The sequence below is a fragment of the Muscardinus avellanarius genome (genome assembly GCF_963383645.1).
Source record: "Muscardinus avellanarius genome assembly, chromosome: 3".
Taxonomy (NCBI): Eukaryota; Metazoa; Chordata; class Mammalia; order Rodentia; family Gliridae; genus Muscardinus; species Muscardinus avellanarius.
Window position 1 is genome coordinate 15,055,865 of NC_137788.1, and position 203,709 is coordinate 15,259,573.

The 203,709-nt window shown below is 52.3% G+C and overlaps 4 protein-coding genes across 5 annotated transcripts in view; 2 read left to right on the forward strand and 2 right to left on the reverse strand.

Annotated features, from left to right (window-relative positions):
* Positions 1-2,584: 2,584 nt before the first annotated feature.
* LOC308260639 (aflatoxin B1 aldehyde reductase member 2) lies at positions 2,585-12,730 on the reverse strand (the record flags this gene model as incomplete). Its single annotated transcript, XM_080692082.1, has 7 exons — positions 2,585-2,746; positions 3,516-3,645; positions 4,773-4,872; positions 5,101-5,197; positions 7,158-7,262; positions 7,415-7,602; positions 12,517-12,730. The coding sequence occupies 7 exons, from the start codon at positions 12,728-12,730 to the stop codon at positions 2,585-2,587; spliced, it is 996 nt and encodes a 331-aa protein (XP_080548208.1).
* Positions 12,731-19,343: 6,613 nt separating this feature from the next.
* Positions 19,344-30,431, forward strand: SLC66A1 (solute carrier family 66 member 1; the record flags this gene model as incomplete). The annotated part of the gene is made up of 7 exons (XM_080693452.1): positions 19,344-19,507; positions 25,281-25,410; positions 27,073-27,160; positions 27,708-27,850; positions 27,987-28,079; positions 28,639-28,824; positions 30,360-30,431. The coding sequence occupies 7 exons, from the start codon at positions 19,344-19,346 to the stop codon at positions 30,429-30,431; spliced, it is 876 nt and encodes a 291-aa protein (XP_080549578.1).
* An 8,521-nt stretch (positions 30,432-38,952) lies between these two features.
* CAPZB (capping actin protein of muscle Z-line subunit beta) lies at positions 38,953-161,978 on the reverse strand (the record flags this gene model as incomplete). Of its 2 annotated transcripts, none has more annotated exons than XM_080690477.1 (9): positions 38,953-39,046; positions 43,501-43,577; positions 44,204-44,269; positions 56,597-56,713; positions 57,460-57,601; positions 76,871-76,984; positions 81,842-81,963; positions 106,861-106,950; positions 161,889-161,978. In XM_080690477.1, the coding sequence occupies 9 exons, from the start codon at positions 161,976-161,978 to the stop codon at positions 38,959-38,961; spliced, it is 906 nt and encodes a 301-aa protein (XP_080546603.1). The 2 variants fall into 2 exon arrangements, with proteins under 2 accessions (XP_080546603.1, XP_080546604.1); XM_080690478.1 differs by lacking the exon at positions 38,953-39,046 and adding an exon at positions 41,849-41,951.
* Positions 161,979-196,207: 34,229 nt separating this feature from the next.
* LOC308259988 (procollagen C-endopeptidase enhancer 1-like) overlaps positions 196,208-203,709 on the forward strand; it is a gene marked incomplete at both ends in the record, with an annotated part of 12,381 nt that continues 4,879 nt past the window's right edge. The window contains 2 exon segments of the mRNA XM_080691331.1: positions 196,208-196,349; positions 201,267-201,448. Coding sequence (XP_080547457.1) covers positions 196,208-196,349; positions 201,267-201,448 — 324 coding nt within the window.

Genomic DNA, 203,709 nt, shown 5'->3' on the forward strand with positions numbered 1-203,709 from the left:
AGCACGGGGATTACAAATGTGGGCCACCACTCCCGGCTTAGTCTTTATTTTGAAACAAGCTCTCACTAAATTGCAAAGGGCCTCACTAAGTAGAAGCTGTCTGCAAACCGCGATCCTCCGGTCTCAGCCTCCCAATTGCTGGGATTACAAGAGTGCGCCACCACGCCTGGCTATGTTTTACTTTGAAACAGGGTCTCACTAAGTTGCTAACGCTGGCCTTGAACCTGCAATCCTCCTTTCTCAGCCTCCCAAGTTCTGGAATTACAGGTGTGGGCCATTTTACTGGGCTCAGAAACCCCTGTTGAAAATGTGATTGCTATTGTGCTGCCAAGGGGTGATGGGACCTCTAAGAGGACGTTGGGGTCACTAATGGCCATCTTGCAGGACTGGTTCGGTGCTGTTGGGAGACAGTGAACCGTCCCTCTGGCAGGACTAGAGAGAGGGCTGTTACAACGTGAGGCCACTTTCTGTGGCTTGGCCTCTTCGCACATGTCGCTGGGTCTCAATTAGGTGAGCAGAAGCTGCAGGAGGCAGCCCGGTTCCGGACTGCCAGATCTGGGCTAGGACGATGGGATGGACAAGGGAGGTGAGCGACGGCTACTTCTGCTGTCTCTGCGGCCCACCCCAGCCCAGGCCGCCCCTGTGCCCTCAGACTGGCCTTGTACAGGAAGGCGGTCTCCATCTCCGGGAAGACTTTGCACAGATGCTGCACCCGCTAAGGCATCTAAGTAGCGCCCCATCTTCATGGCGCCCAGCACCGTGGGGTTCCGGGCCGCAGGGACAGAACCGCGGCGTCAGACTTGCAAAGTCCAGGCAGAGTGCAGCGGTAGCCATGCCAGGCCACGCCAGAGCCCGGAGCCCAGGAGCTGCCCCTTGGGCCTGTGGGGTCCGCCCGCCGGGGCGGTGCCGGTGGAGGGAGGGGCCGTCGTGGGGCCAGGTGCACCCGAGGGTCGGTGCACCTGAGCCCTGTGCGTTCCACTCTTGCTCCCGGGTCCCAGGGCAGAGAGCGGACCCAAAAGCTGAGAACTGGGATCTATTAGGCCTCCTTGGGCTTCCCCTGGACCCTCTCCAGCCTTTAGCTTCCAAACCGTTCCTGCTACGATTGGAGTATGAATCACCCCCTCTCGGAAACTCTTGTTGACATTTGATTGACATGGCGGCGCCCAGAGGGTGGGGCCTTTGAGAGAGGTCACTGATGCCCCTTGCAGGACTGGGTCAGTGCTCTTGGCAGCTACTGAACTGTCCCCCCAGGGACGGGGAGAGGGCGGCTGGAGAGCAAGGCTGCCCCCTGCTGGCGCACGGCCCCTCCTGCACCTGCCGCTCCGCCTTTCCCGGAAGCAGGTGGGCAGAGGCCGCTGCGGGAGGCCGGCCAGGGCCTGGGCCTCAAACTTCCAAGTTTCCAGAACTGTTGGGTCCAAAAAAGAAACAACACCGGTCCCCAAATTACCCAATGTCAAGGTTCAGTTATAGCAGGAGAAAATGGCCAAAATAATTCCCCCAAAACATACCCAATCGTCCTCGTCTTTTATATGCTATGGACAGTTTCTATTTTGATTAAATATAGTTGACATTTTCAGGTCCAACTTTGTTCCTTTACCTGTTTTGTTTTGTCTTTGTAGTGCCGGGGATTGAATATGGGGGATTCTACCTCTGAGCTACACCCTCAGCCCTATTTTTCATTTATTTATTTATTTATTTATTTATTTGCGGTGCTGGAGCTGGAACCCAAGGGCATTCTACCTCTGAGCTACACCCCCAGCCCTATTTTTTATTCTTTTGTTTTGTTTTGTTTTTTTGTTGGTACTGGGGTTCCTGGAAGCCCTTCTACCTCCAGGCTACACTCCCAGACCTATTTTATATTTTTGAAACAGGGTCTCTTGCCCGGCTTTTATTCTTTATCTTAAAACAGGGTTTCACTGAGTTGCAAAGGGCCTCACTGAGTTGCAAAGGGCCTCACTAAGTAGCTGAGGCTGTCCATGAACCACGATCCTCCTGTCTCAGCCTCCCTAATGCTGAGACTACAAGCGTGCGCCACCATGCCTGGCTTGTCTCACCCCGTTTCACAGGTCCCTGGGGTAGTGGGAGACTGGTGACAAGAAGCAGAGGAAACAAGTTTGTGAAGGCGGGCGTGGTGGCGCACGCTTGTAATCCCAGCATTCGGGAGGCTGAGACAGGAGGATCGCACAGGTTTGAAGCCAGCCGCGCTGGCTTAGGAGACCGTTTCCAAATAAAAAAGTATAAAATAGGTCTGGGAGTGTAGCCTGGAGGCAGAAGGGTTTCCAGGAACAAAAACAAAACAAAACAAAACAAAACAAAACAAAACAAAAACAAGCTTGTGGTTCGCGCCAGGCCTGGGCGCTTTATAAAGTGCTGCTTTACTCTGTTTTATATTTATTCAGACAGGAACCGCTGGTGCGGGACTCAGCCCCAGCCTGTGCATGGTGAAGGCAAGGGAGAGCAGGGCGGGAATCTAGAAAAATACGGTATGATCAACACATCAGAAAAGATCACGCTCAATCAGCTTAAGGCACAGACGCCAGGTGAGAGTAAGACAGGTGACGGACGCCGCCAGCCTTCTGGGCGCCTAGCGGAAGTAGTCGGGACACTCGTGAGCAATCAGGTGCCAGGCCTGATCAAAGGCGTCCACCACGGTTGGGGCCAGGGGCCCTTCTTCCGTCGCCGCCAAGTTCTGCTCCAGCTGCTGCAGGCTGGACATGCCCAGGATGACCGCGTCCCCGTGGGCGCCCTGCAAGGGAGACGGCCAGACGTGAGTACCCCTCTGCTGCCAGGGGCTCCGGTCCCATGTCCCTCCCTGCCCGCCCCTGCCAGGATAGGGATGTGTGTTATTTATATCCTGTACATCCAGAAAGAACTGAAGGCGCCTTGGATTCTTTTCTTGCAGCCCTGGGGATGGAACCCAGGGGTGTTCGACTGCTGAGCTGCATGCCCAGCCCTACACACACACACACACACACACACACACACACACATATATATTTTTTATTTTGAAACCAGGTCTCACTGAGTTGCAGTGGGCCTCACTAAGTAGCTGAGGCTGTCCGCGAACTGCAATCCTCTGATCTCAGCCTCCCGAATGCTGGGATTACAAGTGTGCGCCACCACGCCTGGCTGTTTTCACCAGGAAGACTTGTGCCCCAAGAGAAGAAAACACAGTTTCTACCAGATGATAAGAGATCTGGGTCTTAGAGTTAGACCTGTGTTAAAGCTTCTGCCCCTTAATAGCTGTGTGAAGTCCAGTTTCCTCATCAAAAATAATGCGATAATCATATTTCCTAAGGCATAAATAATACTTAAGTCCATGTTTATAAAACTCTTATTACAAAGCCTAACTCTTAGATGACAACACAGAGCACTGAAAAAGAGTGCCCATGAGACCTGGCAGAAAGAAAACTCCGGAGCAAAAGAGAACACACACTTTGAAATCACTTTTCTGTAATTTTGGGTCCCTTAAACTTAGTGGTAGAAGCTGGGCCCAGGGGCTGATGGCTAGATACCTGCAGCTGCGAGTGGTAATACATCCACCGGAGGGCGGCCGAAGTCATGCTGGGGGTGCTGCGGCCATAGGCGGCCTGCAGGGCCTTGTCCACCAGGGCGATGGCCTTGAAGTGGTCCTCCTTCCAGAACCTGAGCGGGTGGGGAAGGTGGCATGAGGGTCAGTACTTTGGAGGTCACACGGGGGGCCAAAGCCAAAGAGCCGGCCAAGGCTGCTGCTGCATCCCAATTCCTGCAGCGCAGAAGGACCAGTATCTCCTGCTTTACTAGTACCAGGACCAGCCAGGCTGCTGGGTCCCTCACTGGACACATCCATGACATATTTGTCCTTTATCCTTTATTCTTTTTTTCTTTGGAACTGGAGGTTGAACCCAGAGGCATTCTATCTCCATACTTTAGCCTCAGCCCCTTTTTATTTTGTATTTAAAATAGGATCTCTCAGCTGGGCGTGGTGGCGCACGCTTGTATTCAGGAGGCTGAGACAGGAGGATCAGGATTCATGGACAGCCTCAGCTACTTAATGAGGCCCTTTGCAACTCAGTGAGACCCTGTTTCAAAATAAAGAATAAAAAATAGGGTTGGAGGTGTTGTTCGGAGGTAGAATGACCCTGGGTTCCATCCCCAGTACTGAAAAAGAAAAAAAAAAAAAATACAGTCTCTCACTAAGTCACTGAGGGATCTTGCTAAGTTGCTGAGGCCTGCCTCAAACCTGCAATCCTCCTGCCTCAGCCTCCCAAGTACTGGGATTACATGTCTGTGTCACCATGCTTGGCTTCCACACATCTTTATTCTTGAGAACCTGTAAAACTGTAGATAGTACAAGCGCAATATATGGCCCCAGGCCTCTTGAGCCCCAGCCAGGGTCCTTTCCTTCTTACCAGCAGGTAACTACTCAGGCAAGAGCTACAGCATAGAAGACCACATTATCTTCAAAACCTTTTTTTTTTTTTTGGTGAAAATAGGGATTGAACCTAGGGGCATTCTACCTGAGATATAACCACACATCGTTTTGTGTTGAGGAAGGGTCTAAGTTGTCAAGGCTGGCCTCACACCTGGGATTACAGGCATGCGCCACTCTGTCTGGCTAGGGATCCTCAGACAGAGAGAGAAAAGATCCTCTCTTTTCAGAGAGGTCCCAAGAAAACAAGAAACCCAAATACAGGTGTCAAAGTACTGCCTCAGGAAGGAAGCCTAGAACTTTGTTTCAGATAAAAGAGACCTCTCACCCTACCCAACATGATGCAGATGGGGCGGCTCACCGATTCCTGTAGGTCTCCGCCCAGCTATTCCCGAAGAAGCGGCCTGTGGGCTGTTTCCCATCCTTGTCCTCAAACTTGTACTTGCCGGTCAGCAGGCCCCCTGTGGGAAGACAGGAGTCACAGACTCTCCAGGAGGCTGCCAGATCCCTCCCAGGACTGGACTGGGGCCGCAGGAGGGACCCAGGAGGGGTGCGGATGCACCCAGCCTCTTGTCACAGCCCTCCCTGCTGCCCAGAGCTAGGGCTGGGGGTGCACCAGGGCAGACACAGGCAGAGACGGGGCCCTCAATGCCCGCCCACCCGAGAGGGCCAGCCCCGGGCAGCCTCACCAGCCAGAGGGTTGTAGGCGTAGAACCTGAGGCCAAAGCGCCGGAGGCAGGGGAACAGCTCCTTTTCCACCATCCGCGTGGTGGCGTTGTACATGCCCTGCAGGGAGGGGCCAGGGGACAGCCTGGGTGGGCATGCCAAAGAAGGGACCCCACCTTCATTTTTTTATCCTTTTTTTTTTTTTTTGGTGGTAACAGGGATGGAACCCAGGGGCATTCTAGCTTCAAGCTATACCACCAGCCCTATTTTTTTTAGTTTGAAATAGGGTCTCACTGAGTTGCAAAGGGCCTCACTATGTAATTAAGGTTGTTCACGAACCACGATCCTTCTGTCTCAGCCTCCCAAATGCTGGGATCACAAGCGTGCACCATCATGCCTGGCTCTTAGCCTTCATTTTTTTTTTTTTTTTTTTTTGCAGTACTGGGGTTCCCAGAAGCCCTTCTACCTCCGGGCTACACTCCCAGACTATTTATTTATTTATTTATTTATTTATTTGGAAACAGGGTCTCTTAAGCCAGTGCGACTGGCTTTGAACCTGCGTGATACTCCTGTCTCCGCCTCCCAAGTGCGGGGATTACAAGCGTGCGCCACCACACCTGGCTTAGCCTTCATTTTTAAGAGATTATTTTATTTTTGGAACTTTTCTTTTTCAGTGGTAGACTGCTTCCCTGGTATGCAGGATTCCTTGTGTTTTTTAATCAGTAAAAAAATAAGACAACAGAGCCAGGTGTGGTGGTGCACGCTTGTAATCCCAGCATTCGGGAGGCTAAGACCGGAGGATCGCGGTTCGCAGACAGTCTCAGCTACTTAGTGAGGCCCTCTGCAACTCAGTGAGACCCGGTTTCAAAATAAAGAATAAAAAATAGGGTCAGAGGTGTAGCTTGGAGGTAGAACACCCTTGGGTTCCATCCCCAGTACTGCAAGAAAAAAAAAAAAAGATCTGGGGCCATACTTCAGTGATGGAGCAACCCTGGGTTCAAGTTCATTCCCTAGTCTGTCTCTCTGTCTCTCTCTCACACACACACACACACACACACACACACACACACACACACACACACACACACACAACCAGGCTTAGTAGCACATGCCTATAATCCCAGGACTTGGGATACTGAGACAGGAGGATGGTGGATTCAATGTCAGCCTCAGCAACTTTGCAAGACTGTTTCCAAATAAAAATAAAGCAGAAGCCAGGCGTGGTGGTGCACGCTTGTAATCCTAGCACTTGGGAGGCTGAGACAGGAAGATGTGATTTGCAGTTAGCCTCAGCTATTTTGTGAGGTACCCTGCAACTCACTGAGATGCTGTTTCAAAATGAAGAATAAAAAATAGGGCTGGGAGTGTAGCTCAGAGGTAGAATGCCCTGGGTTCTACTCCCAGTGCCACAATAAATAAATAAAAAGTAAATAAATAAACAAAGGTTCTATTTTTTTTTTTGTGTGTGTGTGTGTGTGGTCCTGGGGTTCCTGGAAGCCCTTCTACCTCCGGGCTACACTCCCAGACCTATTTTTACATTTTTTATTTGGAAACAAGGTCTCCTAAGCCAACACGCGCGGCTGGCTTCGAACCTGCGCGATCCTCCTGTCTCTGCCTCCCAAGTGCGGGGATTACAAGCGTGCGCCACCACGCCCAGCTAATAAATAAACAAAGGTTCTAAAAGCACAACGGGTGCTTAGAAAGACTTGCTGAGTACATGGAGAAGAGTTTTGGGGCCCAAAGGCTCCTGGGGCTTCGGGGAGGGGCCTGAGCAGAGCCACCTGAGTGGGACCTGAGCTCCCTGCAGGGAGGGCGGAGGGTGCCAGGCTGAGGTGCAGAGCCGGCTGCAGAGGAAGACAGCAAGGATGCCACCATGTAGGCAGCAAACGTGACCGGTGGCCAGGCTGGGAGCTTGGCTGATGTCCTGAGGGAGCCTAGGAGCCATCCACGGGCTTTGGGCAGGGGAGTGGCTGCTATGTAGAGGGCACAGGGCATCCCCAAGGGTGAGGAAAACCCAGGATCAGCAGCAGGGCCCTGGAGCCCAAGGCCTTTGCAGCCCTGGCCCCCCAGACCCCCTCACCTGGTACACGGTGGGCACGATCCAGCCTTTCTGCTTGCAGAGGGTACAGATCTCAGCCACCTCCCAGGAGGCATAGTTGGAGAGGCCAAGCTCCACAAACTTGCCCTGCAGGGGGGAGGCCACAGTTAGAACCCAGAGTGGTCTGGAGGCCCAGGCAGGGGTGTGCTGCAGGAGAGGGGTCTGCCCCAGGCTGGTGGTCCTGGTAGCAGCAGGAGGAGCAGAGCAGCAGATCCACCCCCTAGCTCGGCCACCCTCACCTCCTGGTGCAGCTGGTGGCAGGCACGTAGCGTGTCTTCCACAGGGGTGCCGTGGTCAGGTGCATGCAGGTAGAAGAGGTCCACCCGAGGACACTGCAGCCGCTTCAGGGATGTCTCCAGCTGGGACCGGACGCTGTCGGGCTTCAGTGACTTCCCGTCCCAAGGGTTTGCTTTGGTGGCAATTTTTGCTGGAGGAAGAATGTGATGGTTAAGGGACTTCTAAGAACCACTCCCTGGCCATGTGATCCTGGCTAAGTTTCATAAGTTTTCTCAGTTTGAATTTCCTAATCTGTAAATGAGGGTGAAAAACTGTCCTTACATGGAGGTCACAAGGATTAAGTAATTTTTTTTTTTTTTTTTGCAGTACTGGGGATGGAACCCTGTGGCATTCTACCTATGAGGTATACCTTCAGTCCTATTTTTTATTCTTTATTTATTATTATTATTATTATTATATTATTATTATTTTGTGGGTCTGGGGATGGAACACAGGCATTCGACCTCCGAGCTATATCCCCTGCCCTATTTTTTATTCTTTATTTTGAAACAGGGTCTCACTGAGGTGTAGAGGGCCTCACTAAGTAACTGAGGCCATCTGCGAACCATGATCCTCCAGTCTCAGCCTTCTGAATGCTGGGATTACAGGCGTGTGCCACCACTCCCATCTATTCTTTATTTTGAAACAGGATCTCACTGAGTTGTAAAGGGCCTAAGTAGCTGAGGCTGTCTGCGAACTGCAATCCTCCTGTCTCAGTCTCCCAAATGCTGGGATGACAAGCATGCGCCACCATGTCCGACTCATTAAGTAATGTTTTTTTTTTTTTTTGTGGTACTGGGGTTCCTGGAAGCCCTTCTACCTCTGGGCTACACTCCCACACCTATTTTATTTTTGGAAACAGGGTCTCTTAAGCCAGCATGGCTGGCTTCGAACCTGCGTGATCCTCCTGTCTCCGCCTCCCAAGCGCGGGGATTACAAGCATGTGCCACCACGCCCAGCGCTTAAGTAATGTTTTTAATTTACTAACATTTTTTTTTGGTGTGTACTGGGGATAGAACCCAGGAGCATTCTACCTCCGAGTGACACCCCCCAGCCCTATTTTTTTTTTAATTCTTTATTTTGAAACAGGGTCTCAGTGAGTTACAAAGGGCCTCACTAAGTAGCTGCGGACACACAGAGCTGGGCATGGTGGCACATTACTATGATCCCAATACTTGGCAGGTTGAGACAGGAGGATCCCAGGTTCAAGGCCAGTCTCAGCACCTTGGCAAGACCCTGTTTCAAAATAAAAATAAAGAGCGGGTGTGGTGGTGCACGCTTGTAATCCCCACGCTTGGGAGGCCGAGACAGGAGGATCGTACAGGTTCAAAGCCAGCCTCAGCTACTTAGTGAGGCTCTCAGCAACTTAGTGAGACCCTGTTTCCAAATAAAATATAAAATAGGTCTAGGAGTATAACCCGGAGGTAGAAAGCCCCTGGGTTCCATCCCTAGTACCATATATATACATATATACATATATACACAAATATATGTATATATATAATAAAAGTAAAGCGGGGTATGGTGGCAGATGCTTATAATCCCAGCATTTGGTAGTCTGAGTCAGGAGGATCACAGTTTGCGGTCAAACTCAGCTACTTAGTGAGGTCCTTTGCAACTCAGTGAGACCCTGTTTCAAAATAAAGAATAAAAAACAGGGCTGAGAGTGTAGCTCAGAGATGAATGCCCCTGGGTTTTATCTCCAGTACCGCAAAATAAATTTTTTTTTTTTGGTGGTACTGGGGGTGGAACCCAGAGGCTACTACCTCTGGGCTATACTCCCAGACCCATTTTATATTTTATTTGGAAACAGGGTCTTACTAAGTTGCTGAGAGCCTCACTAAGTAGCTGAGCCTGGCTTCGAACCCGTGCGATCCTCCTGTCTCAGGCTCCCAAGCACGGGGATTACAAGCGTGTGCCACCACGCCCGGCTTGCAAAATAAAATAAAAAAAAAAAATAGTGCTGGCTGTGTAGATCAGAGGTAGAATGCCCCTGGGGGGGGGGAGGGAGGGAGGGAGAGAGAGAATGAATGAGAGGAATGCAAGTCCCAAGGAAAAACATGAAGCCAATCCTGGAATTCAGGAAAGGCTCCTTCTAGAGATGACCCCTAGCTGAGTCCCCAGAATGAGTCTTAGCCACCAAGGGAAGGGCAAACAGGGAAGACACACTAAGCCACAGATGCAGGGAAGCACCCATGTGAGGCTGCGTAGCTCCAATCCTGAGTTAGAAGAGTAAATGCCAGGGCGGGAGCCTTGGGACATGGGATGAGGGAAGGGGGCACAGACCTGATCTCAAAGGTTCTCAAACACCATCACACCGAGTCTGGACTTGGTCTTTTCCTGGTTTTGTCAGGGTGTGAACCAGTCAGGAGTCACTCTGGCTGCAGTACAGAAAAGAAACTCAAGGGGGCAGGCCTGGCAGCAGGGAGACCAGTAAAAAGGCTATTGCAAGGATTTAGGAGACACAGGAGGCAGGCCTGGTGGAGCAAGTTTGTAATCCTAGTACTTGGGAGGCTGAGACAGGAGGACTGGGTTCTCTGACAGCCTCAGCTACTTAGTGAAGCCTCTGTAACCTCGTGAGACCCTGTTTCAAAATAAAGTATATAAAGTAGGGCCGGGGGGTATAGCGCTCGGAGGTAGAATTGCCCTGGGTTCCATTCCCAGTACCGCAAGGTAAAAGAAAGAAAAAAGAAAGAAAAGAAAAGAAAAGAAAGAAAAGAGACACAGGAGCCTGAATGTGGGTGGGTTCCTGGCAGCGATCAGTCTCTTGTAAAGAGAGGGGCACTGAGCACAAGGCAATTAGAGTCCCTCTCCCTTCAGACTTTCAGAGCCAGGCACATTTACCCAGCCACTGTACAGGGACTATCCCCATGAGAAAGACACAGGATTCTTGGGAGGCTGAGACAGGAGGATCGCACAGGTTTGAAGCCAGCCTCAGCTACTTAGTGAGGCTCTCAGCAACTTAGTGAGACCTTGTTTCCAAATAAAATATAAAATAGGTCTGGGAGTCTAGCCCAGAGGTAGAATGCCCCTGGGTCCCACCCCAATAACACACACACACACACACACACACACACACACACACACACACAGACACAGGGTTCTGCTACCCATGCAGCTTGGCAGTGTGTTAACTTAGCCCGGTTCCTTCCCCTATAACATAACCTAGGTGTCCGGACAGATTCTGCACTTTTCATACTTGGCAGAGTCAACTGAACAGGTCAGAGGCCCGCCCTCCGGTCATGTGGGATGCAGGAGAGAAGTCCCAGCTTCTCTGCACACGGCCCCCCAGGCATTCTGTGTGAACTCTGCTTTAGGTCTGGGCTGAGGACTCAGGCCCCGTGAGCCCCTGGCCGCAAAGGAAGCAGGGAAGGCCTGGGAAGAAAAACCAATTCAGAAATAATATCTTATCAATGAGAGGCAGTCTGGTGAACTAGGAGCGGGCCTGGGCATCCTCCATCTCTCCACCATGTTATGAGTCTAAGGACCCACAGAGACCCACTCCACAGGGGTGGCAAAGAGCGCTGCCAGGGGCACCAAGCTAATGAGGGACAGACCCCCAGCACCCCTATCACAACACACCGGCCCACTCCCATCCTTACATGTCAGGCCAAGTTTTCCACACAGCTCTGCCCTAGGCCTCTAATGACCTGTCTCAGTTCCCCACTCACCTCCAGTAAACTAATTCGTGTGTGTGTGTGTGTGTGTGTGTGTGTGTGTGCGTGCACGCGCGCGCTACTGGGGATTAAACCCAGGGCATTCTACACCCCAGCCCAATTTTTTCCTTTTTTTTTTTTTGCGGGTCTGGGGATGGAACCCAGGGGCATTCTACCTTCAAGCTACATCCCCTGCCCTATTTTTTTATTCTTTATTTTGAGACAGGGTCTCACTAAGTTGCGGAGGGCCTCACTAAGTAACTGAGGCTGTCCGTGAACCCCTATCTTCTAGTCTCAGCTTCCCGAATGCTGGGATTACAAGTGTGTGCCACCACGCCCGGCTAACCCCAGCTCCCTATTTTATCTTTTTTTTTTTTTTTGGCGGGTCTGGGGGATGGAACCCAGAGGCATTTGACCTCTGAGCTACACACCCTGTTCAATTTTTAATTCTCTATTTTGAAACAGGGTCTCACTGAGTTGTGGAGGGCCTTAAAGTAGCTGAGGCTGTCCGCGAACCGCGATCCTCAGGTTTCAGCCTCCCAAATGCTGGGATTACAAGTGTGCGCCATCACCACGCCCGGCTCCCCTATTTTATCTTTTATTTTGAAACAGGGTCTCACTAAGTTGCTGAGGGCCTTGCTCAGTTGCTGAGGCTGGCCTCGAACCTCCTGTGATCCTCCTGTCTCAGGCGCCCAAGTACTGAGATCACAGGCATGCGGCACCATGTCCAGTTGCAAACTGTCTGCGCTCTAGTCAGCATTCTCGCGACCTTCCCTGCTGCCTTCTCCTGCACCCTTCTCCAAAGTGCTCGCTTGGGCACTTCCCGGAAATCATTGCTTCAGTCTGCCCTATTGGACTCTGAGTTCCCTCGGTGGGCCAGTCATCTTTTTTCCTACAGCTGAATATCGAAGCCTGGCACAGAGCAGACAGAAAGGCTTCACCCCTGCCGGCCTTACCACTCCTCCCACCAGCCCTTGGCATTCCTAGCTGGTTCTCCCTGAGTCCCAGAGATACTGCCAGCTGCGCAGGGCAAAGTCCAGGATCTTCAGATGCATGGGTGCAGGGGAGGGGGGTGAGCGGCACAGGTGCAGAGTCTGAGAGGGGAGTCCAGGTTATGGGTACCTGGCAGGGTTGGAGGCGGGGGCTGCAAAGAAGGTGGGAAGCGAAGGGTTGGAAGGAAGGAGCTCGGAGTGAGACTGGGGACTTGGACCCGCAATCACCAAAGGCAGGGGAGAAAGATGGGAAAGCGCCATCCAGTTGTTGGGAGCGAGACGTGCGTGAGGGGCTTGGGGTTCACACAGTGGCCGGGGTGGGCGGGGAAGGTCGGTGCCGCGGGAGGGGTATGAAACTGCCAGCGCCCTAGCGCGGCCGGGGAGGGATCAGCTCTGCACAGTGGGGGCGACTGTTACCTGCGCAGTCGCCGCCGCCCAGCCCGAGCCCCAGGCCGCCCAGGATGCTCTCGGACTGGCCGTCGCTGTACATGTAGGCCGTGTCCAGCTCGGTGTGGCCGCGATCCAGGAACGCGCGCACGGCCTCGGCGCTGGCGGGCGCGTCCATTCGGCGCCCCATCTCCATGGTGCCCAGCACTGTGGCTGGCCGGGGCGACGGTGGCGGCCGGGACATGGCGACAGAGCGAGCGCCCGACGCCCCGGAGCCACGCGCGCAGCTCCCTGCAACGCGGGCCGCGGCTCCGACCCCTGCGCGCAGCATGGGACTGCGCGTGCGCACTGGGGCGCGCCGGGCCCCGCCCACGGCGTGGGCGGAGCGTGGAGCAGCTTAGGGAGCGAGGACCAAGCGCCGCGCGCAAGCTTCGCGCAGCGACGCCTCCAGGGACCGTCCACCAAGTGCGCGGCGTGAGAGGCGGGGCCGCGCGGCTCCCGGGGCGGGGCGGGGCGGGGCGGCGAGCGCGGTCAGCTGACCCGGGCGGAGCCTGAACCCAGAAGCCCCGTCCCGCGGTGGATCTTGACCTGGTGAGACGGCTGGGGGCTGGCGGCAGACCCCAGGGCTGGGGGGTCGGGATTCCTGGCGCCTCCTGCAGCGTCTTCCCAACGCCCTGGTCCAGCTCTGCTCGGTCCTGGGCTTCCATCCACCCCTTGGCGCGAGATCCTGGACGAGACGCCGGGTCGGCGTTGGGCAGCCCTCGGGGTCCCCTGTGCCTGTCGCCCCCATCTCAGGGGCGATCGGCACGGCCTCTCGGGCCGACCTGGCCGGGTTTGGGGTCCGGGGCCCCTTTTCACCTGCTGATCTCGGCCGACGGCCCCTCGGCTTCCAGTGGCTTTGTTTTTCCCGGGGCGGGCTCGGCGAGGGGGCCTCGGGCGCCGGCCCCCGCGGCTGCCCTGTGATTATCCCTCCAACGAGGCGGCCCGCGCCGGTCTGAGTCACCGGGAGGGAGTTGGGGATGCAGCCCGGGAGGCCTGGAGTGCGTGGAATCCCCAAGCGAGGACGCTCCTCCGCCACATTCTCCCAGGTGTCCTGGGAGGGGAGCCCAGATGCCCCTCCAGGCCGGGCTTGGGCCAGGTGTCTGGTCCGGCGGCGTATGGGTTTGGAAATGTGACGACTGGCCGGGTGGGTCTTGTCCACCCAGTACTTACTGAAGGCCACTGTGTGCCTGGGACCCTGGGGGTGGGCGGGGTGGGGGTTACAGCAAGAACAAACTAATAGTCTCCCTGGCTGCTGCTGTTGAGCTGAGCCCTGTGCCAGGCACCATTGTAAGTCTTGGCCTGGGCTCTCACTTAACTCTGCTCTCGGCCAAGGAGGGGCCACCTGCGTCTCACCGAGGCCATCACTTGCCCTGGCAACGGCAGGTTCGCTTGTCTCCTCAACCCGAAGTCCCTCCAAGCTCACAATCTTTCTTTTCTTTCTGTCCCTTTTGCTCTTTTTCTCTCCTGTTGTCTTTTTCTTTCTTTCATTTATTTATTTATTTATTTATTTATTTATTTATTTATATTTTTGTGGCACTGGGGATTGAACCCAGGGGCATTCTACCTCTGAGCAACACCCCCAGCCTGATTTTTTATTTTTTTATTTTTTTATTTTTTTTTGTGGTACTGGGGTTCCTGGAAGCCCTTCTACCTCTGGGCTACACTCCCAGACCTATTTTATACTTTTTAAAATTTGGAAACAGGGTCTCTTAAGCCGCCGCGGCTGGCTTCGAACCTGCGTGATCCTCCTGTCTCCACCTCCCAGGCGCGGGGATTACAAGCATGTGCCACCATGTCCATGTCCCACTGATTTTTTATTCTTTATTTTGAAACAGAGTCTCACTAAGTTGTGGAGGGCTTCATTAAGTTGCTGAGTCTGGCTGCGAACCCAGATCCTTGTCTCAGCCTCCCAAGTACTGGCTGGCTCCTTTTTCTCTCTCAACATTTCTGAGTCTTTTTTTTTTTTTTTTTTTTTTTGGCACTGGGGAAGGAACCTAGGGGCATTTTACCTTCGAGCTACACATCCAGCCCCCTTTTAAAACTTCTTCTTTATTTTGAAACAGGGTCTCACTGAGTTGCAAAGGGCCTCACTAAGTAGTAGCTGAGGCTGTCCTCGAACCACGATCCTCCTGTCTCGGCCTCCCAAATGCTGGGATTACAAGTGTGCGCCACCACATCTGGCCATTTCTGAGTCTTTTTTTTTTTTTGGTGGTACTGGAGATGGAACCCAGAGGCCTTCTACCTCCAGCTACACTCCCAGACCTATTTTTTACATTTTATTTAGAAACAGGGTCTCTTAAACCAGCTGAGGCTGGCTTCAAACCTGCGCGATCCTCCTGTCTCAGCCTCCCAAGAGCGCCACCATGCCCGGCCATTTCTGAATCTTTTTTTTTCTTTTTCTTTTGGTGGTACTGGGGGTGGAACCCAGAGGCTTTCTACCTCCGGGCTATATTCCCAGACCTTATTTATATTTTATTTGGAAACAGGGTCTCACTAAGTTGCTGAGAGCCTAAGTAGCTGAGGCTGTGCGATCTTCCTGTCTCAGCCTCCCAAGAGCGGGGATGACAAGCGTGTGCCACCACGCCCGGCCATTTCTGAGTCTTGATTGTGCAGCTTGTGTGCATGGGCCCTGAGAATAGACAGCCTACAGCCAGGGCAGGGAGAGAGGAGTGTACTTCAAGAGCGGTGCTTGCTGAGGACTGTGCCAAGCACTCTTCAGGTGTGTGGCCCCTGCGGAGAGAGGAGGTGGCAGGTCCTGTCCAGCTGGCTCTTGCAAAGGCCTCTTGGATAAGACACTTTAGAACTGGGTCATAGTATCTCTTTACGAGGTGAGACATAGCATGGGCGCATACCTAGGACCCTGAAATGGCTCTTCAAAGACCAGGGGCAGGAGATAAAGCACGGTGGGCAGTTTCTGGGGTGCCTTGGGGCCTTGCCTCCAAGAACTCGGGTGCCCTCCAGGAGGCCAAGGAGGCTGCTGCTTCTGCTTTAGTGGGAAGCGCTTCCCTGGCTTTGCCTGGGATCGGGGAGAGGGTTTGGGTGTGGCCAGCGATGTTTTTTTCAGCTTGGCCTTTCTCAGAGTGTACTGTGAGCACCAGAATTCTTTAGGCAGCTGGGGAGCTGCTTCACCCTAGAATTCAGTCCAGGCTCATTTCCTCCCGAGCCTGGCGAAAGGAAGGAGTGCACGAGAGGCCCCAGGGTGGTCAAGATGCTGGACTCCCACGTTCAAACAGCCGTTGGCATGTATGAAGTCAGACTCTGGGTGTTTCATCAGCACAGCCGCCCTGAGAGGAGTGTCATTAGCCCTGTTTTATAGATGGGCTCAGACAGGTTAACTCTCTTGCCCAAGGCCGCTCATCTGTGAAGTGGGGACCATGTTCCCGTCCCTGCCAGGGATGTAGGGGAGATGGTATACAGAATCAGGATGAGCTGCAGCAGTGTGCTCAGAGCTACAAGAGGAGGGCAGAGGTTCCGCTGGGGGCTGGCTGGACTAAAAGGATTTGGTCTGCCATGGCTCTGGGTGGCCCTGTGAGTGCAGGTGACAGAGTATTCGCTAAGAAGCACTTCCAACATCAGCCATGTTGATGGTCACCGGGGTGGGCCGCGGAGCTCCACGGAGCCAGAGCTTCTGCTCACGGCTGGTTTTGTTGGGGCTGAGAGCCTCAGCTTCCTGAGAAAAGTAGCTGACTGGCTTCCTCGCCCTCGCCAATACTTCCAGATCGCCGCAACCTCAGCAGTTCCCTGGGTCCAGCAGGGGCTTGGCTTCGTGAGGAGCCCAGGTCCCCGGACACAAGAGGGAACTGCGACAGCTAAGCAAGTCCCTGAGCCTGGGTGAGGAAGCCCCCTCTTAGCACAGTGAGAAAAGGGGAAGCCAGCTTCCTCCGCCCTCGCTCCCCAGAAGCTGGCCAGCCATGCCAGACCACAGAAGCTTTTGCATAGCTGGTGATAGAAGTACCCAAGGCTCTGGGGCATGGTGGCTGCAAGCAGGGATTTGTGTCTCAGTCTGGCTCACTTTCTTCCTGGCTAGGTGGCCCTGGCAGATCACTCCCCTGCTCTGGCCTCAGGTTCCTCCTGCATTTTTCAGTACCCTCTGCTTCCTAGCGTTAAGATATGCACAGAACACATTAATGCATGCCAGGTGCTTAGCCCAGAGCGGGCAGGGAGCTTAGTGTCAGGACTGGGGATTATTGCCCATGGAGATGGCTCCAGCCAGGCCCTGCTTTCTCTCCCCTCTCCAGGGTGCCCGGGCACGGGTAGGGGATTGCTCCTGCTTGCCCCTGTAATCAGCCGTATTCTCGCTTGGGAGGCAGCTGTGTACTATATCTTGCTGTCCCACACACCACGTGAGCTCCTGGGGAAACGGGAGCATCCTGAGCCTGTATCCCAGCCTCGGGGCAACCTGGGATCACCTTCTTATCGCGAGCATCTGACCCATGTGCAGGGCAGCCGTCCCTCCAAGGAGGTCAGGAACATCATGGGCCTGGCCTCACAGACCCTCCCGGAGTAGTTTACAATAATAACAAGATGGAACTAACCTAAGGTTCATGAGTTTTAAGCAAAGATGACAGTGAGAGCCCAGCCCAGCTCCACCTACTCTCTGAGATTTTTTTTCTTTGTTTACTTTGTGTGTGTGTGTGTGTGTGTGTGTGTGTGTGTGTGTGTGTGCTGGGGATTGAACCTACTTCTGAGCTACATCCCTAGCCTTTTTATTTGTAATATTTTTTGCACTGAGGATTGAACTCAGGGGCATTCTACCTCTGAGCTATACCCCCAGCCCAATTTTTTTTTTTTTTTTTTTCAGTACTGGGGATGGAACCCAGGGGCATTCTACGTTCAAGCTATATACCCCCAGCCCTATTTTTCATTCATTCATTCTTTATTTATTTTATTTTTGGGTGGTACTAGGGTTCCTGAAAACCCTTCTACTTCCGGGCTACACTCCCAGACCTATTTTATATTTTTATTTGGAAACAGCATGATCCTCCTATCTCCACCCCCCAAGCACGGGGATTAAAAGCGTGCGCCACCATGCCCGGCTTTATTCTTTATTTTGAAACAGGGTCTCACTGAGTTGCAAAGGGCCTCACTAAGTACCTGAGGCTGTTGAACTGCGATCCTTATGTCTCAGCTTCCAAGTGCTGGGATTACAAGCATGCACCACCATGCCCGGCCCCCAGCCCTCCTATTTTTTTATTATTTATTAATTTATTTTAATTTTTATTTATTCTTTTCATTTTTGTGGCACTGGGGGTAGAACCCAGGGGCTTTTCTACCTCTGGGCTATCCTCCCAGACCTATTTTATGCTTTATTTGGAATCAGGGTCTCACTAAGTTGCTGAGAGCCTCACTAAGTAGCTGAGGCTGGCTTCAAACCTGTGTGATCCTTCTGTCTCAGCCTCCCAAATACTGAGATTATAAGCATGCGCCACCATGCCTGGCATATTTATTTATTTATTTATTTATTTATTTATTTATTTATTTTTGGTGGTACGGGGGTTCTTGGAAGCCCTTCTACCTCTGGCTACACTTCCAGACCTATTTTATACTTTTTTATTTTTGGAAACAGGGTCTCTTAAGCCAGCGGGGCTGCCTTCAAACCAGCATGATCCTCCCGTTTCCGCCTCCCAAGCGTGGGGATTACAAGTGTGCACCACCATGCCCGGCCTTATTTTTTTATTTTGAAGCAGGGTCTCACTAAGTTGCTGAGGCTGGCTGCAAACCTGCAATCCTCTTGTGTCAGCCTCCCAAGTCCTGGGATTCCAGGCAAGCCCCACCATGCCTGGTGCCCTTTTTATCTGGAAACAGGCTTGCTAAGTTGTTGAGGCTGGCCTTGACCATGCGATTGTCCTGTCTCAGCCTCCCAAGTACTGGGATTGCAAGTGTGTACCGCCACACCTGGCTGAATCTTTTTTTGGGGGTTTGGGGGTGTTGATGCTGGTGATGGAACCCAGAGCCTTATGCATGCTGGGCAAGTGCTCTATAACTGAGCTATACCCCAGCCCATGTCTGAATCATTTAACTGATATCACAGCCATACAAGGGATGGGGGGGGGTGCTGGCCGTCAGCCCTGCTGTGTAGAGGAGCAGGCCAAAGCACAGAGGGCTGGGACTGTGGCCCAAAGTAGAGCGGGGAGAATGGGTTGTGAGGGCGCCGCCCTGACCGCAGATCCTGCGCTCCCTGCCGGGTTTTGTTGCCAGCTCTTGCTTGCTTTCATCTGTGGAGGCTGGTCATGCCCCCATGGGTGAGGACTGTATCTCTTTTCTTTCTTTCTTTCTCTCCTTCTTTCTTTTTTCTTTTCTTCTTTCTTTCTTTCTTTTTTCTTTCTTTCTTTTTTTTTTGTGGGCCTTCTACCTCCGAGCTACACTCCCAGATTGATTTTTTTTTTTTTTTTTTTTTTGGTGGTACTGGGGGTAGAACCAGGGGCTTTCTACCTCCAGGTTATACTCCTAGACCTATTCTCTATTTTATTTGGAAACAGGGTCTCACTAAGTTGCTGAGAGCCTCACTAAGTAGCTGAGGCTGGCTTCGGACCCGTGCGATCCTCCTGTCTCAGCCTCCCAAGCGCGGGGATTACAAGCGTGCGCCACCACGCCTGGCTTGTGCTGTGTCTTTATTCTCCTCAGACTCAGGGGTTGGTCCGGGCCAGCTGATGGGGCCAGAGTGAGCTGAGATCGGATGACCCTGGACAGGAGCCGGCTCGCCCGGAGCTGAAGGCTTCTTCTTTTTCTCTCTGTAGGACCAACCCTTGCTGCTCAGGAAGCAGTGTCTCCCCTCCCGGGCGGTCCTCCCAGGCTGGGAACCTCCCTCTGCAGCGATGGCCTGGAGGAAACTGGGTGCCAGCAACTTCTCCCTCTGCCCCAATGGATCCAGCCGGTGGATATGGGACGTGTTTGGCGAATGTGCCCAGGACGGCTGGGACGAGGCCAGCGTGGGGCTGGGCTTGATCTCCATCTTCTGCTTCGCGGCATCCACCTTCCCGTGAGTACCGTGTGGGCATGGCTGCAGGTGCCGCACACTGCCAGGCTGGCTGTGGGCCTGTCTAGACTCCAGGCCAGCTGGGCTCCCTCCCTTCCCCAGCCATAGCTACACACTTCCAACCGCTCAGAGAGGCCCGCAGGGAGCCCGCCATAGACCATGCTGGGCAGTGCTGGCACAGAAATAACAATGTTCGCTACTGTGTATTGAGTGCCTGCTGTGTACCCGCCTGAGTTCTTTTTTTTTTTTTTTTTGGGTGGTACTGGGGTGGAACCCAGAGGCTTTCTACCTCCGGGCTATACTCCCAGACCTTTTTTATATTTTATTTGGAAACAGGGTCTCACTAAGTTGCTGGAAGCCTCACTGAGTAGCTGAGGCTGGCTTCGACCCCATGCTATCCTCCTGTCTCAGCCTCCCAAGCATGGGGATTACAAGCGTGCGCCACCACGCCCAGCTACCTGGCTGAGTTCTAAGGGCTGGTTCTGGGCTTCCCTTATTTGATCTTTACGATCCTGTGGAACAGGTACACTGACTTCCCCTGTCTCCCAGATGAGGGGATTGGAAGCCTGAGCGGTTAAGTCCCCTGCCGTAGGTTGCACAGCTGGTAAGGGGTGGGAGTGGGAGGCCAGGATGCGTCCAGCATGGCTTCTGACCTTAGAGCTCGCACCGTCTGCAGTGGCGAGGACAGCAGCGAATGTAAAGTAGTGCGGCCCCCGCTGTTACGGGGCGCCGGGCACGGGGGCGTAACAGTGCCGGGGTCAAGAGCATCCGTGCTCAGCTCTGCTGCCGGCTGCCTGCGACCTGGGCAAGTCCCTTTGTGGCTTTGTGCCTTTTCCCCGCCTGTAAAGTGGGACTGTCGCTCCCACCCCAGGTGGCTGTGAGGCTGGCGGGAGGGGCGTCTGTAAAGGACCCAACTTGGGCCTTTACACAGTGTGTGTGTGCACATGCCTGTGATCCCAGAACATGGAGACTGAGATAGAAAGATTGCAAGTTCGCAGCTAGTCTTGCCTGTGTGTGTGTGTGTGTGTGTGTGTGTGCGTGTGCGCGCACGCGCGTTGGGGGGATGCTGCAGATGGAACCCAGACCTATTTTACTTTTTATTTGGAAACAGAGTCTTGCTAAGTTGCTGAGAGCCTCACTTAAGCTGCTGAGGCTGGTACTGGAGATTAAGTAGCAAAGGTATTTTACCACTGAGCTGCATCCCCAGCCTTTTTTTTTTTTTTTTTTTTTTTTGGTGGTACTGGGAGTAGAACCCAGAGGCTTTCTACCTCCAGGCAATACTCCCAGTCCTATTTTATATTTTATTTGGAAACAGGGTCTCACTAAGTTGCTGAGACCCTCACTAAGTAGCTGAGGCTGGCTTCGAAACCTGTGCGATCCTCCTGTCTCAGCCTCCCAAGCGCGGGGATTACAGGTGTGCGCCACCACGCCCGGCATCCCTAGCCTTTTTTATATTTTTGAGACAGGGTGTTAGAGTTTGGATTTAAAATGATCCCTAGACCTCGTGTGTTAGACTAGACCTTCATGTTCAAAGGTGGGCCTTGGCTACAGTGACAGGTCCCTGAGAGTGTGGCCAGAGTGTTGCCTCCTCCTCCTCTCTTCCCTGCTACCAGGAGCTGACGGTCTTACCATGATGCTCTAAGGACCCGTAGCCCTGGCTTCTGCTTGGAAGCTGATCTAACATGGACTGAAATCTCCAGAGCTGTGAACAAATAAATATCTTCTCCCTTTAAATTTTGCATATCAGAAGTTTGGGCCACAGCGGTAAGAAAGTTAATCAAAAAGGTCTCCCTAAGTTGCACAGGCTGGCCTTGAACTTGTGATCCTCCTGCCTCGGCCTCCTGAGTAGCTGGGATTACAGTCCTGGGCCAACATGGCCTGGGAAGAAGGCAAGACTAGAGGCTGGGTATGTAGCTCAGTGGTACGGCACTTACCTAATATGTGCGATACCCCGAGTTGGATCCCTAGCACTGAACACACATGCTTACGCGCGCGCGCACACACACACACACACACGCACACACACACACAATGTCTACATATCAATATCAAAAGGACAAACACCAGCTAGGTAATCCCAGCACTTGGGAGGCTGAGACAGGAGGATCACAGGTTGGAAGTCAGCCTCAATAACTTAGTGAGGCTTTCAGCAAATTAGTGAGACACTGTTTCCAAATAAAAAACTTAAATAGGGCTGGGGGAGGTAGACTGCCCCTGGGTTCAATCCCTAGTACCAAAAAAACAAAAACAAAAAACAAGCCAGGTGTGGTGGTACAAATCTATAATATAGTACTTTGGGAGGCTGAGACAGGAGGATCACAGGTTCAAGGACAGCCTCAGCAAATAGTAAGACCCTCATCAACCTAGCAAGACCCACAAAAGAAGGAGAAGGAGAAGAAGGAAGGACAGAAGGAAGAAACTGTCCTTCCCTCATTGAATTCTCTAGGCCCCCTCCTGGCATCTTGACCTCAGGACCACATGACCTGGTTCCAGGGTGGGTGTGGCCTGAGTGAGCCAAAGAGAGGCTACCTTGCCTTTGTAGAGCATCCATTTTGGCACCCTTGAGGAGACAGGGAAGGAGGGTTAGAGAGGCTGCAGGTTGGGAGGCTGCCGTGGAGGCTGTAGAAGTCGCTGCCTGGACAGGGCTGGGTACTGACGGAGGCCGAGGAGAAGAGGAGGCTGAGGAGAGCCTCCCTGTGCGCCCAAACTCCGCCCTGCCTGAGGAGCCTCCCTGTGCGCCTGGCTTCCCCTGGCTGATTCAGCAGGGAGGGGCTGGTGGGAGTCCAAGAGAGGCCCGTGGGCATCACCCAGGGGAAGGGGAAGCAGGGGAGGGCCAGGGGCGGAGCTACTTCCTGAGATGTGAAGGAGGAGGTTCCTGGGGGCGGCATCTGGAGAGGAGCCTGGAGGAAGGGACAGCAGCCCGGCAGGGGCGGGAGGCCTGGGGCCTTGCCAGGAGTCAGCGACAGTGGCTCCTCCTTACTGAGGAGCCGCGCGTTAGCTCTGATGTTTTCTGGCAAGACTGGGTTTTTAGAAAGATCTCTAAGAAGCCGGGCGTGGTGGCGCACGCTTGTCATCCCAGCATTCAGGAGGCTGAGACCTGAGGATCACGGTTCGCGGACAGCCTCAGCTACTTAGTGAGGCCCTCTGCCAACTCAGTGAGACCCGGTTTCAAAATAAAGAATAAAAAATAGGGCTGGGGGGGTGTAGCTCGGAGGTAGAATGCCCCTGGGTTCCATCCCCAGACCCGCCAAAAAAAAAAAAAAAAGAAGAAAGAAAGATCTCTAAGAGAGTCGGGCGTGGTGATGCTTGTAATCTCACATTTAGGCCCTTTGCAACTCATTGAGACCCTGTTTTAAAATAATGAATAAAAAATTGGGCTGAGGGTGTAGCTCAGAGGCAGAATTCCCTTGTGTTCCATCCCCAGTACTGGTAAAAAAAAAAAAAAGATAAAAAATAAAAAATAAGCCGGGCGTGGTGGCGCACGCTTGTCATCCCAGCATTCGGGAGGCTGAGACCGGAGGATCGCGGTTCGCGGACAGCCTCAGCTACTTAGTGAGGCCCTCTGCAACTCAGTGAGACCCTGTTTCAAAATAAAGAATAAAAAATAGGGCAGGAGGTGTAGCTCGGAGGTCAAATCCCCTTGGGTTCCACCCCCAGACCCGCAAAAAAAAAAAAAAATAAATAAATAAATAGCCAGGCATGGCGATGCATGCCTGTAATCTCAGTACTTTAGAGGCTGAGACAGGAGGATCACAGGTTGGGGACCAGCCTCAGCAACTTAGAAAGACTCTCTGCAACTTAGTAAGACCCTGTTTCAAAACAAAAATTAAAAGTGGGCTGGGGCGTAGCAGTGGTGGGATGGGATGAGGTGCCATTTAATTTTTCTTTTCTTTTTTTTTTTTTTTTTTTGCGGTACTGGGGATGGTACTCGGGGACATTCTATCTCCAAGCTACACCCCCAGCCCTAAAAGTCTTTTTTATTTTTGAAACAGAGGCTCACTGAGTTGCAGAGGGCCTCACTAAGTAGCTGAGGCTGTCTGTGAACCACGATCCTCCTGTCTTAGCCTCCAGAATGCTGGGATGACAAGCGTGCACCACCATGCCGGGCTCAATTTTTCTTCTCTTTTTGGTGCTGGAGATTTGAACCCAGGGCCTTGCACATGCTCTACTACTAAGCTACAGTCCATCCATCCATTCTTTCTTTTCTTCCTTCCCTCTGTCTTCATGCATGTGTGCAGATGGTGGAAAAGAACTTTGAGGGGCTGGGGTGTGGCTCAGTGGTACAGCACCTGCCAAGCATGTGTGAAGCCCTGGGTTAGATCCCTTTCACTATCAAAAACAAAAACAATAAGGGAAGGTGGGGCAAGTAGGAATTTGAATAGTAAATAGCCTGTGTAATAGGGGCCAAGAGTAGAGGCCGGGCCTGATGGCACAGGCTTGTGATCCCAGCATTCGGGAGGCTGAGACAGGAGGATCGTGGTTTTCAGACAGCCTCAGCTATTTACTGAGGCCCTTTGCAACTCAGTGAGACCCTGTTTCAAAATAAAGAATAGAAAATAGGACTGAGGGTGTAGCTAGGAGGTAGAATGATCCTGGATTCCATCCCCAGTTCTGAAAAAAAAAAAAAAAAAAAAAAAGTAGAGGTCTGGCCAGGGTGTGACTCCCAGCCGCAGTAACCGACCTCCTGGGTCCCCAGTGAGGGGATCCTGACAGGCCCAACCTCACGGGGGTCGTGGGGACCACAGGGCTGAGCCCAGCAGCATTGCCTCATGCTGAGATTCTGTCTTACACTGCCCTCAGGTCCTGAGAAAGGGTCCCAGTACCAAAGGCCTTTGGGAAACCACCAGGGAACCAAAAGCCTGGGGTTTTTTTTTTAGTTTATTTATTTTTTTATGGTGCTGGGAATTGAGTCCAGGAGCATTCTACTTCTGAGCTATATACCCAGCTGTATTTTATTATTATTTTTTATGGCACTGGAGACTGAACCAGGAGCATTCTGCCTTTGAGCTACACCCCCAGTCCTGTTTTTGAAACAAGATCTCACTAAGTTGAAAAGGGCCTCACTAAAAAGCTGAGGCTGGCTGCGAACCAGCGATCCTCCTGTCTCAGCCTCCCAAGGACTGGGATCACACGCGTGTGCCCGGCTTATTTTGAAACAGGGTCTTATTAAGTTGCAGAAGGCCTTGCTAAGTCGCTCAGGCTGGCTGAAGCCGTGGCTTTTGTTACAGAGGTGCAGGAACCTGTCTTGTGCTTCTCCACGGCCCTCTGAGAATCGGGCTTTGGTTTGACCTTATTACGTGCTCCTGGACAAAGGGCATGGACCCTGGCCTTGGGACCCCTGCCAGCATCGCCACCCACATAAAAAAAAAAAAAAGCCAAGCCAGGGAACTATGAAGTGGCTCTCAGGACCTGACCAAACTTTAGGACCCTGTACAGACCCTGAGTCCCCCATGGAGACCCCAGGGTAAGATGGAAGAGAATCCAAATAATGCCGCGCTCTCTTTGGGAAGGTGCAGGGCGTGGAATTCCTGGGCTGAAAGGGATTCCCCTGGTAGAAATCTTCCTCCTGCAGGAAGGGCAGGCTCCCAGGCCCTGTCTGTCCTCCGCCGCCCCTGCCTCCACCTGCAGGAAGGGCAGGCTCCCAGGCCCTGTCTGTCCTCCGCCGCCCCTGCCTCACTGCCCAGTGGCCGTCTCATGGAGGGAAGGTGCCCTCGTTGGCCCTGGGAGGCGGCGTCGGGGCTCTCGGCCTCTGAGCGGCCTCCCTCCTCTCCCACAGCCAGTACATCAAGGCCTGCAAGACGGGCAACATGGACCAGGCCCTGTCCCTGTGGTTCCTGCTCGGCTGGATCGGCGGAGACTCCTGCAACCTTATTGGCTCCTTCCTCGCCAACCAGCTGCCCCTGCAGGTGGGCCGGTCCCCGGGTGGGCTGGGGCAGACAAGGAGAGCCATGGGAGAGGCCCCGGTGCCAGGCTCCTGACCTCCATTCCCTCTGCAGGGGCCAGCTTGGAGCGAGCCTCTGCGGCCACACTTTGTGACAGTGGACAGTCACTGCCTTTCTCTGGGTCTCAGGTTCCCCGCCTGCAGTATGAGCCTATCAAACACTGGGGTCATTGTGTGTGTGTGTGTGTGTGTGTGTGTGTGTGTGTGTGTGTGTGTGGTACTGGGGATTAAACCCAGGGGTGGTCTACCACGGAGCCACATCTCCAGCCCCTAAATTTTCTTTCTTTTTTTTTCTTTTTTGGTGGTACTGGGGATTGAACCATGGGGCATTCTACCTTCAAGCTACACCCCCAGCCCATTTTTTTTTTTTTTGGTGGTACTGGGGTTCCTGGAAGCCCTTCTACCTCCGGGCTACACTCCCAGACCTATTTTTATATTTTTATTTGGAAACAGGGTCTCTTAAGCCAGCGATCCTCCTGTCTCCGCCTCCCAGGTGCGGGGATTACAAGCGTGCGCCACCACGCCCGGCCCCAGCCCAATTTTTTATTCTTTGTTTTGAAACAGGGTCTCACTAAGTTGTAGAGAGCCTCACTAAGTAGCTGAGGCTGGCCACGAACCAGTGATCCTCCTGTCTCAGCCTCCCAAGTATTGGGATTACGAGCGTGCACCACCACGCCCAGTATTCCCAGGCCTACATTTATTTATTTATTTATTTATTTATTTATTTATTTATTTATTTATTTTTTGTGGTGCTGAGGATGAAATCCAGGGGCCTTCTACCTCCAGGCTAATACTCCCAGACCTATTTTATACTTTATTTGGAAACAGGGTCTCACTAAGTTGCTGAGAGCCTCACTAAGTAGCTGAGGCTGGCTTCGAACCTGTGCCATCCTCCTGTCTCAGCCTCCCAAATGCTGGGATTACAAGTATGTGCCACCATGCCTGGCTTCCAGGCCTACTTTTAATTTTTATTTTGAAACAGGGTCTCACTAGGTTAATGAGATTCTCACCAATTGCTGAGGCTGTCCTCAAACTTGTGGTCCTCCTGTCTCAGCCTCCCAAGTACCGGGATTACTGGCGTGTGCCACCACTCCTGGCTCCCTTTTAAGATTTTTATTTTAAGACAGGGTCTCAGTAAATTGCTCAGGCTGGCCTCCAACTTGCTATCCTCCTGCCTTAGCCTCCCAAGTCCCAGGGATTACTGGGAGCCCCACTGTGCACCTGGATTTTCTGCCTCTGAGGGCTGTGACCCTGACCTAGTTTTCCAGGTATGGGACCCTACAAATAAAGTTTTCCTTGAGACCCAGATGCCGTCCTCCCTGGCCAGGCGGAGCTGGGGCACACGTTAGTAAGGCGGTATGGCATCCAGAAGAGAGCCGTCACTTAGCTTCAGGGTCCCGCACGTCCTGACTGGTCCTTGGCCTTGGCCCCTGCCCGGGCTGGACACTCGGCCAAGTCTTCTGCATCCTTGATCTTTCATCGTGCCAGGCCAGCGCTCATCTCTGCTGTCCAGCTGAGGAAGCGGAGGCTCAGAGAGGTGGTGCCATTCGGTCAGGCCGCCCAGCTGGGGCGTGACGGCATGCCTGGGGACCGCATTCAGTGCCGGACTGCCTCTTTTCTCGTGCAGACCTACACGGCCGTGTACTACGTGCTGGCAGACCTGATGATGCTCACGCTTTATTTCCACTACAAGTTCAAGAGGCGCCCCTCGCTGCGTGAGTACGGCGCCGCCCGGGCCAGGCGCTCTGGGACGGCGCAAGGGCCTGGATCTTGCGTGGGGAGGTGGGCTTCCCAACGCTGGGCGATAAACTAGACCTCAGAGGGCCTTATCTACAGGCCTGAGCCTTAACTGGCCAAGATAGAGGGTCAAGGGCGCGAGCACATCCGGGCCTGGACTGGGGGAGGCCCCAGTCACTAGCCTGTGCTTAGAGCCAGGAGGACGAGGACGTGCCACGCAGCTGCCTGTGCACTCTGGGATTCAGAAGGGGCGGGAGACATAGTCACGGAGGGGGCTGTGTCTTGGCGTTTCTGCTTTTGGTCCCCTCCCCTCCCCCCGATCCCCTGCCTTATTGACTCACCTTTACAACTTTAGGAGAAGGATACTGTTGTTATACCCATTCTACAGATGAAGAACGAAAGCCCAGAGGGGTTAGGTCACCTGTCCAGGGCCACACAGCTGCTGAGGGGCAGGGCCAGGACCCCAGTCCCAGCCTGTGGCCATCCAGACACCTGACCTTGGCTTCTCTCCTGCCCCATGGCCAGTGTCTTCCCCCATCAACTCTGTGCTCCTGTTCATCCTGGGGACCGTGTGTGTCTCCCCGCTGCTGAGCGGCGCTGGCCCGGTGGCCACCCCGAGGGAAGTGTTCCGGGGGCGGACGCTCCTGTCTGTGGAGCCGGGCAGTAAGGTGAGGCGCGGGTCTGTGGAGGTAGGATGGGGTGGCGGCTGGCTGGTCCCCAGGCTCTCCCTGCTCGTGGGCGGGGGTGCCCCTCTAGGAGGGACCTCTGCCCCCGCTAGGCCCTGAGCCCGCTTTCGGCCTCCAGCCCTTTACAAAGCGGGAGATCATTGGCTTCGTCATCGGCTCCGTCTCCAGCGTGCTCTACCTGCTGTCCCGGCTGCCTCAGATCCGCACCAACGTGAGCATGAGCGCTGAGTGGGTGGGCGGGGCCGCAGGGGGAGAGCGGGGTGCGGGGTGGGGGTGGGGGCCCTCTGGGTTAGGCAGGAGTGTGGTGCGGGAGCCTTTGCTAGGAGGGTTGGGGCCACGCTCACCATGGGCCAAGTACATCCAAGTCTCTGAGCCTCAGTTTCTACCTCTGGAAAGTGGGTGTGGTGCTGCCGGCCATCGAGGGGTACATGAGGCCTGAATGCGTCTCAGGAAGTCAGGGCACAGGAGGGAACAGCTGAGCTTAGAGGTCAGGGCGGAGGGAAGCAGGGACAGGGTCGAGGAGGCATGCTGGGGACCAGAGAGCGGGCATCGGGGGCCAGCAGGCATGTGCCGCCATGTTCTCTGGGGGCCTGGGAGAAGTGCTTGGAGTGGGGATGAGGTGCCTGGCCCTGGATGAGCTGGCCTGTCTCCCAGGCCCATGTTAGGTGCTGAGCACACAGTGAAAACCCAGCTTAGAGGACATACAGCTTGGGGCAGACAGACACAGGAGCGGCCTCTTTGAGGTCTCTCACCCCATGCTCCACTCCCAGTTCCTGCGGAAGTCGACCGAGGGCATCTCCTACTCGCTGTTCGCCCTGGTGATGCTGGGTAACACGCTGTATGGGCTGAGTGTGCTGCTCAAGAACCCAGAGGTGGGCCAGAGCGAGGGCAGCTACCTGCTGCACCACCTGCCCTGGCTCGTGGGCAGCCTGGGGGTGCTGCTCCTAGACACCGTCGTATCCTTCAAGGTGTCAGGGCCGGTGGGTGGGGGTGGGATGGGGTGGGGTGGGTGGCACAGCTCCTGCTTGCACACAGCTTCAGCATTCATCATCCTGTCTGTTTTATCTGTCCATCCATCCAGCCACCCACCCATCCATAAAACCTCCTGTCCATCCATATCCACCTTCCTTCCTTCCTCCCATTCATCCATCTACTCACTCATCCATAAATCAAACATCTACCTATCCGTCCACCCACCCACCTACCTATTCATCCCATCTATTCACTCATCCATAAAACCATCCATCCATCCATCCATCCATGCATTCATCCATCCATCCATCTATCCATCCAACCATCTATCCATCCATCCATCCATCCATCCATCCATCCATCCACCCACCTACCTACCTATTCATCTATTTATTCATCCATAAATCCATCCATCCATCCATCCATCCATCCATCCATCCATCCATCCACCCACCCACCTACCTACCTATTCATCTATTTATCCATCCATCCATCCATCCATCCATCCATCCATCCATCCATCCATCCACTTTATAGTGCACACCTCCTGTGTGCCAGGCACTAGGTCCCTCAGTGAGCAGGAAGAGAGTGCTCCTTGCCTGGGGAAGCTTGCGTCTCCATGTGGAGTTGGGCAGAACACAGAATTAACAGCTAGTTACTTCCTAGCAGTGGTACCAAGAGCTCCCGAGAAAGCCAGCGAGAGAGTGTTACCGTGGGACTGTCCTGCATTCGGGGGGGAAGCCAAGACCTCCACAAGGGTCATGAAAACTGTGGCCTGAAGGAGAAGGAGGTCAGGCTACCACGGCAAGGGAGGAGAGTTCCAGGCACAGCTGGTGCAGAGGGCCCGAGGGGTCGGGCAGTCAGCCCATGGGGGCTGCAGGGGTGGACACGGGAATGGAGGCACGCGTGAGCCAGAGTCAGAAGAGCCTGGGTCCAAATCCTGCCTGCTCTGCACCCTTGCCATGTGACGCGGGGAGCCCATCAATCTGCCTGCTTCTGTGTCTTCATCTAAGTCGACAGTGGCTGTCTGACCAGCGTAACGGGCGATTACGTCAGATGGGAAATCTGAAAACTCCCACGTGACGCAGCACTCGGTGTGTGCTTGGTCAGTCAGTGTTTGCTGGCTGCTGAGCAGGACGCTATATGGGTCTCATCAGGGAGAAAGTAAACAAGGCCATGTTCTCAGTCCCTGTGGGGTGCAGTGAGAAAAGTTGAAGCTCTAGTGGCCTCAAACGGGCCATGCGCTTGGTGGCCCCTCAGGATGCTGTGGGGTGGGAGGAGGGATGGGGCCATGGTCAAGGACGCTGCCTAAGGGAGGGAGATCTTGGCGCGGTCCTGGGGGTGGAGTGGAGGGTGCTGGGCTTAGGGAGCAGGGACTGCTGCCAGGGTGGAGGGTACAGCAGGATCCAAGGCTGGGAGGCCTGGGCGGCCCCTCCCCAGCAGGCAGCTCATGAGAGGCCCTGGTCCCTGGGGCAGGGCCATCACATCCTGCTGGATTTGGCCTTAATACGGCCCTCAGATCTCTATCCAGTTCCTGGTGTACAGGAACACCACCTCCTCCCCAGAGCATGAGCCCCTCCTCCCCGGCTGACCAGCTGCAGACTGACCAGCACCCCAGGGACCTCCGGATGCTCCACCCAGGAAGGGACAGGTGTGGGCCGTGATCTTGCTGCGTCCCTGGACTGGGCCTCCGTGGTGGTCTGAGAGAGGCTACAACTCCTGGCCCAGCCGCCCCCCTGCGGTGGCCTCCAAGTCTTCCAGATGGGCTCTTCTAGAAGCAAGACTGTCCCCAGGGCTGGCCCGCCCCACCCTGGGAACAAACCTTCCTGGGCAGCTGCCCCAGGGGCCTCCAGAGGGGCTACAGCTGAGAGCTCGGGTTGCTCAGAAGACAGAGACCACCTCTCCAGCCACCTACCTCATTTGCCTGCACACCCTCGGGTCCATGGCTGCAGTGCGTGGACCAGGACTGTCCCACTGACTCAAGACAACCCAGTAAATGGCACCTCCCAGGGCCGCCTGTTCTGTTTCTCTTTCCCAGGCACTGAGGGTCTGGGCTGCTCTGGGGAGCAGTGGTGGATGGGGGCCCAGGGTGAGCTGAGCCACAGGGGACCACGTCGGCCTGCAGCCCCTGCCCAGCCTCCCAGGGACTCTGATTTCTTTGACCTGCATCTCTGTGTCCTCTTTGTGACTGACCCCACCCGAATGTGGGGGAGACCACAGCAAGAATGACATCAGCGAGGTCCCTGCCCCGGAACAGGAAGAAGCAGAGTGCTTGAGGTTCAGCTCTGGCTTCTTGGAGTCTTGTTCTATTTGTGGAACAGGATGGCCATGCTGCAGCTTCCTAGGTCTTTATAAAGATGAAATGAACCGGGCGTGGTGGTGCACGCTTGAAATCCCAGCACTTGGGAGGCTGAGACAGGAGGATCGCAGGTTCGCGGCCAGCCTCAGCTATTTGGTGCTGCAATTTAGTGAGACCTTGTTCCAAAGTAAGCCATACAATAGGGCTGGGGTGTAGCTCAGAGGTAGAAGGCCCTGGGTTGAATCCCTGGCACCAAACAAAACATTGTATATGTGTGTGTGTGTGTGTGTGTGTGTGTGTGTGTATGTGTGTGTATGTGTGTATTAGTCTGGCAGGTAGGAAGAGCTCAGTAAAGGTTAGAGTTGTTGATTTTCAGCTGGAGAAGAGGCACAACTAAGTCTCCCTGGAGATCAGGGTGGCTTCCTGGAGGAGGTGACAGGCCAGCCAGATGGCTAGCAAAAGGTAAGGAGAGGGAGGGTGTGGAGGTGGACTTGACCCCCACACACCTGACCCTGGGTCCAGAAAGCCAAACTCAGGACCTGGGGGCTACCTGGAGGGTGAGGGAAGCCACACCGGAGTGGGCCCATCCTGGTCTGGCTCAGACAGAGGAGACCTGGCCCCTCCCCTGTAGTTCAGGATGCTCAGGAGGGGGAGGAGGGGGCCTGGAGACCTGGTAGCTAGAGATGTGACCAGAAGATGAGACCCACCCAGGGGGGAACCCTTAGGGCAGGCTCAGAGGAATGGCCTTCCACTGGATTGATCAGTGAGGTTCTTCTACTGAGCCACATCCCGTTTCTATTTATTTATGTGTTTATTTATTTTTAGTGGTACTGGGGGTGGAACCCAGGGGCTTTTCTACCTCCGGGCTAGACTCCCAGACCTATTTCACACTTTGTTTGGAAACAGGGTCTCACTAAGTTGCTGAGAGCCTCACTAAGTAGCTGAGGCTGGCTTCGAACCTGTGCGATCCTCCTGTCTCAGCCTCATGAGTGTGGGGATTACAAGTGTGCACCACCACACCCGGCTATTTATTTATTTATTTATTTATTTATTTATTTTCGGTGGTACTAGGGTTCCTGGAAGCCCTTCTATCTCTGGGTTACACTCCCAGACCTATTTTATATATTTTTTAAATTTGGAAACAGGGTCTCTTAAGCCAGCGAGGCTGGCTCGGAACCAGCGCGATCCTCCTGTCTCCGTCTCCCAAGCGCGGGGATTACAAGCGTGCGCCACCATGCCCGGCCTCAGGCTATTTATTTTTGAGACCAGGTCTTACTAAGTTGCCCAGGCTGGCATTGAACTTGCAGTCCTGCCTCAGCCTCCTGAGTAGCTGGGATTGCAGGCATGTGCCACCATACTCAGCCTCCAGCTAGATGTTGAGGGCAGAGGGAGGGTGGTCGGGGAAGGGGGCATGTGCGAAGGCTGAGTGAGGGTGGGGGCTGCCTTGGCAGGGCTCCCGAGTGCTGAGGGAAGAGCCTCTGTGGCTGGAGAGGGGACAGGAGGAGGGAATGGGCTGAGGCTGGCAGTGAGGGCAGGCAGAGCCAGTGTCCCCCGGCACCAGCCTTGGGGACCCGTGGAACTAGTGTGCCCCGGCCATTTGCTGGGTGCTGGGCCATCGTGCCCTTCAGGTGCAATTTTGATGGCCACTTAGCAGATGGGGAAATGGGCTTAGGGGCATTGGGTGACTTGCTCAACAGAGCAGCAGCTGCCTGCACATGAGATCCAGCTGTGGGGTCATCCCATCCCACTCCCTCCCTCCTGGACATCCAGGCTTCCCCCTCATCCCGAGCTCTGCTCCCTCCTCTCTGTCCTGAGCAGCCACTTCAGGAGCCTCTGGCAGTCCTGGAGCGCAGGGGAGGGCCCCAGGCCACTGCTGGCACTGACCACTCCGTGCTTCAGGTGCCCTTTGCCAGCCAGATGTCTGGCTCCATCCAGGGCTGGGTCCTGGCTTGACACCAGTCACCTGGGGCCGGGTCACCCTGTCCAGCCTGAAGACCTGGCAGCTCAGTGTGGTCGTATGACACCATCTGCTAGATGTAGGCGGGGAAAAGAAAACTCACGCAGCCCCTGCCTCGGGAAGCCCTGCCCTTGCAGGTGCCGCAGCCCCCTCCACTGCGAAGTGCCCGGGCTGGTGCTGGGAGCTCTTGCTCTGGGCATTGCCAGCTCCCTGACAGCTAGCTGGGGTTCCTTCCTTCTGGGGAAGCCCCAGTGTGATGGGGAGACCCTGCCCTTGCTCCTGGGGAGCACCAGCCCATGGAGATACCCTCCTTCCTCTGTCCCAGGAGTCAAATTGGGGCGGGGGTGGGTGTCTGGATGAAGTCCCGGGGCCTCACACCTGTGCCCTGGCTCTGTCCCTGGAGCCCTGGTGCAGGAGGCTGTGAAGCAGAGAGGCCCGCACCGGACTACGAGCATGCCCAGCCACTCCGAGCCCTGCTCCTGGAAAGACCCAGAGCCTCAGTTCCTTCACCCCCACAGAACTGACAACACTGCCATTCATGTCAGAATGCAGTGCTGGGCATGGGATCCAGGGGCATCAACCACTGAGCTACACCCCAGCCCTATTTTTCTTTTATTTTGAAACAGTGTCTCACTGTGTTGCAGAGGGCCTTGCTAAATTGCTGAAGCTAGCTGTGAACCTGTGATTCTCCTGTCTCAGCCTCTCAAGTATTGGGATTACAGGTTTGTACCACCATGCCCAGTTCAAAATGTAGTTTTTTTTTTTTTCTTTTTCATGGTACTGAGGATTGAATCCAGAATCCTACCTCTGAACTACGTCACCAGCCCTATCATATTTTTTTTTTTTTTGAAACAGGGTCTAAGTTGCTGAGGCTGACTGCAAACCTGTAATCTTCCTGTCTTAGCCTCCCAAATACTGGGATTACAAGTGTGTGCCACCTTTCCCGGCTTCTTATTTTTTTATTTTTTACTTTTTGCAGTACTGGGGTTGGAACCTAGGGGCATTCTACCTCCGAGCTACACTCCCAACCCTATTTTTCAGTCTTTTATTTTTTGAAACAGAATCTAAGTTGTGGAGGACCTAAGTCGCTGAGGCTGGCCATGAACCTGTGATCCTCCCGTCTCAGCCTCCCAAGTACTGGGATTACAAGTGTGTGCCCCACATCCAGCTCTATTTTATTATTTACTTTGAAGCAAGGTTGCTGAGGTTGGCCTTGAACCTGTGATCCTCTCAGCCTCTCAAGGACTGGGAATACAGGTGTGTGCCACCACACCTGGCACACCTGGGACCTTTGAAGCCATGGCTAAGATGACGGGCTTGCAGTTCTCCCCTTCTGGAGAGAAGGCTGAAATTCACACCTCACCCTCTCTCTGGTCTGACTTGGCTAAGGTTCCTGGGTATTCAACTAATCAGCTTAGTGTTAACCCTGAGCAGGGAGTGGGGTCGCCTTTCACTGTGGATTAATTCAACTATGAACTGCTGATCCAGCCCCGTGACGGCCTGGAAGACACAGCCATCCCATCACTTCCCCACCCCGTCAGTGTGGACAGAGACCGCCAGCCTGATCGCTAGCATATCCTCAGCACACAGTAGGTGCTCAATGCACGGTGAATGCCTGAGGCTTAGTCTACCAAGGAGCCTTCATTCCAGTGGGTGAGACAACCAGGTCGCCAGCCGTCACGCACCCACTGGAACACACGTCACGGGGGTGAACTGCATGGTGTGTGGATTCTATCTCAATAAGGTTATTTGCAAAGTATCGACTTAGCCACCAAGTGTTCAAATGTGAGTGTGACACTAAGGGTAATGAGAATATAATAACATCTTGCAAACATTTCTACTCATCTACGGTTCAGAGTAATCTATAAAGGTAGGAGGAGCGGGGCAGTCAGCTGCGGGAGAGAAGTTCCATCCACTAGACAGCTCGAATGGGCACATCTAACAAGCGTATCTGATATAGTTTGTTCATTCTACAGAGCACATGTTGTGCAGTTACTCTGAAAGTTTCACAAAAGAGGTAGAAACACTGATATAAGTGTGTATCAATAAAGAAATACTCTATTTTTGTGGTACTGAGTATTGAAAAATTTAGTGAAGCCTTCAGTAACTTAGACCCTGTTTCCAAATAAAATAGGGCTGAGGGTGTAGCTCAAAGGAGGTAGAATGCCTCTGGGTTCAATCCTGGTATCAATCAAGCAATAAGTAAATGCACACTATTAAGGGATTTAAATCAGTACATAAAATAACAAAAAATAAAAAGGGCTGGCAGTTGTGTAGAACACCCCTGGGTTCAATCCCTGATACCAAAGTACACAAACCAAAAAACAACAGAGAAATCGTTGAAGGGGCTGGGTGTATCTCAGTAGGACAATGCGTGCTTAGCATGTTTAAGGCCCTGGGTTCCGTCCCACCACCAAAACAGACACAAATAGAACAGGAGAAAAGGTTCTTGGAACCTGGGAGGAGGTATGAGGACCCTACTGGGCACAAAGGACTGCAGCCAGGTGGCAGGCATGTCCAGGTGTGGGCACAGCAGCTGGAGGCCACTGTCCCGGCTGCTGCCCCTGCCGTGTGCGGAGGGGAGGCCCCGTCTGCTTCCTGTGCAGCTTCAGAGGCGGCCACTCACAAAGCAAGCAGCCCGGGAAGCCCCTGGCAGGCAGGAGTCTGCAGAAGGGAGGGAGAGAGGAGGCCTGAGGACTGGGGAGGGGGGCAGAGAGAACACCTGCACTGGCCGGGCGTTACACAGGGAGGAAGGACCGCCAGGAGCACCAAGGTAGAGCCACCCTGAGGCCTACTCCACCCGGCCAGTGAGGAGCAAGCCTGGGCCTGCCCCAGGCAGCTGCTTAGTGAATGAGGGAACCAGCCAGGGAGACTTGGGAAAGCCCAGGAAGCACCCCACTGGGGGAGTGGAGGAGGGTGCCTACCAGAGACAGAGCATTGCCAGTGCCCGCAGGTTCCGGGGGCTCTGACCCCAAAGGCAGACTCCTTGCTCCAGGGCTAGGGCTCCTGCTGCCCCTGCTTCCCATGGCTGCCTGCTGTCCTGATGACTGGCACCAGGGGTGCCTTCAGGAGGCATCTGGTGAGCCCATGGACAGGGACAGACCCCACTACTGCCAAACTCCAGGGAGCTGTCACCTGCAGCCCATGGAACCCAGCTCATCCCTTCACACACGCTGTTTTATGACATTTCCCCAGCCTTCGTGCCCTTCTCAGGAATGCTCCGGGGCCTGCAGCCACCATGGCTCTGCTACCAGGCAACCAAAAAAAAGGGGTGGGGAAGGGTGGCCGGGAGGCAGCACATACCAGCACAAGCTTCCCTCTGTCCCCTTGATCTCTGCCGTCCCTCCTCCAGGAAACCCTGCTTCAGGGCCCACTGTCCCAGGCTCACCGTCCCAAACTAGCAGCAGCAGGGTGCGGTGTGCTACACACCTGTAATCCCGGTACCTGGGAGGCAGACACAGGAGGAGTGTAAGTTCAAGACCAGCCTCAGAAACTCAAGGAGACACTCAGTAACTTAGTGAGACCTTGTTTCAAAATAAAATAGGGCTAAAGGTAGAGCTTGGAGAGTAGAATGTCCCTGCGTTCAATCTCTGGCACCACAAAAGACCAAAAACAAACAAAAATGAAAACCCTAGCAGTGATGGCTCCTGTGGAAAACGGAAGGAAGCAGAGCCACATCTGGCCGGCGGGGCGTAGGAGCGCACGCCTGTACCACCGGTACGTGGGAGGCCGAGACTGGAGGATCACAGGTTAAGGTCGGCCTCAGCAACCTAAGGAGATTCTGTTTCAAAACAACAAATATGAAGGGCTGAGGGTGTACCTCAGAGGGAAATGCTCCTGGATTCAATACCTAGTAACACACACACACACACACACACACACACACACACACACACACACACACACAAAAAAAAAAAAAATCAGGTTGTTATACAACTGTCACTACAATGTCTGGTTTTCAAATGTTATTTCTGATCATATGATTGCACCTTTAAAACAAAGGCAATTCTTAGCCGGGCGTGGTGGCGCACGCTTGCAATCCCAGCACTCAGGAGGCAGAGACTGGAGGATCCCAGTTCGCGGACAGCTTCAGCTACTTGGCGAGGCCCTTCACAATTCAGTGAGTCATTTTCAAAAATAAAGACTAGCCGGGCGTGGTGGCGCACGCTTGTAATCCCAGCATTCGAGAGGCTGAGACTGGAGGATGGCAGTTCTCAGAGAGCCTCAGCTACTTAGGCCCTCTGCAACTCAGTGAGACCCTGTTTCAAAATAAGGAATAAAAAATTGGGCAGGAGGTGTAGCTCGGAGGTCAAATGCTCCTGGGTTCCATCCCCAGACCCAAAGGGGGGGGGCACTAAAAACTAGGGCTGGGGGTGTAGCTCAGAGGTACAGTGCCCCCGGGTTCCATCCCAGGTACTGCAAAAAATATAACGAAACAAAGGTGATTCTTATATTTGGCACCTCGTCTGTGCCAGGCACTGCTAACACGAGGCTGTAGAGCCCCAGGGCATGCCGTGCTGGCCTCACCCATGACAGGCAGGAGCCCCAGCCCAGGTCCACCTTTTTTCCAGCATTATTCATCACCAGTAGTTAAAAAAAAAGTTGTATTGTGCATATTTAGGGTATACAACATGATGCTGTGGAATATGTATAGTAAAAAGGTTGCTAAATTAAACCAGTTTGGTGTGTGTGTGTGGCAAAAACAGCCATGTCCACAAGTTTCTAAGAGGATTTTGAGGGCTAGGTTTTCTCCTGTCCTCTTTTTTTTTTTTAAATTTTGAGCCAGCCAGGTGTGCTGGTACACGCTTATAATCCCAGTACTTGGGAGGCTGAGTAGGAGGATCGCGGTTCGCGGACAGCCTTGGCTACTTTTTGAGGCCCTCTGCAACTCAGTGCGACCCTAACTCAAGAAAATAGAGAACAAGAAAAAGGGCTGGGGGTGTAGCTCAGAGGTAGAATGCCCCTGGGTTCCATCCCCAGTACCACACACACACACAAAATCAGAGCAAACAGAAGCTGGGACGGGTGACAGGACGGTGGGCTGGGATCTGGCTGAGGTGCTCCGGGGGACCCCCCACTCCGATCCCCCCACCCCACAGTTTGTGTCCACGCTGAACTTGGCCCTGGAACCGTCTCCGGGACTGCAAGGTAGGCGAGGAAGGACACGCGAGGCGGCGCCAACTGCGTCCCAGTTTCTTTTTATTTTTTTTTCTTTTTTTTCTTTTTTTTTTTTTAAGTATGGAGGCTCAAGTATAAGATGTAGATTTTTTTTAAGCTTTACAAAAAAAAAAACAAAATAAAACAAAAACTCCTTTTGCATTCCATAAAAATTGACAGAAGAGCAGGGCGGTCGCCCCACCGCGTGGGCTCCGCGCCTGGGGCAGGTCTGCGCAGGACGATGCGACCGTCCCCACCCCAACCCCAAGCAACCCCCAAACACACGTGGAATCAGATTTCCAGTTTTTCTTCTATCTTTCACACACCACAGTTATTTCATAAAATTTTTTTGTTTTACATTTTTTACACCAATGTAACAAAAAGGTGGGAGGGAGGGAGGGGCGGCTGACAGTGTATTTTATGCCTAGAAACAGGGTGGGGGGCAGGGAGACAGGGCCCAGGCGGACAAAAACACACGGTCTCTATGGAAATATTGAGAGTTTCGGCAGCAAATGTGGTGGGAAGCAGCCTCGAGCCGAGGAGGGTGTTTATCAGGCTTTATTCTCGGGGAGCGATGGCGCTGTGCGGTCGATGGTGCGGTGGTTACGTGACCTGCCGGGGAGGGAGGGGTGGAGGAGAGGGAGCAGAAACGAGTTTTCTAAGGATCTAACGAGCGCACGGCGTGTCCGTCAGCGCGAAGCAGGTTTAGCACTGCTGCTTTCTCTTCAAAGCCTCCACCAGGTCGTTCTTAAGAGCTTCTTGTTTCGATCTGTCTGCAAAAGTCTGCACAGACCTGCAAGGGAGGAGACTGTCAGGAGCCCGGCCCTGAACCAGAGCCCCGGCCCGCTCGGCGCAGGCCCTGATGGCATCCAGAACCAGGTGGCTTCTGGGCGCCCAGGCACAATGCAGGAGACGCCACGCCCGACACACACTTCCCACCAGCTGCCCCAGGCTTCTGGGTGGGGGGCTTGGGCCAGGGGCTGAGGTGGGGACCCAGAGGGGCTGGCCCCCTCCCTGCGAGTGGGGGGCGCAGTCGCCCCACCAGTGCTCAGTGTCTGAGCAGGTGGGTTATGGCCAAGGCCCCAAGGGCGACCTTTGCTGTCCAGAGTCTCTCAGCCTGACTCCAGAGCAGGAGCGGGAGGGGCGAGTGCGCTGCCCCATCCCCCCCAGCCCTGGGTTGTGGGGGAAACACTCTCCAGCAGGCTAGGAGCAAGCAAGGTTTCAATTTAGGAAGGGCTTTTCGCACAAATCTGTCTCATGGAATCCCCCTAAATATCTTTAGGTGTGTGTGGGTCTACGTTATTACTAACCCTAACTTAGAGATGAGAAACAGGCTCAGGAAATGACCCGGCGATTCCCTGTATGATCACCGTTCACCGTGCTGTTTGCCTCAGTACGTGACGTGACGTAACTGAGAACTCAGCAAGCCGCCGATACCCACCGCGAGGCGTTTGAAAGCGGCAGGGAGGGCGGCGCTCATCCAGGCCACCACACACCAACTGCGAAGGAGTGGGGAGCACCAGAAGTCGGCCCCCCCTGCCCAAAACGGGGAGTCAAGTGGAGCGGGCTGGGAGAGGCAGCGGCACCCCAATTTGGAATCTGGCTACCAAGTCCTGGGTGCCATGGGAAGAGTCTTCAGGACAGTAGGAGGGTGGCATTGAGACTTTTGGTATCGGGGACTGAAATCAAAGGCATTCTACCTCTAAGTGACATCCTCTGCTGTGTGTGTGTGTGTGTGTGTGTGTGTGTGTGTGTGCGCGCGCGTGCTCTGCATGCGCGCATGCAGGTCTGGGGACGGAACCCAGGGGCATTCGACTTCCGAGCTACACCCCCTGCCCTATTTTATCTTTATTTTGAAACAGGGTCTAAGTTGCAGCGGGCCCAAGTAGCTGAGGCTGTCTGCAAATCACGATCCTCTTGTCTCTGTCTCCCAAACGCTGGGATTACAAGCATGCACCACCATGTTCGGCCATCTTCTGCCATTAAAAAAAAATTTTTTTTTTGGTACTGGGGATTGAACTCAGAGGCATTCTATCTCTGAGGTATATTCCCAGCCCTATTTTTTATTCTTTATTTTGAAACATGGTCTCACTGAGTTGCAGAAGGCCTCACTAAGTAGCTGAGGCTGGCCTTAAACTGAGATCCTCCTGTGTCAGCCTCCCAAGTACTGGGATTTTAGCTCCTTTTTTAAAATGAAACAGAGTCTAGCTAGTTGCTAAGAGTCTTGCTAAGTTGCCGAGGCTGCTCTTGAACCTGCGATCCTCCTGTCTTAGGCTCCCGAGTACAGCTATTATAGGCGTGCACCACCATGCCTGGCTGTACGTGAGACTCTGAAAAGCAGCCCGTGAGAAGTGCTAGCGTTTTGGTTAGTGCTGCTGAAATGCAGTTTGGAATCCTGGCCCTGGACTCCCAGGCTCCACGAAGGCCGCAGCGGGCCGGGCCGCGGGCCTGGCGGCCCTGTGGGGCTGAGCAGCAGGGCCGGGCCGCGGGCCTGGCGGGGGAGCTGAGCACTCCAGGTCTGAGCTGCGTCCAGCCTACCTCAACCCACAGGGAGAATGTTCCAGAGTCAGGATCAGGCTGGGATGGGGGGATCAGACTTGGGTGCAAGAGGCAGAAGGAGCAGAGGCCTGGAACAGGGGCAGAGCTTGGGAAAGTCACCGGTGGGACCTGCAGTGGGTGCTGACAGGCCGCGCTCGGCTCAGCGCAGGAGAGGACGGGCCACCCGCTGGGTGTTAGTGCCAGGGTGCTCCGGCGGGCAGCCGGGAAGGGCTCGGCCACGTGCACCTTCCAGGGGCTCTCCTGGCCGGGGAGGGGTGCCTGAGGGCCCTACTGAGGCCAGGGCTGATGGGGCCTTGACTTGCGGTCCGTACACACAGGCCAGAAGCCCCACGCCTCAGCCGGGTCCTGATGGCGACGCCTCTCACTACCTGGCCAGCGGGTCCTGCCCCTGGGCCCACAAGCTCTGTAGCTCCAGAGCTGGCTTTGCAAACGCCTTGTTTTTAAAAGCCGCGTTTCTTTTCCTCTCCAGGACACTGACTGCTTTCCCGCACCTGTACCTGCCACCAGCTCAAGACGTGGTAAGGCCACTGTCAGCACTGCCCTCCTTTCCGACAGAGTAACTCACGGGACAGCTGTAGCTTGTTAGGCGGCCCAGGGTCACAGCCCTGTACTACGCTCCCTCCCCCGAGACCGGACACTGCCTTCTAGGACAGTGGGCCCACGTGCCGCCAAGCTGGGGACCCCCAGTGGAGAACAGGAGGACCTGGCGCGTACCCGTCAGACCCAGAGAAGCTGCCCCAAGGCCCGCGGGCGGCCAAGGCAGCGCTGTGCCTGGACATGGTGGGCTTCTTGAGAAGCAAAAGCCCAAGCCACACAATCCCCCACACGTGGCCTCTGCCCTGAGTGCAAAGCACACATACCACGCACGTGCTACGTGGCCGTGTTATGTGGGGCTGTGGCGGCTCACAGCCGTGAGAGGAAACGGGGTTAGTGGTGGTTTAATGGTGCGCAGCGGCCGCTGACAATGGGGTCTCGGCAGGTTGGTGAGTCCTGTTTAGTGGGTCTCAGGCCTTGCAGGCAGGGTACCTGGATCGACTTAGTTATCAGGCTGGATGTAGACCTGGCGCTGGGTCAGCACTTGAGAAAGCTCCCTCTGCAACTGCTTAAACGTGTGGTTGTCGGGGATAGCGTCAAGAGATCTACAGAGAGTGTTCAGAGAGGGTGAAGCGGAGGAGAGAGCAGCGACGACGCAGAGCCCGGGGCGCCGACAGCTGAGGGGACGCGCGGGAACGCCTGGGCGGCAGGAGGGGGCGCACGGCCCCGCAGCTTGGGGCTGAGCGCTGCACTGAACAGGCCATGCGGGCGGTGGTCCCAGGATCCAGGGGCTTGTGCTGCTGGGGGAATGGAGGCTGGCCAGAGAGGACAGTGCGGGTGGTATAGCCGGGGCAGCAGCCCAGGAGACACGCCTGACACCCACACAGGCGGGGAAGATGAGGGTCCAAACGGCACTCCCTTTTCTGTGTGTGTATGGTCCTGGGGATGGAGCCCAAGGGCATTCTACTTCTGAGCTCTACCCCTAGCCCTATTTTTTATTTTTTTAATTAATTTTTTTTGGCCGGTCTGGGGATGGAACCCAGAGGCATTCGACCTCCGAGCTACATCCCCTGCCCTACATTTTTTGTTCTTTATTTTGAAACAGGCTCTCACTAAGTTGCGGAGGGCCTAAGTAGCTGAGGTTGGCCGCGAACCGTGATCCTCCTGTTTCAGCCTCCCAAATAGCTGGGATTACAAGCGTGCACCACCACGCCCGGCTCCTAGTTTTTATTTTGAAACAGGGTCTCACAAAGTTGCTAAGGCTGACCACAAATCTGTAATCCTCCTGTCTTAGCTTCCCAAGTACTGGGATTATAGGCATACGTCATCACACCCATTTTCTTCCTTTTTTTTCAACTGCAGAACAAGCAACCTGCATCTGTTTCCACAAGCTGGACAGCCGCGGAGCCGTGTCCGGCCTCCTCGGGGCCGGCAGGTGGCGTGGCCACCATGGAGCAGCAGGAATCCTGGCACACACCACAGAGTGGAGCTGCAGAATCCCGCACAACTCATCCGCAGACGCGGGCTGCTGGGAGGCACAGGAGGTCCCCCTGCCCAGTGGTGGGGCGTGGAGGAGTCCTGGCCACCTGGCTCTTCATGGCCTTCCTCACTCCAGACCGAGCGCAGACTCCTGCTCAGACCACCAGGACGCCGTGGCCCGAGCCGCTGGCCTCTCCTCGGCTGATGCCTCAGCACCCAGACCAGGAGACGGGAGTCAGGGCCTTGGCCACAGAGCCCTGGCAGCGCATGCCAACAGGCTGGGGCCACGTCAGACAGACGCAGGTGGAAGGGACTGCGCCCTGCTGCCCTGGAGCCTGGGGCTGTTCTGCGGCGCACTCCACCAGCGTCAGGTGACAGTCCCTAGGGCTGCGCATGTTCTCTAGATGGGCCCAACAGGCTGGGGGAGGGAGGCGGACTCCAGGGACGAAGGCAGCAAAGGCTGTTGGGCAAGGAGCCTTAGAGCACACGTACTGGAGGAAGGGACCGCAAGTCATGCAGAGTGCAAACTATGGAGGTCCGAGGGGCCTCTGGAGCTGGCGGGCAGCCACCGAGGGTGGACACCAGGGAGCCCAGGCCGACAAGGCAGGGCCGTTCACTAGCTGGCCTAGGATTCAGGTCTCTCTCTGGCCGAAAGCTTGATTTCTGGTACATTACCTCAGCCCATTGACGATATCCTTTGTTTTTCCAAAGTAGATCTCATTCAGCGTACTTCTGATTTTGTTTTCCATGTCCTGGGGAGGGAAGGCAGTCAGCCACCAGGGCTAGCAGTAGAACAAAGGCCCACACCCCTGCCGGCCGCTCATCCTGCAGTCCCCGCTCTGGCCACAGGGGGGCGGCACAGACTGCACCACACTCCAGCAAGCCCTGGCTGCCAAGACCCACCTATAATTTGAGCTCTGGCCTTTCCTGTCCTTAGGCAGGGAGGAAGCCAATACCTAGGGACTGGCGGCCAACTCTGACCATTATTGGGAGCTGGTCTAAACCACATCACCACCCCTCGCCTGGCCACCAATTCTGTGAACAATTCTGTGAAACCGGAGAGCACTTCTCCCTCTTCCAAAGATGTGGGGATAGGCAAGGCCAGGCGGCTGCAACTCAGTTGCTCCAAGGCCACCTGGGTGCTGGGATGCTTCCTTCCTGAGCGCAGGTCTCCTCCACACCCAGTGGACGGGGGAGACAGGACTCAGTGCTTCCCCGAGCCAGTGAGCACACAGAGTCCTTTGGGAGCAGGGGTGGGGCAGGCTCCTGGGGCCCAAGCTCTGTTGGCATCCGAGTCAGGAGGCCCAGAAGACAGGCGCAGGGCGGGAGCAGCACCCTGCGGCTGCTGTGTTGCTGGGGACCGCGCCGGGCCACTCACCTCCACCAGGCGCCCGATGTTGGCTATGTGCGGGGAGCAGTCGCTCACAGTTTCGTCTTTCTCCATCTGCCAAAGACAAAAACATTCCTCCGCTCAGAGAGGGCAGGCGCTCCCAGAGAATGCAGCCTGCTGACTGCACGGCTGCCTCTGAGGTCTGCAAGGGGCCCTCGGTCCCACCGGAGGCCCTGGGGGCAGCTGTGGGCGTCCTAAGGCCTCTGCTCTAGTTTTCCAGGGCATGATGGCTGCCGTCTCAGATCGTAAACAGCCCACGTCCACCCACGGAGCCATGGCAGGGAGGGCCAGGGGCACAGCCCTTGCTGGGGACCAGCTTATCTGGCCACTTGCGCCACCTGTCCCCACACCAGCACAGGCAGATGCGGGCATGAGCCGGTGTCGGGGGCCCTGCGATGGCTGCCCTGGGATGGTCAGTGCAGCCTTGATGGCAGAGGGCTGGGGCCAAGGGATGAGTGTCTGCAACACCACCACATAGTCAGGCCTGTCTCGCATCAAAGCCTGATTCTCTCCCAGAATGTGGGCAAGACAGCCTCAGTCTAACTCCTCAGATGGGACAGGAGGGTGGAAAGAGATGGGACCCCACTCCTGGGTGTCCCGTCTCCCTCACCCAGGCGGTGAGCTCCATCCCAACATGCAGCACCGGACACCAGCAGCAAAGGAGGCAGGGGAGGGAGCAGGAAGGGGCCACTCCCGACAGGAGCGCCTGCTCGGGGACCCTGGGTGTCCCTAGAGCAGGGGAGCTTCACTTCTCTGACAAGCTTCTAACTACTTATTAATTTATTTTGTGGTGCTGGGCCATTCTACCTCAGATACAACCCCAAGCCTTTTTATTTTTTGTAGGTTGCCGAGTCTCGATAAATTGCTAAGGTTAGCTGTGAACCTGTGATCCTCCTGTCTCAGACTCCCAAGTGCCAGAATTACAAGCACGTGCTATCATGCCTGGCTAAGCTTGTAACTTTTTAAAGTTTTTTAAAAAACTGCCTGACACCAGGCGTGGTGGCGCACGCTTGTAATCCCAGCATTCGGGAGGCTGAGACAGGAGGATCGCGGTTTGTGGACAGCCTCAGCTACTTAGTGAGGCCCTCTGCAACTCAGTGAGACCCGGTTTCAAAATAAAGAATAAAAAATAGGGCAGGGGGTGTAACTCGGAGGTCAAATGCCCCTGGGTTCCATCGCCAGACTCGCGAGGAAAAAAAAAAAAAGCTGCCCGAAGCCAATGTAAAAGCCTTTGTGAAGTGCTGGCCGCCAGCTCTGGAGCAGGAAGACATGGCGGCTGCGCTTCCCACTGGCGTCTGCTTCTCTTCACCAGGGCGGATTTTCAAGCTGGGAAGGGCAGAGCAGATCCAGGTCAGAGGGAGGTGGAAAGCAAATGGGCAAGCAGAGGCTGGGAGAGCTAAGTCACGTCAGATGACCAGGCCTCAGGGCTCAGGCAGACCCGACCACTACAGAACATCCCAACACAGATGCCCTCAGAGACACAGGGACCCTGGAGGGTGGCAGCGCCGACTCAGCCCTCCTGCGAGAAGGGAGACCTCGCGGGAGAAGTCAGCGCTAGCCCGAAGCTGATCGGACATCACCAGCATCACCCCCACACCGAGGAGCGAGCCCAGGGCCTTCCTTGCACAGGCGACACAAGTGCTCTACTGCTGAGCTCTACCCCGAGACCCAGGCAACAGTTTTTAAAAATTGATTTTTTAAGCTTATTAATTTAATTTTTAAATTTGTTTCTTCGAGATGGTGTCTTGCTATCTGGCCTCAAACGTGTGGTCCTCCTGCCTCCAGGTGGATGCCGTTACAGACCCATGCCTTGGGCCCAGCCAGACTTCAGCTTTCAATGGGTCATTATTATAAATAGTATTTGCAGTACTGGGGGTGGAACCCAGGGGCACTCTACCTCCGAGCTACACCCCCAGCCTGATTTTTTTATTCTTCATTTTGAAACACGGTCTCACTGAGTTGCAAAGGGCCTCAGTAAGTAGCTGAGCTGTCCTCGAACCCCGATCCTCCTGTCTCAGCCTCCCAAACGCTAGGATTACGAGTGTGCGCCACCGCGCCCGGCTGATGGGTTATTAATCTCACGTTGCAATCAGAGATTAGGAGGCGCCGGCACGGGCTCAGTGGACAGGGCAGGCCTTGAGACTCTCACAGGTGGGCTTGGTGGCCATACCTGTAATCCCAGTACCTGGGAGGCTGAGACAGAAAGATCAAAGGCTGTGGTCGGCCTCAGCAACTTAGCAGGCTCTCTGCAACTTAGTAAGACTCACTCTATTTCAAAATAAAAAAATAGGGCTGGGGTGTAGCTCGGAAGGTAGAATGTCTCTGGGTTCAATCTTTGGCACTACTACTATTACTACTACGACTACTACACATACACCCTCAAAAACTTAAGCGTGCGTGCACACCCCCCACACACACACCCTCAAAACTTGCAAGTCCTATTCCACAGCAGAGACTGGGCCAGAAGAACAGAGTATGGTGGAGCTGCCGCCACCAGGCCAGGCCCACACGCCCCCTGGCCGCGGCGCAGGACTTCAGCAGGTGCAGCCGAGGGCTTGGTGGCACCCTGTTGCCAGCACCGAGGGTCAGGTGGCCACAGGATGCTGAAGAATCTGGAATTGGAGGTGGGAGCAGCTGCCGAGCACAGAGCGCTCCACTCCATCTTCCTGGGAACAAGCTTTTTGATGCAGCCCACAGCGCTGACAGAGGCCAAGCCCTGGCGCTCTGGCTGGAACACTAAGTTACCAGGCCAAATGCAAGCCAGCCCCTGGGCTCCAACATTCCTCTACTGGGCTCACAAGGGGACTTGGACCAGTCTTAGACGGCTTCGAGTGTGACAAGAATGCGACGTGGCTGACAGGCAGGGCGGTCACAGGTGCCGACACTGTACCCACCGCAGCCAACATGCCCCACTGTGTGCTCTAGGAGGAACTGGCGCGAGCTGGTTCAGTGTAAAGACCCCCCGCGCCCACCCAGTGCCTGGGACTGCGTATAAGGCCTTGTGCACGCCAGCGAGGTGCTCTACTACTGAGGTGCCTCCTCAGTTCTTAATTTTTATTGAGAGGGTTTGGCTAAGCTGTTGAGGCTGGCTTTGAACCCGTGATCCTCCTGCCTCAGCCTCCCAAATTGCGAGGTTTACAGGCATGTGCCATTGCATCTGGTAGGCACTGGGTTTGAAGAGCCATGGACATGTCAGAGAGGACTCATTTAAGGGTCTGAACACTTGGGCCTCAAGCAAAGAGCTGGCAGTGGGACTACTAACGCTTGCGTGCAGGAGGGACGTGGGGAGCTGCGGGCTCTGAAGGCTGCTGCCGTCAGAGGGGACAGTGGCAGCCCCAGGCGCGAGGACCCGGGCACGGAGTCAGGAGCAGGCGAGCCTGGTGGCTTGGGCCGCGTCCCTGCTCCCTCGTACAGGCATCTCTTGTGACAACTGGCACAAGCGCCACAGGGCTGGGGCAAGAGAAAGCCCTTCCACAAGAGGCGGAAGGATGGGCTGGGACACCCTGCCGCCAGTAGGAGATCGGTCCCGCCACACCCAGTGTCAGCGTGAGGAAGCAACGAGGCTGGACGCGGGGGACTTCACTGGGGGTCTGAGCGCCGTGCTCGCAAAACAAGGGTCATCGATGTTGTCTACAAAGCATCCAATAATGAGCTGGTGAGGAGCCGCACCGTGCTCACAGACGGCCGACAGCGCGCGTTCCACTGTCCACTGCCCCGGGCTGCGAGGAGCAGGCCGTGCTGACTCCTGAGAAAAATTTTCACCAAAAACGATCAGAGAAAGTTCCAAAGAAATACGAAAAGAGAAAGACTGCCGTTTGCATCGAGACCAGGACAGTGCGACCGAGCAGGGGACTGTCCTAGAGGGCGAGGAGCTGGCGTTCAATCCGAGGAGAACCAAGGCCCGGGAAGGCCGATATGTCCTCCTCCCTCCTGTCTAAGCTCATAGAATAAAGGTGCTTATTGTTCTATGTGTCCTAAGAAAAACAAAGAGGCGTGCTTCTGGCAAGACTGTCTGGCTGAGTGCTGGCCAGCTGCAGAAGAGGGAGGGCCTGACTAGAGGGCCTGGCTTTCCTGTGCCCAGCCCTGGCCCCTCAACCAGCCCAGGCACTCTCTGCCAGGGCCTGTGGGGAGTCTTGGTCCTGAGAGACTCTGCACAGGATGAGGGCAGGGACAGCTGCTCCTTTTCCATTTTGAGTCTAACAAACACTCCACCTCAGGCAGACGGCTGTGTGCTGGACCCTCGTGTTCCCTTAGCAAAAGCCGGTTGTCAAGACAACAGACTGGGGTGTGGTGTGTGTGTGGTGAGCAGGAGTTGGGGAGCACACTGGGGGGGGGGGGCGAGCTCCATCTACCCATTTTTAAAAGGAATTTTTGGACGCCAACACAGTGGGACTGTGTGTTCTCTCCCCACATGGAAATGGTTACTGTGCCCAGACTCGGGGCTGCGCAGAGCTGCTCTGCTGGGCAGGGAGAAGCCTGGGGGGGGGTACAAACAAATGATGCCCTTCCAACAAACCAGCCCCCCCCCCCGCTCCACACTGGGGCAGATTTCTGCTCCCCCTCCCCCAGGAGGGCAAGGGCTCCGAGGCCACGGCACCATGGCACGCGAGTGTCCGCAGCCCAGGGCGAGGCCACGGGTAAGTCGAGTCACGCCAGTCACTCAGTCCTGTGGTTCCCATCGCTGGGCTTCAAACAACAAAGAGGAGGCCGGGGCAGGTGGGCTGAGCTCATGGCAAGGAGAGGCAGGGGAGCGGGGAGCGGGCACGGGCAGGCCTGGCACAGGCAGACATCTTTCCTCGGCCCCTGGCCTGCCCCCTTCTGACCCCCCCTGCACCTGGCCAGGTCAGCCTGCTGGAGTGCTGGCCACTCGAAACAGAGCCATTTTGGTAATGCATATATTGTTACCCCCTTATAAGAGCAGCTGCCAGAAGGAGGGCATTTTTATGTGCTGCGGCTGCACAGATGCTTCACGAGAGGATCCAACTGCGCCTGGAGTCGGGGCCCAGCCCGCCCAGCCCCAGCAGGACCCTCTCCCCCACACGGCCCGCGAGGGGGACAGCCCGCCGCGCTGGCACAGCGGTGGACGCTGTCCTCAAGAGGCCCGCATGGCCCCCTCCACGCGTCATCTTCTAAGGAGCAGGCCGGGAGGGCGGGCCTGCGAGAAGCCGGCGCACCATCGGCCCCGCGGCAGCTCCCGGCTCGGCCACGGCCGCGGTGCCGGAGCCCGGAAGGAAGGGCCTGTCTAGGCCTTCAGCGCCTTGCTTTTCTCTCTTACCGTACGAACCATCGGGGACAAAACGCCTCAGCGGCACCCGGCACCAAGGGTCTCGCTGCTGGCTGGAGCGCAGCTGCGTTCCTGGGACCCCCGGCCCGTGGTGTCCCCCTGGTCCCCAAGCTGTGCTGTGGGTTTGAGGCCAGGACACAACCTGCCTCGAAGCCAGTGACAGCCATCAGTCAGCTTCCCAGTTAGGCCAGGACCACCCAGGCAGAAGAGCTTCGAGTCTAAAAGTAACACATTCTAGAAGATTTGTAGTAGCAGCAGTGACAGCTTGACTGACGACTGACGACTGACTGACTGTGCAGTGCTGGGGCTTGAACCCGGGACATTCTATCTCTGAGCCCAGCCTCTTATTTTGAAACAGATCTCACTAAGCAACTTGAGGGTGTTGCTAAGTTGCAGAGGCTGGCCTCAAACCTGTGATCCTCCTATCTCAGCCTTTCCAGTACTGGGATTATAGGCGTGTGGCGCCATACCTGGCTAGCTATCTTTATGAAGTATAAAGCACTCATACCAAGTGGTATGAGTTTTCCTACCAGACAACAGTCTGTGGTGAAGCCCCGAGTTTCTGAGAAGTGAGGGGCTCACCCAGGCCACACAGCTGGGAAGCAGGGGCCAGGCCCTGGACCGAGGTCAGGATGAGTCTGAAACCTACCCAACCTTTTCTATTGTTCCACTTCACCTCTCCTCTTTACCCAAAAAGCCAAGAACAAGCCCTAGTCCGGGGCTCTGCAGTCAGAGGAGGTCCATCCCAGCCTCCTGCCCTGCCCTTCGGGAACACGCAAGGGCGCAGGGGGAGGCCTCGCGGTGGCTGCTTCCCCAGGCTCCCTCCACGCCAGATCATCGACAAACGCCCAACCAAGCCTGGCTATAAGTGTGGCCGCACAGGAGACCCAGGAACACGGGAGCCGCCCCTGCTGGGCTCCCAGGCCCCCTCCATCTGGAGCGAAGGGCGAGGGCTTCATCCTGGCTCTGGGGGCCTTCCTTCAGGGTGGTCGGGCAAGCACTGGGTCCCAGTCTGAGGATTTATCAGGTGTGCCGGGTGCTGAGTGGGAGGAGAGGTCGGCTTGTGAACGACCGTCTGGTCTCCCCACTCGGCAAAACATTCCACCTTGTGTCTAAATATTTAGAACCTGAAGTAAATACCAAATCAACAGCTGCGGGCCCTTCCCTGGAGAGACCTCGGCTCTCTTGCCAGAGATCTACGGCACCTCTTTCCAATAGGAGAGGTGACCTCTGAGCGCAGCTGCCTGTGCTGCGCGCTGGTGCTTGGTGAGCGGTGCTTTTCACCCACTCCCTGACCTCCCGCCGGGCCTCCGGGCAGGCCTGGCGAGAGGGTTCCTTGTGGCTCTAATGAGCTTGCAGGACGACCAGAGCCCTCCCGCCTGCCCAGACAGCCCCAGCAGCGGCAGCAGGGATTTGCCAAAACACTTCCCCTCATTTTCTAACTAATGCCCCCAGACAACTTTGGGTGGGGGTAGCAGAAGGCCACAGTGAGGGGGTGTGGCAAGTCCTGATCAGCTGGGAAGCCCAGCCAAGGTCTCAAAGTGGCTCTAGCCTGTGAGCCAGCCACCTAACAAAACGGGGGACACAGGCCGGCCTGGACTCCAGGAAGAGCTGCAGCAAGCCTCCCCCATGTGCAGGTGAGGGCTGGGGAGCAGGCCTGGCTCTGCTGGGCCGAGGGCGGGGCCTGCTGACAGCTGCAAACACCAGGGGCCTTACTTCCTGGCACCGTGAGGGCTGTAGGGCAGGAGAGAGGAGCCCGAGGCCCACGTCCTTGGGGCCCATGCCTGCCCGCTCTGCCCTCCTTCCCTTGGCCCTTGCCAACCACCCTGGGATGACACCCGCATCTTCACAGACCTCCTGGCCACAGGCTTGTACCCTCCGGAGCTCTGGGGCTGCCAGGCCACCTTCTCCTGCACAAAGCTGCCTCCTCTTCCCGTCACCTGGCCTCATGGCAGCTGTCCTGAACGTAACTTGGCTTTCTGAAATCTCAGATCCTCCTCTTACTCCTCTAGCAGGGAACATACCTTCCAGTCATCGGATCCTCAGGCACCCACAGGGTGATGTCCTAACTGTCCTAGGTTGGCAGCTCAGTGTAGTTCCACTGGAATTTATTTATTTATTTATTGGTGCTGGTGACTTAACCCAGGGGCATCTACCTTTGAGCTACACCTCAGCCCTATTTTTTACCCTTTATGTTTATTTTTTGCAGTATTGGGGATGAAACCCAGGGGCATTCTACCTCCAAGCTATACCCCTAGCCCTATTTTTTATTCTTTATTCCGCAAAGGGCCTCACTAAGTAGCTGAGGCTGTCTACAAACCGCGTTCCTCCTGTCTCAGCCTCCCGAACGCTGGGATTACAGGCGTGTGCCACCACACCTGGCTTATTTTTTTACTCTTTATTTTGAAACAGGGCCTCACTAAGTTGAGGAGGCTGGCTTTGAACCTGCAATCCTCGTCTTAGCTCCCCAAATACTGAGATTACAACTGTGTGGTGCGCCGCCACACCCAGTTCCTAGTGATTTTCTTTAGCAGTTACTGAGTAGCAGGAATGAGGATCAGATACGGACCAAAGATGGGCGGTTGGTTAGAAAGCAGTGAATTTTTTTCCCACCAGACAAGTCTGGGTTCAATTCCTGGCTCTACCTACTACCAGTAAGTCATCAGGGGGCAGTTTCAGCAGCTCGAGCCTCCGTTTCCTCGCCTGGGAAGTGGCGACGCTACCTCCACCTTGGTCACGGTCTAATTAAAGCAGACGACTTGTCCAACCACACGTGTTTGCTGCCTCACGCTGATCTACTCAGCCTTCCTGGAGTCCCGTCACCTCCCAGCCAAGGCAACCTCGGAGAGTTTTCCAGGGCTCATCTGGAACGCTCACTGGCCCCTTCAATCGACCCTCCCTACCCGCGTGCTCGGAAGATGTGCACCATTAACTTAGATTGCTTACCTCCCCTCCCCCATCATACTTACTTACACTGGACATGAGCCCCAGCTTTAATTCACCCAGGTGAATTATGGGATGGGCTGTAAGAATGATGACAGAAGAAAGAATTTCCTCATTAAAGTCTCCAGAGCAGGAGGCAATGCAAACAAGGCCTGTGGCCTGCAGAGGTGCACGGAGGACGGCCACCACTGCCCGCCTGCTTGGCCTGCAGGAGCCGCTGCTCACGGCAGGCCGGAACCAGATGCCAGCCGTGGGCTGACAGCTCTGATTTAAGCTATTAGGAAGGCTGAGGATTAAATATTTGTGCAGGTCACTACACTGGTGGAATTATAAATAGCTCAGAGCATTAAGTGATGCAGGAAGCAGCCTCCGGACAGACGCAAGGTTTTCCACCCACTGCCAGGCAGGGAGGCAAGCGCTGCTGTCCCTCCCCTCGGTGCTCCCTCCAGGGCGAAGGTGCTTCCTGTGCAGCAGGGCTCTGCCCCAGAGCAGAATGCTTGGTTCTGGGATAGGGTGGGGATGCCTGCCCAGGCCAGACAAGGAGACCCCACGCCTCCCTCTGGCTTCTAGCTCAACACAGAGGAGGTGGGGTTTGCATGTGAGGGGCTAAGGCCCCCATACAATCCCCCATTTTGGCTGGCATCTGCCTTGGGCTACTGTTTCTCAAATGCGCATACATTGTTGAGACTAGTAGAAAATACATTCATTTAAGGGATTTATTAAACTGATACTTTCAACCACTTTTTTGTGTGTGGCAGGGGTACTGGGGAGTGAACTCGGCGGCATTCTAACTCCAAATTATATTCCCAGCCCTTTTTATTTTTTGTTTAGAAACAGGGTCTCAGCTGTGTATGGTGGTACATGGCATGTAATTCCAGCATTTGGGAGGCTGAGGCAGGGGGACCACAGTTTTGAGAACACTCTGAACAATACAGTGAGACCCTATTTTTTTTTTTGTGGGTCTGGGGATGGAACCCAGGGGCATTCGACCTCCGAACTACACCCCCAGCCCTATTTTTTATTCTTTATTTTGAAACAGGGTCTCACAGAGTTGCAAAGAGCCTCACTAAGTAGCTGAGGCTGGCTTCGAACCATGATCTTCCTGTCTCAGCCTCCCGAATGCTGGGATTACAAATGTGCACCACCACGCCCAGCTCAGTGAGACCCTATTTTATTTTTTTATTGGTGATACTGGGGTTCCTGGAAGCCCTTCTACCTCCGGGTTACACTCCCAGACCTATTTTTACATTTTTTTTTGGAAACAGGGTCTCCTAAGCCAGCGCGCGCGGCTGGCTTCGAACCTGTGCGATCCTCCTGTCTCTGCCTCCCAAGCGCGGGGATTACAAGTGTGCGCCACCACGCCCAGCAAGACCCTATTTTAAAAACAAAAACATAAAAAGAGGCTTGGGGGTATAGTTCTGGGGAAAAAGAAAAAAAGGGGGAAAAAACGGTTTCTTTAGATTGCTGAGTCTAAGTTACTGAGGTTATACCTGAACCTGTGATCCTCCTATCACAGACTCCTATTTTAATAGCTCTTGATAGAAAAAAGAAATTGTGGTATAGCCAGGTGTAGTGGCGCATGCCTGTAATCCTAGTACTTGGGAGGCTGAGACAGGAGTATTATAGGTTTGAGGCCAGCTTCAACAATTTAGCAAGGCCCTATTTCAAAACGACAACAAAAATAGGGCTGGAGGTATACCTTAGAGATAGAACATTGCTGGGTTCCATCTCAGAACCATGTTAAAAAAAAAAAGCTATTAAGCTGGGCATGGTGGCACACGCTTGTAACCCCCGCACTTGGGAGGCTGAGACAGGAGGATCGCACAGGTTCAAAGCCAGCCTCAGCTACTCAGTGAAGGTCTCAGCAACTTAGTGAGACCCTGTTTCCAAATAAAGTATAATAGGTCTGGGAGTATAGCCCGGAGGTAGAAAAGGCCCTGGGTTCCACCCCCATACCCACCCACCCCCACACATGCAAAAAAAAAAAAAAAAGCTATTAGGCTAGGAATAGTGGTGCATGTTTGTAATCCCAGTATTTGGGAGGCTAAGACAGGAGGATAGCAGGTTCCTGGCCAGCCTCAGCTACTGTGAAACTCTGTTTCAAAATAAGGAATTAAAAAATAGGGTTAGGGCTGGACTGGTGGCTCATGCTCATAATCCCAGTACTTGGGAGGCTAAAACAGGAGGATCCGGGTTCGTGGCCAGCCTCAGCTACTTAGTGAGGTTCTCTGCAACTCAGTGAGACCCTATTTCAAAATAAAGACTAAAAAATAGGGCTGGGGATGTCACTCGGAGGTAGAATGCCCCTAGGTTCCATCCTCAGAACCGAAAAAAAAAAAAAAAAAAAAAAGTCCCTGGATTCAATCCCCACTATCACACACACATGCACAAAAGCTGTTAAAAGTATAATTAGGAGTATAACTGTCATGTACGTGAGGGCATGCCTGTGTGCTGGGGATGGAATCCAGGGCTTGAACATACTAGGCAAGCCCGCTCACAATGAGCCACACCCCCAGACCAGCTATGATTATTTCACTGAGAAAAAGTCTCATGGTGCTGAGGGGGGATCCTCATACTCAAAAGCAAGGCACCCCTAGAATGGGGTGGGTGGGACGCCCCCGGGCAGCTGGCTTCCCAGGCCCCGAGGCTGGGTGCTTCTCCTGGCCCGACCTCCCTGAGGGCCAAGGGCTGCTTGTTCTGAGCCAGGCTGTGCGGCTGCACTTTCTCTTCCCCTTGACAGAAGGTGTCCTGCTGCTCCACACAGGCCCAGGTAAAGGCCTCTCTCAATGGGTCTCCAACACGGAACTCCCCTTGAATGGATGTCGAGGGCTTAAGCCAGCTTAGATGCTTCTAGCAGTGCCTAGTGCGGACATTAAGAAGACTCTTATGGGGCTTCAGGGGCAGGCAGTGCCTTCCGGTCCAAGTTCCCAGTTTAGCTGGGACACAGCCTGGAGAGGCCGCCTTGAAGCCTGGCTGCTAGAGAACCCAGAGAAAAGACGGGTGAGAGAAATGGACAGGTAGCTCTTCTCACATTTTAATGTTCACAGAGAACTTCCCGGATAATTTTGTTATAATGTAGACCCCGAGTTGATAAGTCTGGGTGGGGCCCAAGATTTCTGCATTTTTGTAATTTTTCTGTGTGTGTGTGTGTGTGTGTGTGTGTGTGTGTGTCTGTGTGTGGTATTGGGGATTGAAACCAGGTACATTCTATTTCTGAGCTATATCCCCAGCCCTATTTTTTAAAATTTACTTATTTACCCATCTATTTACACTCTGATCAGCTCCTTCTAGCCTCACACCATAATGCAGCTCCCAGTGATGGAGACGCCCGTGCACGCAGCACCTGGCAGGCTTTCCCCAGGTTCCCCTATTTTATTTTTTTGTTTGAGACGGTCTTGTTGAGTTGCTAAGGGTCTCACTAAGTTGCTGATGCTGGTTTTGAACCTCTGATCCTCCTGTCTCAGCTCCCAAGTACTGTGATTGCAGGTGTGGGCTACCAGCTCAGGCCGGCTTTCTGCACTTGTAAATATCTCTTCTGAGATGCTGATGCTTGTCCTTGGATTCAGCCGAGGTATCAAGACAAAGAGGCTGAGCTAACCTGACAGCCATTCCTGGCCACAGGTTGGCAAAAGGAGCAAAGTACCTGGCTCAGAGGGCAAGACAAGCCTGGGGCGCAGGGATGAGGCGGATCCTGGCGAGGAAGAGGAAGACACAGAGCCGGGCGTGGTGGCGCACACTAATAATCCCAGCATTCGGGAGGCTGAGACCGGAGGATCTCGGTTTGAGGACAGCCTCAGCAACTTAGCGAGGAGGCCCTTTGAAACTCAGTGAGACCCTTTTCAAAATAAAGAATAAAAAACAGGGCTGGGGGTGTCGCTCAGAGGTAGAATTCCCCTGGGTTCCATCCCTAGAACTGAAAAAAAGAAAGAAAGAAAAAAAAAAAACAGAAAAAAATAAAAAAGAGGAAGGCACGGTAGGCACCCTGTCCTTGGTGGAGAGGTGTAGCTTTGAGGGTCTAGAATTGAAACCAGGAAGCTTGCTTTAGCTGGTGGATGTACCGCTGGCCCAAAATGCCCGCCCACGGGCAGGCTGCTCTTGTCCCTGAAGAAGGCTGGCGCTGGGGCTGGCAAGGGGCTGCCGACAGGAACTCTTACCTGTCTGGTGAGGCTGCCTCCGAGGTTCATGGTGCCCGAGCCGGATTTGTTGGTTTGCAGCCACAGCATCACCGTGGAGGTCAGCTTGTAATGGGCGGTACGGCCACTGGACTTCTCCTGGGGGAGGACAGAGAGCAGAACCTGCGCTGTGATCTGAGCTGTGGACAGCCTCTGGTGGCCCCTGGAGGTCAGGGTCACTGTAAGGCGTTCCCTCCTAAGTCATTAGCATACTACCTTCCTGAGGCCCAGCTGGCTTTTGTTTTTGGTAGTGCTGGGGATTGACCCAGGATTCTACCTCTGAGTAAATATCCCCAGCTCTATTTTATTTCTCATTTGCAAACAGGGTCTAAGTTCTGAGAGCCTCATACGTGGATGAGGCTGGCATTGAACCCTTGACCCTCAATTCCTGGGATTACAGGCACGTGCCACGATGTACCCCTTTTTAAGGGGTACAATCTGTAAATCTGTGTTAAGTTCTTTGGGGATCCTTTCCTTTGTGGTACTGGAGACTGAACCCAGAGACATTTTGACTCTGAGCTCTATTTTATTAATTTTTTACTTTGAAACAGGCTCTCACTAAGATGCTGCCGGTCTTGCTAAGTGGCTACGGCTGACCTCCAACCTGCTATCCTCCTGTCTCAGCCTCCCAGGTACTGCTGGGATTAGAGGCATGCGTTCCCATGCCTGGCTTCTTTGGGGATCTTTATCCCCAACGATTACTGCACTCCTGACTTATCTTCATGCCAGTGGCTCTGGGGCTTTAGGAACCAGCAGGGGTTTGCGTATCCCAGCAGTGCCCCTCACGGGAGCATGTGCTGGGCGAGGGAGTGGTGAGGCCCTTGCCCCCCCTGCAGGAGCTGTACCTGCACTTCCACCACGTGGATGGAATCCCAGCAGCCCTTGATCTTCTTTGATCCGTCTCCAGCCTTCTTTATGAGGATCACTCCAGCAAAGCCATGATCCAGATCCCAGAGGTAGACAGATGAGACACCACCTTCGAAATACCTGGGGGGACAGGTCCGCATGCCCGTTAGACAGTCAGTCAAGCCACAGACCAGTCGCCTCCCTCCGGCTGCTCTTCAGCAACAGTACACTCAGCCGCCTGGTGGCCCCGGGGCTGACCGCGGAGGAGTCCTGAACACCCTCTGGTTGGGGAGGACACAGCATCTTTTAGGGGGTAAGAGAAAGAATGTGGGTGCAGGGGTTGTAAGTAGAAACTTCAGTTTGAGTTGTCTTGGCCAAGCCTGCTAAACCTCTCTGGGCTTCAGACCCCGCCCCAACAGGACGCAGCACAGTAGGACAGTGGCCCCCAGCGGAGCCGTCACTACCTGAGTGAGCACCGCTACAGGTGACTTGCTCAGTGTCCTGTCTCCCGGGATGGCTCTTTGAAGGTGCAGCACTTCCTCCACACGGACACCTCTGCTGCCACCCAGGCAGACCAAGACTCCTGCTGACTTGTTTTTTAGAGCAAAGTGCTGCAAAACTTGCACCAAAAAGGAAAGGCTAAGCTCGGGACAGCTTTCTCCTGAGATCCGAGTCAATATGGAAAAATCCCCAATTATGCTCAAGTGCATGAGGGCTGGACAAGACCAGGAGCACAGGCGATCACTGGGCGCCCTAATCCACCCTCCCCTGGGGAGGTGCAGGGCGCGCAGCCGGTCAGCCCAGAGCTGGCTCATGCCGCTGAGGCCACCGCGGCCCTGGCGTCTCGGTGGCTGGCACGTTCTTCACGACCTGCCTCTCCGACACCAGCTGAACAGCTACACAGCAGGCCCACCTGGGAGCAGGCAGGACGGTGCCACGTCCATGAGACCTCATCCCCGACACCCAGCCACAGGTGCACAGCGGGTGTGAGGGACAAGCCAGTCTGGCACGCATGACGCTCTGCTCACGTGCTCATCCACCCGCACGGGGGCCACAGGGAAAATACCTACTCTATAGGACCGTTAGCCGACAAAAACAAAATCATAAAGGAAAGAAAACACCTGACAAATGAGTACTATTTTTTTGGGGGGGGGGGTGGTACTGGGGATGGAACCCAGGTGCATTCTACCTCCGAGCTACACCCCCAGCCCTACTTTTTATTCTTTACTTTCAAACAGGGCCTCACTAGGTAGCTGAGGCTGTCTGCAAACCGCGATCCTCCTGTCTCAGCCTCCCAAATGCTGGGATTATAAGCGTGCGCCACCAGGTCCAGCAGTACTATTGTTTTGATATTAAAATCAAGTGAATGGTTAATATGCCATTATGTCCTAATAAAGCTGTTATAAAATAAAAATACGAAAAGTCAGGCAGAGTGGTGGTGCACTTCCCTCTAATCTTAGTACTTAGGAGGCTGAGAGAAGAACCTCAAGTTGGAGGACAGCCTCAGCAATTTAGTAAGAACCTATTTCAAAAGAAAATAAAGCTGGGTGTGGTGGTGCACGTTTGTAATCTCAGTACTTGGGAGGCTGAGATAGGAGGATCACGCAGGTTTGAAGCCAGTCTCTTAGTGAGCCAGCTACTTAGTGAGGGTCTCAGCAACTTAGTGAAACCCTGTTTCCAAATTGAATATATATATATATATATATATATATATATATATATATATATATATCTCTTTTATATATATATGAAATAGGTCTGGGAGTTAGTCCAGAGATAGAACGGCCCTGGGTTCCATCCCCAGTAACACACACACACACACACACACACACACACACACACACACACTCAACTGACTTCAAACTGGAATCATTTAGAAAAAGCCCTGCATCTGTACTAAGCATGTACAGACTTTGATATAAGGTACTTGAGTATCTGAAGACTCTGGATTCGTTGAGGGGGTCCTAGAACCCATCCCTGGCAGAAACTAAAGGCCAATTATATACTGTTTTTGAAAATTTACTGTAAGTATAAAACTATTTCAAACTAAAAAGTTGTTTCAAGGTCAGGACGCAATGCATATGAAAGTGTAACCAAGACACAATCGGACCTAGGAAACAGCCTCCCCCAACAGAACCAGCATCAGTGCATGCTGCACTGTGAGGCCGCGGCTGTTATCTTCCTGCTCCAGCCTGCTGTGGACCTGCAGAGCACCCAGAGGGGCGCGCTCAGGTCGCTGCCCGCCCACCCTAGGACCACAATCCATCCCCACTTCTCAATCCCACCCTCCTGGCTGTATCAAGCCGTCAAACCGAATCCACGGCTCTGTCTCCTACTGGCGAGGGGAGAGGGCAGGTTACATGGGACTGCCTGCGCGAGCATCCGCTAGTGTGAGCGCCGTGGTCAGTGCCGTTCACGCAGTGGAGGGGCGGGCCCGCCTAAGTACACAGGAGTGCATGCGCCAGCATCCGCTAGTGTGAGCGCCATGGTCAGTGCCGTTCACGCTGTGAAGGGGCGGCCTCTGGACAGGGGTGAGCACAAGACGATGAGGCAGAGCACACACGAACACCCTGTGCACAAGGACGCCTAGGTGAAAATGCTCAGGGGCCCCGTCTGGAGCACAGTCCTTGGGTTCCCAGCCTCTCCCCACGCCCCCTCGCAGGGCAACAAGAGGCAAGCCAGAGAATGTTCTGGGTTAGGACCGAGGCCTCCCTCTAGCCGCTCTGGGCCTGGCCATCCCTGCAGGGGGTGCACGGCTTGGAATGTTCTGGGGCCATGTAGAGACGGACCGGCCACCTTGGGCTTAGAGCTCTGCTGGCTCCTACACCCCCAACACCCTCGGGTCACATGTAGTGAAGGAGGAGGGAGGGAGGCGCAGCCCACAGCAGACCTGCTGGTAACTGTCCTGTTGGGGACAGATGGCGTGGCTCTGATACAGGGTGTTTCCTTTCCTTCCACATTAGACAGGGAAGGAACAACTTTAGACACAGCGGCTGTTCCTGTGTTGGCAAAAGGCTGGGCCGGTACCTCCTTTCCTTTGCCATCCTGGAAAGAAGGCCCCAGGCCGGGGGCCTTGCATCCACAGCTCAAGGGGCCAGCCCCCATGCGTGCTGGGATCCTGGGGAGAGGTAGGCATTGGAGAAACCCTGCTAGTTTTGACAGCCCTTGTTGACACCATCGGGTGACCAGTTCAAAAGTACCAGGTGGCCTGAGGTGGGGCTCCTCAGTCCCACGTCTCAGTGCTGTTTTCTTCCAGAGAGCTCCAACCGCAGCATTCATGTTTTATAAGCTGGAACTGGCCGTTCCCGCCCCAGGCCCGCCCCGTGGCCCGGCTCCCGCTTGGGGAGTTCTCCCTGGCTTCCCTGCCTCCCCTTGAGGGCCACGCAGATCAGGCCCAAAGTTTCAAAATGCGAGATAAAGGAGATAAAATCCCAGTTGTGAACTCTTTATGGGTTACTATCTTAAAAAAAAAAAAACAACTCTATTGCAAGAACATTATAAAAAAGGAAATTTAAAAATGAACCCATAATACCATAAATCAACATATCCCATAAATCTGGTTTTTCCATAGTTGCTTCCAGTCTTTGTCCAGATGCCTAATTTTTATATAACCGTACACAGTACAGCAACGGTGCCGTGTACAGCTCGGCTCTTTTCACTTGGCGTTGTCAGTGCTTTGCCACGGAGCTGTATGATCTCTGTGATCATTTTTAATAGCTAGGATAGTGCTCCATCGTGCAGGAGCCTAACTTACGGCTGCTTTGACTTTTAATAATGAAATGATGGCAGCAGAGTCAGGGCCAGCTGCTCACCTCGCTGAATGCGCTCCCTCTCCCATAGCATCACATGTGCCTGCAGAGGTGGGGCAGGCATGCTGGGGCTTGGCCTTCTCAGGTGCGGCCCCAGAGCCACAACAATTCAAGAAGGGACTTGCATTCCAGGCATCAAGAGGGGCCTCCGGGGACTTGGCCGCTACGAGTCTCAACATGATGCTCCCCAAGACAAAGGGAGCGGGACAGAGAGATTGGAAAGGGCTGCCTGGAGCCACCCAGGAGCGTGTGCACGTGCCCCCTCACGGCTGGGGAGGCGCTGAGGGGTGCACAGACAGCTCCCCGTTACACGGCTTATGGTTTTACTCTGTGAAGCTTTAATTAAAGAGGGACCTCAACAAGTTTTCAAAAATTTATTCTTACCTACTGTACTTTGATCATAATGACATGAAACAAGGAAAAAAATAATTTTTATGTGGCTCACATTTATGAGTTTTTACATAAAGGCTTTTGTGGGTATTTTAAGAATGTGCTAAAATGTTGTCTGAAACCACATGAAGCCATCTGAGGAGTCGCCTGCCAGAGCTAACAGCACACACATGGAAGCACTTTAACTGGCCTTTGTATACGCAGTGAGTCAAATAGTATTAATGTTGTTTAAATGCTAACATGCTCTTTCAACAAGGTGACTCTGCCATTGCTAGTGGCCCGCTCTCGGGCCTTCCAAGTCAACGGGAGCGAGTGATCTGATGTGCCGAGTGCTGACTGAAGGTTGCGGAGGAATTAACCCCCTTCTGAACTCCGCCTGCGCTCGATCAGTTCAAAATCCCCAGCTCTCCACAGGGCAAGAACAAGTCCAGGACCACTACCGCAGCTCAGCCAATGGCGGGGAGGGAAGGCCCAGCCAGCTCCAAAGAGAACATCCGCTCACCCAGGAGACCGCAGGTGAAAGCATCGGCTTCACATCTAAGTGGAGATCCAGGCCCACAGGGCTAAAGTCAGTGCACAGGGTCAAGACAGTCAATGTAAGCAGAGAATCAACTGGGGCTCCCTGCTAGCAGGACGACGCAAAGTCCACCTCGGCAAGACTGGGGAGAAGCCGTCTTGGACTAGAGCTGGACCGTGAAGTGGAGGAGCCTAGAAAGCTCCAGAACACTGGGCATGGGTGGAGTGATACATTACCCAGGGAGCGACCGGGGGCAAAACAGCAGCGCTGGTGTCTACACAAAGTGGCCTCTGTTGACTAAGTGCCACCAGCTCCACACAGAGCCCTGTGGCTCCCAGACCCTCTGCTAAGGCAAGCAGACCTGCAGAGGACCCAGCCAGCTGGAATCGAGGCTGCTTGGGGTTGGAGCTCTAAGCCCCCCACTTGACAACAGTGTGAAGAGCCCAACAAGCAGGCACACGTTTCACGCAGTCCCAGAGACGGGGCCACCAGAAGACGCCTCTGCACGGATGACCAGGAGCAAGAGGCGTGACCCTGCTCAGATGAGGCTGGCGTGTGCCAGCCCTGCAATGGCGGCGTAGCAGCAAGTCAAGTTCATTCTCGCTGTCCCATGATCCCCTGAAACTCAAATAGCTCAAAGCCCAGTGTGCCAATAAACTCAGCGTCCTAGGCTGCTTCCCCCCAAAAACGACTCTTTCAGTTGAATAATGTTGTTGTCACATGTACAGAGTCTATGGCCACAACTCTCCAACCACAAGACTCCTGGGAGATGGAATAAAGGGAAACGAGAATAGTTCACACTCAAAGTAGCCTCCTTCCCAAGAAGAAAAGAAAATATCCTGGCCCCGAAGGTTTACGGAGTGTCGAAGCTGAGGTGTGCGTGGAGAGCTTGTACAGAAACTTGTTTCAGGCATCAAGCTGTAGCTGTGCCTTACCCAGTCCCCAGTCCCAGCCAACAACGGCTGCAGATGGAGCGTGGAGATGGGCCTGGAGTGGCCCGGGGAGCTGGCTACACTCCTGCCTGCAGCTGCCTCCGGGCAGTGGCGGGGTTCTAGGTTGGAATACAAAGGATCCCGACAGGTAGTGAGTCACATGGTACAACCCACCACAAAAGGAGAGGCCAGGACAGAGCTGCAGGAGCGGGGCTTTCCAGCACAGCCTGGAACAGCCCCTGCGGGCTCCGGGCTCACTCACACCAGCCTTTCGGTGCCTGGCTGGGCCGCAGTCACAGGACCGGGCTGGTCCTGATGCTCTGGGAGACTTGGACCTCTGGCCCCAGACATCTGGAGTGCTGACACGGCCCACAGACCCTGACACTCGGAGGTGTGCAAGTGAAGCCCTGTGGGTGCTGGGTAGGGCTTTATTAAGGAAAGCAGGAGGAATGCTCAAAGGTTTTTTTTTTGCAGTACTAGGGATGGAACCCAGGGGAATTCTACCTCTGAGCTACACCTCCAGGCCTGTTTTTTAGTCTTTATTTTGAAACAGGGTCTCACTGAGTTGCAAAGGGCCGAAGTAGCTGAGGCTATCCGTGAACCTAGATCCTCTTGTCTCAGCCTCCAAAATCCTGAAATTAGAAGCGTGTGCCACCAGGCCCAGTTTCGAAGTTTTAATTAATGTTTTCCCTTCTGTAAAATCAGAGTTAGTCTGAGACGCTCATGACTCCGATCCCTAGGATCTGAGGCTGTACCAGGGACTCTGTGAAGCAGGCCCCGAGTACCTTAAGGACAGTCCACACAGCTCAGTCAAGCCTGTTGAAGCTCTGCTTACACATCTCCAGGGAACTCACTACACTCCTCAGGCAAAGATTTATTTATTCAGAAGTGCGCACTACCACGCCAGGCTGCCCTCCCCCCTTTTAAACAGGGCCTCACTAAGTTGCTCAGGCTTTCCTCAAATCGGCAATTCTCCTGTCTCAGCCTGCGTGCGATGCCCCAACCTCACGTTCACCGAAGCCACACGGAGACCTGCTCGAGGCCGCCGGGAGGCTGCTGCACTGCTGCCAACTCGAGGCCCACCAGCTTTCCTGTGTCACATTTTGCTCACACCGACACTGGGCCGTGGTCACCTCAGGTGCAATGCGCTCCTCACGTGTGGCCCGGGTACGTCTCTCATCCTGTACTTGCGCGCTTGGGAGACTGGGCCGAGAGCGCCACCCTCCACATGGGTGGGTTGTACAGACACTTCTCCTCGTACACGGCTTCAAAATCCTCCAGCTCACCTTTGGGATTCTGAATCTGCTGCCGCCCACATCCCTCCAGGCCACCCTCCCACGGAGGGCGCCACGCCCGGGAACAGAGGAGAAAGGGGTGGACAAGGGAAAGAGCCTCTTGAGTCTCCAGCAGTGCCGACCAGCTCTGCACGAGAAACTCCAAGGCTTTCTAGAAGAGTATGGCAGCCAGCGCCAGGCCTTCTATGGGGAGACTAAGGTGCGCTTGGCAAGGCCGTGGCCAGGCACTTCCTGCAACTTGGGGTTAGTAGCAAGACAGGAATGCCCAAGCCTGACAGACTCAGGGCACCTGTTGTCTGCCTAAGGAAAGACCGAAGGCGCCAGAAGAGGTGGCCGCCCAAGTGCTAGCTGTAGAGCCCAGACTAAAACCGCCAGTGCAGCCGGGCGTGGTGGCGCACGCTTGTCATCCCCGCGCTTGGGAGGTGGAGACGGGATCGCGCAGGTTCAAAGCCAGCCGCGCTGGCTTAAGAGACCCTGTTTCCAAATAAAAATATAAAATAGGTCTGGGAGTGTAGCCCAGAGGTAGAAGGGCTTCCAGGAAACCCAGTATCACTAAAATAAATAAATAAACACAAATAAAAGTGCAACCAACACCAGAAGAATATGTGCTGCCTGGTGCCAAGCCAGCAAGATGGGCCCTCAAAAGACCCAACGCTAGCTGGGTGTGGGGGTGCACACCTACAGTCTCAGTCCTTGAAAGGTGAGACAGGAGGGTCACAGGTTCGAGACCAGTGTCAACAAGCAGGGAGACTCTCAGCAACCTAGCAAGATCCTGATTCAAAACAAAAAATAAAAAGGGCTGGGGGAGTATCTTGGAGGCTTCACACACACTCACACACACACACACACACACACACACACTCACACACACACACACTCACACACACACACACACACACACGCTCTCTCTCTGGGATTGGAACCCAGGGGCATTCGACCTCTGAGCTACACCCCCTGCCCTATTTTTTATTCTTTTTTTTGAAACAGGGTCTCACTGAGTTGCAGAGGGCCTCATTAAGTAGCTGAGGCTGTCCATGAACCGTGATCCTCCGGTCTCAGCCTCCCGAATGCTGGGATTACAAGCGTGGGCCACCACGCCTGACCACTCTCTCTCTCCCTCCCCCACCCTCCCCACAAAGGTATAAGATCCTATGAAATTTTTCTCCTTTCCCATCCCATGTTCTTCTGTTAGATACGGTATTTTCTGCTTCTGAGATCTCACTAAACAGCAACAGCAAGACTTGTGACAGTGGTCATGAGGGGACTTCAAGTGTAAAGGCAAAGATGAGGTTACGAGGACACAAACCCTGTGCTCAACAATTTTATGGTAGGGTGAAAATAAAACCCGGAGGCAATGTCACTCTGCCAGGGACTGAGGTTCTAGCCCAAAGGTATCATCCTTTTTATTCCTTCCTCATCTCAAGAAAGAAAACCCCAACCCGGGCGTGGTGGCGCACGCTTGTAATCCCAGCATTCAGGAGGCTGAGACAGGAGGATCGTGGTTTGTGGCCAGCCTTAGCTACTTAGTGAGCCCTTTGCAACTCAGTGAGACCCTGTTTCAAAATAAAGAATAAAAATAGGGCTGGGTATTCTATCAGAGGTAGAATGATCCTGGGTTTCATCCCCAGTGTCACCAAAAAAAAAAAAAAAAAAAAAAAAAAAAACCCACCAAACCAGCCCTAGCTACCTGCAACAATCTGATTTTCTGATCATTTTCAACATCCTTAAAACGTTTCGACTCCACCCAGGGAAAGGGGAGGAGTCTCCAATCCGTGTAGAGAGGCATCTGAGGCTGGATGCCTCCCTGCCCTCGCAGACCAACATCCCTTCTGCATCCTCTGACTGCAAACAAACCACAGTTGAGAAGCTGAGCTGTCCCATGTCCAAACAAAGGACGTGGGAGCGGCCCCATGGTACCACCTCTGTCAAGTGCAGAGAGCTGCCAGAAGCCATGATGGGGTGCGCGCCCTCGTGCTGAGCACCAGACCCCTTCAAGGGCGCACCTGGAAAACAAGCTCACAGAGACAGGAGGGAGGTGCCGGGAAGTGAGGGGCCGGAAGTGCTGGCCTCTGTCTGTTTTCATAAGCTCTCTTCCACTCTGGGCTTGGGGAGACCACAGTCCTGACATGTTCTGATCTACCCAGGAAGCATCCATCAGAAGGTACAGGGGGCTGAACTGTGAGCTGGTCCAGACTTGGCCCCGCACAAATGGAAGGAGACCAACGTCTGGCTCTGTGCCAGCCACGTTCACACCTGATGCGGAAACCCATCTGTGCTTGTTCATGTGCTGACCAGCAGTTTTTGTGGCAGTTTATAGAACGTGCCCCAGAGCCTGCCCACGGACACGGGACAGGTATTCTGCAGAGGGTCTTTCCAGCACACACAGGTGCAGCGGCCCCTGAGCAAGCGTGCTGATCGACTTAGGCATGTGTGACTTTCCTGCCACGAGTGCACATCTGGACGGCGGCTGCAGCTCTTTATAGCCTCTCTTTACGAGGCTTTTACTGTTTTACTTAAAGAGAATAATGAAAGCCCCTCTGGACAAGATGGTGCAGCTGGAGGGGCCGCCAACCTGCTCAGGGCTCTGGTTTGGGGAGCTGATAAAGAATCCGCACAGCACCGCAATGGCCTGGCCGCGTGGCTATGCGTGCAGACGCCTGCCTCGGGGGCAAATCAACAGTCAGGACTTCAGGGGCTCCAAAGCCATGCCGCCACCCAACGCTGAGAACCCATTCTGGAACAAGGGCCTTACATCAGGGCGAGGACTGCAGGCCAGGAAGAAGGGGAGGCGCAGAGCCAAGGCGGCGGCCGGGACTGGGGGGGTGCCGTGGCCCCAGGCCTTCGCTCTGTCCTGGCTGTGGTGGGAGGCACCACAGGAACGCAGACGGCTTCAGCCCATGAACGCACACATGACATTCACCATTGTGTGCCGCGGCCACGGCTGTGGGGTGGAGCCAGCCGGGCAGCCAGGGGCCGGGCACACGGCTGGACCCCGCACTGGCGGTTCTGGGAAGGAGCATCCTCTTTTCCTCAAAGAGTTTTCACAAGACCCAGATCCCTGGCACTTCCACCAGTGGCCTACGTTCACACGGACCCAGAGGCTGCTCAGCCAGGGGAGGACAGGGCTTGGCAGATGGAGGATCTGACCCCAGGCGGGAGCCAGGCCCTGCTCCTGGCAGGGCTTCAGCACAGCGCAAGGGGCCGCAGAAGCTCGAGCGTGACCGAGTGCCACATGGCATGAGAACCCAAGAATCCAGGAGGGATCAGAGTCCCCGATGCTGGCTAGGGATCATGTTCACAAAAGAACTTGTTTTCCACGCAGTCCTGTTTCCATTTAGCTTTCTTTTAGCAGATGAAAATAAGACAGCGCATGCCAAGGCGACCAGTCCCTGGCCCGCAGCCTCCGGGCGCAGATGAAGGGGTAGCAGCAGGCAGGCCTGCCTCAAATCCACTTCAGGGCTCTGGAGACCGCAGACGCCCCACTTAGGAGGAAGGCATGAGCGTTCAAGCCCACACTGGAGAGCAGGAAGCAGAATGGACCCCTTGGAAAGCGAAAGGGCCTGCACAGCTGTCTCCCTGCTCAACCAAAAGGATGCAACTCCAGTGAGCCTTGGGTCCCCAGTAATGGCTGCCAGCACTATGCCCAAGCCCAAAGCTGTGGCATGTGAGGCCCTGGCAGGGAGGGCATGTTCTCAGACACCCTGTGTGTGCCTGCTGCAGGCACAAAGAACACATGTGAAAACCCAAGCAATAACTGCACGCGGGCAAGCTGAAAGCCAGAGGAGACTTCACTGTCTGCACCCACTGTCCCTGGCGACGAGGTGCCAGCAAGTGGTGCTTGTCACAGCGTCCCTCTGGTCCTGCTGCGCAAGGAAAGGACACGGGTGGGTGTGAAGAGGTGGGGAGGGCAGAGCTGCCACACACGATGGTCCTGCTCCTTCCAGCACTTTCTTGCACATTGCTTTGTGCTGGCTTCACTTGTTCCCGGTCCCCTGCCCCGCTCTGCCTCCTGAGGCACGGTCCCTGGGCTGGCGCCTTTGCTGGGGGAGAGCCCCAGAGCCCTGAAGTGCAGCCCCACCAGGTCAGGTGGCAGGAAGGGCTCAGCCCTTAACAAGCAGCCGGGTGTTCCCTGCCTGGCCCTCTGCTCCAGCCCCTGATGCTCCACCACTGGCACCCTTTAGTGACAACCCGGCTCCGGCCCGACAGGCCCATCTCTGTCCACCGCCCACTGCCCGCTGTCTCTGGGACGGCCCCAAGGCCATCCCCCCCACTCTACAATGCCCCGGCTCCCACCAGGTCCAAGGCTACGTGAGGTTAGAGGTTAGAAGCCATGCTTGGAGCAGCCCTGGACCTGGCACGGTGTGGCCTTGTGGCCAAGCCAATGGCGCAGAAGAACAAACCAGCCAGAGAGGAGGTGCCCGGGAGGAGGCCAGAGAACCTGGTGTGAGCTCACAGGCTGCCCTTGGGAAGTCACACGAGACACGCTTAATCCCCAGCAAGGAGCTGGGGCCACTGTGACAACGGGGGTGGGGGGGAGCTCCCTAGAGCTTTGTGCCAGGGTTTCACTTATTTATTTAAACATGAATTAAAACTTCAGACTCCTGGAGGGAAGGAGGAATTCAGCACAAACCATGATGTTTGTACAGTTCATGCTTGTAGCCACTTTTTTTTTTTATTGTGGTACAAGGGGATTGAACCCAGAAACATTCTACCTCTACCTCCAGCCACTTTTTACTTTTTATTTTGAAACAGCGTCTTACTGGGCTGCTAAGTCTTGCTACGTTGCTGAGGCCGGCCGTGAACCTGCACTCTTCCTGTCTCAGATTCCCAAGTACTGGGTTACAGGCCTATGCCACCTTACCCTGGCGCCCTTGTCGTCTGCCCTGCTCTGTGCCCGCAGAGCCTGCTTCGGGTCTTCTGCAGCACTTACCCAATGCGCGGACAAGCTCACCCTCTGCTCCTGTGAGCGCCTCCTGAGGGCGGGGCTGGGTCTGCCATCGTGGCCGCACCAGCAGTGCACAGCCCTGGGAGGCTCTCGGGACGTGCTTGTCGCACACCCATGAGCACTTGGTCTCGTCACCACAGATGGGGGCCATCAGCGCCTGCGTGCATTCTCGCTGCACCCCAGGGGGTGGGACGAGTGGGAATCATTAACTCCACTTTCTAGACAGAGATTTCCTTGAGGTCTCGCTGGGGAGGTGACCGAGCCACAGCCTTAATGCACAGCCTGGGGCCAGCAACACCACACAGCCTGCTACCTCGCCAAGTCGGCTGTCCCAGTGGCCCCGTATCCACCACTGGAAACACAGAAACACCCACACGGACCCCCACCCCAGCAGAGACCTCTGACAGCACCTCTCAGAGCCTGTGAGCCTGGCACCCAGGCTGGTCAGCAGGCTTTTAAAGGCATGCCCCCCCCCATTCTGTGGCCTGGCCTCAGCCTCACTCTGAGGGTCTGTGGCATTTGCTGGCCGTGCATGGTGGAGGTCTGTGCCTTTTGCATCCCCACTTCTGCTTCTTATATATCTGCAGGGTTTCCTCAAAAAAGCTGTCCTCACCACCTGCAAATCTCAGACCTAAAACACGGAGTGCTCACGTCCAGAACAAGGGGTCACCTCCAGGAGCCCAGGGCCCCGGGCTGGGAACACGCAGCTTCAGTGACCCAAAAAATAAATGCAAAAGCCAGGCGTGGTGGTGCACGCTTATAATCCCTGCGCTTGGGAGGCTGAGACAGGAGGACTGCAAAGGTCCGAAGCCAGCCTCAGCTACTTAGTGAGGCTCTCAGCAACTTGGTGAGACCCTGTTTCCAAATAAAATAGAATATAGGTCTGAGAGTATAGCCCGGAGGTAGAAAGCCCCTGGCCTCCATCCCCAGTACCACCACCAAACAAAACAAAACAACGCGACAAACTCACTCACAAATGAGGCTGTCCAGCCCCTCCTGGGTCAGGGTTGCTCAAATGTTATTGGACTAGAGTCGGGAAGTAGGAGAGAAACAGCCACAATTCTGACACATGCCCCATGAGGAAGAGACCCTGGAAAACCATGTACCAAGCACCCCAGCTGCTCCTGGAGTAGCCCGTGGGCTGCGGGGCCTGCCCCGGCACACGAGTCTGTTTCACTTTGTAAACCTCTTCCAGACGGGGAGGCTGATTAGAAAAGCTAATTCAAGCGTTTGAAGATTATCTCAGGCCCCAAAGAAGGAAGAACACAAAAGCCTCCCTACCCTACTCCCCCAGCCCCCAGACTCTGGCCTTCATTAAGCTTTGATTTCGATCAATTGCACACCCACTAAAATTAACTTATAAGGCCAATAAATTGCAACCGCATGTTCCAAGGTATGATCTCCCCAAGCCAAGCGTCCAGGACCGCAGAGCATGGGGCAAGATGTCTGGCGCAGATGGGAGTAATCATGTTTGGAAGAGCGCGGTGCCAGACCCTTCAGTTGGAACATCTGGTCTTGGGCAGAACCAGGGTGGCAGCCGGGGCCAGGCAAGACCCAATGTGCGAGCTGGAGCAGGCTCCCCATCTTCTCTGGAACCCCAAAGGTCCAGGTGCTGACCCTGGAGCTCGTAGCGGCCGCAGTGGCTCTCCCACTGGATCAAGTAGTTTCTCTGGCAGCTTTGAGTGCACCCTGTGTCCAGCGCTCCGCTTCTGGGCCCCTCCCCAGAAAGACGATCACTCTGGTCAAGTGATGAGCTTCTGTGCTGGAGGAGCTAGGCTACACCTGGGCCTAAACAGTAAAGTGTGATGTGAAAATCATGCTGGGGCTTGGGAGAGAGGGATACAGCCGAGGCGCTGAGGACCAGGATCCGCAGCGTAGGGATGCCCTCACCCAGGCCCAGCACTCCAGCAAAATGTGCTTGTCGTGGCCACGCATTCCCAGCAAAGTGAGTCTTCTAAGAGCAGGACTGTCTGGATAGTGCTGCCGGCTGCTTTCTGGCTGTTCTTGGGAGAAAGGACAACCACGCTCCCTTTCTGCCCAAAGATGGCAATGGGAGGCCCTCGGGCTGAGTGCAGCGAAGAGCAGCCGCGGAGGAGCCCGGCAGCTCAGCTCCCGGGCTCCCACAACCCTGCCCACCTTGGGGAAAGAGTCACGCTCCCAACTGCCAGCCCCGTTAGTCCATAACCGAGACATGCTGCACACAGGCCGGGCGCAAGGATGCCTCCGCATCTGCGTGGAGCACGAGCCAGAGGCTCAAGAGCCAGCCATAGCAACCGCCACCCCGGCTCCATGTGTGGGTGATTAGCTCAGTTCCCTGCAAAGTCCAAGGCTTTCCAGACCCCAGGATCAAAGCCAGGGACTAAAGAGAAGGGAGCCTCCCTGGGTCTCATGCACAGGATTTTCTCTCCCGTGGCAGACACCCGCTCCCCGGGAGACAGCGAGTGCCCTGTGCCTCTGGAAAGGCCCATGCGGGTGGGGTGCCTGGCCTATCCCACTTCAGCTCCAGGCCTGGGCATACCACTGCTGCCTCTTACAGAGGTCTCCTCCCCCTCATCTTTCAGGAAGGACCTCAAAGAGAAGGATGGGAAAAGGCTCATGGGAAGGGAATGGGAAAGGAATATGACGCATCATTCACCACCGCAAACAGGTATCACCCGGGCGCACGCACTCCACGGCCAGCAAAGTGGGGGTGTCTGAGGCCGCCTGCTTTCTGTTTGTGTCCAGTGTAGCCTTCTCAGTAGAAAGGGAGGTTTAGTCCATAAGCAAGCGAAGGACCGTGACTCCTGATGTGGCTGGAGTTTAGTGGCCTTGGGCCCATTTGATGAGTGAGTGGGTCCAGGGACCTGAGCATAAGCCAGTTACGGTCTTGACTTTGCGATTCACAAGAGACTCCAAATCCCCAAACCCCAGGACCACCAGAAGGTCAGCACAGGGTGTGGGTCTGCTCTTCCTATGCCCCCTCTGTGGGTCACAGGCCAGCTCTAGTCTGGAACAGGCCCTGGGAGCTGCAGCCTTGTAAACCAGCCCTCCTAGGAGGTGCCCTGGAGGTGGTGGCTCTCCAGCCCCTTTCTTTCTGGCAGGGGTGGGTGTGCCCAAGGATCCAGCTTCTCCCAGCAGGCCTGACCCCTCCCCTCGCACAGACCTCGGCCTGAGCCTGTTGGCCCACGTGAGAGGAAGACATAGAAGGCTCCATGGAAGAACTGTGGCTTCACTCACAGGGTGTCCACAGATGAGTCCTCGGGCACGGCCAACAGTGGAGGGGCAAAGGATGGAGAGAAGGGCATGACCCGCTGCCTCGCCATCCCGGGGAGCAGTTCAGAGAATGCAGAGTCACTCAGTGGCTAGAGCCGCACCAGGGACAAGGCCTCCTAGACCCACAGGCCTCTGCCCCCAGCCAGAGGGAAAGCGCGCAGGCTCCTCCAGGGCCACAGACATGCGCCCCAACAACCCCACACGATTCCCGGGAACGAGAACGCCTGGAAGCCAACAAGAGATTTGGAGCTGGGTGTGGTGGCGCACGCTTGTAATCCCCGTGCTTGGGAGGAGGAGACAGGAGGATCGCGCAGCTTCAAAGCCAGCCTCTCTGGCTTAAGAGACCCTGTTTCCAAATAAAAATATAAAATAGGTCTGGGAGTGTAGCCTGGAGGTAGAAGGGTTTCCAGGAACCCCAGTACCATCAGAAAAAGAAGGAGGAGGAGGAGGAGGAGGAGGAGGAGGAGGAGGAGGAGGAATTTGGTTTCATGATTTCTAGCTGTGAAAATTAGGTGTTTCGTCCTGTGTGGTCTGGCGGGGGAACAGCTCCTTACACGACGTCTTGGGCGTTTCTCAGCACTGGTAATATTGGTTGGTGTGAGACCCAGGAGACTCTGGTGTCCCTACTGACAGCCGTGAGCACTGTCCAGCTGGTGGCCTGTGGCTCCTGTCACACAGGGAGAGCCTGGCTTTGTGCACTGTACAAGAACGAAGAGCCTCCATGTCCTCCTCTACGGAGCCCCGGCCTCTCCTCCCTCCTTCCCCTGCAGAGCGGCACCGGGATATGCTTGGGTTCTTGTAAACGGGCACGGAACCCCAGTGCCTGGCATGTCCAGGACAACCCCGCCAGGGGCAGGAACCATTCTGTCACCTGTCCCTCAACTGCACCGGTGAGTTCGCTTTCAGAGAAGAGTGTGGCCCAAGCCAGGCACACGGACACACAGGCCACTGAGGCGGCATATACCTGTGATCCAGCTACTCTGGAGGGTAAGTCAAGAGGGGAACAAGTCAAAAGCCAGGCTGGGCTGCTCAGTGAGTCCTTGTCAAGATAAAAAAGGACAGCCGGCGTGGTGGTATTCCAGTATTTGGTGTAATCCTAGTACTTGGGAGGCTGAGATAGGATCGTGGTTCACAGCCAGCTACTTAATGTGAGGCTCTCTGCAACTTAGTAAGACTTTGTTTTAAAATAAAGAATACTAATAAAAAATACCTAGGGCTAGGGGTGCAGCTTGGAGGTAGAATGCTCCTGGGTTTCACCCTTGGTCATGCAAAAAAAAAAAAAAAAGGAAGGGGGGCTGGGAGCCAGCATAATGGTACACACCTACAGCCTTAGTACTTGAGAGGCTATAACAGGAGGATCCCTGGTTTGAGGTCAGCCTCCACAACTTAGTGAAGCTGTTTCAAAAATCAAAACAAAAAAGAGCTAAGGGTATAGCTTGGAGGCAGGAAGAAAAATAATGACATTCATCCAGTATCCATAGCATTTTGTGATCGTCTGGCCCTTTTTAATTTTTTTTCAGTACTGGGGATGGAACCCAGGGGCATTCTACCTCCAAGCTACATCCCCAGCCCTATTTTTGATTCTTTATTTTGAAACAGGGTCTCACTGAGTTGCAGAGGGCCTCACTAAGTAGCTGAGGCTGTCCGCGAACCGCGATCCTCCTGTCTCAGCCTCCCAAATGCTGGGATGACAAGCGTGCGCCACCACGCCCGGCTGGCACCTGGCTACTGACAGGTACTCAAATGCTCACCAAATACATTATTTTGGACTCGGGAGTTGGCCGAGGATGATTACATACTCTCTGTTCCACCACGTACTGACTTGGGAACTTGGGCAAGTTCTTTCACCTTTCTGAATCTGCCAACTCATTTCTATAAGGGGAAGGGGCAGGGGATCATCTCTTGTAGGGTCGTTTTATTTATTTATTTTTTGGCACTAGGGATAGAACCAAAGCCCCGATTTTTTACTCTTTACTTTGAAACAGGGTCTCACTGAGTTGCAAGGGGACTCAGTAAGTCTCACTAGGCTGTCCGCGAACCGCGATCCTCCTGTCTCAGCCTCCCAAATGCTGGGGTTATAGGCGTGCGCCCCACGCCCGGCTTGTAGGGCCACTGACCAGGGGACGACGCGGGGCGTGCTCCTTGGTCACGAGCTAGGGTCTGTCAGCATCGCCATTACTTCATTATTGGCATTATTACTTAAATATGAAAGTGATTCCAGGGAGGCATTCTTTTTTTTTTTTTTTTTTTTGTGGTGGTACAGGGGATTGAACCCAAGGGCACTTTACCACTGAGGTCTTTATTCTGAGATAGGGTCTTGCTAAGTTGCTTAGTCTGGCCTTGAACTTTCGATCCTCCCGCCTCAGCCTCTAGAGTTGCTGGGGTTATGGGTGTGCCGCGCGCGTGGGCACTCGCGTAGAATAGCTAGACTGGTGTCTTCCCAGATGGCCAGGTAAAAGGTGACATTAAAACAAGACAAACTATGGCAGAGCAATGGGCCGACTCCTCAGCAGCAGTCTGTGGCATTTTTAGGCACATGAATTCAAATCCCAGCTCTGCCTCTGTGCCTATGGTCGTGTGGGAATCGTTTAACCTCCCAGAACTTCAGTCTCCTCATCTGTGGAACCGAGGGCCCGGTCATCTTCCCCAGAGGTTCTCACAAGGATTAAGACCTTGCATCGTTTCGGAACATGTCAGACACAGAGCGCAAAGCTGCAGGACACAGTGCGGCCCGAAGGCCCCCGGAGCGCTCAGGGACGTTTCTACCTTGTATCTCATCCATCTGCCTAAGTGTTGTGGGCTTTGCTTATGTGCGTCAGATCGAGAAGCATCTCTTTCCTTTTGGTGGTTCTGGGGATTAAACTCTTGAGCTCACAGAGGTACTGTACCTCTGGGCTATGCCCCCAGCCCTGCTTTACTTTTGTTTTGAAACAGGGTCTCACTAGGTTGATGAGTCTCACCACTTGCTGAGGCTGTGATGCTCCTGTCTCGGGCTCCCAAGTACTGGGGTTACGGGCGTGCGTCACCAGGCCCGGCCTCACACTGGATTTAAAAGACTCTTACATGCTACAGCACCGAGCTGTGAATGAGAAGACACTAACGGCCGCGAGGTTCAGCTGTTCAGAGACTTCATTTCTCTTATTTCCATTTTCTTGTCCACATTCTAGACCAGGGATGAGCTACACAGACTGAGGGCCAGTTCCCACCCAGCTCAAGGCTCGAGAGGTGATCGTAACATTTTTTTTAAGGGTTATATAGAAATAAAGAAAAACAAAGATAAAACAAAACAAAAAACAAAAACTAACCTCCCATGACCTGCCTAGCCTGGCATGTTTCTCTCACGGTGCTTCCCCTATCCTCGGCGATGAAGTCTGTGCTGGATTCCTAGTGCATATTTTACAGTTTTGCTGCATTTTCAGTGTAGCATTAATTTAAAATGAGGGTCTACTGATTAAACACTTCAGAAGACAGCCTTCTCTGGAGCCTTTCCTTGCAAGAGTGATTAATTAGGCAACCAATCCTTTGGTGGTGTGGCGGTGGCCGGCAGGATTAGACTCCAGCAGAGAGGAGTCTGAAAAGAGCTGCTAAAACACTTTCTGAAGGCAGGACTCGAGGCCCTGATCAGCTCAGGAATTAGAAGACAGAGGAGCTGCCATGATCCCACTGTGTAAGACCTCAAAACCTGTCCTGCCCTAGCAACCACGCTGGTAGCAGGGGCTCCAGGTCCACGCGGAGGGGTGCAGTCAAAACAGAGGTCTCTCAGCAAACTGTTTTGTGGTGATGCTGGGGATGAAACTCAGGCCTTGAGCACACTAGACAAGTGCTCTGCCACTGAGCTGCGCCCAGCCCAGCAGTCTTTGGAAGTAGATCTGAGTTTGAGTCCTGTCTCTGCTATTTGCCTTGAACAAACACCTTGATCTTTCTGAGCCTTTATTTCTTCATCTGAAAAAGGGAGACCAGGCTAGCTATTACACTTGTGAGGCCTTGAGACAATATGTATGGCGAGCATCTGGTACTGTGTTGTACACACAATACATGCCATCATCCCCCGTGGTACTTGCCGCGGCTATGCACTGTGACGCAGAGAGACACACAATTAGGTCTGCACAGAGCAGTAGTCTATGGCCAAGTCAGCTCAGAACCGACTCCATCACAAAACGAGCGTGTGCACTGTTAAGGGTGGCTCAGATTTTTGGCCACAGATTCAAGGGCAACTGCTTGGCATCTTCCCATCAACCCGGGAAAGCCAGAGCAAGGGGTGGCGACTCACAGGTCTCGGTACTGGTCGAAGGCATTGTTGGCTTCCACCTCCAGCTTTCTCAGCCTAGCAGACGGCATGGCCCCATCTTCCAAAGGAGGGTCGTACTTGTTGCTCCATGGTGACCTGGGGGGAAGGAAGGACGAAGTCATGAGAACCATTCCCAATCTGTGAGCAGTGAGCATACCATTTCAGGAGCACAGGCATGACCTCCAGCAACAGCAGAGGGCTTCCTGGAGGAGGCAGGGCCAGGGCTCAGAAGCAGGCCGACTGGGGCTGCCCCCAGCACCCCTCTCACCAGCGGTGCAACAGGAGCAAGTTATCTAAGCGCTGAGCCTGCTTCCTCATGTGTGGACTGGGGCTGCGCTGTGCTACCCTCAAGGCAGCGTAAGGAGCCAAGAAAGACTGTCAGATGCCTAGACACAGCGGCCACGGTAAGGGCAACAACACTGCTTCTTTCCTTCCTACTTCCTAAGTTCTCTCTTTGTTCGCCTGTGTAGCGATCAGTGGACATCCCCTCTCCCCCGACTCGATGGCAGCTCTAGAACTGCCCCAGGACTTCTGACACAGAGAGTCCAAGAAGAGAGCTGTCAGGCACAGAAGCAGGCAGGCGACCTGATCCACGGGAAACGCTGATCACAGCGGAAACCTGACTGCCTGGGCTCTCCAGGTGGACTGCGGGTAGTTTTTCCAACACCCAAGGGCCGTGCACACGTGAAGACCGCAAGGTAATGAGAACCAGCCTTGTTTTGCAGTCCCCAAAATTGCTACATTTCTTAAGATGTATTTTGCCACATCAGGAAAGCATTCAGTCACACAGAGATCTGGGAAAGGAGTTAAAAGGAAAAAGTCTACTCATTAGTTCCTGCAGGTGGAGTTCACAGGCTGAGGTTCAGAGAAGCAGAATTAAAAAGGTGTGAGGGGTAAAAGGAGGAGGAGAAGACAGGATGAAGCTTGGAAAAAGCCTGCATTTTTTTTTTCCTAAGTAGCACTAGGGATCAGAACTAGGGGCACTCTACCACTGGGCTGTACCCAAGACCTTTTTGTTTTGACTTTGAGACAAGTAAAGTTGAGGAGAGAGGCCTAGAACTTGCAATCCTGCCTTGGCCGCCCAAGTCCCTGGGATTATAGGCACGTGGCATGACAGCTGGAGCCTTTGTGCTCCTGAGTCTGTGAACACCATGATGCTTCCACCACAAAAAACCCGCACTACCCTGTCTGTTTTTCTGTAGACCACAAACCTTTGCACCACTGGGGACTCTAAAGACCCTTTGAACTGGGACTGATGTTAGTGGGGAAAGAAAGGCATTACGGTTGTCTCTTGAATCCCAGTTTTAAAGGATTCTGTGCACAAATGTCTTTCTTCCTGGCATTCTCTGCTCCACCAGGCAGCTACATTAGCAAATCAGACTGAGAATGAAACTAGACTAAGCTGCCCTTGGGTGGAGGTCCACGCTTTTGCTGAAACACACAAAGCATAGTGGGAAGAGACACAGTTGTCCCCTCAAGGGTCTTCAGGAAGGAGTTATAGCTGACCACCACAGAAAAAGAAAAAAAGGAGAAAACCCAACTCCGATTTAATTCCTGACCTTCTCCCCTAAAGCAGGTGACTACTCCCTCCACCTGGGTGTGGCCCTCACACTGCCCTGGCTCCTGGGGAGCTTGAGGAAGAGAATCGGCTGTCTGCCTTTAAGCTCAGCTGTCCATGTCTGCTGCTGGAGCCTTACAGCAGGGGGTGAGAAGGATGGGCCCTGCAGGTGGTCCTCCACGCCAACAGATGGAGCCACTTTCAGTTCTTTCTGCCCAGGGACATGGGAGTATTGGAGGGGGGAGAACTCAGCATGGTGGTGCATGTCTACAGGTGCCAGCTACGTACGGGGCTAAAGCGTTTGAGAGCAAGAGCTGGAGACCACTTGGGCAACAGACCCTGTCTCAACAAATAAATAGAACCCACACAGGCCTCTCACCAGATCTCAGAGGTAAGGATGCAGCTGAGGGTGTCACCACCACCACCACCATCTACGTGGGAAGGAGGCCTGTTCTTTCTGTGTGAGGGTCAGGAGAAGGGAGCGGGTGGCCTGTGGAGTGTGACCGTGAGCGCCCACTTGCCCCGGCTCCCTTACAGACTCCGTGGCACACTCCTGAGCCGCCGCTAAACAGCGCGGCCGTCCTGCGGGCCTGAAGACCCACCCAACAGGCTCTCATTTGAAGGCAAGAGCCCGTCTTCTTGCAGACTGGGGGCCTGGAGTTTTCAAGAAGCCTGGAACTCACATTTCTCCTGGCGCACAGACGACAGCATTTCAAGCTGTTAGTCCTGGAGCCGGGGTAATTGTAGCTGGGGGAAAAATCATAACATTACCCAGAATATTCTTAGTGGAAGGGGCACTCAGAACACATTTAAGAGCTTAAATGGAGGTCATTTGAGAAAAGACAGATGGACAGGAACGCTTAGATTTCAAAAGTCAGGGCTTTCATTTCCCCCGAGAAGGCTTTCTGTTTCAGCTAACAGGTTTCAAACAGTGCTGCTGGCAGCGGTCACGCCATACGGATCTCATTTAAGCGAAGGATCAAACACAGGATGGAAATGTGTGGAGAAAATCAGAAGACCTTGAAGTTTCATACTGAGAAGGGGAAGAGGAAAGACAAGCTTTCTGCCTCGGCAGCCCACACTGCTCTGCAAGGGCTCAGACCCCGGGGGCCGCTCTGGCGGGCGCGCGCCTGATCCCACCCCCAGCCTCCAGTGGAGCGACGGCCTCTCCCAGCTCTCAGGTGGGAGAGGAAACGATCAGAGTTCACAGTGAGGATGAAGATGGGCTGAAGGCCTGCCTCTGCAGGAAGTCTCTGCCGTTCCCCTGGCCACCTTCCTTGGACTTCTCCCTCTGGGGCTGTTCTACACACTTTTGGGAGACTCCTGAAAGGGACCCTACCTGTGCGCCACACTGTGAACTTGACCTGCTCTATGCTGGGCTGCCGACAGCCGGGTCCCTCTGTAGGGACTGGATTGTGTATGTGCCCACCTGGCACCTGCACTTTGATCCAGGCATCTCAAGCATAAGGTGTCCTCAGACCTGGGCTTCTATCAATGGTGTCCCCGGATGCCAGCTGCTCAGACCCAAGGCCCCGCCATCGGCCCTCGTACCCCGCCGCTCCACGGTCCATGCCCACGCCTGCAGCACCCACTGCAGGCACACACTCCTCCCCAGCTCTGCTCTGGGTGATCACAGCCCAGTCAGGCCAACATACACCTGCTGCCTAAGTTCCACTTGAAGCTAGGAAGGGATATGACCATAAGGTAGTATCTAGCCGGGTAAAGAGTTAGGATTAACTAAACCTTTTAAGTACATGACAAGCTCCATGCTGCTCAGCACTTCCTGTGTGTTATTTCTTTCACTCTCCCCAACAGGCCTCAGTCTGGCCTTCGAGGCCCTGAGTGCCTAGCCACACCTCTACCTCGCCCCCACGCCGCTGCCTTCGGCTGGCCTGACCCCAGAAGCTCGCCTCCACCCAGGGCCTTGGCGCCTGGAAAGCCCTCTGCCAGACCCGTGGTGTGGCCGCACTTCCTCACTCTGACACCATGCTAGAGGAAAGCCTTCCTGCCTACCTGTCCTGTCTCCCCTTCTGTGACAACGTTCACAGTTGTATTGCTTACGCCTGTGCCTACTGTCTGGCCTCTCCTAAGACGCAGGCGCCAAGCACAAAGACCTAGAACAGCGCCTGCTACGCAGCACACGCTGCGGCACAGAAAGCTGCGTCTGCTCGTGCAGCTCAAGTGAACGGGTACTGTCATTTCTGTTTTATAGACAAGAAAACAAAGACCAGCGCCAAATGGTTCCTCACAGTCCCTGTGTCATGGGCGGTGCTGGTCAGGAGCCCACGCTGGCTAACTCCAAGCCATTTTCTTCTGACGCCCTCCCCCACCCACACACTGGGAGCACCAGGGGAAACTTTAGAACTGAGCCCACGTGGCCTCCAGTGACCCCAAAGTACACTATGTCCTCCACCACTCTCTGAGGTGGCCGAGGTGGTCACTTGCTGTCATCATGGAAAATCTGGGCTGCTGCGGGGATTCCCACTCTTGGGCATAAACTCCATGCTCCTGTAATTCCAGCTACTTGCAGGTTGAAGCAGGAGGATTTCGAGTTCAAGGGCGGCCTCAGTGACTTAGTAAAAAAAAAAAGGGCCGGAGGGCTGGGCATGATAACGCACACTTGTAATCCCAGCATTTGGGAGGCTGAGACAGGAGGATCAGCCTCAGCTACTACTTAAGTGAGCCCCTCTGCAACTCAGTGAGACCCTATTTCAAAATAAAGGGAAAAAAAATAGGGCTGGGGATATAGCTCAAAGGTAGAATGCCTCTGGGTTCCATCCTGAGTACCGCAAAAAGGGGGGGAGGTGTAGAGGAACAGCTCTGTGGTAGAATATTTTCAAGAACCTGAGTTTAATCCGCAGTGCTGAATGGAAAAAACCCTCAGACATCACCCTTCCAGGACGTCCTTCTGGATCAACCACGTCTCTGTGCTTCCCCATCCCTGAAGAAACTGCATCAGCTGCATGGACCAGCCAAGGGTCATCTGTTGTTAAACTTCTCCCCAGGGCAGGGCTATCATCACCTTAGCTATCCGCAGCCCTCAGCATGGTGCGGAGAGGGGAGATGCATATCTGACAGAGCTGGACCAGATCCTGCTCACCCAGATGGGCCCTCCCTGCCTTTGGAGGACACTGGGTGCACAGCCTGAAGCTGCCTTCTGCAGGACTCGCACCACAGGGGGAGCGGCTGCTCTCCCAGTAACCTGCAAGAGCCTCCGTGCCTCCATCTCCGCCACCAGAGGCGCTCTGTGTACACCTGCTGTTGACTGGGTGCACAGCCAGAGGAGGAAGGGCAAGGGGAGGAAGAGAAGGCAGACGGAAAGACGGGTGGGTGGGCCCAGCCTGTCCCCGTCCAGCGGTGCTGCCCGCGGTGGGGCACCCAGGGCGCGAGCTCACCTATAGGAGTCCCCATCTCTGTTGTAGTCACACAAAAGGTAATCCTTTCCCACCACCTTGTCTCTGGCGATTTTCAGTGGCTGGTCAACAGAAGACAGGAGGTCTTCACATAGGCTGGGGACCTGGCAGAAAGAAAGGGACAGGTAGAAACCGTGGTTAGAAGACACCTCAAACCCAGGCTGGTGAGTGGTAACTGCAGCCACCTTGTGGTCAGTGCATTTAACATCTGGCCCTTGGTGTCCTGCCAAAGTTACAGGCCTGTTCTTTTCTTTTCCACATGTGGCTGACACCAACCGTGTCTCTCTATAAAGAAACCTGTTCTTGAATTACAGTGGAGCGTGATTTCCAATACAGTCTTCCTTCCAAAAACCGTGTGCAGCTTTAATTACCTGGCCGCCAGGGTGGTCTAGTAAACCTCAGCACGTGTATGCTTGGTACAGGTCTGGTGGGCAGAGGGCAAGCCCAAGTCCCAAGACAAAGGCAGACATTTCTAATACACAGGAATCCAAAGAACTCTGAGAGGAGTAACCGTCCGTGCTGGGGCACTCCCACGGGCCCCCTGCTGGCTGGGGCTCCCAGCACTTTTCTGGGCCCCTGGCCAAGCATTACCAAGCTGGCCTGCATGGTCAGCCTGTCTGCTGAGAAGCCGGCTTTGCACTGGCTCCACACAGGGGAGCCCCGGCTGGATCATCCCTGGCGGCTCTGCCTGGGACGGCCCAGCAGGTCAGCCAGCCTCAGGGAAAGGCTGCCCATTGGGACTGCGCCCCTGCTGCCTCCCAACTTAGACAGCCATGTCTACCGGACATTCCAGGAAGCGATGTCTGCACCCTCAGAAATGGATGCCTCCAGCGCGCGCCACTTCTGGGCCATATTTTAGGGCCGACTGACTTTCTTCACAGGCCTGGGCTCAGGGGGCTGCCAGATCGCTCATTAGGCAAGTGGCTGCCGGGCACCCATGACCCTTCCCAGCAGAAAAGCAAAACCACGTGTTGAGACAACCCGCAGAGGGGGACGCCCTCCTCAAGGTCTCGCCACCGCGCCAAGACCAGAGGCCACAGCCTCTGTGGGAGTTGGCGCAGCGGAACTCAGCTGGGAAGGCACATCTGGAAACTCCCACCTCACGGGTCACAGGGACGGTGGCCTTGGTGCAAATGGTCTTGGGTGTGCATGGGGGTGGGCGCTGGGGACTGAGCCCAAGGGCATGCTACCTCCAAGCCACACTCCAGCCCTTCTTATTTTCTACTTTGCACCAAGGTCTTGCTAAATTGCCAAGGTTGGTCTCAAACCTGTGATCCTTAGTCTCAGCCTCACAAGTACTGGGATTAGAGGCACCCGCGGCACACCTCCCTGAGTAAGACCATCTGTACATGGAGGATATGTATATGCCACCGACCCTGCACATGGTGTGCTGGCTTCCAGAACCTTCTCCATGTGTGCCACCCTCCCCCAGAAGACAGACAAGCGGGGCTGTTTTCCAAGTGAGTTTTAGTGCAGAGCTCTACCTGTTCTCCTTCCAAGTGCCTGCTGCGTAGCACGCACCATGCTGCCCCTGCCCACACAGCACACTGTGTAGTTAGAAGCCCACTCTCGTGCTGGGCAGGGGCATGCACCGTTCCCATTGTATAGATTACAGGACTGAGGCCCAAAGCCAGTGTGTTGCCCAAGTGCCACACAGCCCTGGAGCAGTGGAGACTGAAATTCAATTCAGGGCTGGCTGACGCCAGAACGCCCCCCCCCCCTCACGCCGCACCCTGGTTTCTAAGGGGAAGGATGAAACACGCCAAGGCCGCACCCTCGTGGCTTGCAGGACCCAGGTTGCTCAATTAAGGCCGGAGGGCCCTTGCCTGGGAAGCCTGGCTAGGGAAAGGGGGGGCCTCAGCTTCCACCCGAGGTAGGTGGGTCTGGAGGTGGGTGGCTGTGCTGTGGGGCTCAGTCAAACTACCCTGGGCACCCGTGTGCCTGCCTATCACGTCCCAGCGCCCCTAGAGGGCTCTCCATTGATACCACTGGACCGCTGCCCAAGCTCATCTCTTCTCGGGCTCGTGTGTGCGTGTGTGTGCGCGCGCGTGTGCGCATTCTACCTCCAGTCACACCCCCAGCACCAATGGCCTGGTGGTTTCCCTCAGGCTGGCCATCTGAACTGCTCCTGACCCATGTGAGGCAGGCTCGCAAAGTGCTGAGGGTGAGAGGCCAACCCAAGCTCTAAGCGTAACCCCAGCGCCCTGGAGCCAGACACTGCGCTGGCCTGGACAGTGCCCCTCAGCTCCACTACCAGGGAGGTGGCCACACCCGGGGAGCAGGAGCCACCACAGCCTGCCCATGGTCCAGGGGGGCCCGGGAAAGACGGGGGATGGGAATAAAGTGAAGAGGGCGGGGAGAGAAAAAAGAGAAGGTGGACGCTGAGGGAGAGGTCGCGGCGCCATCGGCAACTGCCTTGAGTGACGCCTCCATAAAATGACCCGCGCTGGGGCGTGGCTCAGTGGTCACTCTTGCTTACCGAGCACGCACTGGGTCAGCTCCCAGCACGACAACAAAAAAAATGAAATGAAATACAAAAGAACACTTAGCCAGGCGTGGGGGTACACTGAGGACTGCGAGTGCAAGGCCAGCCTGGACACTCAGTGAGACCCACCCACTTAAAAATCTCTATGGTGACCATGCTAGAGAGGGGTGCCAGGCACAGTGCATCGAGTCTACCCTACCATCTCCTCTGGCCTGCAAAAAGCTCTAAGTGCGGATCCCTAGTCTACAGGAGGAGGAAGCAGGGCCTCAGAGAGCACGCCACCCAGAGCCACAGCTCGGAGCCAGCCTCTACGGAGCGCAGCAGGACAGGGCGCTGCCTGCTTCTTTTGCCTGGACTGAACACTTCTCCACTATCTGACCCAACAGCTGATCACATGAGCGGAGATACAAATCAGAAGTTTCCGGGTTTGCCTGCCATATGGTTCTACTTTGCTTCTTCCTCTCCTCCATTAGTTATTAATGTTGAAAAAAATTGTTCAACCAGAAAAAGAAACTTGAGATGAACCCTTAGAAAAAAAGCACCAAAGCCAGACCCGTTCAAGTCCATGGATAATCTAATCCATGGCGGCCTTGTCTCTAAAAAGTGCACCCTTGTACCTTGGTTTTTTAAAAAATGGCCAAATGAACACATTCCATTTTTTGATCAGCCCGCTGGCCGAGAGCCCAGCACCAGAGAGATAAGAATCGAAAACAGGCCCTGTTTGCTTGGGTGCACGCTCAGAGGAGTAACGCTGGCTAAATCAGGGCTGGGAGGGCCTGGTGCCCCACCCCCACCAGATCATCCCACGGGGGCACGTCGGCTGCCTGAGCTCCACGTGGCCAGCAGAGGGCTCCGTTTACAACCTCTTCTTTTACTTTTTTCCAAGCCCCAAACTTACTTAAAAAAAAAAAAAATTAAAACAAAACAAAAAACAAGGGCTGGAGATGTAGCCCAGTGTTTGTCTACCATGTACAAGGCACTGGGCTCCATCCCCAACACCACAAGATATAGAATAAAGTAATAAAATAAGCTGGGTGTGGGGCTGTGCCAGCATGGGAAACACACAACACTGTGAAATCAAACACAGGTTCAAGCCCAGCTCTGCTGTTTCCTGGCTGAGTGTGACCTCCTAAAACCCAGGAACTAGGGGTTGTGACCCCCACCTGGAAAGTCGCTCGTTCTAATTAACTGTGTGTTTGCTGCAGGTACCCTGCAAGGTGCAAGGATTTTACCACGGACAGTGGACACATGTGGCCACTCCAGCGGGCAGATCCAGGAATGGAAATGGTCCAGAGACAGGGAAGTTTGCATCCAGGAGCCACCCAGAGTGGCAAGGGCATGCAACCTAAGGCACTGGCCGGGGAATCGGTGGCCTCGGGAGTGGCTTGGGGATAACTATGGACGACAGAGAGGATCGAGGGGGGAGGTCTCCAGGGGACAAGGAGCCCAACAGCGCTGCTGGGGGAGGAACCTGGGCAAGAGTGAGAACAGAGCGGTGGCACCTTGCGAGACCCATGTGGGCCACTCCCCCTCCCCCGTGAGGACCTCCTGGCTTTTCTTAAAAGTTTTCAAGCCTGGAGCAGCAGCACATGCCTGTAGCCCTGTTACTTGGGAGGCTGAGAAAGGAGGATCACAGGCTTGAGGCCAGACTCAACAACTTAGATTCTGTTTTTAAATAAAAAATAGCCGGGCGTGGTGGCGCATGCTTGTAATCTTAGCATTTGGGAGGCTGAGACAGGAGGATCGCGGTTTACGGACAGCCTCAGCTACTTAGTGAGGCCCTCTGCCTCACTCAGCTACTCAATGAGACCCTGTTTCAAAATAACGAATAAAAAATAAGGCAGGGGGCATATCTCAGAGGCCAAATGCCCTTGGGTTCCATCCCCAGACCCGTAAATAAATAAATAAACAAATAAATAAATAAAACTGAGGGTGTAGTTCAGAGGTAAATGTCCCTGGGTCCAATCCCTAGTACCCCCACACAAATTTTTAAAATAAAACAGGGCTTGGGGTTGTCCCTCAAAGGTACGACCAACCCTGGATTCAATCTCCAGTGTCATGCACAAAGTTTTTGTTTATTCATAACAGCACATTCACGTGGGCATATTAAAAGGAACAAGGGCTCCTGGCCCTGCTAGCTAGGTAGGTACCACCCACAGGGCGGGTAGGAGAGGTGCCCCGTGCCATTACTCAGCCTGGAGGAGACACAAGTTCTCTCTCTCAGCCTTAAATCTGTTGGGGAAGCACTGGGCCAGGAAGCAGTGCATTCCAAGAGTGCCTCCCGGACACAGCTGTCTGTGCTACCCAGGGGGCAGGGAGGAGCGAGCGCTCCCTGAGCAGAGGGGTCCCATGCTGCTGCAGGACGACAGCCTCGAGGGCTGGCAGAATCCCCTGGCCTGTGGATGAGGAAGCCCAAGCGCAGGAGGCTGTGCGATGGAAGGTGGAGAGGACTGGGCTCTTACCCAAACCTTGACCTAGCTCTTCCGAAGCACGGGGCCCACTGGGGCCACAAGGCAAGCTGCTCCCACCCATCAGGCTACCAGGACACGCGTGGAAGGATCAATGGAGGGAAGGGAGGGGACGGGTGGGGGGAGCCTCAAGGACTGCCTGAGCAGCCCAGGGGGAGCCTGGGGCTGGGGGCTTTTGCACCCTCCACCGAGCAGAGCCTGGTAAGAAAAGAGCCCCTGGCCGCCAAGAGCTGCCCCAGCAGCACGCAGGGGTGCTGCCCCGGCGCCTTCGGACCCAGCCTCTGTTCGCATCTAGCAGCCAAGGGACACTCAGGATCATGTTCTTTAGGTATAAATACAAGCCATCTTCTTCATTTGGTGACTGTAACTTTTAAGACCCAGCAACTTCCAAACTCAGAAGCACTGCACTGTGATGGAAGCACGAGCTTGGCTTTGAGAGGGCCAAGCACACGCCTGCAGGACAGCCTCGCCCCTGTAAGGCCCAGGGGCGGCCCCGAGGGCCACTGACAGCCATTAAGACAGAGCAGCCAACGGCAGACAAATGGCTGTTCTACTTGTTTTGCAGATGCTTATGAACAACAAGTGCATTCTCACAATGATCCCTCCCCAAACCATCCCCGAGATAAATAACCACGGCAAAACTCCTGGGTTTAGTTCCAGCCGTTCACACTAGACACTCAAAGGCTTCTGGAGGCCCAGAGCCCGGATACGAGGCCAGGGAAGTTTTCTAAAGCAGGTCAAGAAGGGGCAGGACACAGAACACAAACTGAAAGGAGAAATTAACATCACAAGCCGGGCGTGGTGGCGCACACTTGGAATCCCCGCGCTTGGGAGGCTGAGACAGGAGGATAGCACGGGTTCGAAGCCAGCCTCAGCTGCTTAGTGAGACTCTGTTTCCAAATAAAATATAAAAAAGATCTGGGAGTATAGCCCGGAGGTAGAAAGCCTCTGGGTTCCACCCCCAGTACCACCAAAATAAAAATAAAAATAAAATAAAATCACCGGCGCAAGTCCACGCAGCACACACAAGGCTCCCGTTGTCCACATGCGGCCCTAAGCTTCTGCAGCCGAACCAAATGGCCTGCTTCCCAGCCAGGGGCACATCCTATCGCCTGAGTGCGGAGCAGAGCTGGTCCCTCCCAGGCCGCCCGTGCCTGGTGGCTGGGTACTGGTGTTTGAGGAGAGAGCACAGTATCCAAGTCCCTTCCAGTCGCCAAAAAAGTGGAACCCTCATGGTGGAACTCCTCTTAGCCTTGGAGCTGAGTACTGTCCACAGCCATCCACGGATAGCAGGGAGGCTCCTGCAACGAGGTTCAACCTCCTGGACCACCCGTCCTCCCTTGCTCCCCCAACTCCAGCTAACATCCCAGTTACTCTTGGCAGTCTGACCTGCCATCCCTGCTCTTCCACAGCACTGCCCAAAGCCTCCCGGGCAGAGGCGGCCCCGGGCTTCGTCCCCACCTTGCCTTTGGGTCCCACAAGGTCTGTGGTGGCCGGCTCCTCAGGGCAGAGATGAGAAGTTGCTGCCGTCCTGTGCCTCCGGCAATGCTGGCAGTACTTAAGTGTGGTGGGTGGGTGGCGGTAAACCCTGGGGGAATGGGGCTACTCCCATAACTGCCTCAGTGAGAAGCAAGCTTCCAGAATGTCCCTCAGTGCCTCTGGAGATGATCCAGCACCGTGCTTCATGAACACCAGTCCTCAGAACTGGATGGAGAGATCTGCACTTTCACACCCCAGGGGCATGGACTAGCCCTGCTTAGACCTGAGGGCTGGCCCTGCCCTCACCCCAGCAGGCTCCTAGAGCCTGCCTAGCAGCAGGAAGGTGCTTTTAACCTTCACCTCCTCCTCCTCCTCCTCCTCCTCCTCCTCCTCCTCCTCCTCCTCCTCCTCCTCCTCCTCCTTCTTCTTTTTTTTTTTGCGGGTCTGGGGATGGAACCCAGGGGCATTTGACCTCCGCGCTACACCCCCTGCCCTATTTTTTATTCTTGATTTTGAAACCGGGTCTCACTGAGTTGCAGAGGGCCTCACTAAGTAGCTGAGGCTGTCCGTGAACCGCGATCCTCCAGGTCTCAGCCTCCCGAATGCTGGGATTACAAGCGTGTGCCACCACGCCCGGCTTTAACCTGCTTCTAATCCCAGAAGTGTCCACGGGGCAACGCAGGCACTGCCCACCTGCTGGCCGCTGCCCGAGCCCTCTGGTCTGGGGAGTGGGCATTCTCTCTACTTATGTCTTGCCTTTCTCAACCAGGAGACAGAACCTGCCCGAAAGGAGTACTCATCAGATCTCCTTGGCAGAAGCCCCTCAAACACCCGTCTGGTTTCCAGCAGCAACAGGATTCGGTGAGGTTCCTGACTGAGGGAACCAGACAGACCTCATGTGAGACAAGGCTACCAGGGGAAAGTCAGGACAGGCAAGGTGGGGGCCGGCCTCCAGCACAGGGGACGGGCCTCCGCCGTGCGGAAGGGCCAGGCAGGGTCCAGGTGTCTGTGTTCCAGGTGAATCACATGTCTCGTCACCTGGAGCCAAGCACCTCCTTCACTTGGGGACAGTGCTGCCTCCTGCTGCACATCCTGTCCGCCCTGGACCCCTTCTCCTCTTGGACTCGCGTTACCTGGCAGTGTGGCCCATAAAAACGGCCTCGAGAGGGCTGTGCTCTGTTCACCCCCCCCCCCCACAGTGTGGCAAGAGGGCGGCTCTGGCTCCTTGACCTTGTCAAGACTCTTCAGGTGCCGGCGCCCCCCCCCCCCCGCCACCTGCCACCACTTCGGTGAGAGTCAGTAAAAACAAAACCGAAGAGCATGTTCATGAGTAATTCCAGAAACTTAAATTTCCTGTACACAAGCAGAATGAAAACCAAAAAGGAAAAAAAAACCTTGGCTCAAACAAAAGTGGGGGCTTTTGAGGAGACTCGCTGAGTGGCAAACATTTTGGAAAGATGGAATTTTAAACACAAACACAGAAGGGCAAGGACTGGAGACAGAAGAGCTCTGCACACAGCTGGGAGGCCCTTTAATTGGGGAAAGACTTGCAAAGCCTGCAAAGCATCGGCAAATCCCCAGAATGGAAAGAATGTGGAAACCAAGGGGGGGGGGGTCAACACATTTGAATTCTGCTAGTCGCTCTGGCCAAGAACGCAGCCTACACCCTGGCGCAGCCCCTCTCCGCAGTCCCAGGTATGCCGTCCACCTGGCCTGGGGCAGCCACACTGGACTCTGCACTGGGGGAGTTAGCAGAGCACAGCCCTCTCGAGGCCGTTTTTATGGACCACATCGCCAGGTAACGCGAGTCCAATAGGAAGGGGTCCCGGGCGTCCACAGCCCTGGAAAGCTCTTGTGTTTTACGGCAGCAACAGAATTCAAGGGGAAACGCCCGCGACCTAGGCGCTGGATCTCTTGTTGCAGGCATTACAGGGCGTTCCACAACTACCCCGCACACGAGCCAACGATCTGTCATGGCACAGAAGGATGCCGTCACCCCCTACTCCAACTGGGCATCTGCCTGTTTGACTCCCGGCCGGCAGAGCAGAAGCAGTGGTTTTCCCAAGTAGCTGACACCTTTCCAACCCTTTTCATTGCGATATTACAAAGTGCAGCACAATCCTGGTGCACTCCCTTTAAACTGGCCGTTTAGCTTTGAGGATACCCGGTGCTCCCAAGCATCTGTGAGAAGTGTTAACAAACCTTGAATTACAGGGCTGCAGGATCAGAAACAAAGACCTGGACTCTACCCTTCTCTGCCCAAATCTAGGCATTCCGAAAGAGGACAAGCCAGGAGCGGAGGTCCCTCCAGGGCAGCAGCTGTCCTGCACGGGCTACACAGGACGCCCTGGGAGAGAGCGCACCTGCAGACACAGCCAGAAAGACGCAAGTCTCCAAAGACACTGGGGGACTGACACCCACACCTCAGGAAACCACATGGTCTCAGAGAGCCATCTTCCCAGGAGAACTGAGGATAGACTTCCCAGAGACAGGTGGCACTGGAGCAGTGGGAGCCAGGGCGCACTTCTCAGCGGTCCTTCGGTCTGAGAGGCGGAGCTGACCTCGTGTCTATCACCGGCACGGGGCAGGGGACCCATGAGGCCTGAATCAAGCCCTGTGCTTACCAGGAGTGCATGCAGTTTAACCTGGGAAGAAACAAGTGTTTCCCATCTCTTGAAACAGTCTCCCTAGGTTGCTAAGAGTCTTGCTAAGTTGCTGAGGCGATCTTCCTGTCTCAGCCTCCCAAGTACTGGGATTACAGGTATGTACCACATCTGGCTGGCTATAAGCTTCTCAGAGACACAAACTCTCTCACAAACCTTCTGACCCTGGTGCTTTAGCGTAGCAATCAGCAGGGATTCAAGCAGGCAGTCACAAGTATCTGTCGTGGACAAACCGCACACAACCCTTCCCCCAGGGGCCTGGTACCATGCCCCAGAATCAAGCCATTCCAATACGCAGTAGAGGCAAGAGCATGCCAGAGATGTGCCAGAAAAGGGCAGAATCCAGAGAACCTCAGGCAGGGCGCGGGCCTCAGGGGTCCGTTCAAGAGCTCTGAGCCCCAGGTGTTGCTCGTGACACAGTCCGGCATCTTAAAGGGATGGCCTCAAAAGCACACTGGGAGTTCCTCTGGCTGCTGTGGCGAGGGTCATTTAGGCAGGAAGGCTGTCTAGCGGCTGTTCTTCTAAAAGCCTTGTTATCTGGGGTGCACTGGTAGCACTAATGTCCACTGAGCTCAGAAGTAAGGATTTGAACGTACTCCCATCCGAATGGCTTGCTGGGGGTGGGGGGCGGCACTCTTGGGCACCTAGGACACTCTCTTGACCCCAGCAGCCTGCACTACACCCGACGCCCCTCCTGTGTCCACTCTCGGGCTCCAGCAGTATGCCCCTCCAAGCTGTGGTCCTTCCCCGTTGCATGACCCGCTCGGCACCTGTGGTGCCAAGGCCCACCAGGGAGGTACCAGAGCACGGCGGAGCTCCCTGGTCCCTGGAGAACTGAGCCCTCACAGCAGAGCACCTAACCTGAGAACTCGCCCGCCGATCCAGCCACTCCGATCCAGGGAGTGCTGGCTGCTTCTTGCCGATGAACACACGCACCTCCTTAAAAGGCCAGCCGGCCGGTGGCTGGGATGGCAATGGGCAAAGCTGGTCCCGCTGCCCCTCCTGGGCACGCTGTCACCTCTCCTCACCGCGGCCACACAGGAAGCGCCTCCCTGCACGGTTCCTTCAATGCTCAGCATGGCGCTGAAGGTAAGGAAAGCGAGGAAGCTCGGGCAGGGCCACCTCCGATCCCGGGTGTGCGCAGACCCAGCCTACTCGCTGCGCTGCACTGCCTCTAGGCAGCACGTCCGCTGGGGCTGATGCAGCTGTGCGAGGCATCTGTGACCCTCACCTCCGCCTCAGACCAGGCAGCTTACAAGTATGAAGTGGCGCCCTCTCCTCCCCGGGTCTGTGGGCAGCGGGCCTGGCTTCAGTTCGCCAACTCTATTCCTTGAAGGTAGCCATGTGGCCCGCCATGTGTCGGGCCTGGGATGTGGATGTGCATTCCTCCTTTCACTTGGGGCTTAGGGGCCAAAGGGCCCTTCGGTGCCAAGAATATAAAATTATAGCAGGCAATTAACAGGAAGTACTTTGTGCCGACTCCCAGAGTGACTTGAGCGGCTCCCGGTCCCGGGCTGCCCGTCACACGCACCATTTGGAAGTAGAAGGGCCAGTGAGGCAGTACAGGGACATGGCGAAGCATTAGGCCCCTCTAGGATGCCGGCGGCACACCTCCTTCCTTTCCCACTCACATCAAACATGGTCAGAAAGGGGAAAACCCAAGCCGGGCGTGGTGGCGCACGCTTGTAATCCCCGCACTTGGGAGGCTTGAGACAGGAGGATCGCACAGGTTCGAAGCCAGCCTCGGCTACTTAGTGAGGCTCTCAGCAACTTAGTGAGACCCTGTTTCCAAATAAAATATAAAATAGGTCTGGGAGTATAGCCCGGAGGTAGAAAGCCTCTGGATTCTACCCCCAGTACCACAAAAATAAATAAATAAATAAATAAATAAATAAAAAAGAAAGAAAGAGTGAAAACCCTACCTGTATGAAAGATAATCATTCCCAGCAAGTCTCCTAAAGGGTTTTGTTCTGCACCAGGAAGTGTAACTTCAGTTTCCAGTCAACAGTAATTAAAATTGTGTCCCAATACATTCCAGCAAGAGGGGAGAGAGATTGGCGATAACCAAATCTCTGTATTTGGCCTGGGGTCTCTCCTCGGAACGAGGCAGCTGCTCAAAGTGTCCATCTGGCAAACCTCCCCCACCACCATCTGTAACTTCAATTCTGGCCCAAGTTTGAAGGTTTCAGTTACCTGAAAGATAATGGGCCCCTAGGGCCTGTCTGGAGCTGGATGAGAGTGGCTCACACCTCCTCTCCTGCACACTAAGCACCCAAGGCTGCAATCCTTTGCGAGGAGGCTCATTTCAGGGCACCCAGAGCCACACAGCCCTGCCAAGGCGGCACCCACCCTGGCCCTGCAGGAGGCTTCTTCTAGGCAGGCTGCCCGTGTTGTGACTGACAGGGTCTCCAATGAGGCTTAATTGTGAGCTGGACTGGCCAGGAAGGCAGCAACAGATGTGGCCAGGGGGCAGCTGCAAACCCCTGATCAGTGAAGAGTACCCAGCCTGAGGAGGGCACTGACCCAAAGGAGGTGAAGGGAGACCCAGTGGGCAGAGCGCTTCACACTGCACCCCTTCCTGACTCAGAAAGGCCTGTTGGCGAGCAATGCAGAGCCTCGGGGTATTGGGGAGTCCCCCCACGCCCAGGGGTGGGGCTGCAACTTGGTGGTAGCACACGGACAGGGTCGGACAGGGTCATACGTCTTTACCAAGGTGCATCCGTCTCTATCAGCATTTCAACTGTAGTGATGGAAGGCCGGCCCAGGTTGCCTTTGCAATGTGCAAAGGGGAAATCTACACTCCACGAAGGCAGTATTTCCTGCTGGCCCTAATTACTGGGACAATATCTGCATTTAGAGTCAGTTGTCCACTGGTGACCGGTGGTGACAAGGAGAAAGCCACCGTGGAGCAGCTGTGGGCCAGACCAAGTGCAGGAGGACAGCCTTCTGAGACACGTGGCTGGGGTCGACCCGGACTCCGCCACTGAGCAAACAGCCAAGGCCTGCTTCCTCACCTGTGATGGGAACAAGCCTTGTGGTGTGCAGTTAAATAAGCTGCAGGTACACAGGTTACTAATAAGGACCAGGAGGCCATCAAGTGTGATGTGACCTCAGAACCCGCACACAGCAACTACATGCCCAGCCCTAAGCTAGACGCTGTGTGTCCATGGTCAGTGTCACCCAGCGCCTCTCTCGGGTGAGGAAACAGAGGCTCAGAGGCCACACACAGCAGAGACACGCCACGGAGAGCTGCCTTGACTGGGCCTTCGATTTTTCAAGGCGTCCAATCGTTGCATACTCCAATGCACCAATGTGCACATTTCAGACACCTGAGCTCAGGCCAGCAGCCCAAAACACCTAACCAAGAACTTGGTGAAACTCTGATTCCCAAGGATGCTAAAGCAGGCTTCTCTGGCCTAGTAGATAAGTAAGTGAGGTAGGAGGCACTAAATAACCAATCTGTTTCCAAGAAGTGTGTAAAAGAATTGGGCGTTCTACACTGAGCCCTGCTTCTGTCCTTGGCTAGTGATGCTTATAGGGTTTTTTTGTTTGTTTTGTTTTGTTTTGGCGAGTCTGGGGATGGAACCCAGAGGCATTTGACCTCTGAGCTACACCTCCTGCCCAATTTTTTTATTCTTTTTTTTTGGTGGTACTAGTATTCCTGGAAATCCTTCTACCTCCGGGCTATACTCCCAGACCTATTTTTGATTTTTATTTTTTATTTGGAAACAGGGTCTCTTAAGCCAGCACGGCTGGCTTTGAACCTGCACGATCCTCCTGTCTCCGCCTCCCAAGCGTGGGGATTACAAGTGTGCACCACCACGCCCGGCTTTTATTCTTTATTTTGAAACAGGGTCTCACTGAGTTGCAAAGGGCTTCACCGAGTAGCTGAGGCTGTCCGCGAACCACGATCCTCCAGTCTCAGCCGCCCAAATGCTGGTATTACAAGCGTGCGCCACCACGCCTGGCTCCTATAGGTATTTTCTACATCAGGGCTCGTGAACAGGGTTCAAGCAGGGGAGACGTTCAAATAGTCTCCATGAGAAACACATTCAGGAGAGGCCGGGAGAGGGGAGAGCTATGAACAGAGGGCCAAGGGACGACGGTGAAAAACCCTCAGAAGTGGGTGGGGAAGGGCCCATCTGCCCTGCCACTGTAGGCAAGGTCTTGTGGGTTCCTTTTTTATGACCCCAACCTTTCAGATGGAGGACATGTCCTGCTCAAGGTCTCAAAGCCAGACAGCGACCCACCAAGACTCAGCACCTCGCTCCTCCTGCTATGCTCCCCGTACGCACGCACCACAGAGGGAGCATACAGAGCCAGAGACGAGAGAGAAATCGACACCTCTCTGCCCACACAGGGGACCCTGGAAGTAGTGACCTCACAGAAGGGCACCCATGTGGTATTCTTCTGGTTCCAGGCCAAAGGACTCAGAGAGAATGAGCGATAATGGGGCCCTCACTTTGCGGAGGACGGCCCAGAGACCTGCCAGCCCAAACCATCAGTGGCAGACCACAGCTCCCGCCCAGGCCCCGACTGAGGAGGATGTGCTGAAACGCCATCGTCAGGTGGCGGGCTCACCTGCTTTCCCCCTGCCTTGGTCCTTCCTGTCAAGAGATCTGAGGGTTCTAAGGGATAAGAAAAGAAGTATCTGAAGCAGTTATCTATTTGCAAGAAAAGAGGAAAATATTTCAAGGAAAGCCACCTTTTTTCTATCCCATAATCAGAGTTATGAAAATCAAAACTCTGGCTAACACGACACTTAGGGCTATGTCACAAAGGGTGTAGAATCCGTCTTATCCCACATGCAGGTTATGGGCTTTTCCAGGAGACCAATGCTTCCCAAAAATGCCTTCCATAAATAAGTGGGGGAAATGCTGAGTGCATGGGAAACAGGCTCTTTTCCTTCTTTCTTTAATTATAAGGCTTCTCAGAACCGTTACTGAGCCCATACAGAGGGTAAGAGTTCTCTCAGTCACTCACTGTCCTTATTCAAGACACACAACACCAAGAGGAGGCGGCCCGTTCACTCAAGTCAGGAAGCTACAGGCCGCAGTCCAGGAGGGGCTGAGCTGGCCACTGAGAGAGGGGCGGGCCGAGAGAGTGCCCAGCCATCTCTGCTCTATCGCACGCGTTTGACTACTATGAGGGCAAACAGTCTGGTGTGCTATCTGTCCGAGTGTCTTCTCGTGTGAATCACCTGCCTGTGTAGCCAGCTCTGTTTTCCTATCTTATCACCCCACAACAGTTAAGAGGCCTGATGTCAACTGTTAGGGTTCCAAGCCTGGCTCCAGACAGAGCCCTAGCCAAGCCTCTTCACCTGTGGATGGGGACATGGTATCAGCCTCAGAAGACGTTCTGAGGAGCTCAAAAGATGAGCTTTTTCTAAAGGTACAAATATTTTTCAGTATGTTCTCTGACTTGAATTTTGTGTCAACTTTAAGTTAAATTTGCACATAGTCAAAGTTATCATTTTGGCATTGCCTTATATGCTTTACAAAGACAGACCTCCTTTTCCTTCCTGCCTGCCTCTCTCTTTCTCTCTTTCACTGGGGATTAAACTCAGCCGCATTCTCCCTCCAGGCTACACTCCAGTCCTTTTTATTTTTTTGTCTTCACACAGGGTCTTGCTAGTTTGCTAAGAGTCTTGCTACCCTGCTGAAGCTGTACTTGAACCTGTGATCCTCCTGTCTCCACCTCCCAAGCGCTGGGCTCACAGATGTAGGCCACCACACCTGGCGCCCTCTTTGCAATGAGAACGATTGACAGTCAGCTCTCTGGTCCATTAGAAATGAGAGTACAAGCTGCTCGATGCAGCGGTCTCCTTGATTCTCCTTACAAACTACTACTTATTTCCACAAATTTACTGAACCAACTCTTCTCTCGTGGACAGCAGTGTCATTTGTGATTGACTCAGCTCTGGCATTCCGGGGTCTGCTTCTGGTGTGCTGTTCCATGGTGTCTGCCGCACGGTCCAGGCTCTGCGCTCTCTTCACACAGGGCCTGCTTGCCTCCTCAATACGTGTGCCCTTCTGCTGTTACAAATGGGGTCTGGATCTCCACACCCCGGGATTCTACATAGTTGGCTGATGCTGGGGTACAGGTTCAGTCACTCCACTGAACCGTCCTTAGGGTGCATTGCTTTTTCTAAAAATTTTAGATTTACCTACTGAAAAAACAGTGACAAACTGCTCATGTTTGGACAGCATGCTTTTTCTGAAAAGCGTCTTTCCCCAAACAGACATACGAAGAGCTGGGGTGGGGCGAGGGGAGCCAGGCCCACAGAACCTCTGCCTTGGCACCCTCCGCAGCCCACTGAACAGGAGACAGGAGGAGAAAATTCGATAGGCCTCCCCATGCTTTCACTCCCAGCTACCTGGGAGGTGGAGGCAGGAGGATTACAAGTTCAAGGCCAGCCTGGACAACTCAGCAAGATCTTGCCTTAAAGTTTAAAAAAGGGCTGGGATGAGCTGGGCGTGGTGGCGCACACTTGTAATCCCAGCATTCGGGAGGCTGAGACCAGAAAACTGTGGTTCGTGGACAGCCTCAGCTACTTAGTGAGGCCCTCTGCAACATAGTGAGACCCTGTTTCAAAATAAAGAATAAAAAAAATAGGGCAGTGAGTACAGCTCGGTGGTCAAATGCCCCTGGGTTCCATCCCCAGACCTGGAAAAAAAAAAGGGCTGAGATGTAGCTCAGCTCAGAGCGCTTGCCTAGCATGTGCAGACCATGGGTTTAATTCCCAGGACCACCTCTTTTTTTCTGAGGTACTTTCAAGTTTCCTGACCTTATTTATTTCCTTTATATTGTCACTTTAAGGAATGACTTAGCTTCAGCAGGATACAAAAAATTGGCACATTATCATGTTTTCTTTCTTTCTTCAGCAGGATACAAGAAATTGCCTGCCTGCCCGCATGCCCGCCCGCCCGCCCGCCCGCCCGCCTGCCTGCCCACCTGCCTGCCTTCTTTCAGCAGTACTGGAAATTGAACTCTGGGGCATTCTACCTCCGAGCTACATCCCCATCCTATTTTTTATTCTTTATTTTGAAGCAAGGTCTCACTAAATTGCAGAGGGCCTCAGCAGGTAGTTAAGGCTGGCTGCAAACCTGCGATCCTCCCGTCTCAGCCTCCCAAGTACTGGGATGACAAGAGCATTCTACCATGCCCAGCTGTAGTGTTTTCATTTATAAGATGGCAGTCTAGAGTCTGACACACCACTGCGTATCAAGTATGGACTCTGGGAAGTCCCTGGCCCGCTCTTCAGAGCAGCCATAAAGAGGAACACGACAAGAGTGTCATAATGGGGCCCGTCTCAGAGTACTTCTACCACCTGATGGGTCTCCAAGTTGTTTTTCCATGTCATTCATGGGGAAAAAAGTTTTTATGGGAAATGGAAGAGGACAGAGTCAAATTCTAAATCTGAAACCAACAAAAACTCATTCCAATCTGAAGCCTGTCATCTCTGAAAAATAAAAGCATTCTGGGTAGTTATCTTAGATGGCCAACTTTCAAAATACCTGGCCGTGGAGCACTTCCAACCATGGCCATGATGGGAACTACTTGCTGGTCCAGAGCAGCTCGGGGCTAGCAGATGTTCTTATGGGCTCCTGGAATGAGTCTACTCCCCAAGAAACAAAGCGCACATGCGCAGTGCAAACCAGGGGCTCTGGAACTCTGCCCTTGGTTCATTCTGTCTCAGGTTCCCGCATCTGGACTGCTCTCACAGAAGGAAACGTGATTGGATCGGACAAGAGACTACTGGTGCGCATATATCAGAACTCGTCAGAATTCTGAAACACCATCAGCCACATCTGTGGGACAGCAGGGTAGCAAGGTTCCCCAGGAAGCCCGTTTCCTCTTCCAGGCAAGTGGGCCATGTCTTCCTGGTTTGGAAGGGCTGTCCAGCTGCCACCCTGACACAGTCCAGAGGCTGACAGTTAGATGGCTGGGCCCTCGCCTAGACAACAGGCAGGGGTCGAGGAGGGCTACACCTCTGGAGAGTGGCCCTGGTGGGAGCAGAGCCCCATCCCAACACCTAAGGCCCGGGGCTGCCCCCTCGCCCTCCCTCCCACTTCCAACAGCTGCAGTTGCTCAGAGAGCAGGCGCTGGCATGAAGAGGCTCACCACAACTTTCCAAGGATGGAGTTCATTAAAATACTGCTGGAGGCCTTTGGCTGGAATGCTTTTTCCCCCTGTAAAGAGGGACTGCAGCACAGAGTCGCCTGCAGGAAAGCTGAGAGTCAGCAAGGAAGCATCAGTCTAGCCAGACGGGGCAGGGGCTGGGTGAGCTGCAGTGACCCCTGCTCTGCCCGAGACAGCCAGCGGCAGGCCCAGCAGAGAGCACTTCCTAGCAGAGCCTTGGAAGGACAGGAGCGCAGAAACCATGTTTCCCCACTTCATAGATAGTACAAGCGAGTGCCAGGCCAGCAAAGCCCAGGGAGACAGGGCCCTCTCCTGGAGCACCAACATTACTCACAGCTTTGGTGGAAGAAATTTTATTTATTTATTTATTTATTTATTTATTTATTTATTTATTGCGGGTCTGAGGATAGAACCCAGGGGCATTTGACCTCCGAGCTTAACCCCCTGCCCTATTTTTTATTCTTTATTTTGAAACAGGGTCTCACTGAGTTGCAGAGGGCCTCACTAAGTAGCTGAGGCTGTCCACAAACCGCGATCCTCCTGTCTCAGCCTCCCAAATGCTAGGATTATAAGCATGTGCCACCACGCCCGACCATTATTTTATATTAAGATATCTCACATGTACATGTTACAAACTGGAATACAATTTTTAGAAGAGATAAAACAATTTCTTTTCCTGGAGGTGAGCACCCTGGATTTACCCTCAAACTCTAAAGATATGAGTTTACCCTCCCGTATCGTCGGGAATCCTCTGGGGAAGAACCTGAGAGGCACCAGGGCGTGTGCCACTGAGAGGCCAGAGAAAGGGCACCAGTGGCATGTCAGCAGAGCGGGCTCAGCGCATAGGAAGGAGGCATAGCACTGGATCCTACAGCACCTCTACCCGTAAGCAGAGACAAGTAGGTGTGTTTGCTAGTTATCCTGTTTAACAGATAGGTATACAGAGCAGTTGCAGTGGTGCTTCCTGTAATCCTGACAACTTTGGAGGCTGAGGCAGGAGAATCACAAGTTCAAGGCCAGCCCTGGCAACTTACTAAGACCCTGCCTCAAAAAGAAAGAAAGAGCCTGGCACACGTTTGTAATCCCCACTCTTCAGAGGCGGAGAAAGGAGGATCGCGCTGGTTCGGAGCCAGCCTTGCTGGCTTAAGAGACCCTGTTTTCCAAATTTAAAAAAATGTAAAATAGGTTTGGGAGTGTAGCATGGAGTTAGAAGGGTTTCCAGGAACCCCAGTACCATTCCCCTCAAAGAAAGACAGAGGGGGGTAAGAGGGAGGGAGGGAGGGAGGGAGGGAGGGAGGGAGGGAGGGAGGGAGGGAGGTGGGGATGTAGCTCAGGGTACAGTGCCCCTGGTTCAATCCGCAGAATGGGGAGGGCACATACAGAGTTTGGAGCTGAGCACAGCCAAGTCCTCCTTCCAGCAATGTCAGCTGTACTGAACAAGGCCGGCCCTGCATTTTGGACTCTATAACCCTGTCCCTCGAACAGCATCTGGCACACAGAAGCTAAGGAAATATTTGAAGAAAAGAGTAACTTAGTTCTGCAGCTCCTGACACTCGTCCCCGGGCTCAGCACCTGGCGAGTGACTGAAGTCCCAGAGAACCCGACAAAGGTCATGCTTTTCGGGGATCAGCTGTGGAAGGGGAGCCAAGGAACAGCGGCTGTGCTCCTTCACACTTTTAAATGTCAGAGACAGAGGGGAGGCTGGTGATAAAGCTCACTCTAGAACACAGCTAGAGCAGCTCACGGTGGCCTTCAGGCTTTCCAAGGACACCTTCACCAGCTGGGGACAGAACAGTTTGTGCCCCATTCCCCACAACCGGCATTGGAAAGGTAATCCCCAGATTTTATTGGTTTAACTATTAGAACAAAAGAGGAATGTCTGGCCCATGTCTGCTAATCAATACTATTAATGGCCTAGTACCTGTGGCCTTAGCCTCAGCCGGGTCTCCACTCACTCGCCCGCTCAGCCGGAGGTGTAGCACACTTGCGCACTCAGCCTGCCACCTGTCACCTGGTGTCCCTGCTGCCCAGGCCAGGGAGACAATTTCTGCAAGCTGTTCATTCACAGCTGAGGCCGGCAGTGCAAAGCCCTGTGCGGGGCTGGCCCTTTCTATTTCTGGAGGTCCATTCTGGCTGCTAAAGAGGAAAATGAGGCTGGGCATGGTGGCCCACACTTGTAATCCCAGTACTTGGGAGGCTGAGATAGGAGGATCCCAGGTTCACAGCCAGCCTCAGCTCCTTAGTGAGGCCCTCCGCAACTTAGTGAGACCCTGTTTCAAAATAAGGGATAAAAAAATAGGGCTGGGGGTGTGGCTCTGAGTAGAATGCTCCTGGGTCTAATTACCAGTATCCAGAGAGGGGGGGGGAGGGAGGGAGAGGGAGAGGGAGAGAGGGGGGAGGGGAGAAAGTCGGTCCCATTCTCCGCTACCTGGTGAAGCACCAGGAAGCCTCTCGTACCTCCACTTCCACCCACAAGCCTGGCCAGAGTAACAGGACATTTTCCTAGTTGTGAGGTGTCTTCCCTTTGCTTGAGGAAAGTATGGAGACACCCAAGGGCAGAGCCTTCAGATGACTTTGGGAAGGAAAGAAGAGAGGGAATTAAGAGGTTAAATGAACGAGGCGTGGTGGCGCACACTTATAATCTCAGCACTTGGGAGGCGGGGACAGGAGGAGCGCAGGTTCATGACCAGCCTCAGCAACCTAGTGAGGCTCTCAGCAACTTAATGAAACCCTGTTTCAAAATAAAAAATAAAGCAGGCCTGGAGGTGTAGCTCAGAGGTAGAATGCCTCGGGGTTCAGTCTCTAGTACCACAAAAATAAGTAAGTAAGTGATGAAACGACCAACATGTTCAAGCAGAGACCTTTGCCTGGCTGAACAGATTAAAGGCTATTTGGGGTTTACTCTTAAAAAGGCAAAGGACGGATGGTCTGCTGGGTGCCAATCTGCAGAAGCAAACTCCTTCCTAAGCTCAGGGCTCAAAATACAACCCAGCTACCAGTGTCTAAAGTAAGGCCGCAGAAGGTCAGAGTTTAGGGAGCCCAGGCAGCCTCTTCACGTCACATGATTCCTGGCTCACATGGGCGTGTGGGTATTTCTGAAATAGCTTAGCCATGGATTTCGGCTGGCTGTGCTCTAGCACAATGGGATTAATATGTAATAAAATGATGTTCTGGCCATCTGCAAAGGATGGTCATTTCCCACCAATCAGAGCATGCATCCTAATCCCAAGGCAGCAAAAGCTCAGATGCTGGAAAGAAAAAGAAAGCTGATCTGGCATGATAAATTGGGCTGCCTTGGCCCGGCTGCCAAGCACACACCATGTTTCGAATACTGCTCTGTAATCGGACCACTGGTGGACGGGATAAATCCCTTACAAGTCCCTGGCTCTGACATCTAAGTGAGGCCATTCCCCCTCCGGAGGAAGGCTGGCAAATCCTAACATTCTTTTCAGTCTTCAAATTTGGATTCTCTTCTTAAAAACCACCCCTTCACTATTTTGGGGGTGAGCGGCGGTGGTGGGGCCGCAGCCTGCACCTGGGCGCTGCGTCAGCCGCTGGGAAACAGCCGGCGGCTCCAGATTACATGCACAAGGGCTGGGCATGCTGCGCTTAGGCAGGCTCAGAACAGTGTGTGTTTCCTGAAATTACAGCTTTGGGAAGAACCCAAACTGCATGTGAACTTCAGAGCCATAACAGGACACTCAGCACAGACCAGCCCTTAGAGAAGAGAGGAGTTTTTGCAAATTCAGTTAAAAAGGAAAAAAAGAAAAGCTGTCATTCCTGAGTGAAACAGGATGGAAACAGCAACGAGGAAAAGAAGACATTCAAAGTAACTTCCAGGGTCGGCCACAGGATGCAACAGAAGGCCAGCCCACCTGCCCCTTCTGCAGGTGCCGTACAGCAAAGGCCCGCGAGGCCAGGCCATTAATCACCAAGTGGCTTTCGGAGCGTGTCAGTGCAGCTTTAATGAGGCATGCTTACCAGATACTAATTTGCTGAGAAGTCATGCTTCACTGCCACGTTGACGTTCCTCATACTTCAATTAAAAAATTAATGAGAGTCCCAATTCCCCAACCCATTCCATGACGGGCTCTCCTCTCGCTGGGCCTCAGGAGGCAGGCGGCTGGGCTGTTTCCACACAGCCCCCGCAAGGACAAGCCGGCAGTTTTCAAGTGGCCCCGTGGGCTGCACAGGAAGGGGAACTGCTAACCCTGAACGGCCCGGCTCCAAGGAGCATTTCTTTCCTGTCTCTAGGTGTGTGTGTGGCACCACGGATGGAACCCGAGGGCATTCTACCTAGGAGCTACACCCCCAAACCCTTTCTTCTATTTTTTTGTTTTGAAAGAGGGTCTCCCTAGGTGGCTGAGACTGATTGGTCTCAAACCTGCAATTCTGTCTCAGCCTCCCAAATACTAGGATTACAAGTGTGAGCTACCACACCCAGATCTAGTTTTTGCTTTTGAGTTATGTGAATTTAAAATGATTCTCAAGGGCATACCAACATCTTGGATTCAAATGGATTAAGTTATTTAACACTTTCTCTTTACTTAGGAAGAGGCACTGCATTCAACGTGCTGCTGTGAACACGACTCCCTAGAGGCGTCACGGACACAGCACTGCCCTGGGAGCAGAGACCAGCACCCCTGCTGCCGCATGGCAAGCCGCCTCCCTGGCTCCTTCACATGGTCTAGTCACCTAAGAAGGGTGATGGCTACTGTAAAAACTGGACAGAATAATAAACAACACAAACAGAAGTGCCCAGCTCAGTCAGCTTTTCACTGCTGGAACAAAATACCTGGGATGATCAGCTCAGAAGAGTAACTGCTACCTGGGCTCACAATCTTAGTTTCAGAGCACAGTCATTAGCCTTGCTGCTGCTGGGCTGTGGTGAGGCAGGGATCGAGGTGGGAACTCGTGCCGCAGAGCTGCTCGCTCAGGCCAGAAAGCAGAGAGAGGAAGGGGCCTGGCCGATTTCCACTCCTGAGGGCACTTTCCCAATAACCTATCTTCCTCCCACTGTGCCCCACCCCTTAAAGGCTCCACCACCTCCCAGCAGCGCCGACAGGCCGGGGACTAAGCCTTCGATGCATGAACTTTTGGGGGACATTTCAGATCAAACCATGGGTTCAGATTTCAGGTCAGATAACGGTTATTTGACAAATGTTAGCTGTCTACCCTGGTCTGCCTCCACCTCCTCTCTGGTACACATTCTGTGACAAAGGGAAAAGCAGTAACACTTTGGCAGGAACCCATAGAATGCTGCATGTGAAGCTGGGTACTTCAGCCTGCACCCTGGACCTCGGGCTGAGTCCCCGCATCCAGGACTTGGTGAAGGGCAGCTCCTGACCCTCTCCTCCACTCCCCACCAGTGCGGATCCCCTGTTGAGCCCAGGGAAAACTGGCATTGACAGCCAGGAAACCAGCTGGCCAGGTTTTCACAAGAGCAACTCCATGCACCCCTCTGAGTGATGGAGTGATGAAGGGAACCCAGAGAAAGGGCATGGCTAAAGCACAGCCCTGCGTTGTCATGAGAACAAAACAGCCTGTTAAACATTGAGGGGAGTCAATGGAGAAAAATGTGCTTAGCCTTGCTTACTTCCATGTTTGGTTTATTTCTAAAATACAGTAATGACTTAACTGGCAAACTAAGTTGAAACTCAGGAAAGCGTGCTTTCCAGCTGAGTTTAAAAGGGAGGAAGGCCCTGCAGCTGGGCAGCTCAGACCTGATTCCACCTCAACTCTGCCCACGTTATCCACACAGGGTCAGCCATGGGCTTCTGCCCAAGAAAAGGGAGATGCTGTCGTACTTCCCTGACCGCACGCTCCAGTGCTACGTTACCAGACCGTCGAGCCGGATGAGGCCCTGCAAATGAATTCAGTGCAAGCAATGACGAGACAGTGCCACCACCACCACGTCCTGCCACCCAGCCAACTTCATACTTACCATTCCTCAACAAAGACCACCCCATGGCTCACACACTCAGGGCCAGCTGAGGTCTACTCAAAACTGACCCAGCCAACCAACACGTTGGGGTATTTCACATAAAAAGTCCTCTAGAGAAACCTGAGAATAAGCAACACATAAGAAAAGCAGACTCCAACAGAGTGTGGGGATGAGACAAGGTGGCTGCCTCCCCGTGGGGCCTGGCCAGACTCTGCCTGCCCTTTGCTCACAGGTGCTCCGGGCTGGCTCTCGCCTCCCCGGGTGGTTCTTTGGAATCCCTGAGCCTGGGCATTCAATGCCGTGGGTTCATCCACGTCACCATTCCATCTCTATTCGAGACTCTCTTAGCATGCCCACCTCTCTGTTCTGGAGCCATCACTTTGTACCCTCTCCTCACTCCGGGCCCAGGTCTCTGCAAGCTGGCTTTCTAAGCAGGGCCAAGACCTCAGAAGCCGTCTCGTTCACATCTCCTAAATGACGACACACAGACCATGGCAAGTTCCTGACTCCTTCCAGAGGCAGCCGTCTCTCGCACCTGCCTCTTGGCTAGGAGTGAATCCCCGTGACCACGCAGTTGCACTGTGGCTTTCCACACTGTGTGAGCTTTATGTGCATGACACCAGCCTCCTGGCATCACATTTTTTTCCTTAGCTGAACTGTTCTGAATCCGTACAGTGCAATTAAACATATCTGCACAGCAGATAAACAAGTTGTAGGAGCATTTTTTTTTTTTGGTGGGTCTGGGGATGGAACCCAGGGGCATTCGACCTCCGAGCTACACCCCCTGCCCTATTTTGTATTCTTTATTTTGAAACAGGGTCTCACGGAGTTGCAAAGGGCCTCACTACGTAGTAGCTGAGGCTGTCCTTGAACCACGATCCTCCGGTCTCAGCCTCCCGAGTGCTGGGATTACAAGCGTGCGCCGCCACGCCCGGCGTAGGAGCCTATTTTGGAAGATACCTTGGTGATGAGCCGTACCTGGCAACTGATAATCGAATCAGAGATGACATGGGATGGGATGGGATGGGAAGAGCAGACATGGCTGCTGGACCCCACACCAGAGCGCTGGGCTGGATCTGGGCAAGCAGGTTGGCCTCTTGAGACCTGGTTTCATCCTGCTTATTTTTAATTCTTCCTGCGGCTTTACAGATGTTTTAAAATTTAGCATTTTCAACTAATACTATGGTGCCAGTTAATCTGAGATATTTTGAGCCCAGTCATTCTGAGTATCTTTGAATGTTTTAAAAATGGTTGCTGGGCATGGTAGCGCATGCATGCAATCCCAGTACTTGGGAGGCTGAGACAGGAGGATCGCAGGTTTGTGGCCAGCCTTAGCTACTTAGTGAGGCCCCCTGCAACTTAGTGAACCCTGTTTCCAAATAAAGAATAATAAAAATAGGGCTGGGGGTGTAGCTTGGAGGTAGAATGCCCCTGAGTTCAAACCCCAGTTCTGTGCCTATGTGTGTTGGGGGGGGGGAGGGGACAAGGGCACGCTGAGCTCCTTGTTAAACCTTTTCAACCAAAGTGAAGCCGCAGGAGATGGAACGGCAGCTCCTCCTCCCCACGCCCACGTGCAAGGCTCCTGGAACTGAAGACGAGGGAGCTGGGGAAGGAAGAGCTACAACCAGCTTCGGAACACTTATTTTGGCTTCAGAAAGACTACTGCATGAACCCGTCTCCTCTCTGTCCAAAGCAATCTCGGAGTTCAGCAATGAGAGAAAAGATCTCCTGCATTTTGAATTCCAACCGAAAGGAGCTCCAGAAATGCAAGCCATTATAAGCTGTGGCCTCAAGTAAAGCCACATGAAGAGGGCACATACCAGGTCGATCAGGTCGCTGAGGTTTTTCTCGATCTGCTGCGGAGGCAGGCGCCTCATTAAGTCCAAGGCACAGTCCAGCTGCTGGTCGCTCTGTAGAGAGAGAGAGAGATAATGCACCTCAGTGGCTTTGCCAATACCACAAGCTGCTCCTGTAAAGCATCCTTAGGGGCAGCTGCTGCTTCTTGGGGTGTTCTAAGACATATAGAGCCCCACATCCGCGCCCGCAGCCGGGAGGAGCTGCTGCGCAGGCTGTCTGCCCCTGCCCTGAGCAGAGCTGCCTTGGGGCACAAGATCCTGAAGGAAGCAGAGGCCCCGCTCGGCCAACCTGGCAGCTACAGACGCCAACTCCCCTCCGGTCCCACCGTGAGCAGGGCAGGTTAGGCTTACCCTCGCTGGAGCCGAGGCTAACGTCAGGTACGTTAAGCAGGGGGAGAAACCAGGCAAGGGGCCAGTGGTGAGACGCACATGAGACAAAGTGTTTCATTCATTCAGCCAAAGCTTGGTAGATTTTTCCCAGGCCTGTGCAAACTGGGGTGGGACCTGAAGCACTTTACAGTCAAGAGCTCACTCATCCGACAAAGTGGACGGGAGCGAGAAACTGTCCACTGCAGCCTCAGGACATGGGACAAGCACTCTGTCTACTGCCCTTTAAAGATCTGCATGTGTGCTCCCCAACACCTTCTTCACCTAATACTTATGCTACAGATATTTATTGAGAGCCACTGTGTACAACAAATATATACAAAATAAGAGAAAAAAAAGGAAGTCGGGCGTGGTGGTGCATGCCTGTAGGTCCAATACTTGGGAGGCTGAGACAGCAGAGCTTGTGATGGGCCTCTAAGTCCAAGGGACCACAAGTAAGTCAGTAGAGTCCCCAACATGGCCAATCAGAGAGGTGCCATCTGATGTGTATCTGGAACCTGCTCTGCTCAGACTAATTTCAGGATTCTTGAGAACCCTAAATCAGCAAACTAAAGATTCTCATAAAATATATAAATTCACCCTCAAAGTGCTACATTTGGCAGTAATGAAGTATAACCTTTGAGCTGAGCATGGTGGCGCACACGGAGACAGGAGGGTCACAGGTTCAAAGCCAGCCTCAGAAACTTAAGACTCTCAGCAATCTATTGAGACCCTGTTTCCAAAATAAGTAACAAAAAACATTAGGCTGGGAGTGTAGTTTGGAGGTAGAATGCCTCTAAGTTTAATCCCCAGTAGAAAAAGAAAAGGGAAGTACAACCTTTGACTATTACCACCAATTTCCACGCCTATTAGCCACAAGCAGGCTGCAGGGCTAGGACCCACTTTAATCTACCAGTGATGTACACATGGCCAACCAGAGTCAACCCATTTCAGATACTGATATGACAAATGCATTAGCTGCTAAAGAAAAAAAAAGACACCCGCTCCCTTACGGTGGCTCTTGGTGACAGTTTACTCAAGAACACACAATAATCTGGTTATTGAGCAAAGCAAATAACAGAAAATCCCACCCTGGAAGCCTTTTTGCCTGTTTTGTTAATGAAGTTGGCACTCTGTGCCAACACATGTCAGCTAAGGCCACAGTGTCATGGGTTTGGCCTGCTGGCCCGGGAAGACATTTTAACACCATGGCTAGCACAGAACACAGATAAGCCGACGTGACTCTGGAGACACACGCTCCAGTCTCAGGTCTGCCGTTCATTAATTTACAATCTTGGCACGATTCTTGAGCTCTACCAGGTCCTGCCTACTCCTTTGGGTAACGCTCGCCCTCACAGTGTTATAGTAATTTAGAGACATGTGGGATGTATAATGCATAGTAGTATATATTTAATTATTAGAGTACTATGCGTAAACATAAATACAAGCTTAAAGTATTTTTTAAATTTGGGGTGTACTGGGGATTAAATCCAGAGGCGTTTTACCTCTAGTGAGACCTCCAGCCCTATTTTATTTTTATTTTGAAACAGGGTCTCACGAGACTGATGAGAGTCACTACTTGCTGGGGCTGGCCTCAAACCTGTGATCCCCATGTTTGTTTCAGCATCCCAAGTACTGGGATTGCAGGCATGCACCACCATGCCCAGCTTAAAATGTTTATATGTAAATATTTCATGTCTCCATACACACTCAACCCAACCGGATCTCTCCTGTTGCCTCCACGCTTCACAAGTAGCTCTGTGTTCCCTTGCCCATGCAGGAATGAAAATCCTAAATGACTCAAGTGAAACTTGTTAAAAGCTGCAAACTAGTGTTTCTCAATGGAGTGGTTTTTCCTATGCACACACACCTCCACCAAATTCCTGCCAAGAGACATTTTTGGCTGTCACAGTTGGGGAAGGAGAAGCTGCCAGCATTTGATGAGTAGGGGCCAGAGATGCCAACACCCAACCATGCAGAGAACAGCCTCCCACAACACCCAACCATGCAGAGAACAGCCTCCCACAACACACAACAATGCAGAGAACAGCCTCCCACACACAACACCCAACAATGTGGAGAACAGCCTCCCACAACACACAATGCAAAGAACAGCCTCCCACAACACCCAACAATGCGGAGAACAGCCTCCCACACACAACACCCGGCCCGACTAAGAGTCAAGGTTGAAGAACCCCAGTCCCCAAAATACCAAACTATGTTTTTTGCTTTTTTGTTTGTTTTTGAGGGTTTTACTGGCTCCTAAAAATCTGGCCTCTACATGTGCAGTCTTTTTGAAGAGTCAAAACTTTTCCTAGTGCCTTCATAATCCCCAAACACTTCTAGTTTGGGGAAGTAAACATTAAGAGTCTTCCTCAGAAGTGAAAAGCAAACTTAGGCAACAGCGAGCCTAGCTAGCTGAAACTGAGATGCGGAACACACCGGGATCCGAGGGGTCGGCTAGGACGGAGCAGTGAGCCAGCCGAGGAAAAGCCCCACGCAGGCGGCCGCAAAGCCCCGCGGGAGTCTCCACTCCAGCCCCAGGCTCAGGCCTCAGCCCAGGGCGCAGGCGGGCTCCTCGGGCCGGCCTGGCTGTACCTGGCTGGCAGCGCGACAACACTTGGGCACAACCATCCTGCTAGTGTTTTGCAGTCGTTCCAATTAATCTTAATTGAAAATGTTTCACAACAAATTTTGAGGGCTAAGGATGTTTAACTATCATTAAACTAGGAAATGAGTAAATGCTTCCCCTAAGTGAAACAACACGGGAAAGCTCACTGACAGCTTGTAAAAAGTTAACATCAGAGCCACTCGCCTGGGAGTCATCCCAAACGCCACAGGGTCCAAACAGGAAACAGACCGGAGGATGGAGAGGCCAGGGAGGACCCCCAGCTCCGTGCGGCAACACGGGGCGGGGGGGTCAGGGCACTACCAAGGGCGCTGCCGCTCGTATAAGGCTCAGAAACGAGCACCCGTGACCTGTTCAGCAGACACACACAGACGTGTGCGCCTGTGCACGTAACACCAGCACAGCAGGCCTCTTCTTCCTCAAGCCCAGCTGAAGTTCTCAGGGGGCCGTGGAGGAGATGCCTGTGGGTGCTATCCAGGTCTTACACAGAAGGGTGAGCTCAAGGTGCGCTACGCTGTGAGGCCTGAAACTTGTTAGCACGTTCCTCTGTGGCCATCAGAAATCTAAGTGTTTTTTGAAGATGTAGAAAGAACACACAAAAGCAGGTGAGGACAGGACTGAGGGCTCAAGTCTTTCCTGTCAGTAGGTCCCCGTGACGAGGGCAGTTCACTCAACTTTGTGACCTGGAATTTGGACTAAATGGCCTGTAAGATTCCTGCAAGATGCAAATGTCCCACCGGTTCCCAGCTCCCCAGCCCTCCAACAAAACCATCATCTGGATTCAGCCCCCTCCAGGCCAACGACTAGGCTGTAATTCCACCACCGTGTGCCAGGCCCTGCACTTGGCCTAATCTGCGAAGTCCTGGCCTCCAGGAAGCAGCTGTGATAAACTAGCCAATGGCCCCAGGCCGTGCACACGGACAGGCACAGGAGGCGCACACAGGCAGCCCACAGTCCGCTGGCTTGCAGTGCTTCAGCCCACGAGCCCTCGGTCTCCCTCGTGGCTACTTCTCCTAGCCAGGTTTGTATTTATTTTGCAAACTGTCACCCCTTGACTAAGGTGGCCTCTTCTAAATGTTAACTTATCCCAGGGGCAGCCTCCACAAAATGAGCCTTACTGATTCTACCTCCCACTGGTGGTGTTTTGGTTAAAAAGTAAACAGTAACAGAATGACCATTCCAGTTCACCCTGCAGAACTCTGCCCATGCAATTAGTCATTCAGTAACCATTAACTGAGTGTTGCCTAGGTAACAAGCACTGTTTTTGATGCTAAGTGCTGAACGCGGAGCCCCTGGTCTTCATAGCTTGCGGTGTAGTCAAAATCAATATGGAAAAAAGTTAAGGGGCGAGTCCCTGTGTGGATGTGTTGGGAAGGAAGGTCTGTTCCCTCTATGCCAGTGAGGCGTATAAGGGAAAAAGCACAAAATGGCTCAAGCCACCCTGCACAAGTGAAATAGAGGTAACGTGGACTAGAACGACTTTTTCAGAACCCTAAGTGAGTGAAGGCAAACACTAAAGCCCCAAATATCTGGACAGTGTTGTCTAAGTGTCTGCAGTCAAACCCGGCCTACTAATCTAACTCCAAAGGCAAAGTCCGATACGGAAACAAACCATCACAAGTTCAGAAGCCCATGGAGGCCGCGCAGCACGAGGGGCGCTGCTCCCCGGGCGCAGCACCTCGCGTTCCAGAGGTTTGCTTCTGTCTGCTTCATAGGAAAGGCTTCAGGCCTTGTCAACTTCAAAATCCACTTTTCAATGAGAGTTTGGGAGTTCTTGAATTCCAGAGGAACGGCACAACAGTATGTGTTTTAGAAGGAGAAGCAGGTTTTATTTCTCAAAACTGGGTATAACTAGACCCCCCCACCCAACGTGCTCTTCTTGCAATTTGGCCTTAATCCTTCATTGGGACAGAGGGTGGCCCCGTCCCCTCCCCTTGGAATGGCTTCATCAACGGAGAGCTGAACTGTGCTCTGTGGCATCAGAGGCCAGGCAGGCAGACCTGCATCCTCACCCTGCATGCTGGGCACACAGGCTGGGGCCCCAAAGGACCAAGTGAGCTCCTCGCCCGCCCTGCTGTGCAGTGACCCGGCCCAGCCCAGCGCAAGAGCAAGGCTGTGCCTAGAGACCCTGTGAAGACACTTCGGCTAACTGAGGGAGCACAAGACCCCTAGGTGAACCCCTGGCCCACGGAAACTACGGCAGACAGCAAAACCACCCGTTCTCTGAGGTCACCAGGTCTTGGGGTGCTCTTGTGAGACAAGAGTGGCAGAACCTGGGGTGGCAGTGGGAGGCAGATCTGGAGAGGAGACTCGGCGGGCCGGCCAGCCAGGGGCCTCTCCACCATCCAGGGCTCTGGCTGAAGGCTGGCAAGGAGGGGAGAGTCTGAGTGGCCAAGGGGGAACAGAGCGACACAGCAGCCCTGGGGATGGGCAGGGGCCCGAGAAGGTGGGCTGCTCTCCTTGTAGCGGGGACCACCTGCTAGAAGACAGTGCCGGCCACAGCCTCCTCCGGTGCATCTGGTTTGTGTGAATCCTTTTAGAAACACGGTATTTGTCATTTCAAGGACAAGCAGTGACTCAGCACAGCAATATGTCCAACCAGGAGGCCTGCCTGGGATGGTCAGGGCAGATCTAAACTCCACAGCACTGGCCATACATGAACACCCCCCAGCCTGGGGCTGTGCTCAAGTTCAAGGCCCATGCAGGTTTACATTCCGGAGGCTTAGCAAACCCTCCTCCAGGACAACAGAGGTACACGTGGCTGCAGCCGAGGATGGCTGACCACAAACTTATGGAGTCTAACTTAACCACAGAATCTGTGACCCAACAAGTGACTGTTTAAAAGTGGAATCTGTTTTCTGCCTTGTGGCTTAGGAACAAGTTGTGCTGAGGGCTATTTGGGGAAAGATTCAAGGGCGAGCCTAGGCCTAGCCACAGCTCGTCTTCAGGCTGCTCTGGGAAACTGCACATTTTAGATTAATAAAAAAAAAAAAAAAGTACTTCTTCCGTGGACTGACCACCCTTCGGGAGGGACACGGTGATGGCAGTGCACACACGAGTGCCCCCGGCTGGCTTTCGTTTCAGTGGGCTTGGCCTCTATGAGTGATGCAGAGCCGCGAGGGTCCGGTTGGCGGGCTGAGCCGTAAACTTTTAGGGTCACCTGTGTGCCATCGCAGCTGGCTCGATGCCATCTTATGAAGTTAAAGTAAAAACTACATCACGGGAAGTTTTCTATTCTGGCTGTGACCATGCAGAAGAGGACTGGTGCAGGGGTGGTGGAGTCCCCCAAGAGCAGCACCCCAGGGCCCTCAGACAGCCCACTAGCCAGCTGCATATATATTCCTGCCGTGGGGTGGGGGGGTTTGCAGTACTGCTGGGAACTGAACCCAAGAACATTCTACCTCCAAGCTACACCCCCAGCCCTAATTTTTTTATTCTTTATTTTGAAACAGGGTCTCACTAAGTTGCAGAGGGCCTCACTAAGTAGCTCAGGGTGGCCATGAACCTGCAGTCTTTCTGCCTCAGCTTCCTGAGTGCTGGGATTACGAGCGTGTGCCACCACACCCAGCTAAAATTAGCCCCCCCCCCATGGTACTAAGGGTGGAACCCAGAGGCTTTCTACCTCTGGGCTACACTCCCAGACCTATTTTATATTTTATTTGGAAACAGGGTCTCACTAGTTGCTGAGAGCCTCACTAAGTAGCTGAGGCTGGCTTCGAACCTGTGCGATCCTCCTGTCTCAGCCTCCCAAGCGCGGGGATTACAATCAGGCACCACCACGCCCAGCATAAAATTAGCCATTTTTAAGCGACCAGCTGAGTGATCGTGTCAATGTTGTTTTGATCACCATGGAAACACAATCGCTTCACAATTCTCTTTGAAAAAACCCCTCAGGATTGCAGAATTAGACCTGGACGGGCCTCTCAGGTTCCTCTCAGTTTTGCCTCGTCTTTCATGAGCAGCAGAAGCAGAGGGAGTCCCAAAGGCTGCGGACAGTGGGGAAGCCAGCGCCTGACCGGGTGCTGGGAGGCGGTCTGCCACCCACTGGACTCACCCACCGGGCTGCTGGAGAGGCGGCACTACGCTGGAGCAACGGTCCTCATCTGCAAGGAGCTAATGGCCTAAGGAAAGCAACAGCCAGAAGATGACGATGCCGTGCTCATTCCCCACGGAACGACCAGCAGCCCAGCTACTCCCCCACAGAAGGTGTGGGGTGCCTGCCCCGGCGGCTGCTGTTTCTTCTTCTTCTTCTTCTTCTTCTTCTTCTTTTTTTTTTTTTTGGTGGTGGTTTTGAGGATCAAGCCAGGGGCATTCTACCTCCAAGTTACACCTCCAGCACAATTTTTTATTCTTTATTTTGAAACAGGGTCTCACTAAGTTGCAGAGGGCATCACCAAGTAGGCTGGCTGTGAACCATGATCCTCCTGTCTCATCTCCCAAATGCTGGGATTACAAGTATGCCCCACCATGCCTCGCTTACCAGTGGTTTCTCTAGATAACCAAAGTACTAACATAATTATTATTTTTTGTGTGTGTGGGTCTGGGGATGGAACCCAGGGGCATCTAACCTCCGAGCTATACCTCCTACCCTGTTTTTTATTTTTTATTTTGAAACAGGGCCTCACTAAGCTGCAGAGGGCCTCACTAAGTAGCTGAGGCTGTCCGCGAACCACGATCCTTCGGTCTCAGCCTCCCAAATGCTGGGATTACAAGCGTGCGACACCATGCCCAGCTCCTAACATTATTTTTAACTCCTAAAAAGATCAACCTCTCTAAAATGTATTAACACACACCAGGGTTTTTTAATTTTTAATTTTTAATTTTTGGTGTGTGTGTGTGGTACTGGGGATTGAACCTAGAGGGATTCTACCTCTAAGCTACATCCCCAGCCCTACTTTATTTTTTATTAATAAGTCTCACTTCTTGCTGAGGCCGTTCCTGAACCTACGGTCTCAGCCTCCCAAGTACTGTTACAGGCACGTGCCACCAATGGACCCTGTGTTTACACAATGCAAGTGAACAGACAGTGCACAGGAATATCCATTCCTGGAACAGTCCCCAGCCTGCTTTTCACAATGATTTGCGTCTTCTACGAGGCTGTGAGCTACACCTTCTCATCTGATATGTTGCTTACCACTTATTATGAGTTGGGAAAACAGAAAACTAAACACCCATTCCTATTTAAAAGAAAAAATGTAAAGAACAGAAGTAAACAATAGTTTCATCATTTGGGCTTCAGAGTCACAGGCCCACACACAGCTTCTAAGCACCTTTCCCCAATATGAAAATTTTGAGTGTATATGCGCACACTTATTCCATCCTTATCTCCAAGAAAGTTAAAACTAAAGGCAAAGACCTCAGTATCATCACCAAAGCATTCCCCAGCCTCCAGCGGGGACTTTTACGGGGCATCTTTTGGTGTCAAGGGCTGCTCCTTCCTGACTTCCCCACTTGACCCGGTTCTCCACCCGGCCCCCAGGGACCTCTAGAAATGTGGGCGCAGTGTATTCTTCCCATTTCCAAGTCATTAGCACCGACACGGGAGGGCGGGCTTCCACAGGAACCCCTGCCCGCTCACTGGAAGCGAAGCGAGAGGACAGCAAGACGACAGGTCCGCCAACCCCTCACCCACTCACAGAGGCCCTTCCTTCTTCCCTTGGGCTTTCCGCAACCAGGGACCCCACCAACACTGAGCTGCTTTCTGAAGCCTCGTGGAGATTCTGCCAGCCCAGCATGCCAGCAAGCACAGGTCAGCACTCAGCTTTCTTTACATCCCAAATCCACCAGAGACCACTGAAACCAGGCAAATGTGGCAGTCCTAGGAGAGTGCCCAGCCGCCTTGACACCCACCCTGCCATGAGCCTCTCCATGTGCCACTCCCTGGCGTATTTATTCCAGGGGAACCTTAGCAACCTACACAGGCTCTGTGGCAGCCCTCTCAACAGGCACCAGGGGCTTTTTCCCTTACACGTCCCTTCAGGAAGTGAGACATCCGGCATGAGTCATGTTACAGAGCTGGCGCTAGGCTGCTGTTTACAACTCAGGCGGGCTTCTCTGCAGAGATCAGAGTATGCGGTGAACCTGGGATGGCCCACACCTTCGGAAGCAGTCACGGAGGCCCAGAGGATGGATGGCAGGCGGGTGGCTGTGCGGTCCCGCTGACCTGGCCCAGCAGTCGGTGCTCAGCAAACACAGGCTTATTCTGGTGCTCCTCTCCTGTCTGGGAGGCAGGTGCCTTCCTCCTGCGCCCTCCACCTCTCCATCCCGGCCACACCGCTGGTAGCCGCCCATCCTTGCTAGCCTTCTGACTCTTGTTTTGTGCCCGGAAACTCAGTTCCCAACCGGCACTCCTCCTGCAAGTAACTGCTGCTTGCTTCTGCGGTGGGACACACGGGCAATGGGGGCGACCTGATGCAGGGAAACGCCTTGGTCCGCTGCGGGCCAGGGCTAGCTGGCTTAACAAGAGCACTGTCTCTTGGGAGTGCCTTCCTCGCCTGTCCAGGCTGGAAAACACAGAAAGCTAACACTGAAGGGGACCTCAGGAACCGTCTAAATAAGAAACCGGAGGCCGATACTCATCACCCAACTAACGAGCCAATGAGCCAGGACCAGGGAACAAATCCTCTATTAACACTTCAGTGCTTTCCACATCCTTACTGTTTAATCCTAAGCAGAAATTTAAGGATGGACCTGGGCCAGGTATGGTGCTGCATGCCAGTACTCCTAGTACTGGGGGGTGGGCTGAGACTGGAAGATCACAAGTTCAAGGCCAGCCTCAACAACTTAGTGAGTATTTCAAAAGAAACAGCTGAACATGGTGGTGCATGGCTGCAAGCCCAGTACTCAGGAGGCTGAGATACGAGGATTACAGGTTCCAGGACAGACTCAGAAACACGGACCTAGCAACCTAGTGAGATCCAATTTCAAAATTAAAAAAAAAAATAAGAAGGGTTTGGAGTATAGTTCAGAAGTGAACGCCCCTAAGTTCTATTCCTAGTACCCCCACTAACAATAAAAATAATGTAGCTGGTAGCTGGGTTTACCCTGTGAAAATACTTTTGGTTTGTTCTTTTGCACTGGGGATTGAACCCAAGGGCATTCTACCTCCAAACTATATTCCCAGCCCCAACTGTTTTTTTTATTTTGAAAAAAGGTTCTAAGTTGCTGAAGCTGGTCTCAAACCTATGGTCCTCCTGTCTTTGCCTCCCAAGTACTGGGATTACACGCATGTGCCACCATTCCCAACTAAAAAATAACTTTTTGAATAAAATTTGTTACTAGTTCAACAACAACAGTATTGGTATTTATAGAGGAGCAGGGGTGAGACTTGGCGGCAGGGCGCTTGCCTGGCACGCGTGAGGCCCTGGGGAGACAGAGAGGACAGAGAAGCCATTACGCAGACCACTTTACCTTTCAAACAAATTGCTTGTCATTGGTTAAGAATACCAGGTATCAGCCAGGCTTGGTGCTATACACCTATAATCCCAGAACTTGGGAGGCTGAGACAGGAGGATCACAGGTTTAATGACAGCCTCAGCAAGTAGTGAGACTCTCATCAATCTAGGAAGACCCTGTTTCAAAAGTAAAAAATTAAATAGGGCCAGAGGAGTAGCTCAGAGATAGAATGCCCCTGGGTTCAATCCCCAGTACCCGCCCCCCACAAACCAGGTATCAGCCAGGTGCACTGGAGGCTGAGGCAGAACAATGGCAGGTTCGAAGCCAGCCTGAGCATCTTAGAAACGCCTGGCTTCAGAGTAGCTTTTGAAAAAGGGCTGGGGATGTGGCTAGGTGGTACTGTGCCCCCCATACAATCTCCAGTACCAAGTATCAAAACGCAAACCAATTTCACAAGGGAAAGAAACCGGAACCTGCACGGGGTGGGCTGGAGGAGCCGAGCAAAGCACATGAGGTGGCTGCCCGGGCCCGGGCTCACAGGTAAGCAAACGGGCTGAGAAGGGCGACGTACCGTGCCCCTAGCTGGAGAAAAAGCTGCAGGAAAGGTCATAACAGAACTGCAGAACCAGGTCAGCCTCTGTGCCCAGACACTCTCCAGAGACAGACGGCTCCACACCCTGAACTATGATAAAATGAACACCAAATGCCTTCGAGGGAACAGCCTGCATTACTGACACAATCAGAGCGGGCAAGGAGTAACTCCTCTCAGGGCGGGCAAATTAAGGGCAATTCCTGAGATTGGTCGTCACGACAAACACCGGCACTGACAGGTGGACTTCTCCAAAACATGGAAGCCTTATTCAGGCAGGTTCTCTGGTTGATGGCTTCGGGTCCATTTAGGAGATCCACAAGACGCCGTCACCTGTGGTCCAGCCATTAATGCTTTGCAGATGTCGACAACTGCTGCCTCCGCGGGATCCTGGCTGGTTTCATGTAACAAGCGACTAATCCCTCTACTTTGTCAACTGGCACTCAGACACATAATCAGGGGCATCCCAAGATGTCTTCAATGCGTGCCATGCGTGCTGTCCATGACTGCCTTGATGGCACAAGAAATTCAAAAGGCCTTTCTCAAAAATTAAAGACAAAGCAGAATGCCCCGGTATTCCCAGCTTAAAAAAAAAAAAAAGTTTGGAAAGATACCATCCACATGTTCACTAGCTAAGAAAAGTAAACTATCTTTTCACAGCAGAGGCAGCCAACTCACATGAACCTTTTCCCAAACAGATTTGCAAGATGGCCTGGATGCAATCACTAGCGTCTGGACACAGGTTTGCACCAATAAAGATTGTGCATGGCCTCCAAAGGTGAGGCCGCAGGCCCAACCAGCAAACAGCATACGAAGACGAATCTCAATAGAAAGGCGGCAAGATTTAAAAATGGGGGGAGGATAAAGCCTCCCTCAATGCAGCCTTCATCTAGAAGGCTCCCTGCCACCTCTTTCTGACTTGGGTCCAAAGGGAGGACTGAGGAAAGGAGCACAATGCTTGTGTGTCAAGAAAGTGCTTGGCTAATAGCTCTTGATTCTTTTCTTCTGGCACTGGGGGTTGAACCCCGTGGTGCTTGCTGTACCACAGAACAATACCCCAGCCCTTTTTACTTTCTTTTCATTTTTTAGCTTTGAGACAGGGTCTCCCTAAACTGCCCGGGCTGGCCCCAAACTTTCCAACTTTCTGCTTTGAATCACAAGTCACTGGAATTAGAAGGTGTGAGCCTCTGTGCTTGGCCTTTTTTTTTTTTTTTTTTTTTTTTTACATTTTTAATTGGCATGTAGTGACTGTACATGTTTCTGGGGTAGAGTGGGACATTTCAATACACGTATACAATGTGTAATGATCAGATCGGGGTAACTAGTGCATCTAGCTCCTTGGAAACAGCATTTCTTTGTGTTGGGAATATTCAAAATCCTTTGTACTAGCTATCCTGAAACAGTCAATTGACTGTTGTCAACCACAGCTATCTTACTGTCTCTATAAACCACTAGATTCCTCCTAACTAGCCAGGTGCGATGGCAACATGCCTGTAATTCCAGTGCCTAGGAGGCTGAGACAGGAGGACTGCAGGTTCAAGACTAGCCTCAGCAATTTAGCGAGGCTATCAGCAGCCTAGTGAGACCCTGTACCCAAATACAAAATAGAAGGGCTCGGGGTATGGCTCAGAGATAGAACACCCCAGGTTCAATCCCCAGACACACACACACACACACACACACACACACACACACTCTCTCTCTCTCTCTCTCTCTCTCTTTTTCTCTCCTCCTATCCAGCTGCACCTCTGCACGACTTCCATCTTGAGTTCCCAGGGTCCTATTTGAGATGCTTGTGTATGAATAAATATGCAAAACTCTGCTCACCCTCTGCCCATCCCATCCTGCTGCTGGTTCACCCAGCTCAGTATCTCACTATACTGCTTTCCTGTGTGCTGTCATGTTGTGCTGAGGCAGAGCGCCAGGGGACTCTGTCTTGAAGAGTGATTATGTGTCCTTTACCTTCTCTCCCCTTCCCTCCCTGTTACTTCACCCGAGGCTTATGAAGCGGTGGCTGTCCCAGGTGTATGTTCGGCGCTGTGTAAAATTACCCCATTCAGTCCACAAAGCACAGCGAGGAACACGCCCATCAGGATCAGAGGAGTGTAGCGATTGGACTGGAATGGCAGATGAGCCCTCTCCTCCATCTCCTGGCCTAGTGCCCCGCTGCCTCCCCTGCCTCCGTCCGTGTGGCCAACTGTCCTGCCCTTCCCACAGAGGTGGCAGGGAGCGTGCACAGCAGGCGGCCCGTCTACTGCCAGGCAGTGCTGGGACTGGGCTCAGAGGCCTTGGGGCAGTTTCATTCTCTGGCCTCGGTTACCACATCAGAGACTGATACTAGCACTTACCTTGTAGGATCTTCTTCCTGGAGTTCTGGGGATATAATCTAGTATCTCACGCATGCTAGACAAGAGCTCTACCACTGAGCTACGACCCCAACCCCAAGGATCCTTTTTAAGATTAAACGTGAAGCACGGTGGCACACACCTGCAATCCCCGGTATTTGAGAGGCTGAGACAAAGGTTTGAGGACAGCCTCAGCGAGCAGCGACTTTCAGCAACCCAGTGAGACCCTATTTCAAAAACAAAAAACCAGAAAGGCCTGGGGGCGTAGCTTGGAGGTAGAATGTCCCTGGGGTTCAACCCTAGTCCCACCATTAAAAAAAGGTAAGTTTCATATCCAGATATATAATTCCACTGCCTGAAAGCTTTCACTGCATGAAATGGCCTTGCAACAAAGGGCCTTATTTAGTGACGTCTCCATGAATGTAAGGACTGTCACAGGCTGGGAGGGACTGTGGGAAGCGCCCACTGGCTCAGGGCTGAGACGCTGTCACCCTGGCTGCCTCCAGTTAGCAAACTTCTCGCCACAGATAAAAGGAACTATCAAGTCACAGACAGTACACAGCGGAGCCAGGAACACACTTTCCCAAATTATTGTCAGCACGGGATGCCTGACAGTAAATGCAGCATCAATTGTTTCTTGGTCCTGACAATACAGACTGCAAAGCCAGCCGGCCCCAGAGGCAGGAGCACCTTCTGCTCAGTCGAAACACTGGGCATGAAGGGGTCTCTGCAACTGGAAAAGCCATCGGGAGCCGGACACGATGGCAGCGAGATTCATCCTGGGCACGGCGAGACGCCCCTCTCGTGTGTCCCAACCCCACCGCTCTGCCCAGGGAACCCGAGTAAACTGTTCACCAGAGGTCTCGGCAAAGCCTCAGCTCACCAGTGGAACCTCGTCATCACACACAGAGAAAACAGCTCTGCTTTCATTTGCCAATGTTTTAAACTTAGCTCAAAGGTTCTGCAAGCAAAACTAACGGAAGACACTGTGGGAGAGCTTGGAGAAGCCGAGGAGGCTGTTTTGCTAGGCTCTTTCCTCTAACAAGAGGTGGGAATCAATCCACTTTCCCTCCTCACCCCCGAATCCCTGGAGAACAGCCGTGTTTGGATGGACTACACATGCTGGGCCTGGCGGCAGAGCGCAGCCGGGAAACCCATCCATCCAAGTATTGTTCTTACCTCCCGCCGCCGCCCACGGCAGGGAGGGACCGGGCACATGGCTCTGAGGTCATGCTCCTCTCTTTCAGGGTCGTGGGAATGCTTATGGAAACCCTTGTCACCCTCTGCCAGCTGGAACCGCAGCTTAGGGAGAGGCTGGAAAAGGAAGGGTGAAGGATCCCACACGGGAGGAAGATGCCTGCTATCACTGAGACAGGTATCAAGGATCTGCAAATGTGCGCAGCAGCATGCCTCAGCGAGCCCGTGGAGAAATGAGCCCTCTCCACACCCTGAGAGCGGACGGCTGCCCACCGGCTTGAGGAAGGCAAGTTTTAATAAGGAAATTCAATTAGGAAGTAAACTCAAGGCAACCACCGGAGCTTGCTGAGCGGAAAGAGGTTTTCCCAAGCATCTCAGCACTGAGTTGCATACCAAGGCGCCCTGAAAAATGACCACTGGGGCTCCCCAGCACTCTAGGAATCCAAAGCTCAGCGGCCTCAGGAGCACCCCAGCCTGTACGTGGAGCTGGATTGCCCATGAAGCTCCGCACAGGACGCAAATGCCACACCAGGGCCCGGTCTGCGCTAACTCTCAACCCGGGAGTGCTATCAAGGTGAGGACACGGGGCACTCTCTCAGCCGACAGGGACTGCCGCCAGCGCCTCACGGTCACCAGCAAGGCTGCTCAGTTCCTTGTTTCCCTTATGTCCTCTGGCTAAGATAAATAGCTTGGCTCATTTTCCTAAGAAGATTAAATCCAGAGCAAGGGGGCAGGGGCAGGAATCCGTGTCCAATCAGTGATGGAAAACAGCTTTACTCATCGGCTGGGATTCATTCTTGCGTGTTCTAAGAACCCTTGAGATCCACCCAAGATCACAAAAGTTCAAGAGGGTGCGGAGCGTGGTGGCTCCTCTGGACAGGAGCTGCCCTGGGCCAGCGCAACCCGGACAGTCTGACAGACAGGAAACATGCCCTTGAAAGGTATCCCCCCAAACTCCCTTGACAGAAAGGGGAGACAAAACACAGGAGGGCCCATTCCACACATGTCCTCCATTTATAGGAATCGGTGTCAAAGCCATCCTAGACGACTCCAACCGGGGCCTGCACAATACATACACGTGTGTATCTGAATAGGAAGAGAAGGGACCAGCAGGCAAAGTCACTCGTTCTCTGAGCTCGGTGACCCTGGAGTCCCCCCCCCCCCCGCACTGAGCCTGAAGATCTGGGCCTTCCTGCTTCTGCCCGTGACCAAGCCACCTCACGCATCCAGCCTGTCCCCATGCCTGGCAGCTCCCACCCACCTCAGGCCTCCTGTCTTCCAGGGCTCAAATGTGCCAGTCCTTTGCCACATGACATCCCCCAAAGGCCCAAAGCAGAGCCATCGTGGTGTCCCAGGAGCGGCCACCTGCTGGCTGCATGCCCAGTTCTGCTGCATCCTGCATAGGGCACAGCTAGGACCCCCGACACTGGGCTGCTCCTGGGTCAGCCCCTCGCCCCGCAGGGCTTACTAGGTGCCAGCCATTTCAGAAACATCTTATTCCTGATATGTTTAGTCCTTGGAGGTTTTGTGTGTTTTCTGTTTTAAGAAATCAGGGTCTAACACCCAGTACTTTTGCGGTAATTCCTCCAGCTGTTATCTGCATCCGTGACTTGGCAGGATGGGGGCCAGGTGTGGGAGATGGGGCAGGAGGACATGGGTTTTCCCACAGCTGAAGAAAGACAAGAACATGTTACTAGCAAGTCCAAAACACTTCTTATAAAGTCCCTGGAGGAGCGATCATTTGGAAACACTTCAATAACAGATCCCTCTCTGATGAGTGTTAGAAACACACACTGCCGGGACAATGGGAGCTCTAACACTCAAGGCTCAGCTCCACCTTTCTTCACAGTGAAAAGGTGAACTACAGTCCGGCCTCAGGCCAACCGCTAAATAGCAACTGTGGGTCAGAGCAGGGAGATGCCACTGCAGGCCACACCGTCAAGGCAGCCAGGAGCGGTGTCTGCGAGAAGAATCCAGACACCCTCGCAGGGGCCCCGAGACAAGGGCTTAGTTGGTGAAGGGCACCATTAGTGCATGCACTCACCAACCTCCAGACACCAGAACCCGTGTTTCCAAAATACAATGGAATCAGGACATAGACGTAACACAATGATACTCGGGGTTGTAAACTAAGAGTGAATCCCAACAGTTTGCCCGGCATTTCTTGCCTACTCTGCTCTAGTCCAGCTACAGGCTGCAGGGAGCTCAGCAGGAGTTCCTGGCTTAGGGACCGAGGAGGACTGTGCTCAGGAACACTGCTCCTGTGGGGTGCAGGGAGGGCCCTCATGGCGGGGTGACAGTGTGGTACAGCACACCGTCATTCAGCACACCGTCATTCACCATGCACCGACCGTGCGCAAAGAGCACGTGCAGATGGCAAGGAAGGGGTGCACGGCACACCCGGTGCCTCCCACCACCAGAATCCCAGAACTGTGCAGGTGCTGGTGAGGGGTGGCTCGCTGGGTGGCCCAGGGCAGAAGGCAGCAACATCAAGGTGCTTTTTTAAAAAGCACAGGGGAGGGGCCCCCAGAAAGCAATTTTGCAAAGGTTACAAGTCGGGAGAAAAAAATATTATGGCACAAGCTCTTTGACCCAGGAATTCTGCAAAGCTTTGACACAAAAGTAGTTCAGCATTATATACCACAGCAAAACCTGAAACCAACCTTAACTTCTAACATTTGTTAATTACAGTATTTCTGTAAGATGAAGCATTATACAATTAATAAAAAACTTGCAGAAGACTTTATATGATACGATGCTAACAAGAAGCAGATGCAAATGTAAAGTATGAAAGCTACGCTTTAAAAAAGCTCAGAAAAGACTAGGGAAAAAACCCACAAAAAAAGTAAAAGTAGTTTTATCCACGAGGGAGAATTGTGAGTGACTTATATTTTTACTTTCTTTAAGCCAGGCATGGGTGTGCGCACTTGTAATCCCAGTACTTGGGAGGATGAGTCGGAGGCTCTCAGGTTCATGACCAGCCTCAGCTACGTAAAGAGGAACTTCACAACTTAGACCCTGTTTCAAAATAAAAAAATAAAAGAGCTGGGATAATAAAATAAAATAGCTCAGAGGAAGAATGCCCCTAGGTTCCATCCGCAGCTCTACACACACACACACACACACACACACACACACACACACACACTCTCTCTCTCTCTCTCTCTCTCTCTCTCTCTCGCATAATTTCCACAAGAGATGTACTTTTCCCTTTAACCTTTTTTTTGACTATAAATGTAATGTATGCTGTTAAAAAAAAAAAAAAGAATTACAGAAAAATGAAGTCTCCTTAAGATCCCATGACCCAGAAACTTCCCAAAAGTAACTCCCAATAATAATTTGGTGCCTATCCTTCCAGATGTTTTCCAACAAGCATTATTTTTAGAATCAAGTAATTTCTTTAAGAAAGAACAGGCATGACTTCACCCATACATATGAAAAGGCCAGACGGCCAGTGTCCAGGCGGGTGGAAAGGAAGAGTGACCTGCAGGGGCGTGTGGGGGAGGGGCACGTTCTGGAGCCGGATCGTGGCCACCGTTGCACAACTCTACATTTACTAAAAACGGACGCGTATAACTGGGGAATTTTATATGCAAGTCACCAACTGCTCATTCAAAGGAATAAAGAATGTGAGCCGAGGCAGGACAGAGGCAGAGACCGCGGTGGCTGGGAGGGAGGGCCCGAGAGCCCTGAGCGCCCGGCAGGAGCCAGGCTGGAGAAGCCAGGGAAGCCGGTGGCCTCGCGCAGAGCCAGCGGGCACCGAGGGCCTGGACCGCAGGGGCAGGGAAGGCTGGGCCGCCGGGTTCGCTTCAGAGAAGTGGCAACGGAGACAGCACCAGCCCAAGTGCCCACATGGTGTAGTCTGGGGTGGGCTGTGTGCAAAATCAGAATACTTTGCTCTGCATTCAACAGAAACTTTAAGCCGCCCCAACAGCATGGTACTCCCCGGAAGGACTCAAATAAAGGGAAGAGAGACACACCCTCGTAATCCAGCTACTCAGGAGGCTGAGGTGGCAAATAAATTTAAGGCTGACCTGGGCAATTAAGCAAGATCTTGTTTCAAAATAAAACAGAAAAGGCTGGGAGGTGGGCATGGTAGTGCATGCTTGTAATCCCAGTACTTGGGAGGCTGAGACAGAAGGACCACAGATTCGAGGACAGTCTCGGCAAGTAGTGAGATTCTCATCAACCTAGTGAAACTCTGTTTCAAAATAAAAATTTAAGCCTGGCGTGGTGGCGCCTGCTTGTAATCCCAGTACTTGGAAGGCTGAGACAGGAGGATTGCAGATTCGAGGCCAGCCTCAGCTACTTTGTCAGGCTCTCTGCAATTTAGTGAGACCCTGTTTCAAAATAAAGAATAAAAAAAATAGGGCTGGGGGTAGTATTGCAAAAAATAAATAATTAAAAACCAAAATTTTTTTTTAAAGACTGGGGGGGTGTAACTTGGGGGTAGAGTGCCCCTAGGCTCAATCCTCAGTAATACACACACCCAAAAGGAAAACAAGGGGTAGAGAACAAGTCATAGCCAAAAGTTAAATGATAATAAGCCATTTGACTGCAGTAAGCAAAGGTGGGTGTTAAGATTACCTCTTGCCGGGCACGGTGGCGCACGCTGGTAGTCCCCGCGCTGGGGAGGCAGAGACAGGAGGATCGCGCAGGTTCAAAGCCAGCCACGATGGCTTAAGAGACCCTGTTTCCAAATAAAAATGTAAAAACTGGTCTGGGAGTATAGCCCAGAGGTAGAAGGGCTTCCAGGAACCCCAGTACCACCAAAAAAAAAAAAAAAAGATTACCTCTTACCCAAAAGGCACAATGATTACAACTAGAAAGGCAACTCAGGTGCCTGAAACCATGGGGACGAGTACAGTTCTCTTAGACAGTAACTACTGCCAATCAGAAGCGTTTAAAATGTTCCTCCCTTTCAGGCACCTCAGGCAGTCACGGGGCCAAGGCCAGCTTCCTCTGCTGAGAAAAGGGGCACCAGCCTCCCACGCGGTGATGGCGCAGTCTGCAGCCGGAATGTCTACACAGTGCTGGAAATGTGAGGAAATACCTATTTTCTGTTAAATTAGCAAAACCGGATGTAAACATTTAACCTCAACTGAGCAGAACGCCCAAATCCTGCGAGGACAGTGAGTGAGGTTCACAGTGCTCTTCTGTGGGTAGGTAGCCTGGTTTTCTTTTCTCCTTTTATTTGTATTGTCTGTACGCAGGGTTATTACAGCATTCTCACTCTGTACAATCTATGGCGTATCTGCCCGTTGCATTTTGTCAGTTCACCCTCTACGTTCATGACGGCCGCCATGCTGGGCACGGTGGGCCCCAGGAGGTAGGCTCTGCCCTGTCCTCACTGGAAGGCCACTCTGCTGCAAGCATGTCGCCCATCCATCACCCCTGGGGGAAGGACTTTGTAGTTGTTGCTTTGTTTAAAATAGAAGGAAACTACTGGAACATTTAAAACCTGACCTGGACAGAAACATTACGCAGCCTCTGACCTAATCTTTAAAGGAACCCAGCATCAGCATTAATTAGATTATTAGTCAGAGGTTCCCAAAGTGGGCTACTCCCAGCCCTGGGGGGGGGCTCACTGGAATGAAAACCAGATGTACAAAAGAGTGTGTTTGTGTGCGTGCACGCATAATACTGCAGACTAAACCCAGGACCGCTCTACTCCAAGCCATACCCTGGACCTGTTTTATTTATTTATTTTATTTTATTTTGCGGTAATGGGGATGGAACCCAGGGGAATTCTACCTTCAAGTTACACTTCCAGCCCTATTTTTTATTTTGAAACAGGGTCTCACTGCATTGCAAAGGGCCTCAATAAGTAGCTAAGGCTGTACTCGAACCGCAATCCTCTTGGCTCAGCCTCCCAAATGCTGGGATTACAAGTGTGCGCCCCCACGCCTGGCTTATATTTACTTATTTTTTAATTACTTTTTTTTGGTAGGGGGGCAGTGCTGGGGATTGAACCAGGGGCATTCTACCTCTGAGCTACACCTACAAGCCCCTTTTAATTTTTATTTTATTTATTTTTTTATTCTTTATTTTGAAATGGTCTAAGTTGCAGAGGGCCTCACTAAGTAGATGAGGCTAGCTGAAAACCTGTGATCCTCCTGTCTCAGCCTCCCAGGTACTGGGATTATAGACATGCTCCACCACACCTGGCTTAAAAGAATGCAATTTTGTCCCTCTGTCTTCCTGTTTACTTAATTAAAGAAGGTAGGTTTCTGGGGGTGCGCTCCTGAGTTTTGTTTTTTTCCTGAAAGGATGGCAGTAAATCAAGTAAGTCTGGGAAGGAGGGAGGAACTGCACATTTTTTTCATGTGCCTTCTTAGGAGTGTTTTGTGGATGTGGCAACATGGCCACATGATTGTGGCTGGCAAGCTAGTTGGACAGACACGCCTCAGGGACACTGCCCCAGGATCAGAACCAGAGCTCTCCCGCGCGGCTCTCTGGCCCATCCAACACAGCCCCAGCAGCTTGACCGCGCTCCTCTGGGTCTCAATGGCCTCCCTGGAATGCACGTCAGGACAACAAGCTGGTACCACTCCTGGTACTTAGAATACAGAGTACACTGTAGGTTTAAGAATTAGAACAGGCCAGGTGTGGTGGTGCACATCTTAATCCCAGGATGTGGGAGGCTGAGACAGGAGAGTTACAGGTTTGAGGGCAGCCTCAGCTGCTTGGTGAGAACCTGTTTTAGAAAGGGGGAGCTGGGGACTGTGCACACAGGCAAACAGCCCTGGGTTCAATAGATGATAAAAAAAAAAAAAAAAAAAAAAAAAAAAAAGAATTGGAGGCCACTGGACGGAACTCTGTAGGAAGGAGGGCCATGAACCCAGCCTTGGGCTTGTCTTCTGGAGGGTCAGTAGCCAGCCAACCTGTCAGCCAGTCAAGAACCAAAGGGTCACAATCTGTAGAGACACCAACAAACCTACTAATAGCCAAGGGTTGAGACTGGGGCCCGGAGCCTGGCGCACGCGTCTGCAATCCCAGTACTCGGGAGGCTGAGACAGGAGGATCGCAGTTTAAAACCAGCCTCAGCAACCTAACAAGACCCTGTTTCAAACTGGGAAAAAGACTTGAAACATAGCTCAGAGGTGAAATTCTGCTTTTGGTACCCAGTAAAACACGCACGCATGCATACACACAGGTCCCAACAGCAAGCAGGGTGGTGTGTAGCCAGCCGAGGGCGCGCTGGGGCAGCTGGGGGGCCCAACATGGGGAACACCACTTCCCCTGGGGAGCTTTCCACCTGCGAGGGATGTTTCCTTTTCCAAGGGGCAGAGCTTCGCTCCTGGCTGTGAATGCGCTTTCTCTCCCCCTGCCGGTGAGCGTGTGACTCCTATCTTTCTACTTCTGTTGCCCCAAGTTGAAGAATGTTTACAGACAGAAATTAATACAGTGCTCCCCTCTCCAGCAACCTCCTTAACCCACAAAAGCAGAGGCAAGATCTCCCAGACTGTCTTCCCTCTGAACTCTGAGCCACGCCCAGCCACCGAGGGGCCATCTGGACCAAGGAGGGTGGCAAGCCCGGCCTCGCTGATGAGGAGTGCGGCTGCCCCGTCCACGGTGGGCACCAACGTTCCTCCCTAAGTAAAGGGCAGCAGGTCGTCACTTGGCCTGCGCGCCGCTGGGCCCCGCCTTGTGCTCCGCCCTCCCGCCTTCTCCCTTGGAGGAAGATGGCAGTTTGGCCCTGATGGCCCTGGGCCACCTGTGCTTCTCCTCTAGGTCCTGGTTTGCCTCTTCTGGGCTGGCCTCAGCCTGGGTGGGAGAACCTGGTGTCCTGGAACTTTCTGGCTCTGCAGGGGACGAAGGGTTAAAAGCAACCATGCAGGGGGGCATGCAGGGGGAAGTGGAGCGAGGCCATGTCCCCTCCGACTTCTCCATCTGACTTCCATCTGACCCAGGCAACTGGCCAGGTGGTTTTCATTTGCAGATGAAGCCCCATCAGCTCCACCTCCACCGCTCCACGCAGAACTCCGGACCCTGGAGTCTCTGTAGGATGACGGGCACTTTGTCACCAGTAGCCTTAAAGGTCACACTTCCCAGAGCTGGAACTGCGCTACAGAACAAGTGGGGTTTCCATGCTGGAGAACGTCCTCAACATCCCGCCTGGTGTCGCCACAGCACCCGCAGGCCCAAGCCCACCGACAGGCCTCCAGGTGAACGCGGCATGTGCGTGATGGCACTGTATGGACAGCTACAGTCCCTTCGCAGACTCTGGGGCAACCGTGCAAATCCTGACACTGGGCTTTCAGCATCCCAGGAGCTGTCCTGAGCACTCTGTGTGGATAGCTCGTATTAGCCTATAAGACAGCTTCTAGCATTGCTCATCCTGAGCACTCTGTGTGGATAGCTCGTATTAGCCTATAAGACAGCTTCTAGCATTGCTCATTTGGCCCCCTCCTGAGCCCAGGGTCTGAAGGAGAGCCAAGGGAGTGCGCTCAGCTCCAGTCCCCCTTTACCAGCCTGCTTCCCTCCAGCCCGAGCCGCGGCACAGACACAGGGCGCTGAGCACAGACACAGGGCGCTGAGCACAGACACAGGGCGCTGAGCACAGACACAGGGCGCTGAGCACAGACACAGGGCGCTGAGCACAGACACAGGGCGCTGAGGCGCAGGCTCCTCGCACCACACCCCTCCTCTGCCCGGGCCCCTTCCCTTCCTGTTTCAGGACTCCTTAGCGCCTGGAGGAAGAGAACATGTTCATCAAAGACTACAGTGCAGCTCCCACGTCGCTGTTCACACCTGACGCCTGATCTACCTGGCTCAATACCCCCCAATTCAAGTCGTAGACAGACGGAGGCTGAAAGTCCATGGCGCAAGGGCCAGCCCTCCCTCCAATGGCATGCACAGGAACAGTCTATGCTTGGGCATTAAATTCAGAGGAAAAGATTATTGTGGGTGCCATTCTGCTTTATTCTGTGTGTTCCTTTGTGTGTGTGTGTGGTACTGGGGTTCCTGGAAGCCCTTCTACCTCTAGGCTACACTCCCAGGGTCTCCTAAGCCAGCATGGCTGGCTTCAAACCTGCGCAATCCTCCTGTCTCCGCCTCCCAAGCTCGGGGATTACAAGCGTGCGCCACCACGCCCGGTGCCCTGTATGTTCTTTTTATTATGGAAAGAACACTTAATGGGACAGGGGCCTCCTAAGACTGTAAGCCTTCAGCACGTTCTCGCTGCTGCCAGCAAGTGCTGTATGGCAGGGCTCCGGACCGCATGACCAGCAACTAGGAGAAGGGTGTGACAAGGTGGTCTGTTAACAAGCACTCTGCCAGGGGACACCGGTCCCAGTTCTCTCAAATGGGACCAACGCTCCGCCCCAGGAGGCCAGATGGGTAACGGGGATGGCATCGCTGTGGTAAGTCTAGACCGCTGAAGGACAACGGTCCATTTGCAAAACTGGTGCCCCCTCAATCAGGGCCCGACACAAAGGCCGTCATGAGGCCTCACAGCACGTGCCTGATTGTGCTGCTGGCCCGGCAGAACTGGGCCCTGATTTAGAAAATCAGGCCCATGAGTGTGCTGGTCTCTCCCCACCTCCCAGATCTCCTGCAGGGCTCCTTATATATTTCCTGAGAACTGTTGACCCTTTGGATTTGGGAGGGGGGACTGGGGATAGAATCCAGAGACATTCTATCTCTGAGCTATATTCCCCAGCCCAGTTTTTCACCCCATAACTGGGACTGAACCCGGGGCTATTCTACCTCTGAGCTACATCTCCAGCCCCCTCCCTTTTTTTGGCAGTATTGGGGGTGGAACCCAGGGGCATTCTACCTCCAAGCTACACCCCCAGCACTATATTTTTAATTCTTTATTTGATTATTTATTTGTGGGGTGGGTACTGGGGATAGAACCCAGGGGCATTCTACTTCCAAGCGACACCCCCAGCCCTATTTTTATATTCTTTATTTTGAAACAGGATCTGACTGAATTGCAAAGGGCCTCACTAAGTAGCTGAGGCTGTCTGTGAACCCGGATCCTGTTGTCTCAGCCTCCTGAATGCTGGGATTACAAGCATGCCACCAAGCCCTGTGTTATTCTTTATTTTGACACAGTGTCTCACTAAGTTGCAGAGGGCCTCACTAAGTAGCTGAAGCTGTCCTCCAACTGCAATCCTCTGATCCTCCAGTTTAAGCCTCCCAAGTACTGGAATTAAAGGTGTGAGCCACCACACTGGCTTACCTTTTGGAGGTCCCTTAAGGTGTGGGTCAGATGCACAGGCAGTCAGCTGTGCTTGATACTCACTGCAGGATGTTAACCAGGTCTGAGGGCAAAGGCCACCTTGACTGGCTTCACCTTAGAACAGCCAGGGGAAGGGTGTGTGCAGACCCTCAAGATCTTTCCACATTTCACAACTAGAAAGCCGAATCCAGAAGCTGGCCCAAGAGTCCTTGGAAGCAAAACCTCAAAACGATCCCTTTACGCTTTTCCGGCGTCAGCTGATAGTCAGGCTTGTATTGGAAAATCTTGTCCTTCTGAAGAACAAAAGCAGCCACAGGGAAAGCATCTAGGACGCAGACGCACAGACCGCGTTTGTTTTGGAAAGGGCCTGTCAGGAGTCCACACGAGGTTATGAAAAACCCCAGAGCCACCACTGCCAATGTTTGCCTCTGGAATGGCACGCAGAGATGTTTATTATTTGTAAGAATTATCTCTGCTGTCACATGACTCATTCCTGCCTGCGAGGCCTGCTCTCATCTGGTGCCAAGGAAAGACCGAAGAATTACAGAGTTTGTGAAAGTTATCGCTGACCAACACTTGCAATGCTGTGGGGCAAGCTGAGAAGCACTGGTCACCGCGGAGTGCCCCCCACCGCCCTCCTTCACAGAAAGGGCTCAGGGACATTTTAAACAGAGAAAGCAGCAACCGCAGCGGTGGGGCTGCTCAGAACCGCACGAGCTCCCCAGAGGAGCCACTGGGGGTCTTGGGCATGGGAGTCATGGGACATGGAGAGGAGCCGCGGGGACAGAGGACAGAGAGGGAGAGGACAGCTTCCAGGAACCCCAGTACCACCAAAAAAAAAAAGAGAGAGAGAGAGAGGGAGAGGACAGCGAAGGGAAGACTACAGGTAGCACGTAAGAAGCCTTAAGAGTGGAGATGAGAAATCCTGCAACTGGCTGAGGACTTTTTCCTTACGTCCAACTAGCATGGCGTGGACGGGGGAGAGAAAGCACAGCAGTGGGTGCAATAACCCTGACACCGCCCGAGCCATAGGCTCCACCTCAACAGCCCGCAGTGCTATCCCTCGACGGCCTCACCACCCACACCACAGACAAGGAGAGACAAGGCTGGAGCGGAGAGCCAGCACCCTCTGCGCCTGGCAGCAGGAGTGACAGCAAATAAAGCACCCAGATCATCATTCCTGTGACCCCCATCTCTGATGTCTTGAGGAGCCTTGTCTTCAAAACATCCAAAATCAAACTTAGGGCTTGCCCACCAAAACCGACCAATCACAATGCAAATAAGACCTGACATTTAAGTCGGGCATGGTGGTGTATGCTTCTAATCCTAGTACTTGGGAGGCTGAAACAGGAGAATTGCAGGTTCAAGACCAGCCTCAGCTACTTAGTGAGGCCCTTGGCAACTTAGTAAGACCCTGTTTCAAAATACAAAGAATAAGCTGGGCGTGGTGGCGCACGCTTGTAATCTCCATGCTTGGGAGGCGGAGACAGGAGGATCGCACAGGTTTGAAGTCAGCCGCGTGCACGCTCGCTTAAGAGACTGTTTCCAAATTAAAAAGTATAAAAAATAGGTCTGGGAGTGTAGCCCAGAGGTAGAAGGGTTTCCAGGAACCCCAGCAGCACACACACACACACAAATAAAGAATAAAAAGTAGGGCTGGGGGTGTGCCTCGGAGGTAGCATGCCCCTGGGTTCCATCCCCAGGACCACAAGATAAAAAAAAAAAAAAGCCTGACATTTATTGAGCACTTCCTATGTGACAGCAATCACACACAGAGCACTTTAATTGATCACTGTGACATTTCATCATTATTATTTTGCTGGAGTCCCAAACCCTTCGCCCTTGTCCAAGTCAACACAACTACCTCCACATTGGCCGTGCCTGCCCCAGCCTCAACCCCTCAGTATCTTAGCCCCAGCAAGCTTCCCAAGGTCCAAACCTGACCACCCTCTAAAGTTGACAATCTCCAAAACCAAACCTGCCTGGGCCTAGCAGGAGGGGACCCACCTCCCCATCCTGTCCACACCCTGCACTGCTTTGGGACCCTCGCCCTCACAGGCTCTTGCCTGCTGGGTGCTTTGCCTGGACGGGGACTCCTGCATTCTGGCCTCGCCCCCACCCCCATGCCAAACCCCCATCTCAGCCTTCCCACGGCACCTCCCTGGGCGCCCTGCCTCGGCCGTTGGTGCTCGTGTTGAACGTGTGGTGAGTAAGTCTCCAGGGAACTATGGCATGCCACGCTCTCCGCTGGAGAGACACGGTGGGGCCACAGGAGGCGCCCTGGATCTAGAGCCCGCACACCCACACCTCAGGCTCCTTTCCCAGGGCTAGCACCGCCCTCCTGCCCCCCCCCCCCCCCCGCTGCCTCCAGCCTCGCTGCGGCAGTCCTTCTCCTCAGCTGTCCAAATAACCTCTTTTAACTAAACAAGATTTTGGTGTTCTTCTGCTTAGCCTCCCAGGCCTCTTGTTTTTACAGTTATAGCCGACGCACAGGCCCTGGCCAGCTGATAGGCTTCCCGCTCCCTGCGCCCTGGTCCTGCCACACCTCGGGTGTCGGCCGCAGCACCCTGGGAGCTCTGCTCGCCCTGCACCCGTCTCTCGGCTGCCCTGGAAGGGCTGCCAGGCGGCCGGCATTGCCTCACTGCGCTTCTCTGCGCCACTTCTCCTTACTGGAAGGGACTGAACTTACTCAGGATCAGTCTCGGCTGGTAAAGAAGGACGCGGTCTTGTTCACTCCACCAGTGCATGCTGGCTGTGTTAACGCTTCCCATAAGTTAAGGGCAGCGGTGTGTGGGAGCCCTGACTGAGCACCGGGCAGCGAGAGGCAAGTCGGATGCCGAGCTCATCCCCATCCCCAGACGGCAACCCTGCTGCTGCCTCACAGATGAGACCACCCGGGGCGGAGAGGCTGCAGGACCAGCCCAAGCCTGCGTCCTGCTGGACCCCGGGCCACCCATGCTGCTCCCCAAGGAGGTGGGAACCTGGGACACAGCCCTGTTTCCCAGGGTCAGTAACTCCAACAGGAGGCCTGGGTAGAAGCTGAGGAGCCCAGGAAGGAACCCGGGAAGCGTGGGCTGCAGAAGCCCTGAGTGGCAGGCGGACGGGAAGCACCACCGTGGAGATCCTGGAAGTCGCTGCAGCCGAGAGCTCACTGTGGGGCACACACCGGGGCCCTCCTCGCTCAATCCTTACAACAACGGAGGCACGGGATCGTCCCCGCTGATAAGGGACGTGACTTGAGGGGCCTGGCCCCAGGTCGTGCTGCTGGTGAGGAGGAACCCAGGCTGCATGCAGATGTGCCAGCGGCCGCTTCATCTCAGGATCCCACTGCCACAGTTTTCTCCAGACTACTCAGGGAGTAGAGCTCTGGGCCAAAAGGCAAAGGCAGAACCTTTTGGGGGTTTTTTTGGTTTGGGTTTTTTTGTTTGTTTGTTTTTTTGGTTGTACTAGGGTGGAACCCAGAGGCCTTCTACCTCGGGCTATACTCCCAGACCTATTTTATATTTTGTTTGGAAACAAGAGTCTCTCAGTAGCTGAGTCTGGCTTGGAACCTGTGCGATCCTCCTGTCTCAGCCGCCCAAGCGCGGGGATGACACGCGTGCGTCACCACGCCCGGCTGGCAGAGCCATTTCTGAGTGATACAGGAAACGAGGGCCCGTTCCTCCAGCGGCTGTTTAAAATGCCCCTGAGCATGGACGCTCCTCTGGTAGGCTTACCTCTGGTAAGAACATGCGGGCATCTGCACGAACTAAAGGAAACATAAACGCTTGGTAGAGAGGAGGGCCGGAGCGGGTGAGCTGAAACTGAATCCGCAGGACACCCGTCCCACAAAGAGGAAGACAAACTGCAGGCCAAGCAGTCAGAAAGGGAAGGGCCGGGAGGGGCTGAAGGCCTCAAGCTTGCAGACCCATTACCAGCAGCCCAGCCAAGGATGGGGGCCCCGGAGAGCTGAGCCCTGCCCAGGGGCACATAGAGGCAGACAGCGCCTCCTGCGCAGAGTGGCAAGGGCACCCAGCCAAGGCGAAGTAAAGGGGTCCATCTGAAAAATATGAGGGGCTGGGGATATCCCTCAGTGGTAGAGTGTGCAGCTAACATGCACAGGCTCTGGGTCCATCCCCGGCACCAAGAGAAGACACATGAAGGCCCAGCTCTGCAGATCACAGGTTAGCAAGAGTGAAGGCCAGTACCCAAGCATTCGACACCAGCGACCGCCGACACAGGGCGCCTGGGAGCCCGGGGCTCAGCCCGGGACTGGCTGTTCCCATTTCTATTTCTTAACTCAAAAATTAAGCTTTCTTCTCTAAAAAGGGACAACCTGAGAGGACTCTGCATGGCCACTGTGGGGCAGACAAGCGGGCTCCCTCCCCAGGGGCCTCCTATGGCTGGCACCATTACGTCCAACACATAAGGTTTAATTTACCCTGTCAGAGTGGTCACGACACACCGGACACCCACGACAGTGTCCTCATGTCTGTCACAGCTGTGCCCATTGTGGTCCCTTCGCCTGGCCGACTTACTTCACCCACTGCCCACTCTGGGCCTTTGGCCTGCGGTCCAGTTTGACAAGCATCATGGAGAGTGGCCGAGGGGAGGGGCCTGGTGCCCAAAGCCGCTCCTCCACAATCCTTCCAGGGCGCGGGCAGACAGGGCCAAGGACAAGGACGCAGTTGCACCCGACTCTGCCCTGCACACTGCTTTCTTCCCAAGCCAGGAGGAAGTCACAATCTCAGAGGAGTTACTATGTGGCAAAAGCAGTTTCCTGTTCTCTGTAGGGTTCTTCCAAGCAAGGCCCCTGCACTGGAAGAGCAACCTACAATCTGCAGCCATGGAAATGGAAGGCGGTGAAGAGAGAAGGGACCGCTCCAAGAAGCAAGCTCCAAGAAGCAAGCAAGCATGTTAAAAGTGACCTCTGCGGCCGGGCATGGTGGCGCACGCTTGTAATCCCCGTGCTCGGGAGGCAGAGACAGGAGGATCACACAGGCTCGAAGCCAGCCGCCTGCGCTGGCTTAGGAGACACTGTTTCCAAATAAAAATGTAAAAATAGGTCTGGGAGCTAGCCCGGAGGTAGAAGGGCTTCCAGGAACCCCAGTACCACCAAAAAAAAAAGTGACCTCTGCTCTTCCCGTGCGGGGCACGGCTGTGGTGTCTGTTCCTTGTCCACCGCTGGCCCCCACGGCGAGAGCAGGGCTTCCTCCAGCCGCTTTCCTACAGAGCAGGCTTAAGCGCACCCTGACCGGAGAGGACAAAGATGCGCGGGCAGGCGCTTCATTACGACGGATAGCCAGCTCCAAACAGGTAAGACGACCCTGCCGGCTCTCTAGATGTATCAAACTGACGAGACCGGAGAGGATTTCTGTCTGTCCGAGGACACCAAGGGTTGCTTTGTGGCTCGCCATATTATAACTGAGGATGCCGACTACAAGCTGTGAGTGAGAAGGATCTCTGTGAGTATAAAAGAAATCCCTGATGCTGGGCGGGGTGTCACTAACTTGTGGAGACCCTAAGTAGCTGAGGCTGTCCACGAACCGCGATCCCTGGGTCTCAGCCTCCCCAATGCTGGGATTACAAGCGTGCGCCACCACGCCCGGTGCATCTGGCTCTTTTGGTGTGTTTTACGTGAAAAATATCAATGGTCACAGCTTTGCCACATGGCTCTCTGACATTTTTATGATAGACAAACCCAATTACAGATTCTCTTCCCTGTGGACAAGGAATCTGCAGACAGACAGGGGCGGGCGACCAGAGCAGTGTCCCCAGGTGATACGTCAGCGAGGTTCCTGTACTCATTAAAGGTAAGAGCATGAATAAAAAAAGAAAACAAACCTCTGAATATTAATAAGACAACTCAGGAGGGGATAATGTGCAGATCCAAGACAAGAGCAAGTGCTCTGAAGGAAACTAGCTAAAAGCCGGGTGTGCTGGCGCACGCTTGTAACCCTGGCACCTGGGAGGCTGAGACAGGAGGATCGCAGGTTCACAGCCAGCCTCAGCTACTTAGCGAGGCCCTCTGCAACTTAGTGAGACCCTGTTTCAAAATAAAGAATGAAAGGGGGTTGGCGGTATAGCTCAAGGGTAGAATGCCCCTGGGCTCAATCCCTAGTGCCGCAAAGAAAAAGAAAATAAAAACTAGTTAAAAAAACAAAGCCTCAGGACATAGTAACACAGGGACTGGTGGGCAGGAAGAGCTTTCCAAGATGCTGGCCTCAAGCTCTGTCCTGGGTTCCTGCACACGGGTCCTCTTGGTTCCTCAGCTAACTGCCTTGGACACAGAGTCCTCCCTGCTCAGGCAAGGCTCTCCTGCACGGAAGAACCCTTCAGACAGGACCCTGTTCCTCCGGTGACATGCAGGGCCCGTTTTACTCGGTCCGCCCATGTGCCCCACCGGGGAAGGGGAAGCGGGCAGAGCAGCTCCTGAGCTGACCACAGGCGTCTCACTGCCCGGCATGAACCTCTGGCCCGAGCGGGGGTGGAAGAGCCCTGGAGTCCCCAGAGTGACTTCAGCAGGTGGTGCTGCGGTGCAGTCCTCCCACCCGGAGCCCCGAGGTGGCAGGTGTGTGTGTGGGGGGGGAGCTAGCAAGGGTCACCACACTCACTTGAACAAGGCACTCTCCAGAATTCTCATCAAAAATGGAATAGTGACCAGCAATCCAGACCAGTGCTTAGAGACCGGGTGGGCCAGAAGGCTCTGTGCAGCCCCGCAAGGCAGGGAGTTCCTGGGAAAGGCTGTCACCCTCGCTGGAACTGAAGCACAGCAGGAGAGTCAAGGGGAATGAGCCATTCACAGGGATGAATGGACTCTTTAACTTTTTATTTCCTGAGGTTTGCGGCTATTTAGTCCCCCAGCCATACCGTAATGTGATCAAATTTCAAGTGAATTCACAGATCATTTGAAAGTGGAAGGTGGCACAGAAATCGCAGTGGGCCCCAGGGACTGCAGACAAGGCCCGCGGCACTTGCTTCCAGCCCCAATCTGCACTAATTAGGCACCTCTAATTCCCTAAACAAGGGCGCTCAGGGGCACTTGCACACTGAGGGAGCTCTGACAGCATTACTGACCCTTCTCTAATCTGGTACAAGCATGTACACACAGGGCTCAGTGGTGGAGAGAAATGACAATGAACACAACTGGCAAACACACTCGTGCCAAAAACATCCAATCCTACTATGTGAACACATACAAATGAAAAGGCTGCTGCTTACTACGCAGGAATAAGAAACTAAGGGAGCAAACAAGCTGACAAGGCAGCCGTAGCTGACACTCACACTGCTGGTGGCGCTGTGAACCGGACCGACACTCTGGAAGTCAACTTGGCAGTACTTGTCAGGAGTTGGGAAAATGTTCAAACTCTGATGTAGTAACATCACTCCTGTTAATCCATCCTTGGGAAAAACACGGATGCAGACAGAACTGCACAGAGCAGCACGGTCCCTGTAAGCCCTGACGCTGTAGATCCCCGGAGCAACCTACAGGTCGGGAAGTCCTGGCCCACCCCCTCCAGGAGCCCTGAGCGGGGCTGGGAACAGTGGTCCAGAAGACATCGGGAGAATGGAGACGTCCAAGGTCACATTCACTTTTTTTTTTTTTTTGGTGGCACTGGGGGTGGAACCCAGAGGCTTTCTACCCCTGGGCTACACTCCCAGACCTGTTTTTATATTTTATTAGAAACAGGGTCTCACTGAATTGCTGAGAGCCTCACTCAGTAGCTGAGGCTGGCTCTGAACCCGCGCGATCCTCCTGCCTCAGCCTCCCAAGCGCGGGGATTACAAGCGGGCGCCACCACGCCCGGCGGTCACATTCATTTTTAACAAGATAAGGAATTATATATGGTGTATGGCCTTAACTAACCAAACCCCGCCAGACATGAGAAATGAAAGGAGCTGCTCAAAAATGGAGCTGTTACAAGTGATTTCACCCTTCATGACCCAAACTCTCCATAATGAGGTTCCATTAAGTTGAATCATATGAACTGGCCAATGGCCCACCATCCTGGGGTACGAAGGTGGCATTGCACGTGGCTAAACTGATGTATTCATTCACCGATTCACTCTTCAGTGTGGCTTCACTCTTCACTGGAGATGGGGCCCGGGGCACCACTGGACTACACCCCAGCACTTTTTTTTATTTGGAAACAGAGTCTCAGTAAGTTGCCTGGGTTGGCCTCACACTTGCAGAGCCTCCTGCCTCAGCCTCCCAGGTTAACTAGGATGAACAAGCATGCACTACATTGCCACACTCAATATTTTGTAACTAAAATAAGTTATAGTAACTGCAGGCTTTCACAGCACTCATCCATATCATACAGCACCACCGCTCTAATATAAAGAAGAACCTGCACATCCATGTGGGCACGCCTGGGTCTAAGCAGCATCCTCAGGGGTCTGTAATCCCGAAAAGGAGAGAAGCGCTTCTAAGAGGACTTGAAACAGTGATAGACTCAACACCCAGGGAAAGTTTCACCACACAGTACGTACGCCCCCTCTGAGATATATTCGGGAGGAGGCACCTTTGCCATAAATTCCAGAGCCATTCCCTTTGCCCTGCAGCCTGCCTGCAGGAGGCGCAGCGGGAAGTCCCACCCACCCCGTTCCTGCCTGTCCTCCTTCCACCTCCCACCAGGTCCCATTTCACAAGGACGTTCATTTCCCTGTCCTGGCCGCGGGACAGAGATTCCATCCAATGAGGCACTCTGCTTTCTGACCCCCCCAAAATAAGTATTTGAAGGATGGGGAGGCACACTCTGGACGAGCAGGTGGAATAAGCATCAGCACGGGTAGAATCTTTTAAAATTAATATTAGCATGTGCACAAAAATATCTAGATAAATCTGCATGTCAAATGGTATCTCTGGAAGTAGAATTGAGGGGGGGTCACGTTCCAACTCTTATAAGTCGTTTAAAATTAGGTATGACTTTTATAGTCAGAAAGACGCTAACTAAGGAAATCAGGAGACCGCTTTGGCTGCGGGAAGGCAGTACTCTCCCCTCCTCACTCCTGGGTATGAGAAGAGCCCTCGCAGGCCCAGGGAGGCAGGTGATCTGCACAAGGCCACCCGCCAGGAAGCCAGTAGCAGAGTCGACTTCCCTGTATTGCTCTGGGGCACCCAGAGAACAAGAGAACGCTGTGAGACTGCGCCTGGCCTCTTCTTTCCCCCAGGCTGCTACCATTCCCTGGAGCCCAGCACTGCTGCTGGGCCTTTCACAGAGGTAGACCTTCCCTGGACACACCTGCTGAGCTGGCCTCCAGTGTCCCACCTGCTCCTCTCCTTCCTAAACCCTCAACCCCCAGGGCCACTGGACCAACTTGAACACTGGCATAAAGTCTATATTAAAAAAAAAAGTGAACTTTTACTTAAAAGTTCTAAATGTTTAAGGGAACCGAACCTATTTCTTTTTTTTTTCATTGCCACTGTATACATACACACTTAACTGAAGATGGGGTGAGAATAAGGCAACTGATGGGAATCTGAACTCTACGGTCAACGGGCAATGAACCTGCCAGCAGATTACTTAACCTCAGTGGGCCTCAACCGTCTCATCTATAAAATTAGGATAATACCACCTAGCTCGCTGGCATGAACAAAGGCTAAATATTACATTAAATTTACATTTAAACGAGGGAGCTCATTTTACTACTGCAGGCACACGCGCGGTCGACAAGTGCTGACTGTCAATCCAGTAAAGGCAGAATAGTACAAAAGACTTCACGTGAAGTCCCCAAAGGCCCACCCAACCCGAGCACAGTGGCGCTCACCTGGAGTCCCCGGGCTTGGGAGGCTGACAGGAGTATCACGGGTTCACAGCCAGCCTCAGAAACTTAACGAGAGCCGGGCATGGGGGCGCACGCTTGTCATCCCAGCATTTGAGAAGCTGAGACCTGGAGGATCGCAGTTCGCGGACAGCCTCAGCTACTTAGTGAGGCCCTCTGCAACTCAGTGAGACCCGGTTTCAAAATAAAGAATAAAAAATAGGGCAGGGGGTGTAGCTCGGAGGTCAAATGCCCCTGGGTTCCATCTCCAGACTCGCAAAAAAAAAAAGAAAAAGAAAAAAGAAAAAAGAAACTTAACGAGAACCTGTTTCAAATGAAAATATAAGAGACAGGCATGGTGGGCACAGGCCTGTAGTTCCAGTACTTGGGAGGCTGAGGCAAGTGGACTGCAGACTCAAGGACAGCTTCAGCAAGCAGAGAGACTCTCATCAGCCTAGGGAGATTCTGTTTAAAAAAAAAAAAAAAAAAACACACTAGGGCTGGCGGTACAGCTTGGCGGTAGAATGCCCCTGGGTTCAATCCCCAGTACCACACACATACACCAAAAAACCCTAAAATATAATATAGGACTGGGGTGTAGCTCAACAGTAGGATACTCCTGGATTCAATTCCTGGTATTACAAAAATAAATAGAGCTGGGGGTGTGGCTCAGAGGTGTTCAATCCCCAGTACCAAAAAGAAAAACAACAAAAAAATGCCCTCTAGCTGGTTACTCTCATTGCAGGTAGGGAAACTGAGACCTGAGTAGAGAAAGTAAGTATACCAGATGCCGTCTGAGTGTCCCGCACAGCACTTACCATAGAAAGCAGGCCCCAGTGAGGAGCCTGGGTAAGTAACACCACAATGGGAACAGCAATCACTGCTCACCTCACCTGCTTAAAAATGACTTAAGCCTATTTAGACTGGGCATGGAGGTGCACCTAGAGCCCCCGCTACTTGGAAGCTAAAGCAGGGGCGAGCTTGAGTCCAGGAGTCTGAGGCCAACCTGGGCAGCACAGCAAGACGCCCTGGCAGGCAGGCAGGCACATGGGCTCGCAGGCTGGAAGGCCATTCTCGCTGGCACAAACTTTCTTTTGGCTCTGCAATATTTAATGCAGGAACCACTAACAACACACGGCTATTTAAGGCAAAACTAAATAAGAAGACCTCACTGAACAGCAGGGAATTTCTGTTCTCACACGGTGGGTCCGGTTCCCTAGACCCCACTTTCCACTGGGAGCGCCACGGGATAAGACGCCCTCCCTGGCCTCTTTTGTGCAACACTACACTTTCCTGTTGGGTTCACGCGCCTTCAAAGAAGTTCAACACAGCACTCTACCAGGGGCTGGTGGGGTCTAGAAGGCAGTGGGGATTGAGGCTGTACAGAAGCAAACACAACTTTAATAAAATGTGTTCTCTGCAAACTGAGCCTTTACCCAGGGCAGCCACCTCTCACCAGGACTCCCTGCCATTACAGCACCACGGAGCTCGCACCTCCTACCCCTAGCGCAGCACCTGTGGTTTTGCAGCAGGATGCGACTTCTTAGATGTTGGTAAGCAAGCTAACTTCCTTTACAGTTGAATTCTGATACCAAAATCCTCTTAGGACCTCCAGCACAGCCTCATCCTCGCCACTACTAGCTGGGACAAGGAGCCGGCACTGCAGCCAAGACACAGCGGCCACCGTATCTGCCTGTAACGCCTTCCTCTAGGGTCCCAGCAGGCTGACACCCACTGCCGATGCCAGGAAGATCACGGTCACCTTAGGTCCTGAGACACAAGTCACATGACCAATCACATACTCCACATGCATGTTCTCGTCTGGCAGTGATACCCTTTCAAGGGCCCAGGGTGTGAAGCTGGGTGTAGTGATACGTGACTGTAATCCCAGCACTTGGGAGGACGAGAACAGGAGGATCAGAGGTTCGAAGCCAGCTTCAGCAACTTAAGAGAGGGCCTGTTTCAAAATTAAAGAGGATGAAGGAGGCTGGGAGCATAGCTCTGAGGTAGAATACCCCTGGATTCCATTCCCAGTACTAAAAAAAAAACATGTGTACCATATGATGCTCTCTGTGTAAATATAGAGAAGGGGGAGGCCGGGCACGGTGGCACACGCTTGAAACCCCAGTGTTTAGGAGGCCGAAACAAGAGGACTGCAGGCTGGAGGACAGCCTCAGCAAGTGGTGGGCAAATCAACCTGGACAGACCGTTTCCAAGTGAGGAATAAATAGGGCTGAGGGTGTAGTTGAAGAGAGAATGCCTGAGTTCAATCTCCAGTGCCACAGAAAACAAATAAATGGAAGGGAATACATCTGTATTTGCTTGCTATGCTGAAAGAAATAAGGAAAGAAAAACATAAAGAAATAAGGAAAGAAAAAAACACATGCCTACATAAAAAATTACTCATGAAGATGTAGGGTAGAATTGTTCCTAATATCCTAAAGCTTGAAGAAACCCAGAGGTCCATCAGGTGGTAGGTGGTGCAGCCATACTGTGGGATGCTCTGAATACTACGCAGCCAGACAAAGGACCAAGATGTCATTACCCACGGGCAAGAGAGATGAAGAAAGGCTGCTTAGTGTGTTCTGAGTTACAGCTGGAATAGGAAGTTCTGGTACTCTCCTGTACTCCAGAGTGCTACAGATGCTAATAATGCACTGCATATTTCAAAAAAAGCTAGAAGAAAGGATATCCAGTGTTTTCACCATAGAGAAATGATGTTTGAGAAGATAATCTCAGTCTGATTTGAATATCACACACGTATTCATGTACTGAAACATCACATGGTACCCCATAAATACAACTTTAATGTGTCAACAAAAAAAAATACTAATACTTGCCACATCAATCTCAAAATAAACCACACAAAATAAAAGATTATATACCATACAGTTCCACTAATACGAAATCACAGAAAAAGAAAACCCACAGTGACAAAGCCATCCTCCATGACAAAGGATGGCAGGGGTACAAGAAAAGAGGCAGAAATACTTCTGTGGGTTTGTTTTGTTTTGTTTTTTTCTGGGTCTGGGGATGGAACCCAGGGGCATTTGACCTCTGAGCTACACCCCTGCCGTATTTTTTATTCTCTATTTTGAAACAGGGTCTCACTGAGTTGCGGAGGCCCTCACTAAGTAGCTGAGGCTGTCCGTGATCCTCCGGTCTCAGCCTCCCGAATGCTGGGATTACAAGCATTAAGAGGGGATAAGAAGGATGAGACGCACTCACTGGCCCTCTACTGGGATTACAGGTGTGCACCACTGTGCCCAGCTCAGACTACCTGGATTTTAATCCTGCCCTCTACACCCATGCCACTACACCCGGCTTTGTGGGTTTTGTTGATTTTTTTTTTTTTTTGAATGGTGGTACTGGGGAATGAACCCAGTAGGGCCCCCTACCATTGAACTACATTCCCAGCCCTTTCAACTTTTTATTTTGAAACAGGGTCTCACTAAATTGCCCAGACTAGATTCAAACTTATGATTCTTCTACCTCAGCTTGTGTGGCTGGGATTACAGGTTTATGACACCACATCTGCAGAAAGGAACTTTTTTTACTTATTTATTTATTTATTTTATTTATTTTGGTGGTACTGGGGGTGGAACCCAGAGGCTTTCTATCTCTGGGCTATACTCCCAGACCTATTTTATATTTTATTTGGAAAGAGGGTCTCACTAAGTTGCTGAGAGCCTCACTAAGTAGCTGAGGCTGGCTTTGAACCTGTGCGATCCTCCTGTCTCAGCCTCCCAAGCACGGGGATTACAAGCGTGCGCCACCACGCCCGGCTAGAAGGAACTTTTTAGGGAGAGAAAATTGTTCTCTAACCTGACTATAGTGACACCAACATGATTAATGCCAAAAATCATCCAGCTGAACACTTAAAAACTACTGAATTTTATTATATGTAAGTAATGCCTTAGGAAAATAATAGGGGGACAAGAGATCCTAGAAATATTGGCAATGGTCATACAGGGACTGGGGGTGGGTGTGTGGGCATTTGAGAATGGACAAGGGCAGGAGAGGCTCCTCATTGAACAGTGTTTTGGTATGACGTGTTCTGAATACTGCTATCTCCCCAAAACCCCAATGTTACAACGGAATCCCCAATACAACAGCTGGGACCTTTGGGAGGTGATGAGGTCAGACAGACTCCACCATCATGAGTGAGATTAGTGCCCTTCGGGAGGAGGTTGAGGGAGCCTCTTTGCACTTCAGCTGCCGGCTAGCAAGCTGTGAGAACTGAAACCCAAACAGAACAAGCAGTGGTATTTTTAAATCTCTTAGTTCCTGAGCAAGGGGAGCACATGTCCGTGTCAGGGTTCTGAGCTCCCTCAAGCCCCAGTGCTGCCAGAGGAAGCAGGTAACCTCGGAGGGCTGTTCAACGGCATCCTGGATTCTTGAGCCTGGGGGGACCCCGGGGTGAATGTGTCCCATATGCAGAAGAAACTGAGATGTGGAGCGGGAGCGAGACAGCTCAGTACCCACCGCACATCAGGCTCCAGACTCCTGGCACAGTGCTCCTCCCGCCCCCGTAGTACTTGCAGGGTAGGCTACGTAGACGGAGCGGGAGTCTGGGAGCAGTTTCCGAGGGCATATGAATAAACAAGGCGTAATCGTCACCTATTTTCAATATGTAGATAAGCTATGACTGGCACATTAAACACATAATTTTGCAGATGTTTCTGCTGCAGGGGACTGTGGTGGTCAACTTAAACAACGGATAATGGGAGCACTCCATCCCAGCAAACACCTGCGGGCAGATGCCACGCAGGAAAACTCGCCCTACTCCACACAGGCTGGCCCGACCTCCCCCGCGCTTATCCAGTCCAGGCCAACAGCCTTCCCACCCAAACACACCGTAAGGTCCAATGTCTGAACGCCACCTGCCAGGCTGGCCAGGGAGAGAGCTCCCAGGGCCTCCGTGCCCGCCACCCCGCCCAGGCCGCTGTCCTCATGACCTCCCTCTAGCTGCGTCCCTGAGCTCGCTGCAAAGGTTTAATCCACCTACTGCCTCAGTGATCCGGTGATCCTCTGTTCTGCTGCATGCTTCCGCTACACTCCTGGACCAAGGGCCAGAAGTCCCCCTCACAGCCGCCCATTCACATGAGCCCAAATCACCCGGCCTGTCTTGGTCTAAAGCACAATTCAGGTTCGCGTAACACCTCATTACACTTCCCCACATCTGCTCCCACACCTGCATCCGATGCTGGGGACTGGAGGAGGGCTCTCAGGAGCCCCCGCCTCAACCCTCAAGACCTAACTCGGAATGAGCCCTGGTCCAAAATCACGAGGGCCACCCAGGTGCTCACAGCCACGCTGGTGCCAGGCCACGGAGAGGCAGGAGCACCCGCCTGCTCTAGGACAGGACAGTGACTCCCAAAACATCCCTCCAGAAGATTCACTCACTCACTAGAAAAGACTCAAGGTAACAGGGACCGAGCTTGCCCCAAACTTCTCCCCACGAAACTGGAACCAATGTATGAAGGGTCCTGCTTATTTGAAAGCACCCCCACTGGAACGACCTCTGCCCACCCTGTGAGAGGGACGTGGGCCAGGCCTCTGGGCCCTGCACATGCTGTGTAGATTCTCTCTCCAATTTTGCCTACTTCATACAACTTTATTTTTAACTCCAAAATCAAATAGTCGTCCCTCGGTATCCAGGGGGATCAGTTCCAGAACCACCCACCTCCCCACCCCCGAGCCCCCATGGTACCAAATCCACAGATGCTCAAGTCCTTTATGTAACATAGTGTAGCGCTTGATCCCCCCGTATGCTTTAAATCACCTCTAGATTACTTATAACACCTAATACAATGTCAATGAGGTAAAAATAGCTGTTGTACTATATTATTTAGGGAAAAATATCCCAGAAAGTTTATGTGTTCAGCACACACAAATTATGAGCATACACTGGTGTGTATATGTGTGTATGGTATTGAAGAATAAATCCAGGAACATTCTATCTCTGAGCTATACCACCCCAGACTTTTTTTTTTCCGGTGGTACTAGGGATGAAACTCGGAGGACATTCATTATACCTCCTAGCTACACCCCTAGCCCTGTTTTTTATTCTTTATTTTGAAACAGGGTCTCAGAATTGCAAAGGGCCTCACTAAGTAGCTAAGGCTGTCCCAAGAACAGAGATCCTCCCATCTCAGCCCATGCCCCGATTGTTGTTTTTTTTTTAAACAATCTTGTTAGGTTGCCAAGAGTCTTTGCTGAGTCTGGTCTCAAACCTGCAACAATCCCGCAATACCCTTATCTCAGTCTCCCAAGTACTTGGGATTTCTGGCATGTCCCACACCATGCCCAGGTTAGATACAATATTCTTCCCAAGCTTTTATTTATTTATTTATTTTGTTAGTGCTGGAGATTGAATCCAGGGGCATTCTACCTCCAAGCTACACACCCAGCCCTATTTTATTTTTTATTTTGAAACAGGGTCTTACTAAAGTTGCTGAGCGCCTTACAAGTTGCTGAGGCTGGCTGCGAACCTGCGATCCTCCTGTCCCAATCTCCCAAGTACTGAGATTATAAGCATGCATCACACTGCCTAGTTAGCCCTATTTTTATTCTATATTTTTGAAATAGGGTCTCAGTAAGTTGCAGAGGACCTCACACCAAGTTTCTGAGGCTGTCCTCAAACCTACGATTCTCCTGTCTCAGCCTTCCAAATACTGGATTACTTGTGCCACCATGGCCGGCTTTCCCAATGACTTTCTATCTGCATTTGGCTGGACTCATGGATGCAGAACGCACGGACATGGAGGGTCGACTGTACTCAGAAGTCCAGGGTCATTCACAGACAGGCACAGAGACGTCCAACCCGCTCCAGGGCGGCGGCAGCTCTCGTCTGTAGCTCTTGTCTGTAGCTGTGCACCCTCCGCTCCTCCCCAGTCTACTCAAGGCACAGCTTCTGCATTGTCACTGACTGCGCTGTTCACACAGGCCTCTGAGTTATCTGTCTGGCCTGCTATCTGGTGTCCCAAGACACAAGCACAAGAAAATTGTGATGTGACTTATGGAGAAAATGTGTTAGACGAGCTCTGTTGAGGTGTGAGTTACAGTCACATTCCACAAGGCCAGTACTAATCCACCAACAATATAAATTAAGTGAGGCAGCCTAAAACAGAAAGCCACATCAAATAGGATATGTATTACTCAATGATAAAACACTCAGAGCAGGACTGGGGTGTGGCCGAGAGGCAGGGTGCCTGGGTCAGATCCCCAGCAAGGGTGTGGGGTAAAGAAAAATTACCCAGTAACAGTGCTGGCAAAGATGGAGGGTAAAACCCATGAAGGCTAACATTAGAGCAGGCTGCTTTTGCAGGAAAGGCACCCTCTCAGTGCGGCCAGAGCGGGGAGCCAGGCTGAGGACGCACTGCTGCGGGGCGGCCGGGGAGCCCTGGAGGAGAGCAGCAGGCAGAAGCTCCAAAGAGGCCCTTGTCAGGGCCACGGCCAGGAAGAACACCTGGAACGACGGCACTCACGCCCTTGGTCCTACAGTTTCATTCCTGAGCACTTCTCTTAAGGAAGGGACTCACAGGGGTGGGGGGCACAGAGAGAGATGATGGATGGACAGACTGGGTCCACGACACTAACCGCCAGCGGAGGGCTTACAGACCGCGCGGGCGCACTCCACGCCACCCACGAGGCGGGCGTCCTTAACGTGAACGTCTCCACGTACACACCGCCCACTTCGCTTTAGTCAACACTATCAGAAACATTTTCATACTGCTGCACGGCCTTCGTGCTCCACATTTCGGCAACCGTGTGACATTCTACGTAATATACGTTCCAACCCACTCTGATGTCCACTTTGCCGGCGCCCTGTTATTCCAACTGCACTTCCCAGGTGCACCAAATCGGAACCACAGGCCAGGGGCCTGGGCGCGAGCCCACCCGTCTCCCTCTGGCTCAGCCACTGGCTTCTAGACTGGCCAACCCACTGCACGAAGCTCTCACAATGCCACACTGGAAAACGTGGCCTTTCTGTCCATCGCTGGAGAGGCCAGTCAAAGGTGAGTCTTCAAAATGGCCTGAGTCTACAAAGGCAGAAAAGACAACTCAAGACTGTAGAATGCAGAGGCCGAGGCAGAGGCCCCCCAACACACCCACGCCCTACGGCTACGTTCCAAGGCGTAGCAGAGGTGAAGGCAAAGGCTTTAAAGTCTGAGCAGCTGGGTTCAAACCCTGACTGCCGCTTCCTGGCAATTTACATAAATTCTCTAAATTTATAGAATTTCTGACATAAAGCCCTAAAGTCAAAGGCTCCCATGCTTAGAATTCTGAAAACTAAACAGGTCAATGCGTGTAAAGCAGCAGTCCGTGCACAGCAAGAGGCACTAGGCTTGTAACTCTGAGGCTGAGTGGTGCTGACAGTACTCACCACACTTGATCCAATGCCAGTCCATCGCCCAGGCCCTGGATACTAAGATCGAAGCCCCACAAAGCACTCTCAGCTCACTATACAAAGGTGCAGAGCCAGTGTCTATGTCCATCCCCTGCCCATGAGCCACAGGGTGAGGGCCCTCCTGGGGTCATGGCAACCAATTCACCAGTGACTACACGACATGCTTCCTCAGCCTCTATGATCCCAGGACCTGGGAGGCTGAGACAGGAGGATCGCAGGTTCCAAGACAGCCTCAGCAATGTAGCAAGGCCCTCAGCAACTTAATGAGACTCTGTTTCAAAATAAAGAATAAAATCAGCTTGGGAGTATATCTTGGAAGTAGAACACCCCTGGGTTCAATCAGTACAGACAGATAGACAGAGAAAGAAGGAAGGAAGAGCCGGGCGTGGTGGCGCACGCTTGTAATCCCCGCGCTTGGGAGGCAGAAACAGGAGGATCGCGCAGGTTCGAAGCCAGCCCCGCGCGCTGGCTTAGGAGACCCTGTTTCCAAATAAAAATGTAAAAATAGGTCTGGGAGTGTAGCCCGGAGGTAGAAGGGCTTCCAGGAACCCCAGTACCACCAAAAAAAAAAAAAAAAAGAAGGAAGGAAGGAAGGAAGGAAGGAAAGAAAGAAAGAAAGAAAGAAAGAAAGAAAGAAAGAAAGAAGGAGAAAGGAAAGAAATACTTCCTCAACCATCAATATGGTGGAATCACAACAAAAGCAGGACCCGGCGGAAATGCCCAGGGCATTCCTATGTGTCCTCCATCTAGAATTCAGAAAGCTCAGAAACCACAGACCACGGACACATGGAGAAAACACCTCAAAAGCCAGGCTAGGCCGGGCGTGGTGGCACACGCTTGTAATCCCCGCGCTTGGGAGGCAGAGACAGGAGGATCGCACAGGTTCGAAGCCAGCCGCGCGCGCTGGCTTAGGAGACCCTGTTTCCAAAATAAAAATGTAAAAATAGGTCTGGGAGTGTAGCCCAGAGGTAGAAGGGCTTCCAGGAACCCCAGTACCACCAAAAAAAAAAGAAAAGAAAAAAGAAAAAAGAAAAAGAAAAGTAACAGAGCTGGCCAGGATCCCAGGCTGCAATCGACCCCCGTGCAGGCAGGGGCTGTCGCCTACAGCCCAGAACTCTCCAGCCCCTGAGGACAGGGCTCCTTCAGTGCCCCGAGTGGCACAGGCTCTTGGAGAGGAACTAAGAGTCTGCTGGTTACGCCTCTGCTCGTCTCACAGCCAGGGCACGGAGCAGACCGGCCCCGAGTCAGAGTGCCAGCCTGATGGATGGCAGCTACTCCCTGGAGTGCTCCATTCTTTCAGAAGCTTCCTGAACATACACCGAGGGAAACAAAAGGGAGGGAGGAGAGACCAATGACCTGCAAGACCCTGTCTCAAAATATAAAAGCAAAAAGGGCTGGGAGGCAGAAGGCCTCTGGGCTCAATTTCCAGTACCACAAAAATACGTAAATAAAAAGTAGGCGTGGTGGCACCCACCTGTAAATCCAATGCTTGGGAGAAAACCCAAGACTGGAGGAATGCATGTTTGAGGTCAGCCTAAGCTAATTAGTGAGACTCTGTTTCAAAAGAAAAAGGTCTGGGGGCGCTAGGAGGTAGAATGGCCCTGGATTCAATACATACATCCGTGCGTACATAAAAAAAAATAAAGCCAGGTGTCAGTGGCAAACACCTGTAATCCTAGTACTTGGGAGGCTGAGACAAAAGAATTGCAGGTTCAAAGTCAGCCTCAGCAACTCAGTGAGACCTTCAGCAACCTAGCAACACTGTTTCAAAATAAAGATGGCTGAATGGGTGTCACTCAGAGGTAGAATGCCCCTGGGTTCAATCTCCAGAACCAAAATACATCCACACATACATCTATATTAAAAAAACAACCGTAGCATGCTTGTAATCCCAGCATTCAGAGGGCTGGATCGCGGTTCGCGGACAGCCTCAGCTACTCAGGCCCTCCGCAACTTAGTGAGACCCTGTCTTAAAATAAAGAATAAAAAATAGGGCAGGGGGTGTAGCTTGGAGGTAGAATGCCCCTAGGTTCCATCCCAGACCCACAAAAAAAAAAAAAAAAAAAAAACTGGATCATCAATTTAAAAAGGGGGGCTCCAAGTCACCCAAGCAAAACCAGGGACAGCCACCAAGCAGAAGCCCCACTTTCAGCTGCAGACATTTAGAAGCACCAGGGCACACTGTCGGATTCATCAACATCAAGCCCCTTCCCTGGGACTCCAGGCTGCAGGTGCGGGCTGCACTTCAGATGACAAGGGCTGGGCTACAGGCCACCTCTGCCCCACACTAGCTGTGCAATCTGGTCCAGAGAGCCCACAGCCTCTCACGCCTCCTGTTCCACATCTGCAAAATGGGAGTGAGACAAGGCTGTGCAAGGGTCCCATGGCAGCGTCTACACGGTTCAGCACACAGAGGCTGGCCCATGGAAGTTCTCCAGATATGACAAGCCTGTCGGCAACCTGCAGAGGCCTGCTGGGGGGAAGGAGTGGCCAGGAGCAAAGGGCCGAAACCAGGGTCAAGGCGCCTCCTTACTGCCCTTTAGATTTACAGTATTCCTTAGTCCTGGGACTTCAGGCCCAGCCCAATGGTGCCAGTGTGCATGACAGATGATGGAATGTCTACTGATGATAACAGGCCTATCAGGTCCTGGGGGAGGCCTGAGCCACATGTGTCTTGGTTAATCCTGTCGACAGCCTGTGAAGAGGACAGCCTGTTCACTGACAGGAAGTGAGGCTGGGAGAGAAGGGTGGCGAGGTCAAGTGCGCACAGATGCAGGCGGCACCTCCCTACCCTGTGCCAGCTGCCTTCCACAAGCAGGCCTTCTTCCCACCTTCCTTTACTGCCTCCTTGAACACCTAAGCCCAACACTGAAAATAAAGCACTATCCACAAAATGAAACAGCAAGCCCCAGAGGCAGGAAAGTCTTGTGAGTCTGTGGCGGTTTACAGATGCGTCTTGGGTTAATAGAGGCCGAGAGCATCTATGAAAACCTGCCACCTTCGGAAGAGAAGATGAACCCAGAAAAAAATCACAGTTTGAGGGGGGAGGAGTAAGCACCACACCTTGATCCCTCTCTGGGTAACAAACGTAACTGGTGCTTCAAGGTTGGTCATTTGCAGAAAAAAAAGCCACTTCCTTGTATGATCACCTGCATTGAAAGCCCCATTTCGAGCGGCTTGTTCACAGAATGACAGTCTGTCTGCAAGGCCCAGAGCAGCAAGGTTTGCAGCCCACCTTCTCTGCAGATGCAGCGGACTCCACATCCCAACTCGCTCCCCTCGAGCCGAGGAGTGCCCACACGTGAGGTCGCTTTCATCTCTGCAACATGCTGAGTCCACGTCACTGACGGTAACACGATAACAGTGCTATTGTCAAGTTAACAGTGGTAATTATCACTACGGACCTGGTTTGACATGGATTACTTAGTTTAATCTTCATAAAAGTCATCAGAAATAGCTTTTCTTCTTTGTGGTGCTAGGGACTGAACCCAGGACTCTGCCACTGAGCTGCACCCTGACCAGAAAGAGCTACTTTCATTCTATTTCACAGATAAGGAGATAGGCCAGGAGTGGAGGAAACTGCCCGCCTGCACGGCCCGCACCTGACCCCAGCTTTGGAGTTCTGGCACCCGCCTGCCCTCAGCAATCAAGACTGCCTGGGATGATTCAGAAACTCCAAGAGCAGCTGTGGCACGACTTCAGGTCAAATGCTCAGCACCCACCAACCCGCAGAGCCATCGTACTGTCTTCGTGCCAGGCGTGGGTTGTGACAACTTCCGGCATGCTGACTTGATCTCTGGCAGACCCTACTCAGCCCCCATTCCTAACCAACAGCCTGGCACCAGTGACTGGCTTGGCCAATGAAGAACCAGGTTTGGCAGAGGGGTCAGAGAGGTCTGGACACTGCTAGGATCTCGCCTAAGAAGCACCCTGCCCTACTGTTTAATCTGTATTAGGCAGAACCACACAAAATGCTGGTACTCAACTACTTTTGACCTAGAAAAAGAGTAATTTCACATGGTTCAATTAATACAGGGTGAAGGCTTACATTATTAAGGACTGCCAGGCGTGGTGGAGCAGGACTTATAAAGATATAGTGGGGCATGCCTATAATCCCAGTGTTGAGACAGGAGGATCATGGGTTCAAGGCCAGCCTCGGCAACTTAGCAAGACCCTTAGCAATTTAGCAAGGCTGTTTCAAGATAAAATAAATAAACAAACAGGGCTGGGGAGCCAGGCGTGGTGGTGCATACTTGTAATCCCAGTACTTGGTCGAAGCCGGCCTCGACAACTTAGCGAGGCCTTCCACAACTTAGTGAGACCCTGTTTCCAAATAAGAAATAAAATCGGGCTGAGGGTTTAGCTCAGAGGTAAAATGCCTCTAGGTTCAATCTCTAGTGCCACAGGGGGGAGGGGGGCTGAGGTATAGCTCAAAGGCAGAACACCTCTGGGTTCAATGCCCAGTACCACCACCTTTAAAAAAAAAGAAAAAGCTGGGTGTGGTGGCACATGCTTGTAATCCCAGCATTCAGGAGACTGAGACCAGAGGATCATAGTTCACAGACAGCCTCAGCTACTTAATGAGGTCCTTTACAACTCAGTGAGACCTGGTTTCAAAATGAAGAATAAAAAATAGAGCTGAGGGTGTAGCTTGGAGGTAGACTGCCCCTGGGCTCCATCCCCAGTACCACAAATAAAGAAAAAGAAAAAAGAATCTACTAGACATTCATTAATTCAACTAACACCTACAGAGCGGTGGCATGTGCCAGGGACAGTGGGCATCGTTACAGCATTCACAACTCTGAGTGAGGGGTTCATCTTTTAATTCCCCTCCAAGGACACAGAACAAACTCGTCATGCGAAATGACGGAACCAACTCAGCCTGCCAGGGGCTGCGTACTGCTGACACAGCTAACTCTGTCCTTCCCCTCAGAAGCTCTGCCCCTTACACTGTACCAGGTGCACAGGGCTGGGATGGGCTTTGCAGGACAGCGCCACGGAAGCCTGCGAGACGCTGCCAACCCACCGTCCCAACAAGGGGCTGCCCTGGTGTTCGTGTCATGGCAGGGCAAGGACGCAGCATCCCTGCAGGAGGACCCGTCCCGGGTGAACGCCAGGTGCAGCCCCGCAGCGTGCAGCCTCAGGACAGCAGCAACCTTGCTGAGCACAGCCTGCAGCTCACCAGGTACTTTCATTTCAACACCCTGAACCCAAAGCAAACTGCGACTTCTCAACTAAACCCAAACTTCTTCCGCCACGGCAGCTGGGCTACAGGGGAGCCTCACAGCCTCGGTTTTCTCATCTGTAAGCAGAACAGCTGTGTCCAGTGAGCACAAGCTTTGGGGCAGGAGCTACATGGTTACTGCCCCTGCCGAGCCGGCAGCTTGGCGGCAATACACCTCTCTGACCTTTAGTTCCCTTATCTGCAAAATGAGGAAACAGACTTCTGGGGCTGAAGTAGAGGGAATTAGAGAGCGTGGCCATGGGCATTCCCTGGCAGGAGGAAGGAGACACTGCTGGGACTAAAGGAGACTCCAAGTGGCCGTGCGTGAGTCGCTCATGGAAGGAAGGCGGCTGTTTCAGGACAACCTCCAACTCCAGCCTCACCAGGGCCCAAGACCAGGCTGAGGTCTCAAACCACAGGACGGACCAGGCTCTGCACCCCCACCCCGTGCCTGCAGGCGCTGTCCACAGGTGCACACTGGGGACCAGGAGAGCCCACAGCAGGAAGCCTCACAAGAGCCACCAGAGCGAGCCTGGCGAGGTGCGCAGGCAAGCTGCAGAAAAGCAAACTGCAACAGAAGCAAACCCAGGCGGGGCGGGGAGAATTCCAGAGCAGCTCCTCCAGTGGCCACACTTCCCTAAGACTGGACTTCTCATGGAGGGCGCGGCAGGCACAAGCTTCTCCTCCGGCTTCCCTAACCTGCACTGCAGGGAGCTGCCCACGGGAAACCAAGATAGCCCAGCAGGGCCGAAGCCTCATGGAGAAGCCCTGAGTGGCAAGACCACATGAGCAAGCCAGACCTGAACTCCCCATCTGCCATTCATGGGTGCCACTGAGGAGGGAGAGGGAATCTGGTACCACCAGGAAATGGCACTGGAAGCTGCCTGCTATTCATTAGTCCCAGCAAAGGAGATTGGCCAAAGCATTTTTCATATCCTTGCCTTAACCACATGCCACGGAACAGTGCCCTGGTCAAGGGCAGACCGCGCACCACGGTGGTCCCACAAAACAATACTGCTTGGCAACATCACAGCCATCCTAGTTTAAGGTAAGTACTCTCTAGGATGTTCCCACACTGGTGAACTCACCTGAGGACATTTCCCAGGGCACGCCCCTGTCATTAAGTGGTGCTTGGGCCATCCTCTAGGTTAAAGACATTTCACTTAGCAAGTGTATGCCTGAATCTTCTTCTAAGACCAGTGGTGTTGAATCAGATGACGCTGCTCTGGAGCAGACCCTAACTCAGAAGAGTTCTGCAAGATTGAGTTTGACACAAGAGGGAACTCCACAGAGCAGCTTACGCAGAAGCTCAGTCACAGCCAGTGGTGGCAGCGGCCTGTAATGGGCACCACGGTAAGAAGTTTGAGCCAGAAAACACGGAGCTGGGGTGTCCAGCCTAGGGTTTACCCAGCCTGACTCCCAGCCTAGGGCCAGGGACACCACCGCCAGGGGCCAGCACCTGCCTGCCAGGTGGCCTGGGAAGTTAAATGAAACACCAGCCATCAGCCACCTTAATAAAATAACCACACCAATAACAGCTCCACCCCTCTCCCACTCGGGCCCCATGGTGGCCCTGGCCCTGGCAAGCATGTGGTGACCCTGGGGACGGGGCCTGGGAATCAGTCACTAGGAAGCCGTGGACGAAGGCCCCTGCTCCAGGGCGGCAGAGGAGGGAGGCGAGCAGAGGTCCACACTGTCCCCGGCTCTGCGCGATCCTCAGCCATGCTGTCTGCCCTGCCTCCGCCCCTGGACCTGAAACTCAGACCAGACAAGAGTGGGTCTGCCCAACTGCTCTGTGGGTGCACAGATGACCGGTGAGAATGATCCCCAAAGGCAGCTCAGCCTGGACTCAGGACCGCCTAGGTGAGCCTCATGTTGCCCACCTGTATAATGAGTAACGTAGGAATCTGTCTCATAGGGCCGCATGAAATACTGCAAAGCAGACGATAAAAACAGCTGCCCTGCGAGCCTCCCACGCCGCACCTTCCCTTGGCGGACTGGGGGTCTTGGGAACTCCAGCATGCCCAGAACCTAGTGCTGCTTCCCCAGGCCGGACGAGGTGCCGCCAGCAGACACAGGCAGGCTGGCTGATCCCTGAGCCGACCGGCCTGACTCCTGTTCTACTGTTAATAGGATATCTGGCTTTGCAGGCACTGCTATCTAGGATTTAGACTGAGCCCAAGTAGTTGCACTCAGTGATAAACTGCAAATCAGAATGCCTGCACGGGGCAGCTCTGGAGCACAGGCCCTCAGCCAGGGTGGGAAATCTCTACACCTCACTCTGCCTTTCCCTTGTTACCCTTCTTCAGCATCCTTCCCTTCCCATGCCCACAGATGCACACCCCATAACCTTGCAGGACGATGGCGGTGAGCCTCTGCCTCCCTCCTGAGTCCTCCCTGCACACACCGCAGCCAGAGGACGCTTCCTAAAACACCACCACTCTGCCAACCTCCTCGGATTTGTACCTGCCCCGACAAAAATGTCACTGGCTCCACACAGCCCAGATCAAATGCACACTCTTTAGCTTTGCAACTCAAGCTGAGCGGTCCTCGGCTTGTCTCCTCTGTGGTCCTCAAACTCGCAAGGCTGACCATATCCCTGACCTTGCCTTTGTGGGTGGGCTTTCACCCGCTGTGCTCCACCCCCTGCCTGAGGTGGGCGTGCCATGCCCGCAGGTGCCTGGCCCGGAGGGAGTCTTTTCCAGTACACCACTTCCCTCCTGCTGCACTTAACCCTGGACTTAGCTGACCCCTCCTGGACTAGAGGACAGGGATGATGGCTTCTGTCTCCCTCCCTTACACGGGGGCATGCAGAATGAACGTGTAATAACCATGCTGCATGCCAGGCACTGGACTGAGTACATTAAAAATTATATTTCTTTTTCCCAGCGTCCCTATGTTATCCTCTCGCTGTGGATGAAGGGACTGAGTTTAATGGGACGGGCTCCTCTCCTAGGCCACACACGGAGCGGCTCGCACGACTCACCCAGAGGTGTCCCACAACAAAGCCCACTTTCTGTGCCCAGGCAGCAAAAGGCAGAGCCGTGCGGCTCCTTCCTGGCGCCCCTCGCTCACTCGCTGTGTGTGCAGCCCTGACTAGGTAAGTCCAGGCAGGTGGTGCCGGCGGCAGACAAGGCCCAGCTCTCACGCCTACCCGCTGCCACCAGTCCTGCCACGCTCCTTCTAAGCGTGGAAGAAGGCAAGGACCCCCACTCACAGGCTCCACCAGTACAGACAGGGATCCGGACTGGGAAGGGCAGCGGTGCCCAGCTCCAGGGAGCCCGTCTTCTGTGGACGAAGAGCCACTCAGGCCCGGCAGGCGTCAAAGCAGCCCTCAGCGGGCAGTAAGGAGTGGAGGAGAGGGTCCACCTCTGGTGTTGGAAACCAACTCCTCTACCAGATACAGAGGAACTCACCGTCAGCCCCTCTGCACCTCACCTGTAGCGATGATAGCTAATATGTACACAATTACGCGCTGGGTAATGAAATGGGCTGGGCTACAACTTGAGCCACATTTGGGGACGACAGCACATCCTTGGTCAACAGCAGTGACCCAGGCTAAGGGCTGGCCCCTGCAGCTATACGGGTTTGCATCCCGGGGGAAAGCGCCTCGGCGTGCAGAGTTCATGCAACTCCCTTTCGCTACAGCAGCAGGCAGGAAAGCAGCCACGCCCCATCAGGCCAAGAGTGGAGCCTGCACTCGCCCAGCTAGCCCACAGTCAGCTTCTGCGCTGCAGTTATACTCAATGAGGCTTTCCCCCTTAAACTTTAGCTGAGTGACAGGAACGGTCCCCGGCGATGTTAGCCGCAAGGGTGCAAACTCTGTCTTGTCCATCCCTGCATCCTTGGCACAGAAGCAGCAGAGTAGCCTCTTAACACAGGCACACCGGAGTAACGTTATCCCTCAGTGAGACACCCCCGGCAGGTTTCTGTATCGGACAGAAGTCAGATCTCCTAGCCTGGCGGGCAGGGTTCTGAATGGCCAGGTACCTGCCCGGCCACTAGTTCCTAGGCTGACAGCCATCCGTCCCTCTTCCCTCCCCCATGGAACGGAAAAGAATAGGGCTTCCGAGCTATAAATAGGAAGATCTGCTTTCAAAGGCAATGCTTATCATTGCTTTAATCTCAAACTATTGATCATTGGCTACATTTTACAAACATTCCACCAGGGGGGAAAAAAATGCCATTTGAGTTGAAATGAACAGGGCTCTCCAGACACTGGGGTCTGAGCAGAACTACGTATCTCATCCATGCCAGGAGACCACCAGGACAGTGTCAGCTCTATTATTATTTTACCTTGTAACCACAGGACGGGCTTGCCTATGGGCTCCTCTGAGGCAAAACCTTGAGCTGGAATGACAATTCCTGAGGTAATCCCCAGCCCCGTCACCGCTCTGGCCCCACCACAGCCCATGACCAAGCATCAGAACTGCAGATTAATAAGGTCTAATTAGAAGTCAGAGCCGCGGGAGGGAAAGTGCTTGGAAACCGTAAAGCACTTGGAGCAGTGCTAAGAGTTTTACCTGCTAAGGGAATGCAAATAAACTCCATTTGCCTATCAACTCCTTTTCCCTGTGCATTAACTGAGCGGGTGAAACTGATGCCAACAAAAAGTATACAGATTCAACTATAACATCAAATGTATCTTACATTCACAAACCCCTATTTCCTCAACGGGAAACAGATCTAGCTATTTTCACTAGCATCCAACCTACGGAAAAGGCACAGGCCTGCATAACCCCGGCTAATAGGGAAGGGAAGGCCCAAGGGTCGCCAAGTTCAAGGCCAGCTTGGACAACTTAGTGAGACCTTGTCTCAAAGCAAAAAAATAAAAAGGATCAAGGGTGTATGTAGCTCAATGGTAGAGTGCTGGCCTGGTACACATGAGGCCATGAGGTGTACTTCCCAATACCACAAAAGGAATAAAAAGGTAAAACTTACTGAAAATAAAAACCAATAAAAATGCACGTGTCTATGAAGCAGCCACTCCAACCACACTACCACTTCTGTTCTGTCTCAACTATCTCCCTGATTTACTGGATCACTCGAGTAGGGAATGACCTGATCAGTAAGCAGTCAGAAATGATGAGCCTTGGGGACATTTAGAAAGAACAAGTTACTGAGAGAATGAATCTGAAATCCAAGTGGCTAAATTCATGAACACGGACAATCCCAAACACGTCAAGTCTTTTTTCTTTCTTTTCTTTTTTTTTGGAGGTGAGAGTCTTTGCTTTATTGCCCACACTGGCCTCAAACTCACGATCCTCCTTCCCAGGTGGCTGGAGCCACAGGCATGAGCTGCTGCTTCCAGCCTTCCAAACCACTGCTTTCAGTACCAGATGCAGTTCTAGGCCCCAGGGATACAGCCATAGAAAACACAAAACAACCCCTGCCCTCAAAGAGCTCAGGTCCTTTGGCCCACACTAAATGGCCTACATGGCCACACTATTATTCCACTATTGTGGGGGAGGGGCTGGGGATTGTACCCAGGGCATTCTGACTATAAGCTACACCTCCAGCCCTATTTTATTCTTTTAGTTTGAAACTGGATCTAAGTTGCAGAGGTCCTCACTAGATAGCTGAGGCTAGCCGCAAACCTGCACTCCTCCTGTCTCAGCCTCCAACCACTGGGGATATAAGCATGTGCCACCAAACCCGGCAAACGGGCCTTCCCTTGTGGGCATCTAGCACACCACAAACAGAACAGAAACACTGTCCCTCCTTTGCCACCGCTGAGCATCCCACTATTGTCTGTGTTTTGGTGATAGGGGGAATTCAACCCAGGGGCCTATTACCTCTGAGCTATACACCAACCCTACTTTAGTTTTTAATTTGAAACAGGGTCAAATTGCTGAGACTGGCCATGAACCTGCAACCCTTACAGTTTCTTAAGCAGTGTCATTACATCCTACACACACAGAGAGCTAGATAAAACAAGAAGACACAATTTAGAAAATGCTGGATGTGCTTCTACTGACCAACAGCGGTTCTCCCTGACTGAGAGTCCCTGAATCTCAGCTTCCTCACCTGTAAAATGAGGTCAGCAAACACCTCAGAGGATTTGGTGTGCATCAGAGGAGCTCAAATGGGTGAAGCACCCCCAGCAGTCCTTCTCCTCCACCCCTTCCAGGCTTTTCAGACTGCCCAAGGGAGAGCGGAGCAGAGGACTCCTGAGAAGCCTCAGGTGTCCTGTGCTCCTTCCTCCTGAGTCATTACCAGCACTTTCCATCACTGTGGAGAAGCGCCCCTCCCTAGCTGATGCTAAGCTGTCCTGAGCAGCCCCATCTGTGAGCTCCACCCATCCTCCTGCTTTCCCCTGAGAGCACACTTAGAAAACTTTGGTCTACACATTCAGAGTCCTCACCCAAAACTGTCCTCAGGAAGTCCCCCACCCACTGGGGTCTGCCCCCACACGCTAGTTTTCAGACAGTAGCAAAAGTACTAAAAGTGGCATTGCTCCTGGGTGTGTGTGTGTGTGTTTGGTCAATATACAGGAAGGCATTGAGAAAAAAACATAGCTGGTCTAAATTAGTCACTACTCTAGTACTGCAGGACCAACCCTTGATTAAATAAGGAACTGAGCTCCTCAGAACCACTGGGGGCCCAAAGTCCACATGTAAACATCTGCCCAGACTGAAGGGGAGGTGCCACTCCTAGCCCGGATGCAGCACGTGGATGGCCTTAGCTGACAGTTGGTTTTCCAAGACTTCCATGGCCAGGAAAGGCAGAAGTTCTCTGGCCCTTCCAAACTACTTGCTGGGCCTGTTCAGTGGACCAGAGGGCAGGCTTATGCTTGGGGGACCAGGTGTGAGACCTCAGGCTCCTCAAACTGGCCAGAGGGTACCTGCCTTCATTACCAAAACAAACACTACTAGCTCTCTCCTCTGGCGCTGCTGCTCACCTGATCCGAGGCGCCTCCATAATCAGCAGTTCCAACCCTTACGAGCTGACAGTTGAGGGGGAAAGGGAGGCTGCGCCTGCTAGGGTGCATCGTGTCCAGGCCGTATGTTGAGCTCTGAGCCTGGTGCACCCTCAGGGCCACGGGCTCACAAGGGGGATTGTGAGTTCATCCCGTCGGGTCGGGTCCCCCACCCTCATCCTCCGGGTTCCCACTCTGGCCAGGCGCCCCGCACCAGCTCAATGGCTTGCTAGCACTGGCGGCTCGGAGGCGGCAGCCACGGGAAGGGCCCTGCGCTGCCTTCCGGGCACGCAGATGCCCAATCCTACCTCCCTCACTACCTCCCAGACGGCCTCCCCGGAAGGGGCAAACCCAGGAGCCGGGGAAGGCGAAGCACCTGGACCACCCCCGCCCCCGACTGATGCGCTCCTCCAGGTTCCCAGAGGCTGCTAAGAAGGGACACGGGAGGTACAGGGGAGGGGACACCTGGGTCGGGGGCAGGGCAGGGCCCTGATGGGAGGGTAAGGCGGAGATTAGAGGGGACTGACGCAGGCTACACTGAGAGTGGAAGGAAGTCCGGGGTGGATGGTGGGGTCCGGGGCCCGGGGCCCACGGCGGAGGAGAGCTGTACACTAAAACCCTGGAGAGAAGAGAGGGGTCCTGCGGGAGAAGGGAGGCAAATCTAGGCTGAGGCCCCTGGAGGAGGGGCTGTCGGGGGTCCGAGCCGAGGCGTGGAGAAGGGAGAGGAGTTTGGGGGAAGGGGCCTAGCCCGGGCCATGGCAGGGAGAAACGACGGCCTAGCCGGGCCGTAGGGACGGGGGGGGGAGGGAAGCCAGCCCGGCCCGCAGGGTGGAGGCCGGGGGACCACGCCTGGGTCACCGGAAGGGGGTGCCCGGCCTGGGCCACGGGGGAAGGAGGATCTAGCCTGCGCTCTGGAGGGACTGCCCTGGACCCGGAGGGTGAAGAGTCCACACAGAGGGGGGACTCCAGCTGGAGCCGCGGGCGGGTGCTGGACGGAGGGCGGAGGCAGGGTCACGGGCCACCCAAGGGCCCGCGGCGCCCTCCGGCGCGGGAGGGGTGGTGTCCACCGGGGTCCGGACCCGCCCCTCCCCCACCCGGGCACCCGCCCTCCCCCGGCCCAGGGCCCGCGGGGTGGGGCGCGCGAGCTCCGGCGGGGCCCGCGGGCTGGGGCCGGGGACGTGGGGCCTTTACCATGGTGGCGGCGGCGGCGGCGGTCCCGGTCCCGGCGTCTGTGGCTCTCCCCCCCGCAGCAGGGCCCGGCGCTTCCACTTCCCCGGGTGCCCAAGAGTGAACATCCGGGTCAGCGCCCCCCTCCCCCCGCGCCGGGCCGCCGCCACCTTCCTTCCCCGCCCCGGCCGGCCCGGGCCCGCCCCCCACGCCGCCAGCGCCCGGCCAATGAGCGCGCGCGGCCGCGGCGATCGCCAAGTATGGAGCTGGGCGCGGGGGGCGGGGCTCCGGCGGCACGGGGCGGGGCCTGCGGGGGCGGGGCCTGCGGCGCGGGCGGGGGCGCGGGGCCTCGGTCGGCTGCGCTCCCGGGTGGTCCACCCCGCGGATGCAGGACGCGGATGCAGGATGCTGGGCGGCGGAGGAGCGATGCGCACCGGCCCCAGGGCTCCCGGCGGGGATGCGGAGGGCACTGGGCCGGGAGGGGACCAGCAGACCCGGAACTGGTGCCGACCGCGGCCCGGCCCGGCCCGCAGAGAGCGCGCAGCGAGCGGAACCTGACGCGGAATCCCAGCCCTGCCGCTTGTTACGAGTGGGACCTGGAGCCTGTCGCGGCATCCAAGCCCGGTTTGCAGAATTAAAGAGCACCTACTGTATAACCAAGCCTTGTTTTAGGCGCCAAAAGAGGACAGAGGTGACCAGATGTAAAGATCCCTGCCCACGGGCCGGGGGTGTAGCTCAGGGCCATGGGTTGGATCCCCCAACACTGCCATAAAAAAAAATTATATATATATATATATATATATATATATATATATATATATATATATTTTTTTTTTGGTGGTACTGGGGTTCCTGGAAGCCCTTCTACCTCCGGGCTACACTCCAGACCTATTTTATATTTTTTTTATTTGGAAACAGGGTCTCTTAAGCCAGCAAGGCTGGCTCCGAACCAGCGCGATCCTCCTGTCTCTGCCTCCCAAGCGTGGGGATTACAAGCGTGCGCCACCACACCCGGCCATAAATAAATTTTTTAAAAAATTAAAAATACTTGTAATCCCAGTACTTGGGAGGCTGAGACAGGAGGATCTCAGGTTCGCTGCCAGCCTCAGCAACTTGTGAGGCCCTCCCGCAACTTAGACCCTGCTTCAAAATAAAAAAATAAAAAGAAGGCTGGGGGAGGGGGTAGTTCGGAAGTAGAATGCCTCCCGGGTGCAATCCCCAGTTCCTTAAAAAAGAATCCCTGCTCTACCTGCGACAGGAGAGTTTTAAGGATGGCACCAGCAAAGATGTTAGAAAGATGGGTTCAATAAATGCTAGCTCTTCTGCATACTTTTTTACATTGGCTACAGAGAATCGGTCCATTTGTCCAGTGGGTCTGCCTTGCTCCACGCTGTGTCTTAGGGTTTTTTTTTTTCCTCTTCATTCAACAAATATGATAAAATTGGTCTAGAATGGATGAGACTGGGAATGCAAGTCCTACTAACAATACCTACTTTCTCTGGCTTGCTCACCCTCCTTGGAATCAAATCAGGTCACCTATGAGGGGATGGTAATCTGCATAAATAAGCTCACAGTGAAGTAAGAGCTTGCACGGGTACCCACCAACATATAAAGACTGGTATAGAAGAAGCCGGCCTGGTGGTGCTGCCTGTAATCCCAGTACTTGGGAGGCTGAGACAGGAGGAGTGCAGGTTTAAGGTTAGCCTCAGCAATTTAGTGAGACCTTGGTTCAGAATTTTATTTTATTTTATTTATTTTTTTATTTTTTTGGTGGCACTGGGGTTCCTGGAAGCCCTTCTATCTCCGGGCTACACTCCCAGACCTATTTTTTAATATATTTTTAAAATTGGAAACAGGGTCTCTTAAGCCAGCGTGGCTGGCTTCGAACCTGCGCGATCCTCCTGTCTCCACCTCCCAAGTGCAGGGATTACAAGCGTGCGCCACCACGCCCGGCCTTGGTTCAGAATTTTAAAAAAGGATCCAGGCATGGTGACGCATGCAGGCTGAGACAGGAGGATTGCGGTTGGCAGGCAGCCTCAGCTACTTAGTAAGGCTCTTTGCAACTTAGTGAGACCCTGTTTCAAAATAAAGAATAAAAAAAAGGGCCGGGGTGTAGCTGGGAGGTCGAATGCCCCTGGGTTCCATCCCCAGACGCAAAAAAAAAAAAAAAAAAAAAAAAAAAAGGAAGCCGGTCTTGGTGGTGCATGCTTGTAATCCCAGCATTTGGGAGGCTGAGACAGGAGGATTGCAGTTCATACGCAGACAGCCTCAGCTACTTAGTGAGGCACTCTACAACTTATTAAAACCCTGTTTCAAAGTAAAGAATAAAAAAATTGGGCTGGGAGTATAGCTCTGTAGAATGCCCCAGGTTCAATCCCCAGCACCACAAAAAAAAAAAAAAAGAATTAAATAAAGGGCTGGGGAGGGGGGCACAGGGCCACTGGATTCAATCTCCAGTACCACACACAAAACAATGGCATAGACAAGTATTGCAGACGTTCAGAAAAGGAATGGTACTTAGGAAGTCTTTATTCAGTATGTACCAGGCTCTGGGGATACAGCCATCCACAAAGTGTGCTATGCTGGTTGAGCTTTGTGGAGAGGGGTTAGCTTTGTAGGAGCTGGGGGCCAAACCCACAGCCTCCTACATGCCAGGCAAAGGCTCAACTACTGAGCTACACCCTCAACCCCTGGCATAGTTGAATGTGGGCCTGAAGACAGACAATCTGCTACCAAATAAAGATAGTGTTGAAGCCAGGCGTGGTGGCGCGCACTTGTAATCCCAGCTTTTGGGAGGCTGAGACAGGAGGATCGAGGTCCACAGATAGCCTCAGCTAACTTAGTGAGGCCCTTTGCAACTCAGTGAGAACCGGTGTCAAAATAAAGAATAAAAAATCGGGCTGGGGGTATAGCTCGGAGGTAGAATGCCCCTGGGTTCCATCCCCAGTACCGCAAAAAATAAAAGAAAAGATAGTGTTGGATGACATGTAGAGAAAAATCAGAGTGAAAGAGGAGGTAGGCAGGCTAGCAAAGTGCGGCAGTGTTTTGCAGGATGGGCAAGGGGAGCCTAATTTAGGGAGTAACATTTGAACAGGCCTGTGGGTAGCAGAGTCACATGCAACAGCAAGGGCAGAGACCCCGCAGGGAGCAGCAGCCTAGGTTGAGGAAGCAGAGAATGGACAGGAGCTGGCTGCAGTGCAGTCTTGAGAGCTCCGGCCTAGGCTCCAAAAGGATCCCGCAGCCGTTGTGTTCTGAGTGGACTGTAGGGGCACTAGGGCCTTAGAAAGTTATTTCCACATCCCGGGCATCTCTATTTATTTTAAAAACACTGTCCCGAACCGGATGCGGTGGCGCGTACCTATAATCCCAGTATCCGGGAGGCTGAGACTGGAGGATCGCAGGTTGGAAGACAGCCTCAGGAAGTGGTGAGGCTCTCATCAACGTAGTAGGACCCTGTTTCAAATAAAAATAAAAATAGGGCTGGGGAATATAGCTCGAGATAAAACAACCCCGTGTTCAATCCAAATACCAAAAAACACTGCTGGAGGTATAGCTCAGAGGCAGAATGGCCCTGAGTTCAATCCCCAGAACCAATAGATGAAAATAAAAGCCAGATGTGGTGGCAAATGCTTGTAATCCCAGTACTTGGGAGGCTGAGACAAGAGGATCACAGGTTTTGTGGCCAGCCTCCGCTACTTAGTGAGGACCTCTGCAACTTAGTGAGACCCTGTTTCAAAATACAGAAAAAAATAGGACTGGGGGTGTAGCTCAGTGGTAGAACGTCCCTGGGTTCAACACCCAGTTCCAAAAAAAGAAAAGAAAAGAAAAGAAAAAGCAGTAAAGATGGATTCCAGTACCTGGGAGTCTGAGGCAAGAGGATTGCAGGTTTGAGAAAAGCCTCAGCAATTTTATAAAACCATTAGCAACTTAGCAAGACTCTGTTTCAAAAGAAAAAAAGAAGCCGGGCGTGGTGTCGCACGCTTGTAATCCCAGCATTCAGGAGGATCGCAGTTCACAGCCAGCCTCAGCTACTTAGTGCGGCCCTTTGCAACTCAGTGAGACCCTGTTCCCAAATAAAGAATAAAAAATACGGCTGGGGTGTAGCTCAAAGGTTAAATAACCCTGGGTTCCACCTAAGTACAAAAAAAATTTAAAAATTGGAATGGAGCTGGCCATGGTGGTATACATTTGTAATCCCAGCATTCAGGAGGCTGAGACAGGAGGATCGCAGTTTGTGGACAGCCTCAGCTACTTAGTAAGGCCATTTGCAACTCAGTGGGATGTGTGTGTGTGTGTGTGTGTGTGTGTGTGTGTGTGTGTGTGTGTGTGTTACTGGGGATGGAACCCTTCTACCTCTGGGCTATACTCCCAGACCTATTTTATATTTTGTTTGGAAACAGGGTCTCTTAAACCAGCCAGGCTGGCTTGGAACCAGTGCAATCCTCCTGTCTCCACCTCCCAAAGGTGGGGATTACAAGTGTACAAGTGTGTGTGTCACCACACCCTGCTGAGATCCTTTTTAAAAGTTAAAAAAAAAAAAAGAATAAAAAATAGGGCTGAGTAGCTCAGAGATAAGACTGCCCCTGGGTTCTATCCCCAGTACTGAAAAAAAAAATTGGGAGGGGCATGGCTCAAGGGTAGAATGCCCTTGGGTTCAATCCTCTGTACCCCCCACCCCCCACACACAAAGCAGAAGACAAGCCATGAACATTGGTGTACCCCTATAATACCAGCAACTTGAAGTCCGAGGCGAGAGGATGAAGTCTGGACTATCTTCAGCAATTAGCCAGACTGTGTCTCAAAATGAAAACATAGTTGGGCGTGGTGGCGCACGCTTGTAATCCCAGGACTTGGGAGGCTGAGATAGGAGGATCGTGGGTTTGCGGCCAGCCTCAGCTACTTAGTGAGGCCCTCTGCAACTTAGTGAGACCCTGTTTCAAAATAAAGAGTTAAAAATAGGACTGGGGGTGTAGCTTGGTGGTAGAAAGCTCCTTGGTTAGATCCCTGGTATTGCAAAGAAAAAAAGAAAACTTATAGTGAGCTGGGGAGTGCAGCTCAGTGGTAGAGTGCTCCCTTGCCCCCTGGATTCAATTCCTAGTACCACAAAAAATGTGTGTGTGTGTGTGTGTGTGTGTGTGTGTGTATTTTATATTTTTTACACACACACACACACACACAATCAAGAATATAAGAAAAAGCCGGGCGTGGTAGTGCACGCTTGTAATCCCAGCATTCAAGAGGCTGAGACAGGAGGACCACGGTTCACGGACAGCCTCAGCTCCTTAGTGAGGCCCTCCACAACTTTGTGAGACCCTGTTTCAAAATAAAGAATAAAGGCTGGGCATGGTGGCGCACGCTTGTAATCCCCGCACTTGGGAGGCTGAGACAGGAGGATCGCGCAGGTTCGAAGCCAGCTGCATGCGCTGGCTTAGGAGACCCTGTTTCCAAATAAAAATGTAAAAATGGGTCTGGGAGTGTAGCCCGGAGGTAGAAGGGCTTCCAGGAACCCCAGTTCCACCAAAAAATAAAAATAAAATAAATAAATAAAGAATAAAGCCGGGCGTGGTGGCGCACGCTTGTAATCTCCGCGCTTGGGAGGCTGAGACAGGAGGATCGCACAGGTTCAAAGCCAGCCTCAGCTACTTAGTGAGGCTTTCAGCAACTTAGCGAGACCCTGTTTCCAAATAAAATATTTAAAAAAAAGGTCTGGGAGTATAACTTGGAGGTAGAAAGCCTCTGGGTTCCACCCCTAGTACCACCAAAAAAAAAGAATAAAAAAATAAGGCAAGGGGTATAGCTCGGAGGTCGAATGCCCCTAGGTTTCATCCCCAGACCCGCAAAAAAAAAAAAAAAAAAAAAAAAAGAGAGAGAGAGAGAGAAAGAAAGAAAGAAAAGAGCCTACATGTAGAGAAAATTTTTGCCAGCTACTCCTCTGATAGAGGACTAATATCTAGAATATATAATATATATATGAAATAAAAAGGGCTGGAGATGCGGCTTGGTAGTAGAGCACCCCTGGGTTCAAGCCCCACTACCGCAATTAAATAAATAATAAGTAAAAGCACAAGACATCAGGATGAGCTCACGTGGGGGTGAGTTAGAAGCAATTAAGAAGAGGAAGAGGAACCAACACAGAGAAAGAAGGCCTGGCCTGGGGTGGGGAGGAAGCCTGTGTCTTTCCTGGAAACCAAGGAAATGGGCGTGAGGGACAGTTTTCTCCACTAAATGACACGGGAAGAGAACGGCGGAAAGGAAGCCGCGTTATACAAAGTGCGTCATTTGCAGTCTGTCTGTCTGTCCTTCTTTCTTTCCTTCCTTCCTTCTTTCCTTCTTTCTTTCCTTTTTCCTTTTCTTTTCTTTCTTTCTTTCTTTCTTTCTTTCTTTCTTTCTTTCTTTCTTTCTTTCTTTCTTTCTTTCTTTCTTTCTTTCTTTCTTGGCAGTCCTGGGGATGGAACCCAGGGGCATTCGACCTCCGAGCCACACCCCCAGCCCTGTTTTTTATTCTTTATTTTGAAACAAGATCTCACTAGTAGCTGAGGTCACCATGAACCTGTGATCCTCCTGTCTCAGCCTCCCAAGGACTGGGATTCCGAGCGTGCGCCCCCACACCTGGCTGTAGTTCTTTACTGAACTCACTCCCATGTTACACACGAGGAAGCTGAAACACAGAGGGCTGAGGTAACCTGCCCACAACTGCACAGCTATCGAGCTCGGCGCTAGGCATTCTGGGTCCAGAGTTATTGCTTCCCTGCTCAAACACTTTTGAAGGTTAAATTCTGTTATGTAAGAGACAATCAAAAGCCACGTGTTAGATTATACCTGTAATCCCAGTACTTCGAAGCCCAAGACAGGAGGATGACAGGTTCAAAACCAGCCCCAGTAACTTAGTGAGACTCAGCAATTTAGCGAGACCCTGTTTCAAAAACAATAAATAAATAATAAAAAGGGCTGAGGGTGTAGCTCAGAGGTAGAATGCCCCTGAGTTCAATCCCCAGTTACACAGGGTCTCACTGAGTTGCAAAGGACCTCACTAAGTAGCTGAGGCTGTCGGCGAGTTGTGATCCTCCTGTCTCAGCCTCCCAAATGCTGGGATTACAAGCGTGCACCACCACACCCGTCTTGATTTATTTTATTTTTGTAGTACTTGTTTTGTGTGTATGGTGCTAAGAATTGAACTCAGGGACATTCTAGCTCTTAGCTACACCCCCAGCCCTATTTTATTTATTTTCAAACAGGGTCTCACAAAGTTGCTGACGGCCTCACTAAATTGCTGAGGCTGGCTTTCAACCTGTGATCCTCCTGTCTCAGCCTCCCAAGTACTGGGATTCCAGGCGTTGGCCACCATGCCCTGGTCACAGGCTTCAGTCCATCCCTACCTTCCTTGGCTCCGGAGCACATTTGACACTGTTGGCCACTTCCTTCTGGAAGCACTGGCTCCCACTGGATTCTATGACATCACAGGGCTCCCTGGGTCTTTTTTTTTTTTTTTTTTTTTTTGGTGGTACTGGGGTTCCTGGAAGCCCTTCTATCTCCGGGCTACACTCCTAGACCTATTTTTACATTTTTATTTGGAAACAGGGTCTCCTAAGCCAGCGCGGCTGGCTTCGAACCTGCGCGATCCTCCTGTCTCTGCCTCCCAAGCGAGGGGATTACAAGCATGGCCACCACGCCCAGCGCTCCAGGGTCTTACTCCTTCAGCTACAGTGGCTTCTTGTGTGTTCTCAGTAGACGCAGTTTCTTCCATACAACAACTAACTGCCTGCCGGGTGTCCAGGGCCATGGCTCCAGTTCCCAGCAGCCTGGTCAGGAGCCCACCCCTTGGAGCTGGCAGAGGCAAGGAGGACTATTTTCTTGATAATGGGGGGAAATCAGGGTACCATCACCAGCAAAAAGAGAAAGGGACACTGAAGAATAGAACAAGGCAAAAAGGAATCAGGGTCCCTCCCTCTGGGTATTCTGGGTAAACTCATACAAATGAGCAAAACAATGCATTGGGAGGGGGGGGAATCTCCGAAATTTCTAGTCATTGGAACAGTATGTAGGAGGGAGGGCAGGGAAAGAAAAATGCTGATTTCCTTTGAAGACAGAAAACTGTGTGGTTTGTAGAGGAGGCAGCCTCAGCGAGACAGCTTAGATCAACCCCCCTCCAACCCCCCAGCATCTTGAAGGAGCATGTAGCATGGAGGGAGGTAGACAGACCACTAACAATCCACTGCTTTTTAATACGGCCCCAAGGCTTCGGTGCCAAGAGGATACTTTACTCTGAGGTTAGACACAACCATCTCAGGGGTTTGGGGATTGCTTTTCTAATAGGTACCTGGGAGAATTCGCAGCTGCTTTCTGCTGGACCAGAAGGCTTTGCAGCCTGCCCATCTGGGGGGTCTCCATGAAAGTCATAGAGGGGCCTCTCACATGCGGGCCAGCTGTTGCCATTTTTATGTGCATATTTGGGAGAATTCGAGTTCAGTACATTACGGTGGCCAGCCAGCCACCCACCAGGGTTGGGCTGGACTCTACAGCATGTTTCAGGCAGACGCTGTCCTTGGGCTCGGGGTGAGCAGGCCCTGCTCCTCCAAGTTGGACTCTCTGACAGTCCCCTCAAAATCTGGCCCTGGGGTTCCAGGGAGACTCTGTCCTTTGTAGAAGAAGAGGTTTTGGGGTTTTTTCTTTTGTTTTTGCTGTACTGGGGATGGAACCCAGAGGCATTCTACCTCCGAGCTACCTGCCCAGCCCTATTTTTCTTTTTTCTTTTCTTTTTCCTTTTTTAATTTTGTGCAGTACTGGGGATGAAACCCAGGGGCCTTCTACCTCCGAGCTACACCCCTATCCCTATTCTGTATTCTTTATTTTGAAACAGGGTCTCACTGAGTTGCAAAGGGCCTCACTAAATAGATGAGGCTGTCTGCGAACTGCGATCCTCCTGTCTCGGCCTCCCGAATGCTGAGATTACAAGCATGCGCCACCACGCCCAGCTATTTTTTTTTTTTTTTTGAAACAGGGTCTCACTAAATTGCCGAGGGCCTCACTAAGTAGTTGAAGTAGTTGCTTCCTTCCTTTCTTTTAGAGGTGGGGTCTCATTGTGCTGCCCAGGCTGGCCTGAACTCCTGGGCTTATATGATCCTCTTGCCTCGGTCTCCCGAGTAGCTGGGACTGCAGGCAGGTGCCACGGGGCCCATGCTGCTGCCATCTTTCATTCCAGCATCTCTTGAAGCCCTGCCACCTGATCAGCTGCTGTGCCAGCTGTGTATCTGTTGAGTTTCACTTGGTACACTACGATGTCTGATTGGAACAAGCGATGCCAGCTTGGCAGGAGCTGCGGGATGGCGGAGGTCCGCATCCTGGACAACTGTGATTGGATTCCCTCTGGCTCAAGATTTGACAGGCTTCACTCAACACTATAGTGCATCTCAGGAACTGTGCTAGTGGGTGGTGATCTGATCCCTGGTCCCCGCCTCTAGGAACCCAGAGCGCACTGGGACAAATGATAAGTCAAAATGTGAGCCAAAGTGAGCTGGGTGTGCTCGTCATCCCAGTATTTGGCTATCAAGTGAGCTCCCAAAGACTGGTGTTGGTATATAGGAGGTTGAAACAGGAGGATGGCAGATTGGAGGCCAGCCTTATCAATGTAACAAGACTCAGCAACCCAGAGACTCTCTTTCAAAACCAAAACATAAAATGGATTGGGGTATAGCTCAAAGAGAATGTCTCTGGGTTCAATCTCCAGTACCCCCCCAAACAAAACAAAAACCTTGTGCTGAAAGCTCTGTTCCCAGGGAAGCACTGTTGAGAGGGGGCGCTCTGGGGAAGGGGCCGGATCCCATGGGCCCTGACCTCATTAGTCCAGTGACTGTTGGCTGGCCCCTTGGGAAGTGGTGGGAACTGTGAGCAGGTGGGCACAGTTGGAAGAAGCAGGTCACTGGAGGTGTGCCCTGGGGGACCATATCCTTGGCCCCTTCATCTCTCTCTTCCTCCTGGCTGCCGGTGAGCTAAGCGGCTTTCCTCTGCCACACCATTCTGCCATGCTGTTCTGCCCCAAGCAAGGGAGCCGGCTGACCGTGGACTTAAACCTCTGAAACCACAAGTCAGAGAAGGCCTTCCTCTTTGTTGATGTCAGGTATTTTGGTCATGGAGCGATGACTAACACACTCTACATAAACATTAACTCAAAGTGGATCGTAGACCTAAGCATAAAAAGCTAAAATTATAAAACTTCTGGAAGAAAACAGAGGTGAAAATCCTCCTGATGTTGAGTTGGCAAAGGTTTCTTATGACAGAAAAAGCACTAGCACTGGGCGTGGCGGCGCACACTTGGCACCCCAGTACTCGGGAGGCTGAGACAGGAGGATCACAAGTTCATGGCCAGCCTCAGCTACTTAAGTGAGGCCTCCACAACTTAGTGAGACCCTATTTCAAAATAAAGAATAAAAAGTAGGGCTGGGGATGGAGCTCAGAGGTAGATGCCCCTGGGTCCCATCCCCAGTAACACACACACACACACACACACACACTAGCTACCTGGGTGTGGTGGCACTCGCCTATAATCCTAATACTTGGGGGGCTGAAATAGGAGGATCACAGGTTCAAGACTAGTCTCAGCAATTTATTTATTTATTTATTTATTTATTTGTGTGTGTGTGTGTGTGTGTGTGTGTGTGTGTGTGTTGTACTGGGGTTCCTGGAAGCCCTTCTACCTCCGGGTTACACTCCCAGACCTATTTTATATTTTTATTTGGAAACAGGGTCTCTTAAGCCAGTGCGGCTGGTTTATAACCTGTGTGATCCTCCTGTCTCTGCCTCCCAAGCACGGGGATTACAGGCGTGCACCACCATGCCCTGTTAGTCTCAGCAATTTAGTAGGACTTTTAGCAACCTAGTAAGACATTGTTCTAAAACAAAAAAAAAAATCAAAGGGTTGGGTGTAGCTCAGAGGTAGCATGCCTCTGGGCTTAAGCCCTAGTGCACACACCGGCTAAAAAAAAAACAAACAAAAATCTTCTCTTCCAGTGACACCATATAAGGATTTCAGAGTCATGTAAAACATTACTAAAACACATATAGGACTTCACTTTTCTTTTTTCTTTTTTGGTACTAGGGATTGGACCCAGGAGCATTCTACTTCTGAGCTACATCTCCAGCTCTATTTGATTTTTTATTTTGAACCAGGGTCTTACTAAGTTGCCGAGGACCTCACTAAATTGCTGTGGCTGGTTGTGAACCTTCAGTCCTTCTGTCTTAGCCTCCCAAGTACTAGGATTACAAATGTGGGCCACCACATCCAGCTTTCACATTGTTTTTGAAAATGGTATTCTCTACAATATGAATTTCAATCTTTCAAAATAAACAGAAATATCAGCCTTATTTTTTTTGTTCATGTAAGCCAACAGAATGTATAGCATAAAAGGTTTTAACTTCCAGGACCAGAATAGACCTGGTAACCAACCTACTTACCCAAGGCCCAAGGCAATCAATGTCATTATAGTCAGAAAGACTCCAGATTGAGGTCAAAAAGGAAAACAGAGGTCAAAAATGGAGATGGGAGGATGAGTATTTGGTCCAACCGTGTAAAGAGAGGGCAGAGGGAATGAATCCTAGGTCTTTAGCTAGGCAGGCTGGGGACACCATTCAAAGGGGAAAAGGCAGAGCTGTGTGTGTAACACATTCCTGTAATAACAGTACTTGGAATGCTAGGACAGGAGGGTCGCAGGTTTGAGGACAGCCTCATCAGCAACTCAGTGAGACTCTTGGCAACCTAGTGTTTAATAATAATAATAACAATAATAATAATTATTATTATTATTGTTGTTGTTATTACTTTTGGTACTGTGAATTGAACTCAAGGGCATTCTACCTCAGAGCTATACACCCAGCCCTATTTTATTTTCATTTTGAAACAGGGTGTAGCTAGATTGATGAGAGTCTCACTATTTGCTGAGGCTGTCCTTGACCCTGAGATCCTCCTGTCTCAGCCTCCCAAGTACTGGGATGAGACCCTGTTTTAAAACAAAAAATAAAAAGGGCCAGATGTAGAGTGGAGGTAGAATGTCCTTGGGTTCAATCCCTAGTGACACGTGCGTGCGCGCGTACACACACACACACACACAAACACACACACACACACACACACACCCAGGTCATGGGAGGACAGGGTGAGCCAGGAATTTGTTGTAGTAATGGAGATAAAGCCATTTCATAGTTGTTATTTCTCGACTGCTCCGAACTGCCAGACAGGATCTAAGGTCTAAGTTCTGGCACAATTTAAAATCTCTGTCAAGCCAGGCTTGGTGGCACACACTTGTCATCCCAGCATTTGGGAGGCTGGGACAGGTGGATCATGGTTCAAGGACAACCTCAGCTACTTAGTGAGGCCCTTTGCAACTTAGTGAGACCCTGTTTCAAAATAAAGAATAAAAAAATAGGGCTGGGTGTAACGCAGAAGTAGAATGCCCCTGGGTTCAACCCCTAGTACTGCAAAAAAAAAAAAAAAAAATTTTTTATCGCCAGGTATGGTGGTACATGCTTGTACTTAGGGTGGGGGGTCGACACAAGAGGATTTCAGGTTCAAGGCCAGCCTTAGCAACTTGGTGAGGCCCTCTGAAACTTAGTGAGACTCTGTTTCAAAATTAAAAAAAAATAAAATAAGACCAGGGATATAACTTACAGGTAGAATGCCCCTGAGTTCAATTCCTAGTACCAAAAAAAAAAAAAAAAATAGGGAGGGGGCGAGTTTGGTTTTCTCCAGGTGTGATGATATATAATCCCAGTACTTAGGCAGCTGAAACAAGATGGTCTCAGGTTTGAGGCCAACCTCAACAACTTAGTGAGGCTCTCAGCAACCTAGAGAGATTCTGTTTCAAAATAAAACAAACAACAACAACAAAAAAAAACTTGGGTAAGTAAATGTTCCTGTGTTCAGTACAAAATAATAATTAATAATAATAATAATAAATAATAGTTTTTTTCTCAGCAACTATCATTACCATAAAATAAATCCCCATTATAGTTCCAAGTATAGCAGGAAATGTTTGGAATAAAAACTAAACAGGATCTCCATAAATGTGTGATGCTTGTACTGGTACCTCCAGGTGGAACGGCGAGGCTAGACAGGGATCATGCAGCTCCATCCCTGGAGAGCCAGCATGTGAACAGAGGTCTGTCTGCTCCTAAGGCCTATCTTTTTCACTTTTCTACCTTACCACAAACAAAGAGGTGTTTAGATGTTTTGCATGACGATCATAATGACAGACTCCAGGTTCTGTGCAATTTACTCTCAGCATATTTGTTGCTATATATTACTTCCAGCATTTCCCACAGGCCAGGGAAGTTGAATATATCGACACTTAGAATACTCACGTTGACGTCCACATCATTCCTCAGCACCCAGAAGGTAGTAGATGGAACTACTATCATTTTCTCCAGCCTGCCACCTAAATATTTATGCATCTGATAAAAAGGCTCCAGGGACCATGCCAAAAATGTATAGACCTAGCCGGGCGTGGTGGCGCATGCTTGTGATCCCAGTGCTTGGGAGGCTGAGACAGGAGGATCACACGGGTTCAAAGCCAGCCTCAGCAGCTTAGTGAGGCTCTCAGCAACTTAGTGAGACTCTGTTTCCAAATAAAATATAAAATAGGCCTGGAAGTGTACGCTGGCGATAGAAAGCCCCTGGGTTCCATCCCCAGTACCACAATAAATAAATAAGTAAGTAAATAAATAAATAAATAAATAAATAAATGTATAGACGTAGCTGGGTGTGGTGGTGCTGGCCTATAATCACAGTACTTGGGAAGCTGAGACAGCAGGATCACAGGTTCAAGACCAGCCTCAGCAGTTTCACAAGATGTTCAGCAACCTAGTGAGACCTTGTTTCAAAAAACAAATCATCGGGCCGGGCGTGGTGGCGCACGCTTGTAATTTCTGCACTTGGGAGGCGGAGGCAGGAGGATTGCGCAGGTTAGAAGCCAGCCTCGCTGGCTTAAGAGACCCTGTTTCCAAATAAAAGTATAAAATAGGTCTGGGAGTGTAACCCGGAGGTAGAAGGGCTTCCAGGAACCCCAGTACCACCAAAAACAAAACAAAACAAAACAAATCATTGAAGCTGGGCGTGATGGTGCACACTTGTAATCCCAGCATTCGGGAGGCTGAGACCGGAGCGTCGCGGTTCACGGACAGCCTCAGCTACTTAGTGAGGCCCTTTGCAACTCGGTGAGACCCTGTTTCAAGATAAAGAATAAAAAGTAGGGCAGGGGTGTAGCTCAAGATAGAATGCCCCTGGGTTCCATCCTCAGTACTGCAAAAAAAATAAATTAGAAAATTAAAAAAGGGTTGGGGGTGGCTCAGAGGTAAAATGCCTCTGGGTTCAATCCCCAGTACAAAAAAAAAAAAAAAAAAAGTATAGACCTTTCTTTTCCATGCACACCTATCTTCCTACTCAGCCTTTCCAGTCACAAGGGCGCTGCGCCTCCTTACCTGGACGATCACAGCCTCCTCCTCCCTACAGCGGTGACAGAGCCGGTGATCGAACGTCCCTCTGTATCCTGGTTTTCTCAGCTGTAAAGTGAGGGTTTGAAACCTGTCCTGTACATTGGTTCAGTAAGATAGGCGATACGCTGGAGGCATCTTGTTTGCTTTTCATTTTTTTTGTTTGTGGGTGTGTGATTGAACCCAGGGGCATTCTCCCTGCCAGCTACACCCCCAGCCCAATTTTGTTTTTATTTTGAAACAGGGTCTCCCTAGGCTTCTGAGAGTCTCAGTACTTCCTGAGGCTGTCCTCGAACCTACGACCCTCCTGTTGCAGCCTCCCAAGTACTGGGATTACAAGCGTGCGCCACCACACCCGGCTTGTTCTTTTTTTTTCTTTTTTTTTTTTTTTTTTTTGCAGGTCTAGGGATGGAATCCAGGGGCATTTGAATGCCGAACTACACCCCCTATCCTATTTTTTTTATTCTTTATTTTGAAACAGGTCTCACTGAGTTGCAAAGGGCCTCACTAAGTAGCTGAGGCTGTCCGCGAACCGCGATCCTCCTGTCTCAGCCTCCCGAATCCTGGGAGTACAAGCGTGCGCCATCACGCCGGGCTCTGCTCTTCATTTCTGAGTGGTCATCCTCCTTCAGTCCCCAGAAATCTTTGTTGTTATCAAATATCTTGATATTTTGTAAATACATTTCCTAGTGTTATCATCTGCCTCTGTGTTGTATACCTGATTATCTATGTCAGATTTACATATTTACTTATTTTTTTGGTATTGGGGAGTGATTGAACCCAGGGGGCATTCTACCTCTGAGCTACACCCCAGTCCTGAAGGTCTTGCTGAGTTGCTGAGGCTGGTTTTGAACCTGCGATCCTTCTGCCTCAGCCTCCTAAGTACTGGGATTATAAGTGTGTGCCGCTATGCCAAGTTAGCTTTATATATCTTTCACCTTAAACTCTAAATAGGTAGAAAACCTATAGCTGTTAAGTATTTTCTGGTCCCATGTGCCATAGTATTCATTGTCTTTGAACCACAACAAGAAATCACTGAGCACTTTCTGTTTTATGAGTGCTGTGCAAACAGGCTCTTAGGATAAGATGTATTTCTGCACACAAGGACCATTAGAGAGATGATGTTTAAAAGCACGGCAAGCCAGATGTGGTGACGCACGCTTGTAATCCCAGCATCTGGGAGGCTGAGACAGGAGGATCATAGTTCTCAGACAGCCTCAGCTACTTAGTGAGGCCCTTTGCAACTCGGTGAGACCCTGTTTCAAAATAAAGAATAAAAAATAGGACAGGGGGTTTAGCTCAGAGTTCAAATGCGCCTGGGTTCCAGCCCCAGACCCACACAAAAAAATTCAACAAATAATCACTTTATCGTTTTAGAATCTTCTAATTTTTCTATTGCACACACATACATATTTTATAAAAATGGAATCATGCTACACATACATTTTATTTATTTTGCGGTACTGGAGATGGAACCCAGGGGCCTTCTACCTCTGAGTGACACCCCCAGCCCTATTTTTTATTCTTTATTTTATTTATTTTTGTGGTACTGGGGGTGGAACCCAGGGGCTTTTCTACCTCCGGGCTATACTCCCAGACCTATTTTATACTTTATTTGGAAACAGGGTCTCACTAGTTGCTAAGAGCCTCACTAAGTAGCTGAAGCTGGCTTGGAAGCTGTGTGATCCTCCTGTCTCAGCCTCCCAAGCGCTAGGATTATGAGCGTGTGCCACCTTGCGTAGCTTTATTGTTTTGTTTTTTTTTTTTTTTTTTTTGGTGGTACTGGGGATGGAATCCAGAGGCTTTCTACCTCCGGGCTATACTCCCAGACCTATTTTATATTTTACTTGGAAACAGGGTCTCACTAAGTTGCTGAGAGCCTCACTAAGCAGCTGAGGCTGGCTTCGAACCCGTGCGATCCTCCTGTCTCAGCCTCCCAAGCGTGAGGATTACAAGCATGCGCCACCATGCCCGGCTTTTATTCTGTATTTTGAAACAGGATCTCATTGAGTTGCAAAGGACCTCACTAAGTAGCTGAGGCTGGCTGCAAACCACAGTCCTCCTGTCTCAGCCACCCAAAGGCTGGGATTACAAGCAGTGCCAGCACACCCAGTTTGCACACACATTTTGTAACAAGCTTTTTTCTGACCTAGCAACACATCACAGATATCTTATACATTATTAAGAATTCTCACCGGGCGTGGTGGCGCAGGCTTGTAATCCCTGCGCTTGGGAGGCTGAGACAGGAGGATCGCACAGGTTCGAAGCCAGCCTCAGCTGCTTAGTGAGGCTCTCAGCAACTTAGTGAGACCCTGTTTCCAAGTAAAATATAAAATAGGGCTGGGAGTACAGCCCGGAGGTAGAAAGCCTCTGGGTTCCACCCCCAGTACCACAAAAAAAAAAAAAAAAAAAAAGAAAGAAAAAAAAAGAATTCTCTGCTTCTGAACTACACCCCAGCACTTTTTGTTTTTTAATTTTGAAATGGGGTCTCACTAAGTTGCTGAGGCTAGCCTTCAACCTCTGATCCTCTTGTCTCAGCCTCTCAAGTTCTGCCCAGCTTGAGGCATGATTTTTTTAGGGGAAGATAACTGGGGGTTCAACTGGGGGGCAGTCTACCTCTAAGCTATACCCCCAATCCTTTTTATTTTTAATTTTGAAGCAGGGTCTTGTTAAAATGCTGAGTCTAACCTCAAACCTGAGATCCTCCTGACTCAGTCCCTCAAGTGTTGGGATTACAGGTGCCACTACATCTGACTTGAGGCATGAATTTTTTTCCAGTACTGAGAATGGAACCCAGGGGTATTCTACCTCTGAGCTACACCCCCAGCCCGATTTTTATTCTTTATTTTGAAACAGGATCTCATTGATTTGCAAAGGGCCTCACTAAGTCGTGGCTGAGGCTGTCTAAGAACCACAATCCTCCTGTCTCAGCCTCCCAAATGCTGGGATTATAATTGTTTGCCACCACACCTGGCTATTTGAGGTATGATTTCTAAGGGGGGCTCAGTATCCATGGTATGGAAGAATCGTGATTTATTTAAAAAATTCCCTTGTACCATTAGGTTATTTCCAGTTTTTCCCCACTATTAACAACGGACATCTTTGTAAATAGTCCTCCATTCACCTACCTAATTATTTTCTTGGGATCTAAGCAGAATTTATCATCAAAGGAAGAGCATGTTTTCAGTTTGCTATCCATTGCCAACTTTTCTATTAGGAAGTTGTACAGATTCACAACCCCATGAGCAGTTCATGAGAATGTTCTAATAGAGGCTTTGGGCCAAGAAAATGATTATGAAAAAAATAATCAACAAGATAAGTGTCTGCTAAAGGCTCACCCTAAGCCAGCTGTGTTTATTTGCTGAACTCTCTCGCGATGTTCCTTGGACCAAACACCGAAGGTCCTTTAGACTCTTTTGTTTGCTTATTGCCCCTTTCAACACCCTGAAATCTGACTCAGGTTTTATCTGAAGCAAAAGGGATTTCTGGTAAATCTGATTGCCAATTTGGAAACTCTAGCAAGCACTTGTGTCCTTCATCCCAGTGGGGACCATTTTTTATGATTTTAGCTGCTGAGACCAAAAAAGGGATGCTGGCGGACCTGATGCTGAGAGCTCACGTGCTTATAAGAAATGAAAGAAACAAACCGGGTTTGGTGGTGTATGCTTGTAATCCCAGTACTTGGGAGACTGAGACAGGAGGATCGCAGGTTCAAAGCCGGTTTCGGCAACTTAGTAAAGCCCTCCACAACTTAATGAGAACTTGTTTCTAAATAAGAAATAAAATCAGGCGAGAGGTATAACTTGGAGGTAGAACGCCTCTGGGTTCAATCCTCAATATCCCCCCCCCCAAAAAAAAAAAAGAAAGAAAAAGAAAAAAGAAACAAAAGATAGGTTGGGGTGAAAAAGCCAGGTTCTGAGATACAAAGGAAAAAAACAATAATAACCCAAGGGTTTGAAGTTTCAATCTGACCTGTTCTTATAATATCACTATGGTGGTGGTCTCCACAAACAGTTGCAAAATAGCAAGATGTAAATAAAAGAACAAGCGAGTTCCACCCAGGCGATCTGGAGTTATTTTAGGGACCTGAGCGATGTCATCTGGGGTAAATATGGAATGCAAAAATCTGTTCTTCTAATAATCATCCTCCCCTTTCTTTTGCGAGTCTGAACAAAGGCCTGGCAAATCAGTCATTTGTACTGAAAGAAGCTCCAACCTAGCATCTTCAGGGTTGAGAAAGTGCAGCCAAAAGAACAGAACTAAGGGCTAGGAACAGATGCTGGGATTCTTCCTCTCACACCCTTGGCCTCTGAGACTTGGCTGAGCCGGCCACGGAGTCCAAGGGTGGAACACGGGTGATGTTCTTGGGAATTGTTGGCCTGGTCCGGAGCCTGGGATGGGGCCCCAGGGAACTGAGCTTGGTTGCCTGCCCCTGTCCTTGATTCCTGGGCTGGAGGCGGTGCAGGGGCGGAGGGAAGCATCTTTAAGGCCACTGTTTGTCTCTGGGGCATCGCCATCTGCCTCAGATGACATTTACCACCCCTGTCCTCAGGCTATTCTCTTTGAACCCCTGACTCAGCGAGTCCCAATCCAAAAAAGCAGAACTATTTTTGTACCCCCCCCAAAAAAAAAAGGGGTCAGGCAACGCTCTAGTCGAATTCCTCTCTGACCCTGAATCGCTTCCTCTTTGCTCTTAACCCCTTGCTCTTCTCTATTCTCTGTGCACCCTTGGCTTCTAGACTGCCCCCATTGCAAGTACCACCATTGCACTGCAGGCATGGAGGCTGGTCCAGTGCCTGGCACACAGATGACCTTTCAGAGTGACAGCTGACAGGCAACTAAGGCTCCACGATGATCCTAAAACTTGGCGATTCTCTTGCCTCGGCCTCCTGCAAGATCTTACATTTCCGGTGGAGATTACATTTTGTAGGCATAATGTCTGAGTACTGAGTACAATTTCCATCTTATCTCAGAGCCTTCTCTGACATTTGGACATACAATTACACTTTTTCCTTCCTCTGTTTCATTTCTCTTCCCTGCACTAACCACAGGATATATTGTATACTTCTGTGTTTATTATTTATCTATGCAAAAATGTATCCTCTTTGCCTGGGCAATGATGCTGCTGGCTTGTAATCCCTGCACTTGGGAGGCGAGACAGGGGGGATCACACAGGTTCAAAGCCATCCGCAGCTACTTAGTGAGACCCTGTTTCCAAATAAAGTGTAAAAAAAAGGTCAGGGAGTAAAGCCCGGAAGTAGAAAAGCCCTTGGGTTCCACCCCCAGTATCACCAAAAAAAAAAAAAAAAAAAAAAAAAAAATGTATCCTCTTTGAGGATACTCTTTCTATGGTATTCACTGCTAAATCCCCAGTAGCTGGACCCATCCCTAGCACACATCAGGTGTCTCCTACTCTGTTAGATGATAACAAATGCCTTAAACTGGGCAGCTCACTTTTTTTTTTTTTTTTTTTTTTGGTGGTACTGGGGTTCCTGGAAGCCCTTCTACCTCCGGGATACACTCCCAGACCTATTTTAACATTTTTATTTGGAAACAGGGTCTCCTAAGTCAGCGCCCGCGGCTGGCTTCGAACCTGCGCGATCCTCCTGTCTCTGCCTCCCAAGCGCGGGGATTACAAGCGTGCGCCACCACGCCCGGCTGGGCAGCTCACATTTTAAGAGAGACTTACTTTCTAAGGTTCTAGAGCCTGGAATTAGATCAAGGCTACAGCAAATTTGATGACTAGTCTGAGCCCTATTCCTGGCCCACAAATGGCACCTTCTCCCAGTGCCCTCGAGTGGTGGAAGAGGCTATCTTTCTCCCTGTGGTCTTTTATAAGGGCATAAACTCCAACCACAAGGCTTCATCCTCAGGACCTAGGTACTTCTCCCAATTTCTACCTCCTAATACCTCACCTCATTGGTTAAGATTTTAACATGAATTTTGGAGAGACACAATCCTTCAGATCATAGTAAAGTGCTCACCAAGTACATGTCAAATTCAATTCGCTCAGCCAAATGTGGTGGTGCACACCTATGATCCCAGTACCTGGGAGGCTGAGCCTGGAGGATCAAAGGTTCTAGGCTAGCCTCAACAATTTAGCGATGCCCTCAGCAACTTAGTGAGACCCTGTTTCAAAATAAAAAATAAGAAAGGGGTGGGGGTGTAGGCTGGAGGTAGAGCACCCCTGGGTTCAATCCCTGTATCTCCCACAAAAAAATTAATTTGCTTGATGAATTCTTCAATACTGTGGAAGAACTTTTGTTTTGTTGGTACTGGGGATGGAATGCAAGGGCATTCTACCTCCAAGCTACAACCCCAGTCCTATTTTTTATTCTTTCTTTTGGAACAGGGTCTCACTGAGTTGCAAAGGACCTCACTAAGTAGCTGAGGCTGTCAGTGAACCAAGATCCTTCTGTCTCAGCCTCCAAAACGCTGGGATTACCAGGGTGTGCCACCACACTTGGCTTTGTTTTGTTTTGTTTTATTTTACTTTGTGGTATTGGGGGGTTTAACCAAGGGTCATTCTACCTCTAAGCTATACCCCCAACCCTATTTTTTTTTTTTGGTGGTACTGGGGGTAGAACCCAGGTGCATTCGACCTCTGAGGTACAGCCCCTGCCCTAATTTTTATTCTTTGTTTTGAAACTGGGTCTCACTGAGTTGCAGAGGGCCTCACTAAGTAGCTGAGGCTGGCCACGAACTGCGATCCTCCTGTCCCATCCTCCAGAATGCTGGGATACAAGCGTGAGCTACCACGCCCGGCTCAACCCTATTTTATTTTATTTTGAAACAGGGTCTCACTAAGTTTCTGAGGCTGCCTCAAACCTGCAATCTTCCTTTTCCACTTCAAGTACTGGGATTACAAGTGTGCACCACTAGTTCTTGCTAGAAGGACTTTATTATTTATTTATTTATTTATTTATTTATTTATTTATTTATTTTGTGATACTAGGGATAGGACTCAGGGGCATTCTACCTCCAAGCTACACCCCAGCACTATTTTATTTTCTTTCTTTCTTTCTTTCTTTCTTTCTTTCTTTCTTTCTTTCTTCTTTTCTTTCTTCCTTCTTTTCTTTCTTTCTTTCTTTTTATTTATTTATTTTTTGGTGGTACTGGGGTTCCTGGAAGCCCTTCTACCTCTGGAGTATACTCCCAGACCTATTTTATTTTTGGAAACAGGGTCTCTTAATCCAGTGAGGCTGGCTTCGAACCTGCGCGATCCTCCATCTCGCCTCCCAAGTGCGGGGATTACAAGCGTGCACCACCACGCCCGGCTATATTCTTTATTTTGAAAGAGGGTCTCACTGAGTTGCAAACAGCTTCACTAAGCTGAGGCTGTCTGCGCATGGGCCACGATCCTCTTAAACGCTAGGATTGCAAGCATGCACTTCCACATCCGGCTTAGAAGAACTTTCTTGAGGAACTCTCCAGAAAATGAGGTGTGATTCCAGCGGGCCAGAATAACAAATCATGAAGAATGAATGAAGTCACGCATGAGGATTTCCCACGGTGTATCCGGGCACGTCCAAGATGCTCCATGCCTGGGGTGAGGGCCTGTTATATATTTAAGCTTCTTAATTCTGAACAGACACTATTAACATGGCCATTGAACTGACAAGGAAAACAGGGCTCACAGAGACTTAGGAATTTCCCCTTGGTAGGTTGGGCAGGACTAGAATTCTTCACAGACACTGAATTCCAGCTGGGCGTGGTGGCACACGCTTGTAATCCCAGTACGTAGGAGGCTGAGACAGGATGATCATGCAGGTTTGAAGCCAGCCCCAGCTACTTAATGAGGCTCTCAGCAACTTAGTGAGACCCTGTTTTCAAATAGGTTGGGGGTATATCCCGGAGGTAAAAGGCCCCTGGGTTCCATCCCCAGTAATACACACACACACACACACACACACACACACACACACCACATACCACACACACACACAGACTGAATTCCAAATCCAGTTCCTTATCTGCCATCCCACAGTTGCTGACTCGAGCAAAAACATGTCTTCTGAGCCGGGTATAGCACACGCTTATAACCCCAGTACTTGGGAGACTGAGACGGGAGGATTACAGGTTCACCGCCAGCCTCAGCAACTTACGAGGCACCCCACAACTTAGTGAGACCCTGTTTCAAAATAAAGAATAAAAATAGCTTGGAGGTAGAACGCTCTTGGGAGACTGAGACGGGAGGATCGAGGGCTCGTTGGCCAGCCTCAGCAACTTAGCGATGTCCTCTGCAACTCAGTAAGACCCTATTTCAAAGTAAAAAATAAAATTGGGTTGAGGATGTAGCTCAGAGGTAGAATGCCCCTGGGTTCAATCCCCAGTACAAATAAATAGATAAATAAATAAATAAATAAATAAATAAATATCCTCCAGATTCTTCCTCTGCGCTCCCTCTCTCCCTCTCTCGCTCTGGCTCTGGCCTTCATTTCAAAGTCTGTCTCACCACCCGGCATTACAAGCAGAGAAGAGCCCTGGGGAGAAGGAAGACTGAGAACTGTGCGTTTGGTTATGAAGGGAAGGGCGCTTCTCCCACCTGCATCTCCCTGCGGCTTCCCCCAAGTCTCCCCACAGCCCCCACTTCTCCAGTGCCTCCAGGACTTCAGTGGCCAGTGTCCGGCTGGCAGGGATTCTGGACCAACCAAGCAGACAGGCGGGGCCCTGAGACTCACTGGCATCAGCAAACCAGGAAACTTCTCACGATTGAGAGGCTTCAGAACTCTGACTCGACTACACAGGCTCCTAGTCACTTAACTTCCCCAAGTAATTACATAGGCTTTAAAACTATGGAAGTGTTAGCTGTAATTCATTAAGAGCCTCCTCAGTGCTGGGCAGCGTGATAGGAAATTTACAAATGTCCAGTCCTGACAACAACCCAGAAAGGCAAATAATATTATCCCCATTGTGGGGCCAGGCACCAGAGATTGAATTGAGAGGAATTCGACCTTCCAGCCGTTTTGTTTTGTTTTGTTTTGTTTTGTTTTGAAATATGGTCTAGCTAGGTTGCTGAAAGTCTTGCTAAATTACTGAGGATAGTCTTGAAACATCAGTCCTCCTGTCTCAACCTCCCAAAGTACTGAGATTACACACCTGCATCACCGTGCCCTGCTATATTGTTCCCATTTTATAGATGGAAAAGCTGAGGCTTGAGGAATGAGTGATCTTGATGGAGGTCATATTGCTAATAAGTAGCCAAGGCCTGGGATTTAAACCCGGGTCTCTGCTTTCAAAGCTCATGCTCTGGGTAGGGGTAGAGCTCAGTCGTAGAGCACTTACCAAGCATTTATGATGCCTGGGCTCAATACCCAGAACACCCCCCCCCCCAAAAAAAAGCACATGTTCCTTCTGCCACCCCTAAAATGGTGGGGGAGTCATGTACACTGGGATACCCAGTCCAGGGTCACTCTGAAGAAAACTGGAAACATTCTTAAAAAATGATTAGGATGGTCATCGTGTGAATTATAGTGAGTAGAGTCAACAATAGATTATTTCACAGCTATTGAAAATAATATCGTTGGGTGTGGTGGTGCACACCTGTATCCCAGTACTTGGGAGGCTGAGGCAGGAGGATCACAGATTTGTGGCCAGCCTCAGCAACTTGGTGAGGGCCTCTGCAATTTAGTGAGACCCTATTTCAAAATTAAAATTTTAATTAGAATAGAGCTGGGCATGGCGGCACACACTTGTAAGCCTAGTACTTGGCTGAGATAGGAGAATAGTGGGTTTGCAGCGAGCCTCAGCTACTTAGAGAGGCCCTCTGCAACTTAGTGAGATCCTATTTCAATCTTAGTTGTCTGTTGGATGGAAAATCTTGTTTCTCTAGTTCTGGTGAGTGTTACCTATTTCTTCTTTGTAGTTAATCTCTTTGAGTATTTTCTCTAGTGCTGGTTTTGAAGACATAAATTCCTTCAGTTTCTGTTTGTCATGGAAGCTTCTTATTTCTCCATCTAATTTGATAGAAAGTTTTGCTGGGTAGGAAATTTTTGGCTGGAAGTTGTTTTCTTTCAAAATTGGGAATATGTTACTCCAAGCCCTTCTGGCTCTCATAACTTGGTTTGGGAAGTCTGGAGTGATTCTAATTGGTTTGCCTCTGAATGTCACTTGGCCCTTTGCTTTTGTTGCCTTTAAGATTCTCTGCTTGGCTTCCACATTGGTCATTTTGACAATTATGTGGCATGGGGATCCTCTTCTCCGATCCTGTCTAAAGGGAGTTCTATACGTTTCCTGGACCTGCGTATCGACCTCTTGCTCTATGTCTGGAAAATTTTCTGCTATTACTTCCTTGAAGAGATTGTTGATCCCTTTGGTTTCACTTTCTTTTCCCTCCTCTATTCCAATTATTCTTAGGTTAGCTCTCTTAAAATGGGCCCATATTTCTTCAATATCAGATTCCTGCTGTCGGATATTTTTTTCTAGATTAGAAACTATGCGTTCATTTTTGGAATGATCATCTTCTAAGAGCGAGATTCTGTTTTCCATGTGTTCTAATCGGTTGTTTGTGCTTTGAATTGAGGCCTTTACTTCATTAATTGCATCCTTTATCTCTTTTTGGCTCTCTCTGAGTTCTTTTCGAAGCACCTCTATTATTTCTACAGTTATTTTCCTGATTTGATCTTCTAGAAATCTCTGATTTTCTGTTTTATCGGGTTCTGATGTTGTGGGGTTGTGGGCATTCATTGCTCCAGTATTATTCCTCTTTCCCATGATTTCGGAAGTTTGTGCCTTCTCTGGGTTCTTCCCTTGAGTCACTATGACTTCCCTTAAGGTGCTCTGGATCTCGAGTCAGTAGTATCTCAGACCCCACTACTCCTTTACTGGGTTTTATCACAGAGTCTCCGACCCAGAGAGTCGATAGAGGCTGCTTTAGACTGTGGGGGGTGCCAGGTTGCACCTTCTCCTATGGTGTGATATCACTGCCACCGCCCCTCTCCCACTGGGTCAGGTCCCAGTGAGTACAGTACTGGGATTTCTCCGCTGTGGCCCACAATTTGACTCACTGTTCTTGAGTACGCAGATGTAGCTCTACTGAATTCGGTGAATTCGGGGCTGTTGCTGCCGGTGGCAATATGGCGCCGCTGCTACGCCCTCGGCTATGGGGCTGGCGTTTTTTTTTCTTGGTTTTGATTTCCACTCTGAATCCCTGCAGCGTGTGCTGAGCTCAGCCACTGGAAGCTTTAGATGCCCTCTGCGCCGAGAAATCCCGCCTGGCTGTTCCGCAGCGGCTCCCCTCGGCTTGCTGTGGCCGTCCCGTGAGTTCGCCGGTGCCGCCGGCAGTATGGCGCTGCTGCCGCGTCCTCGGGCGTGAGGCCAGTGTATATCCTCTGTGGCTCTGTTCTCAGTCCGCTTTCTCTCTGGAGCCTGGTGATTTTTTTTGTTTCTCTGGTGATGTTGTTTTCTGGCTTTGAAAGGCGCTGATTTTGTTTTAATGGAGATTTGTTGTTAGTGGGGCTCTTAAGCCCCGCTTTTCTCGGTTGCCATCTTCCCGGAAGTCCCCTATTTCAAAATAAAGAATAAAGCCGGGCGTGGTGGCGCACGCTTGTAATCCCCGCGCTTGGGAGGCTGAGACAGGAGGATCGCGCAGGTTCAAAGCCAGCCTCAGCTACTTAGCGAGGCTCTCAGCAACTTAGTGAGACCCTGTTTCCAAATAAAGTATAAAAAAGGTCTGGGAGTATAGCCCGGAGGTAGAAAGCCTCTGGTTCTCCCCCTAGTGCCACCCCCCAAAAAAAAAGAATAATAAAATAAAATAATATGCTCAACAAAGAAAAAATTAAAAAGAAAAAAATAAAGAATAAAAAAATAGGGACAGGGATGTAGCTTGGAGGTAGAATGCCCCTGGGTTCAATCCCCAGTACTAAAAAAAATTAAAATAATGCTGGGGGTGTAGTTCAGAGGTAGAATGCCCCTAGATCCAATCCATAGTACCACATATAATAATAATTAATAATAATACAGGGATTATGATGATTAAAATTATTTATAATAACTGAAAAATGTAAAATACAGAATTTATGCCTATGGAGACTACTGGTTCTATTTTTTGGTGGTGGTACTGGGGGTGGAACCCAGGGGCTTTTCTGCCTCCGAGCTATACTCCCAGACTATTTTATATTTTATTTGGAAACAGGGTCTCACTAAGTTGCCGAGAGCCTCACTAAGCTGAGGCTGGCTTCGAACCTGCGGGATCCTCCTGTCTCAGCCTCCCCAGCGCGGGGATTACAAGCGTGCGCCCCCACGCCCGGCTGGAGACTATGTTTTATAAGGACGCATGTGAAATATAAATAGGCTTGTGTAAAAGACAGAAAGGAAACATATAAGTATGATCCTGTGTGGTAGGATTTGGAGGGATTTCCCCTCCTCTAGTAACTAATCTTTCTGTAATGCCAAATTACTTTTGCAATTTACAGATTGAAAAAAAAATTTAAGGCATTCTTCTCAGAAGTCCTGTAGCTTCGCACAGAGAGCACATAAAGCAACAGGCATTGGTTTAAATTGCTTACTTAAACAGATGAATTCCCTTTAGCACTTGTTCCAAACCTGGAGACGCACCTGCTTCAAAATCATACTATTTCCTGCCCAAGCAAGCCCTGGTTTTATTTTCATTCTTACCCACTTCTGAGCCTGTCTGCCTATCCAAAGCTGCTTGCCCCTCCTTCCTCTCTCCTTCCTTCCTTCTTTTTTCCTTCCTTCTACTGGGGACTGAACCCAGGGGCATTCTACCTCTGAGCTTCACCCCAACCCAATTTTTATTTTTTATTTTGAAACAGTGTCTCACTAAGTTGCAGATGGCCTCACTAAGTAGCTGAGGCTGCCCTTGAACTTGCGATCCTCCTGTCTCAGCCTCCCAAGTACTGGGATTACAGGTATGTACCACCATGTCTGGCAGAGAGCTGCTATTTCTAATATGCCAACCAGCTACGTGTGTATCTTTAAATTAATCTAAATAAACAATTCAGCTCTTCAATGTCGCCAGCCATGCTTCAAGTGCTCAGTAGCCAAATACGGCTAGTGGCTACTGTTAAAGACAAGACAAATATAAAAAAAATATCATTGTCGTAACAGAGAGTTCTTGTAGGCTGCACTGATCTAGCATCTAGGGTGAAGACAATTTCTAGAACTCTAGTTAAGACAAAAGATTAACCAGCCCCATACTTGGGAGGCTGAGACAGGAAGATGAGGGTTCAGAGGTAAGCCTCGGCAACTTAGTGAGACCCTGCTTCAAAATAAAAAATAAATAGGCTGAGATGTAGCTCAGTGGTAGAATGCTCCTAGGCTCAGTCCTCAGCAAAACACGTGCGTGCACACACACACACCCACACACACACACCCCAAACACACACACACCACACACACACACTTAGCTATTTGTTACCAATGGATTAACTAGACAACGAATTTTCCATTCTGAAATTTTACTCTCCCTGGATGTGTCCCATCATTCTACCCCATCTCTGTTCTCTAGAAAGCTCAGAGGTTGAGGAAAATAATGGATCAATCTCCTTACTACAAGAAGGGTTTCACCGGGCATGGTGGTGCATGTTTGTAATACTAGTAATTGGGAGGCCGAGAATTGTAGATTTGATGCCGGCCTCAGCAACTTAGTGAGGCTCTCTGCAACTTAGTGAGACCCTGTTTCAAAATAAAAAATAAAATAGGGCCAGTGGTGTAGATCAGAGGCAGAATGCCCCTGGGTTCAATCCCAGTACCACAAAAAATTTTTTAAAAAATGAAGTTTCCCACGATAGCTCCCTCTCCCTCACCCCCAGTTCTGAGGATCAAATCTAGGGCCTCATGCATGCTGGGCAGATGCTCCATCACTGAGCTGTGTCCCCAGCCTCAATTATAGGGCATTCTACCTCTAAGCTATACTCCCCGTATCCCTCTTGTTTTTGCCTTTGTTTTTGTTCTTAAACAGGGTCTCACTGTCCTCAAATGTTTGATCCTCCTGTCTCAGCCTCCCAAATATACTGGGATTACAAGTGTGTATCACCACGCTGAGCTTCAGTAATAGCTTTCTGTGTGTGGGGTACTGGAGATGGACCCTAGGGGCATTCTACCTTCAAGCCACACCCCCAGCCTAATTTTGATTTTTACTTGGAAACAGGGTCTCACTAGGCTACTGAACGCCTCTCTACGTTGCCAAGGCTGGCTTTGAAACTGCTTCTTCTGTCTCAGCCTCCCAAGTACTGGGATTACAAGCATGTGCCACCATGCCTGACTGTCACTTATAGCTATTTAAAAGTGCTTTCTGAGCCAGGCATGGTGGTGCACACCTGTACCTGGGAAGCTGAGACAGGTGTAGCAAAGGTTGAAGGATAGCCTCAGCAAGTAGTGAAGACACAACCTCGCGAGACCCTGTTTCAAAAAATTAAAAAATATATATATATATATATATATATAGGGCTGAGAGTATAACATGGAGGTAGAATGCCCCTAGGTTCAATCCCCAGTACCACACACAATGAATGAATGAATGAATACATATATACATACATACATACATACATGTGCTTTATGGAGTGATGATTGATCAGGCGGGGAGGGAGTCAGGATAATTAGAGTACTGTTTTCTATTGTGACTGTTACCAACAGAAGGGGTTTATTGATGTCTCATCTGCACTAAACATTGTGCATATTTTATTTCAGCTAACCCTCAGAACACTGCAAGGTAGATTTTACTGCATCATATACCAATATGAAGATATTATAACTCAAAAAAGTCACAAAAGTTGCCCATTTCATGAGCCAGAATCTACACCTTCAGACACCAAAGTTCAGGCTTTCTGTTATAGCGACTGGTCTCATGGGGGATTCCAGGTCTCACAGAAGAATTCTGGTTGGCCTAGCTTCACTGCTAGGTTTACCCCTGGGACCAATCATGTTGCCTGAAAAGATTGGCCCCCATGCTTGGTGGGATTTAGGTCATTGTCCTCCAGTGCACATGTAGAAATAGTGACTGACAGTCCTGCTAGAACCACCTCAGATCTAGAAAAGGCATTTGGCAAGTAGGAGGAGGAGGAGGAGGAGGAGGAGGAGGCTGCTGTGGCTTGGTCTGGAATGTCCCCCAAGCGCTGGTGTTCAGAGCTGGGGCTTTGGGAAAGTGATTGGGTCACGAGGACCCTGACCTCGTCGGTGGAATAATCCATTAATAATAGCTGCATAGCTTCCTGGGAGACGGGACCTCGTTGGAGGAAGTAGGGCACTGGTGGTGCGCCCTGCAAGGGTTTGTCTTCTCTGCATCTCCGCCTCCCGGCTGCCAGAATGTTTGGGCTCACCTCAGGCCCAGAGCAATGGAGCCGGCCCACCATGGACGGACTCTAAAACTGCCGCCAAAATGAATCTTTCTTCCTCTAGGTTGTATTTTGGGTCACAGAGACAAGAAGCGGACAGAGCGGCAGACAGACAAGTGGGGCTCCCTGCTTCAACTCCATCAGCATTATCCCTCTGGGCTGACTCGAGTGTGGGGCCCATCGGGGAGAACAATAGCAATCACCACTAGCTTTTATTGAGAACCCAGGAGCTGTAGCGTGTTTGTTATGATTGATGTTCACATTTGTATCTCCGTTATTTTTAAATAATGCCGGGCCTATTTTCTTGCTTTCTGTGTGCGTATTACTAGAGTTGAATCCAGGAGCATTCTACCTCCAAATGACATCCCCCAGCCCTTTTTTTTTTTTGGGGGGGGGGTACTTGAGGTTGAACCCAGACACATTCTACATCTGAGCTACACCGATAGCTCTATTTTCTTTTATTTTTATTTTGAACCAGGATCTTGCTATGTTGCTGAGGCTCTGCTCGAACCTGCAATCCTCCTGTCTCAGCCTCCCAAGTACTGGGATTACAGACGTGTGCCACCAAGCCTGGCTTTTGTTTGTTTTGAACCAGAGTCTCCCTAGGTTGCTGAGAATCTCACTAAGTTGCTGAGGCTGTCCCCAAATCTGTGCTCTTCCTGTCTCAGCCTCTCAAATACTAGAATTATAGATATGTACCACCACTCCCAGCATGTTTTCTTGCTTTGAGTAAAAATAGCAGATCTGGTCTTCTGGACACTCAGACTTGGCCTTCTAGCTTCTCTGTGGTCTGTTTCCAACAGCTGGCCCCCCACCTGCATGCTGCTTCAGTCTAATAAAGGCATCCATGAATTAAACATCAAATCCTTTTCCCTAAGGCCCCTTCCCCCCCCTCTCTCTCCCCCTCCCTCTCCCCTCCCTCCCTCTCCCTCTCTCCTCCCTCTCCCCTCCCTCTCCCCTCCCTCCCCCTCCCTCTCCCCTCCCTCCCTCTCCCTCTCTCCTCCCTCTCCCCTCCCTCTCCCCTCCCTTCCCCTCCCTCTCCCCTCCCTCCCTCTCCCTCTCCCCCTCCCTCCCTCTCTCTCTCCCTCCCTCTCTCTCTCTCCCTCTCCCCCTCCCTCCCTCTCTTCCCCTCCCTCCCTCTCCCTCCCTCTCTCTCTCCCTCTCTCTCTCCCCCTCCCTCCCTCTCTCTCTCCCTCCCTCCCTCCCTCTCCCTCTCCATCTCCCTCTCCCTCTCCCTCTCCCTTTCCCCCTCCCTCCCTCTCTCTCTCTCTCTCTCCCCCTCTCCCTCTCCCTCTCCCCCTCCCTCTCTCTCCCTCTCCCTCTCCCCTTCCCTCCCTCTCTCTCTCTCTCCCTCCCTCTCTCTCTCCCTCCCTCTCTCTCTCTCTCTCTCTCTCTCTCTCTCTCTCTCTCTCTCAGTTAAATGAATGAGACATTCACACACAGGATTGTCCAGGTTGGGTGCCAAGAGGCCAACTCTAAAACAGGACTTGGTCTACGGACTTCTACTCTAAAAACAGGACTTCTACGAGGTTGAGCCCAGGCCCTGCACAGCTCACAGAGGGTGAGCCAGATGCCCTCCAGAGGGCCCTGGAGAGCCGAGAGGTCTGCACGGCCATGATCCTGGGGGAAAAGGGAATATTCTTCAGCCATGGCTTCTCCCTGGATGGAATCCAGCCTACACAAGAGCCGCTTGGGGCCCAAGTTGTCTAAGTAAACACTGATTCCTTGACGAGTTTCCAAAAATCAGGAACAGAGCAACTGTTTGGTTTGAACAGGCTGTGCTCTGTAAACCACTGCTTGCATATCACCAGGGCCCCGTGTAAATATTTTAGCTACAGATTGCGAGAACATGATTTTTTTTTCTTCTTGAAATCCCATCACCTCATTGCTAGACTTATAATATGAATGATGTGTTGTCTCGATGTGTTGTTAGACTTAAAATGAATCATGTGCTGTTTCTATTTGTTGGGAGGTCCAGTTCTCGAGTTTGATTATAAGCTTCTTACATGTGTTTCTGCTGAGACTATCGGGGCCTGGGGAAAGCCCGATAAATAACATACCACTTCTACTTGGTCAAATTTGACATAAAATGAAGAATAGATATAGGGATTGAGCGGGTGGAGCTAAAATATCATATTATTGCAAATAAAGCTGATGATAGAGAAGTTAGCTTTAGGTGTCTAACTACAGACCTTCTACCTTCTCACCCTAGAATTGGGCAGACTTAGCCACCCAATCTGAAACAACACTGGACTGGGGTAAACCCTTGCCTCAGGGGCACAGAAGAGAATGTGTGTTGTCAAGGAGAACAAAGGAAGCAAGGCCTTGACTTAGTCCATGTTTGGTTACTGTAACAGAATACCTGAGACTAGGTAATTTATAAAGGAAAGAAGCTTATCTTGGCTCATGGTTCTAGAAGTCCAAAAGCGTGGTGCCAGTTTCTGCTCAGCTCCTGGTAAGAGCCTCAGGGTGGTTCAACTCAGGGTGGGAAGTAGAAGGGCGAGTGAGCAGATGCAGGAGAGGGGAGGAGACAAAGGAGGCCAGAGGCTCTCAAGATAACCACCCCCCTTTCACCAGACCTGCATGAATCCCTTCCTGAGTGCAGAGCCCCACGACCCCAATATCTCTTACAGACCCTGCCACCGTGTGTGTGTGTGTGGGGGGGTGTGGTGCGGTGTTGGGGACTGACCCAGGAGCATTCTACTCTGAATTACATTCCCAGCCCTATTTTATCTTTTATCTGGGAACAGGATCTCAGTAAGTTGCTGAGGGCCTCACTAGACAGCTGAGACTGACTGAACCTGTGGTGGTCCTGTCTTGGCCTCCAAAGTACTGAAATGTGAGCCACCATGCCTGCAGCCCCACTACCTCTTTTCTTTCTTCCTTTCTTCCTTTCTTTCTTTCTTTCCTTCTTTCCTTCTTTCTTTCTTTTTCTTTTTCTTTCTTTTTTTTTTTTGCAGTACTGAAGATGGAACCCAGAGGCATTCTACCTCCAAGATACACCCCCAGCCCTATTTTTTATTCTTTATTTTGAAACAGGGTCTACTGAGTTGCAAAGGGCCTCCTTCACTAACTCTTAGCTGAGGCTGTTTGTGTACCGCGACCCTCCTGTCTCAGCCTCCCAAATCTGGCATTACAAGCATGCACCACCACACCAGGCCCTCCCACCACCTCTTGATACTGTTGCCTTGGCGAGTGTTGGGTGGGAAAAAACACATCTCAATCCTATCAGGCACTAAACTGAGGGTGCCCAGTTCCTCCTTCTCAACCTGCCGATCTGTGGGAAACAATTAAGAGAGGGGACCACACCCCTCCAAAAAAACTGGACACTAGAGGAAAAGAGGTTTGCCAGCATCTGACATGTTGGTGAAGAAGGAGGTGCACTGGGGGCTGGACAAGGACCTCAGTTATGGCCTCGTGACAGACGATACAGCTGCTAGAATCGGGAAACAGAACTTGATTGTGAAGAGGAAGTCGGCCTTCAGGCGAAGTTTCAGCACTGGTATTACCTAGGCCATTTTATGGACAGCAAAACTGAGATGCTGGAATATTGTTCCCAGACCCAGTCACCACAAGGACATAATCTGCCTTCGAGGAGAACATTCCACTCCTGCCCAGCCCCGCCTCCCTTCAGGATGGGCAGGTGGATCTTGCTACCCTACCTAGTGGTATTGTTAGACTCTTACGACTGGTGGCAGGCTGGGTTTGTTTATACCAGCATCACCACAAACACCCAAGTCGCGCATCTGGCTCTGGCAGCACCAGGTTGGGGGGCAGAGATTTCTCTACACTATTGTAATCTTAGGGAACCACCATGATCTAAGCATTACATATGTGCCATATGTCCATCATCGATGGAAACATCTCTCCTCGTTCATGAACCATCATGACTGTTTATATATGTATGGGGGGGAGAGACAGACAAATAGAAAGAGAGTGAGGGATGGCAGGCTATGGACCCAGGAGAGCCAGAGCTGAGGTTCTAGTCCAAAGCCAGTCTTCTGGAGAATTCCTCCTTGCTCACAGAGGCCAGTCTTGTGCTGGTCAGGCCTTCAATGGATTGGACGAGTGCCATCCCTATTATTACTTAGATTTAAAAGTTAATCTCATCTAAAAACAGGCTCCAGGGCCAGGCATGTTGCTAAGTAGTAGAGCACTTGCCTAGCATGCACAAGGCCCTGGGTTTGACCCCTAGCACCACAAATGGCACTGATAGTCCTCACCCAGTTGACACAATGACACCCGGTTGAAATTAACCACTGCAGACAGCACCACTAGCATTCTTTTCTTTATTCTTTTCTTTTTTTGTCTTTTTTTTTTTTTTTTTGGTGGTACTGGGGTTCCTGGAAACCCTTCTACCTCTGGGCTACATCCCCAGACCTATTTTTATATATTTTTTTAATTTGGAAACAGGGTCTCTTAAGCCAGCAAGGCTGACTTCAAACCTGTGTGATCCTCCTGTCTCCACCTCCCACCACGCCTGGCACCACTAGCATTCTTAAAAAAATAAATCTAACCAGATCTTATCAGTCTTCTAGATCTTGTTATCGAATTATGTGAACAAAAGTGGATAGAGGAATATCTACCACTCCTATAGTTATATTTTTAGAACAAGAAGACATCTCTTAGAAATACAGAGTGAGATGTTTACAAATGGGAGGATTTGATGTCTGATCTTTGCTCTAGCATAACCCAGCACACTGGGCAGAGGTACAGCAGAAAAAAGACCTTTCATATGTTGATAATTGTTAGTGTTGAGGATGGGCACTGGGGGAGTTAGTTATATTATCTTCTGCACTTTTGTATTTTTTTCATTTTTCCCATTAATGTGTTAACTCTTTACCTCCTCTTCCAGCCCAAAAGAAGAGGACTTGTTCCTGCTTGCCTATTTTGGGCATAGAAATTCCATATTCTCAAAGTCATACTTCCCCATAAACAAGCATACTGGTATTCTGTCAGCTTACAGAATAAGCCAAGCATTAAGTAGAATGCTTGGCTCCAGCAGAAGTAGAATGTAAGCAAAGTATGTAATTTATCATTTTCTTGCAAAAATTAATGATATAAAAAGGAACAGGTAAACTCAATGTTAATAATTTTATTTAACCCAATATATTGAAAATATTCTTTTCTCTTTTTTTTTGGTACTTAGGATTGAACCCAGGGTCATTCTACCTCTGAGCTACACCACAACCCCTTTTCTTTTTTTCTTTTTTTTTTTTTTTTTTTTTTTTGGTGGTACTGGGGTTCCTGGAAGCCCTTCTACCTCCGGGCTACACTCCCAGACCTAATATATATATATATATATATATATATATATATATATATATATATATATACACTTTTTTTTTTTAATTTGGAAATAGGGTCTCCTAAGCCAGCGGCGCGGCTGGCTTTGAACCTGCGTGATCCTCCTGTCTCCACCTCCCAAGCACGGGGATTACAAGCGTGTGCCACCGCGCCCGGCAACCCCTTTTCTTGTTTTGTTTTGAAACAGAGTCTCCTAGGTTGATGAGAGTCTCACCACTTGCTGAGGCTGTCCTCAAACCTGCGATCCTCCCGCCTCAGCCTCCCAAGTACTGGGATTACCGGCCTGCGCCGCCATGCTTGGTTTAGGGGCATCTTCAGTGACCTTCGCATGAAGAAGCTCAGAGCTCTTTTCTGCATTCTGGCAGAAGCTGAGCTGTTCACAGTGGCCAGTGAAACTTGCCTGGAGAAACAAAGCCCGTGGATGGTGTGAGTAGCTGAGAACCTGTCTGGCTGTACATCTGGTCTACCACCACTCCTTAGCTGTGGGACCTTGGCCACAGCTCGGAGCTGTTTGGGATTACATTACAAGGGCAGTGGTCTGAGTCGTTCTTCCTTTTTCTTTCTGTGGTTCTGGGGGTTGAAGCCAGGGGCACTCTGCCACCGAGCTGCTGGCTTCAACCCTCCACACCACAAACAAAACAAAACAACCTTCTGTTGAGCGATGTGAAGAGCATTGTCATATTTACAGGGAAGAAAATGAGACTGTTGCAGTCAGCATTCTGTTTGGGTCACACCTGACATGCAAAACTTAGAGGAAGGAGGGTTTATTTGTTCAGGAATCTGGGGATTATAAAGGTCATAGTCCACGTGGGGGCTGGAGCAGAGAGCAGAGGGATCAGAGCACCTGTACTACAGCAGGGCAGCCAGCCATACCCCAGGGACCCAGCCATACCCCCAGGGACCCAGCCATACCCCAGGGACCCAGCCATAACCCCAGGGACCCAGCCATACCCCCAAGGACCCAGCCATACCCCAGGGACCCAGCCATACCCCCAGGGACCCAGCCATACCCCCAGGGACCCAGCCATACCCCAGGGACCCAGCCATACCCCAGGGACCCAGCCATAACCCCAGGGACCCAGCCATAACCCCAGGGACCCAGCCATAACCCCAGGGACCCAGCCATACCCCAGGGACCCAGCCATACCCCCAGGGACCCAGCCATACCCCAGGAACCCAGCCATACCCCCAGGGACCCAGCCATACCCCAGGGACCCAGCCATAACCCCAGGGACCCAGCCATACCCCAGGGACCCAGCCATACCCCCAAGGACCCAGCCATATCCCCAAGGACCCAGCCATACCCCTAGGGACCCAGCCATACCCCCAGGGACCCAGCCATACCCCCAGGGACCCAGCCATACCCCAGGGACCCAGCCATACCCCAGGGACCCAGCCATAACCCCAGGGACCCAGCCATAACCCCAGGGACCCAGCCATACCCCAGGGACCCAGCCATACCCCCAAGGACCCAGCTGTACCCCCAGGGACCCAGCCATACCCCAGGGACCCAGCCATACCCCCAGGGACCCAGCCATACCTCCAGGGACCCAGCCATACCCCCAGGGACCCAGCCATACCCCCAGGGACCCAGCCATACTCCCAGGGACCCAGCCATACCCCCAGGGACCCAGCCATACTCCCAGGGACCCAGCCATACCCCCAGGGACCCAGCCATACTCCCAGGGACCCAGCCATACCCCCAGGGACCCAGCCATACCCCCAGGGACCCAGCCATACCCTAGGGCCCCGCCTCCAGTCATGGCTGGTGTCCAGCATGGCTGCCACACAAGGTCTGGGTGGGGGAGGGGATTTTAAATTTAAACGATAACAGAGAGGCACAGAGATATAAAATAAGTTGGCCAAGTCCACACAGTCTGCACCGGGGGGAATCAGGTCTCACGCCAGCAGGGCCAACTTCTCCATTGGGCCCAGTATGCACAGTGCCTTGAGATCATGGTACTTTTAGGAGGAACTCACAAAACTGTTCTACTTTACAATCAGAAGCAAAGCATACAATGATAATGAATGTACAATAGTGAATTCAAAGCCGGGCGTGGTGGCGCACGCTTGTAATCCCAGCATTCGGGAGGCTGAGACCGGAGGATCGCGGTTCGCAGACAGCCTCAGCTACTTAGTGAGGCCCTCCGCAACTCAGTGAGACCCTGTTTCAAAATAAAGAATAAAAGATAGGGCAGGGGCTGTAGCTCGAAGGTCAAATGCCCTTGAGTTCCATCCCTAGACCGGCAAAAAAAAAAAAAAAAAAAAGTGAATTTAGTCTGGATTACATTCAACTTTATTCCAAGATAGTCATAAAATATGTTTGATTTTTTAAATTATATATTTATTTATTGCAGTGCTGGGGGTGGAACCCAGGGCATTCTACCTCCGAGCTACACCCCCAGATTGTTCTGCAAGAAAAAAAAATTGGGCTGGGGGTGTAGCTCGGAGGTAGAATGCCCCTAGGTTCCATCCCCAATACCATAAAAACAAAAAACAAAACAAAACAAAACAAAAAACAACACGTAGTCAGGTGTCATAGCTCACGCCTGTAATCCCAGGACTTGAGGACAGCCTCAGCAAGTAGTGAGACTCTATGAACCTAATGAGACTCTGTTTTGAAATAAAAATTTAAAATAGGGTTGGGGTTAGCCGGGCGTGGTGGCGCACGCTTGTAATCCCCGTGCTTGGGAGGCAGAGACAGGAGGATCGCGCAGGTTCGAAGCCAGCCGCGCGCGCTGGCTTAGGAGACCCTGTTTCCAAATAAAAAATATATAAAAATAGGTCTGGGAGTGTAGCCCGGAGGTAGAAGGGCTTCCAGGAACCCCAGTACCACCAAAAATAAAATAAAATAAAATAAAATAGGGTTGGGGTTATAGCTTGGAGGTAGAATGTCCTTGGGTTCAATTCCCAGTATCCCCCCCAAAAGAAAGATACCTTCATGGAGATGGACTGGTCACTCCGCCTGTGCCTCGGGTTCCTTCTCTGTAAAATGGGAAGCATAAAGGTGTTGACTTTCCTGTGGCTGTGAGGATGCACACTGGCACCTTAGGGCCAGGCCTGCTGCTCCCTGGGGCTCCGGCACAGCGCTGCTTCCCACTTTACTCCTCAGGCAGCCGCAGGGCCTGGGCCGTCTCTGGGGAGCCAGCTGGTGACATCTCTGGACGCACAGCACCTCTGCAGGCACATCAAAGCTTCCTCAGCGTCTTCACAGCAGCCCCCGGAGGACCTGCAGAGTGTTCCTCCACCCGGCCAGGGGCGAGCCACGCTTATAAAAGTTTCCAGACCTTGGCAGTAATTCCCACTTCTCACACCCCTCTCCATTCTCCTGGGCTCTTCTCCATCTTAGCTGTGTTTCTGCAGAAAGCAGAAGAGAAAGGGCACAAAAGTTAAAAGAAAAAAGGAACACAGACATGAATTTCTCAGGGACTGGCTCGGCAGCCCAGCTCTGCCTCAAACAACCCAGGGTGGGTCAGTCACAGAGTTCTCAGCCAGATAATAGGAACGCAAAATAGCGCTAACGGTGTTAGCGTAACTGTAGTGCAGTTCGCGGACAGCTTCAGCTACTTAGTGAGGCCCTCTGCAACTTAGTGAGACCCTGTTTCAAAATAAAGAATAAAAAATAAGGCAGGGGCTGTAGGTCGGAGCTGGAATGCCGTGGGGTTCCATCACCAGACCCGCAAAAAAAAAAAAAAAAAAAAAGGACTGGAAGGAAAGTACCATAAAAACAAGCCGGGCGTGGTGGCGCATGCTTGTAATCCCAGCATTCGGGAGACTGAAACCGGAGAATCATGGTTCGCGGACGGCCTCAGCTACTTAGTGAGGCCCTCTGCAACTCAGTGAGACCCTGTTTCAAAATAAAGAATACAAAATAAGGCTGGGGCCAGGCATGGTGGCGCACGCTTGTAATCCCCGCGCTTGGAAGGTGGAGACAGGAGGATCACGCAGGTTCGAAGCCAGCCGCGCTGGCTTAAGAGACCCTGTTTCCAAATTTTAAAAGTATAAAAATAGGTCTGGGAGCATAGCTCGGAGGTAGAAGGGCTTCCAGGAACCCCAGTACCACCAAAAAAATAAAAAAATAAAAAAATAAGGCTGGAGGTATAGCTTGGAGATAGAATGTCCTGGGTTCCATTCCGGGGGTATAGCTTGGAGATAGAATGTCCTGGGTTCCATTCCCAGACCCATGAAAATCAGAAAAACAAAACCCAAAAAGGCCTGAGAGAGACTCCTGGCTCCTTCTACCACATAAAGACAGTAAAAAAAAAAAAAAAAAAGCACTATGAGCCAGAAGGTGGGCCTTCACCAGACACCCAACCTGCCAACTCCATTATCTTGGAGTTTCTAGCCTCCCAAATGATGAGACACCCGGTCTGCGGTCCTTTTGTTGAAGCAGCCCAAGTGGACTAACACTGGTACCACTCGCAGATTCTACCCCTTGAAGGTACGTGGCCTCCCCTCTCTAAGGTTTGCTGTTTGTCCAGGGGGATTATCAGAACCTGCCTCTGGGAAGGCTAAATAAAATTAAATTTGAAGCTCTTTGCCGGCCTGGCTTCCCAGGAAGACCAGTAATTGTTATTGGAATTATGACTGTGCCTCTCCACGAGCCTGGTAGCATTCAGTACAGTCTCTCATCTGCACACAGAAGATGCCCCATGGACAGCTGTTGAGTGAGAGGCTGGATGAAGGGAGTGGACTAGTGAAGGAATCTCACCACCACTTTTGATCTGAGCTCTTTTCATTACGAACTCCTATTGACCTCATGGCGTCCGGAATTTTAGTGCCTTCAAGACTTTCACATTTCCTCTTCCTTTCTTTCTTTCTTTCTTTCTTTCTTTCTTTCTTTCTTTCTTTCTTTCTTTCTTTCTTTCTTTCTTTCTTTCTTTCTTTCTGTGGATCTGGGGTTGAAACCCAGGGGCATTCGACCTCCGAGCTACACCCCCTGCCCTATTTTTTATTCTTTATTTTGAAACTGGGTCTCACTAAGTTGCAGAGGGCCTCACTAAGTAGTGAGGCTGTCCACGAACTGCGATCCTCCGGTCTCAGCCTCCTGAATGCTGGGATTACAAGCGTGCACCACCACGCCCGGCTTGCTATATCCCCAGCCCTTTTTTTTTTTGCAGGTCTGGGGATGGAACCCAGGGGCATTTGACCTCCGAGCTGCCCTGTTTTTTTTTTTTTTGTGTGTGTGTGTGTGTGTGTGTGTGATACTGGGGTTCCTGGAAGCCCTTCTACCTCCGGGCTACACTCCCAGACCTATTATATATATATATATTTTTTTTTACATTTATTTTTTTTTATTTTTAATTGGTGCACTGTATTCATACATCATAGTGGGATACATACTTTTGTAGACATACATGCACACATTGCCCAGTCAGCCCCCACCCGATCCCCACCCCGTTCTCTCCCTATCCCCCCTTCCTATGCTTGGCTTAGTAGTTGACATCTAGTATTATAGCAATTTCTCCAAAATTAAAAATGATAATCTCACATAACAGTTTCATTTGTCTGATACCAAGCTTTTGATGACTTAAAGATAACATTTCAATATTTCT